The sequence below is a fragment of the Salvelinus alpinus genome, chromosome 32 (assembly GCF_045679555.1).
Source record: "Salvelinus alpinus chromosome 32, SLU_Salpinus.1, whole genome shotgun sequence".
In the NCBI taxonomy this organism is placed as follows: domain Eukaryota; kingdom Metazoa; phylum Chordata; class Actinopteri; order Salmoniformes; family Salmonidae; genus Salvelinus; species Salvelinus alpinus.
In genome coordinates, this window is record NC_092117.1 from 20,005,837 (window position 1) to 20,294,194 (window position 288,358).

The 288,358-nt window shown below is 43.2% G+C and overlaps 8 protein-coding genes and 2 long non-coding RNA genes across 24 annotated transcripts; 5 read left to right on the forward strand and 5 right to left on the reverse strand.

The window, feature by feature from the left end:
* Nucleotides 1-573: 573 nt before the first annotated feature.
* On the reverse strand, nucleotides 574-3,442 carry fank1 (fibronectin type III and ankyrin repeat domains 1; the record flags this gene model as incomplete). The annotated part of the gene is made up of 9 exons (XM_071380266.1): nucleotides 574-1,097; nucleotides 1,183-1,260; nucleotides 1,401-1,544; nucleotides 2,140-2,305; nucleotides 2,443-2,508; nucleotides 2,612-2,686; nucleotides 2,766-2,847; nucleotides 2,941-3,065; nucleotides 3,174-3,442. Coding segments are annotated over 9 exons (1,113 nt in total), but the record flags the coding sequence as incomplete, so codon positions are not given.
* A 711-nt stretch (nucleotides 3,443-4,153) lies between these two features.
* LOC139562603 (putative pre-mRNA-splicing factor ATP-dependent RNA helicase DHX32) lies at nucleotides 4,154-10,973 on the forward strand. 2 transcript variants are annotated; one of them, XM_071380418.1, is made up of 12 exons: nucleotides 4,635-4,723; nucleotides 5,470-5,516; nucleotides 5,637-5,830; nucleotides 6,395-6,767; nucleotides 6,895-7,128; nucleotides 7,251-7,344; nucleotides 7,438-7,587; nucleotides 8,573-8,764; nucleotides 8,958-9,098; nucleotides 9,239-9,429; nucleotides 9,563-9,753; nucleotides 10,464-10,973. In XM_071380418.1, exons 3-12 carry the CDS (start codon nucleotides 5,688-5,690, stop codon nucleotides 10,636-10,638), a joined length of 1,884 nt encoding a protein of 627 aa, XP_071236519.1. In that variant the 5' UTR covers nucleotides 4,635-4,723; nucleotides 5,470-5,516; nucleotides 5,637-5,687; the 3' UTR covers nucleotides 10,639-10,973. The 2 variants fall into 2 exon arrangements, with proteins under 2 accessions (XP_071236518.1, XP_071236519.1); XM_071380417.1 differs by lacking the exon at nucleotides 5,470-5,516 and having other exon boundaries at nucleotides 4,154-4,723.
* A 709-nt stretch (nucleotides 10,974-11,682) lies between these two features.
* Nucleotides 11,683-29,279, reverse strand: LOC139562602 (erythroid differentiation-related factor 1-like). Of its 3 annotated transcripts, XM_071380415.1 has the most exons (26): nucleotides 28,004-29,262; nucleotides 27,337-27,533; nucleotides 26,916-27,124; nucleotides 26,739-26,805; nucleotides 26,507-26,632; nucleotides 26,212-26,336; nucleotides 24,704-24,848; nucleotides 24,508-24,603; nucleotides 24,259-24,380; nucleotides 24,008-24,119; nucleotides 22,054-22,201; nucleotides 21,809-21,920; nucleotides 21,544-21,655; nucleotides 21,105-21,386; nucleotides 20,882-20,953; nucleotides 20,347-20,482; nucleotides 19,928-20,119; nucleotides 19,548-19,748; nucleotides 18,865-19,113; nucleotides 18,439-18,665; nucleotides 17,416-17,574; nucleotides 17,094-17,243; nucleotides 16,786-16,939; nucleotides 16,560-16,675; nucleotides 12,992-13,161; nucleotides 11,683-12,322 (listed from the first exon to the last, which is right to left on the reverse strand). In XM_071380415.1, the coding sequence occupies exons 2-26, from the start codon at nucleotides 27,445-27,447 to the stop codon at nucleotides 12,160-12,162; spliced, it is 3,756 nt and encodes a 1,251-aa protein (XP_071236516.1). In that variant the 5' UTR covers nucleotides 27,448-27,533; nucleotides 28,004-29,262; the 3' UTR covers nucleotides 11,683-12,159. The 3 variants fall into 3 exon arrangements, with proteins under 3 accessions (XP_071236516.1, XP_071236517.1, XP_071236515.1); XM_071380416.1 differs by having other exon boundaries at nucleotides 18,865-19,083; nucleotides 27,337-29,279; XM_071380414.1 differs by having other exon boundaries at nucleotides 27,337-29,279.
* Nucleotides 29,280-43,915: 14,636 nt separating this feature from the next.
* Nucleotides 43,916-51,909, forward strand: LOC139562556 (uncharacterized). Its single transcript, XR_011672406.1, has 3 exons — nucleotides 43,916-44,082; nucleotides 48,618-48,771; nucleotides 49,909-51,909. It is a non-coding gene; the product is annotated as an uncharacterized lncRNA (long non-coding RNA).
* Nucleotides 51,910-58,572: 6,663 nt separating this feature from the next.
* LOC139562142 (C-terminal-binding protein 2-like) lies at nucleotides 58,573-154,197 on the forward strand. 6 transcript variants are annotated; one of them, XR_011672310.1, is made up of 12 exons: nucleotides 58,573-58,876; nucleotides 86,453-86,626; nucleotides 145,987-146,141; nucleotides 148,310-148,454; nucleotides 148,971-149,177; nucleotides 149,298-149,512; nucleotides 150,170-150,300; nucleotides 150,397-150,524; nucleotides 150,626-150,752; nucleotides 151,161-151,238; nucleotides 151,758-151,812; nucleotides 152,036-152,116. XR_011672310.1 is itself a non-coding variant. In XM_071379535.1 (11 exons), the coding sequence occupies exons 2-10, from the start codon at nucleotides 86,569-86,571 to the stop codon at nucleotides 151,795-151,797; spliced, it is 1,206 nt and encodes a 401-aa protein (XP_071235636.1). In that variant the 5' UTR covers nucleotides 58,573-58,876; nucleotides 86,453-86,568; the 3' UTR covers nucleotides 151,798-151,812; nucleotides 152,036-152,173. The 6 variants fall into 6 exon arrangements, 5 of the variants coding, with proteins under 5 accessions (XP_071235636.1, XP_071235635.1, XP_071235634.1 ...); XM_071379535.1 differs by lacking the exon at nucleotides 151,161-151,238 and having other exon boundaries at nucleotides 152,036-152,173; XM_071379534.1 differs by lacking the exon at nucleotides 151,758-151,812 and having other exon boundaries at nucleotides 152,036-152,152.
* On the forward strand, nucleotides 103,175-106,478 carry LOC139562153 (YLP motif-containing protein 1-like). Its single transcript, XM_071379555.1, has 2 exons — nucleotides 103,175-105,544; nucleotides 106,369-106,478. Exons 1-2 carry the CDS (start codon nucleotides 103,546-103,548, stop codon nucleotides 106,476-106,478), a joined length of 2,109 nt encoding a protein of 702 aa, XP_071235656.1. The 5' UTR covers nucleotides 103,175-103,545.
* A 249-nt stretch (nucleotides 154,198-154,446) lies between the features above and the next one.
* Nucleotides 154,447-178,279, reverse strand: LOC139562140 (ubiquitin thioesterase Zranb1-like). 2 transcript variants are annotated; one of them, XM_071379523.1, is made up of 10 exons: nucleotides 177,594-178,273; nucleotides 174,842-175,837; nucleotides 168,198-168,385; nucleotides 165,693-165,846; nucleotides 163,543-163,614; nucleotides 162,383-162,581; nucleotides 162,071-162,191; nucleotides 160,627-160,756; nucleotides 156,313-156,542; nucleotides 154,447-156,028 (listed from the first exon to the last, which is right to left on the reverse strand). In XM_071379523.1, the coding sequence occupies exons 2-10, from the start codon at nucleotides 175,764-175,766 to the stop codon at nucleotides 155,810-155,812; spliced, it is 2,238 nt and encodes a 745-aa protein (XP_071235624.1). In that variant the 5' UTR covers nucleotides 175,767-175,837; nucleotides 177,594-178,273; the 3' UTR covers nucleotides 154,447-155,809. The 2 variants fall into 2 exon arrangements, with proteins under 2 accessions (XP_071235624.1, XP_071235625.1); XM_071379524.1 differs by lacking the exon at nucleotides 163,543-163,614 and having other exon boundaries at nucleotides 177,594-178,279.
* Nucleotides 178,280-179,986: 1,707 nt separating this feature from the next.
* On the reverse strand, nucleotides 179,987-193,049 carry LOC139562143 (BRISC complex subunit abraxas 2-like). 2 transcript variants are annotated; one of them, XM_071379537.1, is made up of 9 exons: nucleotides 192,909-193,049; nucleotides 191,954-192,044; nucleotides 190,266-190,302; nucleotides 189,842-189,908; nucleotides 189,508-189,698; nucleotides 183,776-183,895; nucleotides 183,594-183,678; nucleotides 182,988-183,105; nucleotides 179,987-182,746 (listed from the first exon to the last, which is right to left on the reverse strand). In XM_071379537.1, the coding sequence occupies exons 1-9, from the start codon at nucleotides 192,978-192,980 to the stop codon at nucleotides 182,283-182,285; spliced, it is 1,245 nt and encodes a 414-aa protein (XP_071235638.1). In that variant the 5' UTR covers nucleotides 192,981-193,049; the 3' UTR covers nucleotides 179,987-182,282. The 2 variants fall into 2 exon arrangements, with proteins under 2 accessions (XP_071235638.1, XP_071235637.1); XM_071379536.1 differs by having other exon boundaries at nucleotides 183,776-183,898.
* A 9,594-nt stretch (nucleotides 193,050-202,643) lies between these two features.
* LOC139562144 (uncharacterized) lies at nucleotides 202,644-204,540 on the reverse strand. Its single transcript, XR_011672311.1, has 2 exons — nucleotides 204,300-204,540; nucleotides 202,644-204,162 (listed from the first exon to the last, which is right to left on the reverse strand). It is a non-coding gene; the product is annotated as an uncharacterized lncRNA (long non-coding RNA).
* LOC139562141 (protein FAM53B-like) lies at nucleotides 203,561-235,121 on the forward strand. Of its 5 annotated transcripts, none has more exons than XM_071379526.1 (6): nucleotides 203,763-203,904; nucleotides 211,509-211,595; nucleotides 218,092-218,353; nucleotides 219,100-219,154; nucleotides 221,369-222,225; nucleotides 233,532-235,121. In XM_071379526.1, exons 3-6 carry the CDS (start codon nucleotides 218,270-218,272, stop codon nucleotides 233,889-233,891), a joined length of 1,356 nt encoding a protein of 451 aa, XP_071235627.1. In that variant the 5' UTR covers nucleotides 203,763-203,904; nucleotides 211,509-211,595; nucleotides 218,092-218,269; the 3' UTR covers nucleotides 233,892-235,121. The 5 variants fall into 5 exon arrangements, with proteins under 5 accessions (XP_071235626.1, XP_071235627.1, XP_071235631.1 ...); XM_071379527.1 differs by having other exon boundaries at nucleotides 203,773-203,904; nucleotides 211,497-211,595; XM_071379525.1 differs by lacking the exon at nucleotides 211,509-211,595 and having other exon boundaries at nucleotides 203,561-203,904.
* The last annotated feature ends 53,237 nt before the right edge of the window (nucleotides 235,122-288,358 follow it).

Genomic DNA, 288,358 nt, shown 5'->3' on the forward strand with positions numbered 1-288,358 from the left:
CGCTTAGTGGGACTATCATTTGTTTTTCAACAGGACAATGACCCAAAACACACCTCCAGGCTGTGTAAGGGCTATTTGACCAAGAAGGAGAGTGAATGTGCTGCATCAGATGACCTGGCCTCCACAATCAGCCGACCTCAACCCAATTGAGATGGTTTGGGATGAGTTGGACCGCAGAGTGAAGGAAAGCAGCCAACAAGTGCTCAGCATATATGGGAACTCCTTCAAGACTGTTGGAAAAGCATTCCAGGTGAAGCTGGTTGAGAGAATGCCAAGAGTGTGCAAAGCTGTCATCAAGTCAAAGGGTGGCTACTTTGAAGAATTTCAAATATAAAATATATTTTGATTTGTTTAACACTTTTTTGGTTACAACATGATTCCATATGTGTTATTTCATAGTGTTGTCTTCACGACTATTATACAATATAGGAAATAGTAAAAATGCCTTTGAATTTTTTTTTTATTGAATGAGTAGGTATGTCCAAACTTTTGACTGGTACTGTAAGTGAATTTTCCCTAAGTGCTGGAGTACAGAGCCAAAACAACAACAAATGTCACTGTCCCAATACGTTTGGTGCTCACTGTATCTGTACGGTATAGCGAAACCAAGTCAATCCTTTGGGTCTTGAGGGAATTCTTAATGGTTTATTATTTCATTCATCCTTACAAATTGGTATACAGTATATGTATACATGTTTTGTTATACAAAACAAATATCCAGATAAAAATACAGGTTTAAGATACAGCACATACATACAATATGTTAATAAATAAACAACAGTAATAAAGCTATTAGAATAATAATGCTGTCCACCAAAGCCCTTTAATAATGGACTATACCATCTCTGACTATACTCTTTAATAATGGACTATACCATCTCTGACTATACTCTTTAATAATGGACTATACCATCTCTGACTATACTCTTCCGTCCTTCTAATAAACTGATGATATTCTGGAGGGGGGAAAAATGATAATCAACATTTGCTCATATATTCACTATAACAGTAGCATATAACACAACAGTAATGGATATGGAGAAATACATTACCTCTCTTCCAAAGGCCTTTGCCATTTCAGCTGCCCCTGACCCAAACTACAAACACAAAAATATCAGTCAATTACAGAATGATTTAAATTGCTCTAATTGCAACAGAACCCATGCTGTAAGTTGTCATTACCTCGTTCTTCACATCGTGGTCGGCCCCACTGTCCAACAACAGCTGCACCAGCTCCTCATGGTTGTTCAACACTGCCACCTAGCAGACACACTCGTTATATTGACTGCTTGCCTTGTCCTCTATCAACTTTCCTGTCCCATGTCCTATTTCCTAAGGGGTCTTGCTGAGTTTGCACCATGAGTGGCACAACAAAGGTTTGTGAAGAGTGTGAAGTGTACCATAAGTGGTGTTTTGCCATCCTTGTCCCTGGTGTTGACATCAGCCCCGGCTCTGATGAGGAGAGAGGCCACCGCTGGGTTCCCACTGACCGCTGACACCCTCATCAGAGGAGTCCAGTGGGACACGGTGTCCCTAACGTTCAACTGAGACAACAATCAACATGCATTTTAGCCTCAAAATTAGAACTCTTTCACTCCCTTTAGTCTTTTACTTTTGATAATGAAACTAAGGCTCTGGTTAAAAGTAGTGCACTTTAGTGGAGCATCGCAGTGCTAGAGGCCTCACTACAGATCCGGGTTCGATCCCGGGCTGTGTTGCAGCCGGCCGCGACCGGGAGACCCTTGAGGCGGTGCACAATTGGCCCAGCGTCGTCCGGGTTAGGGCGTGGGTTTGGCCACCTGGGATGTCCTTGTCCCATCGCGCTCTAGTGCCTCATGTGGGGAGTCGGGCGCATGCACGCTGACACGGTAGCCAGTTGTACGGTGATTCCTCCGACACATTGGTGTGGCTGGCCTCGCAAGAAGCAGTGCGGCTTGGCAGGGTCGTGTTTCTGAGGACGCATGGCTCTCTTACAAGACTGTAACTACCAATTGGATATCACGAAATGGGTAAAAAGTTTTTTACAAGTACAATTTATTTTTATTTTTAGTAGTGCACTTTACATGTACAGTAGGGAATAAAGTGCAATTTCAGACATGGCCAGCTTATAAAGCTCATAAATGCTGACACCAGTCTTACCTCACAGCCATCCTGGATCATGTAGGCTATGACAGCAAGGTGTCCTCCGTCAGCTGCCCAGTGGAGGGGGGTACAGCCCCCCATGTCCTGGGACTGCCACGTGGCCCCAAATCTCCTCAGGTACTTCACTATGTCCAGGTGGCCAAAGAAACATGCCAGCATCAGACTGACATAGACACAGTAAATGGTCAATCACAAACCCATTGTTCATTTACCCACAACGTTTGTACTGTAAATGTGAGCAAATACAGTAGAAGTCTATTTGCAAAGGCAAGGTACATAATACTGTATGTGTTTGCACACCTGTCTTTCCCACTACCGTTCTTCATATTCACGTCTGCACCGTGTTCTACCAATTTGTGAACCAGTCTGAAAAAGATCCAGGTTCATAGAAAAGGTTTCAAGCATAATGGTGACATTATTCCATTACTAGGAGAGCTTGGTGAGCAAGACTCGCCCTGTAAGGTTTTACCTGGCAAAGCCTTTCTGTGCAGACACCATGAGAGGAGTGAAACCGTGTTTGTCATTGACGTTCACACTGACTGTCCTGGAGAGAAATAAAGCATGACATTAACCATAAGAGTATCTCAAAATTCTATCCTATAGTCCATCTGCTCATTGCTCACCCAGACTCCAACACTCTGGTCATGTCCTCCTCATCATTCATGTTGACAGCACGATGGAGGTTCTTCCCACTCATAGGCTCACCTGGATGACATTATATAGATGTCAAAGAACATAAATATAATTTTGATAAAGCAGATATGTCAACTGAAAGAGTGCTATGTACAGTATACTCACGTGTGGTAGAGACAGACACAGCCGGGCTGTAGAGGGACTCCCCAGTTGGTCTTGTGATTCTCAGTCTGTACTTATAGGACGTGCTGGGCTCCAAACTTTCTACAGTGTGGTGACTGCTGTACCCACTGGTGATGAGCCAAAAGCACAGTTAAGCCTAGTCTTAGATTATGTCAATTAGAATTAGATATTATTCTAGGCCCATAGGATGTAATCTATGAATAGCTTATACTCACACATAGATAGTCCCATATGTGTGGGATTTGGGGTCCATCTCTTCTACAGAGAAGCGGGTCCATTTCTCTGGTGAGCCTGTCCGTGGTTCATTCTCCTCTGTCTCCCAGCTCAGGTCAATGCTATGGTGACTCACTTTACCAATGACAGGAGGAGTCGGTGCCTTGAATGGTTTATGGCTGCCTAACGAACAGCACAGACATTGAAAGGGATAAGGTGGGGGTCTGGGAGAGTTGGCCTTAATCTTAACACATTTTACAGGCGAGCTATATAATTTACATTACAGTACAGAGGGTTGCATTTCTGGCCATGACCACATGATGGCACTACAAGCTGTAAATTACACAAAACAGAAAACTTTCTGGGACTTTGTTTTAGCCGTTTTAGCATTTTATTTATTGTAAATAAATGATTGTGCACCAAAGGCCACCAAAGACTGTGAACCAGTGAATGATTTGCCGAATTGCTGAAGGTTAGGTCCAGCTTGCTGTAACTTTAAGATGTTCAGTAAAGTTAGCTAAGCTACTAACGCGTTACAGTATAGCATAACTACTAAATTAGCTAACGTTAGCTAACTAACGTTACTAGCTAACTAAAGCCAGCTCTATATAACTTCACGTTAGCTAGCTAAACCTGCTGTAGTTTGCAATCCTGAATTTCTGAAAACAGTCTTTGATTCAAGACGGAAATCAAAGTAAACCTAAAATTGACATACCTGGATTTGTCATTGTCACAGAAAGCAGTTATCTTGTTGATGCCATTTTATGGTTGCTATGGGAACCACATGTGGCATGTACGGGAAAACCTGACGTGCGAAAATCCTTATAACTTTTGGACAACCCTGTGTAATTTATCTAGGTTGAAAATATGTAACGTTATATTTTCAACCTAGCTAGTGATTTATCTTTTGCAGTATTCATCTCATTCTATATGTCTGCAACATTGTTGCAAATGCATAACAGTTCAGCTGCGCACACTCCTCCACACAGACCATGTTCTCTATTTTTGTACTTTCAAACTATTGTTCTCTATTCTACTATGCTTTAGCCTGTCCCATCATGGCCTCATGTGTTGGGACTCTTCGGGATTAAGTGGCCACATGACCAATCCATCCTTCACTGTGTCGCCGGAGCACGTTTAATTATTCAGGCTCCCCCGTCTTTGAGCAGGGCAGAGGCATTCGAAGCGATTTTATTTAGCTTGAACAACCTACTTTTAAATTATATAAAATCACAAAACATTCTTCATTTTTCTCATTCATTTTTGAGGCTGTTTCTCAACCATGGCGCAGGGCATAACAATCGGAGAGAAGTATTGGGAGGATAGAGTAGCCTTCGAAACAGAAGGAGCAGGTCAAGAACATGTGGAATATGATGATGTTTTGGAGTTTAATACATTTGACGGACTACCCTACTCCTCTCGATATTACACATTACTGAAGGAAAGGATGGCTCTACCAGTTTGGAAAGCCAAGTGTGATTTCATGGACAAGCTGGCCAACAAGCAGTTTGTTATTGTCTCTGGCACTGCAAAAACTGGCAGAAGCTGTCAGGTGAGTTGATTACTCTCCCTTCTGACAATAACTAGGTTTTCTCTAACGATACACTGAGTATAGAAAACATTAAGAACACCTGCTCTTTCCATGACATAGACTGACCAGTTGAATCCAGTTGAAAGCTATGATCCCTTATTGATATCACTTGTTAAATCCACTTCAATTAGTGTAGATGAAGGGGAGGAGACAGGTTAAAGAAGGATTTTTAAGCCTTGAGACAGTTGAGATATGGATTGCCTATGTGTGCCATTCAGAGGGTGAACGGGCAATTCAAAAAATGTGTCTTTGAAAGGGGTATGGTAGTAGGTGCCAGGCGCACTGGTTTGTGTCAAGAACTGCAACGCTGCTGGATTTTTCACACTCAACATTTTTTCTTGTGTATCAAGAATGATCCACCAGCCAAAGGACATCCAACTGTGGGAAGCATTGGAGTCGACATGGGCCAGCATCCCAGTGGAATGCTTTCTACACCTTGTAGAGTCCATCCCCCAACGAATTGGCTGATCTGAGGGCAAAAGAGTGGGGGTGTATCTAATGTTTGGTAGACTCAGTGTATATTTGTAATACATAATGACTATGTGTTGCATCCCAAAAACCGCTCCTTTCTCACAAATTGTGCACTTGTTCAATTCCCTTCATGGATTTGAAAGAGAAGGACTAGTATGGGGATAGGTTTATTGTGGAATCTTCCTCTAGTCTAGCCCATGCCTATACTAATCCAATGTTTTTACATGTGTGAGAAGTACTGAACCAATGCACACTTCAGGAGAAAAGAAAGATTGTCCAACTGGTAAGTGAAATGAGGGGTTTAATGAATGCTCTCATTATGACTGAAGGATGTGAATAGAGAAAGGAGAATCTGTTTTGACAGTGTTTCATGTTCTTATCTTTCTTCCTGTGGCATGCTCAGATCCCCCAGTGGTGTGCAGAGTTCTGCCTGTCTGTCCAGTACCAGAATGGCATGGTGGTGTGCACCCAGGACCACAGGCAACATACAGTGGATCTGGCCCTGCGTGTAGCTGATGAGATGGATGTCAACATTGGTCATGAAGTGGGCTACAGCATCCCCCTAGAGACATGCTGCTCTGGTGACACTGTTCTCAGGTCTGTAAACACTATTTAACACACTGCTCACACACTATTTCACAAATACACACACACACACACACACACACACACACACACACACACACACACACACACACACACACACACACACACACACACACACACACACACACACACACACACACACACACTCTCTTTCTCAAACACACTTACATCACCCACCTCTTTCCAGTTTTTATTTTTAAAGAAGTGAACATAAGAGTTGAGGGGCCTCTTTTCAGAAGCTCCACTGCAGCTTCCCAGCTCTAACTCTGACCATATGCCACGCTCCCACATCTCTCACTGCCATAAGTCAGCCGGGGAACAAAAACACAGGACAAGCTAAGAAAATAGGCAGCCACGGAGACCTAATGAATCCACTGACCAGACTAATTACTAGAGTAAATGACACTAGCACAAAGCAGCTTCATTAAGGACCCTTTCAGTAGGACGGCTAATACATCCTCTTGTCTTACACCTTTGGCTGTAATTTGCTATCAGTGCACTAGAATTGATTGCTTTTACGTTTTTGTAAGAGTCTTCCCTTCTTCACCACTCCAGGTACTGCACTAGCGACATGCTGCTCAGAGAGATGATGTCAGACCCCATGCTGGAGCACTACGGTGTCATCGTCATTGACCAGGCCCATGAGAGGACGGTCAGTACAGACGTTCTGCTGGGCCTGCTCACAGACATCGCCCTGCAGAGGCCCGAGCTCCGTGTGGTGCTCCTCACAGCTACACACCCAGGACCCAAACTACTGGGCCACTACAGGAATGTCCCACTGATCCAGCTGGAGGGCGTGTGTTCAGCGGAGGCGGTGTATACTGGTACCAGCCACAAGGACTACTTCTGCTCTGCCCTGCGACTGGTTCTGGAGATACACCACTCCCAAGAGGAAGGGGACATAGTCGTGTTTTTGGCCACAACTCAAGTAAGATCTGCTTAAAATGTCATCTCCTAGTCTACAGTCTGGGAATGTGGGAAAAGCCATACCATGACAACTGTTGCTTGGAGAATAGCTTTTCCCAACCTTCTCTCTTGTGTTTTCCCTATCTCAGGAGATAGATCTTGCCCGCGATATCCTCCGTCGCGAGGAGGTCAATATATCTCCACATCTAGGGGAACTTCTTCCTATCTCGGTGCACCCTGGGCTGGGTGGGACTCTGCCCATGCCAAGTGAAGAGGACGGCCGGTGCAGAAGAGTCTTCCTCACCTCCAGTCCAAATGAAGACCTCTTTTGGGCTGTGCACATGCTGAACTTTGTCATCGATGCCGGTGTCCAGAAAAGAAATGTGAGTAACATATTGACGAATAGTTATTTTAAGAGAAGCTTTTTAGTAACTACAATGTAATAAATTATAGTTAGTGGTGGTTTATTTAAATTAATGAATGTCTGTCTTTCCTCATTTTATAGGTTTATAACCCTAGGATCAGGGCGAACTCAGTCGCCATTCAACCTATCAGTAGGAGTCAAGCAGAGAGCCGCAAACAGCTTGTAGGACCAACAGGTATGACAAAGACTGAAATCAGTATCAAAGTCCAGGAGTGTTACAGTCTGGAGAGTTGTGTTCTTGCTAAGCTGAGCGCATCACTTCCCGCAGGGAAGAGTTTCTGTCTGTACCCAGAGGACACACCCCTGCCCATCGAGACACGCCCCCACATCCTGGAGTCTGACATCACATCCACCGTGCTCTTCCTGAAGAGGATGGACATCGGTGGCCTGGGCCGCTGTGACTTCATCGACAGGCCAGGTACGGCGAAACAGGCTGAACAAGTACAAGGGTCTTTCTTCAGCATTACATTTAATGTATCTACAGTACCAATGTGACAGGACAGCTAAATGTATACATACTGAATGGAGTGATACATCAGTACAATGAAATTACATCCATAATGCAATAATGTCCCTTGATTGGTTGGGTTGGCATAACACCAGTGTTGTTTTGTATGTAGAGTTTTGAGCTCCATGCATCCTGTAGAGAGACATTTTGGGTTGAGCTCAGTTAGTTAGTTTGGCCTGTGGTATTGTGTTCCATTGGAGTGCGGTGAGCCGTGCGTAAGCTAAACTGACAAGCCTTGTTCTACCGGCATTGTTTTCAGAGTTGACCTGCTTCTGTGAGATCTGGCTCCCTGGGCCTAGTGATGCAGCAGAGGCCATGGAGTGCTAACACTCATTAGAGATAAGAGCTTAGCCAAGCTCTCTGTGTGTGTGTGCGTGTGTGTCTCTAAGCCCTGCCAAGCACTACAGCTTAATGGTGTGCAGCAGGGCAATGTGGGCATTCCACTATAAGCCCCATGATTGGATGACATTTAGATTGAAAGTGTGTGCTAAATTGGTGTGTGATGTTATTATTATAATGTTGTTGCTGTTGTGATGCTGTTTCTCAGGATTAGACTATTACCATAATGACCATAACGTGACCGTATATTTGAGATGCGTATTGCCCTGTATACTCTAGTTTTGTTGTTGAAAACATTGTCACGTCCAGAAGTGGCAGTGTAAAGCAAAGCTTCTCAGAACATTTATTTTGCACAGTGATGCACATCTGAAAGAAGGATATTGAAGATTAAGATTACAATCAATTTAGCCTGCTGTTGTACAACATTACCAAATAATCTGTTTTACAACATTGTAAACAAACAGTTTACAGATGATTATCTTTATGAAGTCAGATACTTCACAGTTCTGTCATGCACAGTTTAGATTCATATCCATGGTTGTGTTATTTCCACCAGATCCTGAGGGTCTGATGCAGGCTTTAGAGGAACTGGACTATCTAGCAGCCCTGGATGACGATGGGAACCTGTCGGAGATCGGCATCATCATGTCTGAGTTCCCCCTGGAGCCCCAGATGGCCAAGACACTACTTGCCTCCTGCGAGTTTGACTGTGTCAGCGAGGTGATCACCATCGCCGCCATGCTGGCAGGTGTGTGGGGACTTCAACTTGTGCTCTGTATACCACATTAAAGATTCATGTTAACATACACACCACCACGCTGTCGTCATACTGGCGCACTTGCTGACCTCATACAAAGTGAAGTCATGTCAAACCTCACATATACTTCATAGTATACAATATTGATGCACTAACCCCTTCTATCATGCTGCCCCTCTCTTAGCACCAAGCTGCTACCTGGTCCCCTCAATGGAGTTGAGGCTAGAGGCCTCTCAGTGTCACCTTAAGTTCCAGCACCCAGAAGGAGATCACTTCACCCTAATCAACATCTACAAGGCTTTCAAACAGAACCAGCAGGAGCCCTGTGAGTTCACATAGGCCTACCTTTAGCCACAAACAGTTAGAAGAAAACTAGGTTAACATTGGCCATAGACTTGTCATTGATTGATGCTTGTAATGTACATTATGCAACCCTAAATTCCTCTCTGGTTTGGCGTGGTCCAGTTGTCAGTGTGGAGAAGTGGTGTCAGGACTACTTCCTGAGTCTGTCTGCCCTGCAGACGGCTGATGCTATTCGCTCTGAGCTGACTGACATCCTGAGGAGGATAGAGCTGCCTGTCTCCATGCCTTCCTTTGGTTCCAAGGGAAACATCATCAACATCAAGAGAGCGCTGTTAGCCGGCTTCTTCATGCAGGTAATATGGCTTCTACCTTCTAGCATTAGATATCTATTGAAAACTGCTAATACTATGACACTTGAAAAGGTACAATCTACCATTTACTTGGAGTGATTATAAAAGACAGATACTGTACTGTTATGACTTTCAGGTGGCGAGGGATGTGGACTCATCAGGGAATTATTTCATGTTGACGCACAAACACGTGGCCCAGATTCACCCTCTCTCTGCCTACGGCACCAAGACGCCCAAACTGGGCCTGCCGCAGTGGGTCCTCTTCCATGAGTACACCTTCTCAGAGGACAACTGCATTCGCACCGTGTCCCACATATCACCAGAGGAGTAAGTAGACTAGGTCTGCAGATCTGAAGTAACCATTTGTGAAAAATAAACATCAACAAAACAAACAGAATATATAAAAATATAGTATATCCACGATAATATCCAAAAACAACTCAATAATAGGCTATAACCATGTGTAGCTTCAAATAGATAACTACAGATATTCACTTCAGGGAGAGACAAGAGTTCCCAGACACTACTTTCTGTTTTGGCCCAGGCACATTATAGTCAGATTGTAACTGGAAAGGGTCTTCTTAATCCTGCCCTTAAAAAGGGATTATGGATAGCACAGCTACAGTACTTAGACAGTGCTGTCTTAATGGGGACAGTTAATGAAAGAGAAAGCCTGGTAGCTTACACATGCTGTCTTAGGTTACACACCTAAAAATGGAGCTTTTTAATCACAAATGTTTACCAAATGGTGCCCCTCGCAGCTGTTTGATGTTACTGTAAGTGCTATATCCAATAAAGAGTCATTCATAGGAAACCCTGGATTGAGAGATTCTGGTACGGTTGTCTATGATCATCTCAAACTCATTTCAATTCCCACTTAGGTTGCTCTCCGTAATTGCAGGTGACCCAATGTTCCTGTGCTATGTTAAATGTGCACTGCAAGTGAATAAGACAAAAAAAATGTGAAATCAGAACAGAATGAATGGAAATCCAATTCACCAATGATTCCCACTCCCTCCCTCCCTCCCTCCACCCAGGTTCATTCAGATGGCTCCACAGTACTTCTTCTTTAACCTGCCTACCAGTGAGAGCAAGGACATCCTCCAGAACATCTTAGACAGGGGAGCTGAACACTACAAAGCAAAGAAGATTAAAAAGAGCCCCAGCCTAGACAGCATACCAGAAGTCACAGCCAGTTGTGTCATACAGTGATTGTGAATGCCTTGGATGGGGACCTCTTTAGAGGCAGAAACGCCCTACTCATTCCCTGGTACGTTATTATATGGTCATTCTCACCGGTGTTACCTTTGTCATCTCACCAGTGTTACTTTTGCGTCATTGAAACTTAGAATCATGTCAAAATGTCAGGCTATAAAAATTAATATAATTCCGTTTGTTAATCACTTGCATTTATATAGGAAAAAAGTGACTGTCCAGATTTCCAATGTGTTTGTTTTAGTGATATTTATATAGGCAGTCCATGCACCTGTATGCGTGTTATTTTTTGGAACTTGCACTTTAATAATAAATACACCTCTAAAAATTGATGTTTGGGGAGTGCTCAACCTAAATGCACAACTAGTCAAATAAAAAAGAAGCCTATTTTGGGCAGTCCAAAAGCTGGGTGGTTCGAGCCATGAATGCTGATTGGCTGACAAAAGTTATTTTTACTGCTCTAATTATTGGTAAACAATTTATAATAGCAATAAGGCACCTCAGGGGTTTGTGATATATGACCAATATACCTCGGCTAAGAACTGTGTCCAGGCACTCCGCGTTGTGTCGTACTTAAGAACAGCCCTTAGCCATGGTATATTGGCCATATACACCACACCCCCTCGGGCCTTATTGCTTAAATATAAAACACAGCTTAAACAAGGGTGCATTCTTCGTACTATTCTCGACACTGCTTTTTAACCATCTGTCCCTTTTTGTTAAATTCCTCTAGTCAGTCACAGTCCCAGACAGATTAGATGTACAGAGCATCACAGGGACACAATTTGAGTTTGTTGAGCCATTTGCTGTAGTGTGTAGAGAGAATGGGTGTGGATGACCCAATTCAGTGACAGGGCATTACATTATTGTAGCTACATGAGGCATTACAGCACCATGTGACCTCTTTAGTACTGCAGACACACTTACAGGCTCAAGCCAAGATCCACAGACAGAAATAGGTTGAACTGCTTGGCACCAAGGTTGGTGTTGTGTAGTTGTGTTCATACACTGTCAAGACCAACATGCATCAAGACAAGGTGATGAGAAATATCATTCAAACCTTTATTTCAAGTCAGGGCAAACATGCAGGCACACACACATTCAAACATATAGCAACGAGTACAAATTATCCTCTGAATGGATAGTTCGCAGTCAACATTACCTGCAGACTATTGCACATTATCAGTTTGAAATGTTCTTACATTGTACAATTTTTCCAGGTTTATAAGACCAAATCCCGTTGAGATACCGGTACTCCAAAGTTTGAGTCATGCATCTCGCATTTAGAGAGAACAAAGAAAATATACATTTTAAAAGGTAATTTTCCAATCCTCTTTACAAAACTAGGCCAATTGAAAAGGTGAAGCACTGCAATTGTAAAATAAACTATCTACCAGAGACTAAACTGTGGATTGCGCAGTCTGGAAGTAAGGCACAGCTGGTGATGCTTTCACATTGTAGGTGTGTAGAGGGTGTAGAGCAGTGAACACCTTGGTATGGGTGTTATTTTGGTTGTCGTCATGACGATGCCCCAAGGTCACCACTTCCTGTGTTTGGGGTCAGTTGTTGCAGGAGGTCGAGGAAGAGCTCAATGCGGCTGAGGAGTGGAGCAGTCTTTTCAGCACGCAGTATCTTGGAGTAAACATTCTTGTAGGTCTTCAGGAGCTCCTCGTCCTTATTGCTATTGTAAAAGAAGAAACATTCTGAATAGGTCTTGATTTGAATCAAAGCTATGCTTACATGTATTAACATTCCTTATTGATGGTGTAGGGATACTGAGATTATGATACCCTGACCCCTATCGCCACTGTGCACTGTCTTAGAGACAAAGCTTTCTGCTAAAGAAGCATAACAATGATTGACACTTGTTAAAGAGAGGGCTAGAGGAACAGCTCTGTGTGGAGGGACATTGACACTGGGAGAGCTGTGGCAGGGTAGGACCAACACACTGGGATTCAAATGCTAAGGGTTCTTTAGATACTCAAGTTATCTGCTGGCCGTAGTACAGTGTATTGAGTGAACCAGTAGTGCTATTAGAAATCCTACATAACGACCAGGCTTACACAATGACCTTTTATGCATCTCTTATCTTCCCACTAACTTCACTTGCCCATTTCACTCCTTCTCCAAAACAGTTACCAATCCATCCAAGAAGAAATGGATAGAAAATAGCAGATGCTCTGGGCTGTCCTATAAAGACCAAGCTACTACTGACTGACTGACCAGTCTTAAGATGAAAAGATTTCGGAAGTTTCAGTATTATGCTTCTACTAGATCTCATGTTTAGTCCTGGTTTAGCCCTCTGCAGGACAAGGTTAACCAGGCTGGGTACAACCAGTCCTTTCCTCACCTTGGTTTGCGCTTCATGGCCGTCATCAGTTTGACCAGCTGCAGCAGCAGGAAGGAGAAACTGGGCTCAAAGACGCCAATCAACTTCATCACTTCTATGGTGTTCAGCCCTGAGGAGGTGGTGCCATCTGCACCACTGTCAAGGGGTCTTGTCAACTCTGGGCAGTCTGTCTACAAAATAAATAAAAATTACATTCATGTGGAAATTTACACATAGAAATGTGAGTTATAGATCTATCATTCTACTTGAATGCAAGTCTAAGAAGCAACAAATATGTTCTATGTGCACTATTTCTATGCTTCCTGTTCTTACGTTGTGTTTTTGCGTCTTTCCCAAACTTTTTAATAGTCCCGTACCCCTTCAAACATTCAACCTCCAGCTGCATGCCCCCTCTAGCACCAGGGTCAGCACACTCTCAAATGTTGTTTTTTGCCATCATCGTAAGCCTGCCACACACACACAATACATTTATTAAACATAAAAGAGTGGGTTTGTCACTTCCCACGAGCCGGGTTGTGACAAAGAGCGCTTATAGGAACAGAGCACAAATAATAATCAATCATTTTGCTCTTTATTTGACCATCTTACATATAAAACCTTATTTGTTCATCGAAAATTGTGAATAACTCACCACAGGTTAATGAGAAGGGTGTGCTTGAAAGGATGCACATAACTCTGCAATGTTGGGTTGTATTGGAGTCCCAGTCTTAAATCATTTTCCACACGCAGTCTGTGCCAGTATTTCGTTTTCATGCAAGTCAGGGCCGAGAATCCACTCTCACATAGGTACGTGGTTGCAAAGGGCATCAGTGTCTTAACAGCGCAATTTCCCAAGGCAGGATACTCTGAGCACAGCCCAATCCAGAAATCTGGCAGTGGCTTTGATTAAATTAAATTCACAGAACGACAATGAGGCTCTCTTGTTCAGATATCAGTAAGTGGACTGGAGGCAGGGCATGAAAGGGATAACGAATCCAGTTGTTTGTGTTGTCCATTTGGGGAAAGTACATGTGTAATTGCACACCCAACTCACTCAGGTGCTTCGCTATAAATCACATTTTACATTGTCCGTAAGCTTGAGTTCATTTGCACACAAAGAAAATCGTACAATGATGGAAATACCTGTGTGTTTCCTTGTTAATGCAGACAGAGAAGAGCACCAACTTCTTAATCATAGCCTCAATTTTGTCCGGCACATTGAATATAGTCGCTGTAATCCTAGATTCAGATCATTCAGGCGAGAAAAAACATCACCCAGATAGGCCAGTCGTGTGAGAAACTCTTCATCATGCAAGCAGTCAGACAAGTGAAAATTATGGTCAGTAAAGAAAACTTTAAGCTCCTCTCTCAATTTTTTAAAAACGTGTCAATACTTTGCCCCTTGATAACCAGCGCTCTTCTGTATGTTGTAAAAGCGTTACATGGTCGCTGCCCAAATCATTGCATAGTGCAGAAAATACACGAGAGTTCAGGGGTCTTGCTTTAACAAAGTTAACCATTTTCACTGTCGTGTTCAAAACGTCTTTCACGTTGTCAGGCATTCTCTTGGCAGCAAGAGCCTCTCTGTGGATGCTGCAGTGTACCCAAGTGGCGTCGGGAGCAACTGCTTGCACGCGCGTTACCACTCCACTATGTCTCCCTGTCATGGCTTTTGCGGCATCAGTACAGATATCAACATGAGCAGCAGCTACAGTTGAAGTCAGAAGTTTACATACACTTTAGCCAAATACATTTAAACTCAGTTTCACAATTCCTGACATTTAATCCTCATAAAAATTCCCTGTCTTAGGTCAGTTAGGATCCCCACTTTATTTTAAGAATGTGAAATGTCAGAATAATAGTAGAGAGAATGATTTATTTCAGCTTTTATTTCTTTCATCACATTCCCAGTGGATCAGAAGTTAACATACACTCAATTAGTATTTGGCAGCATTGCCTTTAAATTGTTTAACTTGGGTCAAACGTTTCAGGTAGCCTTCCACAAGCTTCTCACAATAACTTAGGTGAATTTTGGCCCATTCCTCCTGACAGAGCTGGTGTTACTGAGTCAGGTTTGTAGGTCTCCTTGCTCGCACACGCTTTTTCAGTTCTGGCCACAAATGTTCTATAGGATTGAGGTCAGGGCTTTGTGATGGCCACTCCAATACCTTGACTTTGTTGTCCTTAAGCCATTTTGCCACAACTTTGGAAGTATGCCTGGGGGTCATTGTCCATTTGGAAGACCCATTTGCGACCAAGCTTTAACTTCCTGACTGATGTCTTGAGATGTTGCATCAATATAGCCACACTTTTCATTCCTCATGATGCCATCTATTTTGTGAAGTGCACCAGTCTCTCCTGCAGCAAAGCACCCGCAGAACATGATGCTGCCACCCCCGTGCTTCACGGTTGGGATGGTGTTCTTCAGCTTGCAAGCCTCCCCCTTTTTCCTCCATGTGCAGTTGCAAACCATAGTCTGGCTTTTTTATGGCGATTTTAGAGCAGTGGCTTCTTCCTTGCTGAGCAGCCTTTCAGGTTATGTCGATATAGGACTCGTTTTTACTGTGGATATATACTTTTGTACCTGTTTCCTCCAGCATCTTCACAAGGTCCTTTGCTGTTGTTCTGGGATTGATTTGCACTTTTCACACCAAAGTACGTTCATCTCTAGGAGACAGGACACGTTTCCTTCCTGAGCGGTATGACGGCTGCATGGTCCCATGGTGTTTATACTTGTGTACTATTGTTTGTACAGATGAACGCGGTACCTTCAGGCGTTTGGAAATTGCTCCCAAGGATGAACCAGACTTGAGTTCTCCAATTTCTTTTCTGAGGTCTTGGCTGGTTTCTTTTGATTTTCCCATGATGTCAAGCAAAGAGGCACTGAGTTTGAAGGTAGTCCTTGAAATAGATCCACAGGTACACCTCCAATTGACTCAAATGATGTCAATTAGCCTATCAGAAGCTTCTAAGGCCATGACATTTTTTTCTGGAATTTTCCAAGCTGTTTAAAGGCACAGTCAACTTAGTGTATGTAAACTTCTGACCCACTGGAATTGTGATACAGTGAATTATAAGTGAAATAATCTGTCTGTAAACAATTACTTGTGTCATGCACAAAGTAGATGTCCTAAACGACTTGCCAAAACTTTAGTTCGTTAACAAGAAATTTGTGTAGTGGTTGAAAAACTAGTTTTAATGACTCCAACCAAAGTGTATGTAAACTTCTGACTTCAACTGAAAAAAAATGGGGGATTTTTTTTTACAAAATTTTTTTTTTTTTACAAAATAAAAATAAAATTTCTCTTAATCTTTTTTTTGTAAATCACATTTTTATTTGGCCTACCCCCGAAGGCATTGTGCATATCCCAGTTGGGAATACCTGCTCTACTTGCTTATTTTGTCACAGACTGAAATTAGGCAAACTATTCGTTTTAGCAACCAGGAAATGGCGGAGCGATTTCTGCATAGTACAACAAGTGGGAGGAGGTGTGGAAGTAGTTGGTGGTTAAATGTAAGCGATGATTGTCAAACAGAAGGGGAGTGCCTCTGCTACAGCAGTAGGTTATATTTCTGTTTGTGTCTGTACCTCTGTGTGGTCCTCTAGCAGCTCTTTGTGGATAAGCAGGAAGGCATGGCGTGTGTCTGTCAATATATCCAGGGCTCCTGTCAGGGTCTTCAGCTTGGCCCCACTGCTGCTCTGACCTGTAAACACACATTGTTACTCAATGACACCACCTTTTAGGAGACTATGACAGTTCTGACCTGGCTGGGAGTGTGCCTGGCCCTGGCCTGGATGAGTGAGCCTGACTGACCTGCCATGGTGAACTCGACGAAGGCCACCCTCTCCAGCAGGGTGCGGAGCAGCTCGCAGGGCGCGTCCTTCAGGCTGAGGAACAGGAGGACAGCCTTGCTGTAGTGCAGCTCTGCCAGGCTCCTGTGCTGCTTCCTCAGGTGCTCATCCCCCACCTGGCACAGAGGAGGAAACATCCAGAATATACTACACAGACTGAACACCTTAATGCTTTTCTACAGATGCAACAACATTTAAATGGTTTAAAAACAGGACGACTGGTAGATATCTTGCTCTAGATACAGTGTTTGTCCTAGGTCAGGTCCTTACCTGGTTGCGGAAGCAGCTGTGGTACATGGAGGCCAGGCGGTGGTGGATGGTGGCAGCTCTGTACTGGTAGAGGGGCTGGCGGGCCGACTCGGTTTGCAGGTCACAGTACTTCAGAGACTTCAGCATGGCCTCTGTCACCTCCCGCTCAATCTGGCAACCCACAGCAATGAAAACTTAGTTATGGATTACTGTGCTCCTACAATTTTCACACCGGCGCTAACCATTTCACCTAAGGCAGCATATAGAGTCCGTATGGTTAGTTAACTTGCTAGACATTTCCCATTCTGTTCATTCACCTACTATGAATCTATCCAAGTGTTACCTGTTCCTGAGCCTTCCTGGACAGAGGGGCGTAGTCCTGCAGCAGAGTGGCCAGGGTGAAGTAGGTAGTGGACAGCTCCCAGTTGACTGAGTCCCACACTGCAGGGTGGTTCCCTCTGGTGGCCAGGGAACGCATAGCCCTGAGGTAGTAGTCTATAGCCTGGAGGGGGAGAGAGCGAGTATAAAGGTCCCTGCTCCATTTTCATTAGCACCAACTCTTACTGAAAGCGTAGTGTTTTTAAGTTGAATTGCCCTACTTAAAAACCTCTGGCGTGGAAAATTGTAAGATTATGTTATAATGTTTGTATTACATTATAATAGTTGTTACATTCGACAGAATAGAGTATTGTGTGTGTGTTCCACTGAGGATGGACCTCTATGAGATAGCACTGACAGAGGAGATTTACGATGTCTTTGGGTAATAAAGCCTAAAGAGCATTCCAGATAACATGAGCTAATGGTTCTGTTCTATGCCGTATCAGGGAGAGACGGTTCCCTTTTGGAGTGAGGGGGCCAGATACTGGTCTTTACAATGAGAACTGTTGACACAGCAGTAACTGTCTGCTATGTTTTATAGATATCTTTCATACAAATCTTAACCTTTGAACTGTTCCTTAGATCTGTGATTCGTCATGTAAGTTGTGAGGGGTGTATCTTGGCTATAAAATATCTTTGTACTTTTCTGTTGGTACTTTTCAATGGTTCATTAGAGATAGCGCATCATTGAAAGTCAAAAAGGCTATTGCAAAGCTCTTATTAAAAAATGTGTAGTTTAAGTATAACTCTGACTGGTGTGGGAAGTTTGTAACTCTCCTCATTTGGTAAAGCAGAAAAATGCCACCACACCTCACAGAGCATTTATGCAGCAGTTGCCAACATGACAGGAAAGTGACTGGCACAAAGATAAGCGGGTCGTTTAGCCTTCATGCCTTTCTATTTATTGTGGAAAGCAATACGGGGTTGGTGTAGTCATAGAAATCATGTCTATTACATAATGATATTTCTATTAGTGTGGTAGCGGTACCTTATTGTAATAGAGAGACTCCTCTGGGGAGAACTCTCCTCTGCTCAGGTCTGCAGATGTAGCACAGTGGGCCTGGGCACAGATCCTCATCAGCCTGCCTGTGTTGCACAGCAGCAGGGAGGTGTTGGTGCTGTCCTCAATGGCCTCAAAGTCCTTCATGCCCTTCTCAAAGCACGAGAAACTCTTCTTCCATATCTCCTGTTCAGCTATAGATACAGACTTCTTCACTGAAAAGGAAGGGGGTGGGGGTTTAGAGTGAGGAAGAGGCTCATATTTGTTTATTTTAGGTCTGTTTCCTGAAGAAAGTTATCGTGTTTCAGAAATATTTCTTATATTGCTTACAGCAGTCATAAATTAAATCAATAGTCAACAAATCAATCATTTACACAAAATCATCCTCCATAACTGATAGGCCAGACTCCCTACCTTCCTTCTCGGTCTGCATGGCAGCAGCCTGGTTCATGTAGAAGACTCCGATCTCGTTGCGAATGTTGCCCAGCCTCTTCAGTACCTGGGCTAGCTGTTCAGGGCCATGCTCTTTCACCACCCCAGAGGTCAGCAGCTCGTAGGCCGCCTCGTAACACTTACTGCTCACAAACAGCTGGTACTCTGGGTCCGTGGCCAGGTCACTGGCCATGTTAAAGGCTGGGGGACAGTCACACAGGCCAGACTGATCTAATTTGTAACAACAATGATGCACTGCATTTATATATAGGATTGTTCAAGCTTTTAAGTATTGTAATTTAGCGTTTGTCATTACAGGTTCTTGCTTCTGAAAAGCATTACAGCAGGGATCATCAACTAGATTCAGCCGCGGGCCTTCAAACCTTGCTGTATACTTGTATACAATCACATATCTCTATTGTGCGTGGGAATACTTGGAAACAGATTTCTTATATTACAATCATTTGGAGCTGATTTCCTGGTGTTTTTCCAGTCTTATGTCCAACAATGAAAAATACTCAAAGCCACCCGCGGGCTGCCAATTAGAGAACCCTGCAACATTAAATGGCAAATCTACAGAATACCGAAACCTTTTGTGTCAATTGTGAAGTGACGTGGAGGGATGCGTATGTGTTTATTGATGAAAAGTGTGAGTGTCTCCTCACCCTGGCAGCTGCTCTCTCTGTGCAGGCTGTGCAGCACCTCCTGGTCCTCCTTGGTCTGGTAGCTGTACTCCTCCAGGTAGGCAGCACGGTTACTGGCATTCTGGGCAAGCATCAGCTGGATGTCCCCACACAGAGACAGACACTGGCTGTGGAACAGCAGCACCCGCGAGTGCAGGGTAATGCTCACTGAACAGTAGGCATCTGCAGAGGGAGGGAGCGAGCAAGAGAAAGATAGATGAAGGAAGGGCGATAGCAAGGAAGATTCAACTCTATTTCAACAGGTCCCTCATTATCCATCAGTCCAATCTCAGACAGCCAATCTGATCACGGTTAACTACATGTCCCAGAATGCCTAACTGAACCAGAGAGGAGACACTGACCGTGGCACTGCAGGGCCAGTTTGATGTAGCGCAGTGCCCGGCCGTACTTGAGCAGGTTAGTGGCAGCGTCTGACAGTACGTAGTAGGCCTTGGACGCCTTGAAGAAGAGCTGCAGCTTCATACGGTGCTGCCAGGACCCTGGGATCATCCCTGACCGGGTCGGATGCTTCCGGTCCTCCTGGAAGGGACCAGCTGTACCCAAGAGATATAGGGGCAGAGAGAGGGGATAAGAGATAGATAGGAAAAGAGATATAGGGGCAGAGAGATAGATAGGGTAAACGATATAGGGGCAGAGAAATGGAGGTATTTATTAGGGGCTCTTCACATATAATGAGGAACCTGCTCATTATGGTACAACATCCTTCATTATCAATATTGTAGTATATCTATGCTTCTTGATGGGGTCAGTGATGGCCAACCTCTGTCCAGGAGGAGTGCGATCCCTTTCTCCACGGCCTTACTCCCATCGTCGTACCTCAGGGGGATGGGGGTGTTTGGGTCAGCAGCTGGGAGGTCACTCTCCTTCTTAATGCTGCCGTCCACTGCTTTTAGGCCCTGCCAATCACATCCAAACAATATATAAAACATATACAGATGCACACATTCATCAACGACGTCACACCTGCCCAGACCTAGATGTTCCCACTGCATCCATCTCCAGTGCTTGGAAGACTATTCCACATGGCCTCAAATTGCGCTATTCTGTTTCTCTCCGTCGCCCATACCTTTTCAATATTTAACTAATAATGCCTTTGATTCTTCCACAGTCTTAACGATGGAGGATCATTTGATTTCAAGAGTCTTTTTTTGTTGATGATTGACGAGAAAAATATGGTCCAACCCATTGGCTATCTCACCGCACCCTCATATGCCATGTCTTGAAATAAGCAGATAGACGTATTAAAAGTACATTTACATTCCCATAACTATCACTACACTGCAGTAGAGGCTCACCTTTAAGACATAGCTGAGGACATGCCGACATCTTTCCTCCTTGTCTTGAGAGACGGGAAATGCGTAGATTGGCTGCAGCGGGGGGAAACATTACTTCATTGTCTCGATAGATGTTCTAAGACTCACTCTGTGTAGTGGCAAGTTTCTAGTTAGGTCAAGATATGTCAACATTTCCATAATGTCACCCAAACAGCATAGCTAGCGATAAACGTGTGACACTCACCCTGATCTGGTGAGTGGACTTGTACTTCTCTGGAACAGACAGCTCCCCCACTGATTTGATAATAGCTACAGCTTTGCTATCATCCTGTGAGTCCAACGTGGTACTAAAGGAGCCGTTCTCATCACTGTCCTCTGGTAGGTCTTCTGGATCCTCTTCATCATCCTCGTCACTGTAGCTGTCCTCTGAGCCCCCAGCCCGCAGCGACTCCCCCCCAGCTCCCTCCTCTGGAGGCTCGTCCAACTGGAACAGCTCTGCCAGCATGTAGTGGGCCGATGCTATGATCTGAGCCAATCAGAAAAGGGAGAGGACGGTTAGAGAGAGGGAACAGGCTAGCCACATTTCTCATCTTTCGATATCAATGAATTGCACAAACATTTTAGAAACAATCAAAGGCCTTTGGTCTTGTGGAGTAAGTAAGAGTACGAGTCCAGTCCATTACCTGTGGGTGTCTGTCCTGGTCCAGGAGCTTCACACAGTTGAGGAGCAACGTTCTGATTGTTCCATAGTGCTTCCTGTTCTGGCTCTTCTTCAGCATCATGTTGCTAGCCACTCTGCAAGAACAACAACGCACATTCTACAAAACAGAATGTATAGTCTACTGCCACCTGTTGAATTTACTGTATTTGCAATTACTGCACTGACTGATAACCCTATGTTTTGTGTACTGGTTTCAGGGATGTGTAGATAATGTTCCAGGTGCCTACTTGTAAAGGAGCACAGCCACTGGCAGAGTGAATGGGTTCTGGCATTTCTCCTCTGCTGCTTCCTCACAGAGAGTGGTGAGGTCATACAGCTTTACAATGTCACTTCCACTAGCTGAGGAAGCACAGAAACAGGACAGTAAGATTAAGTAGGGCTACTGCCACATAACTGTTTAACTACCAGGTAATTATCACGTTCATTTTGTAAGTCCTACAGGAGTTAGCGAGTGTGTTGTGTTATCTCCCACCTTTGAAGAGCCAGTAGGTATGGCCCTCTTTGGTGCAGTTAGACTTGAGGAAGGACAGAATGTTCTGAGCGATGTCTTTCACAACCCTGGTTGAGAAGGTGGAGTTCTCCAGATCAGGGATGTCTTCCGTTTTGATCATCTCATATTTCTGACCAAAGAACAAATCAGCGCTAACTTTATAACAGTGTTTACATTTTAATCATTTAGCAGACTCTTATCCAGAATGACTAACAGGACCAATACAGGTTAAGTTCCTTGCTCAAGGACACAGACAGATTTTTCACCAAGTCGGCTCGCGGATTCGAACCAGCGGCCTTTCGGTTACTGGCTACCTGCCCAGTGTTAAATTGTGAATATGTACAGTACCAGTCAAAAGCTAGGACACCTACTATTTCCAGGGTTTCTCTTCATTTTTACTATTTTCTACATTGTAGAATAATAGTGAAGACATCAAAACTATGAAAAAACACATACGGAATCATGTAGTAACCAGAAAAGTGTTACATCAAAAAATATTTTAGAGAGATTCTTCAAAGTAGCCACCTTTGCCTTGATGACAGCTTTGCACACTCTTGGCATTCTCTCAAACAGCTTCATGAGGTTGTCACTTGAAATGCATTTCAATTAACAAGTGTGCCTTGATAAAGTTAATTTGTGGAATTTATTTCCTTCTTAATGCGTTTGAGACAATCAGTTGTGTTGTGACAAGGTAGGGTTTGTATACAGAAGATAGCCCTATTTGGTAAAAGATCAAGTCCATATTATGGCAAGAACAGCTCAAATAAGCAAAGAGAAACAACAGTCCATCATTACTTTAAGACATGAAGGTCAGTCAATCCGGAAAATATCAAGAACTTTTAAAGTTTTTTCAAGTGCAGTTGCAAAAACCATCAAATGCTATGATGAAACTGGCTCTCATGAGGACCGCCACAGGAAAGGAAGATCCTGAGTTACCTGCTGCAGAGGATAAGTTAATTAGAGTTATCTGCACCTCAGATCGCAGCCCAAATAAATGCGTCAGAGTTCAAGTAACAGACACATCTCAACATCAACTGTTCAGAGGAGACTGTGTGAATCAGGCCTTCATGGTCAAATGTCTGCAAAGAGACCACTACAAAAGGACACTAATAATAAGAAGAGACTTGCTGGGCCAAGAAACACAAGCAGAAATCTGTCCTTTGGTCTGATGAGTCCAAATTTGATATTTTTGTTTCCAACCGCCATGTCTTAGTGAGATACAGAGTAGGTGAATGGATGATCTCTGCATGTGTGGTTCCCACCGTGAAGTATGGAGGAGGTGGTGTGATGGTGCTTTGCTGGTGACACGGTCTGTGATTTATTTAGAATTCAAGGCACACTTAACCAGCATGGCTACCACAGCATTCTGCAGCGATACGCCATCCCATCTGGTTTGCACTTAGTGGGACTATCATTTGTTTTTCAACAGGACAATGACCCAAAACACACCTCCAGGCTGTGTAAGGGCTATTTTACCAAGAAGGAGAGTGATGAGTGCTGCATCAGATGACCTTCTCCACAATCACCTGACCTCAACCCAAATGAGATGGTTTGGGATGAGTTGGACCGCAGAGTGAAGGAAAAGCAGCCAACAAGTGCTCAGCATATGTGGGAATTCATTCAAGACTGTTGGAAAAGCATTCCAGGTGAAGCTGGTTGAGAGAATGCCAAGAGTGTGCAAAGCTGTCATCAAGGCAAAGGGTGGCTACTTTGAAGAATCTCAAATATATTTCGATTTGTTTAACACTTTTTTGGGTACTACATGATTCCATGTGTGTTATTTCATAGTGTTGATGTTTTTGATTTATTCTACAATGTATAAAAAAGTAAAAATAAATAAAAACCCTGTAATCAGTAGGTATCTCCAAATGTTTGACTGATACTGTATATAGGGTTAAAATGACAAATTTGGGCATTAAAGACAGGGCTTATTTACCTGTACGATGCCATTGACATGAAAGCACATGACGAGCTCTGGAACATTGCACATCAGATTGTCCAGCCAGTAGTCAATACCCGTGAGAATGTTGATTGGCTTGTTGTTATCCCTGAAAAAGAAGGAACCTTCTAGGTATTTTGCAGGAGAACATTGCTGTGGAACAGTAGTAAACCAATTAAAATGTTTTATATTGACTGGCATGAATGATGCTTCTGGGGCCATTGTTCCCCGCTTTACGTAATTCTGACCTGAGCCGCAGGCTGACAGCTGGGTAGCGCCCTCCTCCAAAGATAGGCATGTTGGACCCCACCAGCATGTGGATGTCCTCAAATGTCCACAAGATGTTCCTCACAAAGTCATTCCTCAAACCCTGTAAAATAAGTTGAGGGAAAAGTTGAAGGGATTCTTTAATTCAATAGATTAAACTAATGCCAACTAAACAAAAGACACATCTTTAATCATCCTGTTGATTAATAATTTTCTTAGCAGTAGCCTACCTGACTGTTCTCCCCCTCGTTGAACAGTGTGGTAAGGTTCTGCTCTTTGGAAGCCACTTGTCCCAATGCATACTTGCTGTCCATGGGAACCCCTTCCTGTAAAGAATGGACATACAGTCACCAAGGAAGACACAAGCTCAACAACACAGACTTAAGGTACTGCGATTCCTGCTCATTTCCATAAAGGGAGACCTACCTCTTTGTGTGCTGCAGACTCCTCGGAGTCTGAAGCGGTGCTAGTGAAGGTAGCGGGCCAGGAGGGACCAAACTCCTCTGCCCGACACCCCTCATCAGGGTTGTCTGAGTCAGGGACAGGCTCTGCGGCTCCATCACCATTAATACTGGAGAATACATGGAGGAGTTAACCATTAGGATTTACTCTGGCTAAAATAAGATTCTTGTTTCTATTGCAAGTATTTTTTCACATTAACAAGTAGGCTAGTAGTCCAACTACGGCTGTGGCGGTCATGAAATGTTGTCAGCCGGTAACTGTCATGCAAAGGACTGTTGTTCTCACGGTTATCGACTTAATTAACATAAACATGTTTAGCATCTCCGGGCTTCCACACATAAAAGCTGCTGATGTGCACCTTTGGAACATCTAGGCCTGCATTTTAATAAGTCGAATGGAGCGGCTACTGTGTTGAGCATAAAAGTTAATACACTTAATTTAAAGTTAATTATTAACTTTTGTTGTGATAGGCCTAGAAACCTCAGAATGTCTTAGAAATCAAAACATTTGGGTTGCATGATATGACTATATTGATGATTTGTGTGGCAAGCAAGTTAGGAGATATCTAGTCAATGGAATATGGAATTAAAATGACAGAATTAAAAGTGAAATCAGAAGGAAAGGCTACAATGACCAAAAGCCAACAGGCAAGCTGCTATTTATAATCTGAATGGAGTTGTTATTTGAAGGCTAACTGTAGGATGGTGAGAAGCACAGTAGCGTTATGGCTAGCCTCAATTAGCCTAGTTACCTAGTTTCTATCAGTTTGATGCAGTCAAAACCGGTATGGGATGATAAATAACTAGCAGTATACTAGCATGAGTTAACAGTGGTTGCGGTCTCTCTCTCTCTCCCCCTCCGCCTGCTCCAGTGCTCCGAGCCTCCAGCGTCTTATTAACACATTCACCGCACATCCCCTCGACCACTCCATAGCAGCTACAGCTGCTCGCTCTGTGCCTCTCTCTCCCTCCCTCCAGTTAATTGCTCCGGTTAATAAAGTAGCAAAACAATTGGATTTTCTGCTGCTTTCCTCACTTGGATTGGACCGGGTGTGGACAAGACCGGCTCCATACGGGGATGGGTCTGGTTGTCCTTATGTCCATTCGGGAATGGGTTTTAAAAATGTATTTATCCATATTGGGTCCAGGGCTTTCCCATATCGGAACAGGAGCTCTAACTCCCATCACCATTCCTCATCACATAGATTATTTAGATTCAATCATAAAGTGTTTAGAGAGTGATTAGAGAGGGACTATAGAGTGCTGAGTACCAGGCCATTAGTGAGGACCGTTAGAAAATTGGATAGGCTACCCATCAGCGCCATTAATTTGCGCAGTTTTGGATGAGATTACCGTGACCAACGGTCAGAGGGAATTGGACTGCGGTCATGACTCGTGACTGCCGGTGTGGTGGTAATGCGGTCACTGTGGCCCTAAGTCCAACAGCCCTAAGTCCAACCTCAAATAACTCACCTGTAGTAGAGGAACTTGGACAGGATTGCTTTTTGGTACCAGTGTTCCTTGCTCTTCTTTTTTCTCTGCCACTTTTGATCTATTAGTCTCTGGTAAAACTCCTTCAGCCATGTCCAATCTCCTGTCTGTGACAGAGCATACATATAGATCTTACTACTATACTGGCTACAATCAAAGAAAAATACAATCAAATGTATTTCTACAACCATTGTCAATCATTCAGACATTTTCAGGCTTTCTCACTTCCACAGTGACATTAAAACAGGCTTATTCTCCACTGGCTGTCTAATTGTACCTGAGAGGACCTCATGAAGAGCTCCTGAATGTCCAGTTCATCAAGGAGGAGAGTCCTTCCCACGCGGTGGACGGCCATACTGACATGGGACTTACTGTAGGGGATCTTTAACAGCTTCTTGATGTTCTGAGTAGAGAAGAGAATGAGACAGTTAGGTTCAACAAACCCCTTTGATTACCAAACATGTCAAATACATAACACAGTAGCAAAACAAATTCTAAGATAGACCTACCTCAGAGTCTGACACCACATCAACATCATCCCCAATAGAATCAATGAAGTCATAGGCCATCCCAAAACTGTAGACAGAAGAACATACAAGTACATGAGCACCTTGCAACAATTCAGTGATGATGCATACCACCAGATACCACATCTTGTTTTGAGGACTGAATAACCAGCACTTCACCTGGAGAAAGGCTTGCTCTTGCTGCTGGACCCTAGTACAGTGGACCCTGCAGGCCCAAGTTGGGGACTCTCCCGGAGCCAGTTGGCAGGAGGAAGCTTCAGGTCTGTCTTCTCCTGCAGTAGTGCATAGGTGGTGGGTGGAGGGGCAGCAGAGTACTTCACCACCGCACGGCTCTTTATTTCGTTGTTGCCAAGGCACATCTCCAACTCCTTTGATACACGTAAACAATGGTAGCATTGATGGTAAACTCAGGCAACTTGATTCAATATAACAAGTAGATAGCTAGATTATTGTGAAGTTGGATGCAACTAACTTAATACATGTACATATCCCATGTATGTGCAGCTAGCTAGCTACAGATATAACATGCATAGACATAACTGCAGTTCAAAGCTAGCTAGCTAGCTACTGTACAGCTTACCTGTCTGCCAGTAGTACTGGCAATATCACCCCCACTGTCATCTAACGTTACGTCTTCACTTCCACGGTCTGGAGGGACGCCATCCTCTCGGTTCCCTGGTGCTGAACTCATTTTCTGTCTGGAATTCAAGCTAGCTACTTGTCACAAAAACGAATGCTGCCCAAGGGGTAGCCGTCCTTAGCTAACTAACTAGCTTCCTGAAAATGTCAACAACAAAAACACAGTGACAACCTAAATGAATTGCAAGTGCTGGCTAGCTAGCCACTGTAGTTGCTAATCTACCACCAGCTGATTAGATACCTAGCTAGCTACCTAACGTTATAGCTTTACACATCAAGCGACATATTGGTTCATCTGAGCGAAACGATAAAATTCTCAAGATGAATAACACTAATTCCGTTCTGCAGTCATCCAGACTGTATCAACACCACCTGCTGCGTTATTTTGTTTGCTGCTGTTGACAGAACACACGTTTGCGTAAAGACACAGATTATCCATTATATTGACCAGATATTCTAGCCGCCGCTCTAACAATAAAAAGAAATGAGGGGTGGGACAAGATGGCGGAGTAAATGGTCGCATTAAACTGAGTTCCTAAACTTTAAATTGAATTCAAACCCTAATTTGAGTTTGACGACGAACACAGAGTTAAAGTTGCGTTTCTTACTGTATTTTTTCTTCTTTCAATTAGTTTGGTGGTTCATCGAACATCTCTTTTACACTTTGTTATACTTAAGTTCAGCCAATAGAAGCTAGCAAAAAATCAGCGTTAGCTAGCTAGTAGCCTTAGCTGAGATAGAAGCTAACAGTGTAGAGGGAGCTGTCGTAACCGAAGTGAGTACTGTCAACTATATGGACGATTTTGACACCCCCAGAAGTAACGGTACCGAGGTTGCAGAAATTCTTCGGTACAGGTGTCCAAATAACCAATTCGAAACCCCCCCAACCTGAAGAGACTACGAGAAAGTGACGCCGGGCAGACTCAACCATCCACCCCAGCAAATGAAGCCATCTTCAAGGCAATCCAAGGTTTAAACAATAACGTTACATTTGACGAACAAGCTATTCGGCTGAATGGCTTTGATGAGAGGATTTATAAAAAATACCCTATCGATTGCAAACGTTTCCAAAACTACAGAGTTTAATGCAGCAGGCATCAAGGATATCACTAATGATGTGAAACTGTTGAAAAATAAAGTTGATGCCCTGGCAAAAGAAAACGAGGAGCTGCGCACAGCCAGTGCTGAACCAGACGGATACAACCACGGATGGGGAGCTGAGACTGAACGGGCTACTTGAAACTGATGATGAGAATATCAAATAGATTGTGATTGACATTATTGGGAAGTTTGTTCCATACCCCCCTGCTACCCTGAACATCGCGGTAGATGTTGTACACTGTCTCGGGGGAAAGATAAAGGAGAACAACAGACAGGTCATCATATGGAGTCTCTCCCTACTCAAGTGCAGTTACGGTATATTAACTACAGAGTCCGAGCATTTATCCCAAGACCAATGCAGTGTGATCATTGTAAAGCTTTTGGTCATGTATCAAGTGTTTGCAGAAGGGAGAAGCCGAGATGTCCAAGTTGTGGAAAATATCATTATGTGTTATAAAACTGAGGCATATGTGACATGTTGCAATTACGGTGGGAACCATGTAGCCACGTCTTTCGAATGCCCCACAAGGGTGAAAGAGAATGAGTTGGCCAAAGTCAGGGTTGCACAGAGCATTTCATATGCAGCAGCTGTGAAAAGGGTTGAGGGTTTGAATGGTGCACCAGAAGAGTCCATGGTGGTGGATAGGCCTACACTGCAGGCTGTAGGGGTTGCCTTTCACCAGCAGGATCCTGACATTTGAAAGGTTAAGACTTTGTGGCCCTTTATAGCTATGGTAAATAATGGCACTGTCAAGGTGGAGAGAAGACTCTGGGGCCTTTCAGAACAGGTGTGTGTATATATATATATATATACACTGCTCAAAAAAATAAAGGGAACACTAAAATAACACATCCTAGATCTGAATGAATGAAATATTCTTATTAAATACTTTTTTCTTTACATAGTTGAATGTGCTGACAACAAAATCACACAAAAATTATCAATGGAAATCAAATTTATCAACCCATGGAGGTCTGGATTTGGAGTCACACTCAAAATTAAAGTGGAAAACCACACTACAGGCTGATCCAACTTTGATGTAATGTCCTTAAAACAAGTCAAAATGAGGCTCAGTAGTGTGTGTGGCCTCCACGTGCCTGTATGACCTCCCTACAACGCCTGGGTATGCTCCTGATGAGGTGGCGGATGGTCTCCTGAGGGATCTCCTCCCAGACCTGGACTAAAGCATCCGCCAACTCCTGGACAGTCTGTGGTGCAACGTGGCGTTGGTGGATGGAGCGAGACATGACATGTCCCAGATGTGCTCAATTGGATTCAGGTCTGGGGAACGGGCGGGCCAGTCCATAGCATCAATGCCTTCCTATTGCAGGAACTGCTGACACACTCCAGCCACATGAGGTCTAGCATTGTCTTGCATTAGGAGAATCCCAGGGCCAACCGCACCAGCATATGGTCTCACAAGGGGTCTGAGGATCTCATCTCGGTACCTAATGGCAGTCAGGCTACCTCTGGCGAGCACATGGAGGGCTGTGCGGCCCCCCAAAGAAATGCCACCCCACACCATGACTGACCCACCGCCAAACCGGTCATGCTGGAGGATGTTGCAGGCAGCAGAACGTTCTCCACGGCGTCTCCAGACTCTGTCACGTCTGTCACATGTGCTCAGTGTGAACCTGCTTTCATCTGTGAAGAGCACAGGGCGCCAGTGGCGAAATTTGCAAATCTTGGTGTTCTCTGGCAAATGAAAAAACGTCCTGCACGGTGTTGGGCTGTAAGCACAACCCCCACCTGTGGACGTCGGGCCCTCATACCACCCTCATGGAGTCTGTTTCTGACCGTTTGAGCAGACACATGCACATTTGTGGCCTGCTGGAGGTCATCTTGCAGGGCTCTGGCAGTGCTCCTCCTGCTCCTCCTTGCACAAAGGCGGAGGTAGCGGTCCTGCTGCTGGGTTGTTGCCCTCCTACGGCCTCCTTCACGTCTCCTGATGTACTGGCCTGTCTCCTGGTAGCGCCTCCATGCTCTGGACACTACGCTGACAGACACAGCAAACCTTCTTGCCACAGCTCGCATTGATGTGCCATCCTGGATGAGCTGCACTACCTGAGCCACTTGTGTGGGTTGTAGACTCCGTCTCATGCTACCACTAGAGTGAAAGCACCGCCAGCATTCAAAAGTGACCAAAACATCAGCCAGGAAGCATAGGAACTGAGAAGTGGTCTGTGGTCACCACCTGCAGAACCACTCCTTTATTGGGAGTGTCTTGCTAATTGCCTATAATTTCCACCTGTTGTCTATTCCATTTGCACAACAGCATGTGAAATATATTGTCAATCAATGTTGCTTCCTAAGTGGACAGTTTGATTTCACAGAAGTGTGATTGACTTGGAGTTACATTGTGTTGTTTAAGTGTTCCCTTTATTTTTTTGAGCAGTGTATATATTACTGATATCATGTGACACTTAGATTGCACTTTATTTAACTAATTATGTGACTTCTGAAGGTAATTGGTTACACCAGATCTTATTTAGGGGCTTCATGGCAAAGGGAGTGAATAAATATGCACGCTTGAAACAAGTTTTTTTTTTTTTTAATTTCACTTTACCAGTGTGGACTATTTTGTGTATGTCCATTACATGAAATCCAAATAAAAATCTAGTTAAATTACAGGTTGTAATGCAACAAAATAGGAAAAACGCCAAGGGGGATGAATACTTTTGCAAGGCACTGTACTCATTCAAGGGTTTTTCTTTATTTTTTACTATTTTCTATATTGTAGAATAATAGTGAAGACATCAAAACTATGAAATAACACATATGGAATCATGTAGTAACCAAAAAAGGCAACTGACTATAAGTTACTAGCCCATGTCTATGCCAATGGGCTAAAAAAAGGCCTTGATGATATAATAAGTGAAACTCAAATCAGCCTTCATTAAAGGAAGGAGTATTTATAACCATATATGATTGGTATTAGATATTTTAGATAACAATTATTTTCTGTTGTTTTTTTGATTGTTTTTTTACAGATTTTTATTTAGAACTCTACTTTTGTGTTCTCCCCGAATTTATTTTCATTGTTTTTAAAAATGTTTTTCTTTTTTTTATTGCAACAATACACATCAATACAGGGACATTCCTGTGAATACAATGAAAAAAATAAATACCAGTCGAACCCCCCCCCCACTAATATCATTATATATCATCAATCACTTTACAGACATTCTCCCCGAACGTCTGTAAAGTGATTGATGATATATAATGATATTAGTGGGGGGGGGGTTCGACTGGTATTTATTTTTTTCATTGTATTCACAGGAATGTCCCTGTATTGATGTGTATTGTTGCAATAAAAAAAAGAAAAACATTTTTAAAAACAATGAAAATAAATTCTAGCCAATGAGAGGGCAGATACGCGTTTGAACAACAGGCACAAAGGTTTCCACTAATTACCACAACCACAAAGCTATATGTAAAAATTCATGAAAACAAACATTTGCTTTTTATTCAAGGTTAGGGTTGGGTTTCAAATTTTAAGAATATATTTTCTAGAAATATGCAGTTTATTACTTTGTGGCAACTAGTGACAACCAGGCACAACTCCAATATAAAGTGTTTTTTCTCAAAGTTGCCGGGATGTCACGTGTCCTACTTATTTCAGTACACACGTAACAACCCAATAGTTCCGAAACTTCTATTCGATCAAATAAGACACACTTAGTAAATAATTAATTCATTTTTTTGCAAACCAAATTCGGCACTCTGTGACCTCCATACAAAAACTCCTGGCTTGGTGAACAGAAAAAATAAAAACGCCACCTGCTGGAGAAAACAGATTTTGTGCCCAGTTTCTTTTGCTTTATTTTTATTAACATCAAATCAATACAGAAAGTACAAGAGGGAACACAAGTATATATAGATTATATACAATGTCACATTACAATTACACAAGGACCTTAAGGGACATACATACACTTACAATTCTAACAGCTTTTTTGTTAGTAGAGTATTTAACTGTCTTAAAATACAGTTCAATTTCTTTTTGTATTGTAAGAAAATGTGTTTTTTTGTTTGTAAATTTACATTTGTGTATATGAAATTTGGCCAAAAGAATAATGAAATGAATTACATAAAAATGTTTCAGCTTATTTCTATCATATGTAAAGTATCCAAGTAGTACATCTTTCCACAATAGTGTAAGATCTTCATAAATGTGTTAAATTATAAATCTACTGATGTCTTGCCAGTTTTCTTACATGAATACAATGCCAAAAAAGATGCAACACTGTTTCTGGGTGGTCATTACAAAAGGAGCAATTTGAGTTGATGTTTTCCTTAAACTTCTTCATATAGTGGTTGGCAGGATAGTATTTATGAATACTTTTAAAGGAAACTTCCTTAATTTTGTTAACAAGTAGGTATGTGTGTGGCAACATCCAAACTTTTCCCCAACAGATATTATCAATAAATCCATTCCAATAAGGCATGACATAGGGTATAGATACAACATCCTGCTGAAACAAGGTTCGTATCGCTCTGTTGTTGAATGGACCAAAAGAGAAACAAATCTTTCCTACTGATGAGTCAACAGGGTCAATAGAAGGTAGGCTCTGAGGGTCAGGTCTTGACACGTTCCTGAATAACAGAGCAACACCTGAGGGAATGGCATCTAAAACAATTGCAAAATCTTTAGGTGTTACAGGGACCTTGTAACGTGATAAGAATTCCTTATAACTGGGTAAAAGACCCTCTGCATTTACCAGTTGGCTCACCAATAGGATATTATTTCAGAACCAATATTCTAAAAACAAAGAAGTATTTTTATATAATATATCCCAATTATTCCATATATAATATCTGTGTGGAGAAAAATTGTGTTTATAAATTAAGGACCATGACAAGAAAACCTGCCGATGAAAAGCAGAAAGTTTCACTGGAATTTTGTCAATATTATAATTGCAAAACAACATGAAGTTAAGGCCACCAAAAGTAGAGAAGACATGATGAGGAATAAAATTCCAGATAGAAGTGGGTCTTCTTAGGAATTGTTTTATCCAATTGATCTTAAAAGTATTATTTAAAGTAGTAAAGTCCAGAAAATTCAGTCCACCATTCTCATAAGTGTTCATTACAACAGTTTCCCTAATGTAATGGGTACGGTTTCTCCAAAGAAAGTTGAAAAGCATCTGGTCTATCTCCTTGCTTATTTTACTGTGAAGATATAAAGATAGAGTGCCATATGCTAGTCTAGAGATACCTTCGGCCTTGGTTATTAGGACTCTACCTTTTAAAGATAAGTCCCTCTGTAGCCATTGATTTAGCTTCTTCTGGGTATTTTTAATAAGAAGGTTAAAATTTAGTAAGCCTGATCCTTTGTAATGGTTATGCCTAAATATGTAAGTTCTTCTTTTACTGGAATACCATAATATGAAGGTGTCACGCAATCTTTGACAGCTATGAGTTCACATTTATTAATGTTAAGATATAGACCAGACGCTTTGGAAAAGGATTGTATCACATTGATCGATTTGGGAATTTGGTTAGCGTCTTTCAGAAAAAGTGTAGTATCATCAGCCAGCTGGCTTATAATAATTTCTTTACCAGCTATGGAAATACCTTAATAGTACAGGACTATTATTTAAAGAATTTGCAAGAAGTTGGGTGATTAATAAAAACAGGTACGGGGAGATAGAACAACCTTGCCTAATTCCTCTCTTTAACTTCTCTAGGATAGGGGGCAGCATTTTCACATTTGGATGAAAAGCGTGCCCAGAGTAAACTGCCTCCTACTCAGTCCCAGATGCTAATATATGCATATTAGTACCGTAATTTCCGGACTATAAGCCGCTACTTTTTCCCACGCTTTGAACCTCGCGGCTAATTTATGGATTTTTTTCACAAGATTCATGCCGCCAAAAAACTGAGCACCGTCACATAATGTGACGTAAATCGAGTGTGCTCAAACTTCCCATCATTCTGATTACGGTAGTCATTTTGTCACCCTCATCATGGCAAAGACACAGAGAAATGCATATGATGCAGCTTTCAATTTGAAGGCGATCGATCTGGCTGTTGGAAAAGGAAATAGAGCTGCTGCACGGGAGCTTGGCCTTAATGAGTCTATGATAAGACGTTGGAAACAGCAGCGTGAGGAACGGACTCAGTGCAAAAAGACAACAAAAGCTTTCAGAGGGAAGAAAAGCAGATGGCCCGAACTAGAAATAAATTCATTAGGCCTTAATGAATTTCACATGACTGGGCAGGCGTTTTTATATTTTTGTTTAGTATGTTTAGCCATAAACGTAATTGGTTAAAACCTGTATGTTTTGTCATTTTATGAATCATGTCTTACCTTGTTTCAAAGTAGCCTAGCCAAAAAATCTGACCATAGAAATGTTGACGGAATTATTTTGTAAACACTTCCTCATATGCCATTGAAACCAGCGTTTATCTCATGTTCTAACAACTTTCTTTCGTTGTCCGTTAGCCAAAAGCACAATACTCATATTAGCAACCCATGCTAGTTGTTACATCAATAGTCATATTAGCAGTGGTGGGCCGTCAGGGCCAGCAAGGCCTTCTCTGCTGGCCTAAACATCATCAGAATATAACTTTTTTTATTTTTTATATATTTTCCCACAAATATGTATTAAATTATTCCCCAGAGTACTCTTCATTTCATAGCTTTCCTCTTGGTTGCACTGCTTCCAGCCCCAGGTTGAGATTTGGAGGGCTGGTCTTTATGTTAGATCTTTTATCCAATCATATTTAGCCATCATGTGTTGCCAGGGGTCTAAAATCTGCCCTCAGGCCTTCAGAATCAACAGTGTGGGCGCTTGTAGCTTATAGTGAATGGAAATGAAAATTTAGTGTCAACCAATCAGCTTTAGAGTTGGCTATTGTACGCCTGCTGGCTGGCTCCAGTGTTACACGGGAGCCAGCTAGCAGGCGTAGTGCGTGCACGTCTTTTGATTGGATTACCAATATTGAGAGGCAGGTCCTATGGGCAGGTCTATGCAGATCTAGGAAACTGAATTTGATAAACTAATTAATTCGCGTACTACTAAGCTGTTTTTTCAACCCACAATGGCGGAAGGAGGAGAAGATATCGATTTGGTCGAGGATATAATTATAACGCCATTCTCAAGACAAACTTTTCAAGAAAAGTTAGACATTGTAAGGAGAGGTCGCCCGACGCCGACCCTACAAAGCCTGTCACAGGCGGGAAAGCGGTTCCAACTACGAGCGCTATCAATGGCTCACAGGCTCCGAGAAGCACTGCAAACTGTACTGCTGGGAATGCCTATTATTTGCAAGTGATCGATTTGGTGTTTGGAGCCACACTGGCTTTGCAAACTTGAGTTGTCTAACCAAGGCAGCAACGAGACACCAAAGTACGGCTGGGCACTTACAAGCAATGGTGCTTTTGAAAACTTTTGGGGACACCGGAGTGGATCTACAGCTCAACTAACAAGCGCGCAGGGCAACGGAGCTGCACAATGAAAAGGTGAAGGGAAATATTGAAAAGACTCATTGATTGTGTCATGTTTTTGGGTAAACACTGTTTACCCAAAAATGTCAATTTGTCAATTTCAAGGTGACGCAACGCCTGGTTATACTGCGTTTCTGTCTAAATGTATAGTGTCTAGAGCCATGGCATCATAATGATGGTAATAAGAGGTGGATTAATTCGGGTGGGACTGTGTAGTACCTCACTGAAGGCCCAGGCCCCAGGCCCACGGCACGCCACTGCATATTAGCAACCCATGCTAGTTGTTGCATCAGTAGTCATGTTAGCAACCCATGCTAGTTGTTGCATCAGTAGTAATATTAGCAACCCATGCTAGTTGGTGCGCCAATAGTCATATTAGCAACCCGTGCTAGTTGTTGCGTCAGTAGTCATATTAGCAACCCCTGCTAGTTGTTGCATCAGTAGTCATATTAGTCGATGATAAGACGTTGAAAACAGCAGCGTGAGGAACTGACTCAGTGCAAAAAGACAAAAGCTTTCAGAGGGAAGAAAAGTAGATGGCCCGAACTAGAAAATGAGCTTGAAGACTGGGTCAACACACAGAGCAGACGGCCGAGGTGTTTCCAACTGTGCAGATCCGACTGAAAGCCAAAACAATCGCCACCGCAATGAAGTTTGAGGATTTTAGAGGTGGACCATCGTGGTGTCTAAGATTGAGTCTGTGTCAGCAGCTCCCTCCCGACTACGAGGAAAAAGTTTCAAACTTCCGCAAATTCACTGATGCAAAGATAGCGGAGCATTCCATCGGCCCGCACGACATCATAAATATGGATGAGGTTCCTCTGACGTTTGACCTGCCTCTCACTCGGACTGTCAACAGGAAAGGCGAATCATCCGTCACGCTGACAACTGGGCATGAAAAAACACAAAGTTCATTTGTTTCAATGTACCGGTAGGCACCTGCGGCTTATAGACATGTGCGGCTTATTTATGTACAAAATACATATTATTTAAAAATTCAGTGGGTGCGGCTTATATTCAGGTGCGCTTAATAGTCCGGAAATTACGGTATTAGTATTGGATAGAAAACACTGAAGTTTCTAAAACTGTTTGAATCATGTCTGTGACTATAACAGAACTTATTTGGCAGGAAAAACCCTGAGGACAAACCATTCAGATTTTTTGTTTGTTTTTTGAGGTCACTCTCTTTTCAATGGGATTTCATTGGGAATCCATATTTCTAAGGGACCTTCCTGCAGTTCCTATCGCTTCCACTGGATGTCAACAGTCTTTAGAAATTGGTTGAGGTTTTTCCTTTGAGAAAAGAAGAAGTAGCCATGTTCAGAATGAGGCTCCAGTGAAGTGTACGATTTGTTAGAGGCGCGTGACCAGAAAGCATGCTACACATTGTTTTCCTCCGGTATTGAACACAGATCATCCCGTCTTCAATTTGATCGATTATTTACGTAAAAAAATACCTAAAGTTGTATTACAAAAGTAGTTTGAAATGTTTGGACAAAGCTTACAGGTAACTTTTGAGATATTTTGTAGTTACGTTGTGCTAGTTGGAACCGGTGTTTTTCTGGATCAAACGCGCCAAATAAATGGACATTTTGGATATATATCGACGGAATTAATCGAACAAAAGGACCATTTGTGATGTTTATGGGACATATTGGAGTGCCAACAGAAGAAGCTCGTCAAAGGTAAGGCATGAATTATATCTTTATTTCTGCGTTTTGTGTCGCACCGTGATGGTTGAAATATGATGGTCCGTGATTGTTAGCTGGGGTGCTATCCTCAGATAATAGCATGTTTGCTTTCGCCGTAAAGCAGTTTTGAAATCTGACACGTTGGCTGGATTCACAACAAGTGTAGCTTTAATTTGGTATATTGAATGTGTGATTTCATGAAAGTTACATTTTTATAGTAATTTATTTGAATTTGTCGCTCTGCATTTTCACTGGATGTTCACCAGGTGGGACGCTACCATCCCACATATCCCAAAGAGGTTAACTCAAATCTAGGTGAGGTGCCATATTTCAATTTGATAGAGCTGTTACCATTTGCATAGTCTTAATAGCCTTACAGAAAAAATCCCCAAAGCCAAGTCTCTCAAGGGAGTGGAAGAGAAACTGATGCTCTACTGTGTCAAATGCTTTATAAAAATCAAAAAAATTATATGAAGCTATCCTCAGTTATTAGGTCTGAGTAGTCAAGTATGTCTAATACTAGTCTGACATTGTTAGAAATATGTCTGTTCCTCATGAAGCCAGACTGTGTTTCATCAATGATTGCATCCAGGACTTCTTTAATTATTTTTGCAAGTAGTAAGGCTAATATCTTATAGTCATTATTAAGAAGACAAATTGGACACCAGTTATCAATGAGCAGCACTTATTTTTTAGGCTTAGGTATCAGTGTTATTAACCCCTGACTCATTGTAGGAGGGAGAACATTGTTTTTAATACTCTCTAAAAAGACTTCAAATAGGAAGGGAGCTACTTGTTCAGAAAATAATTTGTAAAATTCTGATGTAATTCCATCAACACCTGGTGATTTATTGTTCTTTAGATGTTTGATAGACTCTATAATCTCTTCAACTTTGATGGGTTCATCACACTGTGTATATTCTATATCAATGATAGAGTGAACATTATTCAGTGACTTAAAAAACATCTGTGGATTCCTGACAGTACGTAGAGCTATACAATTTTCTGTAAAAATTGCTACAGTATTTAGCGATTAATTTTTGGTCATCTGTAATAACACCATCAATGTTTAATTTATGGATAGTGTTATTTTTAGAATGAAATTTCTCAAGTCTAAAGAAATAGGATGGATTCTGTTCTCCCTCCTCAATCCATTTTTTCCTAGATCTAATAAAGGCTCCTTCTGCTTTTAATCTATATATATCATCCAGTTTATTTTGTAACTGAATAAGTTCCATCTTCTCCTCCACCGAGAGGCCGGCTGGGGACCTCTGAGAAAGGGAAGTTATCTTAATGATCACCTTTTCCTCCTCAGCTCTTCTGGTCTTAGCAAGATTACTACCATATTTTCTAAGGTATTTGGACACCTCAAATTTAAAGAGCTCCCAGTTCTTCCAATAAGATTTTTCTTCACAAGCCCTTTCCCAAAAGTGTGAGAGCAGATCTTTAACCTCAAATTTAACTATATCATTATTTAATAATGAGCTATTTAGCTTCCAGTAGGATGCTCTGCCAAGGTTAGTATCAGGGGTAAATATTTTGATATCAATGTAAATGGCTCTATGGTCTGTGAGGGGATTAGTACAGATATTTGTAGTAACACACTCACTATCAATACATTTGGATATAAGCCAAAAATCTATTCTGGATTGTCTGGAACCTGTTTTGTTACTCCAAGTGAATGATCTGTCGGCCGGAAACCTCTCTCTCCATATATCAGTAAGATCAAACTTTTCCATAAAAAGTATTAAACCCAAATTCTGGGGGTCATCCAATCAGTTGAATTATCTATAGTAATGTTAAAGTCCCCTTCTATCAATAATAACGAATTGGGAAATTTAGATGAACCAATGAAGTATATGTTTCTCTATAGATTCAAGCAACTCATCATTCTCATGTTTGGTGTTGTACCCATAGAAGTTTACAGTAATGAGTGTAATGTCATTGTAACTGATCACAAGACAAATAAAGTGACCAAAGGGGTCACATTCCGAGTGTAGAATATTACCACCAAAGATATTTTTCATTGTAGTGACACCAGCGGAGCGTTCAGATCCATGGGAAAGCCAAATATCGTTGCCCCACTGTGACCTCCATGAATTGGCATCAGCCGAAATTGAGTGAGACTCTTGAAGAAAGCAAAGATCTGTTCAAAATTGTTTAGCAAATAAAAATAAGGCCTTGCGCTTCACATTAGTTTCTCTTAATGCTAGGGGGTTACGAAACAAAGACAAAACAACAAAGATTATATAAAAGTATAAACTGTAGTAAGATGAGTCAAAGACGAAGGAGCAGTGAACGTAAACTATAAGGAACAGAGATATGCACCATTTAAGTCAATTTAAAGTGAAAATAGCTTATTCCATAAACTTTGAGCAAGACGTTATCCGGCTTTGAAATTCAACTCAACTGAAAATTATGTTCAAGACCAAACCAAGGGTTCTTGTAGTAAGAGAGACTAAAAACCCTATTTAGTGTAATCAGGAACTATTCTGAGAAATAAAATACAAAATAAAAATTTAAATAAAAGGGTACCTACTATTTAAGTGCATATGAAAACTGATTATAAAATAATTGAATAAAAAATGTTTTACATATACACGTCCCTAAGATATTTTTTTGGACATAAGTATTAATAACTGAATAGAACAATAACCGTGTAAAGTCAGAGCAGACCTGTATGCCCTTTAAAATAGTATCTTAGTTACTGTATACATAAAAAATAAATACAGCTTTCAATCTTCTTCATAAGTTTGTAAACAAAATAGGTCTTCTGGTCATACAAGAACAAACTAATAAATTGAAGTACCTGAGTATTCCTGAAAAATAGTCACCTGATGCTTGTTAGGTAAACAACATAAGGAAATTTAGAATACCATGGCTGAAACCATCAACCTGTTCCTTCTGGTGAGATTTTAGGGAGGAATATGGATTTCTGAACCGTTGATGAAGCCTCGTCCTCCGACGAAGTAAGCAGCCTTTCCCTCATTTCGTGCTATCTTGATCGTTGGCCACAACTTGTTCCTTCTTTCTATGTCCTCCGGGCTGAGATGCTCGGCGAAACGCATACCATGGCTCTGAAGGAAGGCGTTCTTCCTAGCAGCTTTCCAAACAGCATCCCTGTAGAATCTGGCAGTGAAGAGGATGATGATACCCCTTGGTCTTGAATCGTTTTGCTGTTGCTTCTTGCCGAGGCGATGCACAACGTCGATGGTATCACCAACTTTGTTCTTCTCTGCAGGCATAACTTCTTGGCAAATGCGGATAGCCTCTCCTCGCACATCTTCATTCTCCACCTCTGGCAAGCCGTAGTCTCAGGTTCCATCTTCTTGTGTATTGTTCCAGATCAGTGAGACGTCTATGGTAGACATTGTTATTCTTTTCCACATTTTTTTCAACTTTTGCCACTCTCGTTTTCACATCACCACATGCATACTCCACAGTCTTTTTCAAGCCTTCGATAACCATGGTGTTCGCGCCAACCATTTTCTCAATGGCGTCAGACCTGGAGTTGATGAGTAAGGAGAGGGTAGCCAGGATGTCAGAGTTCATGTTGGGTTTTTTGGAGGGTGGAGGTTTGCACGGAGTAACCGGTAAAGAGGGGAATTCGTCATCTTCAACAGCATTCGAAAACATGATATTATCCATAGGGCAAGCGTAGTTATGGCAGTTGTCTATAAGCACGTTTCTCTCTTGTTGATTAGCAATAGAACGGCTAACTTCTTCCTTTCTTTTTCTTGTCACGACTTTGCATGGACATGCCGAAATAAATTATCCAATTATTATTCCAGTAACAGGAAAGGTCTTATATCTTGTTCAAATAAAAATAGTAATGACTGTAAACTTGTTTTGAAGTTTGGTACGGAGCTCGGTAAAAAAAGCGTCTGTTCAAGTCGCCATCTTGGCGCCTCTTCCTTTCTGGTAAAGCTAGACGTCAGAGCAGGGATACTTTTGAGGAGATTGGAAACTCTATTGGGACCATATTTCAGGACACTGTGCACGTTACCCGTACGTCGTCAATGGGCCAGGCGGCGCATTCTGGGTACACTCCGAGAAGACGGTCTTTTCTTCAAGGAGTCAATTGAGTGCTAGCACAAAAACCCAACATGAGCATGAATTACGTGAACAAGAAGCTCAGTATTACAAATATTTTCCAGGATTTGAGATTAATTTGTCCTCTGTAATATCGTATATCGTTAAACTTGTGTCATTACGTGCTTTCGAGGAAAATAGGTTTCTCGAATCATACCCAGATTGACGATTAGCACAAAAACGTAAACGCGATTGGTCGAAAGTCTGCTGGGCGGAGCGTTATACAATCCCCCATTTATTTCATGCTGGGATTCTTATATCCTGCTTTTATAATGTCTCTGTTCAAAGTAGCGAGAGAGCTCACAACTTCCGGGTGAAACAACGAAATAAAATACTGCATTTGCAGGATTATGAATTGAGCCAAACTCCAAATTAAGCTATGAAGGATAAGTAGCTTCTAATACAACATCATATAATACAGTATCTGATATAATTGGATTTAGACAAACACATATACAAGAATGCTGGTTTGGGTTGGATTTTTAGATTGATAGAACATGTCGGTTGTGATGTTGCAAACGATGTACTCTGGGTCTTGTTAGTTGCTGCTACCTTCACATTTGTTTACTTTTGACCCGGATATGCCATTTCCTTCTAGAAGTTTGCTTCCAGTGATTTTCCAGAAAAGGCTAGACAAATTTAATAACTTTCTATTCATTATCTTATGTTCTGATTATTTTATTTGTCTATTCTTTACCCTGACTTATCTTTAGCAACATTAATTATTCCTTTATTTTCTTATTCCCTTTCCCCAAGTTAAATAATTGGAAGGGCCAATGCAGCCGTTTTTATCTCAATATCAAATCATTTCTGGGTAACAATTAAGTAGCCTACCTTACTGTGGTTGTTTTCAATTAAAATGCTAGGACTGTCTGGTAGTAGTCTGAGTGGAGGGGAAAACATTGTTATTGGCAGAGAGGTTTGGAACTCCCTTTGTTATTGGTTTATTAACACATTTACTGCCTGGTAATGTCACAATTTCACAGTATTATTCCTCGCTCATAGTGTGGAAATATATATAAATCAAAGAAAACTCCAGTTTTTGATTGCACTGGGCCTTTAAATTAAACTGTATCTAACTAGTTTCAAATTAATTGAAGTAAATTGGGATAATGCAGCCACTACAAAGAAAACAAAGACATCATCTTTGGAAGTGTGAGTGGCGTGGGGAAGACGAGGGAAGACTTCTCAACCTATCAGACACACTAACAGGACAGTCAGGACACAGAGGGCACCACCAGCAGGCGTTTCCCAGGAACCATCTGGAGAGGTCCACTGTGGCAGCTGCTGCCCAGGCAGGAGAGCACTTTATGTGGTTCGGGAGGCATGATGAGGACCGTCCTGTGTCCCTTGGAGTGCTGGCAGCTTCCAACTGTTCCTCCTCGTCCAAGCCTTCCAGATACTCCTACCATAGCAGGCATTAGATGAATACACCATATTATCCATATACTCTTCTTTAGGAAATCTGAAAGCAACACATCTTGATAGTCTTACAAGTGCAAATAAAAAACGTCAACATTGAGATACGGAGATGTTGAATTGTATTATACATTTCTCTTAAGAACTGTGTTTTTACTGGAATACAGATCAGGCTACCACCCAACCCTTTTGTTCCTCAGTAATTCATCAAGTCCAGATTAATTACGTAATGAAGGGCCATCTAAAGTACACCATTCATCATAGGATTTAATGAAGTAGATAAAAAAAAACGTGTAAATCAATCACGTCATAAATGAGAAAGATTATTAAATGTGATGTATAAAAGACAAAAGAAGACACTGAGTAGACATGGCATTATATTCCTCTACTGATAAAAGATTCACCAATAAAATGCAAGCTTTTTATTTAGAACTTTGTCGAATTGATACTACCACAATCCCATCTGAGGCACTTACACCAGTTGAATAGCAAACATGATTGAGGTGCAATGTGTGTGTTTGATTGCGTCCCTGCATGTGGATTGCTCTGTCTTCCCTACTGCGCCTACAGAGTAGTGATGGGTCGTTCGTAGCTGAACGTTGGGAGCCGGCTCGCATATCAGAAGAGCCGAATCTATAAATACATTTAAAAAAAAATAAGATATGAATAATCAAAAGATTTAAATAAATATAATTAACAAATAAAATAATATAGGCCTAAATGCTCAAGCACACACATTCGTTCTGACTGTCTGTTCAGACGAACAGCCTCACCTGTTGTTCCTGTCAATCAGACACGCAGTGTCAACCAATGAACCAAAGATGCGTGAGGGAGGGCCGAGCCAACTCACTCACAGCCACACACTTAGCAGCCGAGGAGAGAGGAAGGACAGCTGTGAAAACAACAGCTGGAAAATGAGTCGGGAGCACAGTAAGTAGCATTTGGATGTATTTTAATAATGTAGGCAATGTTAGAGCACAGTGTAGAATTTGCCAAAACAAAATCTCATATAAAGCCGGTTCTACGCACAACCTACACCTCCATATGCGAACTGTGCACCCAACTGTGAAGCTAGTTGTAGCGGAGCTTCGAGAAACTAGTGTGCCTGCTAGTGATAGTGGTGGAGCCAGCACCTCCACGTGAAGTCCACACTCCACACGTCAAGTCAAGTAGGCCTACTCCGCGACCCACAGCAACGCAGTCTTCTATGGACCAGTATGCCAAAGTCTATGTCTGTAGCAAAACAAGGCCAAATTGATATCGCATTGGCTAAAATGATTGCCACCGATTTACATACATTTTCGATAGTGGAGGACAGGTTTTAGAAATTATAGCAATAGTCTAAATCCAATGTACACAACTCCAAGCAGGAAAACCCTTTCAAAATCACTTATTTCACAACTGTACGAGAGCACACAGGCTTCAGTGCGGGAAAGAGTCCAAAAAGCGACTGCAGTTTGCGTTAACACTGACTGCTGAACATCAAGGGTAACCACTTCTTACATGTCGGTTACATGTCACTTCATTGAAGATTTTTCGATGTCTAGCTGTCTTCTGGACTGCTTTGAGTTCAGCGACAGACACACCTCAGAGAACTTAGCAGAGGAACTGTTGAGAGTGGCCAGAGAATGGCAAGTAGATGGAAAAGTGGTCTGTTGTGTTAGCGACAATGCAGCTAACATAACCAAAGCCATGAACATTTTTAAATGGACCCATCATCCATGTCTTGCCCACACAATCAACCTGATTGTAAGAGAGGCTCTGAAGGTGATGAAGGCCACTGTGGAATACTTCCACATGAGCACAGAAGGTGCTGAAAAACTTAAGTCTACACAACGCCAGATGGGGATGCCTGAGCTGAGGCCTAAACAAGACTGCACTACAAGGTGGAATTGAACATTTTATATGTTGAAGTGGTTTTTTGAGTCATAGGATGCCATCATCTCTACCCTGGCCATTGTCAATGCACCTGTTGATGCTGTGACCCAAGAGGAATGGGAGGTGGTGGAGGAGGTGTGCAGAGTCCTGGAACCCTTTGAGCAGGTCACTGTGGAGATCAGTGGAGAGAGGTACAGTAAGCAGTTATTACTACATCATTATTTAATCCAGTATTATATATGTATATGAGCAGTACATGAGAATGTAGTATCAGTAGACAAAACATGAACCTGAACTAATAAGTTACTGTTCTCTCTTTTCAGCTATGTGACAGCCTCAAAAATGATACTCCTGTGTAATGGTCTGCAGCGAATCACAGCCAGCCGCCAGAGAGAAGCAAATGTAACCACAGGACATGTGACAAAGTTGATGGACACCCTATGTTCATCAATGGACAGAATCCACAGAATGGAATATAATTCCGTGCTATCGGAAATCGCTGCACTTGACCCCAGGTTTAAGAAGTTAGCCTTCAGTGATGCCAGAGCGATTGATGAGGCTCTTCAAAGAATAACCTCAGCAGCAGGGAGGGACAGCCCCAGCAGTCAGCTGGCTCAGGTGCCAGGGCAACAGGAAGAAGAGGGATCAGATGGATTAGAAGCATCAGCAGTAGTGCCACAAACGTCTGCCGTTTGGATGCTGTTTGACGAGAGAGCAACTGGGGATGCAGATCGAAGGAATCCCTCAGCAGATGCCATAATGGAGCTTCGATCTATTTGGAGGAGCCCCTCCTCTGAGCTGGTGGAAGAACAAGGCCTCTGTCTACCCACGGCTTACTAAAGTCAGAACAGGGAGACTCTGCATAATGGCCACATCCGTTCTCTCAGAGGGTCTTCTCGAAAACGGGACAAATAATTACTGAGAGAAGAAACCGCATGCAGCTTGCATTTCTGAATGCAAATCTCTCATAAGAGCAAAATATGGTCAGCATTGCTGTGTGCTGCTGGTTATAACATGGCAATAAAGAAGAGAGAGAAAAACCAGTTTAATGTTTTAAGTGGGATACTGCAGTTTTACACGTTGTTATTTATTTTTCTTTGATGGTGCAATATTCTATTATTATGTTGTTCAGATTGTATTCGTTTTGAGTTGTTACATTTATATGCACTTTGTTTATATACATTAAAAAAGTTATACTTTAAATGCACATGTTTAATAGCATTCTTTTTCATAACAAACCAATGCATTTTTAAATACATTGTGGTTAAGGTAGAGTATGATTTCATTTAATAATTTAACTAGAATTGTTTTAACACCAATCTTAGTCAAAGAATCACAAACTGTTTAACTTGAAAAAAATACAAAACATATATTTTTAAAGAGCCATTTGGGAGCCAAAAGAGCCGGCTCACTGAAAGAGCCGGAATGGCCGTCACTACTACAGAGGGTTTCGCGGCTAAATTCACAATATCTCCAGCAGATGGCAGCTCTGTATGAGTAATGGTTATGGTCTGACAGGTACAGTAGTTATCTGTTATGTTGTGCATGACCGCATCAAGAAAGACGTCACCTGTCGGGGCCCAGTCTTGGGAAAGAAAAAAGGGAAAGAAATCGGGTTTGTACTTCATGTCAGAGACAGGCAAATTAGAGCATCTGCATGGAAGGGAGCTTGATGATGTCTATTAGACATGCTACAACATGTCCCAAAGGCTGGCAGATACCCCTCAGCAGCAATCTGTTTCACTGTAACCACTTAAAGAGGACATGGCCGACTGTACTGGGGAGAGGAGGGAGAGGAGGGAGGGTCGGGTGTAAGGCAAGGAGGACACCTGCTTGGGATGTCTGTATATTCTCTATGCGGGCAAAGAGAGAGAGCGAGAGGTGGGCTGGGGAGCAGCTGCTCTCTTTCAATGAGCACTCTACAGGGAGATTGTTTTTCATTTTTTTCTTTCTCTCCAGGGTCTCTATCTTGCCTGACCTTTACTTCACTGTTAGATCATGCAGTATTTATAGAAGAGATGAATTAGACAATGAGCTGACCTTTTGAACCATCCATTCTCTCACAGTTAGTAGGTTTGCGGCTGGAGACGGTGGATTGACAGAACATGTGTTCAGTAACCACAGGAGCAGAGAAAGAGTTAGATAGTCATCTGTCTTCTATCTAAGATCATCCTCTTATCTTTTATCTTCCACCCTATGGGAGACTTGCTAAAAATATAACTCAACGATACAGTAATGTAAGGAAAGGCAAAGATGTATCCACCTGGAATTGCAATTCATAGGCACCATCAAATCACCATCACATATCTTATCTTACAGAGGCAGTTGAACTGAATTTGGATAAGGGAAGAAGAGTGGAGGTGGTATCAGGGTTTCTGTGGCCTTTGATTGATGAATGTTATGAACCGGTAGATTGTGTGACTGTATTAATGCTTGGGGAGAGAATTGTACAGTATGCATGAAGAGGAGCCTTTAGCCGTATTGAGAAGCAGGTGCTGCTTACAAAGTAACACCTGCACCTCTCTGTCTGGCGGTCAGTCTGTCCATCTGTCTGTGAGTTACTTTGGACTGTATTTTCTGCCTGCACCTGCTGGATAGTGAGGCTATAGTGCTGGTCTTGGCCTTACCACAACATGCCTGTTCCATTCATTGACTGTGCACCACACCCCAGCCTCAAGCAGCTCAGCATCAAATCAAATTGTATTTGTAAACAACAGGCCCTTCCCAACCAATCAGAGAGAAAGAAAATAGAGAAATAATAGAAAAGCAATAAACACACACACACACACACACACACTCTTCATAGAGGAGGAAGAACTCACAGGGGAACACATTGAGAACCATGAACTCAATTACAGACGACTTGACCCCTTTCCCTGTCTGTATATTTGTAGGTAGCTTTGTTTCTGTTTCCTCTGCCCACTCCACCCACCCTCTGTCCCGACGTAGTGACGTATTTTAAATCTCTGTGGCAACAGCGTCCTAATTTATTCAGTTCACAGAGAGGTCAAGAACAGCCCCCCCACCCACCCTAACTCTACAAAACACAGCAAAACCCATTCTCCCATCATAACCATGATAAGTGAAAGAACCCATACTCAAAAGACCTGTTCGAGAGGATCAAATCCATTATGCATTGTGGGTAAATGGTGACTGACTTACTGATCTACTAATAATAATGAGCAGCTATTTATGATGCAAGGTGATCTGCAGATCAGGCAGTCTGTCGGCTGCAATGTCGAACAAGCCCTATGTGGTCCATCCATACCATGTTTGTATGCATTTGTGTATGTGCGTGTGTATGTATACATGCGCGAGTGTTACTGTGTATTTGTTTGTGCGTGTTTGTGTTCACACTGTGATGTGTAAATATGGACCAACAAGTGCAAACAGATGCCAGCTGGCGTATCAGACTTCCAATCACTGTCTCTCACAGACAAAAGACACAATTCAGTAAACAAGCTTTCAACCACCAAAGCGTACCTTGATGAATATTAAATTAGACACTTTGAAATGAATCGTACCTCTTTGTTGCTGGAGGCCCTAGCCTCGATCCACCGTGTCTGTTTGCTGTTATTTATTTGCAGGTGTGTCTCTTTGATGTGACGAGTTGAGAGGTTCTGCACCTGCTGGAGAGAAAAGGCTTTGATAAGGACAGGAAGATTGCCAGACAACCAAAGTTCACTGTATCCCTCCCTGCATGAAGGTGCTAAAGCAAACGAAGGTGGCCTTCATGTTATTGTAAGTTACTTTCCCTCATCCTCTACTTCCCTCCGATTTTGATCTGTAAATATAAAATAAAATAATTTTTGTGATCCTCCCTAAGTTACATTAGCATGATAATATAGGTCAGGCTTGAGGGAGCAAAGTGCAAGGTGGCAACAAAATGAAACATGCATGTTTGGGTCAACAGTTCAGCATAACAAAGGTCCTTTTAGTAAGAATATGATTGGATGATGTCCTTGGAACACAAAGCATAAAATTGTCCAGTTTTTCCCATAAAAACAAATAGGCCCATGTGGATAGAAAAAAGAGAGACATGTTGCAACAAAAAGTATTCTTGGTCAAACATTTCAATAACAGCTGATATTGTCTGTAGTCTGTTTCATCAAGGATTCAATTTGCGTAGTCTTAGTGAATGGCTGTTGTCTGGAAAAAGCTACACTGTTTCCTCATACTACTATCTCCACCACCACCTGGACTAGCTGCCTATTCAGAGGTACCCTCATCTACATTATTAACAAAGAGCTCCAATACTGCCCTTCTCCCAGTCCCCCTAAACACAAGTTTACCCTCATGTTGTACCAGACGAATATTCAGCAAGCCAATTTCGGCAAATGACAGCCTCTGTAATTCCCTTTTATTGCAGATGACCGTTGCAGTAATGAAGTTTTGCGCTTTGCATTTCTTCCATTACCTATTCATTAAAGATGCGACTGGAAAATAGAGTTGTCATGGAGATGGCTCGGCAAATTCACACAACATCCTACGAATGTTTTCTGTTTACTCTGGTTCCAAGATAACTAATGGCAAAATACCCCCTCCTCCTCTCTCCCACCTCTTTTGCAGCCTCACCCTCTTTTTGTGTCCTTCCCTGCCCTTTTTATAAATTCTCTCTATCGCTCTCTCTTTCTTTCTTTCCCACCCTCACCCTCTCTAATGAAACAAATTTGAACTGATGCAATGAGCTCACATTAAGATGTGTGTTTATTTCTGCTCACGCTGGTTCATTACAGTCTCAACCTCCAGACAAAAACAGTTCTCATCTTAGGCTGAAATGAGAAAGAGCCCACTCCACTCAGAGGCAGAGAGAGAAATGTAATTTAACAGCAGTGCTACGTGGTCCAACTGATCTGTCTATCTCTCTACTCTCTGTAGGACATGGCAGTCAGTCTGCATTCCCTGCCAACCCAAAGATCCTTGTTACCGTGTGCCTAAGCTTTCCAGAGGCTGTGGTGATAAAGGTACCAGCTATCTCATTCCGACAGAGGACCAGAGGATAAGATGTCCTGCAAATGTCCCCATCATGGAGGGAGTTTGCCAAGTCGAGATAAGAACTCCCTAGTTAACCTCTATATGGCAGTAACATTTCTAGCCTCTCACGGAAGATGTGTGTGTGTCCGTGTGTGTATGTGTGTGTACTGCACAGTGTAGTGGTGGGGCTTGTTAGCTGTAGTCTTGTCCAAGCTGCTGCCTCATGTCCCAATTGGAGAGCCGATTGGTCTGGCGTGTTGTCTCCAGGCAGGATAAAACACTGGCTCCTACTCCACATCACACACACTTGTTTTTCACAAGTCCACTCTTTCATTTTTAGGTGATGAATAAGTAGTTGTGTATGCAAAATCACCTGTGGGTTGTGTGTAGGATAATATGACCTTATGTTTAGTGAAATAGCTAGATGAATATACAACCTGAGGGGAATATACAAAGAAAAACATTACAAGGATGGGTTGATCCATCACGAACACACAGCACATGGAAAACATGTCAAAAGGCGTGAAGACTGTGTCAGTCAGTGAATCATTTAATTAGCTGTAATCAAATAACAGCATCCTTTTTATCAGGGTGAATGGGGACGGTTCGTTTGAGTGTGTACATCATGTTGAGTGCTTGGCCTATGCCTTTAATCAGCCTGTAATTATCAGACAGATTCTCAATGCCACACTAATTAAGATATTCAAACGCTACATGGGAAATGTTGTAATATGGAGATTTCCTGCACAACACCAGGGAAATCTCTGTAATTCTCAGACCATTCTCAGTCCAGCTAGACAAAGATTGAGAGGATTTGTTATAGAGAATGTCTAAATGACATTGCATGTGTAATTACATCCGTATTAACTATGCATTAGTGTTCACTTCTCTATATATATCATTTGCAAATTATTGAATGAATCCTTTCTAATGATATTGCTTGTTTATTATTATTATTATTATAGTCATTTTGACAAATTATTTTAAAAAATGCATCAAGATGTTAATCCAAAATCATATTTCTAAAACAATTCTTGACAAAAAAAACTATCCCCACACACACACTGCAAAACTTTTTGCACTGTGAACTATCCCCACATTTTGACCTGACAGCATTGTAGATAAACCCTCTCCCTCACTGTGCTTTTCTTATTTCAGCCAATAGCTTCCTGCCATTTCCGTGTGTTCATTCAACAGAGGACCCCTCAAGATTTGCACATTTCTACTTCCCTCGAACCACTCTCCCTCCTCAGTAAACCCCTGCCTCACAACAATTTAATCCCATTACCAAAGCCTGTTAAACATATCCAGTTTTACAGATTAGTAATGCAACACAACTCTGCTCCCTACTCTGATGTTTGCTGCATGTATGTCAAAGCAAAGGTGTCTCAAACATTCAGATCAAAATGTCCAACAAGCTCAGGTGTAGGCAGGTTAATTAGAAGTCAGGTGCTGTTGGCAGCTTGTAGCACAAAGCTTCTTCATTTAGCCGTTTCCAACGTTGTTTTCTTCAGTGGCCTACTTGATATTGCCTGTGACCAGTGGAGGCTGCTGAGGGGAGGACGGCTCATAAAATGGCTGGAACGGAGCAAATGGAATGGCATCAAACACATGGTAAACATGTGTTTGATGTATTTGATACCATTCCACTGGTTCTGCTCCAGCCATTACCACAAGCCCGTCCTCCCCAATTAAGGTGCCACCAACATCCTGTGCCTGTATGTGACAAATGGAGTTTGGGAGTGTTTGTCCTTGGAGTTGTTTACCTCATTTGAGCAGCACCACCGACAGTTCAATTAACCTGAACAAATATGTTTTTTGATTAGTCAAGCTTTTAAGCTGGCTGGCTTCCTTTGAAAAACTCAGAGAGACAATTATCTTATTTCAAATTAAATGTAACTTGCTTTCAAAACCAATTTAACTGCAATTTTCTACATTGTTATTATATCCTCTCTCATCTGGTTCTCCATTCACAGAACCTCTGCTCTTTAGAAGTCAGCATTGTGGGAAATCATAGTGAAGTAATAGGATACCCTCACTTTAAACAGCACTTGTCCTGTTCCAACACATATTTATCTACTGTAATACAGTCGTAAAGAGACTGGGTCTCTCATTAAGGAGTAAACTGAACTCTCACACTCCTGCCAAAAGCTTAAATATTGAAACCCAGTCAGAGTTTCGGAGCATGAACATGTTGCTGTTTTGGGAGAGGGGCTATGGAACACAGCACATTTGGCAAGAAAACAAAAGAGAGAAACATGTGGGAAGGAGGAGGATGTGTCGGTATTCTCTTAGAAGGCTCTTTGAAAGTGTCAGAGTAGTTTTCACGCAGTAGACACCATGACATGAAACCAATCATGGAAACAAGGTGTCGTAAGCGTGCATTTCTCACCAGATAGTGCAGTCTAAATGAGAATGTTGAGAGATGTGGATTGAGTATTAATATCACACTGTAGGGTTTAGACTCTAATGAGCACCTTCAAAGCAAAAGATAAATATGATGCACACACGTACATACCAGACGGACGCACAGACACACACACACACACACACACAGAAACACACACACGAGCACACATTCACATGCATATGTGTAGGTGGTACTTTTATAGTTTGTATACTGTTCAACTTTTGAATCTAAATGATTCCCCATGAGTTAATCCTTGTGATATTGCATGTGTGTGTGGGTGTTTGTGTGTGAGGGGCTGTAATGTGCTGCTGAAGGCGAATTAGGTTAAGGCAGAGTTTTACCCAATCTCATAAGTAAAGTAAAACATAAAGGTAACTCCCTCATCGTTCTTATTTAATTAGAAGTGGGGAGAGATACATGGGAAAATGGGTATACCAGATCTGACTGCCCTCAGAAATGATTGATTATGTTGATTTAGCTACAGTACTTAAAAGCAGAGACTAGGAATGAGATTGAGAAATTTATGAACTTTAATGTTCTTCTGAAATCAGTAGTGTATATGGGAGAGAATGAATAGACTGCAGGCTTCACTTTTTTTGTGTGTGAAAAAAGAGAGAAGGAGAGGATAATACAATGAAAGCTGGAGAGGGAGCCTTGGTCTGAGGTAAAATATTCATTCAAATGACTTAAAGTGTAGAGCAGAATAAGAATAACCTGTCTTTAAAGATTAGCATAACCCTTGAAGGTGTTATTGTATCCCCATAACCAAGTCAGGACTTCGAAAGTCATAAAATATCTCTCCCTCTCTGTGAGTTAAGTCTCTCAAATGCACTACCACAATCATGAGCCGCCCATTCGCTCTCCCAGTTGGAGAATTGTTTTGCATTTTAAAAAGGTCAAACACTCAGATGTCTGCCATGAGGAAAGAAAAAGGGAGACAACCTTGTAATCCGTAGAAATATGCAGTCGCATACTACAGATCCTGTGGGTAGGGCTTAGCGTTCTGGTGAATGGTGTGTTTACCTTGCTCTGTCAAATGATGACAGATGCAGCACGTTGGTGTAAATCTTTGTCAACAACAATTCATCTTTCTTTTCTTCTTCTTCTTCTTTACACGTGGCTGTTCGCAACTCAACACCTGTTTCCCCAAAGCAACTCTAACTGATAGAGATAGGAATAGATATGCTAACATATCAGATGTTGGAGAAAGAGCTTTTGACCACCAAATGGTTTGTTTTTTATTTGGGTGTTTGTGCATACATTGTGCTTGCGTGTGTGCATCGTCCGTGTGTGTGTGTGTGCTTCAGTGCCTTGGAACTAATCTAAACATCCCTGCTGTGTTTCTCAGTGAGTGTATCAGTACAACGATCATGACTAGTTCATTGATTTCACAACATTGTCCCTGCATCGATCTTGGTCTCCTAGAGTTAAGGAGGTCTGTGTAAAAGAGAGAGAGAAAGAGCACTTATTATATTATTCTACTCACATCACCAGCAAAATACTGTATTACCTACTGTAGGCCCTATAGTAAACAACAAAGCACACACTGGTTATGAGACATGATAAACAGCCTCATATTCCACATATAAGGCTGTTTATGGGGTGTGAAACAATATGAAACAATAGTTGATCTGATTTTGAATATTTATTATGGGATTTTTAAGTCAATTGCTGGTGTTTTTTTCTCTTAATGCCCGAGGAGGCGCACTGGAGACCAGATGCGCTGAGCCGGCTTCATGGCACCTGGCTCGATGCCCACTCTAGCCCGGCCGATACGAGGCGCTGCTATGTACCGCACCGGGCTATGCCTGCGCACCGGGGACACCGTGCGCCTCACGGCATAACACGGTGCCTGCCCGGTCCCTCTCTCTCCACGGTAAGCACGGGGAGCTGGCTCAGGTCTCCTACCTGACTTAGCCACACTCCCCGTGTGCCTCCCCCCCAAGACATTTTTGGGGCTGCCTCTCTGGCTTCCAGCCGCGCTTTCGTGCTGCTTCCTCATACCACCGCCTCTCGGCTTTAGCTGCCTCCAGCTCTTCCCGAGGGCGGCGATATTTTCCAGCCTGTGCCCAGGGTCGTTCTCCGTCCAGAATCTCCTCCCAAGTCCAGGAGTCCTGCGATCGCTGCTGCTGCCCGTTACCACGCTGCTTGGTCCTTTGTTGGTGGGTGTTTCTGTAACGTTTGTCGTTGGGAGAAAGAGAGGAGGACCAAGGTGCAGCATGGTAAGTATACATTATGCCTTTTAATGAAAACAAATACTCGAACAAAACAACAAAACTAACGATAAACGAGAATGACACGAAACGAAACAGTCCTGTCTGGTGACATACACAAAGACAGAAAATAAACACCCACGAAACACAGGTGGAAAAAGGCTACCTAAGTATGATTCTCAATCAGAGACAACTAACGACACCTGCCTCTGATTGAGAATCATACCAGGCCAAACGAAAAAAAAAAACATAGAAAAACGAACATAGATAACCCACCCAACTCACGCCCTGACCATACTAAAACAAAGAAATAACAAAAGAACTAAGGTCAGAACGTGACAGTTTAACCCATTTTGTCAGGCATTGTTGAGCACAGTGCTCAAACCACAAGTAGTGACTAGAGGTTTTACATTAAGCATTGCAGGATAACATTTTAAAATGTGGGAACGGGTTGTCTCATCATTAAACTTTATTCTGTCTGACTGTTTTGATATACGTTCATCATGATCCATTAGGCTTACACCTATAATAATTTAGTGTAAATGTTGAATTACCCATAATACTCTGAAAACAGAGCCACGTGTCAAGATAGGAAGGAGATTAAAACCAGACTTCCAATGTGTTCAATCACAAAATGTTCTCTATCTTTGTTATCCCAAAAAATAATACATTTGAGCAGCATATTAAGTTGGATTTATTTTTATTTTATTTTATAAAATGAAATGAACAAATCACTGAAACAACTTGCATTCATTTTATTAACTATATGTTTTATTTAAAAAAAATTTTTTTTTAGCAATTTCAATTCCCCACATAATACTTTTCTACAGTGTGGCTGTGTGGTTGAGTGTGTACAATTCCAATGATATTCCAATTAAATGTACCATCTTACTGCCCCAGAAGTCGGAGTTCAATTCCCACTCCCACTTTCACTCCTTCTCTGTCTCCTCCTGTTTGTAATCTGAATTACAAATAAATAAAGCATTGGAAAAAATTAAGTTGAAATTCCACAAAAAATATTCTCCATATGCCCTTATCATCAATCAATATTTAGGCTACAAACCATTTGCATTTCTTAACAATTTGATTGTATGAGAGATACAGTCTGACAAAAATAAATAATTATTTTGTTTTGATGCAGCCTTTTACATGCACTGAAATCCCCAAAAGTGTTTTCACAACACTCTCTTAAAAACACCAATATTCAGTTGGAAGAACCACTTGGTGTTTCAGAGTGCTTCTGTTTTGAAACACTTTTTGTGTATCAGAACACTTACATTGGGTTTACATTCATTCACCCTCCAAACACCAGATCTCAGGCTAGATGCACTACTTTTCATGGTTTCATTATACAATCATGGCGTTTTGAGTCTTTCTATTTTTACATTGCAGTCTATGGAATGCTAGCATATTCTAACCACACCAAATTTAAATAATCAAACTGCTTAAAATGCTTCTATTTAACAACTCCTTTAATTAAAAGTAGATGGTAATAATGAATCATTGTGACATGCATTGTAAATTAACTTAGGCACACATTTATTACATATTTAATCATGTATGTCACATGCCATCCTTTTATAAAGTGCTACATTATTGCACATTCATCATCAGTTTTTCTCATTTAGGTGTGGCAATGGAACCTATAGACTTGGGCTCAATTCTTGAACTAATTATCATTATGTTGAACTTGCTTTTGACCAAAGCACCAAGCATCTCCCCTCCCCTCTTTATCCCTCTTTGGGCTCCTGAATGGAGCAGCGGTCTACGGCACTGCATCCCAGTGCTTGAGGTGTCACAGACACACTGGTTCAGATCCAGGCTGTATCACCACCGGCCGTGCACGATTGGCCCAGCGTTGTCTGGGTTTGGCCAGGGTAGGCCATCATTGTAAATAAGTATTTGTTCTTAACTGACTTGCCTAGTTAAATAAAAAAAAAGTCATACCTGTGCCTCCTCCTTTCAATACAAACATAATTATGCTCTGTCTCCCCTCGAGACAGCTCTGCTGTTGGTTTTGTCAACCTAAATGTTTGGGATGGTTCCCAGACAGACAGACACACAGGCAGCAGTGCACAGCAGTGGTGTGCAGCACAGAGGGACAGACAGACAGACTCAGGGCCTACACACCTAAAGGGTAAATACACAATTAGCAGCATCACCACACTCCATGACTAATTAGACAGGACAGGCAGCAGCTGTTAAAGGTCCAGTGCAGCCATTTTGATTTAACCTTTATTTTACTAGGCAAGTCAGTTAATTAGAACCAATTCTTATTTACAATGACAGCATAGGAACAGTGGGTTAACTGCCTTGTTCAGGGGCAGAACAACAGATTTTTACCTTGTCAGTTCAGGGATTTGATCTAGCAACCTTTCAGTTACTGGCCAAACGCTCTAACCACTAGGCTACCTGCCGCCCCAGGTAGCCTTTTTCATCTCAATATCAAATCATTTCTGGGTAACAATTAGGTATCTCACTATGATTGTTTTCAATTAAAATGGTCAAAAAGAAACAAAAATAGCTTCTTAGCAAAGAGCTATTTCTCAAGAAAGAATGTTGCTAGGATTGTATAATTCCAACCTCATAGTGTGGAAATAAAACAAAGGCAAATCACATTTTTGACTGCACTGGACCTTTAAGGCAGGATGGGGGTGGGGGTTGTTCCTATTTTTCTCTGTGACTCTCGCTCTCTGCAGAAACATTGTAGCTGAGTGATGTGTAAAGTATATGATGATGTCAGGGACAAATGCTGTTCAAGCATTGATTGTTTTCATTTGTATCAATTTTACATTTCCTTTTCACCTTTCTTAAATGTTAAAGGGAAAGGTTATGCTAATAATGTACTAGAACACCGTAATGTGCATTAACCAATGGGCCTACAACTGCTCTCTGTCATGAAGTTACGACACTACTGAAATTCACAGTGGTTAAAATGTTCACAGGTCTTGCTCTGCTATTATTTCCCTTTTTAACCCCTTAAATTCCCTCCATTATTGGCAGGACTGATTCTTTGCTGCCTCTGGGGTTGGTCAGGGTATGTCTTGGTGCTGCTGTCAAGGAGGGAAACTAATTTGAGCTCACTGTATTTCACAAATGTAAGTGGACCAAAGTCCCTCACTGATCATGCCCTCCACCATCCGTGCCATATTTTACATTTCAGTCATTTATCCAGAGTGACTTACATGAGCAATTAGGGTTAAGTGCCTTGCTCAAGGGCACATCGGCAGTTTTTTCACCTAGTCGGCTCAGGGATTCAAACAGGTGAACATTCAGTTACTAAACCAACGCTCTTAACCGCTTGGTTTCATTGCAAATTTTCTAGAATTCTATTTCAATACAGAAAGTGTCAGTCCAAAGAAATGGACAGGAAACTGTACAGATTGCATGTTTAAAACATGACATGGACATGACTGCAGCTGCAGTGGATTCCCTACAAGTTCCCGGCAATGAGTGGAGCAGCGAGCTGTCTCTCTCTCTCTCACACACATACAAACACCACAGTAGAGGTGCAGATGAGGTGCAGACCATGCAGATGACTAAACACCATTGCTGTGTTAGCTGGGGTGGCATAAAAGAGAGAAAGGAGAGAGTAGTGAGTCTTCCATGGGTTCTAGTGTAAAACCAAATAAATGTCTGTTGGGATGCAGACATGTCCATACTAGCCCCTCACATAGAATCAAGGTTTAGGGCCAATGAGGATGACATCATCAAACAGATTTAGAGCATTGTCTTTATAGCTATTTGACAAAATATGTTCAAATTTGTTAGAAATGTATCCATCCTTATCTGATGATAGGTGACCCATCTGATCTGTGTGTGTGTGTGTGTGTGTGTGGTGGGGGGGGCGAGGCGGGCGCATGTGGGGAGCCATTGGTTTGTATGGGCAAAAGCCCCGCCTCATTCAAAATTCGAGAAAAAAAGAAAAGAAACTGATACACACCTCTCTCAGTTCTTGCAGGAGGGAAAGAATAGGAAGGAGTGTGCACGCATATAAACGGTGTCGCAATCTCAAGCATAGGCTATTTTAAAGGAAAAGGCTACTTTCTCTCAACAATCAAGATTAGGAATCAATTATTTATGCGACTGAGATTGGTCCCGTTGCTCTAGGATTAAGTTTTTGTTGCATCTAAAGGTGGATCATTAGCCTAATTAATATCCAACATAGGAAGCGATATTTTAAAGCGTATGATGATATTTTCGGACGCCTAAAGCCACCGCTTGAACTCTCAATAAACATCTAATCGAGGTAGGAAGAAATATAATTTTCTAATGATTTCGAAAACCTCTGTTGTGCCACTGGTGTAGTTTTGAAAGCTATCTTTGACGCTCGTCGGTGCCCATGTGTCTCTGCGCCATCAAGAACGGGAGGGACGAGGGAGGGGATTGTGGGCTATTCCGAGGACATCTTTGTGATAAGGAAAAACAATAGAGTGGTGAAGGCATAATGATATAATTTCCATCTGTCATACCAACAAAACAACCGTCTTTGGAACTCTTCAAAAAGATTGAATAGAAAAATAGATGAATAAGAGGACAGAAGAATAATTCTATTTGAACTGGAAGTGCTAATTTCAACACGTTGAGGAAGTCTATTTTAGACATTTCACATTATATCATTGGATAGAAAAGAGTAATTTAGATTTAAAAAGTTAAATATCTCTAACCATTTCAGTAGATTATGAAAACAGATCAGTATAATAATACCATGCCACCATGCAGCACTTTGCTTTATTAACTTGAGGTTTACAAGTGTAGTCTCTCCCTCCCACCCTTTACTTTTATTAACTTGAGGTTTACAAGTGTAGTCTCTCCCTCCCACTCTTTGTTTTATTGCTTGCATCTACAGCACATCACAGATGGAAGCAGGTGGGGTGATTTTAGAGGGCCAAATCACTTATGCCAAGTCCCCTGGATTCAGTTTTTGTCATTGATTTTACTAAAGTATCCCACATAATCACTGAAAACCAATAATATGCGTAATTCAGACTCCTCATACAGTGATTACTGTGGTGTAGGTGCAAACCAACATGAGCTTTATTGGACTCTCCATTCCCCCTACTTCACTATTTGGCATTATCATGTTAAAGGACCTGGCAGGGATTGGTATGAAAAGATAACCCTTTTTCCCCATTTGAGGCTCAAGTGGTGGAAGGAAGGTCCTTGGGAGAGGGTTCTTTTGTCTGGGCGTGGAAGGGGTCGAAGGGGTGGGGACTGTGGCTGTATGCAGATGTGCTGCTGGCAACGGACATCTGCTCTCCCCTGTGGGCATTGTCATGAAGTTTGTTGGTGCTGGCCTGTGGTGAAAAGGCCCTGTCAGTAACGCCTTAATACCCCCGCTGCCCTCTCCTCTCAAGGGGAAACACTGGGATGAACAGACCTCTGTTCCCTTGCCCTATTTAAGTATTTTCTGGGTTGGTCTAGAGTGGGAATGTTTTGATTTCAAGGTTGCTAAATTTGCCTGTTCATTTGGGTTTCTTCCTTTCTCTATCCTACATATTCCTACTAGGATTATTTGTGTGCTTAACCGAGAATAGAGTCTCTCCTCCCCCCATACCCTCTGTTTCACCCCTCCCTACCTCTATCCATCCTCCCTGTTGGGGGTTGAACTTCCCCTCACGTATCCCTGGCCTTTATGTATTCAGATATGAAAAGAGTGTTTTCCCCCTCCAGGCAGACGCATCACACACGGAATCACAATCTACATGGCAGCTCATATCAGGGCGTTTGATTCTTCCCAGACGGCAGGAAAATGTAAACCAGCACTTTAAGATTTATTTCATCCCAGAGTTGTGCAAGAAGGGTATCCAGGGAGTCGCTCTGTTGGAACTGATTCTCAGGTGGATGTGAATGTGTATTGCACAAACTTAAGTAGAGAAGGTCTAGCGCATGATTTGTCAATGGTGGACAGGGATTTATTGGTAGGAACCTATGAGTGCCAGTGTGCTACTTTTTCATGTAAAATGAAGGCTGTTTTTATTGGATAACAGTATTTTGACTAAATGGTGATTATACAGTTGCATGTAGATGCATATTAACAATTACATGTAGCAAGACACGTTCCCAGTGGATCAACCTAAAACACACCTAAAAATAGGTGTGTGACACACAAAACATGTCTGGACATGGTGGTTCTGAACGTAATGATCTTCTTGAAGAACACTTGGTGTCTGAATAGAGGGCACCTTGTTCACAGCACATGTTGTAATCAGATGTCATAACTGATCGTTTGACATGTATTGTAACTGGTATGACAGTGTTATGTAAGCTACATAACATAGGTGTTAATGCATGAAACACACTTCAATCATTTTTTTGATTTTTTACAGATGATTGAATGTGTTGTCAGATTGCTGTCCATTAAGCCCATGTAACGTCTAGCCCTGTTTGAACAGAATGCTATGTAGACGGGCATTTGAAGTCACACAATTGAGTGGCAAAGCAATTACAATTATTAATCATATCCTCACATCCCAATACTCTATTTAACACATTAATTTGGGCACTCTTGAAATTGCTCTAGTGGAATACACTAAGGGTTTCTCAAAGGCAAAAGCACAAACCTCTTTAGCGAGTTACCGTAGGAAGTCTTCTGAGACCGTTTCACTACCCTGCGATTGTGCAATGCATTATGGAGAGGAGGTAATTGGTGTGAAATTACAATATACCATCTGCCTAGGGAGGACATTTATAGCCTGATGTCACTCACAGCTTTTCACATTTGAGGGATACAGGGGCTGTTTCTCTCAAATAACGATTGATTTACAGTTAGATTTAAAACATCTACACTCTTAATGTTCAGGAGATGTGACTGTGGTATGGCACAGTATGTTCTAAGATATAGACTATAGGTTGAAAGGTATAGCAGGCTAATTCCTGGAGCGATAATGAACTACAGTGATGTTTGACAGGGTGTTGTCATGGTGACCCTGCTTATACAGTGGTTACAGATGAACTTTATTAGCAACTGATTTCTGCAAAACCTGCAGGGATCACAAAGTGATGATACTCTCTACAGAAATAATTACTTCCCCACTATGGCCATTGTGGAATGAAAATAAGCCACTTTAGTGTGCGTGTGCTCATGTGTAGAATTGTGTTTGTGTACAGAGGGATGATTGCTGAAGGTCATAGACCCTGCAGATTCCTGGTTCTGCATGCCTGTTGATAAGACCTATTTGCCAAGGTGAGTGGACCTGGTGCTGTGTGTGTGTGTTTGGGGGTTGGTCTTGTTTCTGGCATTGAGGAGAGATCAGGGCTCGACATTAAGGCTCATCCGGGGCAAGTAAAACAAATAGTCGGACAACCAGAATACATATTTCAGTTTCAGTTTATTTCAGTTGTCCATTCGACACTGGACAAGTAAAAAATAATCACGATATCAAACAATTACTTCAATCAGTATTGGATCAGGCTGCCGCAGCGCACAGCTGGGACGTGCGTGGTTGACATTCTGAGTAAATGAATAAATGGCCTATATTCCTATTTGCTGTAGCCTCTTTCAATAAATGTGTTGTATTTACACAGAGCAAGAAAACAGTGTAGACAGAGAGAGTCTCACCAAAGCAGAATATCTGGTCAGAAAGTGTTGTTTTTCGGGTGATCTGGGCCAATAGCTGATGTCTATTTCTATAGCGGACACTTATTGTTGTAGAAGCCGATATGTTCTATTTTCCTCCCATTTGATATGAGTATGACTTGGCCTATTAAGCCACTCTTTCAGTTTAATGTATGCTTTATTTCTCCTGCCGCGCTATTTCATCAGAGTTCTCGGCTATCTCAGAAAGTTTTATGTTGTTTTTGAATAACCCCAAAACATGAGAGGCCTAAGGTAATAATGAGAGAGATAGAGAAATCAAATGAGAAATTTGAACAAACCTTACAGTCGAGCAAAGCATTATAAGACAGAAATGATGTGTGCATGCGAGGCCAGAAAAATAAACACCTTCCTTGCCATTGCGAACCAAATAACCTAAATTAATTTTGTTGTTGGGACATGTGACTTCAACTTTCGGACAAGTAAGAAATCAATGTGAAGGACAAGTGGCTAAAAAAGTTAATGTCAAGCCCTGAGAGAGGGTGTGAGGATCAAGGAAAAATATATTTGAGATTCACCCTCACTGAGAGATAGAGAGCTCAGACAGCGGTGGGAGGCTTTTACAGCCTTCTCATTGTATTACTGGGCCCATGTCATGCCACTGGGCCCAGTAATGGCCTCCCTTCTAGTGAAAAACACTGCTCTGTAGATTTCCACTCCTCTCCTTAATGACAGGTCATTTTCATCTAAACAAGCAATGAATTGCTCTCAACAGCATGGAGGGTTGGCCAGGGCTGGGTGACAGGGCTCGCTAAGGGAAGTGTTATAATAGAACGAGATTAAATGATTATGTTCAAGACGGTGTGAGTGCACAGAGTCTCGGAGTGAGGGAGATTGTTATTCTGGTCAATAGAATTTCAGGTCATGCAGCAAACTTTTCTTTTTGCTCCACAACTCTCTCCTTCTGTATCTATCTCCCTCTGTATGTATCTCTCTCTGTATGTATCTCTCTCTCTCTGTCTCTGTATGTATCTCTCTGCTCTCTCCTTCTGTATGTATCTCTCTGCTCTCTCCTTCTGTATGTATCTTTCTGCTCTCTGTCTCTGTATGTATCTCTCTGCTCTCTCCTTCTGTATGTATCTCTCTGCTCTCTCCCTCTGTATGTATCTCTCTGCTCTCTGTCTCTGTATGTATCTCTCTGCTCTCTCCTTCTGTATGTATCTCTCTGCTCTCCTTCTGTATGTATCTCTCTGCTCTCTGTCTCTGTATGTATCTCTCTGCTCTCTGTCTCTGTATGTATCTCTCTCTCTCCCTCTCTGTATGTATCTCTCTGCTCTCTGTCTCTGTATGTATCTCTCTCTCTCCCTCTCTGTATGTATCTCTCTGCTCTCTGTCTCTGTATGTATCTCTCTCTCTCCCTCTCTGTATGTATCTCTCTGCTCTCTGTCTCTGTATGTATCTCTCTCTCTCCCTCTCTGTATGTATCTCTCTCTCTCCCTCTCTGTATGTATCTCTCTGCTCTCTGTCTCTGTATGTATCTCTCTGCTCTCTGTCTCTGTATGTATCTCTCTGCTCTCTCTCCCTCTCTGTATGTATCTCTCTCTCTCCCTATCTGTATGTATCTCTCTGCTCTCTGTATCTGTATGTATCTCTCTCTCTCCCTCTCTGTATGTATCTCTCTCTCTCCCTATCTGTATGTATCTCTCTCTCGTCCTCTCTGTATGTATCTCTCTCTCTCCCTCTCTGTATGTATCTCTCTGCTCTCTGTCTCTGTATGTATCTCTCTGCTCTCTGTCTATGTATGTATCTCTCTCTCTCCCTCTCTGTATGTATCTCTCTCTCTCCATCTCTGTATGTATCTCTCTCTCCCTCTGTATGTATCTCTCTCTCTCCCTCTCTGTATGTATCTCTCTCTCTCCCTCTCTGTATGTATCTCTCTCTCTCCATCTCTGTATGTATCTCTCTCTCTCCATCTCTGTATGTATCTCTCTCTCTCCCTCTGTATGTATCTCTCTCTCTCCCTCTCTGTATGTATCTCTCTCTCTCCCTCTCTGTATGTATCTCTCTCTCTCCATCTCTGTATGTATCTCTCTCTCTCCCTCTCTGTATGTATCTCTCTCTCTCCCTCTCTGTAAGTATCTCTCTCTCTCCCTATCTGTATGTATCTCTCTCTCTCCCTCTCTGTATGTATCTCTCTCTCTCCATCTCTGTATGTATCTCTCTCTCTCCATCTCTGTATGTATCTCTCTCTCTCCCTCTCTGTATGTATCTCTCTCTCTCCCTCTCTGTATGTATCTCTCTCTCTCCCTATCTGTATGTATCTCTCTCTCTCCCTCTCTGTATGTATCTCTCTCTCTCTCCATCTCTGTATGTATCTCTCTCTCTCCATCTCTGTATGTATCTCTCTCTCTCCATCTCTGTATGTATCTCTCTCTCTCCCTCTGTATGTATCTCTCTCTCTCCCTCTCTGTATGTATTTCTCTCTCTCCCTCTCTGTATGTATCTCTCTCTCTCCCTCTCTGTATGTATCTCTCTCTCTCCCTCTCTGTATGTATCTCTCTCTCTCCCTATCTGTATGTATCTCTCTCTCTCCCTCTCTGTATGTATCTCTCTCTCTCCATCTCTGTATGTATCTCTCTCTCTCCATCTATGTATGTATCTCTCTCTCTCCCTCTGTATGTATCTCTCTCTCTCCCTCTCTGTATGTATTTCTCTCTCTCCCTCTCTGTATGTATCTCTCTCTCTCCCTCTCTGTATGTATCTCTCTCTCTCCCTCTCTGTATGTATCTCTCTCTCTCCCTCTCTGTATGTATTTCTCTCTCTCCCTCTCTGTATGTATCTCTCTCTCTCCCTCTCTGTATGTATTTCTCTCTCTCCCTCTCTGTATGTATCTCTCTATCTCCCTCTCTGTATGTATCTCTCTCTCTCCATCTCTGTATGTATCTCTCTCTCTCCCTCTCTGTATGTATGTATCTCTCTCTCTCCCTCTCTGTATGTATTTCTCTCTCTCCCTCTCTGTATGTATGTATCTCTCTCTCTCCATCTCTGTATGTATGTATCTCTCTCTCTCCCTCTCTGTATGTATCTCTCTGCTCTCTGTCTCTGTATGTATCTCTCTCTCTCCCTCTCTGTATGTATCTCTCTGCTCTCTGTCTCTGTATGTATCTCTCTCTCTCCCTCTCTGTATGTATCTCTCTGCTCTCTGTCTCTGTATGTATCTCTCTGCTCTCTGTCTCTGTATGTATCTCTCTCTCTCCCTCTCGGTGTGTCTCTCTCTCTCCCTCTCTGTATGTATCTCTCTGCTCTCTGTCTCTGTATGTATCTCTCTGCTCTCTGTCTCTGTATGTATCTCTCTCTCTCCCTCTCGGTGTGTCTCTCTTTCTCCCTCTCTGTATGTATCTCTCTGCTCTCTGTCTCTGTATGTATCTCTCTCTCTCTCGGTGTGTCTCTTTCTCTCTCACACACACACAAACTCAGTCACACAACCAGATGTGTCAAGTTTTTCCTCTTTTCTTGCATTCTCTCTCTTTCTCTCTCTCTCTCTTTCTCGTTCCCTCACTTGGCAAATTTAGTTCTCTCAAGACCTTTCGTAGACTTTCACATACCATGGAGGATTATGAATCAATAGCAGCACAGGCCTCCAACAACATGGAACTGTTTTTTGGTTGTACAGTATGAATGAGCACACAGACGAAGCGCCATCTGCACCCAGTGGGGTTCCTGACTGACATGCTCTATGCAGGCAGGGGCAGGGAGAGGCTCCCCGTTAGCATGGTTATGAAACCACTGCTGCCTGCCACACAGCACTGTTGAAGCTAGGAAAATAAGCATTTCGCTACACCCGTGCTAACATTTGAAAAATGAGGTGTGCGCAACCAATAACATTTGATTTGAGACTGTAAAATAGACTGTAACATTTGAGACTATAAAATAGTCTGTAAAAGACCGTCTGGTCAATGACATGTACAGAGGGCTGTGCTTCTCTTTACTGGATTTTACTGTGCCGTGTTGGACGGTATGGTATAGCTGTTCTGTGTTGTGCTAGAGATGTGCGAAATATATTGGTCAAGAGAGGGAGAGAGAGATACCTAGAGGTGTGCTTCTCTCCGTCTGTGCTGACACAGCCTTCAACTTTGGTGAAGAAAACCAGTCAATGACACACAAACACTGTAAATTCACCAGGAATTGTTTTCTCTTTTCCTTCCTTTCCTGTCTCAGCATCTCTGGGGTTAGTTGGAGCTAAGAGGATGGGCTGCTTTGTGCCGTAGCTGTGCCTCATTCAGTTCCTGACATGGGGTAGTGTCAGAAGGATGTTTCCTGCTGTTGTAGGGACTAGCTAGTCAACTACGAGATAAAAGGCTAAGGTGTCTGGGAGGCCGAGGCCAAAGCGATGGCTCTGTTCACCAATTTTGCTGAGCTTCACTTCAAGAGAACTTGAGTACTCACTGTGAGAAAAGAAAGGAGTGACTGTTGGTGTTTGTAAGTCATGCTTGGATACAGCACTAATTGTGGGAATTCAAATGTTTGGCATTTCTCTCCCACAAAGTTTGGAAAGATGTTTTGGTCCACTGTTTCAGGGAAAGGAATGCTGTCTGCAAGTGGTAACATCATTGTATCAACATAGCTGATCAGTCATGCCAAGGCTAGTGCAAAGTGATTACATGCATTCTTTATATACAACCTTTCATTATGTTTTTAGTATCTACAATTGTGTAATTTAGTACATGAACTATTGTAAATGAATAACAATCCATCTTGTCAGATAAGCAAAATGCTGACTGCAAATATCCTGTTTTTGTTTACTTTACCAACACATTGAAATCTAAAATATAACATAAAAACACTGTATTTTTCCTTCACTCTTTTCTGTGCTGCCAATTGTAAAACCAGAGCAGTTGAATTATCTCTCTGAAAGGCATATGAATATGCATGATAATCTTTCTTTTCGTTCTTGGAGTAGTTGTCCGAAGGACCTGTCATTTGAAAAGGTCTTTGAAGAAAAAGCTGTTTATGACAACTCCAGATCTCTTAGCAGCATGATATAAATTGTATTGTGAAATAAGAACAGCTCCTGCATATTTAAATGCAAATACATTTGTGTGAATGTGCAGTCTGATTAAATGATTCATTTTGAAGGAAAAATACAGTGATTTTATGTTATATTTTAGATTTCAATGTGTTGGGGTGTTCTTAGAAATCATGCACATCGGGTCTGCTGGCACCCCTATAGTATATTAACTTAACAGTTATGTCGTAGGTAAAGTTTTACAGCTTGTTTTACTAGTCTGCTGTTGCTGTGTGGCACATTGAGCAGACAACGAGGAGGCCCCTGAAGTTTTTGGAGGGCAGCCCTGTAGTGAAACACCAGTCTCTGGCTGTTTAATGGCCTAGATGGGGTAACGCCTAGGGAAACCAGAGCCCAGAATTTGTGGACTTTGACCTGGTTGTGCAATACTTCATTGAGAAACTCCCCATTACTTATATCATGAACCGTTTACCAGAAAAATACCCTGAAAGATGCAATTGAGAAATCCTACACAAAACCAGATGCTGACAGTAATACAGATGCTGACATTGATACCCAGATACTGTTATCTTAACCTCAGGGACTAATGACTGTATTTATTCAGTCTTAACTGCCTCGACTACTTTGTATACACTCAATCTTGGCATGAGTCCATTGAGGCAATCTGGCAAAAGTCCAGAGGCCATCGACTACTAACTGCTATTGGGTCAAATACTCTTATTTCCTACTATGTGAACGTCAGTGTATCGCTGACAGAGAGCAAGCATTAGTGCACACTGCATAGACTGTCTGTCTGCCAAACATCTTTACAGAGCACTAGTTATATATGTATTACTTTTTGTAGAGAAGAATGAAAGACTGGGAAACTGCCACTAGCAACAACAAAAAAATCATCTCCCCTCTGAAAGCATAGATGATCTCCTTGTCAACAAAGTGACAGAAGTGCTGCCAGAGTGGTGTATGTAACAGTATGGATGGATCGTATTGCCCCGTTTCCAGCATGAATATGGATAGGAGGAGTATTTGGCATGCCTACAGGGTAATCCTTTGATACTTAGCTTTGGAAAGCACAGTGGGATGGTTGACTTTTAACTTGTCTGCTTGTTCATATGGCAATGTTTGATTTCCCTCATATGGAGATGTTTGATTTATGATCCAGAACAAAAGTGTAGGGAATTACTCCTCTATATTTTTCTGAGCTAGCATAGCAAGGATCCAGGGCCCCACAGACTCATCCTCCTCTAGTACCTCCTACTCAGCCATCTTGGCATATCTAAGACTTTCTATTTGAAATATTAGGGATTAGTATACCAAAATATATTTTAAGAGTATTTTTTTTTACAGTGCCAAAAGTAAGATAAGATGGTTGCTGGTATGCTGTCATTTTTCCTACCAGTTATATTTTATGAAGTGGGACGAATTGTCCACATTTTATGAAAACAGACTTTGCTCTAAATTCTTTGACAATATACACTACCGTTCAAAAGTTGGGATCACTTAGAAATATCCTTGTTTTTTAAAGAAAAGCACATTTTTTGTTAATTTAAAATAATATCAAATTGATCAGAAATACAGTGTAGACATTGTTAATGTTGTAAATGACCATTGTAGCTGGAAACGGCTGATTTTTTATGGAATATCTACATAGGCGTACAGAGGCCCATTATCAGCAACCATCACTCCTGTGTTCCAATGGCATGTTGTGTTCGCTAATCCAAGTTTATCATTTTAAAAGGCTAATTGATCATTAGAAAACCCTTTTGCAATTATGATAGCACAGCTGAAAAATTTTGTGCTAATTAAAGAAACAATAAAACTGTCCTTCTTTAGACTAGTTGAGTATCTGGAGCATCAGCATTTGTGGGTTCGATTACAGGCTCAAAATGGCCAGAAAAAAAGAACTTTCTTCTGAAACTCGTCAGTCTATTCTTGTTCTGAGAAATGAAGGCAATTCCATATGAGAAATTGCCAAGAAACTGAAGATCTCGTACAACACTGTATACTACCCCCTTCACAGAACAGCGCAAACTGCCTCTAACCAGAATAGAATGAGGAGTGGGAGGCCCCGGTGCACAACTGAGCAAGAGGACAAGTATATTAGAGTGTCTAGTTTGAGAAACAGACGCCTCACAAGTCCTCAACTGGCAGCTTCATTAAATAGTACCCGCAAAACACCAGTCTCAATGTCAACAGTGAAGAGACGACTCTGGAATGCTGGCCTTCTAGGCAGAGTTGCAAAGAAAAAGCCATACCTCAGACTGGCTAATAAAAAGAAAAGATTAAGATGGGCAAAATAACACTGGACAGAGGACACTGGACAGAGGAAGTGTCACGCCCTGGCCTTAGTTATCTTTGTTTTCTTTATTATTTTAGTTAGGTCAGGGTGTGACATGGGGGAAGTAGGTGTTTTTGTCATGTCTAGGGGTTTTGTATGTTTATGGGGTTTTGTCTAGTCTAGGTGTTTGTATGTCTATGGCTGCCTAGATTGGTTCTCAATTAGAGGCAGCTGTTTATCATTGTCTCTGATTGGGAACCATATTTAGTCAGCCATATTCATTGGGTATGTCGTGGGTGATTGTCTATATGTAAGTTGCCTGTGTCTGCATTTATTGTAATTATAGCTTCACGTTCGTTTGTTGTTTTTGTATAGTTTGTTTAAGTGTTCTTCGTCTTCGTTAAATAAATAGAAGATGTATTGTTATCACGCTGCGCCTTGGTCCTCCTCTCTTCATCCAAACGACGAACGTGACAGGAAGATTGGAAAAAAAGTGTTATGGACAGACGAATCTAAGTTTGAGGTGTTCGGATCACAAAGAACATTCGTGAGATGCAGAAAAAATTTAAAGATGCTGGAGGAGTGCTTGACGCCATCTGTCAAGCATGGTGGAGGCAATGTGATGGTCTGGGGGTGCTTTGGTGCTGGTAAAGTGGGAGATTTGTACAGGATAAAAGGGATCTTGAAGAAGGAAGGCTATCACTCCATTTTGCAACACCATATCATACCATGTGAACGGTGCTTAATTTGAGCCAATTTCCTCCTACAACAGGACAATGACCCAAAGCACAGCTCCAAACTATGTAAGAACTATTTAGGGAAGAAGCAGTCAGTTGGTATTCTATCTATAATGGAGTGGCCAGCACAGTCACCAGATCTCAACCCTATTGAGCTGTTGTGGGAGCAGCTTGACCGTATGGTACGTAAGAAGTGCACGTCAAGCCAATCCAACATGTGGGAGGTGCTTCAGGAAGCATGGGGTGAAATCTCTTCAGATTACCTCAACAAATTGACAACTAGAATGTCAAAGGTCTGCAAGGCTGTAATTGCTGCAAATGGAGGATTCTTTGATGAAAGCAAAGTTTGAAGGACACAATTATTTAAATAAAAAATCATTATTTATAACCTTGTCAACATCTGTATTATATTTCCTATTCATTTTGCAACTGATTTCATGTATGTTTTCATGGAAAACAAGGACATTTCTAAGTGACCCCAAACTTTTGAATGGTAGTGTACAGTCGTGGCCAAAGGTTTTGAGAATGACACAAATATAAATTTTCACAAAGTCTGCTGCCTCAGTTTGTATGATGGCAATTTGCATATACTCCAGAATGTTATGAAGAGTTTATCAGATGAATTGCAATTAATTGCAAAGTCCCTCTTTGCCATGGAAATGAACTGAATCCCCCAAAAATATTTCCACTGCATTTCAGCCCTGCCACAAAAGGACCAGCTGAAATTATGTCAGTGCTTCTCTCGTTAACACAGGTGTGAGTGTTGACAAGGCTGGAGATCACTCTGTCATGCTGATTGAGTTCGAATAACAGACTGGATGCTTCAAAAGGAGGCTGGTGCTTGGAATCATTGTTCTTCCTCTGTCAACCATGGTTACCTGCAAAGAAACACGTGCCGTCATCATTGCTTTGCACAAAAAGGTCTTCACAGGCAAGGATATTGCTGCCAGTAAGATTGCACCTAAATCAACCATTTATCGGATCATCAAGAACTTCAAGGAGAGCCGTTCAATTGTTGTGAACAAGGCTTCAGGGCGCCCAAGAAAGTCCAGCAAGCGCCAGGACCGTCTCCTAAAGTTGATTCAGTTGCGGGATCGGGGCACCACCAGTACAGAGCTTGCTCAGGAATGGCAGCAGGCAGGTGTGAGTGCTTCTGCACGCACAGTGAGGTGAAGACTTTTGGAGGATGGCCTGGTGTCAAGAAGGGCAGCAAAGATGCCACTTCTCTCCAGGAAAAACATCAGGGACAGACTGATATTCTGCAAAAGGTACAGGGATTGGACTGCTGAGGACTGGGGTAAAGTCATTTTCTCTGATGAATCCCCTTTCCGATTGTTTGGGGCATCTGGAAAAAAGCTTGTCCGGAGAAGACAAGGTGAGCTCTACCACCAGTCCTGTGTCATGCCAACAGTAAAGCATCCTGAGACCATTCATGTGTGGGGTTGCTTCTCAGCCAAGGGAGTGGGCTCACTCACAATTTTGCCTAAGAACACAGCCATGAATAAAGAATGGTACCAACACATCCTCCGAGAGCAACTTCTCCCAACCATCCAGGAACAGTTTGGTGACGAACAATGCCTTTTCCAGCATGATGGAGCACCTTGCAATAAGGAAAAAGTGATAACTACGTGGCTCGGGGAACAAAACATCGATATTTTGGGTCCATGGCGAGGAAACTCCCCAGACCTTAATCTCATTGAGAACTTGTGGTCAATCCTCAAGAGGCGGGTAGACAAACAAAAACCCACAAATTCTGACAAACTCCAAGCACTGATTATGCAAGAATGGGCTGCCATCAGTCAGGATGTGGCCCAGAAGTTAATTGACAGCATGCCAGGGCGGATTGCAGAGGTCTTGAAAAAGAAGGGTCAACACTGCAAATATTGACTCTTTGCATCAACTTCATGTAATTGTCAACAAAAGCCTTTGACACTTATGAAATGCTTGTAATTATACTTCAGTATTCCATAGTAACATCTGACAAAAATATCTAAAGACACTGAAGCAGCAAACTTTGTGGAAATTAATATTTGTGTAATTCTTAAAACTTTTGGCCACGACTGTAGGTTGTACTGAAGTTAACTCTCCAGTCTCCACAATTACAAAATATAGTCCTACAGTACAGTACTGTGTAGCTCAATAGAGCTAAAGTAAACTCCATTAACTATAGGATGATGTTAGACAGAGGAGTCCATTAGTATCCGTGATAGCCATGCTCTGTGGCTGTGTGCAGGAATCTGCTGACTAAGCATACTGTATATTAAGGTATGCCCACACGCCCAGCCTTTGTAACTAGGGCTGGGCAATATGGCCTAAAAATCCTATCTCAAATTCTTTCAAACTTATGGGCATTTTACGATATACTGCTTTGTTGCGCAATTAAAGGTCAATACACCGCATTTCAAACAGTTAGGAATAATCTAATGAATACAGGGCTTGTAAAAGTATACTTAGGCTAAATTGAAGCCTTCATCAACCATAAGACCCACTAATAATTACATTATTTCATCAAAATAGTTTAAACTGTTTTTTTTGTTGCAATAATTATTGATCTGGCTTCCAAGTCTGTCTATGAAAATGCCCTTTTTGTTTCAAATTGAACCAGATCCATGCACATACAGTAATAATGGCCAACTTCTGGTAACAGGCATTATAGAACATTAACACGGCTCTCATAAACAATCTCTCAAGCACAAGCCCACTTGCTAGTGAGTAGCCAGCTAATCTTTACATGTAAAGTCTAGCCAACGTGGATCTATTTGCTTGCTAACCAGGTAGAACAGTTGAACTGTTATGAACACACCCTCCTGCCTGTCTCCAACTGTTTGAACAACATGGCCTGTTCACTTTGTTAGATGTAGAAATCAAGTGGCCCACCTGGATATGAAGATGCTTATTTCTCAGAATGAGAACGAGTTGCCAATCCCCTATATAAATGCGTCTTTTTATGCTCATTGCACATATATAAAACACATACTAACAGCTAGCACATAACAGTATGTGGCTAAAATGCTGTTGCGGTACATGGTAACACAGAAACTGAGCATAACTTTTCCACAATCATGTTCATTGATACTCTCGTTTTAGTAGGGTCTGCTCTGTTCTACACTTTGGGAGTTGAGACATAAAAAGGGTATTGTTAGAAAGGGAATCAACCAATTCTATTGGACCAAATGTCAAATACAAAATAGCAAGTTGAAACTAGGCTTGGGCGGTATACCGTATATATACCGTATACCGGGGTATTTGGAAAAAGCCACGGATGGTTTTTCAATACCGTCAATAACGTTAAAACAATTGTTTTATATATTTTTTTCTAAATTTGAATGTTTGTAGCTACTTTTTAAGTAAGTACCTGTAGTTAACTTGTGCAATACGTTAGGAGAGGAAGAACATTACGTTCTTCATTTAACTTGTCACATTACTGTCGTCCCCAGTCACGTGTCACGTGGGGTTTTACAGACATACAATGACGAGAGACCGGACGGAGCCTTGTTAGTCACTCATTGTTGTGCAGCATGCGCCAGGGGATCTAATTACACTATGGAATTTACAACTAAATGTTTGCCAGCTAGATATCTTATCTATTAAGTTAACTGTCTAAAATGTGTTAAATGCTATGCGGTTGTGCATTTGGTTTGCTAATTTAGTAGGTAGTAAGCTAAACTACATGACCAAAAGTATGTGGACACCTGCTCGTCGAACATCTCATTCCAAAATCATGGGCATTAATATGAAGTTTGTCTCCAATTTTCTGCTATAACAGCCTTCACTCTTCTGGGAAGGCTTTCTACTAGATGTTGGAACATTGCTGCGGGGACTTGCTTCCATTCAGTCACATTAGCATTAGTGAGGTCGGGCACTGATGTTGGGTGATTAGGTCTGGCTCGCAGTCAGCGTTCCGAGGTGTTCGATGGGGTTGAGGTCAGGGCTCTGTGCAGGCCAGTCAAGTTCTTCCACACCGATCTCGGCAAACCATTTCTGTATGGACCTCACTTTGTGCACGGGGGCATTGTCATACTGAAACAGGAAAGGGCCTTCCCCAAACTGTTGCCTCAAAGTTGGAAGCACAGAATCATCTAGAATGCCATTGTATGCTGTAGCGTTAAGATTTTCCTCCACTGGAGCTAAGGGGCCAAGCCCGAACCATGAAAAACAGCCCCAGGGCATTAATCCTCCTCCACCAAACTTTACTGTTAGCACTATGCTTTGGGGCAGGTAGCGTTCTCCTGGCATCCGCCAAACCCAGATTAGTCCGTCGGATTGCCAGATGGTGAAGCGTGATTCATCGCTCCAGAGTACGTGTTTCCACTGCTCCAGTGTCCAATGGCGGCGAGCTTTACACCACTCCAGCTGACGCTTGGCATTGAGCATGAGGATCTTATGCTTATGTGCAGCAGCTCGGCCATGGAAACCCATTTAATGAAGCTCCCGACCAACAGTTATTGTGCTGACGTTGCTTCCACAGGCAGTTTGGAACTCGGTAGTGAGTATTGCAACAAAGGACAGACAATTCATTTTCTTTTTTTTTTTTACCCCTATTTCTCCCCAATTACGTGATATCCAAATGGTAGTTACAGTCTTGTCCCATTGCTGCAACTCCTGTACGGACTCGGGACAGGTGAAGGTCGAAAGACATGCCTCCTCAGAAACACGACCCTGCAAAGCCGCACTGCTTCTTGACGCACTGCTCGCTTAACCCGGAAGCCAGCCGCACCAACGTGTCAGAGGAAACACCGTACAACTGCGACCGAAATCAGTGTGCATGCACCCGGGCCGCCACGAGTCGCTAGAGCGTGATGGGACAAGGACATCCCGGCCGGCCAAACCCTCCCCTAACCCGGACGACGCTGGGCCAATTGTGCGCCGCCTCATGGGTCTCACGGTTGTGGCCGGCTGCGACAAAGCCTGGGATCGAACCCGGGTCTGTACTGACGCCTCTACCACTGTGACGCAGTGCCTTAGACCGCTGCACCACTCAGGAGGCTCGGACAGACTATTTTTACGCGCTTCGGCACTTGCCGGTCCAGTTCTGTGAGCTTGTTTGGCCTACCACTTCGCGGTTGAGCCGTTGTTGCTCCTAGACGTTTCCATTTCACAATAACAGCACTTACAGTTGACCGGGGCAGCTCTAGCAGGGCATACATTTGACAAACTGACTTGTTGGAAAGGTGGCATCCTGTGACGGTGCCACGTTGAAAGTCACTGAGCTCTTCAGTAACGCCATTCATATAGTTTAGGTCTGAAACGGTACAAAATGCACACATTAGCATTTTCTATGGGATTTTACATGTACTTGTTAGCATTGCTAACCTTCTGATTACAGTTGTGGGGTTTGAAAACAGCACCCCTTGTGTTTAGTGTCAATATTTTTTTTATTTAACCAGGCACGTCAGTTCTTATTTACAATGACGGCCTACTCCGACAACACTGGGCCAATTGTGCACCGCCCTATGGGACTCCCCATAGCCGGATGTGATACAGCCTGGATTTGAACCAGGTACTATAGTGACGCCTCTTGCACTGAGATGCAGTGCCTTAGACCGCTGCGCCACTCGGGAGCCCAATATACCAAATATCCCAGTATGGCACAAGGTCGGTATGAAGGTATGACAATTTGGATTCCGCCCAAGCCTAGTTGAAACTGCTTGTTGTCAGAGAGGAAGAAGTGATATTTCGTTTTTGTTGTTGTCAGTGGCAGGGGGTGTAGCTTGGTGTCTGTGCGAGTGGGAAGGTGCACAGTGCACACAGCACAGAAGGACCGAAGGAGACAAGACCAAAAAGACAACACTCATAAAAACAACATCAACCCCCAAAAAAATATTCTTGCATTCGGAACATCGTGCTAAAACATACATTCAAATGAATTCGATATATCGCCCAGTCCTAATTGTAACATGACCTATAATGTCAATCAAATTGTTAGAAGCAAGCACAAGGTTGTTAGTGTCTTTAGCTAGGTCGTTAATCCTAGTCAAAAACACTTTCAGACTGGGGAAAGTATTTCTATAGTGTTGTTATTGTAGGAGTAATATCATGACGTATGAACCAGAGTCACTTTCCTGGATCATTTGATAAGGACAAAGGAAGATAAACAATTCAGCAGATTTTTGTTTGAAAGGGAGACTACAGAAATACTACTCTTATCTCAATTCATCATACATTTTTCTTATCCTCTCTTTGTCTTTCACCTTTGTCAACTTTGTCAGACATTCTATTTCTCAATCACTTCACACTTTTCAAAGCCTATGTCCTTGTCTGCTCTTTCTCTGTTTCACTCCAACTTTATCTCTGTTGCTGTTTATCTCAGTCTGTCTGTGGTTAAAGGTCACCTTGTCTTTCCCAGGCATTCTATGTGGCATTCTATGTGGTATCTGTTGTGTTCAGCCTCTGTCGCTGGTCAGGGAAGCATTCCAGTGTAATTAACCTGCCTGCTACACGGCGGTTCATTAATCCGCTCACACTGAGGGGGCACTGTGCCCTGACACTCTCCACCACAATACACACCTTCTTTCTGCTACACACAAATGCATGAACACACACACAGGAACGCACCGGCGCGCAAATACACACTATTGGAGAGAGGGCGTGTACTCTGCCAACTGGCCAGCAAAAAGAGAAAGACGCTCTCTCTCACACACACACACACACACACACACACACACACACACACACACACACACACACACACACACACACACACACACACACACACACACACACACACAACTATTATGCCAGGAAATAGATAAATAGGAGCACTCAACTACAGGTGCAGCTGAAACAAAGCCTTTAGACACTGAATCAAGCTCTTTTCAGGCTGCAACAAAACAGCGCTGGACAAACTGTAAGTGGATACAAATGATTCAGCCTCATGGTACACTGATTTTCCTCCATCAGCACCAGCACCACCCTCCTCTCAGAGTTACCCTCCCCAGCCTTAGCACCTCTCTGCTGGGCTGTTTTTCTCAGACTCCCCCACCCCTCCCTCCCTGGAGCTATACCAACCTTATCCCCAGACCCCAGCCCGGCATGTCTGTCTGTCTGCATGTTTGTGTCTGTGCATCAGCTGCCATTCTCACAGCCCGGCTGAACCTGACAGAATCATTTCACACAAAGGAAACAGGAAGTCAGAGTGTGGAGATTCGTCATGGCTATGGCTGGTTGGTTGGTATTCATCTAGGTTGGTGGTGCACAGTTCTCTCCTCTGCCCTTTCATTTAGCCTAAGCGGACGACCCCTTGGGTCAAGTCGACTGCCTTTATACTAAAGCTTCAAAGAATTTCCCTTGTCCTCCTATCCCCTGGTGACTTTTAAGAGATGTGGGTTTGAATATCTCCTCTGCTCAGGGTTTAACCAGGCACTGTTAGCCACCATTCATGTGCTGGGCTGTAGACTGAACCGCATGATGCTCCTATGAGCAGGACAGTGTGCACTGTGCAGGTAGAAGAAATTGGTTCTAAGTGAGGAAAATGCTCTGGAAGAAAATAACCCAGGAAGGTTTTATAACTGTAATAAAGTCATGATCGACAGCACAGCTTCTCACCTGTCATCTAGCTTGGTGTGTATGTGTGTGTACTTTTCAATCAGCTCCACCTCAATCTTAGTACATACATTGCATGTTAGTTACACAGCCATGATTACAGTATGGTTGAGACCTGTGTGCAGGACTTTTACTAGCAGTTCAAGGTGTAATGCTATGCAGCGTCCATCTGTCAGGTTTCTGAATAGCACCAACTGTGAATACATCTAGTTAACATACTCACTCTGCGTTGGCTAAAAAGGCATGTGGAAATGTCATTTTTCTCAGGAGAGTGTTCATGGAACAGTTTATTTTAGTTTATTAGTCGTAAAAGCTGCACTGAGGAAAAACAGGCGTCAGTGATTTAGTGACCTAACAGGCTGCACAAAATAATGCCACCATTATGCATTTCCTGTGTGACTTAAACGAACAGGCATTATTAGAAAATTGCGCATTAGCCCGAGTCAGCAGTTTGAATGCTGCAGTCCCATTACATTTAGAATCGCGAGAGGAGGAGACGGGGAGGACGAGAGATGGACAGAGCACTTTGTCAAAAAGAAAGAAAGAAGGGGGTTGAAAGATGGAGGAAAGAAAAGGGGAGAGAGAGGGACAAATGCAAAAGGGATGCAGGGGAGCAAAGAGGAAATAAAAGGAGTGATGTGGCCAGATGCTGACAGGACAAGGAGAATGAGAGAGATTGAGGATGATGAAGAGAGCAACGGAGAAGGAGAGCAGTAATTGGAAGCATATAGTGGTTGGGATTGGAGGCAGTAGAGAGGTTTAAATCACTGGTCTGAATGACAGCTTTACGTGGCCCTCTGAGCCTGAACTACCTCCATTTAATGAGACCAGATAGAAACCTCCTTACTGCCTTTTCTATTCTCTCTTTTCTCTTTTTTATTTTTCTGCCATCCTGCACTTTCAGGAATATCACTCACCACTAACTAGGCTGATATATCAAGTTTAAACTGTTCTCTCAACTGTTAATGCCGTAGCATATAGTAAGGATACTTCTGAAAGGGCAGAAATGGGTCTGTCTTTGTTTCGTTGCTGGGGTTGCTGGATCCTCACTTCAGTTATGTTCATACAGTATACACATAATTATGAGTGGGCACACTTGGCAAACACAACAGTTGTTTCCATGAGCTCCACTACGAAGTTATTCTACCGGACAGATACCTCCTGGGAAGCTCTGTTTTCTGTCTCTGATTACAGGAGGAGAAAGCAGCACTCTGGACAATGAACAATGGTAGGCCAGAATCCCCCCACACCACCTTCTCTAATTCCCTGCCTTCTCTGTCTCATAGCAACTACCATTTCATCAGCGCCATTCTTATCAGTTTGTCGCCAAACAAATATGCATTTTTTCCATAATTTACTGAGCAGTCACGGTGTTGCTAGATGAATATACAGGTATATATAACACATTTGTCATTGGTTTCTTGCTGTCTCTCAGTAGTACAGCTCTATCTGAAGGGGATATTACATGTGTACACCTCCTGGTAGTTCAGGATGATATTTGTCGTTTTATTTCATCCTTCATCCCTCCTGATGTGTTCACTGACTTATAGTCCAAACCCACCGACATTCTAGATGTTTCCTACGGAGAACTAGTCCCGCGAGATTCTACCCTCCCCTCCTTCTACCCCTCCCCCCTCTTTTTCTCTCTCTCTCTCTCCCTCCCTCTCATTCTCTCTCTCGAAGTCTGGTGTCACGTTGAGCCTGTAATATCGCCCACACGGACTAGGCCTCCTGGGTAGTTTAGCTTTCACCATTTTTTTTCTCTCCTTTCCTTCTCTACCTAATTTTTTGATATTCACAAAGACTTCTTTCTGTGCCTGGTCTCCCCTGACATTGGGCAGCTGGCTTTCATCTTACGTCTCTCATAAAAAGAAAGAGCGAGAAGAGAGAGAGATTTTAGTGTGTAGTAGTTTGAAGAAAACTTGATATCACTCTTCAGAGATTGAGATGTTTCTCTCAGATTTGGCATCTCCCTGTTAAACACACAATCCGGGAAAGATTTGGGAATAAAAGTGAATACATTTTGCCCCATTAATTGTGGTGACCTATCTACTGATGATTTATCACATGTGGATCTTTTAACGTGGTGTCACTGTCATCAAAAGCCAGCTCAATTGCTTATAGTGGTCACAAAGACGCATCTGTGATACTACACACTGTGCGTATGACCTCCCCATCCATTTTGTAGCCTTATATCATGGTATCCATTTTATGCTTATATGTCAATATCCCCTGTGTGTGTGCGTTACATGTAGTTGATTTTACATGACCACACATCCACATGCTCAGTACCTCCCTGGTTAAAACAACTGCCCCCTGTGCCAGACCAGCACAACGTGTGAGATCTGACACGGTCAGATGTTTAACGGTGAAGGTGCCAAAACAAACCACTGCACCTCTACACTCTTAGAAAAAAAGGTTGCAAAAGAGTTCTTCGGCATAGGAGGACCCTTTTTGGCTCCAGGCAGAATCCTTTTGGGTTCCAGGTAGAACCCACTGTGGAAAGGGTTCAAAATGGAACCCAATGGGTTCTACCGGGAACCAAATAGGGTTCTTCAACCGGTTCTCTGAAGCTGAAGAAGCCTTTTAGGTTCTAGATAGCATCTTTTTTTCTAAGAGTGTAGAAACTCCAACAGACACTGATGTGTGTGTGTATTGTCTTATTTCCCAGTTCATTCTTGTTATTCTATCCCTACTGTGTTGTGCTTGGCTGACTGTATTGAGGGTACTGTGAGAGGTAGTTAGTAGGGTGTTAGTTAAAAGAGGGAAGGGGGAGTGCTGAAAGTGCAGAAACAGCCAAAGTGGTGTGGTGATGAATGTGTGAGGGTATGTGTGTGTGTGTTTTCTTTGGGCCAGAGACCTGTGTTCTCCCTGAATCAGGTTCTCAGCTCTTTTAAAAGAGCTCTTCCTGTGAGCCCACTCAGGAAATTGTTGCTGAGCACTTGGCAGTGGACTTGGACAATCCCAGAGGCTATGTGCGTTTTAGTGTATGTGTTTGCTTGGAAACTTCTGTATGGCTGTGTGTGTTTGTGTGTGTGCTTGGACACTTGTTTGTATTTGTGTGTGTGGGGGGGGGGGGGGTCAACACTGTTTTCCCAGCCTGTACCTCTGTGTATTTCTGTCAGAACAAGCCCCTGTAATTGTTTAGTTCCATAAGTCCACTTAGAGTTACAACTCACCAGTGTATTCAATAAGGGCCTCTGAGTGACTGTTTCCTCTGGCCCTCTCCTGGTTAGTTCTCCACTTAAACGTTGTTGATGTTGACCCTTCAACCTCCTCAGCGGAGTTGACATTTCAGCCTTTTCAGTGGAGTGGGTCTAACATTGTGTCCATCAAAGAGATAGTTTCATGACCTTTCACCCATGTATTATATATGTTAATGCTCCACTACATCCCTGGCCATCACCTCCTCTGTGACCCCAGGGAAGGCTCATGACCATCACTGTCACCTGACACTATGTATCATCTCTCTAGGACCGTACCTTTGGCCTCTCTGAACAAAAATATAATGTCTCATGTTTCATGAGCTGAAATAAAAGATCCCAGAAATGTCCCATATGCACAAAAAGCTTATTTCTCTCAAATGTTGTGCACAATTGGCATGCTGACTGCAGGAATGTCCATCAGAGCTGTTTCCAGAGAATTGAATGTTCATTTCTCTACCATAAGCCACCTCCAATGTTATTTTAGAGAATTTGGCAGTACGTCCAACCGGCCTCACAACCGCAGACCACGTGTAACCACGCCAGCCCAGGACCTCCACATCTGGCTTCTTCACCTGCGGAATCTTCTGAGACCAGCCACCCGGACAGCTGATGAAACTGAGTTTTTATTTCTGTAATAAAGCCCTTTTGTGGGGAAAATCGTAATCTGATTGGCTGGGCCTGGCTCCTAAGTGAGTGAGCCTATGCCCTCTCAGGCCCACCCACAGTTGCACCCCTACCCAGTCATGTGAAATACATAGATTAGGGCCTAATTAATTGATTTCAATTGACTAATTTCCTTATATGAGCTGTAGCTCAGTAAAATTGTTGAAATTGTTGCATGTTGCGTTCATATTTTTGTTCAGCTTTACACACTCTTGGCATTCTCTCAACCAGCTTCATGAGGTAGTCACCTGAAATGCATTTCAATTACCAGGTGTGCCTTGTTAAAAGTAAATTTTTTGGAACTTCTTTCCTTCTTAATGCGTTTGAGCCAATCAGTTGTGTTGTGACAAGGTAGGGGTGGTATACAGAAGATAGCCCTATTTGGTAAAAGACCAAGTCCATATTATGGGAAGAACAGCTCAAATAAGCAAAGAGAAACAACAGTCCATCATTACTTTAAGACATGAAGGTCAGTCAATACGGAAAATCACAAAAGCTTTGAAAGTTTCTTCAAGTGCAGTTGCAAAAACCATCAAGCGCTATGATGAAACTGGCTCTCATGAGGACCGCCACAGGAATGGAAGACCCAGAGTCACCTCTGCTGCAGAGGTAACATCAACTGTTCAGAGGAGACTGCGTGAATCAGTCTTTGTGAGACGCAGAGTAGGTGAACGGATGATCTCCGCATGTGTTGTTCCCACCGTGAAGCATGGAGGAGGAGGTGTGATGGTGTGGGTGTGTTTTGCTGGTGACACTGTCAGTGATTTATTTAGAATTCAAGGCACACTTAACCAGCATGGCTACCACAGCATTCTGCAGCGATACGCCATCTCATCTGGTTTGCGCTTCGTGGACTATAATTAGTTTTTCAACAAAACACACCTCAAGGCTGTGTAAGGGCTATTTGACCAAGAAAGAGAGTGATGGAGTGCTGCATCAGATGACAATCACAATCACCCGACATCAACCCAGTTGATATGGTTTGGGCTGAGTTGGACCGCAGAGTGAAGGACAAGCAGTCAAAAAGTGCTGAGTATATGTGGGAACTTTTTCAAGACTGTTGGAAAAGCATTCCTCATGAAACTGGTTGAGAGAATGCCAAGAGTGTGCAAGCTATTATCATGGCAAAGGGTGGCTACTTTGAATAATCTAAAATCTAAATTATATTTTGATTTGTTTTTTGGTTACTACATGATTCCATATGTGTTATTTCATAGTTTTGACGTCTTCACTGTTATTCTACAATGTAGAAAATAGTACAAATAAAGAAACCCTTGAATGAGTAGGTGTGTCCAGACTTTTGACTGGTACTGTATATATTTATACATACTCCAGACTCCAACATTTCTCGTCTTAATACACCCGCAATAACATCTACTAAATATGTGTATGCGACCAATAAGATTTGATTTTTGATTTTAGATGACACTGAGACAAAGAACAGAGCAGAATTTTTTCCCTTTTCAACTTTTTTAGCCAAACTATTTTTGTAAGGAAAGCCAGGAAGGCTTGACCCATCTAGTCTGGCTAATATCTAACTCTCCAAGTCCTCCTTACTTCAGAATCTGGAATGGCCCCTTTGATGTTGTCGACAATGAAGAGGGCTGTGAAGTGGGCTTTGTTTTTACTGCTTGGCTCTCCCCTGTGTCTTTCTCACTGAAACACCCACACGCTCAGCCACACGCAGCCCCCGAGTGCTGCCAAACGTTGAGAGGTCTCAACCCCTGAGGACAAACATTTGAGAGAAACTAGTCGCACAATTTCTGAGAGAATATTGCATTAACAAATGCCCTCCTTTCCAGACCAGTGTGGTCACAGCTCTCCCTTCGCTGTGAGTCACGTGGGCCGCATCAGCCAGGCCTGTCAGCATTAGAGAAGCCAATATTTCACTATGGCTTCTCTGGGAGACCCCAGATATGACACACACAATACCTCAATAGAAATCCCTGATCAGTTAGGACACAGGGTTGAAGGTTATTATCAGTGGTGTAAAGTACTTTAGTAAAAATACTTTAAAGTACTACATTTAAGTCATTTTTGGGGGTTTCTGCACTTTACATTATTATTTATATTTTGGACAACTTTTACTTTTACATACATTTTTCCCTGCCACCCAAAAGTACTCATTACATGTTGAATGCTTAGCAGTACAGGGAACTGGTCCAATTCACGCACTTCCAAAATCCCTGGTCGTCCCTACTGCATCTGATCTGGCAGACTCACTAAATTATGTAGATTATGCCTGAGTGTTGGAGTGAGCCCCTGGCTATCTGTAAATCAAAAGAAAAAAAGAATTGTGCCGTGTCGTTTGCTTAATATAAAGAATTAGAAATGATTTATACTTTTACTTTTGATACTTAAGTATATTTTAGCAATTACATTTACTTTTGACACTTAAGTATATTTTAAACCAAGTACTTTTAGACTTTTACTCAAGTAGTGTTTTACTGGGTGACTTTCACTTTTACTTGAGTAATTTTCAATTAACGTAACCTTTTACTCAAGTATGAAAATTGGGTACTTTTTCCACCACTGGTTATTATGAGTCCAGGACAACACTTTGGATGTAAATGAGATGAGCTGGGTGATTAGAAAGATGACGAGATAGAGAGATGAATAGATGGAGTGATTACTGAGACAGTAATCAGGATAAAGGGAAGAGAAAGGCTGTGAAGTGGTGGGAGTGAGAAAATATTGGAGTAGTGTGTGTGTGTGTGTGTGTGTGTGTGTGTGTGTGTGTGTGTGTGTGTGTGTGTGTGTGTGTGTGTGTGTGTGTGTGTGTGTGTGTGTGTGTGTGTGTGTGTGTGTGTGTGTGTGTGTGTGTGTGCAGAGTTTAAATGTCAAACCTAATCACTGTAGAGAGAGATGAACTTTACACGTCACACACCTGGCAAGCTGATGCTGCTAGTTTCCCATTACTCCTGTTTTCTACTTCCTTTTTTAATATGGCTTTTCAAAGTGAAGTTCAGCACATCTTTCTCCCTCTCACTTGGTCCCCTCCTCCCCTTCTGCCTATATTTTGCTGAGACAGTCCCCATGTCTGCTGAGTAACTGACCCACATTCCACAGTGTGACAGGATACCCTTAGGGCAGGGGTGTCAAACTCATTCCGCAGAGGGCTGAGTCTCTGCAGGTTTTTGTTTTTTGTTTTTTCCTTTCAATTAAGAGACAACCAGGTGAGGGGAGTTCCTTACTAATTAGTGACCTTAATTCATCAGTCGAGTACAAGGGTGGAGCAAAAACCCGCAGACACTCGGCCCTCCGTGGAATTTGTATTTGTATTTATTAGGGGTAGCAGCTACTCTTCCTGGTGTACTAACAGAGTTTGACACATGTGCCTTAGGGCAGTGTTTCCCAACCCTGGTCCTCCAGTACCCCAAACAGTACACATTTTCATTGTAGCCAAGGACAAACACACCTCATTCAACTCATTGAGGGCTTGGTGATTAGTTGACAAGTTGAATCAGGTATGTTTGTCCAGGGTTACAATAGAAGTGTGTGCTGTTGGGGGTACTGGAGGACCAGGGTTGGGGAACGCTGCCTTAGTAGTAGTGTGTCTTTAGCTGCGTTTAGACAGGCAGCCCAATTCTGATATTTTTTTTCACTAATTGGTATTTTGCTCAATCAGATCAGCTGTAAAAAAAATAAAAATAAAAAAAATAAAAAAAGATCTGATGTGATTGATCAAAATAGCAAAAAAAGACCTGAATTGGGCTGCCAGTCTAAATGTGTATGAGGGGGTGAGAGCACATGTTTGCATGTCTGTATCTGTGTTTGCTGTGGGGTATCTGTGTTCAGCCTCAGGGTTTAGAGGGGAATCAGTCTCTGAACAGGGAAATCTCTGACCAATGAGAGTTAATTGATGTTCCGCTCATCTGCATGTGTCTGTTTTTTTTGTTTGCTTTTGGTGTCTGGCCGTGACAGTCAGATTTTTACACAGCGCTCGGAGATAGCACTCCCTCTACTGGTCACCATGTGTCCTTGCGGGGTACTATCCTTTACAATAAAGAGAATAGTCCCAAATTCGCCCCAGCCCTTGGTTCCTTAATGTGATCAAGATTTTTGAAGGTGACAATGCCATAGTAGATGAATAGCAACTCTGGAAATCTTTTTTTCCCTCTGTGTTGTCATTTCTTGTTCCATTAAATCAACTCAAAAATCAAATCAAATGTTATTTGTCACATGCACTGAATGCAACAGAATACAACTTACAGTGAAATGCTTACTTACAAGCACTTAACCATCAATGCAGTTTTAAGAAAAATACCTATAAAAAAACTTTTAAAAGTTACAATTAATTAAAAAGCAGCAGTAAAATAACAACAGTGAGGCTATACAGGGGGTACCGGTACAGAGTCAATGTGCGGGGGCACCGGTTAGTCGAGGTAATTGAGGTAATATGTACATGTAGTTAGAGTTATTAAAGTGACTATGTATAGATAATAACAGAGAGTAGCAGCAGCGTAAAGGAGGAGGGGAGGGGGGGATGCAAATTGTCTGGGTAGGCATTTGATTAGATGTTCAGGTGTCTTATGGCTTGGAGGTAGAAGCTGTTTAGAAGCCTCTTGGACCTAAACTTGGCGCTTCGGTACCGCTTGCCGTGCGGTAGCAGAGAGAACAGTCTATGTCTAGGGTGGCTGGAGTCTTTGACAATTTTTAGGGCCTTCCTCCGACACCGCCTGGTATAGAGGTCCTGGATGGCAGGAATCTTGGCCCCAGTAATGTACTTCTGTAAAGGACAGATGTTGACATTTAGTGTCTACATGTTAGATTGTCTTTTGGATGGGTCTGATGATGATTGGTGTGTGTAACCTTTCTTTTTCCTCTGTGTGTTTACAGGTGTGTGGTGTGTTGGCATGCCTCGTGGGGAATTCTGGGTAGAGTGCTAGCTTCCTAAAGATTGGCCGACAGGAGGAAAAGAGAACAGAGGAGGATAGGAGGAGAGGAGTGCTAACATGGCTCTGCCCGACAAACACAAAGTGAAACGCCAACGACTAGACAGAATCTGTGAAGGTAAGAGACACTTCTATTTTTGTACACTTAGGGAGAAAAAGGGTTCCAAACGGGTTCTTTCGCTGTCCACATAGGATAACCCTTTTTGTAGAACCCTCTGTGCAAATCTACCGATGTGTCCTTGAGCAAGGCACTTAACCCTAATTGCTCCTGTAAGTCGCTCTGGATAAGAGCATCTGCTAAATGATTCAAATGTAAAATTGTAAATGTAAAATGTTCTACCTGGAAACATAAATGGTTCTTCAAAGGGTTCTCCTATGGGGACAGCCGAAGAACCCTTTTAGGTTCTAGATTGGAACTTTTTTTGAAGTCTCTTTTCCTATCTACTTTTCCTCTGTTTCCTCCTCTGTCATACTGCTGAAACTGAATCACCCCCACATTGAGACAAAGATGTTCTCAACCTGAGTCATATCTGTTCCACTGGAAGAGACTAAAGGAAGTATTTGCTGTAGTGTGCAGGTCATATAGTCCTAGTGGTTGTGAAGAGGATCTCTTTTTCTCTCCTCTCCCTTTTTCTCCCCAATTTCGTGATATCCAATTGGTAGTTACAGTCTTGTCCCATCGCTGCAACTCCCCTACGGACTTGAGAGAGGCGAAGGTCGAGAGCCATGTGTCCTCCAAAACACGACCCTGCCAAGCCGCACTGCTTCTTGACACACTGCTCGCTTAACCCGGAAGCCAGCCGCACCAATGTGTCGGAGGAAACACTGTACAGCTGGCAGCCGAAGTCAGCTTGCAGGCGCCCGGCCTGCCACAAGGAGTCGCTAGAGCGCGTTGGGACAAGGAAATCCCAGGAGGCCAAACCCTCCCCTAACCTGGACGATGCTGGACCAATTGTGTGCCCCCTCATGTGTCTCCCGGTTGCGGCAGGCTGTAACACAGCCTGGGATCAAACCCGGGTCTGTAGTGACACCTCAAGCATGTAGTGCCTTAGACAGCTGCGCCAATCGGGAGGCTCTCTCACTCTTTCTGTCTGTCTTTCTCTCTCTCTCTCGCTCACTCTCTGTCTCTCTCTCTGGCTCTCTGTTAGCTATAGGCCATCCATCAGCAGAGGTTATAGCAGTAAAGCCTGCTGTCAGCCCTGTGTTAGAAAGGACCTGGCCACGCTGGGTAGGGTCACAGTAGGAATGGTCCTGACTCCTGTTCTCACTGTCTATTTGTCTGAGAGACAATATCAGTCGCCGTGACTGGATTAATCTCCTGTACTGAGAAGATCATGTCAGCAGAGATCATATTTGGCTCACAAAATAAACTTGTCTTTGTGTGTGGGTGTGTGTGTGCATATAGCCTGCATGTGTGTATATGAATAGCCCATCAGGTATTTAAGCCCTATAACATTGTCAGAATGTAGAGAGGGACTGAGTTAACCTGCTTCATGAAGTAGCCCTCTATGTCATCATCATGTGTCACTATGCTGACTCATCACATCACTCTACCTTTTGTCTGCCTCCCTTCATGTTAACCGCAACACTACAAGTCAATTAGAGAGATGGTTAGTCACAGCAGGGCCTGACTGTCTTTCACGTTTAACTTTAGGACTGACTCAATCCAGCCAGAGTTATCCATCTGTCACGAAACACAAGGCATTTTCCACTAAGAGTGAGGTTTTCCAGGCTACTGGTGGAACTTCCCGGGAGAGCCAAATGGAGTCCCTGGGATAGTGTGGGTGAGAGGGATTGAGAGAAAGCCTTTGATACTTCCCCACCTCATGTGAAAGGAATTTGTAGTACCTTCATAAGGGGTATTCAGGCTGGTGATTGTGTTACTATATTTTAGCCTTGCTGAGATTTTGGGGGAACATCCACACACTGGCACCATTATTCATTAGTGATGGGGGGGAACATCCACACACTGGCACCATTATTCATTAGTGATGGGGGGGGGGGACATCCACACACTGGCACCATTATTCATTAGTGATGGGGGGGGAACATCCACACACTGGCACCATTATTCATTAGTGATGGGGGGGGGGACATCCACACACTGGCACCATTATTCATTAGTGATGGGGGGACATCCACACACTGGCACCATTATTCATTAGTGATGGGGGGGGGGAACATCCACACACTGGCACCATTATTCATTAGTGATGGGGGGGGGGGGACATCCACACACTGGCACCATTATTCATTAGTGATGGGGGGGGGGGGGGGAATCAATACAGTTACATATCGGGATATTATTTTTTACGATATATCCTATAGTATCGTTGTGACAATATTGCAATATTATTTTTGTGCTATTTGGCTGTATCTACACTAAAACGCCAGTATTTTTCCTTCATAGCTTGTTCTCCACCTTCTTTTTAAATATGGAGCCAATTTGTTTTCAACACTTTTATTTCCATGACTGATCAAAGCTCGTTTTATCATGGCTCGTTCTTGTCCCTCTGCAGCAGACATATGGTTGGAACATCGAATTACAATAAAATCACAGTATCGAATCACAATGCATATAGAATCTTGAGAATCGCAATACATATCGTATCGGCACCTAAGTATTGTAAAACATATCGCATTGTGAGGTCCCTGGCAATTCCCATGGTAGACATACACACCACTTCCACCCTCTCTACTGTACTGTAGCTTTCCAGACCCGCAGCATGCCATGCCCTGCCTATAGTCTTTAACAACCTTTACTGTGTACGTGTACGTGTGCGTGTGTGAGAGACCCGTGGGACCAACGGCCCTGCCCAGCCCTCCAAACCACAGCATTGCTGGTTGTCTTACAGGGCCTGGGAGAGAAAGTAAGGAACCTCAGGCCTGGCCAAGGAGAGTGGGAGGGAAGGAAGGGGGGAGGGAGAAAGAGAGTCGGTATAGGAGGTTGGAAGTGGGTTGGCAAGAGACTCTTAAAATCTAGTTTGATGTTTCCAGATTGCTGTGCTGCTTGCTGCTGAGTAGAGACTTTGTAATAAAGAGAATCACTTCACCAAACGTTGGGATTGATTATGTGCGCTAGGCTCTGACAGTCATTTTCTGTTTTATAAGAGCCACTGCGTGTGTGTAAATGTGTATGCTTATTTGTATGTGTGTGCTTGTGCATGGCGGGAAAGGCAAATGAACCTAGCACTACAGTACTGCACTATGCTCCTCTGCACCCCAGTATCTCTACTTGTACATTCATCTTCTGCACATCTATCACGCCAGTGTTTAATTGCTCAATTGTAATTATTTTGCCACGATGGCCTATTTATTGCCTTACCTCCCTAATCTTACTTAATTTCAACACACTGTATACAGACTTTTCTATTGTGTTATTGACTGTTTGGTTGTTTTTTCAATGTGTAACTCTGTGTTGTTTGTGTCGCACTGCTTTGCTTTATCTTGGCCAGATCGCAGTTGTAAATGAGAACTTGTTCTCAACTGGCCTACCTGGTTAAATAAAGGTGCAATTAAAAATAATTTTAAAAAACTATTTGCTTCTTTGTGTTAGAATATCCGAACACGTGCCATTTGAAATTCTTTACAAGGAAGACTTTTCTGTCCTGTTTCTTTTTCTGTATAAAATAGACCAAAGAAAAACGGAGGCGATCTTTAAATAAGAGCATCACTCCTCTGCCAAGCGGGGGTGGGGGTGGTCTTCTAACCCCCATAATGCATCTCTCCCCGCCAGTCAGAAACGAGAGCCACATGTGCATCCCTGGCCGGTCCAAGCCACTAACCCTTCACTCTGGGAAACAGAATGTTTTCAACTCACTTTATTGGTTGATATAATACACACACAGCCAATTGGCCAGTGTTCACTAGTGTTGATTTTTCAGTGTAATTTCTATTGTTCATTCAGGTGTTAAATTAACACTCATTGGTCTAAAAGAGAAAACAGTGTTGGTGTTACTAACCATTGTTAAACCAAAACCATGCTCATCATTATCATATGTCATAGCATGTTGATTTTTTTGGAATATGTATGTTTTTGATTAATTAATTCATGTTATGCTACTCAAATATACATAAAATTTTATTAAACTAATCCAATCTATTACTTAGACTTATAGCACCCATTACTGAAATGGTTGTTCCAGTTTAGATGGTTTAGGTAGTCTCATATCTTAGTCTTCCCAACCCGGCAGTCATTCTGAAGGCAGGTTGCGGGTGAATAAAAATTCCAAATGTTGCATATCCCCACTCTGGCTGGATTCCAATAGTAATTACAAATCACTTTGCAAGCCAGCATAATGTGACTTGCAGGCCAGATTTTGCATTTCAGGCTACTGTATTAGGGTAAACTAGGCCCACAAAATAAGGCCTTATTAAATATGTGTTGTATTGTGTTAAATAATTACATTTCTATGATAACATATTCACTTAGGATCTTACTTGGTGAAGGCCACAGGCCTGCAAATGGATGAATGCAACAACCATGTCTCTGTCACTAACAAATACAGTCATGGGTGGTAACTCTACAATTTACTAAAGGCAAGGCACTCTGGGAAATATGCAAATAAGGATTAACACTAAGCAGTGTGTTAATTTAACAATGAAAAGTGTGGACCTGTATAGACACTGGACCAGTGTTACATTTAACACTCTGTGTTGATTTAACACTGGAGAATTTGCCGTGCTTATAAAACTGGGGTTTTGCTTCGTGGCTATTGGTTGATTTGGCAACAGCAGTGTTTCCTCTGTTTACAGACAATTAGGTCATTCTACCAGAGATAATGGCCCTGTTCTGCTGCACTGCAGCTCTGAAACTAACTGTGTGGTAAATAATGCTTATTGAGGAACTTTACACATTGTGGAGGGGTGAATCAGCCTATTAACATGCTATGGAAAACCATGTGAAGTAGGCTGTGGGTCATACATGGCCTTGAGGAACATGATGTAGATTAGTGATGTAATGCAGATAGAGTATACTTGAGTATACGTTTTGAGACGATGAACCCTCAAGTATTATACATATTTTTGTTTTTACAACCGCTCTAGACTATCATGCACTGTACATAATTCCAAACAACCACACTTGCTAAGTACTTAAATGTGTAGTGTGTTCTTCTCAAGCATACTGATATGGCTATTTTAAGATAGACTGCATTTCCTTGGTCTAAGACAATATTTTATTACCTACCAGAGTCTGAGGCAAGAAATGTTCTGCACAGGCACATTTTATTTCCTTAATTAGAACAAGCTTGACAAGGTAAACAAACCAGCTGCTTGAATCTATTACCAGAATCGTGGAACTGAAGCATGAAATAGTCAATATGAATTTGATGAATGAAAACAAGATTGGTCTTTGTAAGGATGACAGCCACGGACCATAATGGCACGGTGTGATTGAATATTCCATCACTCAGCTTTCTAAATGAGACCAAACGAACCACATTTCTGTTCTCAGAATAACCGTGTCAATAGAATCTCTGTTTATATCGGACTATTGATTTGCATTGTTAATGATCCTGATGAGTAGTAATTGTGTTTTGCCTGCAGTGGACACTAGATTCATTATTGCTGTTCTCTGAAGTGAAGGGCTTCTGTTTGGCCTTAATAAAGGCCTCCATGGGGGGTGCTTAACCGTAACCTCCGTACCCCTAAAGGAAACACTAAGTGTTTTTGTGTTCAGTCTGATTAGTGTCCAAAGAGTATGTAGACTCAGACACATTAGCCAAGAATAACAACTAAAATTATTCACTGAGACCTACTCGGTTTAGAAACAGCATGTTTTAGGAATGAAAGTTACAAAATGGACCTTTAATGAGGAGATAGTGAGAAACGTCTTCTGTCAGACATCAGTTGTCATCTGCGTATGATAAGTGACTGCATCATCCTATGCCTGGCCCAGCTGCAGTGGCTTGCTGCCCGACCTCGCCCTCCCCTCCAGCCCACCTCTCAAACACTGCAGCGCCCCCTCCCTCACCCCCTTGTCCCGTCTGTCTGCTCCATCTGTGTACCCAGCATGCTCTGGTTTGGCTACTGCTACGGCTGCAGGGGAGCACTCCAGAACCCAGTGCCACGATATTTAGTCAGACCTAAGTGACGTTGTAAGCAGAAGGTGTGAAGGTGAGGGGAGAGCAGAGATGGGGGAGGGTGAGGAGGTGAGGGTGATGGTAATAACTAGATGGGGAATGTGGTTCTTCTCACATACATGTACATGTTAAGAATCCCCACAAATGTTTGTTGTAAAATGAGTTTATTTAGGAATTAAGGTTTCAAAACGTCTAAACATTGTAAGAGGGTCACTTAAAACATGGACTACCAATTTGCAGCACCTGCCTGGATAATGCATGGCAGCACATTTACAGCAGATGGTAAACCATTCGTTGGCTGTTGCAGTGGAGAGGTGAGGGGTATTTGTGCAATCAGCCATGAAAATATAGGAGAGGTATCCTGATGGCTTTTTCCCCAATAGGGGAGCCTTGTACCAGACTGTAAGCAGCCCAAGCCCCTGATACGCCCATCCCCCCTTTGCCTAGCATCCAGTCATGTTATGAACATCCCAAGCAACCATATTTGCCCCCCCCCCCCCCCCCCCCCCCGGGTTTTGTTCCAGGCTCCCAGCCAAGACCCACAGCCCCTTTATGGGCTTATGGAGAGGGGCATGAAGGATTGTGTGTTGGGGGAGGAGAAGAACTCATCTGGTGTCCATAATCTCACAAATCCCAGGGAAGGAGGAACATCGTTTGAGTGACCAGGCTGGAGGAAAGATGACTGTGTGTGTGTGTGTGTGTGCATCGTACAGTATTTATGGGAGTTAGCTTGTGTGTGTGGTAGCGGTCAAGTCTTGGAAATGAGTTCTCATAAAGACAAGTCACATGTACTGCAAAGAGAAAACAATAGGCTGTTCTAAAATAACTGTGTCTGTTCTGGTTTGGGCTGGAAGGAGGAGGGGCTGAGGGGAGATAGTGACAGTGGCGAGAGGTGCATTGTGGGATGCAGGATCTGACAGTGGGAGAATCTCAATTGCTTTTCCTTGACTCCTCACATCCTCTCTCCTCGCCATCTTCACGAAAGTCATTAGAGGAGAGGGTCAGAGGGGAGGCACCTCTGACTTTCTCATGCAATAGGTTTTGAGAACGAAGCACCGCTGTAGCACGTTATATTTTACAGTGAACACTGCAGGAGTTAACTCCTTCCTCCGCATGAGGCTATAATACGTTGAGTTGCGTTTTTGTCCCCCCCAGTTTTATCATTGGAATATGATACAAAATGAGGCAACGGGTGAATTAGGACCATGCGGACGCCTCCGAGCGGTCGGGTAGGCTGTTTGGAGTGTTTATCCGACTGGATAAAAATATATATATATACAGTACCAGTCAAAAGTTTGGACACACCTACTCATTCCAGGATTTTTCTTTATTTTTACTATTTTCTACATTATAGAATAATAGTGAAGACATCACAACTATGAAATAACACATATGGAATCATGTAGTAACCAAAAAAGTGTTAAACAAATATATATATTTGAGATTCTTCGAAGTAGCCACCTTTTGCCTAGATGACAGCTTTGCACACTCTTGGCATTCTCTCAACCAGATTCATGAGGTAGTCACCTGGAATGCATTTCAACAGGTGTGCCTTGTTAAAAGTAAATTTGTGGAATTACTGTCCTTCTTAATGCGTTTGGGCCAATCAGTTGTGTTGTGACAAGGTAGGGTTTGTATACAGAAGATAGCCCTATTTGGTAAAAGATCAAGTCCATATTATGGCAAGAACAGCTCAAATAAGCAAAGAGAAATTACTGTTCATCATTACTTTAAGACATGAAGGTCGGTCAATCCGGAAAATTTCAAGGACTTTGAAAGTTTCTTCAAGTGCAGTCGCAAAAACCATCAAGCGCTATGATGAAACTGTCTCTCATGAGGACCGCCACAGGAATGGAAGACTCAGAGTTACCTCTGCTGCAGAGGATAAGTTCATTAGAGTTAATAGCCTCAGAAATTGCAGCCCAAATAAATGCTTCACAGAGTTCAAGTAACAGACACATCTCAACATCAACTGTTCAGAGGGGACTGCGTGAATCAGGCCTTCATGGTCGAATTGCTGTAAAGAAACCACTACTAAAGAACACTAATAATAAGAAGAGACTTGCTTGGGCCAAGATACACGAGCAGTGGACAATGGATATCTGTCCTTTGGTCTGATGAGTCCAAATTTGAGATTGTTGGTTCCAACCGTCGTGTCTTTGTGAGACGCAGAGTAGGTGAATGGATGATCTCCTCATGTGTGGTTCCCACCGTGAAGCATGGCGGAGGAAGTGTGATGGTGTGGGAGTGCTTTGCTGGTGACACTGTCAGTGATTTATTTAGAATTAAGGCACACTTAACCAGCATGGCTACCACAGCATTCTGCAGCGATACGCCATTCCATCAGGTTTGCGTTTATTGGGATTATCATTTGTTTTTCAACAGGACAATGACCCAACACACCTCCAGGCTGTGTAAGGGCTATTTGACCAAGAAGGAGAGTGATGGAGTGCTGCATCAGATGACCCGACCTCAACCCAATTGAGATGGTTTGGGATGAGTTGGACCGCAGAGTGAAGGGAAAGTAGCCAACAAGTGCTCAGCATATGTGGAAACTCCTTCCAGGTGAAGCTCCTGAGTGGCGCAGCGGTCTAAGGCACAGCATCTCAGTGCAAGAAGCGCCACTACAGTTGCTGGTTCGCAGTTGCAGTTTGCAGGCTGTATCACATCCGGCTGTGAATGGGAGTCCCATAGAGCGGCGCACAATTGGTGCAGCATCATCCAGGGTAGGCCGTCATTGTAAATAAGAATTTGTTCTTAACTGACTTGCCTAGTTAAATGAAGGTAAAATAAATCAAATAAAGCAGGTTGAGAGAATGCCAGGAGTGTGCTGTCATCAAGGCAGAAGGTGGCTACTTCAAATAATCTAAACATATTTTGATTTGTTTAACATGATTCCATATGTGTTATTTCATAGTTTTGATGTCTTCACTATTATTCTACAATATAGAAAATAGTCAAAATAAAGAAAAACCCTTGAATGAGTAGGTGTGTCCAAACTTTTGACTGGTACTGTGAATATATATATATATATATTTATATGTGTTTCTTCTCACATACATGTTAAGAATCCCCACAAATGTTTGTTGTAAAATGAGTTTATTTAGGAATTAATCGATGTCGCCGGTCTTCTAGCCATCGCCGATCCATTTTTAATTTTCCATTTGTTTTGTCTCGTTTTCCCACACACCTGGTTCTCATTTCCCTCATTATGTGTTGTGTATTTAACCCTCTATTCCCCCCATGTCTTTGTGTGGTATTGTTTATTGTAAGTGCACATTTTGTTTGACTGGTGCGTGTCGGGTTATTGTGCCCATACTTTGTATTTCTTATGCCGTTGGTTTTACTATTAAACTGCTCCGGCTATTATCAAGTTCTGCTCTCCTGCGTCTGACTTCCCTGTACCAGATACGCACCCCTTACAAGGTGCCAGGCGCACCGGTTTCACTTAGTCAAGAATTGCAACACTGCTGGGTTTTTCACGCTCAACAGTTTCCCGTGTGTATCAAGAATGGTCCACCACCCAGAGGACATCCAGCCAACTTAACACAACTGTGGGAAGAATTGGAGTCAACATGGTCCAGCATCCCTGTGGAACGCTTTCAACACCTTGTGGAGTCCATAATATTTATATTTATAGGAAGGTGTTCTTAATATTTTGTATACTCAGTGTGTATCTGGCCTGTTATCTAGTTTCTACAAGGTGTTTTCGTTTTAAAGAATGTATTTTCTCCCCAAATAGACACAGGAAAGCCGTGTGTACAACGGTCCTTCCTGGGTCTCCAGGCTTCTCTCCTTCAGGCTATTCATCATCACCTTTTGGATCCGAATCCGAGAATTGTTCAGGATATGGTTGTGTTCTCCAGATAACTTGGAGATAACCCCATCAGGTGAGGGTTAGGCGACCTCGGCATTCAAGAGCATCATATTCTGTCCACTTCCAGAAGGACATATTTGAGGTCTGTCGTTCCCATCTGTAGGTGTAGCCTCCTCTAAGAATTATGAATGCTGAGTGTAGCAGTGCAAGATCTTTTTAAGCAGAATATTTGGATTATTAGCATATGAACGACTTGCAATTCAATTACTGGACTAGCGAAGCCATCCATTGGTAATCAATTGGGCCTAGGTATTGTTCATTAGCAGCACACATTTGCATTCATTCTCTTAAATTTCTTAAAATAGCCTATACTACTCTTGTGCAATGTATTATCTGTCTGGACTGTCTGCGTGTCTTGGTGAGGATTTTAAGTTAAGAAAATACTGAAATGGTCTTCTTTAGTTTGTGTGCATATTATTATTTTACACTTAAGTATGACCTCCTAAACTAGAACCGTCTTTTGGGCGTCATGGGAATGTAACATTTTACTACATTCTAATAACATTTTACTTCTCCAAAATTGTGTGACAAACACTTTTCGTTCTTTGTATTAATGGCAGTGTTTTACCTTTCAATATAATAAGCATTTATCTGTGAAATTAGACATTGAACTTGAACCATGTTTCAACAATCATTAGCTGATTCACAAAATATATATTTTTTTAAGTGTGCAAGGGGGTCTGTGTGCTGAGTAGTACCACAGAAAGACACGTGAGCTTTTGAGAAGCGGTCGAGGAAGAGGAAGCAAGGAGTCAAGAAAATGCCATTGAGATGCTCCCCGTGTAACAAGCCTGACAGAGAGGAAATCATTACCATCAGGTTTAGAGTTTCTGTTTCTCTTTCTGCAACATAAGCTGCCCCTCTCTGAGCACTGTAGGAATCTTGGAGACATGTTGTTGAAACATTAATAACATAGTAACTAATATGATATTACTGTAGCTAAGACTAACCGAAATTACTGAGAGTATCTACATTCTCTGTTATAATCTGATCAATATCCATTGGATTCAGTTCTAAGTAGGACTGTTGCGGTGACGGTATTACATGCTGGGTAGACCGGGCATGCGCATGCGCCATCGAGTGCATGTTGATTTTGTCCATCCACACCAGACGCGATCAGGATACGCAGATTGAAATATCAAAACAAAATCTAAACCAACCATATTCATTTAGGGACAGGTCGAAACACGTGAAACATTCATGGCCATTTGGCTAGCTAGCTTGCTGTTACTGGCTAATTTGTCCTGGGATACAAACATTGGGATGTTATTTTACCTGAAATGCACAAGGTCCTTTTTTCCTGGATCTTTGTAGAATTTTGACCCATTTTGAGTCACACAAAATTGTGTGTTCCCTACAATTAATCCACAGATAAGGGGAAACCTAGTTAGTTTTTAGTAATATCTCCTTCAGTCTTTTTCTTCTGACTTTATATGGCGGTTGGCAACCAACTTTAAGGTGCATTACCACCACCAACTGGACTGGAGTGTGGACCTCAGTTAATCTTTTAATCACCCATGTGGGTATATGCTCCTAAAAACCAATGAGGAGATGGTACGTGGGTATATGCTCCTAAAAACCAATGAGGAGATGGCAGAGGTGGGACTTGCAGCGTGTGAAGCGTCACAAATAGAACCAAGTTCTATTTTAGCGCCTGGCTACACAGATGCTCGTGAGCAGTTTGTTTTGCAACGCTCGTGCCTGTAACACGAGTGGTGTGGTCAGCATGTTACTGCCCTACCGGTCAGTCATGAGTCATGACTGCAGTAAAATTCCACGCAGTAAAATCCCACGTGACTGTTGTGTCACGGTAATCTCCTTATATGCACTCGGGACATGCTTTGGTAGTACCCAACTCGCTAGTGGCCTGGTACTCTAGGCTCTATTGTTCTTCTAACCACTCCGATATCAATGCAATCAAAAATCACATCAAACACTTATCATCAAACAGTATAGTGTTTTTAAAACTCACCTCAATGTGATTGATCAATTTGAAGAAAGATGTTCAACAACAGGTTGAAACTGAGTGGAAAACATGGTCATTGTGGATGTTGTTTCAAAGCCTAACAAGGAAATGGACAGCGCTTTCTACGGTGATGATTCGTTCTAAACACCCAAACACATATTAGAGCTGATACAGATCCATAGGCTTATACTGTATACATTGCAATCGGGAAGTATTCAGACCCCTTCCCTTTTGGGGAGCCCTTGGCAAACTGAGTTTGGACGGAATGTCCCCTGTCGAGCAGTGAGATGCTGCATGCTCCTCAAACAGTGGTTGATGTGTGGAGTGAAGTAAGTGGCCTACCCGAACAAACAGGCAGGAAAGCTGCCTCCATTCGATATTCCAGTGTATAGGCAGATGTAATGTATTTTCCCCCTGCCCCTGTTCCTGCCCATTTGATAATGGTCCATTCTAAATCGAAACAAATGTAGCGTATTAGTAAAGATAATATGAAATTGAGAATAGTCTGATGGGTGATAATATGATCACTTGATTAGAGAACAGTGTGTGCAGCCCGAGGCAAGGAACTGAGCTCAAGTGACTCACATCATCAATAGCCTATCATGCAGCCCATATATATTTTGATTTCTAAGACATTCTAAGGTTTGTATCATTAACAACTAAAGTTGCCAAATAACTCTAAATCTAGTGTAGCCTATAGGACCTGTTTCAAGGGATCACTTTTATGTTCAACCTTCGTATGCGCACTTACTCCAAAATGGGAAAAATACCCTTTCTATTTTATTCAGCTAAGTGAAATTATATTCTTCTTACTATAAAATCATGTAATATAAAATAATGTCACGGGACTTATAAGCATATCTTGTCTGCTAAATGAACAAGCCTACAGCCTATGGCATGGAGCATAGCCAGATAACATACGGTAGGCAAACTCATATTCTGTTCTTCTGAAATACATTTTCTTCATATCATGTTTCTTTATAGCTACCTAAAATAAATAATGAATGTATTGTTATGGTGTATATTACATGTATTTATTTAACTTGTTAAAATATAGATGTTCCGAAGGTGTGCATCAGCAGCTTGTTTGTTAATTTACGGTCAATTACCGCGAGACCGGCAGTCTTTTGCATGTCAATAACCGTCTGACAAAATGTCATGACGCCACAGCACTAAACAAGGTAGTCATAGTATTGCTATTGGAGTCACATAGCAACTTACAATATGCATTGAGGTCAAGCCGTGCCAAATCTAAACAACATTGGTTGAACAACATGTAATTGAATCCCTATTCTACCTCTCACCTACAGTGTGCCTACTACCCCAACTCATGTGTGTTTAATATTCTAATCATGCAATGAGTAAACCGCTGTGGATGAATATTGAGGCAGTTGGTTTTTTATGTCTGGTAGAGTCAGTATTCATGTCTGAACAAGGCTGGCTACAGCGGTGGCGTGTCTTAGCGTAATGGGACGTTACCGAAGCGCTGTCACTGTAACATGTCAGAAGACACGGAGAGGTGCTGCCTTGAACAGGGTCAAAGGCTCAGAACAGATCCAGGGTCACGCACGCTTGCTGTGCACTGAGTACAAATGAGCTCATCACATGTGAGTTTACACACACGTGCACACACACACACACACACACACACACACACACACGTGGCATGCATACCCTCCCCCCGTCTGTCTGACTAAGATGCATTATTCATATCGAGGCAGGGTGCTGGGGTATGAGTGACAATGAGATGTAGGGGGCTTATTAAACATAGGCATCCGTGTGAGTGGCCTTGGAGAGATTAGATACTCTGATTAATGGTGTCTTTCACAGATGTGAAACATGCAGCCACCAATGACAGCCTGTTGAATAGGAACCCCTGTACTGTTCATGTGGCAGAACAATGAGAGTAGCAGTTACAATACCAAGGTGTACCAAGAAATATTGTGCTACCTACACGTACTGTATGTCGTGACTGAGGTATTTCTGCTTGGTATTAATTTCTTTTGTTTTACCTTCCACTTGTAGCGGATAATACTGGGTTTGTACAAGTGGCTCACTTTTATGTCTTCTCTCGCATAATAGTGTACGTACCTCCACAAGTCTGTGCATTTGAATGTCACACTGCGTTTTAAAGTTGGAATCTGAGGCGGTGAAACTGCCACGTCATTGCAAGTGCGATAGAACAGCAGAGTACGTACTATGATATATATTTTTGTACTCCTCTACCCTGTTTCAAAAACAAAACAATAACAAATGCGACCAGTGGCTCTGTGGATCTCAGGTTTGAAAGGATAGTTCACCCAAATTACAAAATGACTTATTGGTTACCTTACCCTATAAGCAGTCTATGGACAAGGGCTGACAGGAATCCATGCTTTGGTTTTGTTTAACTGGCCACTGTTTCAAATGCTAACTTTTTAGCATTTGGGGCACAAATCCAATTCAAAAGTTAACATTTGAAAAAGTGCAAGGGAAAACAAAACCAAAGCATGTATTGTGGTCATACCTTGTCCATAGACTGCTGACAGGGTAAGGACACCAACATGTGATTTAGTCATGTGGGTGAACTATGCCTTTAATGTAATGTATATACTCAGGTGTAGAGGGAATAGGGATACTTCATCCTTGGTTTGTCGACAGTGTCTTTGCCTCGTTGCTCCTGTAGGATTAGATCTACACACCCAGAACACATTCTCTATCTAGATCTATTTGATAAAGATGTGTGGTCTAGGCTAGCACTCTCTCTCTAGGGAACCAGATCACAGAAGGAAATCAGTAAGAGGGGACTTTTTAGGTTTTCTCTGATGGTGTTGAAACACAGGTTGTACGTACACACAGGGTTTGTTGGTGGCAGGACAATGCAATGGTTTCCAGTGACCAATATTCATGTTTTGCAAAGTTAACTTAACCCTATTCCCACAAGGCATATGCTACGTAGGGTTTCTTTATTATAGATAACTGCGTGCTTCTACATATGTGCAGGCCTTTTGGTTTCCCCAAAGTCCCTAAAGACTTAATTAGTTTACTTTTCACCGTGATAATCTTTCAAGCATGAAACCGAATTGAGAAACTCGCTCTCATTTTAATATCAGTGCCCCCAAGCTGCCTTCCGTCTCTCGCTCTCTCATCCATCCATTTCCCTCTCTCCCCATCTCACTTGCCTTATTTCCTTCTGTCAACTATAGTTTCCTGCAACTAGTATAAAAAAAATAAAAAAAACACAAACTAAGTTGGTCTGAAGTCAATTCCACTGTCAACGATAATCCCCTTTTTCCTCTCAACCCATAATGCAATAGCAGTGGGCGCTTCAGCTTTTCCACTTACTTCCTGTCCAGTGCAATCTCTTATCTCCCTAATTACGCAACACTGATTAACGAACAAAATCATGATCCACCACTGCAGTCCAGTGTCCAATCTGGGTCTTCACGATTGTATAAAAAGCAAATGTAGGGTAAACTCTAGTATAATTTGTCAACGTGGTTGGTTATTTGAGAGGGTCCCCTAGCTGTCATAACAACAGAAAACATGAGGCCCCGGCACTGATCCCAGGACAGGGTTAATGAAAATGAAGGCGTCCTTTCTGGCACAACAGTTAACAGGGAAGCTCTCCAACAGGGATCAAGTGTCAGCTGGCCAGGCAGGTAGGTACAGTAAGCCTAAGGACAAGGTATCACAAGGGACTGTGAGGATAGGACGGACTCAGAGGGTTTGAGGGATTGCTTAGGGATTGCATGTGTGGTGACAAAAATGCTTTCTCCCCCCTTTGCTCTGTAAAGTGGATCAGCAAGGCTTTGGGTGGAGTGCTGTGGTAACAGCAGGTAGATAGAATGTGGTTGGGAAAAAATGGCTTTAGTTCCACAATTGTACATGTAAATTGTGCTTTGAGGACAATCCGTGGGTGCATTTCTCGCTCAAGGCAGAATGCCTTGCTTTTGTCAGTTTCTTTCATGCTTATTTCTCAAGGGCAATTAATCATTTATTTTAATTTTTGTGAGTGGCAGACAATATGTTGTTCTAATAATCTTTTCAAAGTGTGAATATTTTTACCAGTCTGTTTCCCATGTCCACCCATGGTTTCTGTTTCTCAGAGTCCCGGTCCTCTCGTGACAATTATCAGGTCCTCTCAGTGAGGGGGGACAGTGTGACAGGAGGCTACAGAGGCGTAAGTGACATTTTGGGCGAGTTTCACAGCAGTTGCGTGGTCACTCTGGCAGCGTCGGCACTGGCAACAGATTAGTTTCCTGACAGCACATGAGACAGCAGTGAGATCTGTATTCATTTCAATTACCCGCCTGCCTGCCTTCCCCCTCCCTGAGGGATACTAGCGGTGTGGTGTGAATCTCCTCTTGCTCAATGAACGAGACCCAGCCGGCCCTGCAACTCATTGACGACCCAATCAAGTGATCAGTCCAAGGTAAGTGTCCCGGGCAACGGATGTGGATGAAGGTGTGCCCCCTCGTAAATGGGCAGAATAATCAGAGATATGTTTTATCTGGTTCACGTGACGTCACGATGGGCAGTGGAATTAATCAGGCTTTATATAGACGGTAATCCCTCATAGCAATCGCCAGAGCGACTAAAGTGTCCCAGAGTAGGGGAAGGATAAAACCCTACTGGATTATTACAAGCCCCTGCCTACGACCCTCTCCCATCCCACCCCCTCTAATATTCCCTCCTTTCTAGTTTTTTCCTCCTCTCACCGTGTCGGGTAGCCTACACAGTTGGTGGCCAGCACAAGCACGGACCCTGTCATTGTGGTTCAGTGGAGTAGCTGCTGCTGCCTTTGCAACAGTTGCACAGTATGTGTGTGTGGTGTCCTCTATCCCTTCTCACCACCAGCAATAATATTTCCAGAGATTAATTATTCAAGGATTGCCTGTCAAGGGGGAGCTACCTGATAGCAAGGACCTCAGGAGAGCCAAAAACCTTACAGCTGGATATCAGGTGAAACGATACACCCCACTGCTTCATCTCTTTCTCCTCCTCCTCCGTCCTCCCTCCTTCATTTCCACTCTTGATGTAAAGTGTAACTGAACACTTGAAAGAAAACACCAACTACTCCTGCTTGTTTTTTTTCCTCTGTAAAGCTGTCTTCTGTTTTTTTCTCTCCAATGCTCGTCACCAGCAAGCAGTTGAATATCGGTCGCTCCCACAGTTGGGACACCCTGGGGGGGAATGAGGGGCAGTGGGCCGGGGGAGAAAGCGTTTACGACCACCAAGGCAGGATTGTGGGCCGACGGAACTCGCTGTCTTACAGGGGAGACAGAGGAGGTTACTACGAGCCACCCCCTGGGGTGCGCCCTCCTGACCTGGATCTGAAACGAGACCCCTACTCCTACCAGGACTCTCTGTACAGCCAGCAGGGCTACGCTGCTGATCCCCGGGAAATGAGAAAGGGCTCAGTCCCTGAGCTAAACCACTACGACCGTCCAACCATGGCTCATAGTCACCAAGGATCCGTCGTCTCACAGGAATATTATCCCCATGACCCTGCTATGGCTCCCCGACCACCGGAGGATCCACGGGGCTTCTACCGGGTGGAGCAGCAGCCACAGCCTCACCCGCTCAACAGATCCCCGTCCCACTATGGGATGAACCCAGTGGGACGGCTGCCATGGGACCAGGGACAGGGAGGGAGGCCCGGACCTCCGGGTCCATCATCGGCTTCTCCTCTTCCTCCTCCCCCTCCTCCGCCAACTGCCCATGGCATGAACCAGGTTTACAGTCAGCCTGCAGCTGTAGCTGCCGCTGCCAAGATGATGCCAGATGGCCAGCGCTCTCCTGCTCACTATGGGATGGAACAACCATCTTCGCCTCGGTACGCATCTGAGCCACCCCCTCTAGCTGGACAGCCGGTCTACACCGACATCAACGGCCGTCCGCTGGACAATCGGCAGCAGCAGCCCGCAGCCACCTGCCTGGTGGTGGACCCTAACACTCAGGGACTGGACGGGAGCATGCAACAGCGAGGTATGATGATGAGGCAGGATTGCACCTCGCCCTACGGAGTACAACAACAGCCTCCACAGACCAACATGCAGGTCTACAACCCCAACCCTCCTCTCGCCGCCCCTGCTCTTGCCCCTCTTCCTCCCCCACCAGCCCCTGTAGCCCTCCCCCCTCCACCTCCCACAGCCCCCCAGACGCCTGCAGACCCAAAGAGGAACGCCGACCCAGAGTTCCTGGCTCTGCTTCGCAATGAGGGTCTCTCAGAGAGTACCATCTCCTCACTCATCCAGCAGGGCTTTGACACAACCGGTATGCTGGCAGTCATGGAAGAGAATGACGTGCGCTCTGTGGCTCCCAATTTAGGGCAGGCGCGGGTGCTGTCGCGGGTAGCCATCAGTGTCAAGAGGCCCTTGGAGCCTACACCCACGACCCAGCAACAGGCCCCCATGCGGGGCCGCTCCAACAGTTTCAGCCACCGCTCTGACATGTACCTCCAACAGCAGCAGCAACAGCAGCACCAACATCATCAGCAGGCCATGGCAATGGGCATGGATCCACGGCTGATGCCACCACAGACCCCTGGTGTCATGCAGACCATCTCCCCCGCAATGGCCGAGGCCATAGCCAGGAGGCCCAACAGCGCTCCCTCTCAGCACCTCCTAGAAACCACCCAGGGCTACCCAGGACCTCGTACCCCGGGGCCCTACAGTGGCGCCATGGTCCCTGTCCAGTCCCGGCACGTGTCTGCATACTCCCAACACCCGGGTGTCCCTATGCATCCGGGCATACAGATGATGGCTGCCATGCCCCAGCACCAGCAGATGTCAGGGGCTGCAATGCAAGCCATGCAACAACAGCAGATGCCAGTGTCCATGCCTGCCCTGCCGCCACCTCAGCAGGCCCCGAAGGCATACTCCACCAACTACACAGTGCCCATGGAGCTGATGAAGCGGGACCGCAGCCTGCAACCCATGTCGCCCATGCACAGCCCCCACCTCAGCCCTCAGATGATGCGCAAGGCTGGGGGCACCCCGTCTGATGGCGCCATGATGCCCGTGGGTACCACCATGCAGAGCCAGAGTGCTATGGCCGCCAACCAGAAGCTTAGCCGCCGTACCGGCCCACCTGTCATCGTCTCCACCATGGCATCACCAGATACAAGTAAAGCACACTTTTATCCCTTCTGCATTCCCTCCTCTTCCTTCGCTCCCCTAGTCTCTTGGCTGTAATGCATTCATTGGTTACTAAAGGAGCCATTCTTCATTGCATTCTTGTTGCAGTTATTGCGTTTTTTCTATTTGAAATGAGGGCTTTGGTTATATAATCATTCACTCTGTACTGTAGCTAAGACAACAATTAGGTATTGTGGTTTTTCAATACGATTCATTCTTTTATACCCTTCCTTGTCAGGATAGCCTTGACATGTGGATAAGCCCTTTCTCAAATAATAGTTGAATATGTGAGGCTACGACACTGCTCACTTTATGACACCTATTTGGCATGAATCGAATACAGGATACTGTTTTGCAGTGCTCTTAAACCAAGAGCTGAAATGGGCCATTTATCTGGTTCCCACTCAACGTTCAAGTGTTGTAGATACTTTTCCGGTGGATTGAGATGAATTGATCTCTTTGCTGCTTTCACATAATTTGAGTCTGTTGGCTGTGTGCAGCTCAGCCTGTTGCTAACCTGTGGATGTGTATTGTATTGACAATGGATAAGCATCTCAACTTGATGTTTCATATAAAGGCTACCATATTTTATGTGAATAGCTTGAGTTATATCCATATTCTGTGTTTTTTTTGGGGGGGGGGGTATGACTGGCTTTAACCCATGCCCTAGTTATCTATAGTCAGAGTGCCTGTTGAAAAGCTCTGAGAATACTCCTCTTTCTGAGTGATGTGTTTTAGACTCTCACGTGTCAACTGTCAGCCATCTTTGCACACTTTACGACTCTTGCTGTCGTCTGTATTGTTTCATGCTAGTATTTGTCACACGCAATGGTTTTGATGACCAAGGTGGAGTGTGGGAGTGGGGTAAGGACTGGGTGATGTGGTACGGTGTGTGCTGTCGTCAGCAGCAACGCTGCTTTTGAAGCATAAACATTCCATGTCTGTAGCTGTCTTTGTCCAACCAATCTGGGTGGGCAGTATTTCATGGTCACTGTTAAACGTGGGAGACAGTGGGAGAATTGGAGCCATGAGTTTATGCGTGCATGTGTGCGTGTGGTGTGTGTCTGTCTGTCTGTCTGTCTGTGTGAGTGAGTTTTTGCTTAGGAGCTGTATTCCCTTCACCTCATCCGAAGGCATTTGGAGCTTGTCCACACAGTGCAAGGGCAAACTTGTTAAATCTGCCATAATCTACAGGCCTGGTGGGTTGGTGGGCTGGTGGGTTGGTGGGCTGGTGGGTTGTGTAAGAGTGGTCGCAGTTTACAGCATCATCCTGCTTATCGTTTTATTTCAGCAAATATCTCTCTGCAATGTAGAGGAGAGCCGTAATGGCCACGCACCACCTCTCCCCCCGGCCCCTACTGTAGTAAACATGACGGTCTTGTTGCATCATGGTAATGAGATACATTGGAGTGGTCTGGAGCAGTAGGCTGGGTGTTGTGTTGCATACACTTTGACCTGTTCAGGTGCAGCAGTGACCATTGTAGGGAATGAAAAGGAATTATGTGGAGAATGTTCAAATGAACTACATTGTTAAATGTATCTCTCTAATAATGTTGGTGATACAGAAATGTGGAAGATGTGAGAAATTACCAGCACAGGCTATGATTTCAACAAGTGTGATTCATCATCAAAGCTGTTTGATTAAAAATGAATATGAAGAGATAGCTGCTGTGAGCTGTGCCTGTTTTATTTCTACCGGTTGGTTGGCATCCTAGCTGTGCTGCTGAAATCAACTGAATGTGCCGATCAACAATTGTGTCTTTTCTCTGAGTGACTGTAATGAGAAGAGAGAGGGTTTAATCCTGTAGATCCTCCTTTTACAACACTGCTAATCCACAGATTCACTCAGTTCTCTCTGGACTAGGCTGGCATCCATGGATTCCCCCAGTTCTGGAGCCATGGGCTATGACAGCTCCACTACAGTGTGAGAACAAATGGATTTATGAAAGCTGTCTAGTCTCAGGAAAAAGTATGGTGCTTCTTCTGTTCATGTCAAAAGGACCCCTTCTGTTTAGCTAGCTTTCTCTGCTGTAAAAATCTGCAGCCATGACACTAGCTCAAGTTAAACACGCTCAGCACAACAAATTCATGTGCATGAGGCTGACATTTGTTGCAATGGTAATTTCATCTGTTAATGGACGGCCTGCAAAGCCTCTCTGAAAGCATATTCCTTAATTGTGTGTTGCTAGGCAACGGGGGTTTTGGTCATAATCACAGAAAGATTACCTTCTCGGTTAGGGAGTGGAGGAAAGGTTTCACTGGAGTGGGGACATTTGCATTTAATGGCACTTCCTTGAAAAAAGGGTGCTTGAGCGAATGCTGTAGCTCAGTTGGTAGAGCATGGCACTTGCAATGTCAGGGTTGTGGGTTCAAATCCTGTGGGGGACCAGTATGAAAAAACTAGGAAAATGAATGCAGTCACTACTGTAAGTTGCTTTAGATAAGAGTGTCTGCTAAGTGACTTAAATGTAAATAATTATGAGGTTTTAGTCACCTCGTGAAATATGACCAAGAAGCAGTACTGTCGTGTGTCCTTTATGAGAGTGGGAGATTATATAATTTTGCATTGTAGAAATCATCAGGTTCAACAGTTATTTTGGTTGCATGGAGTATGTCTATCTGAGTATGATTTCTGACATTTGACAACATGATATATGGAATATCTCAACCGTTTGAGATATTCTGCTCAACCGTCTTCATAATCCATAATTAGTAAACCTACATAAATCATTAGATGTGATATGCCAATAGGCTCAATCAGTTCATTAGTATCACCCTTAGTGAAGCAAGACTTTTCCTCCCCATTAATTATGCCCTTAAATGATTTAGTTGCCAATATTTGGTGCTATGGGAAGTCCCATCGTGTAAAGGTCCATATATGGTCATTCCAGACATCACCCATCTTTATCATGCCCATATATGGCTGAGTGGCACCTCCTCTTCCTTAGTTCCTCCCTGGGAGTGCTTCCACTCAGACTCCACACAGCGTGATGCCAGTCCAGGTCAGTATTCGCGTGACAAACTAGACGCTCTTCCATAGTGTGATGGGCATTATGATCTGTGGTGCAGTTGATTCTCTAGATGGTAGATTATATTTTGAAATGAGTTCAGTATTTAGATCCACACACAGTGGTTCCAGTGAAGGATTAAGAAGCATTGAGTCAGTGTGCATTAGGCTAGATATTGTATACTGCCTGGTGATGGAGGAGGGGCTTTGTGATGGCGTAGTCAGCCATCAGTTAAGGATGGGGTCGCCTTGGTGATGAGATGAGGCTGTCAGCAGGGGCCACCCCCTGTCTGAGGGTAAAGCTCCAGGTGTAATCTTGGCTGGAGGTCAAAAGTGATGGTCTTTATCATGCCTTTCAGTGAGTCCTCCCTGGAGAGGTTGTGTAGTGGGTAAACTTTAGTTCCCATGATAGACAAGTGCCTGACTTTGCACCGGTTACACGGCCTTGGGTACATGGCGACATTAACACGTTCTAGATATTGTGTGCGCGTTGTGAATAACTTCAGACAGTCATGTCGAGTTGTGTCTTTTTGGAACCTACAAGTACAGCATTTCCTTGTAATGTGAAAGACTTATCCATCAGGGACGTTTGTCCTTCAAACAGTAGAGCTGCGTGCATTCTTGAGATAGACATATATATTATTGAGTAAATGAGTGTATATGAGGAGAAAAAAGGGGTAATTGAAAGGTCAAAAGGGTGAGAAAGTAGAGTACTCCCAAGCAGATGTTTTTTTGTAAATTGTCCTCATCACTAATGGTCAACTGGTAATATAAAGACAATCTCTCTATCTACCTATTGTGGCTCTGCCTCGCACTACGATTACATCTGCAAAGTGCAAATATTCTCTATCGCTCACCCTCTCTTTCGATTTGTCTGCAGAAATAAGGAACGTGAATGCAACACAAGAAACATCAGAACGAGAGAAAAATGTTTCTGTATTGCTTCTCCGTACTCAGCTCTGCACATTCATTCATGACTGTGGTTGTGGTTTTGAGTTGTGCAGAGGGAGAGAGAGAGAGAGATTAGATGAGCGGAAATTCCCATTATGCCATCTGTTAATGTGGCAATCAGTAGTTGAAACTATATAGAAGCGCCCTCCCCGCCATTGTTTGGGTAAAAAGCTGAGGGATAGGGCTGGAGAAATGTGACCACTCAAATTCATAGACAGAGCTATGGATGCAAGGACTGACCATCCATGGTATCAAAATAATAGTTGTAACCATGTTTTGAGGCTATATAGTGTTTATCTATATTTACTTTGTTTTCGAACATTCAAGTATAACAATCTTATATTTTGGTTCTGACGGGGCACGACAGTTGAACTAAGACATTTCTAAGTCATATCCTTCAAGAATCAATGGGTACATATCATTAATTTATAAGTCCCAAAATGTATGTAGCAACTGCAGATTGTCCCTTTAAAGGGTGAGGACAGGAGGAAATGGGGAGGGAGGGGAGAATACGGTACACACCCCATGGTTGGGTAATCCCATAGAAATGAATGAATAGATTATAATCCCTCACATCCAAATTCTACATGCAATAGAAAAGACTGTAACTAGACATAGCATTTAACGTTATAATCTGATGGTCAACCTTTTAATTTAGCTATTTTGTAATATCATCATTTATTCCATAGATGATCTATCGGAATTATACAGTATGGTTTGCTATCTGAGATAGTGTGAGGACGGCTGGGGACAGACGGTGTGCGTGAGCTAGAGAGAGAGACTGAGGGGGAGAGAGAAAGAGTTAGAGTACGAAAATTAAAGGGGAAAGAATGGGAACAATAAATTGGAAGCCGTATCTGACCTCATTCCTCCTCCCTCTCTTTCACACTCCCTCTCTTCTACCTCTCTTTTACTCTACCTCTCTGCCAAGCAGCAGGTCACATTTAATAATTCATCTAGAGAAAATGAAAACTTCATGGGTATTAAATTACTGAGCAGAAGTGGCTGCACTAACCTTATTTTCTCCAGATGAGAATATATGGAAATATAGAAGCTTTGCAGGAGAGAAATTCTCACTAAGCTGGCTGGCTGTGTTTTACCAGAGGGAGGCCATCTTGGAAGGGGAATCTCATTGTCTGTGTGGCTGTACAGTAGTAGCTGTAAGGGAACAGCCCTTCAAGGTTAGGAGTCCTGCTCTCCACCTCAACATGTGTCCCTACTCTCTCTGTGCCTATTCCTATTCTATCAGGTCTTTTATGTTGATTTTATACCTTAAGGTATCTATCTGACAAAAGTAGTTATGCGATCTGACAATAACGTGCCTAGATGTGATAGCTTTGTGAAGTTAGAATGTCTCGCTGTCAAGTCTTATCCAACTTCTAAACCTTACGAGAGGGATTTCACGTGTGATTCAATCAGTGGTGGAAAAAATACCCAAATGTATAGATACCTTAATAGAAGGTTATTCCCTGTAAAAGTGAAAGTCACCAAGTAAAATACTACTTGAGTAAAAGTATTTGGTTCTAAATATACTTAAGAATCAAAAGTAAATGTAACTGCTAAAATATACTTAAGTACCAAAAGTAAAAGTAAAAGTATGAATAATTTCAAATTCCTTATATTAAGGAAAGCAGATGGCACCATGTTCTTGTTTTTAAAATGTACGGAAAGCCAGGTGCACACTCCCACACTCAGACATAATTTACAAACGATGCATTTGTGTTTAGTGAGGGATAATGTATTAAGTAAAAAGTACATTATTTTCTTTAGGAATGTAGTAAAGTAAAAGTAGTCAAAAATATAAATAATAAAGAACAGATGCTCCATAAAACGACTTAAGTAGTACTTTAAAGTATTTTTACTTAAGTACTTTACACCACTTGATTCAATTCCACACACACACCAGCGGCACATGACTACGTTAGCTCATGTGCTAGGAGTCAGTCTCTTTCATCATGGCTCTGGTGAGACAACATCAGCACTAATAAACAAGCACTGCTACACCTCATTTAGCTTTTCCAGCTGTGTCTGTGTAAGTGTGTAAATTGTGTGTTCTGCTGTAACTCCATCCATGGTGTTGTGAGCTGACATCTCCCCAGAGAGCTTTCTGCCTTCAGCTGGAACAGAACCCAGCCCCAGCTGTGTGTGTGTGTGCGTGTGCGTCTGAGTCTGAACAGGCCCCAGCTGTGTGTGTGCTGGCTAATGTGCACATAATGTGTGTGTGTGTGTGTGTTTTAGATGTGTTTCTTTGTAGGCAGTGTATGGGAGGGCAGTATAAGGGTGCTTCTCTCGCGTTCTCTCTCTTTCTGTCTCTGTCCTCTCTCTCTCTATCACTCTTTTTCTCTTTCTCTCTCTCTGTCTCTGTAACCAGACAGATGGCTAATGTCACATACAGAGGAGGAAAGGAGAGAGAGATGGAGAGAGTTCCAGATCTCAGACACCTTCCCCCAGAGAGACAACATCTGGAGTCCACCTGCTGCTGTACCGTCTTCCTCCTTCCCCCCCTCTCTCTCTCTCTCTCTCTCTCGCTCTCTCTCTCTCTCTCTCGCTCTCTCGCTCTCTTTCTCTCTCTCTCTCTCTCTCGCTCTCTTTCTCTCTCTATAGCCCTCGCAAAACAGGCACGTTAACACCAGTTAGCCACAGTATGCAGAACGGCTTCTTCTAGGCTGACACAGTGGTGGATTTACAACGGGTTTGGTGAATGGAGTCATTTAAAATAAACTTCCTAATCAATCAGTCTTTGTCATTGATATGTGAGGCCTATATGCAACTTCTAACATTACAGTGTCAATCAATGGTTATCCATTCTCTCCCACTGAAGTGGTGTTTGTGTGTGTTCCTAGAAGGTTGTGTTGGTTGTGGAATGATTTCTAATTGAAGGCAGACTTCTTAGAAATGCAGGTTAAGTCCTGTAGTAGGGCATTTTGTCTGTGACCCCCTAGCCGTAAAATGGCTTAGACTTACTCCTTCAGACTACTAGCCCTAGATGTACACAATCTGTTAGTACTGTGTTTGGGTTTAGAACAGCACTGAGCCTAAATTAGACTCAAATATATTTTGGACTGTTACAGAGTGCAAGTGTGTTTGGGTAAAGGGGAGGGTGTGTGTGTGTGCGTGTGCGTGTGTGTGTGTGTGTGTGTGTGTGTGTGTGTGTGTGTGTGTGTGTGTGTGTGTGTGTGTGTGTGTGTGTGTGTGTGTGTGTGTGTGTGTGTGTTCAGCCCCTCTGTTGTCCCATGCAGTGTGTACTCTACATTGTGTGTATTCTGGTAGCGGGAGCTCAGCTCTCTACTCTCCCTCGTTCTCTCTGACCTGGTTTTGACTAATTGATTTTGGCTGAGAGTTCATTAACCCTTCATTGCTGTTACTACCACCACCAATACCACTGTAGCAGGGGGGTCAGAAAAGGGTTAACACATTGTGAGTGTATGTGTGCTTGCGAGTATGCGTGCGCGTATGTGCTTGTGTATGTTTGTGTGTGGGTCGTTCCATCTGATTTCAATCACTTTTTGACCGCATTCCTTTTGATTTGAAAGAAACTTTCCATACATTTTGGCCCATGGTCGAAGTGGTCAGAAAGGGACATTTTGGGCCTAACTGCCAAAACATTTAGGAGATAGAGGTGCTAAAAGTTGACCCATTTGTAATGCCCCACCCTACCATCAGACATCCATATCTTTATCAATGGAAAAAGATAAATATTCAAACTATTTTATAATTTCTTGAAAAAAAAGTTAAGTATATTTATTTACCTTTAACGTAAATGATCAAAACATTCGTAAACTCATATTTTTTATTAATTTTGCATATGTTGTAGCTTATACTCTATTTTACATAATCTGAGGTAATTGTGTTGTGCCTGCCATCGGTTGAGACACAGCATAGTCTTGAATACAGGGTGGGTGTCATTTCAATCATAGAAATATATTTCATAGAATGGAGAAATCCCTTCAGACCACTGCAATATAGTGGGTACATCATAAAAAAAAATATTGACATTTTAACTTCCAACTACTGCACAAATATAGCCACCGGTCTACCCACCAATGAACATCAACTTAAATGCAATATTTAAATTACATTTCTATGATTTCAATAGGTTTCCTATGGATTGTCAGTATAATTTAAAACAATTGATATTCCCATTCAAGTCAACATTCTCTGATGTGTGGACCTCCAACCATCTTTGTGCTACCAGTTGAAAGTTGAAATGTCTATTTTATTCAAATTTTTGTACATTTATCAGTCAAAACATGACACCCACCTTCTATTCAAGAGCATGCTGTCTCAACTGATGGTGGGCACAACACAAACAACTATAGATCTGTCATTCTCATTGAAAGCAAGTCTAAGAAGCGGTAGATCGTTTCTATGTGCGCTATTTCTATACTTCATGTTCTTATGTTTAGTTTTTTCGTATTTTACTTTCGGTTATAACCAAAAATACAATATTTTTGGTTATAGACGAGATATTTCACAGCGGTTTAGATTGTACAATGATTTTCTACACTATACTTGCTTGTTTTATCACATAAACTGAAATTAGGCAAACTATTAGAATTTTAGCAACCAGGAAGTGGTGGAGCATAGTGCACCTTTAAGGCAGTTAATCATAACTATTATTCCGAAATTAGAACGATCTGCCTGGAAAGAGTTAACCACACTGCTAACCTTAAATGAAGACTAAAAAGCACATTTTTGTTTTCAAGACTTTCTACGATATAGCCCATTTTGACTTTGCGGCTGTGGTAACTAGTGACAACCCTTTCCAAGCACGAGTGCAGTTTACACACCCGAAAAATATCAGATTACGTTAATGCACAATATTTGGGAGCGTATGATTGTTTTTTGAGCTCTTTTCTCTTTTGCTATATTCGTTGACAGTCTATCTCTAGTCATGGTTTTAAAAGTTTAGAAATCTCACAGTATCAACTTTGTGGTAGCTTTCTTTTACGTCTGAATACGTTACTGCAGATATGGTAAAATGAACTATCCGATTGGCCGATGGTAGGCCTATAGTGCACTTGATTTGCTCCCCTTGGGCCCGCCGGGATGGCAGTTTGTACCTTCAGAAATATGGTTCAAAATGGGAACATGTTGCCAACCCAGCGTGCAGGGGAGCTGAATCGGGTGCACCTACCACCAACAGGGCGCAAGGCTTATCGTTGTTTTTTACAGAAATGTTGGCGATCAACTAGGAATGCCTTGGAGATCGACCAGTCGATCACAATCAACTGTTGGTAACCACTGCATTGCATGGTTGCAACATAGCGGTGAGTGGCGGCCTTACAGATGGAATCGCTTAAGCACATTTTTTTTTAGGTCTTATTAAGGTACTAAAAAATAAAGAAAGTAAAACACAAAATAAGGAACCATTTACCCCTTCAGACCTGAGTAATGAAACAAAATTTAAAAAATGAGGCAAGATAATAGATATGCAAATATGGCCATCAAACCTCAATAAGACATTCTGGTTGCCACTTCACTTGGTCACACACCAGGGTTCTCATCCTAACTACATTCTCACTCTCTCCCCTCCCTCTTATCCCCCATTGTCTTTACCCTCAAGCCATATTTTTACCTCCTACCTGAACATCCTGTCTGTCAATCTCGTCCTTTATCCTTTCGGTAGCGAGTGATTGACAATGAAAAACAACTCAAGGCAAGTCACACCTTTTTTAACTTTAAAGGGATACTTTGGGGTTTTGGCAATTAAGTCCTTATCTACTTCCCCAGAGTCAGATGAGCTTGTGGATACCATTTTTATGTTTCTGTGTGCAGTTTGATGGAAGTTGCTGACTAGCATTAGCGCAATGACTAAAAGTCTATGGGACTTCCAGTCATTGCGCTAACGCTAGTTAGTGTTGGCTCACAAACCCACCTCTAACTTCCTTCATACTGGATGCAGAGACTTACAAATGGTGTCCACTATTTCATCTGACTCTGGGGAAATAGATAAAGGGCTTCATTGCCAAATCCCAAAGTATTAATTTAAGGCTTTAGACACACAATGGAGATTTTGTGTCCTAAAATGTAGTTAGTGATTTTTCAATGTGAGTCGAGCTACGATGGACAAAGGAAATTGTCAGTCAAAAAACATACGATATGAGCTGTGCCATGAACTTACCCATGCAACATTCTAAATAATGGGACCTCTGATACTGTACCTTGAGATTGCATTGTGTGTAACGCATGTATCACGCTATAACTAAATCATTTGTTAAACTGAAGTTACACTTGAAATAATGTAAACATCACAATCATAAATCAAGAATATGTACAATGTATATTGTATATATGTACGAATATGTAACAATGACAACAATTTCAACTGTTTATAATTTATTGTCCTCATTTACCTTTACCCAAGATGGTGACTTTGAGTTTCTTATGTATCGTTAGGATTACACATTTAGTTTTGTTTGGGGCTGATGAAAAAGCAGATAGTTTGTATACTATGTGCGTCCTTTTGGACCAGGTGTGTTTCTTGGAGCATTGCTATATCAATATGGTTTCTTGCTAGGATATCAAGACAGCTGTAAGGTTATTATAATTTATGTTGTACCTTTTATTTAACCAGGGAAAACCCATTGAGACCAGGGTCTCATTTACAAGGGTACCCTGGGAACAATAAATGAACATGACCAGGCTCAATACAACAAATGGAATTAAAAGCGACAGATACAATTACACATCAATCAAAAAAGTGCAGTTCTCCTTCACCACATTCCTCATCAAAGTTCCCAACTGACCATTCGAGACCAGAGTCAAGCCTCAAAGTAACCCGCAGGTCATTCCATGCGCTAGGGGCACAGTAAATAAAAGTAATCTTTCTGGACTCTGTGGAGACCCGCGGAACCTCTACAACCAGCCAGTGTTGAGAGCGAGTCTGACGATGGCTGGATTTCCAATTAAGAAGTGAGGTGAGGTGAGGTTGTATGGGAGTTTCTAGAGAACTGCTTTATATACAAATAGCAGACAATGTTGGGCCCTTCTGGCAGTCAGAGACTCCCAGCCAACAGAGCTATATAAAAGGCAATGATGTGTACAAAAATTGTCTCCAGTGATAAAATGCAGGGCTTTTTATAGGTTTGATAAGACTATTACAGCCTTTCAAATTCCAAGAGCGAATAGCTAGCGTTGCCATTGTAAAACAAAATCTAAAAAAATATTAATGACGTCTCCAGGCCCCCCCTCCACGGTTCCCCCCACCCTGCACTATCATTACAGGGTTGCAGCATAACAGTGAGTGGCAGCCTTACATATGGAATCTCTTAAGCAGCATATTTTTTTTTAGATCTTAAGGTATTTGAAAAATAAAAAACTAGTTAAAGATAATATAAGGAACCATTTATCAGACCTTTAAACATACGTTTGCAGAATTGATGAGTAAGGGTGGGTAATGAAGAAAGAAAGAAAAGGAAACAGTAGGCTAAATGAAACAGAAATTCAAGCCTAGACAGTCAAATAGGATGGCTGTAGAAGCAATAACCCTTGATCCATTATTATCATTATTATTAGCAATAAGGTTTAAATGACCTTAAAACATGTTTAGGTCATTTTGTATAAAGCATTTTTGTGCTCTATGCTATGTAAACAAAAAAATACTAAAATACTAAATAAAAGCACAGTACAAGAAACACAGTCTATAATCTTCACAATAATTAATCGTGGCCTGTAGCCCAAGTCCTCCCTGGGAAATAAATTCTGTAGCGTAAAAGGAGGTGGACAGACATTTTTTTTAAGGAATTGTGCGGTAGCCCATATGGGACTGGCCACCTATCCTTGACGGTAGTACAATAAAAATATTAGGGGAATAGCTTTCAATTTATATTGCCACATTAACCCATATAGGGATGCAATACACTGTATCCACACAAGCAAGCAGCACCAGTCTGTATGACACTTCAAAATATTGTTCATTGTTAACTAATTGGCATGGTGTCATCATTGTCTAAATGTCCTGAACAATAGGCAATATAATAATAATGAAGTCCAATGTTCAGCAATAATATCCAATTGAGGGGGTGTCCTCATAATTGTCTTATGCTGAGGATAGCACCATAGCCATAGGCAGGCTGCATGATTGGGCATGGATAGCATACCTGAGTATTGAGCCTGTCAAATTAGGGTTAGCCTAGATCTGTCGGATCGTCTCCTTGTGTGTTGGGCTTGATGTGCTTCTCAAAGAAGTCTTGAGCCTCCTTGGGATTGGAAAACGTGTGTGTTGTATTCTGGAAGATGAAGATTAGTTTTGTCGGATGGATGAAGCCGCACCTCAGGTTTAGCTTGCGTAGCTGAGATCTCACCTAGCTGTAGGTCGCCCTCTGTTTCAGCAGCTCGGCTCTCAGATCTGGGTAGATGCTGAACCTCTTCTCAGCATAGGTCAGAGGCCCCGATTCTGCTGCTAGGCAAACAATTTACCGTTTGACTTCAAAACTGTGGATCCGTACAATCATACACCGGGATCCGTTGCAGTGCACAATGTTTATCAGTGGCATGGGACCCAGCTTATTATATTAAGCTTAATAAATAAGGCTACCAAGCTGCTAGGAAAGAATCTGACTGAAATTAGCACTGAAGTGTGAAGTGAGAGGTGTGAAAACTCTTGAGCCTAACAATGAAGGAAGAGGTTCACTGCCCCCCCCCCCCCCCCCCTTCCCACTGCAGAGGCCTTTGATGCCTCCTCCATCTGTGCAGAGAAGATATCCTCCTCAGAATCCCCAAAATACAACAGCCACAGAACAACTTTGTTTGGATGTTGTAAAGGACCATTCGCTGACACTGAAAGGATATAGCTAGCTAACGACCTCCTTTTCCACGTGGAAAAGACAGACAGGGACTTGCTAGCTACATTAGCTACTTAGCTGAGATTTATTTGGGGCGGCGATTTGCCGGTTTATTATAATTTTTTTTACACCTTTATTTAATCTTTATTTAACTAGGCAAGTCAGTTAAGAACACATTCTTGTTTTCAATGACGGCCTAGGAACGTTCTGCCTCGTTCAGGGGCAGAACGACAGATTTTTAACCTTGTCAGCTCGGGGGATCCAATCTTGCAACCTTACAGTTAACTAGTCCAATGCTCTAACACCTGATTACATTGCACTCCACGAGGAGCCTGCCTGTGCCGCGAATGCAGTAAGCTAAGGTAAATTGCTAGCTAGCATTAAACTTATCTTATAAAAAACAATCAATCAATGACTGTCATTGCTCCAATGTGTACTTAACCATAAACATCAATGCCTTTCTTAAAATCAATACACAAGTATATATTTTTAAACCTGCATATTTAGCTAAAATAAATCCAGGTTAGCAGGCAATATTAACCAGGTGAAATTGTGTCATTTCTCTTGCGTTCATTGCACGCAGAGTCAGGGTATATGCAACAGTTTGGGCCGTCTGGCTCTTTGCGAACTAATTTGCCATAATTTTACGTAATTATGACATAACATTAAAGGTTGTGCAATGTAACAGGAATATTTAGACTCATGGATGGCACCCGTTAGATAAAATACGGAACGGAATAAACGTTTTGTTTTCGAGGTGATAGTTTCCGGATTAGTCAAAGGTATATGGTTTAGAGAGAAATAGTCGACGCGTTATAATTCCTGTAATAACTTGCGGCTGAACTTGAAAGGGGTTCCTTCGTTATTTTACCGTTCATGTCTTCAATAGAGAATGTCTTGATCTACTTCAAATAAGGTCTGTGTTTCGTGCAGGCTTAAACCGCCTCGACATTTTGATACCCGTGTAAATCTCACTAGGATAAGGTAACGTTTGTCAACATATTTTCATAAATCCACTCTACAAAAAAAATGATCTTCGCTTATATTTAGCCAATATTGATCAGAGTTACCTTGTCCTATGGATATCTACATAGTTATAAAATTGGCAAGGTGGTGTAAACCTACACGAAACACAGACCTTATTTTAAGTGAATCGACTTTTTTTGTCCTCCAATAATCGGTATCGGTATCGGCGTTGAAAAATCATAATCGGTCGACCTCTAACAGGTACCCCCGCCACACTCCCCCCTCTCTCCCGAGCTTTCGCTCACCTCCAGCACACATGCATTGTTGGGGCGAGTGACACTGAACTTACAATGTCTAGCCCCAAGTTGTTATATTTTCTCTAGTGTTATATGCTTTTTGCCTCTAGACACCTGCGTGCTTTGTTGACTGTGAACTTGTTTGTTTACCTAACCGTGGGACAGTCTGTTTGTTCCCACACTCGGGACTCTGACTCTCTATTGGTTTCACGGACTCTTGGCCTCCCATTCTATTCTAACCACCTATTGCCGGCTTTGGATTCATGTTACCTGATGAAATTGCTGTACAATATGATCTTGTTGCCATCTAATGCACATTCAAATGTTATAAATCAACACTGCAGAGCTCTCCCTGTCCTCTGCCATGATTATATACTGCTCATTTATACCTGGAAATGTGCATATACAACCTGGCTTATCTACAGTGGCTAGCCCCAATTCTGATTTGTGCTCTGATATCTGCTTCCCTGATTTCTGCTCTCTTCCAACGGTGGTGGAGTGCCAATCTTTACCAAGGAACCACTTCAGTGCTTGGTTGTCTCCACCAAGTCTGTCCCCACACAATTTGATTTGTTGGTTTTACACATTAAACTGTCAAATAACTCTTTGTTGACTGTTGCTGGGTGTTATCGGCCACCATCAGCACCGGCCTGTACCCTAAATGCCCTAAGCTCTCTCCTGGGCCCTTACACTAAGTTTAATTTGCCCTTCTAGGTGACCTAAACTGGGAAATTCGTAAACCACCTGACCAAGTCCTAAAGCAATGGAAATCCCTAAATCTTTCTCAGATTATTACCAATCCTACAAGGTATGACTCCAAACACCCAGAAAAGGCTACTCTCTTTGGTGTTATCCTTACAAATAATCCTGATAGGTATCAGTCTGGTGTTTTCTGTAATGACCTTAGTGATCACTATTTTTACAGCCTGTGTTCGTAATGGCTGCTCAGTGAAACGCTTGCTAAAAAACTTTAATGCGCAAGCCTTCCTTCATGACCTGGCCTCTGTAAATTGGTATAGAATCAGCTTGATCCCCTTTGTCGAAGACGCTTGGACCTTCTTTTTTTGATATTTTCAGTGGTATTGTTAACAAATACGCGCCCATCAAGAAAATGAGAACAGCTTCAGCCCCTGGTTCGACTGTGATCTGGCAGAGTTACTTGCTGACCAGACCGGACATGTCACGTGTTGCAAGATAAATGTACACATACATGTTATTCAATCATTGCACCCACACTGCTCATGTGCGTCAGTGAGTGTCTGCGTAGCCAGGAGCTAAAATAGAGCTGGGTTCTATTTGTGACGCTCAATGCGCTGTAAGTTCTGCCTCTCCCTTCTCCTCATTGGTTTTTAGGAGCATATACCCACATGGTTGATTGAAAGATGAACTGAGGTCCACACTCCAGTCGGTTGTGGTAATTTACCGTAAAGTTTGTTGCCAACCGCCATATAAAGTTCAAAGAAGAAGAAGAAGCCTGAAGGAAAGAGGAGAGATTACTAGAAACAAACTCGGTTGACCGGTTATCTGTGGATTAATTGTCGGAGTAAATGTTTAATGCTTTTCGATCTGTCCTCAAATTAATATAATTGGTTCAGAGTTTGTTTTGATATTTCTACCTGTGTGTCCTGATCCCGTCTAGTGTGGGTGGACAAAATCAACTTGCGCGTGTGGTCTGGTCAGCATGTTACTCCACCTCAAGAATTCCATTTGGCAAATCGCTCGGCACACACATACTCAGGCTGACTGGCTCTCGTTCAGGCAAATTAGAAATAAGTGCACTCAGAGTATCCGGAAGGCCAAAGTTACTTATTTTAAGGAGCAGTTCTCTCTCTGTGGATCTAACCCCAAGAAGTTCTGGAAAATGGTTAAAGTTCTGGAGAATAAACCCTCCTCCTCACAGCTGCCCATGTCCATTAATGTTGATGATGTGGTTGTTACTGACAAGGAGCACATGGCTGAGCTCTTTAATCACCACTTCATTAAGTCAGGATTCCAATTTGACTCAGCCATGCTTCCTTGACCTTCCAACATTTCCTTATCTCCCACCCCTTTTAATGCGACTATATCCGATGCTCCTCCCTCTTTTACCCCTGCCCCGCTACAAAGTTTCTCCCTGCAGGTGGTCACTGAGTCCAGGTGCTAAAGGAGCTCCTTAAAATTGACCCCCAAAAAACCTCTGGGTCAGATGGTTTAGTCCCTCCTTTAACCTTTCTAGGACACACGTTCCGCTAGCGGAACCCCTCGACAACATTCCACTGAAAAGGCAGCGCGGGAAATTCAAAAATATTTTTTGGAAATATGTAACTTTCACACATTAACAAGTCCAATACAGCAAATGAAAGATTAACATCTTGTTAATCTACCCATTGTGTCCGATTTTAAAAATGCTTTACAGCGAAAACACAACATATGATTATGTTAGATCATCGCCAAGTCCAAAAAACACACAGCCATTTTCCCAGCCAAAGATAGGAGTCACAAAAAGCAGAAATAGAAATAAAATGAATCACTAACCTTTGATGATCTTCATCAGATGACATTCATAGGACATCATGTTACACAATACATGTATGTTTTGTTCGATAATGTGCATATTTATATCCAAAAATCTCAGTTTACATTGGCGCCATGTTCAGGAATGCCTCCAAAATATCCGGCGAAATTGCAGAGAGCCATATCAAATAACAGAAATACTCATCATAAACTTTGATGAAAGATACATGTTTTACATAGAATTAAAGATACACTTGTTCTTAATGCAACCGCTGTGGCAGATTTTTTTTAAACCTTACGGAAAAAGCAAACCATGCAATATTCTGAGACGGCGCTCAGATAGAAACAAAATTTCTCCGCCATGTTGGAGTCAACAGAAATACGAAATTACATTATAAATATTCCCTTACCTTTGATGATCTTCATCAGAATGCACTCCCAGGAATCCTAGTTCCACAATAAATTGTTGTTTTGTTCGATAATGTACACATATCCAAACGCTCGTGCAGGTCCAGGCGAACGTCGGACGAAAACTTCAAAAGTTATATTACAGGTCGAATAAACTTGTCAAACTAAGTATAGAATCAATATTTAGGATGTTGTTATCATAAATATTCAATAACGTTCCAACCGGAGAATTCCTTTGTGTCTAAAGAAGTAATGGAACGCAAGTCGATATCATGTGGAATGCGCGTGACCAGGACCTGGCTCTCTGCCAGACCACTGACTCATTCCCCTCTCATCCGGCTCCACATCACAGTAGAAGCTTCATTCAAGGTTCTACAGACTGTTGACATCTAGTGGACGCCGTAGGAAGTGAAAACAGATCCATATCCCACTGTGAATTCAATAGGCGATGAGTTGAATATCGACCAACCTCAGATATCCCACTTCCTGGTTGGATTTTTCTCAGGTTTTCGCCTGCCATATGAGTTCTGTTATACTCACAGACATCATTCAAACAGTTTTAGAAACTTCAGAGTGTTTTCCATCCAATAGTAATAATAATATGCATATATTAGCATCTGGGACAGAGTAGGAGGCAGTTCACTCTGGGCATGCTATTCATCCAAAGTGAAAATGCTGCCCCCTATCCCTAAAACGTTTTAAGGTTGCTGCCCCTATCATCGCCAAGCCTATCTCTGACCTTTTTACCTGGTCTCTCCTCTCTGTGGAGGTTCCCATTGCTTGGAAGGCAGCCGCGGTGCGTCCTTTATTTAAAGGGTCAAGCTGATCCTAACTGTTATAAGCCAGGTTCTATTTTCCCCTGTTTATCAAAAGTGTTGGAAAAACTTGTCAATAATCAACTGACTGGCTTTCTTGATGTTTATAGTATTCTCTTGGGTATGCATCCTGGTTTCCGCTCAGGTTATGGATGTGTTACTGCAACATTAACGGTCCTAAATAATGTCACCATTGCCCTTGATTCTAAGCAATGTTGTGCTGCTATTTTTATTGACTTGGCCAAAGCTTTTAATACAGTAGACCATTCCATTCCTGTGTATCGGTGTCTCTGAGGGGTCTTTTGCCTGGTTTGCTAACTACCTCTCTAAAAGAGTGCAGTGTATAAAGTCAGAACATCTGCTGTCTCAGCCATTGCCTGTCACCAAGGGAGTATCCCAAGGCTCGATCCTTGGCCCCACGCTCTTTTCAATTTACATCAACAGCATAGCTCAAGCAGTAGGAAGCTTTCTCTTTCATTTATGTGCAGATGATACAGTCTTATACTCAGCTGACCCCTCCCGGATTTTAGGTTAGAAATTCTACAACAAATCTTTCTTAGTGTCCAACAAGCTTTCTCTGCCCTTAACCTTGTTCTGAACACCTCCAAAACAAACATCATGTGGTTTTGTAAGAAGAATGCCCCTCTCCCCACCGGTGTGATTACTACCTCTGAGGTTTTAGAGCTTGAGGTAGTCACCTCACACAAGTACTTGGTAGTATGGCTAGACGTTACACTATCCTTCTCTCAGCACATATCAAAGCTGCAGGCAAGGTTAAATCTAGATTTGATTTCCTTTATCGTAATCGCTTTTCTTTCACCACTGCTGCCAAACTAACCCTGATTCAGATGACCATCCTACCCATCCTAGATTACGGAGACGTAATTTATAGATCGGCAGGTAAGGGTGCTCTTGAGTGGCTAGATGTTCTTTATCATTCGGCCATCATATTTGCCACCAATGCCCCTCATAGGACACATCACTGCACTCTATACTTCTATACTCCTCTGTAAACTGGTCATCTCTGTATACCCGTCGTAAGATCCACTGGTTGATGCTTATTTATAAAAACCCTCTTAGGCTTCATTCCCCCTTATCTGCCAGTCATATTCTGTTAAAGGTCCCCAAAGCACACACATCCCTGGGTCCTCTTTTCAGTTCGCTGCAGCTCGCGACTGGAACGAGCTGCAAAAAAAACTCAAACTGGACAGTTTTATCTCCATCTCTTCATTCAAAGACTCAATCATGGACACTTACTGACTGTTGTGGCTGCTTCGTGTGATGTATTGTTGTCTCTACCGTCTTGCCCTTTGTGTTGTTTTCTGTTACCCATAAATGTTTGTACCATGTTGTGTTACTACTATGTTGTCATGTTGTGTTGCTACCTTGCTTTGTTTTCATGTGTTGCTGCCATGCTATGTTGTTGTCTTAGGTCTCTCTCTTTATGTAGTGTTGTGGTGTCTCTTGTTGTGATGTGTGTTTTGTCCCAGCCCTCGTCCCCGCAGGAGGGCTTTTGCCTTCTGGTAGGCCGTCATTGTAAATAAGAATTTGTTCTTAACTGACTTGCCTAGTTAAATAAAGGTTACAATTATATTTTTTTTTAAACCTTGTCCTGCCCGCCCAAACAGTTCATAGAAAAGATTGCTCATGAAGAAAGTTAGTTTACTTCCACACCAGTTTCATGTCGTGTGACTCGTACATTGAATTTATGAGAATGGTTTTCAAATGATTCTGTTTTATTTTTTAGGAGGTTGATTTCCCCTTTTAGCTTATTGTGCATTGTTTCCAAGTCATGGAGTCGTCCCTCTGTCACATTGTCTCAACATTTTCCACATTAGTTGAGTAGGTATCCACTTGAGCAGTGCAAGAGATTTATTTACTGGTTTTAATTGCAAGACGAGGGCAGAGGTAATTTCCCCACAAACAATGTATCGAATAGTAGTGGCCAACTCTTTCTGTTGTCGGGTTTTGAGAGCTGCAATGTTCCCGTAGGTGAATTGTTAGCTGCTGGAGTGAAATAGACCTGTTAGTTGTTCCTTATAATACAGCGTTGACGATCATTTGAAAATAAGTCAGTTAATTCACAGTTGTTTTGGAAAAGAAAGCAGCCAGGCCTTTCAATGCATACCACCGGAACTGGAAGAAAACAACAATTAAGAAATGATAAAATAGTTTGACAACACTGTTTGTAAGGTGTTAAATTATATCATGCTCAGTACCAAAAAAATTGCAGTAGTCAAGTTTTCAAGATATTGAACTTTCAAGAACCAAAGTGTCATGATTATATGGCCGGTGACACTTTGCTTCTTGAAAGTCCAATATCTTCAAAACTTGATTGCTGAAATGCAAAACATTTTGGGACTGTATCAACAGTGGACTAATGAAAAAGTTCCAAAAGATAGTTTTTGAGTGGAGTTCCCCTTTAAAGCCAGACTAAGTCAGTGACAAAGATAGAACTATCCAAGCAGATAAGTCTCCTCAGATGTTGATATTTGGTTGCGTTGACAACCAAACAGAATTCAACATCACTAAATGTCATTACATTTTAAATCAACTCGAGCTTGAAACGCTATGCCTATAGACCAAATCAGAATGTTTATAAACAAAACTGTTCTGGTAGTTCTGGGTTGCGAGCGTCGGAAAGCTGGACTCGAGAAATCATAGAAAACCATATGCAGACCACTATTGGACTAGCTAGATTATCAAGCCTCGATTTTTACATTTACATTTTAGTCATTTAGCAGACACTCTTATCCAGAGCAACTTACAGTAGTGACTGTATACATACGGTTCCCCTGTACATATACAGTACCAGTAAAAAGTTGGACACACCTACTCATTCAAAGGTTTTTCTTTATTTTTACTATTTTCTACATTGTAGAATAATAGTGAAGACATCAAAACTATGAAATGACACATATGAAATCATGTAGTAACCAAAAAAGTGTTAAACAACTCAAAATATATTTTATATTTGAGATTCTTCAAAGTAGCCACCCTTTGCCTCGATGACAGCTTTGCACACTCTTTTTTGGTTACTACATGATTCCATATGTGTTATTTCATAGTTGTGATATCTCACTATTATTCTGCAATGTAGAAAATAGTAAAAATAAAGAAAAAACCCTTGAATGAGTAGGTGTCCAAATGTTTGACTGGTACTGTATATACATAACCATACATACAGTACCAGTCAAAAGTTTGGACACAACTACTCATTTAAGTGTTTTTTCTATATTTAAATGTTTTGAAAGTAAAAAGATATTATCTAGATAGTTTACTTCGTTCATGGAGGAAATGCTAGCTACATACATTGCGGCTGACCTGCTACATGTACTCTAGCCAGAGCCATGCATAAATGTATTTTTTTCTAAATATAGTACATAGCCAGCCAGCTAGCTTCTAATTGCAATGTTGGATAGATAGCTAGCTAACCTGATCCATATATGAAAATCGTGACAATTATCTCACTGTATTCTAACTTATCCAATCTTTACCCACTGGCACTGTGCAGCATGCATGTATGTAAAAACAATATCTAGCTAGCTAACGTGAGCTAGCCCATATGTAGCCCCCAACCACCTAGAGCTAACTAGCTATTTAGCTAGCTGAATTCCAGTTATTGTCTTATTTTACAAATTGTTTGCCTCAGCCATAGCATTGGCTATCTTGCTAGCACGCATGTTTGATTCAGCAGTCAGGAAACAAAGACAACCCTCGTTTTCAATTAATATTCTGGCTTGGTACATCACCACACAAATATTTCCTTAACTGATGCCAATGATGGCTCCATAGCCTGCAATAACCTTGTAGGCCTAGCAACTCGCTAATCAGAAATTGTACTAGCTAGTTAGCTATTTGTCTTCTATGTCGCCAGGTAATTGCTGTAATTTGAGAGTTGTTTACAACTGCTAGCCAGCTACCAGGTTGGACTAGTTGCCTGCTTGCTTGCTAGTAGCTGATGTTATACATAGAAAAATAACAGCCTCTCTTTAAAGACTGATATTATTACTTGGCTGTGATGTGACATCTTTCTATATCATATGAATAACTGAACAGGCACGGGTTATCGTTGCTCGTTGTTTATTGCAAACAAACAGTGTTGGATATTTTTATTTTATAAAAAAATATTTATTTCACCTTTATTTTACCAGGTAGGCTAGTTGAGAACAAGTTCTCATTTACAACTGCGATCTGGCCAAGATAAAGCAAAGTAGTGCTACACAAACAACAACACAGAGTTACACATGGAATAAACAAACATACAGTCAATAATACAATAGAAAAAGTATATATACAGTGTGTGCAAATGAGGTAGGATAAGGGAGGTAAAGCAATAAATAGGCCATAGTGACGAAATAATTACAATATTGCAATTAAACACTGTGGTGATAGATGTGCAGAAGATGAGCGTGCAAGTAGAGATACTAGGGTGCAAAGGAGCTAAATAAATAACAGTATGGGGATAAGGTAGTTGGATGGGCTATTTACAGATGGGCTATGTGCAGTGATCTGTGAGTTGCTCCGACAGCTGGTGCTTAAAGTTAGTGAGGGAGATATGAGTCTCCAGCTTCAGTGATTTTTGCAGTTCGTGCTATGGGTGGGTGCTGCTATGATGACCAGTGAGCTGAGATAAGGCGGAGCTTTACCTAGCAAAGACTTATACAGTTGAAGTTGGAAGTTTACATACACTTTAGCCAAATACATTTAAACTCAGTTTTTCACAAATCCTGACATTTAATCTTAGTAAAAATTCCCTGTGTTAGGTCAGTTAAGATCACCACTTTATTTTAAGAATGTGAAATGTCAGAATAATAGTAGAGAGAATGATTTATTTCAGATTTTATTTCTTTCATCACATTCCCAGTGGTTCAGGCGTTTACATACACTCAATTAGTATTTGGTAGCATTGCATTTAAATTGTTTAACTTGGGTCAAACGTTTCAGGTAGCCTTCCACAAGCTTCCCGCAATAAGTTGGGTGAATTTTGGCCCATTCCTCCTGACACAGCTGTTGTAACTGAGTCAGGTTTGTAGGCCTCCTTGCTCGCCAACGCTTTTTCAGTTCTGCCCACAAATTTTCTATAGGATTGAGGTCAGGGCTTTGTGATGGCCATTCCAATACCTTGACTTTGTTGTCCTTAACTCATTTTGCCACAACTTTGGAAGTATGCTTGGGGTCGTTGTCCATTTGGAAGACCCATTTGCGACCTAGCTTTAACTTCCTGATGGATGTCTTCAGATGTTGCTTCAATATATCAACATATTTTTCCTTCTCATGATGCCATCTATTTTGTGAAGTGCACCAGTCCCTCCTGCAGCGATGCACCCCCACAACATGATACATGATGCAACATGATGGTGTTCTTCGGGTTTGCAAACCTCCCCCTTTTTCCTCCAAACATAACTATGGTCATTGTGGCCAACAGTTCTATTTTTATTTCATCAGACCAGTGGACATTTCTCCAAAAAGTACGATATTTGTCCCAATGTGCAGTTGCAAACCTTAGTCTGGCTTTTTTATGGCAATTTTGGAGCAGTGGCTTCTTCCTTGCTGAGCTTCCTTTCAGGCCATGTCGATATAGGACTCGTTTTACTGTGGATATATATACACTGCTCAAAAAAATAAAGGGAACACTTAAACAACACAATGTAACTCCAAGTCAATCACACTTCTGTGAAATCAAACTGTCCACTTAGGAAACAACACTGATTGACAATAAATTTCACATGCTGTTGTGCAAATGGAATAGACAACAGGTGGAAATGATAGGCAATTAGCGAGACACCTCCAATAAAGGAGTGGTTCTGCAGGTGGTGACCACAGACCACTTCTCAGTTCCTATGCTTCCTGGCTGATGTTTTGGTCACTTTTGAATGCTGGCGGTGCTTTCACTCTAGTGGTAGCATGAGACGGAGTCTACAACCCACACAAGTGGCTCAGGTAGTGCAGCTCATCCAGGATGGCACATCAATGCGAGCTGTGGCAAGAAGGTGTGCTGTGTCTGTCAGCGTAGTGTCCAGAGCATGGAGGCGCTACCAGGAGACAGGCCAGTACATTAGGAGACGTGGAGGAGGCCGTAGGAGGGCAACAACCCAGCAGCAGGACCGCTACCTCCGCCTTTGTGCAAGGAGGAGCAGGAGGAGCACTGCCAGAGCCCTGCAAAATGACCTCCAGCAGGCCACAAATGTGCATGTGTCTGCTCAAACGGTCAGAAACAGACTCCATGAGGGTGGTATGAGGGCCCGACATCCACAGGTGGGGGTTGTGCTTACAGCCCAACACCGTGCAGGACGTTTGGCATTTGCCAGATAACACCAAGATTGGCAAATTTGCCACTGGCGCCCTGTGCTCTTCACAGATGAAAGCAGGTTCACACTGAGCACATGTGACAGACGTGACAGAGTCTGGAGACGCCGTGGAGAACGTTCTGCTGCCTGCAACATCCTCCAGCATGACCGGTTTGGCGGTGGGTCAGTCATGGTGTGGGGTGGCATTTCTTTGGGGGGCCGCACAGCCCTCCATGTGCTCGCCAGAGGTAGCCTGACTGCCATTAGGTACCGAGATGAGATCCTCAGACCCCTTGTGAGACCATATGCTGGTGCGGTTGGCCCTGGGTTCCTCCTAATGCAAGACAATGCTAGACCTCATGTGGCTGGAGTGTGTCAGCAGTTCCTGCAAGAGGAAGGCATTGATGCTATGGACTGGCCCGCCCGTTCCCCAGACCTGAATCCAATTGAGCACATCTGGGACATCATGTCTCGCTCCATCCACCAACGCCACGTTGCACCACAGACTGTCCAGGAGTTGGCGGATGCTTTAGTCCAAGTCTGGGAGGAGATCCCTCAGGAGACCATCCGCCACCTCATCAGGAGCTTGCCCAGGCGTTGTAGGGAGGTCATACAGGCACGTGGAGGCCACACACACTACTGAGCCTCATTTTGACTTGTTTTAAGGACATTACATCAAAGTTGGATCAGCCTGTAGTGTGGTTTTCCACTTTAATTTTGAGTGTGACTCCAAATCCAGACCTCCATGGGTTGATAAATTTGATTTCCATTGATAATTGTTGTGTGATTTTGTTGTCAGCACATTCAACTATGTAAAGAAAAAAGTATTTAATAAGAATATTTCATTCATTCAGATCTAGGATGTGTTATTTTAGTGTTCCCTTTATTTTTTTGAGCAGTGTACTTTTGTACCTGTTTCCTCCAACATCTTCACAGGGTCCTTTGCTGTTGTTCTGGGATTGATTTGCACTTTTCGCACCAAAGTATATCCATCTCTAGGAGACAGACTTGAGCGGTATGACGGCTGCGTGGTCCCATGTTGTTTATACTTGCGTAGTATTGTTTGTACAGATGAACATGGTACCTTCAGGCATTTGGAAATTGCTGCCAAGGATGAACCAGACTTGTGGAGGTCTACAATTTTTTTCTGAGGACTTGGCTGATTTCTTTTGATTTTCCCATGATGTCAAGCAAAGAGGCACTGAGTTTGAAGGTAGGCCTGGAAATACATCCACAGGTACACCTCCAATTGACTCAAATTATGTCAGAAGCTTCTAAAGCCATGACATCATTTTTCTAGAATTTTCAAAGCTGTTTTAATGGCACAGTCAACTTAGTGTATGTAAACTTTTGACCCACTGGAATTGTGACACAGTGAATTATAAGTGAAATAATCTGTCTGTAAACAATTGTTGGAAAAATTACTTGTGTTATGCACGAAGGGGATATCTTAACCGACTTGCCAAGACTATAGTTTGTTGACAAGAAATTTGTGGAGTGGTTGAAAAACGAGTTTTAATGACTCCAACCTAAGTGTATGTAAACTTCCGACTTCAACTGTAGATGACATGGAGCCAGTGGGTTTGGCGACAAATATGAAGCGAGGGCCAGCCAACGAGAGCATACAAGTCACAGTGGTGGGAAGTATATGGGGCTTTGGTGACAAAACGGATGGCACTGTGATAGACTGCATCCAATTTGCTGAGTAGAGTGTTGGAGGCTATTTTATAAATGACATCGCCGAAGTCAAGGATCGTTAGGATAGTCAGTTTTACGAGGGTATGTTTGGCAGCATGAGTGAAGGATGCTTTGTTGCGAAATAGGAAGCTGATTCTAGATTTAATTTTGGATTGGAGATGCTTAATGTGAGTCTGGAAGGAGAGTTTACAGTCTAACCAGACACCTAGGTATTTGGTGTTGTCCACATATTCTAAGTCAGAAGCGTCCAGAGTAGTGATGCTGGACGGGCGGGCAGGTATGGGCAGCGATCGGTTGAAGAGCATGCATTTAGTTTTATTTGCATTTAAGAGTAGTTGGAGGCCACGCCTTATCACTTGTTACCATGGACACGTGACTCATGAGCCACTGGTGTTTTTGTAATGCACACACCCACACACATTTTTTTGTGCACAAATAGAAGTTCAATGCAAGCACATTAGGATATGGCACATTAACCTCACATAGTGGGCTCACTTTCACCATCTGACGGATATTTTTGGGATTGCAGAATGAAATAGCACTGTGACATTGACAATGGTTAATCTTATTGGAAAGTCGCTGCATTATGTGATTACTGATTTGTAAATACAGAGCACAGCCATGCAGAGAACCATGCGCAGAATGCAACTTCCTCCACCCGGAAATATGTTTGCTTGTGACATCAATAATAATTTGTTCTATTGTATTGTCTGTTTTTAGTTGAATTCTGTGTTGAATTGAAACAATGGCTGTTGATTACTTTGCAAATGCTATATAGGCCTAAAAGGCGTCATTGGTGATATATGAGTAATAAAGTATATTTACATTTAATTTGCTCTGTTAAACCTACCCTTTAGAATGACTTCGATAGCAACAGTGAATTTATTTCATTTTTAAGTGGAGGTCATTCTCTCGATAGCACATTGGTAATAGCCAGTGACAAACATCATAACTAAGCTGGGCTTGGTTAAAATCCTGGATTGGTGACCAAAGGGTAGCTGTAGATATATACATTCTCCAGTAGGAGGTGCTGCTAAGCCAAACTTTTTTTCTGATAGTAGATATAACATTGAAGATCTGATGTTGTTTTAAAAGTACAAATTCAACATATTGTATACAAGGTTAGTCTATGTTGAAATTGGGTTACCATGATGACACCCTCAAAACAACATTGATGACCTTTTTCAAATCCTATGTATTTTTCCACGTAGATTCCACGTCACAATACGTTGACAAATTATGTTTCAAACAACATTGATTCCACCAGTTTGTGCCCAGTGGGTTGTGTATGTTGTTTTATTATGACAAACTTGGTGACACAAGCCACCAAACCATGTGAGGATGTGATCATTAAGGGACAACATGCAGCTGATTGTAGGAAAGATACATTTCCTGGGAATATACTAGAAACACATACCAGTAATTTCCCCATGTTTTCCAGTTAATTGTGGACGTAATGCTGTAGGAATCCTCAACTGCAATGTTATTCTTTTATAGTGTGTATTTTTGTTTATTTGCCCTTGTGTGACTGTCAGTGTTTTGACTTAATGTTGGCAGGTGATGATGTTGATATTGTACCTTCTTTTTTTTTGACATTAGGGGGACAATGCAAGTTTCAGAGAAAAACACATCATACGTGCACTTCCCTGAATGGGTTTGAAAATAAATGGGATGTTTTGTTAAGAAAGGGGGAAGGGTGAAGAAGGAGAGAAATAACAGAGAGTGGGTGTGAAAGGGAGGGAGAGGGGAAAAAGGGGCTGGCATTCTTAAAATGCTTTGAAAGCCAGATCGAAAATAATAAAACAGAGAAAGGGAGAGTGAGGAAGGGGGGAAAAAGAGGGAAGGAAATTGTGTGAGAGCAGAGGTAACGGAAGAGTGATTTGTCCACGCCAGGAGCGCCGCACCACTCGTTTTGACTAGCACTCATTTAGGGATTTTTTTTTCTCTTTTCATTTTTCTCTCTTTTTTTTCCTGCGTAGCTAGGGCTCTCTGGTTTGCTCACTTGTTTTCCCTGTCTTCTCTTTCTTCCTTTCTTTCTCGCTCTCGGCCTCACACAAAGGCTGGTGGAGAAAGCCTGCAATCTGTTTAAATAGCCCGGACGGAGCGTGCAGGAGGGAGGGAGGGATAGAGAGAAAGACAGACAGAGAGAGAGAAGATATTTGCGATCGACGAGAGGAGAAGAGAGGCGATTGCTGGCGGATGCTGACTGGAAAAGAGCTGTTTATGCCCCGGAGATAAAAGACTATCCGACCAAGCTCACCCCCCTGCCCTGACAGCCCCTCTCGCCACCCTGCTCTGACCCCCCCTACAGCCCCTCTCGCCACCCAGCACGCTTTCAAGTATGGAACAGCTGGGAGTAAGGTGAAGAAGGGTGCTTCTGGACAACAAGCAGTGGATAGAGACTGAATAAGGAGGAGAGGAGGGAGGGAGGGAGGGGGAGAGAGGGAGGAAGGAATAGCCTACCCTCAGGACACACTGAGAATCCCCCCTGCCTACTTTTTCTTTTTTTCTTGTGTTCTGCCACTGCCATGTGCCTCTCTTGATCTGAAGAATGTGGAGACAGCATTTCCCAGGCAAGGAGCATGTTTCCTGTTGGTTGTTCTGTGCGTGTGTGCTTGCGTGTGGGTCGGAGTGTGTGTGTGTAGAGGGGGGGTCTGTCAAGGCAATTGAACCTCAACGTGTCTGCAATGAAGTGTGTCATGAAAGAATGTGTGTGTGTGCATATGTCTCTACTTGGCTTGAAACCAGTGAACTGTGTAAATCCAAGGGGAAGGAAAGCGAGTGAGCAGAGAAGATGGAGGGGGATGTATTGAGATTGAGGAATTGTTGGGGGGAGGTCATTGATGAATGGTCATCCGTGTGTCTTCCAGTTGGGAAGTAGTGTGAGTGAGTGATATCTGTATGTTCTTATACAGTGCTTAGCTCCTTTGTAAACAGTATAGTTATTACCACAATAAATCCCTGAGAGCTTGTGTCTATATGTGTGTGTGTGCTTCCCTCCCTGTGGTGTACGGTCCCTTGATGGTTCCCTGTGTAAAGAAAGCCAGTGTGGTTGAATGGGAGCTGAAGTGTACTTTCCACTAGTCGCCTGCTTTTGTCTCTGGCCCCAATTGTGCTCTAGAGAGCAAGTCTGGCTGGAGAGGCACAAAGGCTGCCATTCAGGAAGGACAGACATCTCTGTCTCATTCTCCCTCTCTATCATGGTCTCGTTATCTCTCATTCCTTCTCCCTGTATGTTCTTTCTGCCCCCTCTGTCTCTCTTTTTTTCCCTTTAAAAAAAAAATTGAACCTTTATTTAACTAGGCAAGTCAGTTAAGAACACATTCTTATTTACAATGACGGTCTACTCCGGCCAAACCTGGACGACGCTGGGCCAATTGTGCGCCTCACTATGGGACTCCCAATCACGGCCGGTTGTGATACAGCCTGGATTCGAACGTCTGTTAGTGACGCCTCTAGCACTGAGATGCAGTGCCTTAGACCGCTGCGCCACTCGGGAGCTCTTGGCAGGGGAGTGGTTGGTTTAGTGGGGCTGGTAACAGGGCAGGGGCAGCAGGGTGGTGATAAGGGTGGGGAAGGATGGCAGGCAGAGGGAGGACAAGCAGGGGCTTTGTGTGTCTACAGGGGGGATAGGGTGTGCTGGGTGGTGAAGGGGGGCAGGGCGCCGTATGGTCGAGGGGGCCTGGAAGGGAAAAACCTGCCAACAAAAGAAGATTATATGGCCTCTACCCTCTTGCTCTCTCTCTCTCTTGCTGTTGCTCACACACAAGCATACACACAGTACCGTAGCTCATGTTCTGACACCGTGCTATGTGTGTGTGTCTGTGTGTGTGTGTGGGTGTGGGTGTGGGTGTGGGTGTGTGCCTGGGTGTGTGTTTTTGGCCCTCTCTGAGGCAATGCAGTGTTCCAGTGCTCTGGCTGAGCTCGCTGCTGTCTCACTGCCCATCCACACACTGTCTCTCTGCACCAGGACTCAAACTATGCTGCCGTTCGCTACTGACCAGCCATAGACATACTTTACTCATATTCAAGTTCCCTGGCATATATTGATAGACATAACACATATTTACACACCTCTCTTTGTCATTTTCTTAGTGGAGTCAGAGCCTCTCTTTCTTTCTCGGTGTGCCAGTTTTGGAGGCCTGTTATGTTGAGTGAAGCTGTCTTATAATACCACTGGTTGCCAGATTGAGTCAGGAGAGTGAGACCCCCACTCTGAGCAGACCTGTAACCGTGGCCTCAGCTTGGGAGTTGCTAGGTAACAAGAACCAGCTGTTGGTCCTAAGCCATTGAGCCCTTCTTAGCTCTTCGTCTACAGTAGGAAAGAGAGCAGTTTCTACAAAACCCCATTCTGAACTGGGCGACCGCACCGTAGCAGAGACCTGACATCACCGCACCGTGGAAAATCCTCCTCACTTCCTTTTGTTTTCTCAGTTTTATTGTTTAGTGGGCTGGAGACTAGAGGCCAGGGGGAGATATATTGCATTTGTCACACACAGAATTGAGTCATTGGGGCTGTGGTTGGCCTATGTTTGGTCACCTTACACTCTCCTCCAGGAGAGAGAGAAGGGGAGAAAGACAGAACGACAGTGAATGGGTGGTTTAGATTGAAAGAGACAGCTTTTCCCGTTATCTGTTGTGGAAAATCGGCTCAGGGGTACAGGGGGAGTGCAACACTCCCTTATTTAGTCAAACTAGCTCACTGTTATATTAGGGAGTATGCTAAACTCTTTTCTTTCAGGACATTGTTACTGGAGCTCTGCAGCATGCAACATGTAAACAACAACGAATTGGGTAGGTGAGTGGGAGGCCACAGTGCCCAACTGAGCAAGAGAACAAGTACATTAGTGTCTAGTTTGAGAAACAGACGTCTCACAAGTCCTCAACTGGCAGCTTCATTAAATAGTACCCGCAAAACACCAGTCTCAACGTCAACAGTGAAGAGTCGATTCCAGGATGCTGGCCTTCTAGGCAGAGTTGCAAAGAAAAAGCCATATCTCTGAATGGCCAATAAAAAAAAAAGATTAAGATGGGCAAAAGAACACAGACACTGGACATAGGAACTCTGCCTAGAAGGCCAGCATCCCGGAGTCGTCTCTTCACTGTTGACGTTGAGACTGGTGTTTTGTGGGTACTATTAAATGAAGCTGCCAGTTGAGGACTTGTGAGGCGTCTGTTTCGCAAACTAGACACTCATGTACTTGTCCTCTTGCTAAGTTGTGCACCGGGGCCTCCCACTCCTCTTTCTATTCTGGTTAGAGCCAGTTTGTGTTATTCTGTGAAAGGAGTAGTACACAGCGTTGTACGAGATCTTCAGTTTCTTGGTAATTTCTCACATGAAATAGCCTTCATTTCTCAGAACAAGAATAGACTGACGAGTTTCAGAAAAAGTTATTTGTTTCTGGTCCTTTTGAGCCTGTAATCAAACCCACAAATGCTGATGCTCCAGATACTCAACAAGTCTAAAGAAGGCCAATTTTATTGCTTCTTTAATCAGGACAACAGTTTTCAGCTGTGCTAACATAATTGCAAAAGGGTTTTCTAATGATCAACTTATCCTTTTAAAATTATGAACTTGGATTAGCTAACACAACGTGCCGTTGGAACACAGAAGTGATGGTTGCTGATAATGGGCCTCTGTACGCCTATGTAGATATTCCATATAAAATCTGACGTTTCCTGCTACAATAGTCATTTACAACATTAACAATGTCTACACTGTATTTCTGATCAATTTTATGTTATTTTAATGGACGAGAAATGTGCTTTCCTTTCAAAAACAAGGACATTTCTAAGTGACCCCAAACTTTTGAATGGTTGTGTATATATATTTGTTTTGTTCAAATGTATATATGAGTGTGTGAGAGTTAGGCTATATGGAGGAGATTACTGAGTAGTTTGGTTCATCAGGCTGACCCCCAGTCTTCGCTTGAAGTTATTGAGGGATGATGATATTTTGGCAATGTGAAGATAAGAATGACAGAGTATGGTACCTCTGTATCTGATAGAGAATTGACTATTGGAGATGTAGCAGTGGGGAAGGTGAAGGTTATCGCAGTGTCTTGTGTTATATAGATGGATTTCAGGATTAACCTGGAAGAATCCATTGAAGGGTTTAGGTAAACTGTCTGTGAGGTATGAGTATTTGTAGATCAAAGTGTAAAATTGGCATACACTAATGTCGTAAATAGACAAGATATTGAGTTTCTTAAACAAAGGTGCAGATGGAGCCAGGTAATTATAGGAGGTGGCTAGTCTTACAAATGTATTTTGTATGATGAGTACAATGTGTAGGTAGGAGGTGTATATACTGATCCAGACAATATTACATGAAATTAAATATGGGTAAATTGAGCTATAGTATAGAGTTAGGAAGCAAGCTTGATGAACCAAACCACTAATCTTTCTGATGAAGCCAGCAGATTTCATCACTTTGCTGTAGACAATTTGAATATGATCTTTCCAGGATATCTTTCCATCAATTAGAATTCTGAGGAATATAGTGCATGTGACTAGTTCAAATTCATTCCCACCAATTGAGATTCGGGCTCTTTTTGTTGTTATTGTTGCAATATTTCTTATTCTTACTTGTGAATAAAATAAAGTTGGATTTTTTATTTATTTTTATCTGGAATCATTCAGAAAATTTGGCCATACCTTAGTTGGCGTCATTAATTAGTGAATCAAAATTATTGTGTGATGATAAAATCAAATTGGTGTCATCAGCAAAGAGAATGGGAAGTACAGTAGAAGACACAGCAGCAAGGTCATTGATATAGATTAGGAATAACAAAGGTCCAATTATTGAACCCTGTGGGACGCCACAGGATATCTTGGCTCTGGGAGATGCACAGCCGTTTGCATGAACAAATTGTTCTCTAACATAAACATAACTATATAGCCAATTATATGTATAATCATAAAAACTGTAATAATGCAATTTAGAAAGTAACATTTATTGATCAACCATGTCAAATGCTTTGGATGAATCTAAAAAGATGCCAAGAGCGTATTCATTGTTGTTACAATGAACTCCATCACCTCCATTACATCAGGAGGATCAAACTGAAGCAGAGAAGGGTAGTGTCCTTTAATGTAATCCAATGAAATAAAACTCAAGTTCCAAGAAAAAGTGAGGGATCGTTGAGGGATCGTTTCTCAATTGTTTTGCTCTATTTAGGAAATGATTCTCCTCTAAATCTGTGACTCACCCTCTGGCAGCAGAGAATAGGAACTGTCTGATCAGACATCCAAATGGGAACTAGACACTCCATCGTATTATCTGAGGGAAAAGCTCATTTCTACGAAGGAATTTAGAGGCGGCCTTTATATTTCAGTTGTCAGAATCCAAAAAGGATTTTAGTGGCAGAACATCTGGGCTTCATCTGTGGGTGGATGCTAATGTCTCTCTGCTCTCTGCCAGCTTCTTTCATACTCCAAGACAGCATCTAGATCGCGGCTGTAGTTGGCCAGGTGTCTTAACTCATCCAATGAGAAGTATCACAACAACACTGCGTGGTGGTGACACACTTCCTTCCTTGAGTCTCAGAGCAACGTGATCTATTGGTTGTGTTAGTGTTCTATGATAGACCATAAGCTAAATACAAAGCATCTTCTGTGTTTACATAGCTCAGTCTAGTAATCGATTCTCTATTAACTATGAAGTGTATCATTGTATCAAATTGGTGGCTTCAAAAGGTACAGTGGCATCTTTATCCATTAAAACAAAGGGCTCATTTTTCATTTTTCCCCTCAAGATGAGGCTAGTATTTTGTCTAGTGTGGATTTTCTCCACCCTGTTTTGGCTAGTGTCTACTCCTGCGCTGGTTTCCAATGACACAGGCTTTGGGTGGGGCTCATGCTAGCCTGCCAAACACCCATAGTGGTGCTAAACAGACCAGAGCCTTTAGTACAGAGAAGGGTGGGTCATTCCACCTCAAAAAACACTAGAAAAAGGATTTCGTCACCCACCATCTCAGATTGTTCTGAAGTCGTTTCTGTACTTAGAAACATAAGATTAGCATTCCTGAAACATTATTGTATTGATATATAATTTGATCTCTGAGAAATTAAGCATTTTTTTGTTTGTTTTGTATTTGCGATCCAATTACGATCTTGTCTCATCGCTGCAACTCCCCAATGGGCTCGGGAGAGGCGAAGGTCGAGTCATGCGTCCTCCGAAACAGGACCCACCAAACCGCGCTTCTTAACACCTGCCGCTTAACACGGAAGCCAGCCGCACCAATGTGTTGGAGGAAACACTCTACAACTGGTGACACGAGTCAGCGTGTCACTCATCGAATGATGAGTTACACATGAGGAATCCAAATATATTGTGAAAAGCCCTCCACGGACCCCTCACACCCCACGCCATCCAATGTTGGATGTAAAAGACTGTAAAAAAACAGGAAATCAGCTCCAAGTGATTTTAACTTTGGAAATCTGTTCCCTAGTATTCCCACGCATAATAGAGATATATGTGATTGTATACAAATGTAAGCAAGGTTTGAAATTATTATATTTTTTGTCAAATATTATATTGGTTTGGGCAAATTTGCAGACAGACAACAAATGATTTGTAATTTTGTTCCGGCACCCCAACCATCTGCTCAATAAAAAATCAGCCCACGGCTGAATCTAGTTGATGATCACTGGTATATACTGTAGTATCAGTTATGTAAGTAGTATGGAGCTGCGGCTCGGAGTATTGCTTCTTAATCCTATATAATGTATTCTCAGTGAATTTGGTGATGGTTGATGTCATACCTTGTCCATAAACAGGAACAGCATAATCTATTGGTCAAAACCTAATAATATCAGGATGTGGGATGGAAAAAAAAAAAAAAACTTCAGTGACTAATTTCTCTGAACAGGAAAACAAAAACATCACCAAAATTACTGAGTTTACATACAACAATACTCCAAGTAGCAGCTCCATACTACTTGTCAGACATAGAAAACGGACTGTATACTGTATACTTTATACTCTCTCTATACTTGTTGATGGGGTGGGATTGGTGTGGGGTGTGGACGGTCCGTGGGTGGTTTTTGACCATTTCGTTGGATTCCTCATGTCTTACTCATTGTTAGAACAAAGTTGGGTCCAGACTTGAACACAATTGAGCATCTTTGGAGAGTCCTGAAAATAGCTGTGTAGCAACGCTCCCAATCCAACCTGACAGAGCTTGAGAGAATCTGCAGAGAAGAATGGGAGAAACTCCCCAAATACAGGTGTGCCAAGCTTGTAGCGTCATACCCAAGAAGACTCGAGGCTGTAATCGCTGCCAAAGGTAGACTAACCGGTGCCCCCGCACATTGGGTCTGTACCGGTACCCCCTGTATATAGCCTCGCTATTGTTATTTTACTGTTGCTCTTTAATTATTTGTTACTTTTCTTTTCTTTTTTTGTATTTTTCTTACCTGCGTTGTTGGTTAAGGGCTTTTAAGTAAGCATTTCACTGTAAGGTTATATTCGGCGCATGTGACAAATAATATTTGATTTGATTAGTAGCCTATAAGTGCTGATTTAGGACCACAAGTGTAACTTCATGGTTGGTTCCCAGAACACACAGTGGCGGAGGAAAAATATCAGGAACCACAACAAGGAACTTCACCGGTTGTCCTGACACGGCCTTGCAGCGGTCCTTGGGGATGTTAGCTGGCACAAATGTAGATCTCACGAGCTAGTTTTCATTTCAGTTATCTTCAAGGAAGAGAGTCAGACCCTGTCTGTTAGCAAATTGGGTAGCAAACACAAGTCTTGGTGTCTCCAGCAATGTTACTTATCACGTGAGTGTGGTTCACAGAACCACCTCAGTTACATAAGCACTGGTCCTGGACCAGCTGTGGTGATGAGATCTCAGAGGACACGTCAGTTCAGTAAGGATGAGGGATCCCATGGGGAAGATGGCTAGTCAATAAGACCGGCTGGACTGGATAAATCCACTCTAACTGTGTCTGTGTGTGTGTTTGCTGTGTGCTGTGTGCTGGTGGGTTTGTGCACGTGGGTGTGAGCATATCTGTTAATCTCCACTCTATTTTCAGATTATCCAGAACATGTATGCATACATTAGCATTTTATTATGTCGTTGAGAACATTCTGGAACAGTATGGAGTTGTAGCACATTTGACGTGATGTGACTTGCATTTGACTTTACAGGAGGCTGCTGAGGGGAGGACAGCTAATAATGTGTTTGATACCACTCCATGTATTCCGTTCCAGCCATTATTATGAGCCCATACTCCCCAATTAAGGTGCCACTGGCCGCCTTTGGTTGACTTGCCTCATGTCATTTTCTCCCAGGCTGCTTTAAAGGGGTATTATCTTTCTTCATACTGGACAGAGACTAAAAAATGTTATCCATGAGTTCCTCTGAATCTGAGGAAGTAGATAAAGGGCCTCATTGCCAAAATCCCAAAGTGTCCCTTTAAGAAGCTCTTCAGAATTACTGACCAGGTATTAGGTCCTCATTAAGCTCTCATTAGTAGCTAATTAGCCAGCAATGTATCATGTATTTAGCAGAGCTTCTTGTTCTGACTTAATAGGGTGCTGAAAGTCTATTAGCCACAAGGAAATAATTAATCATCAGTATTTTGACCCATTTCCGACTGTTGCCAGTATTTTGCTTGCCTCTAAACTGTGTGTGAGTGTGACCCTCTGCTCCCAGCTAATAGGGTATTTGAAGGAGGTTGTGCTCACCAATTCTGTGCTGTGTTACTGGGGTCTGCAGGAGTGTAAGGAGATTCAGGCGTGTGTCTGTGGAACAGTATTTACTTCAGAGCGCCCTGCACACAGTCGGGCTAGTGCCAAACTTGAAGTCTTCCTGACTTCGGAGTCTGGCAAAGCTGCTTGGTGTTGTAGGCACGATGCGTCGATAATGAAGGGGGCTGTGCTTTTTTACTGGTTTACTGGTTACATGGACAACCACACATAGCCCCTGAAAGCTGCCCCCTTCCAATACAACTGTTAGATTTTCAAATCCAGGTCTCAAACCCCTCCCCCAGGAAAGAAAAAAAAACATTTAAGAGAACCAATCAAAGCTCAGCCAATTTCTTTGCGAATACTGCATTTATGGTGGACCCCTAGCCAGACCAGTGTGTCACAGCGCTCGTTCGTTGTGTAGCACGGGAGTGGCGTCAGCCAGACTACCATGCACAGTCCCATGGAGAGAAAGTGAACTGTGCAACAAATAGCTATAGACCTCCATCCTTCCAGGGATATTGAAGCTATAGGTACCCTATTCACACAATTGTAAAGAGCTATGTTGTCATGGCAATTTCCTTCCTCTGTGCTTCGTCATGTAAAAGGCTGTGAGAGTTGACTGACACTGTGAGAGGCACAGAGACATGTACCCATGATAATAACACATATACACAAAAGTATATACAGTGCATTCGGAAAGTTTTCAGACCCCTTCCCTTTTTCCACATTTTGTTACGTTACAGCCTTATTCTAAAATGTATTAAATATATTTTTTCCCCCTCATCCATCTACACACAATACCCCATAATGACATCACAATACCCCATAATGACATCACAATACCCCATAATGACATCACAATACCCCATAATGACAAAGTGAAACATGTTTTTAGAAATGTTTGCAAATGTATTAAACATGAAAAACAACTTATTTACATAAGTATTCAGACCCTTTGCTATGAGACTTGAAATTGAGCTCAGGTGCATCCTGTTTCCATTGATCATCCTTGAGATGTTTCTACAATTGATTGGACATGATTTGGAAAGGCACACACCTGTCTATATAAGGTCCCACAGTTGACAGTGCATGTCAGAGCAAAAACCAAGCCATGAGGTCGAAGGAATTGTCCGTAGAGCTTCGAAACAGGATTGTGTTGAGGCACATATCTGGGGAAAAATGTATGCAGGCTTGAAGGTCCCAAGGACACAGTGGCCTCCATCATTCTTAAATGGAAGAAGTTTGGAACCACTAAGACTATTCCTAGAGCTGGCTGCCCGGCCAAACTGAGCAATCGGGGGAGAATGTCCTTGGTCAGGGAGATGACCAAGAACCCGATGGTCACTCTAACAGAGCTCTAGAGTTCCTCTGTGGAGATGGGAGAACCTTCCAGAAGGACAACCATTTCTGCAGCACTCCAACAATCAGGCCTTTATGGTAGAGTTGCCAGACTGAAGCCGCTCCTTAGTAAAAAGGCACATGACAGCCCACTTGGAGTTTACCAAAAGGCACCTAAAGGACTCTCAGACCATGAGAGACAAGACTCTCTGGTCTGATGAAACCAAGATTGAACTCTTTGGCCTGAATGCCAAGCATCACGTCTGGAAGAAACCTGTCACACAGCCAAGCAGGAGTGGCTTCGGGACAAGTCTCTGAATGTCCTTTAGTGGCTCAGTCAGAGCCCGGACTTGAACCCAATCGAACATCTCTGGAGAGACCTGAAAATAGCTGTGCAGCAACGCTCCCCATCCAACCTGACAGAGCTTGAGAGGATCTGCAGAGAAGAATGGGAGAAACTCCCCAAATACAGGTGTGCCAAGCTTGTAGCGTCATACCCAAGAAGACTTGACGCTGTAATCGCTGTCAAAGGTGCTTCAACAAAGTACTGAGTAAAGGGTCTGAATACTTATGTAAATGTGAGCCACAAGAGCATTAGCGCTGAAGTTGGGCGATTAGGCCTAGCTCACAGTGTGTGGATTGATGAGCAAAACAATTGATTTAATCAATTTTAGAATAACGCTGTAACGTAATAAAATGTGGAAAAGAGGAAGGGGTCTGAATACTTTCTGAATGCACTGTATGAACTAGCCATCCCTTACCTCTCCACACTCACAGGGCTCAGTGGTGACCTCCCAAAGACTGGCTGTCTTTCACAGCTGTGACATTATACATGAAGTCTATTAGGTGCTCTCTTTAGGTTGTACCGTATGAAAAAAACAAATCATTCAGTGCTAGCGTCACGTTATGATTTCAACCTCCCTGGTTACCGCCACCAAGACGGAATTCATCAATTTCTTATGCTGGATACAATTTAGGATGTTGTGGTTAGCTGATTTTTGTTATTAGGGAAAACTCATGAAGAACCAAGTAGTGTTAAGGGACATTGTTTTTGTGTTGTTGTACATTCTGACACATTTCTCTGTATTTCTTTTGTGTTGCTGGTCTATCTTGTGTTCTCGTTCAATGGGCACAGGTTACAGTCTGTTCTCTCTGATGTTGAAATGGACACAGAGGGGAGAGAAAAGCTCAGATCTGCTCTTCAGCAGCACCGACGCCACTAAATCAAATATTTCATAATCCTGCCCAAATCCTGTAATCACCATGACAACAGCAGTAGGGAGCGCTGGAGGAGTGGTGTGCAAAGTGCTTTCTCTCTCTCTCCCTCTTCCCCCCTTTCCTTTTTTTGGATGGAATTTGGTTTCATTCTGCCCAGAGTCGCTCTTCTCTTTTTGCGCTCCGTTCCTTCACAGAGTATAAAGCTCCAGGGATGATACGTTGGTGATATTGTGCAGTGTGTTTGGAGAAGGTTGAGATACTTGTGTATCATGCTGTAACAGATACAGAACACAGGTGTCTGTGTGTGCTTGCTTACGCGTGTGTGCGTAGTGCGTACACACACACACACACACGTACACACACACACACACACACACACACACACACACACACACACACACACACACACACACACACACACACACACACACACACACACACACACACACACACACACACACACACACACACACACACACACACACACACACACACTGCCCCTGCAGGGTTGTGATATGGTGGGAGTGACCTCATGGGGTGAAAGACCTTGTTGCCTGGTAACTGGAGTTATCAGGAGTCACAACGTTGAGACACAGCAGAGGGGTTGGTCATTTCAGGAAGTATTGAGTGTGTGTTATTGATCCATCTTACCAGGTGATTGTGGAGTCAGAGCATTCATTGTATCGAACTGTCAATTTTCACAGCGTGTGTGTGTGAGGGAGGGAAAAGATTACATATGCACATCCAATGTCTTTGTGCAGTTGCGGTTCAGTGAATCTGTTAAAGAGACTCCACACACTGCAATCTATTCTCCAAAGTAGTTTATTGTTAACAATGTGCCGACCCCTCAGGTTTTCATCAAGCTTCCTCCCCCTCTCTCTCCCTCTCTCTTTATCTCCTCTCCCTGTTCTCGCTCTCTCTCTCTCTCTCTCTCTCTCTCTCTCTCTCTCTCTCTCTCTCTCTCTCTCTCTCTCTCTCTCTCTCTCTCTCTCTCGGTCCTCTATCTCTCTCTCTCGGTCCTCTATCTCTCTCTCTCGGTCCTCTATCTCTCTCTCTCGGTCCTCTATCTCTCTCTCTCTCTCTCTCTCTCTCTCTTTCTCTCTCTCTGTTCTCTCTCTCTCTGTCCTCTCTCTGTCCTCTCTCTCTCTCTGTCCTCTCTCTATCTCCTCTCTCTCTGTTCTCTCTTTATCTCCGTTCTCTCTTTATCTCATATCTCTCTCTCTCTCTCTCTCTCTCTCTCTCTCTCTCTCTCTCTCTCTCTCTCTCTCTCTCTCTCTCTCTCTCTCTCGGTCCTCTATCTCATTTCTCTCTCTGTTCTCTCTCTTTCTCTCTCTCTCTGTCCTCTCTCTGTCCTCTCTCTCTCTCTGTCCTCTCTCTATCTCCTCTCTCTCTGTTCTCTCTTTATCTCCGTTCTCTCTTTATCTCCTCTCTCTCTCTCTCTCTCTCTCTCTCTCTCTCTGTAGGTATCCGGCCCCAGATCATGAATGGGCCGATGCACCCTCGCCCCCTAGTGGCCCTGTTAGATGGGCGTGACTGTACAGTAGAGATGCCCATCCTCAAAGACCTGGCCACTGTCGCCTTCTGTGACGCCCAGTCCACACAGGAGATCCATGAGAAGGTATAACACACACACACACACACACACACACACACACACACACACACACACACACACACACACACACACACACACACACACAGGGACTGCATGGGTTTGTGCCCTCAATTCAAACTGTAGCTGTCTTTTCACCTCTTTCTCCCCCTCTGCTCCTTCTCTAACATAAAACGGATATTACAGTATATTGTCTTTCCCATTTAAGTGAAAGTGATTGTATTAGGATGTAATGTCATTGGTGGTGTATGCTGTTCCTCTCCTCCTCTGGTTGTTAAATAGAGAGGCTGGTTATGGGAAAGGAATGTCATTATATACTGAGATAGCATGTAGCGCTCCTTAACGACAGTCATCAGCAATATACCAGTGCAACAGCAAATCTTCCCTTCTTCGTGTAAAATACAAAATGTGGAAAAAGGTTGTTAACGAAGCAATTTCCATGTGTTGTTTATGTTGACCCTACAGTTTTGTCAGCATTGAAAAGCTTCATAGTGATAATCAATTGTTAACAAGGTTTGTTGACATAGATTTTGTCAGCGCAGGCAGTGTTGAACCATTTACAAATATATATTTGGGTGTGACGCATAGAGAGAGAGCGAGTGAAATTGGAAAATAGAAAGAATGGAGGGAGGGAGGGAGAAAAATAGGACCAGGGTTCTTTTGACCTCCTGACACTTTTCTCCCTGGACCCTGGCCTCTTCGTGCTCCCCTGCTCACGCACACCAAGGCCTTTCTGTCCAATCAGCTGTTGTGTTTGTGCATACATTACAAAACGAGATGGCCTGCCCTGGGTGTAGAGATATTGGCAGAGCTCCCGCCTCTGTAACGAGTCAGCAGAGACAGCAGAGGTGGCACTCCACACACACGAGAGGAGAAAGGGCCCCACACAGGCACTCACATGCAAACAAACCACAAAAATTGGCTCACACTCACACACAGAGGCTCAAATGCTGACTCACACACACACACACACACACACACACACACACACACACACACACACACACACACACACACACACACACACACACACACACACACACACACACACACACACACACACACACTTTACCTCTCATACACACAAATTCACACACTTTCATCTGAAACATACTGAAACACACACACTGCTGCCTCTGCATGCATCGCCTGAGAAAGAGGAGCCAAGTTAATACCCTGACAGGAGCCCTAACCTGCATATTTCTTCTCAGTGGCATTGCGTTTGAGCAGTGTTGGGATGCTACAATGACTCACTATCTAATTCAAAGCAGTGCTAGTCTCATCATGTTTTGTTGGGGACTTATCTCTACGTTGTGTCGTGTGGACAAAAGGGCTAGCATGCTCGTGTGTTATCTCCCCCTCTGATGTCAGAACAATGTTAGCAGTTTAACCATCTGTTTGTGGACTTGTTTCCGTGAGTTAGCGAGGGAATTGATACAAATGAATCTTGAGCATTATATCAGCTTTTATCTGCACAGCTACCGCCCCACCCCCACACCAACTGTCTCCACACATCATTTTGATCTGGAGGAAATATTCTCTCAAACTGGTCCTTTGACATCTATTGGGCCAACTGTTTTTTTTTTTTTTACAACTACCGTGTATTTTAATACTGGCCCACCATAGTTATAAAAAATACAATTTCCATTTAGTCTGACACATTGCTCAGCGATTACCCCGCTTGCTTAATGACTCACACAGCATTGGTCATTATAACCCACAGGACGTATTGTCTCCAGCCAAACATGCCTCTGGCTAGCAGCACAGCCTAAGCAATTAGATGAACGCATGAGGAGAGCTTCAACCTTGAATTAGCATCTAGCGCTGATTCCAGCTAGCTCTCATAAAACCCTTATGGAAATTCACATCTATGCTAATCTGGCAGGCCAAGCAAATGTAGTTAGCCGGAGGAGAATTTAAAGCTATTATTTACCCAAAGTGCCTGGCAGGGGGCACTTGCTATGCTATCTGGGTATCTGGATAACCATCAATCTAGTTTATGACCCTGGCTGTCACCACCCTAACCTGGTTTGCGTAGACAGATTCTGATAATGCAGGGCTTTTGACACGTACACATTTGCACTCGCGCGCACACAAATGCATATGTGATGAAATGATGAAATGCCTTTAATGATAATGATGATGATGAAGGTGACTCTCCCTTTCTCCATCAGGTGCTGAACGAGGCAGTAGGGGCCATGATGTACCACACCATCACCTTGACCAGAGAAGACCTGGAGAAATTCAAGGCTCTACGCATCATCATCCGCATCGGCAGCGGCTACGACAACATCGACATCAAGGCGGCCGGAGAGATGGGTAGGAGAAAAAAAGAGAGAGGACAGAGGGATAAGATAAGACTTTATTGATCCCCTAAGGGGACATTTTATTGCAGGGGCCAATACAACATAGGAATAACAACAACAACCCACTCGTCAGCACTGCAGCCAAGACTCTTTGGAATGTAGCCAAACCAAACACTGCTTTTATCATTTTACATAACATGTAATTGGAGTATTATCCCCTAAATACACAGACAAAAGCTGTGAAAACATTGATAAGAAATACTCCCCCACAGACTTAGTTTTGCCCCGGGCATGTCACTTAATTAAAACAAAAAATCCTCAATAAACATTGAAGCCTGGTGTGAAATATGTTGTTTGTTTCATATTTGTGCACTATAATGCAAAAATATGTCATTGCCTTTCCAAGTGTGCAGTTTTTGCATGTTTCTTGGACACTTAGTTGTTCCTTTCATAACCAGCTGTGCATAGGGCTTCTACTTATTTTTGGCCTTCTTCATCCCTCACCCTGTCTTCCCTCTCTCTTTGCCAGGCATCGCGGTGTGTAACATCCCGTCGGCGGCGGTGGAGGAGACAGCAGACTCCACTCTGTGCCACATTCTCAACCTGTACCGGCGGAACACCTGGCTGTACCAGGCTCTCCGGGAGGGCACGCGGGTCCAGAGCGTGGAGCAGATCAGAGAGGTGGCGTCCGGAGCCGCCAGGATCCGAGGAGAAACGCTGGGCCTCATCGGCTTCGGTGAGTCACAGGAGATGTCTGTCTTTAGTAACGCGCACTGTTGTGAGAGTGCTTTGTTCACACACACATCCATTACATTGTGATCCGCTTCTGACACTGGATTCGTGTGTATGTCTACAGGTCGTTCAGGGCAGGCGGTGGCGGTGCGGGCCAAGGTGTTTGGCTTCAACGTGATCTTCTACGACCCGTACCTGCAGGACGGCCTTGAGCGTTCGCTGGGTGTTCAGCGTGTCTACACCCTGCAAGACCTGCTCTACCAGAGTGACTGTGTCTCCCTGCACTGCAACCTGAACGAACACAACCACCACCTCATCAACGACTTCACCATCAAACAGGTGAACACACTCAGGCAACCACACAGACACGCATACACACAATCCTCAAATAGGCCATAACAGTACAGTGGTGCGCACCCAGCCCTCACTGCGTAGTTGTTGATCACCACTGCCACCTGCAGTCAGCTTTTCAAACTGCATTCTGCTATAGGAGTCTGACATCAATGTCCTCTTTGAAATGTGAGGGGCGGTCTCATCAAGGAAGAACCTGGTTAACTTGCTATTTATATATTCAAAGAACTATACCATACGTTTCCCGGAATAACATCAGTATTTTGCTGCCACCAGATCTCAGTGTGCGTGCATTCATGCCTGTGTGCATGTTTGTATTTATACGTGTGTTCGCGTGTGGCTTGTGCCTTTTACAGAGCAGATACAATTGTTCCCTGAATTCAAGCTTTTATCAAGATGAAGGGATGACTTTTATCCAGATGCTCTCATTTCATCTCTGTCGCTCTCTTTTGGTACACAGAGGTTTGCCTTTTTGGATATGAATCTAAGCTTTTAGTATGTGAAGCATAATGCAGTGCACCTTGGGGCTTCATGGTTGAAAGCACCACTGCAGGCACATACTGTAGCAGTGGGCTCCCACATGTGTATTCTACAGGAGAGGGAATGTCACTTGATGTTAGTAAAACAGGTTTACTTTTGTTTTAGATGCGTCAGGGTGCGTTCCTGGTGAACTCTGCGCGGGGAGGTCTGGTGGATGAGAAGGCCTTGGCTCAGGCCCTGAAAGAGGGCAGGATACGAGGGGCCGCCCTGGACGTTCATGAGTCAGAACCCTTCAGGTGAGTGTGTGCATTTATCTGTGTGAATAGATAACTTCATCAACTCCATTATCCAGTTCACCGTAGCCAATCTTTCTCTCTGCCACTGTTGTGTAGTTTTACCCAGGGTCCTCTGAAGGATGCTCCTAACCTGATCTGTACTCCTCACACGGCCTGGTACAGTGAACAGGCCTCACTAGAGATGAGAGAGGCAGCCGCCACAGAGATACGCAGAGCCGTCACTGGTAAACACACACACAGACACGCACACATACATTATATCACACACCTAGAAACTCATTTGGAGCTAATTCTTTACTTGAATGTTTTTGTTTTTCTGATGCAGGCCGTATCCCCGACAGTTTACGAAACTGTGTCAACAAGGAGTTCTTTGTTACCACGGCACCCTGGACAGTGGAGCAGCAGCAGATGCAGCAGCAGATGCACCCTGAACTCAACGGTGCTGCGTACAGGTAAGGAAGCTCAATCACAACCAAACAGACCATTATGCAGGGAACCCCTCTTTTTGGTCAGGTTCACTTCCTCCTGCATATACTATCCACATAAGCAGGACATAAACATTTTTATAAAAAAAGGGGATATTTTCCCAAGTAAAATAAACAGTAAAATAGTCGTTTCCATGCTCAAGTACAAAAAGGTGTCCCCTGTATTCAATCTATGAGAACCTCTTTTCTATTTAACCTTCCTGGTATTTTAGGCTAGGTTTTCCTTAGTGGCATATAGTGGAAATTAAGAGCTATGGGGACACATTGATTACTACCATCCCCTGCTATTATTAATCAGGCAGTCACAGTATTGACCTCTCAGTCTCTCACCTATACCTGCTGTCTCAACTGGACTGAACTACTTCTCTTACACAGCCGAGTCAACCAAACCATGGTACAGGCCATAGCAACTGGGGGAATGCAAGACAAATTATATACCTAATAGAAAACCAGGTAAATACTACCGATGCTGACCCACAGTGATAGGCTCAGGCCCACCTGTGCTGATCAAAGCATAGCTGCTGTTAGTTTTCATGATAGTCTGTGTTTCATTTATTTCTCACCCAATATACCTGCTCTGCCCACCCTCTCATTGCACCCCTTATTTCCTACCCCAAAACCAACAAATGTGGCCAAACCCTGGCATCTTGTACCATACCAAATAATAAAAAATCTATTGAATGTTGGCACATTATGGCAACCATTTGATTGTAAGTACAGTCAGTGTTGTATTCCATATTATTCCCTGCTCAGGAAGTATGAGTATGACTTGGGTTTAATTTTTCCTCTAAACACCCCTTTTCCCCAAACGGTTCACTGTGTCTGTCCCCTGAAATATCCTATCAGGAACTTTTCCTTGACCTGTCATCTCTAGCCCTACAAACCATTCCCTTATGCCTAAATATAACTATATTTTGTTGATATCTGAGTGGTTTAGTAAATCAAGATATATTTCTCTGATACGTTTATCAGTTTCCCAAGAACAACAGATGAGGTCTTGTGGTCGTTTTGAATCCTGAATTGACATGTAAGAGTTGAATCAGTTTTCAGATTTCATGTGATGTCTGTTTTGCACCACACTATGTGTGACTTCACTTGCTTTGATTAGAGTATTCACCACTGAATTTGATCCGTAGCCTCATTTCTAACGTAGCAACTTAAAATGGCCATTTAAAGGCTTATCAGGTTGTTGTAACCTATGAGGTATTGTTATGGTACCATGTGACCTGACCATTGTCTCCCTGGCACAGGTACCCCCCTGGTGTGGTGGGTGTGGCCTCGGGTGGGATCCCTGGGCCGATGGAGGGGATGATGCCTGGGGGGGTGCCCATTGCCCACACCCTGCCCTCTGGTACCCACCCCTCCCAGGCCCCCTCCCCCAACCAACCCTCCAAACAAGGGGAGCCCATGAGACAGCACATGACCGAGCCATAACTCTGCATCCAGGGAGGAAGGAGTTCATATATACAAAACCGACCAACTGACCCACCCGCTCTTAGACCAGCAGACTGATCGTTAGGGTTCACACAGAACACCGGAACCAAGTGGGGACAGTGAATATATTCACAACTGACACTCCAAAGTGGGGACAGTCAAAACTCATGTTCCAAGGATCTGAACTTTTCACTTCTCATTTTCCTTTGTTTTAGTTTGTATTCAGTTTAAGTGTTTACTCTTTTTTTTTTTTTTTGCGTTTGTTGGAAGATTCCTGTGTTCTGGGACAAGTTGTTACCGAGTGCCAGAGTTAAGGCTCGCCCATCTTGACTGACCCACCAATGGGAGAGCTAGCAAGGACAATGACATCATCTGTTACTGCCCCATTCTTAATTTCAGTTCAGTCCACGTGTGTCTGTGTATTTTTCTTTCACCTGTTCTGAGACCACCCTACAAGTGAATATCTGTCTTTCTGTTCTTCAATGTGAAAAAAAATTAATGATTATAAAATTACATATATTTATCAGACAGTAGAAAAAGACAATTGGTGTTGCCAGTGGCATCGGCAGTCTCAATGGGGACCTCTAAACCCTTTCCTAGTCCATCTCTCACCCTGTTGACTGCTGGCTCATGAATTTACAGACAGTAATGTTGGACACATCAGGGTTGCCAGATCTCTTGAGCCTCATGACCAGTACGAGACAAAAACAATAAGCCCAAATTGCCATTCTGAAGAATCAAAACAAAACTCAATTTAAGTGAATATGGGACCTAAAACCCTTATTTGAATTTGTCCATTGTGAACATCTCTCAACCCCTGAGAACACCCAAAGTATTATAGAGAAGATTTTGTTCTGGTAAAACTCCAATGTAGTCATTTAGTTCCTCTAAAGAGCTTCTTCAAAGATCCAGGTTCTGACGCACAGGTGGGAGAGAGACTAGTGTGATAAAGGTTATGATCGCAATTTCAGACAATGTGAAGTTTTAACTATTGATGAATTGCTTTTCATTCCGACTTTGGATTCAGTAATGACATGTGGTGGTCTGCCACTAAAATATTGAAATAAGAAATGGATGCAACGGCAGTTCTAACTGTTAAAAGCACCTCTGCTTTTACCTGGACCTCTACATTATGGATTTGTCACGGGTGTTTGTATACGAGATTGATCTCTTAAAATGTCCTGTTTTTTTCTCACCAAATGGACTTACAAAGTAGCACCAGGCAGATAGGAAAGGGTTTGGAAAGTGAGGTTACCGACTCAGGAATTTTTTTTTGTTGCAGATATTATCTTTTTCCCAAATTCTGTCTGAAAGAAAAAAAAAGTCTGGATGGTTCTGTGTGTTTCCACCTTTTCTTCATTGTGGTATTTTTATAAATCAAACCTGTCTTTTGGTGTTCAAGGTTTTTGCAGAGTCCTGTTAGATTTGTATTGGCTAGTTAAATGTTCTTATAATCATAGTCTAATGTGAACCACCCTTTCTTTGTTTTTGGTTTTCTGTTCTAATGAAAGCCAGTGGGAGCTCTTAGAGGCATCGTGCACTGCACTCTGTGAGCAATAGCAACACCTCTCTAGTGCCCCAAAGTTAGCAAGACAGGGCTGCTAGCAGATTGTCTGGTTTTTAGTGTGAGTATTTGTATTTGTTTCTTGTACAAGGTGAACATATAGCATTCAGTGCAGTTCAAATAAAAAAATGCTGCTCTATCAGGCTCTGTGAAAGGTTTGTGAAATTGGTGTTTGACTTTGCTGCTTATTCATGCATATGAAGTTTAACATTAATGTAGAATTAACATCAGTAGCTAGGTTTCCATCCAATTGGCGACAGATTTTCATGCGAGTATTCTAAAATCCACACAAATATGCGCATTTTCCCACCGAACTGACTTGTTGCTCATAAAAATCAGTGCGTGATGAGTAGTGCACACAAATGTACTTTTTCGCTTATGTTTTCATGTACTGAATAAAAATGTAAAGTTCAATGTGTTTCGCATTTTCAACTCTACCAATAGCTTTGTCACAACTGTTGCGTTAAATACCAAATGTGCCTCCTCTGGTCTGGGCATGTGTGCTCTAGCCCAGGGTCCCCCATTATAATTTAGGATAGTCTACACTTTGTTAAAGGGATGTCAAAGGAGACCATCTATAACCAGATGCATCAAATTGTAGTCAATTCATACTGAAACATTCAAACACCACCACATCACAGAGTTGACATTTTAGAGACTTCATAATTGGACATTCAAAAAGGTTTTCCTTTATTTTTTCCTGTCCGTGCCACACACGCTAAAGCGAGGTCAGGCTTTTACCTAAATCCACAAACCATCAGTCAGATCTGAAACTATTGCATAAATACAAAGCAACATACAGGTGATGCTCAAAACGTGTATAACTAGATTGTAATACACCAAAATAAAAGTTACAGTACTCAACGGCAAGGAAACCCAACAGAAACTTCCTTCACTGCTAAAGCATGATTTTAGAACTTTGGTTTATGTGTAGTCCCTCAAAGACCTTAAACTCAATTCAAGATGTTCACATATACATTAGAGAAAAATAAAACACAGGTACCATGGGTTAAACTTGACAGGGAGGAATAGCAAGACAGAGGAAAAATGAGAATATGACAAGAAACTGGTGTGTTTCTGGTTTAATGTTGGATTGAATGTCTTACTCGCTCCTCCCAAAAATCACCAACCATTCAAATGAGATACTGAATCACACGAGAACTGAAGTCAACTTTTACAGATGGTTGTTATTTTCCTCACCGCAAAAATGTTAGTGCAGCCTAAAAAAACCCATCTAGATTTAAATAAATGAAAGAAAAATAGAGAATCAAAGCTCTCCTTAGCTCAAAAGCTCCCAAACAAATAAATATGTACAATTAGTTTGGAGACGAAATTAAAAACAAGATTTCATTTCAGCCAGTCGGAAAAAAGGTAAACTAAACATCCATGTGTATGATCTGTCTCCTAAACCTTAGTGACTTTGAACTGCCATCTCAAAGCTTAATAAATGACCTTTATTCAAGCAGTTATATTCATATAGAAATGTGTCTTTCAATAAATGCGCAGTGCTTAGTATTAAGAATTAAGTTCATATGACACAATCGAGCCAGTTCTCCGTTGGGTCCCATGACTCAAAGATGTTGGCTTAGTCACTGCCCATCAAAAAAAAGCCAACTCTATTTCAACTGGAAAAACAACAGTAATTTTGCAAGTGTGCTTCGTCAGTGCCCATAATGAACAGAAAGATGTTTGAATCAATGCTGGTATATTTTCTTATACTTCTTTTTTTAAACAACCACATGCATTTATACTTTTGGATAAAGATTTTACATTAGAAAATCAATAAAGATAAATAGCATTAGTATACTATAATCCTTTATTTCCCATCATCCCCAGGTCTTTTTGCAGCAGTGGACCATTTCTTCTGTCAGTCTCTAAGATATTTGTATGCGTGTGTCCTCTGCCAGGGTGCGGTGAGGCTCAGGATTCCCTCCCCTTTCAGTTTGTCCGTGTCAGGAAAGGTGGAAATAAACCAAAAAACGAGGCTGGACCCCTGCCCCTGGGGACCCCGCCTACACCAGTTTCGTCACTCATCCTCCTCCTCCTCCTCTTCCTCACCGTCGGAGAGAGAGGCGCAGGGGCAGATCTGTCGGTAGCCGTCCAGCCACTTCTCCACCATCTGTGTGACCAGGGGGTGGTTACGCCTGCGGGAGCTCTTCTGCATGGCCACCAGCACTCCGCCCTCCGTCACGCAGCAGTCCAACCACTCCCTCAGCAGCTTCTCCTGCTGCTCTTCATTACCCATCTGACATGGACAGACACACACCATCTACCATGAGACTATATCTCTTTAGTTACCTTTACAGGATGCTCTCATACTGAGAAAATTACATTTCACAATCCAGCCACTTCACGAGAACAGCAAAAGACTCTTACTAGACATACATTTTATACTATAGTCACTAAGCGGAGGGTATAATAGAACTATGTAATCAACATGAATAGTAAAATCAGACTAAATCCTTAAAGCAGCCAGTCAGGGGGGTCCATATACATATTCATGATACCACAGCGGGAGCTCCCTCCTACCTCCTGTGCTGAGAGGAAGTGGATGTGGAGCAATTTTCTCTCGCTGTCCACCAGCGGTAGGAAGGTGACGGTGACGTCGTCGTCTGTGTTGAGGTTGGCGCCTGCGCCCCGATTGTCGAAGCCGTCGTTCTCCATGGCCACCAGTGCAGAGAAGTGGCCACGCGTGTAGCCCAGCGCGATGGGACTCTTCCAACAGAAACTCTGCTCCCACAACAGGGGCAAGTACACACCTGGAGAGAGAAAGGGAGAGATGAATGAGGAAGGGAGGTCATCAAAAAGAGTCAAAAGGGACAGAAAAGGAGAAAACAAACCAAAAATGACCAGACCTAAAAGAAAAGGAACACGTATTTCTCAACAGTTTCCCAAACACAATGGACACTTTTTCCCTTAGACTATTCAGTCAGCCTCCTAACCCACCAGACAGCCTGTGCAAGTAAACACAACTGAAACCACAAACCACTGTTCAAGCGTCTAGAACAGTTGCTATCCCTCTCTGTGCAACAGTCTGCCATTGTGTTTTTATTGGAGCTTTGTGTTTTAAACAGCTTTCTCCTTCCCACCCTCCATGGACACCCATCAGCCCCTCCTTAACACAAACAGTAGCCTATATCATTCCTCTATTAGCATGACATTACCACAGGCAGACAATCGTTAGAGAGCTTTCATTATGGCTGCAGCCGCTGCACGGGCTCCGCAGGATAACTCAAGCCAGACTGTTTTTACTAGGGTACACAGACGTGGACCCCGCCCTCAGCCCTTATTGGGCACCTGCTTTACACTACCACTCCTTCTCCTGACAGCTAACATATGTTGAGAGATATTCTAAAAGTATGTACAGTGTGATCCATTCTTCTGCATTGCTGCATAGTTAGGAAGTGGGGTTGGGGTAGGATTATTTTGGCAGAATTGTTTGACTCATTTTAGAGAGTCACATGAATGCTGTATCAGCATTGGAACAATCATGTTGAACAATTGTAACTCCCTCTTCCCCTTACTAATCAACACGGACTGAATATATTACGGAAAACATGCATTCTTCTGTCATGTACATTAGGGAATCTTGTCAGGATCATGCCACGAGACTGACGATTTCTAATCAAGTGTCAACTCCCTCAAATTTTGCATTCCCAACTAGCCCTAAAATTAGGGATAGTTGGGAACAGATTTTATGTCCCAATAACATGTTATCGGGTTTATAAACTGATATACCAAATGATTAACGCATCAATTCGGTCTTCTCAATTTAAAACTATAATAATACAAAAATAATATATAACATTCTCGCAACACAAAAAGTATGCTCAATGCATGGGGCATTGGACAGTCAGCCCCGTGAAGACTGCAATGAAGAAACAATGGGAAATATGATTACTATTTATTTTTTAGGGGAATCTTGATAGAAATTGAACAAAGAAGTTTAAGACCCTCATAAGATATCACAGTAAAATTGAAGGATGAATTGGAAAAAGAAATAGTAATATACTGTGAAAGATGGGATAGTGGGGTCCACACAAAACAAGAGATAATACAGAACATTAGACAAGAACAACACTATATACATTTGCTTGCTTCCATTCAGCCACAAGAGCATTAGTGAGGTCGGGAACTGATGTTGGGAAATTAGGCCTGGCTCGCAGTCGGCGTTCCAATTCATCCCGATGGAGTTGAGGTCAGGGCTTTGTGCAGGCCAGTTAAGTTCTTCCACCGATCGACAAACCATTTCTGTACGGACCTCGCTTTGTGCATGGGGGCATTTTTATGCTGAAACAGGAAAGGGCCTTCCCCAAACTGTTGCCACAAAGTTGGAAGTACAGAATTGTCTAGAATGTCATTGTATACTGTAGCATTAACATTTCCCTTCACTGGAACTAAAGGGCCTAGATCGAACCATCAGTAAACAGGCCCAGACCATTATTTTTCCACCAAACTTTACTGTTGGCACTATGCTTTGGGGCAAGTAGCGTTCTCCTGGCATCCGCCTAACCCAGATTCGTCCGTTGAACTGCCAGATGGTGAAGTGTGATTCATCACTCCAGAGAACGTGTTTCCACTGCTCCAAAGTCTAATGGCGGCGAGCTTTACACCACTCCAGCCGGCGCTTGGCATTGCACATTGTGATCTTAGGCTTATGTGTGGCTGCTCGGCCATGGAAACCCATTTCACGAAGCTCCCGTCGAACAGTTCTTGCATGGCTGTGTGCTCGATTTTACACACCTGTCAGCAAGGGGTGTGGCTGAAATAGCCGAGTCAACTAATTTGAAGAGGTGTCCACCTATTGACGTTGCTTCCAGAGGCAGTTTGGAACTTGGTAGTGAGTGTTGCAACCGAGGACAGATGATTGTCACGCGCTTCAGCAATCGGCGGTCCTGTTCTGTGAGCTTGTGTGCCCTACTTCCTGGCTGAGCCATTGTTGTTCCTAGATGTTTCCACATCACAATAACAGCACTTACAGTTGACAGGGCAGCTCTAGCATGGCAGAAATTTGACAAATTGACTTGTTGGAAAGGTGGCATCCTATTACAGTGCCACATTGAAAGTCCTTCAGTAAGGCCATTCCACTAACAATGTTTGTCAATGGAGATTACATGGCTGTGTGCTCGATTTTTTACACCTGTCAGCAAGCAGTGTGGCTGGAATAGCTAAATCCACAAATTTAAAAAGGTGTCCACATACTTTTGTGTGTACACACACAAAGATATAAATGCAACATGTAAAGTGTTGGTTCCATGTTTCATGATCCCAGATTATTTTTTATTTTTTTTAATATGATGCACACATTTGTTTACATCTCCTTTCCCAAGATAATCCATCCACTTGACAAGTGTGAAATATCAAGAAGCTGATTAAACAGCATGAACATTAAACAGATGCACCTTGTGCTGGGGACAATAAAAGGCCACTAAAATGTCCAGTTGTCACAACAAAATGCCACAGATGTCTCAAGTTGAGGGAGCGTGCAATTGGCATGCTAACTTAAAAAAATAAAAAAAGATTTAACTAGGTAAGTCAGACTGTAGGAATGTCCAGCAGAGCTGTTGCCAGAGAGTTGAGTGTTTATTTCTCTACCATAAGCCACCTCCAATGTTGTTTTAGAGAATTAGCCAGTACGTCCAACCGGCCTCACAACCGCAGACCACGTGTAACCACTCCAGCCCAGGACCTCCACATCCGGCTTCTTCACCTGCGGGATCTTCTGAGACCAGCCATCTGGACAGCTGATGAAACTGAGGACTATTTCTGTCTGTAATAAAGCCCTTTTGTGGGAAAAAAAATTCATTCTGATTGGCTGGGCCTGGCTCCCCAGTGGGTGGGCCTATGCCCTCGAAGGCCCAGCCAATCAGAATCAGTTTTTCCCCACAAAAGGGCTCGGCTTCAAAGCTGCAGACATTTTTTGGTACCCTTCCTCAGATCTGTGCCTCAACACAATCCTGTCTCAGAGTTCTACAGACAATTCCTTCGACCTCATGGCTTGGTTTTTGCTCTGACATGCACGGTCAACCGTGGGACCTTATATAGACAGGCGTTTGCCTTTCCAAATCATGTTCAATCAATTGAATTTACCACAGGTGGACTCCAATCAAGTTGTAGAAACATCTCAAGGATGATCAACGGAAACAAGATGTGCCTGAGCTCAATTAAGAGTCTTATAGCAAAGGGTCTGAATACTTATGTAAATGTGATATTTATTTTTAATACATTTGCAAAAATGTCTAAAAAAAACTGTTTTCGCTTTGTCACTATTGGGTATTGTGTGCAGATTGCTGAGAATTTGTATTTATTTAATACATTTTAGAATAAGGCTGTAATGTAACTAAATTTGGAAAAAGTCAAGGGGTCTGAATACTTCCAAAGGTGTGTGTGATATATATATATATATAAAAAAGGATCAAAAATTATACAAATAATGTTATTCGATAGTCCCCCCCCCAAAAAATATGTACTCCCTCCATCTGTACTCCCTCCATTATCACTGCTGTGATAAATCAAAAACACCTCTGAATCCGGAAAATTCACTATTGATTGTATACTGGCCTTTGAGCAAAATCTGCAAACCCAGTCGAAAAATAGCATCATCCGTGTGCCACGATTCATGTGCTGGGCCTAATTCACATCAAAAGGGCTTTGTCTGACGTAGCAGATATGATCCAAACCGTCAATCTAATTGGACAAGGAGAGATACATCTCCAACACTATTTTTAAAGATTTTTTGCTTGTCAGGACTTAAAGCTTAATACATCAAAGGTATTACTTTTATTTTTATTTTAAATCCTCCCAATTTAAGACTGAGGCCAAAGAAAACAAACATCACCTTACCTTGAAAACGGGTGTACCCAAGTGTTTCACCACGGAAACTTTTGTAATACTTCACTCCATAGACGATGATTGGTCTACGAAGAATGTGTGCAAGAACAAAAATATGAGTCTGCTCCAGGCTGGCTCCAGGCTATAGAGAGAGAAACAACACAAAGAGAGAGGCATGTTAAACTACCTTTGTGGAGTATAGCTGCAAAATATACTATTAGGATTTGAGCTATTACTTGTTATTAGGCATTACGCTAGCCTGATTGTACGTACGACCAGCAATATCGTAAGCCAGATTATTATTATACACCAAGTATACCAAACATTAAGAACACCTTCCTAATATTGAGTTGTGCAAATACACAATCCATGTATCAATTGACTTTAACCTGTCTCCTCCCCTTTGTATACACTGATTGAAGTGGATTTAATAAGTGCCATCAATAAGGGATCATAGCTTTCATCTGGATTCACCTGGTCAGTCATGCCTCGATACTGTAAACACCATGTGATTCAAGTATTAAAACAACAGAGGCATTTGCCTAAGGTTGCTCTTTGTCTTAAATGAAATACAGGAATCTTTAATGTTGCACAACAGTGGACGCTCTCATACACTTTAGGGGCTTTCCTATAAGCTTCACTCATTCTTTCCTATAAGCTTTATTCATTCTTTCCTATATGGTCAGAGCAGTATGGCATAATTCATGGACCGTAATTTCTTAATATTTTGCATGTTACAGTACACTGCTGATCCCAACTCAAGTCCTGCCACCTAAAAGGCTTAAAGCTTTATGTTTGTATGCATAAGGAAATCTGTCTCAGCCTCCAGTATTTATGCTGCAGTAGTTTGTGTCGGGGGGCTAGGGGCAGTCTGTTATATCTGGAGTATTTCTCCTGTCGTACCTGGCCTGATAACTCCTTGCTGTCCCCAGTCCACCTGGCCGTGCTGCTGCTCCAGTTTTAAACTATTCTGCCTGCGGCTATGGAATCCTGACCTGTTCACCAGACGTGCTACCTGTCCTAGACCTGCTGTTTTCAACTCTCTAGAGACAGCAGGAGCGGTAGAGATACTCTGAATGATCGGCTATGAAAAGCCTACTGACATTTACTCCTGAGGTGCTGACCTGTCGCACCCTCGACATCTACTGTGATTATTATTATTTGACCCTGCTGGTCACCTATGAACATCTTGGCCATGTTCTGTTATAATCTCCACCCGGCACAGCCAGAAGAGGACTGGCCACCCCTCATAGCCTGGTTCCTCTCTAGGTTTCTTCCTAGGTTCTGGCCTTTCTAGAGAGTTTTTCCTAGCCACCGTGCTTCTACACCTGCATTGCTTGCTGTTTGGGGTTTTAGGCTGGGTTTCTGTACAGCACTTTAAGATATCAGCTGATGTAAGAAGGGCTTTATAAATATATTTGATTTGAAATGAGTGTGTGTGTGTATATATACACACCTGGCTGGCCAGTGAGAGAATGAAAGCCCAGTCTTCCTGCCACTGTTCCTCTCTGAGTGAGAAGTGCAAGCCGAAGCTCTGGGAGTACCACGACTCCCACTCCTTCCAGCGTGTGTAGAACCTGCAGACAGAACACACGTCAGTGGCCCTGTACCAACTCCCTGTGGTAAAAGGTCAAGTGTGTGTTACCTTTTGCAATGAGAAGGGTCTCTTTTTTTCTAAATTATATGATTGTTTATTTATGTAAATCACATAGCCTTCTCATCCTTTCCCCATCCCCAGCCAGCTACACACCCCAGACCCAGGTCTCACCAGTGGGAGCAGTCGTGCAGGCTGTCGTGAAGGGTCTTGCGGAGGACGGAGTCCTTGTCATAGATGCCCCAAGTGGCCTGCAGTACTGAGTCTAACAGGCAGTCCCCGGCTGTGCGGTTCCACAGGGCATACAGCCTGCTGTCCAACCGCGTGCCCAGCTCTATAGACCAGTTGATGATGGGAGACTCCTCCTCCAGCTCTGAGAGAGAGACACAGAGAGAAAGCGAGCCATGGGGTCATTTTCAAAATGAACCACTATTTGGTTTTACATGCAAACTTTTGTTCCAGCCCAGCACTAACATCCCTGTTCAATGAATCAAGTCAATGAGCATTTGGATTGGGGACCACTAGTGTAAAGTATAGGGAAGTACAGTGATAGCAAGGAGGACACCATTGGGATGCTGGACTTGCACTATGTATGAAGACAAGGTGCGGATAGAGGGGCCACCTTGATGCTACCGACATGACAGGTGGTGGCACTAGAAAGGTTAGTGCTCTCTGCGATCCATAACTAACCCTAACCATTTTACATATCAACTTCAAATGAGGTAGGGTCCCGGACAGGAAGGACCACACTGAAAAGGAACCCAGAATTATGCTATTTCACAGGAAAGGAACCCGGAATTATGATATTTCAAGGAGGGGATCAAGCGTAAGGATAAGTGATACACCTGCCTTCACAGTTTCATCATAGTAGAGACAGAGACAGGAGAGTATAGAGATGACTTTAGTCACCTTGTTTTCCCATACACTGGCGTGTTACCCTTGGGGTGCTGCAAACTCTGGGGAGCTTAACAGGTCACAAGACACCCTAGAGAGAGTAAGCAATCAGTATGGAACCCATTGATGTTGTGTGTGTCCCTGGAGGAAGTAGTCATTCAGTAAGGGATCAGGGAAATCCTAAAACTCAATTAGCCTGATTAGCACAGACACAAGCACACACAATAAGGGCAGGCCAACAGACAGGGAAGGCACACTGTTGGCAGGCAGGGAACAGACCTGTAATACAACACTATACAGCAGCCTTCTCGTTTAGTAGGGGGGATAGGAAGCTATACAGATGCCCTCCACTGTCGACTATGACAAGGGTCTCACACATGATTCAGTAAAAGCGGCATTATAAGTTACTGAAATGTACAGGAAGTCAGTCAATATTTCACCTTTCTGTACATCTCGGTCCAGCACTTCGTCAAACAGTTTCTCCTGAACTGTTGGGGGCAAGTCCTCAATATCTGTATAGAAAAACAGACAGTGGTATTCAATGGGTTTGAGAGATACACAACACAAGGGAGACATGATACAGTTCCAAAAACTTCACAAAAAAGGGGAAGTTAGAGAGCAAGTATTTATTTGACAATAGTGAAATGAAGTTTGGAGCTTGGAGAAGAACGCGTATCTGTCTTGACCTGCACACGCCTTAAATCAAGCCAGGCTGAAGTGATTTGGGTTTAATTCCCTTGAGGTTAGCAGGACTCAAAGCTGCACTGTAACAAAACTGACAGCACTGCAAGCTACAGACACCACATTTGACTGTTTTCTACCCAATGTCAAAACATGTTTTGTTGTGTGTGTGTCCTTTTCTTTCCACACTAGAGCTACTTTGTGTGCTTGGAGAACTTCGCAACAGTAGCGGCTATTCTTCAGCTCAACAAATGAATGCATTGACGTTGTGCAAAAGAACAGCGAGGCTTCTATAGCGGTCGGAAGCCAATGCACGCTCCCCCAAATACTCTGCATAACCAGACATCACTGCTTACCAGCCCTGTGGCTCTAATTTTCAACCACAATGTAGGATATTTCTCAAGGAGGAATTCAACCAAAATAGTTGTCGACTCAACCTTGCTTACCCGAGCAAAAACTTGGTACATATGAAAATACAATTTTGCTATGCAGGGCTCCAGACTAACTTTTCCCCCTGGTGGCACTGGTTAAGTTGGTGGCACCAGCCTATGATTTGGTTTCACCAAAATGTTGCCGTCGTGTCACACAACAGAAACAATTTGCAATAATTTTAGAAAGTCATTCACAGTGCTACTGAGATCGTATGATTCAAGAAATAGATGTTACATTTTTTCATGTCCAAATGGGAAAGCATAATTCAATTTAACCTAAACCAGCGATTTTCATTAATTTTGTGTAGAAATGTATGCCATTGTTAGATTCTACCCTCAATAGTGCTCCAGAATTTGATTTATTTTGTTCAATAGAGATTCATTTGCATACTAATATCACTTCCATCTAAGGAAGTGGAAACAACTCACTAAGCTAAATATAATAGACTGCTAGTTAGAAATGCAATTGATTTCTCTAACATTCCAGCATACTACTCAATGAAGTCTATAGACCTCAAACTGTCCACACATGCTTTGCGCACTCTGTATCTCAAAGCAGTACAAGTTAAACGGTTCCAAAATGCTCAATATTGACAGTTGAGAAATAAATGTAAAACATACAGAAAGTTGAGACCATCATCTCTTCAACAGTTGCTTTTAGAACTATGCAATTGTGGGGAAAAAGCACCCAAACAATTATCTTCAGCCCAGTGCTTCCCAAACCTTTTTCATGCCCCCCCTTTTCTTATGGGGGAACATAGCGAGACAGATTGACTCCAGTAGAGAAACAGGCTTGAGAAATATTAGGCCCTTCAATTTTGCAGCCTACTAAAAACCAGACATTACAAGGTTTCTAATACTGCCACAGTTGTCTTTCACCATTTAATTTGTTCCAAGTTAGCTCACAGATGTGAGGGTTTGTTTATTGGGAGAGAGAAGGGGAAGAGATCAGGCGGAGCAGCATGCTGCGAGAGTCCACCAAAAGTAATGTTATGCTTCTAATCTAAAAAATACCATCACAAGATTTAAGTGTGAGTAGAAATCCATCTTATTTTTCTCTAGTAGTATAATTAAGCTGTGTTTGTTAATCTTACCCTACCTCTATGGGGGTGGGCGCCCCACAGTTTGGGAAACGCTGCTTCAGCCTAAGCTGGTACTAGGGAAAGCATTTCACTCAGAGTAGTTGGAAACAACTATACCATTATGCAATTCTCAACCACCAAAAAAACATGCATTCTACCATCATAGAAGACAAGGAGCTTTACAGTAGAAGAGCAGCAAAACAGTTACTACCACATAACTATACACAGTAACGAGGCTAAATAAAACTACTGCAGGTAGTTACTACCACATAACTATACACAGTAACGAGGCTAAATAAAACTACTGCAGGTAGTTACTACCACATAACTATACACAGTAACGAGGCTAAACAAAACTACTGCAGGTAGTGTTTAATAGGTCAGAGGGAGGCTGACCTGCTGGCAGGGTGAAGGTGACCAGGTCAGTGAGGAAGTAGCAGGTGAAGTCTCCCTTGCGCTGGTGCAGGGAGGCAGCCACCTCCCGACGGATCTGCTCCGTCAGCTCAGGGCACACCATGGCTGGGATACACTTCGCTGCCTGTTGGGACACCTAGACACAGAGAACGTGACACATGAATGATAAAACTGTCTCCTACTGCAAATACAACCTAGGGAGAATGAAAGCCACATTTTATTTTTTCACCTTTATTTAACTAGGTAGGCCAGTTGAGAACAAGTTATCATGTACAACTGCGACCTGGCCAAGGCAAAGCTGTGCTACAAAACAACAGAGTTACAAACAAACGTGCAGTCAATAACACAATAGAAAAATCTATGTATAGTGTGTGCAAATGTAGAAGAGTAGGGAGCTAGGCAATAAATAGGCCCTAGATGCAAAAATAATTACAATTTAGCATTAATACTGGAGTGATAGATGTGCAGATGATGACATGCAAGTAGAGATACTGGGGAGCAAAAGAGCAACATAATAATATGGGGATGAGGTAGTCGGGTGTGCTATTTACAGATTCACTGTAACTGTACACAGTCATCGATTTTTGCAATTCGTTCCAGTCATTGGCAGCAGAGAACTGGAAGGAAAGGCGGCTAAAGCAAGTGTTGGCTTTGGGGATAACCAGTGCAATATACCTGCTGGAGCACGTGCTATGGGTGGGTGTTGCTATGGTGTCCAGTGAGCTGAGATAAGGCGGGGCTTTACCTAGCATAGACTTAAAGATGACCTGGAGCCAGTGGGTTTAGCGACAGATATGTAGTGAGGGCCAGCCAACGAGAGCATACAGGTCGCAGTGGTGGGTAGTATATGGGGCTTTGGTGATAAAACGGATGGCACTGTGATAGACTACATCCAATTTGCTGAGTAGAGTGTTGGGGGATAATTTGTAAATTACATCGCCGAAGTCAAGGATCGGTAGGATAGTCAGTTTTACGAGGGTATGCTTAATGTTAGTCTGGAAGGAGAGTTTACAGTCTAACCAGACACCTAGGTATTTGTAGTTGTCCACATATTCTATGTCAGAACCGTCCAGAGTAGTGATGCTAGTCGGGGGGGAGGGTGCGAGCAGCAATCGTTTGAAGAGCTTGCACTTAGTTTTACTAGCGTTTAAAAGCAGTTGGAGGCAATGGAAGGAGTGTTGTATGGCATTGAAGCTCGTTTGGAGGTTAGTTAACACAGTGTCCAAAGAAGGGCCAGGTGTATACAGAATGGTGTCGTCTACGTAGAGGTGGATCAGGGAATCACCTGCAGCAAGAGCGACATCATTGATATATACAGAGAAAAGAGTCTGCCCGAGAATTGAACCCTGTGGCACCCCCATAGAGACTGCCAGAGGTCCGGACAACAGGCCCTCCGATTTGACACACTGAACTCTATCTGAGAAGTAGTTGGTAAACCAGGCGAGGCAGTCATTAGAGAAACCAAGGCTGTTGAGTCTGCCGGTAAGAATGCGGTGATTGTCAGAGTCGAAAGCCTTGGCGGCAGCTTTCCAATCTTTGGGGATCTGAGACGATACGAAAGAGAGGTTGAATAGGCTAGTAATAGGGGTTACAACAATTTCGGCGGATAATTTTAGAAAAGAGAGGGTCCAGATTTTCTAGACCAGCTAATTTGTAGGGATACAGATTTTGCAGTTCTTTCAGAACATCAGCTGTCTGGTTTTGGGTGAAGGAGAAGCGGGGGGGAGGGGGGGGGGTTGGACAAGTTGCTGCAGGAGGTGCTGAGATGTTGGCCGGGATAGGGTTAGCCAGGTGGAAAGCATGGCCAGCTGTAGAAAAATAAATGATCGATTATAGTAGATTTATCAGTGGTGACAGTGTTTCCTAGCCTCAGTGCAGGGGGCAGCTGGGAGGAGGTGCTCTTATTCTCCATGGACTTTACAGTGTCCCAAAACCTTTTGGAATTAGTGCTACAGGAAGCAAATTTGTTTGAAAAAGCTAGCCTTAGCTTTCCTAACTAACTGAGTATATTGGTTCCTGACTTCCCTGAAAAGTTGCATATCGCGGGGGCTATTCGATGCTAATGCAGAACGCCACAGGAACACAGATGAAACGTTCAGAGCGTTGCAGAGAGGAATGTAATGAGTAGAACAGACTCATTTGCCTGATTTGAATCCTTGTTCAACACAATCCATTTCTATCTGAACGTTCTGCAACAGTGCACCCTTCTGAGCAGGCCCCAGGTAGACCCTGCCCCTTCCCCCTTAGGGGGAACTAACCCTGGGATAAGAGAGCCTACCGTCAACACAACACATCACACCCACACCCATGTCCTCAGAGCGCATCTGTGGTATCGTCAAAACATTGATGAATATAAAACGAACAACCTGGAGATGGAGTGATTACATACATTTAATCGAGCTGAACTGGTACAGTAGAATAAAGACAACAGTTCTTGACCTGTACCATTATGATAATACATTTGCAGAGCCTGTGTATTGTCCTGACCTCAGTGAGGAGCACTGCCAGCATGTCCTGCCTCTGGAAGCGGATGGCCAGGTGTACCAGGGTGAAGCCGTCATCGAAGGCCGATGACCGGTTGAGGAGACGCACCTCGTCGGACGTCAGCTGCCTGGCGATGTCCCCCCCTGATGACTTATAGGCCTCTACTGCAGCCAGGTCCCCCTCTACCACACCTGCAGAAAGAGGTGTGTGTGTGTGTGGGGGGGGGGGGGGGGGGAAGAGAATCAGTGAGCAGGTAAACAGACATGTTAGGTTACATAGTACATACACAATCTCTAAAAACGCTGTTTACATTTTTTTTTTAAAGAAGAAAAAAAGAAAAAGTCAAATAGTCATTCATGCAGTTTGTTGGACACGGTGGAAATTCTTTAGTTTACCATACAAATCATTTGTAGGCTATTCCTTGCCAAAACACATTTTGTATTTTGTAATACAGCCGTATTCTAAAATTCATTCAAAATCTACACACAATACCCCATAATGACAAAGCGAAAACAAGTTTGGTTATTTTTGCAAATGTATTAAAAAAAATCTAAACAGAAATACCTTTTTTACATAAGTATTCAGACCCTTTGCTATGAGACTCGAAATTGAGTCCAACTTGATTGGAGTCCACCTGTGGTAAATCCAATTGATTGGACATGATTTGGAAAGTGTACCCAGAACTTTCTGCAGCATTAAAAAAGGTCCAAGAACACAGTGGCCTCCATCATTCTTAAAATTGAATAAGTTTGGAACCACCAAGACGTTCCTAAAGCTGGCCACCCTGCCAAACTGAGCAATCGGGGAAGATGGTCACTGACAGAGCTCCAGAATTCCTCTGTGGCAATGGGAGAATATTCCAGAAGGACAACCATCTCTGGAGCCCTCCACCAAACAGACCTTTACGGTAGAGCGACCAGACTGAAGCCACTCCTCAGTAAAAGGCACATGTGAGCTTGCTTGGAGTTTTCCAAAAAGGCACCTAAAGGACTCTCAGACTATGAGAAACAAAATTCTCTGGTCTGATGAAACTAAGATTGGCAATCAGGCCAAAGAGTTCAACTGTCACATCTGGAAGAAACCTGGCACCATCCCTACACTGAAGATGGTGGTGGCAACATCATGCTGTGGGGATGTTTTTCAGCGGCAGGGATTGGGAGACTAGTCAGGATTGAGGGAAAGATGAATGGAGCAAAGTACAGAGATCCTTAATGAAAACCTGCTCCAGAACACTCAGAACCTCAGACTAGGGCGAAGGTTCACCTTCCAACAGGACAACAACCCTAAGCACACAGCCAAGACAACGCAGGAGTGGCTTCGGGACAAGTTTCTGAATGTCCTTGATCGGCCCAGCCAGAACATCTCTGGAGAAACCTGAAAATAGCTGTGCAGCGACGCTCCCCATCCAACCTGACAGAGCTTGAGAGGATCTGCAGAGAAAAATGGGAGAAACTCCCCAAATACAGGTGTGCCAAGCTTGTAGCGTCATACCCAAGAAGACTCAAGGCTGTAAACACTGCCAATGGTGCTCCAACAGAGTAAAGGGTCTGAATACTTATGTAAATGTCATATTTCAGTTAATACATTTGCAAACATGTCTAAAAACCTGTATTTGCTGTGTCATTATGGAATAGTGTGTGTAGAGCAATGAAGAAAAAACAATTTAATCCATTTTTAGAATAAGGCTGTAACGTAACAAAATGTGTAAAAGGTCAAGGGGTCTTTATACTTTCTGAATGCACTGTAGATACCAGGGTAGTTTTACTACCACTACCGTACTGAAACAAAACCAACACTTGAGAAAAAAACTAAAACAAAAAAACTACTATAATGTGTTGGGGAAGATCAAAGTAGAGAACATTTCCAGTTCTACTACCAGCCTCCCATCATTTCTGGAATACCCATTTAGCAGTCTCTGGCACATTACACAACACTACTCCCTGGCTAACCATTGTTCTACACTAAAAAAAAAGGGCCACACAATGCTTTGCAGCATAATCAGGGTGTGTGTGTGTGCGAGCGATCGTGCGTGCGTGCATGAGTTTTTCAACTGCAGTAAAAAGTAGAAATATTGAGAAAGGAACAAAGAGGAAAAAGTGAGTAGGAACAGAGGGAGTGGGAGGACAAACTGTGCCGATTGGAGCTTGTCAGAAAGGAAGAGATGGACAGGATCACAACCACTTCTCACAGCAGTCCATTAGTTTGGGTGTGCCTGCCTGCATAGTCAAGAGTAGCACTCACACACCCTTTACCACACATATACAAAACATCAAAGGAAATTGATACAAAAGAGTTGCTCTATACTAGGGAGGGTGGAGAACATTGACAATTATTGAAGACAGAAAATGAATGAACGCGCTGATTTTACCCACAGAACATGGGGGAAAGGGCCTATTTAATTCATTTACATCAATAATGTTGTAAATTAGTAGCAGCGATCAAGTTAGACCCAGGTGCAGATCAGCAGGCCTCCACTACACAGAGAAAACTCCAACAATATTTTCATGACCATCACATTAAAAAGGGGCAATCAGCAGATGCTACACCCATATTTGGACTTTGATATGTTTCCATTAATTCTTGAAGAATATAACTTATGTCTCATGAGCTTAGTTCAACGGTTGTACCCCATCAGAACCCAAAATATAAGTGTGTTTTACTCAAAATGTTCGCTACAGTTACGTATCGCGCTATTATCTTTGGACAATATCGATATCTGACTCAAAGTAAATAGATTTTAATATTTTTTACTGTAGGTAGCTATTGCTAGTCGGCTCTACCTACGTCAAAACACTGGTATTTTCCATCCTATAGCCTGTTTTCCATATTCTTTTCAAAAAAGCGAGCCAACATGTTTTCAGGACTTTTCTTTCTTGAAACAGGGATCCCTTAGCTTTTTACCGAAACCGGGGCGAGTCGAATTGCTTTGTTATGGTTTCTACTGCTGACTGCCACATTAAAACAAACAAAAAAATCTTCACTTGTACAAATCCACTTTTCTAACTCATGAAGATTGTTCACCCAGGCCATTTAAACAGAATAAGTAAAAGTTTTGATCAGGCTCCACTGCTTTGATCGGTGCAGATAGAAATCACAAGGGTCTTTCTTTCCTAGATGGAAAAGGCATCCGTGAAAGAAGATTCCACAAGATTCTTATGCAGTTGTTAGACCAAGTATTGGTGTTTTGTTTCATGTCAGATGCGCTCAGGGTGTTGTAACATATCATTTGCGGCATGCATCATAAGCAAAGTCATTGTAGCCTTCCCCTAGCTGTGAGAACCATGCTATTCATATTTCCGGATCTTCATCTTATTCTTTCTATTTCTATGGCGGATTCGCAGACGCAATTTACGGAAGATGCCAAAACTTGAGGTAAAGTCAAAAGATACTCGTTTCCCCTATCAATCTGTGGCAAAGTTATCCCTACATGCTTATGACAAATCCAGATCCAGCCATAGCCTAGCTGGCTAATCCTTTGAATAAGGTGTAGCAACAACAGATAACAGTTTGCTAAATACGGTTAGCATTGCTAGCTAGCTACACTGACAGCCATCAGTGCCCTACTTGTTGTTATTTCTCCAGTCCACATGGACATCACCCACAACATTCCCACCCTCAATTCGTGAATATGTATTAGCAGCCGGAGTCATTCATCAGAGGTGGAACATTTAAGGACAATTTCTGCGATTGGACAGGAATCACGTTAAAATGGGGGAGGCATTGCCCTCTGGTGGGGGCCTTTTTAACATGTTATGTATGCAAGTAATGTTGTTTACAATTTCACCTGTCACATAGGAGAGGACTGGAGAAAAGAAAGTGCTAAGCCTATATGCTATGTGTCCATATCTACATTTCACAGAGCCAGGAGACACTTATGAGGAAACCAATATTGATTGAATTTGCGTAAATAGTGGAGTCAGTGTGATTGATCCCAGGGCAGCAGAAAGCCAGGGCACTCAATGGCCTGTCAAGGAAGAAGTGCAGACAGAGGCCCAGATGAACAGTAAGCATCAGCAACAGGCCTGTAGTGTTACTGTTGCTCTCAATTGTTGACAGAATTCCAACTGGCAGTGTCGGCACTACATCACAGGTTGTCTGCCATAACAGTAGCTTGTGACAACCAGTGACACATAACAGGCTAGCACTTCAGAATAGAGTTGGCCACACGCCAGCTACAGAACACGTTGCCTGTTTACGACTTCTTTCCACAGTAGCTTCATGGCTAAATTCCTGATATTATGCATGATATAGCCTAGGGTAGGTAGAGTGCGATGCAGGGCTAGCAGTACGCTCCCTAAGAAAAGAGATTTGATCTACAGCTGATTGCATACAGTAACTATGGCACAACTGGACCGAGATGTAGGTCAATAGGAAAGCTAATATCTGCAGGGTTTCAGCAGATGTAAGGAGAAGTCTCCAAGTGCATCTTCACCTGCTTAGTGCTTACTTGGAATAGGCCAATCAAAATAAGATGTCAACATAGAAAAGGCCTGTCATATAGCCTAGACAGATTATATTCCAAACAGGTTATGGCGTTGATACTTTTGACACCTTGAGCATGTGCAAGTCTTCACATAATGTAATGTTTTGAAAAGGTTGGGATTATCCAAAGTTCTTCCCGTGAAAACGATTCCTATTCTGTCATATAATAATCTCCAATTATATCACATTTCCGGTTGTGTTGCAGCCAAGTCATGTAGCCTAGTTCATGTGCTAGCTAAGCCCAGGGGTATTCAACTCCAGTACTTGAGGGCTGAAGTGTCTCGATGGGTTTTTTCTTCTTTGTTCAATTGATCTACCCACTCACACACTCAAACAAGACTACTATTGTAGCCTCTGTGCATTCACTCCTTTTATCGATTCATTTAGGTGTCAAACGGACGCCCATCCATATGTAAAACGGCACACACACAGGTTGTCAGGGAAACCCTCCTGAAGCATAAGGACCACTTGCAGCCAGCATGGTTTGTTCAGGAAAAAAATATTAAAAACTCAGCTAATAAACCTGCTGTGGCATAAGCCAGTGGGCCGTAAAGCAGACAAGCATTCCCTCAGTCAAGCAGAATTCCCTTAATACAAATGGGCATTTTGTCTTTGTGTGAGCACACATCCTAGCTTCTGGAGAGTACATGCAGCATGACTAAAAACTGCTCCTGCATATGCAATTTTTATAGAGGGTACTTCCCACAATGCATTGTTAATGCCACCATGTTACAGATTTAGCGTTGTTTTAAATTAACATTCAAAGGCCTAGCCTGCATAATTATATGACATACTTTACTGAGGAAAGTGGCACTTCCAGTTTCAAATAAGGATCATTGTGAAAAATACTACCTGGAAACTAATGTAGGCTCGTTTGTGATTCATTACATCCAGCTTGTTTAAACAACTAAACATGAATACAAAAAACATGTAACACTACACCAGTAGAGTGTACGTAACAGGGCTCCGGGCTGCGAACAGAAAGCTGAAGGTCATCTTCGATGTTCCTGTTTATTTTTGACTTGTGCACCAGTCAGATATTTTAAGTGCAGGGCCTGCGGGCTACTAGGCTGTCTAGAGCCGCACGCTGTGGCCACTGTTTACCAGCCCCTGGGACTGAAAGGCAGGGTGTGTGTCTGTTGACAGTGAGGGTTCCCCTGCAGTACACACAGGACATGCTTAGCTTCCCCTTCACAGTAATAAGTTGGGTACCTCAGACACTGGAGAGAATACTTTGCTATGGGGAGAAATTTGTATCAGCGGACAAACTGACTGGGAGGGGCAACTCCACTATAAACAGTAGGGAGGAAGCTAGCTATCCCATGGAATTCTGTCTGAAATGTAGTCCAGACAGCAGCAGTGGAATCCACTCAGTCACCATTATGAGGCTTGCCTTCATTAACCTCAAGGGGCAGTGTGGCTGTCTGGACTAGCCCTTGATTCAAAGCTTCAAGGGACACCCTCTGAAAGGGAGAGCCGAGTATCCTAGTCACTCACAGACTACCTAGACTGTGCCTGACAGAGGCTGGGTGATACATATAGTGGTCTCGCACATGCTGTTCAGTCTAGCAAACGGGAATATCTGTCAGGGGGGAGGATGGGAAGTGAACCTTAAGCCTCTGGCCGAGTGCTTACCTGACTACACTGCATTAACCAATGGTTGTGTGCCATGTCAGACTGTAGTCGGGAACCAGATTCCTATATCATATTATGCAGTTAGCTGATATGGTAAATACCTATCCAGGCGTTGCAAGATCTGGTATGCGTCTGCACTGTAGTCAGACAGGAATTCAACCTCTAGCTCCAGTCAACACAGCACAGCAGTTCCCAACAGTTCATCCATCCATCCACCCACTCAGCTTGCTGCTGCCTCTCCTCTCACAGCGTGAGCAGTGAAGCAGTTACATCGCTGCATAAAATGTACAATATAACACTTACTGTTTTTCAAGACTTGCAGCCTTAATTGTTGCTCAGTGGCAACAGAGATAATATTTTTCTTCCAACAAGATAGAGAACTCCCATTTAACAACAGAAGTACCTAAATACAGGGGAGGTATTTCAACCATAATGAGCATCTCATTCGCCACAGCTGGGAATACAGAGAAATAAACAGGGTTGAGAGAGAACCTTGATTTCTTTGCATCCACTCACACACACCGACTCACCTGCACAGGCATTGAGAAACAACCAGTCAGTTCTCCTCATCCTGTTCTTTATCTGTTTGAGCCTTTTAAAGTCCACCTGCTGCTCCTCTATGCTCCCCACTCCGGCTCCCGAAGCCAGTTCGATCCTCTGAAAGTCCATTTTAACCTCCGCCTCCCGCTTGGCGGTGGGTGGGGACCTCCTCTGGCCGCCACTGCACCCCACTAATCCACCGCCGCCCCCTCCCACACTCACAACCCCCCTCCTGTTGTCCCTGTCCTGCTCATTGAGTATGGAGGGTGGTAGGCTCTCTGGCTCACAGGCCAGTTCGATAGGTTCTGTCAGGATATTGGGCCTAGGGTGGTCACACACTACACATTTGCACGCATTGGGCCAGTTTGCATAAGTGCAGACGGCGCAGGTCCAGTGCTGGGCGCGGGTGTTGAGGCGGTTGCGGTCGTTATACTCCTCGCAGGGGTCGGTAGGGGTGGAGGGGGGTGCGGGCCGGCATCCTGAGCCTGAGGTCTGGGGTGACTCGGTGGGGCTGCGTGGCTGCTGTGCCAGTCCATGGTGGTGCTGCTCCTGCTGATGTCGCTGGCACAGACACTGGGTGCAGCGGATGGCACGGGGCCAATTTAGGAAGGTGCAAATGTGGCATGACCACTTGCTGGAGGGGGTCTCGGGGGCGTCTGCAATGCGGACACGCGGACGGGCGCTGGAGTCCGGGCAGATTAGGAGGCTAGAGCCCCCCTTGGGCGGGCTGTTACTCAGGCTTGGGGGTTCCCACTGGCGGCTGGTGTCCAGGCCAGGGCTGCTCCGGAAGGGCTCCTCAGTGATGATGGCGCCCCCGCTGGGCCTCTGGGCACGGCACATGGTGCACTTGATGGCCGAGGGCCAGTTCTCAAACGTGCAGTACTCACAGGCCCACTTGGTACCCAGCTCGGTCATTGTCGCTCCACCGCTGGGAGAGGCTCAGCACCACAGCTCCACTTAAGGAGATCACACAGGCAAGCAGGATGCTAGGGCAACAGAAACACAGGAAATGTTGAGGAGGAGGAGCCATAGTGGTCTTTGATGATCACAGACAGACTGCACTGTCATCATGCAGAGACACACAGAATTAAGATCACAGATAGAACGAACACATTTAGACTTTAATTGATGTCATGTTTTAAAGGAAATGTTTTCATAAGTAAAAACATGAACATCATTAGTTAGTCTAGCTAAGCCTAGTCTATTATTACAGATAGCCTATTACATAAAGTAACAGACCTGATATTAGAGACCTCAAAACTTTGAAACAAAAACAAAGAAAGCTACATTAACACTTGTTTTTCACAACTTCTGGATCATTGTTGAACACTGTCAAACAGGATGAGCAGGACATGATAAACAGCCTTGGCATTTATATCAATCCTGCTCAAACAGCTACAATGATGTGTGCTCTTGACCTGGCACTAATTCTCAGTGTGGTTAATCAAAGCCTGAGGTTCAGTGCAGCTGAACTCACAGAACAAGGTGTCAAGAGTAGCAGGCCGCAACCCAATCTTGACTTGCCTCCATTACTTAAAATGGACACCTAAACATATCCAGTGATACAAAGCAAACGTGCCAGACAACAGTGCTGTGTTACCTGGCAGATGAAACCAAACACCAGGCAACACTGAAACGTGTACCAATAATGACCCTTAATGCAGTTGAGTTTCCCCCCCAAAGCTCTGACCTAGGCCCGTAAGGTTTTTATTTGGGTAAACTAAAAGGTTTTCAATAGGGGCGAGATAGGTTGGTCCTAGATCAGCGCAAAACAGTGTACTCTGCACTCTCTCAGTGAAGTATTAAAAATGTTTTAAATATTCCTCGACATAAACCTACACCATGCAAAGAGCATATAGAGGAATGTTTGCAATTACTCAAGCAATTTAGACATATGTTAGCTATTATCACAACAGAATACTATTCCCTGACTTGTTGCAGCACACATTTCAAGAGGCTGCAGATCTAGGTTTAGAACTACATTTTAAAGTTGAAACCACCAGTCTTATAGCCTGGATTGGTACCTGATTGGTTTCAAACAACTCAGTGCATTGAGTCTACTTAGCCATTTAAACTGATCAATGTAACAAGACAACTAGATAACGGTAGCTAGTTTTGCTACCGAATATTGCGTTGGGCGTGCCTACGTCAATGTGCCATACTAGTAATGTTAGCTAGTTAGTGTCACTAGAAGGGAGAGTGTGGTCAATACGATATCGGTCACCTATCTAGTTATCTAACTAGCAAGCTGCCATGGCATCTGTTACAACTAGCTAGATAGCTAACGTAGTTAACTAGCTTTCCACCGCTACTTCAGTTAACTACTGTACCAAACAAGTTAGTTAACTTAACTAACCAGTAGTACAGTTGCCATTTACTTTCGATGTAACGGACTAAGACACCAATGAGTAGAGCAGACGACTCTATAAGTGTGTCAATATGCTCTGCAAAATTCACATTCGTGAAAGACAAGATTCCTCAACACACAATGTTGTGCCCGTTAGCTTCGCTAGAGGCTACTGTATTTGTCAAATTCTAGTTAGCGAACAGTAGCCAACTAACGCGTTAACGTTGGTAAATATGAAAATAATCTAGTTAACGTAACCTATTCAATTTATGATGAATTGCTAAAGGTAACGTTATTATTTACTGCTTCGTTTCTAAACAATATCTCATACAAAAGTGGTGACAAAACTGTGACATGCTAACTACATAACATTTTGAACATGGGCGTCTGTTTACCTTTTCCTGTGTTGACACTCTTCTTCCAAGCACAACCAAACCGTTCTCGAGCTTGTCCCCGGTTCTATCCACTCGAGTCTTCCCAAAGAAACCCAATCCGTATGTTCCGAAGTCAAGCTTTTATTTGGTCAGAAGCCGCATATTTACGTTTCCGTGCTCCATTTGTGCGGGGCTTCGAGACCTATGCAATTGCACAACAACCCCCCCGTCCCTCCCCCCGTCCCTTTGCCGTCTCTCCGGGGCTTTAAATCATTTTAATCTCCATTTCCAACAACCGTTCTGTTGGTATTTAATGGCGGCGTAGGGGAAGCTGGAAAATACAACAAAAAAAATACACTCCAGAGAGAAGCAGGATAATTTACCACCTGGATCCAACAGCCAAGCTGATTGGATAGTTTTTCTGTTTTCCTCCTGTTGGCCTATGAGATACAACGTCTTTCGTTGCCAATAGTTAAAAAGCTTGATCACAGCGGTCTCCAATGTCAAAATAAGAAAATGTCATTCATTTTCACCGTTTTAGCTGAAATTATGAACAACGGACTATTACCTACACTCCATTCCCGGAGCCACCATGGCGTTTGTTTCATGTCTGTATCTCAGCTGTATACCTTTAAGGGACATTAGGATGATGTCATCTTTTTGAAAAAAATATACTGCAGCAGTCTGCAGTAAAGGACAGCTTGTGGTTGTGGTTATTGAAAAAGTAATCGATGGAAGTTCTAGAGCACTATCAAAATAGCATTCACGACTCTTTTGCCAACGGCAGAATGTGACCCTGGTTTAAACCTATTTGAAACATTAGCATATGCAGAACAGTAAATACATCTGTCAAATTTTGCATCGATAATGCGAGTTCATTTACATGAACGTCCCACCCACTTCCCAATTACGTCACAGAAGAAGACTCCTCTGAGCTTGTTCACGGGCGCCGGCCAAATGTTCTCTGCCACTATGGAGATTAGATAGGAAATTCTTTTGAACAACTTGAAATTACTTTAACAAGAGTTTTATAGCAATAAATACAATATGGATAAAATATATTTGCTCTTATGATTTTCTTAAAAAAGACATGCAATCTAATATTATATCAAATGTTCTACTGCTTGAGCTCCTGTTCCTCTTATAGAATATTAGCTCAAAAGTATTGTGGAGCTCCTGCACCTAAATACTGTATAAACAGTACTGGCATTGTGTGCTCGATTGTATACACCTGTCAGTAATGGGTATGGTTGAAATAGCAGCAGAATACACTAATTTGAAGGTGTTTCCACATTTGTATATATAGTGTAGCACAGGATAGACATGTTACAACTAATCTCAGCTGTCACTATACTCTATTGTTGTCCATTGAGTTGGAACGATTGACATGGTAGTGTTGTAAAAGTAACAGGCCTTTGTGTAGAAACACAATTTAGTGTATGACAAATACTAATTGTGAGATTAAATGGCATGGCAGCATATATTTATATTTTATTTGGTTAACAAAACAGGCATGGTGTTAAAGTAGGAACTAGGAAGTTATATCAAAGGTTTTAAAGTTAGAGGCAGATTACACACACCTTCGTAAACTCGTACTGTATTTTCAAACATGAAGAGAAATTGGATTTACTTGAAGGTGTCCTCTTTTGAATGACACCACTGAGGTAACCATATAATAAACATATCAGCTGCACTTTTTTTAATCAGATTCTCAATCCCACCTGAAGTCTTGCCCCACCATCTCATTGAATTTGATATTAAAATGCCAATAAAAATACTGCTCAATGACTTCCCGGTTTACCTGCACATGGGTTCTACCCTTGGACTTGCCCAGGCAGCGGGGCTGGCTGCTGCTCTCTTGTTTCTTCAGGCAAGGGAAGTCTTTGGTTCAGTTGAAGTGCTTGTCTGTGATGATGCGTTTGAGACCCAAGAAGTCCTGGATGCAGCCCAGCTACCCCGCCGGGTCCGTGATCAGCCGCTCGCAAAGTGGATCTGCGGGGAGGCGAAAGTTTGCAGGCAGTGCTCTAGGTGGGAGGATGTACATCCCTATGCAGATAGCATTCCACGAGCTGTCTACCGTACCCTGGCTTCGGTTCTGGAAGGCCAACTCCTCGAAGGTGGGGATGTCCGGCTTCATGGACAGAGTGTGTGTGTAGTCTGAGATGGCTCTGGTGACTGGGTTAGGCACCATCCCAATCAGCTTGGTGTTGGGGGACATACTGGTGATGCATCTGGGAATATCTAAAAAATAAATAAAAGAAAACAGTACCGGCACCCAAAACGAGTACCGGCACGTATTTCAGTCCAAGCCAAGTGAGAGATGTGAATTGCTAACAGTTGGTCTTTCTGGACAACCCTCGGCTCTGGTCTCAAAAGTGGGCAGAAAGCGAGAACAAATGACTCTGCAAACCAAATAAGCATGTCTCTTTTATTATTACAACCCACTTAAGAACCAAGTGACCAAAAGAGCTTGGCCTATTCCTGTCCCACCGATCATACAGACATGAGTGATGTAATGAGACTTTGTACTTCAGGGAGAAGTTGCAGGCTCTCAGGGGCCACTTCCAGCTAGGGGCCAAACCATGTTATTAAGAGTACTTTCACCCTTCTCTCCTGCCAGCCACTTCCATCCTGACTGAGATTCTCATAAATAAGTGCTGTTTGAATGCTACAACCTCCTATATACTGTACAGTGTACATTCATTATTGATTACTTGTTCTTAACTCCCATTGTTTATTCCAGTGCTCAAGTGGAAACCACTCCTTTCTCGAATTTGTCATTATAATCTTTTGTGGGACTTTGTTGTTCAGTAATTCATATGTTCTAAGACAAATTAGAGTACCAGTTCACCAAGCTATGAGTTGACATTATACAGTATGGCTGAGTGATGAAGGAAAGCTAGTTGACCAAGGCAGAAAGAGCAACATACAATAAATACAACGTGGGCTGTACATGGGAAAAGCTATATACACAAGGCTTGGATAACACTGCAGGGTGAAGGATACTCTGACCACAATTGGAACAACCTTTCTTCTTTCCAGTCGCTTGAATTGTGTGTGTAGTAACGAGTCGGTGTAACTGCCAAAATGGAAGGCACTGGACTCTGAATTTAGGTCATTTTTGTCACATTATCAAGGTCCATACACATTTATCCCAATCAGCTTTGAGAGTGTGAGGTCTATTGGTGTTGACAAGACAGTCAGAAGATGTCTTGTTCCAAGGCTGTAACATATAGCTAGCTATACACTACAGGGGGGAAACCGTTCCCTCAGAATTACCTTGGGGGAAGCCATTCTAGTCAGTTTCAGCACTCGGCAGAAATGGAGACGACCAGCAGTGCAAGGACATGAGATGAAAGAAGCAGACAGGTTTATGTAAATGCACAGTTATTTTGTTTAGTGGTAGCTCTGATGCAGCAGCGAGGTCTGGTTAGTAAAGCTAGAGTACGTTGTGTTTTCTCCCTGTCAACCCCATACAATCCACAAAAGCTGAGCTAGCTCAGCTCAGGTGATCAAAGCGTACTACTCAAGTGGCACAACTGAACAGCATTGGTAAAGCACAATAACAAAATCATCTAAATGTTTTATGTGCAGCAAAGCGCATACAGTTTCAGTGTTATTTAAGAAAAATTAGACATTGAGTGACATTAATTAGGGATACTGCGAGAATCTGGTTTTTATAATCACCCATAGTCAGATGAACTCGTAGATACCATTTTTCGTATGCAAGTGTACCTGTAGACTTCTAGTCATTGCGCTAACTTTAGTTAGCGTTGGCTCGTGAAACTAACTTCCTTCATACTGCATGCAGAGTTGGTATCCACGAGTTCTTCTGACTCTGGGTCATAGCTGTTATTTTGTCCTAAAAATAATATAAACACAAATTATAGTAGCGGTGAAGTAAAACTGAATCTAGACTCTTTGTCATCTAAATAGGCAACCGCATGATTCATAAAATCCATTGATTGTTAAAGGAAATTAAATCCTAATAAAGACAGCTCAAAGTAGAGTATCAGACCTGTGCAGACTAACGAAATTATAGCTTACGCATACATATATATTACTTCTTTGTAATAAGCAAATAAAAAAGAAAAAGAAAAGACAAAAATAAAAAAAACTCACCTGTCTCTCTAAAAATAAAAGTTTGAAGGCCACAGAACATTTTCCCTTTGCTTGTCTTAAATAAATTGTTAAAAGGCAAACATAGTGCAAGAGGTAATGGTACAATTGGATGCTCAAAGTTGATGATGCAGATGTGACGCAGCATGATCCAGGACGAGCGGAGTGGGTCTATCCATACGGAGAGGTCGGACAAACCGGTTTGCGTTTATTCCGTAATCAGTCCCCAAATCAAACGCATCCACTGGAGGCAGCCAGGCTACAACTGATTAGCTTTACCACGCTAGACAGAAAAGTATAGCCCATGAAGCATGACATTACCCCCCAGAATGGTTATCAAACTAAAAGCGAACAGAAATACACATGCCTTTTATTTTCCGGGCTGGCACTTCCTCTGTAATACAGAAGACTACTCTCTTTGATTGGTTGGGATGCCATCCTCTCCCAGCGTGTCAGTTAATTGTGTCCCCATGGCTGGCTTCTACGAAGTCTGTGAGCCACGGACTGAGGCATCGCCGTCTGGACTGAGGGCGGCTGGGCGGCCCTGCGCCAACACACTGGCAGTAACCGGGGGCAACTGTGCCACCTCGCTCACAAGGTTGCCACCTCGCTCACAAGGTTCTCATACTCACTGCTATCATCATCATCATCATCATCCTCCTCATCATCATCCTCTTGCCCTGCAGCCTGTCTGTCCAGGGAGTCAGAGCTGGATCCGTCTCCGTTCCCCAGGTAGGGCGTACTGGGGCTAGGAGCAGGGCTGGGGCCCGCACTGAGGTTCAGACCCAGAGGACTGGGAGAAGGGTGGCCTGGAGAGCCCACAGCCTGGGGACGGGGTAGCAGCGCAGCACTGGTAGGGGAGGACAAGGAGTGGAGGAGCGAGTCATCCTGCAAGGAGAGGAAGTCTGCGTAGGAAGGGGGGTTTGCAGAGGGACCTGGCCGCTCGGGGGTAGATGGGGTGTGGAAGACCACCCTGGACAGGAGGGAGGTCTCTGGGGGCTCAGAGTTCTCCTCAGGAGTAGGACGTTGCTCAGGGTTCTGTGCCTCCTGGAGTCCTAAAGTACAGGAATAGGCAACCAGGCTAAGATTAAAAGGGGATTCAATGCAAAACTAAAAACGTCCTGGTTTGTTTTTGCTTCCCCCCCATCTTAAAGAAAGAAATTGTATTTGCTTAATACCACGTAAAACACCTCCCCAGATATGGTTACAGGGAATGGATAGTTGATTCAAGAATCAATTTCATGAGAGAATGAGATGGTCAGAGCAGTCAAATTCAAACCCAATTAAGTAACATACTTCTCTCCGCCTCCGCGGATTTTTGTTTCCTGAGAGCAATTTGCAGTTTGAGTTTGTTCACCTCCTCCTGGAATTTCTCTTTCACGCGTTCACTCTGCTCAACCTCTCCACATACAGCCTGAAAAAGCAATCAAGAAAAAGCTATCAAGAATCATATCACTATTTATCTAAAAAAATATAAAAACGCAACATACAACAATTTCAAAGATTTTACTGAGTTACAGTTCATATAAGGAAATAAATACATTAGGCCCTAATCTATGGATTTCACATGACTGGGCAGGGGTGCAGCCAAAGGTGGGCCTGTGAGGACATAGGCCCACCCACTTGGGAGCCAGGCCAACCTACTGGAGAACCAGCACCCAGCCAATCAGAATTAATTTTTCCCCACAGAAGGGCTTTATTACAGACAGAAATAGTCCTCCGCATGTAATACATTTTAGAATAACCCTGTAACGTAAGAAAATGTGGAAAAAGTCAAGGGGTCTGAATACTTTCCGAATGCACTGTAGCCATGGTGTCAACCAAAACACCACATTGCTGTTTATCCAAGTATAAATGTGACTTGAAGGGTATGAATAGGACATTTGCAGGGAGTCAACTCACTTGCACTCTATCTTGTAGTGCACCGTAGACTTGAAAAATTGTTCTGATATCCTTCATCACACCGTCTTTATCAAAGAATTCAGCCCTGCAAAACATACGGTACATCCTATTTCCATCAACACATGATTCTCAATACTAAAAAATAAACTACTTGACAGGGCCTACATGTGGGAGACACTCACCCGTGCTCTTTGATGACCTTGGCATAGTTGAGTGAGGTGTTGGGGACAGAGGAGACTTTGTATTCCTGCTGGCTGGTGGTGCCCAGGTTGGGGATGCAGAGGGTCACCCTTTGGTTGTACCTGCTGGGTGGAACCAGAGTTAGCCTGATAATACACTACAGGCAGTCTAGCCCAAAAGACCATTAAAGCTCAGACACACCGGTTGGATTGTCAAAAGTTAGCTTGCCGACAGTACTTAGCACCTCTGAACAGTGTCGGCAGTCAATATCTTTTGTGTTCACACAGCAAAGACCTTGGAAGTCTTTAGCCACTCAGCCTTGTTAAAATACTCCAAACCAGAAGGTGGAAGTAGCGTTGTTTGGCAATGCATATCCGTGCATATTGCTTATGTTCTAAATTCCTAAATTCCTATTAGCGATCTGCGCTAATGTTGCTATTTTCTAGAAAGCCCTTGTTGATACTAGCCAGACGGCCGCAGCTAAATAACAAAGAAACAAATGTAATTCAATCTCCATAATCCTGTACCGCCAGTGCCAGACCATAGCTAAATGTTTGGGGTAGCTGCCTCCCGATATGGAGACCGGAGTATGGGCTAGTGGGTGTGTTGAAAAGAAATTGGTGGGCGTGTGGAAAGAAGTGGGTGTGTTGAAAGGAAACTGGTGGGCGTGTGGAAAGGAGTGGGTGTGTTGAAAGAAAAGGGGTGGGCGTGTGGAAAGCAGAGGGCGTGTTGAAAGGAAAGTGGTGGGCGTGTAGAAAGGAGTGGGCGTGTGGAAAGGAGTGGGCGTGTTGAAAGGAAAGGAGTGGGCGTGCGGAAAGGAGTGGGTGTGTTGAAAGAAAAGGAGTGGGTGTGTTGAAAGAAAAGGAGTGGGCGTGCGGAAAGGAGTGGGCGTGCGTGTTGAAAGGAGTGGGCGTGCGTGTTGAAAGGAGTGGGCGTGCGTGTTGAAAGGAGTGGGCGTGCGTGTTGAAAGGAGTGGGCGTGCGTGTTGAAAGGAGTGGGCGTGCGTGTTGAAAGGAGTGGGCGTGCGTGTTGAAAGGAGTGGGCGTGCGTGTTGAAAGGAGTGGGCGTGCGTGTTGAAAGGAGTGGGCGTGCGTGTTGAAAGGAGTGGGCGTGCGTGTTGAAAGGAGTGGGCGTGCGTGTTGAAAGGAGTGGGCGTGCGTGTTGAAAGGAGTGGGCGTGCGTGTTGAAAGGAGTGGGCGTGCGTGTTGAAAGGAGTGGGCGTGCGTGTTGAAAGGAGTGGGCGTGCGTGTTGAAAGGAGTGGGCGTGCGTGTTGAAAGGAGTGGGCGTGTGTGTTGAAAGGAGTGGGCGTGTGTGTTGAAAGGAGTGGGCGTGTGTGTTGAAAGGAGTGGGCGTGTGTGTTGAAAGGAGTGGGCGTGTGTGTTGAAAGGAGTGGGCGTGTGTGTTGAAAGGAGTGGGCGTGTTGAAAGGAGTGGGCGTGTTGAAAGGAGTGGGCGTGTTGAAAGGAGTGGGCGTGTTGAAAGGAGTGGGCGTGTTGAAAGCGCTCTGCTGTAGGTTAGACAGTTTTGATTGAGCAGTGTTTTTTCCCTTCCGTTTCTTACCAGGAAACTGCTGTACAATGAGCTACCGTACCACGAGAGTTCGGACTTCTGTTTTGAAGCGAGAGGATGAGTCCGAGTCTTATTTCACTGTTAGTTCTACACAAATCAATTGTACATTTTCAGTTATAAAATAGACAATTGTTTTTGATTAAAAGTTTTGTAGAATATATATATATTAACATAAAATAAATTATAGATTGTAGCTTACATCAACGTATGTCTGCATCATTTCCAATCCCCCCATATATATATATATATGCACCCCTTCTGAAAAAACCTACACTCGATCCCTCCGATGTCAACAACTACAGACCAGTATCCCTTCTTTCTTTTCTCTCCAAAACTCTTGAACGTGCCGTCCTTGGCCAGCTCTCCTGCTATCTCTCTCAGAATGACCTTCTTGATCCAAATCAGTCAGGTTTCAAGACTAGTCATTCAACTGAGACTGCTCTTCTCTGTGTCACGGAGGCGCTCCGCACTGCTAAAGCTAACTCTCTCTCCTCTGCTCTCATCCTTCTAGACCTATCGGCTGCCTTTGATACTGTGAACCATCAGATCCTCCTTTCTACCCTCTCTGAGTTGGGCATCTCCGGCGCGGCCCACGCTTGGATTGCGTCCTACCTGACAGGTCGCTCCTACCAGGTGGTGTGGCGAGAATCTGTCTCCGCACCACGTGCTCTCACCACTGGTGTCCCCCAGGGCTCTGTTCTAGGCCCTCTCCTATTCTCGCTATACACCAAGTCACTTGGCTCTGTCATATCCTCACATGGTCTCTCCTATCATTGCTATGCAGACGACACACAATTAATCTTCTCCTTTCCCCCTTCTGATAACCAGGTGGCGAATCGCATCTCTGCATGTCTGGCAGACATATCAGTGTGGATGACGGATCACCACCTCAAGCTGAACCTCGGCAAGACGGAGCTGCTCTTCCTCCCGGGGAAGGACTGCCCGTTCCATGATCTCGCCATCACGGTTGACAACTCCATTGTGTCCTCCTCCCAGAGTGCTAAGAACCTTGGCGTGATCCTGGACAACACCCTGTCGTTCTCAACTAACATCAAGGCGGTGACCCGTTCCTGTAGGTTCATGCTCTACAACATTCGCAGAGTACGACCCTGCCTCACACAGGAAGCGGCGCAGGTCCTAATCCAGGCACTTGTCATCTCCCGTCTGGATTACTGCAACTCGCTGTTGGCTGGGCTCCCTGCCTGTGCCATTAAACCCCTACAACTCATCCAGAACGCCGCAGCCCGTCTGGTGTTCAACCTTCCCAAGTTCTCTCACGTCACCCTGCTCCTCCGCTCTCTCCACTGGCTTCCAGTTGAAGCTCGCATCCGCTACAAGACCATGGTGCTTGCCTACGGAGCTGTGAGGGGGAACGGCACCTCCGTACCTTCAGGCTCTGATCAGGCCCTACACCCAAACAAGGGCACTGCGTTCATCCACCTCTGGCCTGCTCGCCTCCCTACTTCTGAGGAAGTACAGTTCCCGCTCAGCCCAGTCAAAACTGTTCGCTGCTCTGGCACCCCAATGGTGGAACAAACTCCCTCACGACGCCAGGTCAGCGGAGTCAATCACCACCTTCCGGAGACACCTGAAACCCCACCTCTTTAAGGAATACCTAGGATAGGATAAAGTAATCCTTCTAACCCCCCCCCCCCCCCCCCCTTAAAAGAGTTAGATGCACTATTGTAAAGTGGTTGTTCCACTGGATATCATAAGGTGAATGCACCAATTTGTAAGTCGCTCTGGATAAGAGCGTCTGCTAAATGACTTAAATGTAATGTAAAATGTAAATATATATATATATATATATATACACAGTGGGGCAAAAAAGTATTTAGTCAGCCACCAATTGTTCAAGTTCTCCCACTTAAAAAGATGAGAGAGGCCTGTAATTTTCATCATAGGTACACTTCAACTATGACAGACAGAATGAGAAAAAAAATTCCAGAAAATCACATTGTAGGATTTTTTATGAATTTATTTGCAAATTATGGTGGAAAATAAGTATTTGGTCACCTACAAACAAGCAAGATTTCTGGCTCTCACAGACCTGTAACTTCTTCTTTAAGAGGCTCCTCTGTCCTCCACTAGTTACCTGTATTAATGGCACCTGTTTGAACTTGTTATCAGTATAAAAGACACCTGTCCACAACCTCAAACAGTCACACTCCAAACTCCACTATGGCCAAGACCAAAGAGCTGTCAAAGGACACCAGAAACAAAATTGTAGACCTGCACCAGGCTGGGAAGACTGAATCTGCAATAGGTAAGCAGCTTGGTTTGAAGAAATCAACTGTGGGAGCAATTATTAGGAAATGGAAGACATACAAGACCACTGATAATCTCCCTCGATCTGGGGCTCCACGCAAGATCTCACCCCGTGGGGTCAAAAGGATCACAAGAACGGTGAGCAAAAATCCCAGAACCACACGGGGGGACCTAGTGAATGACCTGCAGAGAGCTGGGACCAAAGTAACAAAGCCTACCATCAGCAAGGGCATTGAAGATGAAACGTGGCTGGGTCTTTCAGCATGACAATGATCCCAAACACACCGCCCGGGCAACGAAGGAGTGGCTTCGTAAGAAGCATTTCAAGGTCCTGGAGTGGCCTAGCCAGTCTCCAGATCTCAACCCCATAGAAAATCTTTGGAGGGAGTTGAAAGTCCGTGTTGCCCAGCAACAGCCCCAAAACATCACTGCTCTAGAGGAGATCTGCATGGAGGAATGGGCCAAAATACCAGCAACAGTGTGTGAAAACCTTGTGAAGACTTACAGAAAACGTTTGACCTCTGTCATTGCCAACAAAGGGTATATAACAAAGTATTGAGATAAACTTTTGTTATTGACCAAATACTTATTTTCCACCATAATTTGCAAATAAATTCATAAAAAATCCTACAATGTGATTTTCTGGATTTTTTTTCTTTCTCATTTTGTCTGTCATAGTTGAAGTGTACCTATGATGAAAATTACAGGCCTCTCTCATCTTTTTAAGTGGGAGAACTTGCACAATTGGTGGCTGACTAAATACTTTTTTGCCCCACTGTATATATTTATATAAATAAAATCTATCTATCTATCTGCATAATCTGCACAATGTAGTAAAATGCTTCACCCATTGATGGCTGGTCACCTTTAACTTGTATGTTTTCTACTGTGTCATTGACTTGTTTATTGTGTTATTGGCTTGTTTATTGTTTACTCCATGTGTAACTCTGTGTTGTTGTCTGTGTCACACTGCTTTGCTTTATCTTGGCCAGGTCGCAGTTGCAAATGAGAACTTGTTCTCAACTAGCCTACCTGGTTAAATAAAGGTGAAATAAAAAAATTTAATTAAAATGTAGGGCAGCAACATTTTACTACATTGCTTTGATTGATACTCAGATCCAATGGATCTTGTTGAGAGTTCAGAAGCTGTAAAAATCTGCTGACGTAGGGTGCCACCCACACACACACAATCCCTCCAGGCCTCGACCAACCCACTCTGAGCCCTCAAGCCACGGACAGAGAAGCATTTAAGTACCCCAGTTTGAGTCCAACACACAAGCCTTTAATCCCTACTGACAGACCTCCCGCTGGGCAGTCCATCTGACCCTACATATAGAATGGCCAGACCCTAAATAGTTGTTTAATCCATGTGTGATTTATCTGAACGGTCATTCTATAATTGATATGCCTACGCACCCGAGGTGCTTCCCCAACTAGCAACCATTAAGGCTCAAAGGAGAGGCCACTAGTGTTCTCCTCCTCTGTGGATTCTGTGCCACTGACAACAGCTGTGTCCTTCTGTTGCCTCAGTAGGAGGTGAAAATTAAGGGCCACTTTCAAATTACCGTTTCAGATTTTAGTTTCCCCTTGTGAGGACAGTGAGTCAGTTCAAAAAACTAAATTATTATTCATTCCAAGCTGGCACCACTTGCAAACTGAAGGCAACAGAGCTGCACTTGAAGGACCCGAGCTCTGATTCGCCTCCCACACACACTGACCTGGCTGCACAGGGTGAGCAACAGCGTGGGAATGAACACAGAGGGAGGCTCAACAGCCAACTTCATGACCAGTGTTGGTCTGTATGTGTGGATTGTTCAGCATCGCCAATATATGCACCAGCCTGTTTGTGCATGCTGTTTGGTACAGCGTGCATATAGCTGTGCGTGGGTAGTCCTACCTGCGGTTGGGTCTGAACAGCACATACTCCAGTGCGTGTGTAGAGTTATTAGCTGTGGAGATGAAGCTGAAGAGGAGGAAGACTAGGTCGGGCACGCCCAGGAGCTGGGTCAGCTGCTTGTGGATGATCTGTTCCCTGAACGACATCTGCTGCTGCGTGTTCCTCCTGAACCTGTACCAGCCGATGACATTCTACACAGGGGGGTCAAGTACAAGAGGGTCATTAAGAAGATGCACAGACAGTGTTTAAGCTACATGTACAGACTAATCGCTAGATACTACTGTTCAATAATGCTACTAATGCGCATACAAATAGGCCTATAATAAATACTCACTTTCTGTCTGTCTTTAAGAATTCTGTTAAGATTCTCATCATTGACTTTTCCAGCAGAATCATAAAAGCTGGTGGGGGGATAAAAAAAAATAATCAATTTCCGCACAGTAGGTCTGCATTACTCAAGACTTCTGGTGGGGTGGGGCCACCTGCTGTTCACTGACAATTACATCACTACTTTGTTGAATGAAAGTACTGTACGGTATTTGGCCTACAACATGCATGATCAAGACAAAGCTTGATCTCAGATTGGATAATACATATGAAATATATCACTAGTCTTGGCTAATTATATTTGAGCCCATAACTTTAGTTTGCACATAAACCAAGCAGTCATTTGAAAAACAGTTTTATAAAAAATAATGTCACAAAATGTCTTTAAGGACAACAAATTCCATAGAATTTCAAATAACATAAAATCTTACCTAAATAGCTGTGCACAAGGTTCATGATTATGGACTTCTGTTTTTAAAAAGAACACAGCAAATGCATGGTTATTAAACATATATATAATGTTAGTCTATGGCATCCTACCGCTTTAAAAGGTGTCATCTGCAGTTTGAACAATAAAGTGGCCACACCGCCAACGATTTGGTAAACAGCGGAGTGGGGCTGGAGAAATGTAACCACTCTCAAACTCATGGAGAGAGCTATGGATACATGGACTGGCCATCCATGATATGAACATTATATTTTTAATGTTCATAATATTTTATGTTTTGAGGTTATACAGGGTTTGTTTGTTAACAATGTAAATGTAAACAAAGGAGTGAACAAGCTCATATTTTGGGTTCTGACGGGGTACGACAGTTGAACTAAGGTTATGAGCATGAATCAATCATGAATTTAAACGTCTGAAAATGGATGTAGCAACAGCAGATTGTCCCTCTTTTTTTAAATGTTATTGTTGAGACAACTACAATTCTAAGACTTTAGCCTACTGTCTATTGTTTACACATTCCATTTCCCAGAGACTAGCTATATAATATATTGAACAGCTGCTATGAAGGATCCACTTTAAACCGGACAGTCCAGTTTGACAGAATTCCACAGTAGCACAGAGCATATTCAGTCAAGACAAGCCTGGAAACAAATAGGTCGGTTTCTTTGAGTTCAGTCCCCACATGTCAAAGAGTTAGGCTATGCGAAGCCTAGCTCTCGAAAACCCTTCTTCTTCATATGTTTTCAGCAGTTACATTTTCCCATATCTGGCTCCATGTGAACTACAATACCAACACTGTTTTAACGTTTAGAAAAGTAAGTTTTCGAAACATTCTGATTTGCCCCTTATCTTTCATGTTTGCGAGGAAGAATCTTTCAAATAAAAAAATATACACATACTGTAGCAGTTTTGCACAGATCCACACGCTCTGTGTGCCTCCCGTTGATGAACTACACTTTCTTCCCAGTTAGCTTACACAGGATTTCAGAGCACGCTAGATAACTAATTAGCACAGGTGGCCGCCTACATCATCAGTCTGTCTTCCGTAAACAAGCGATGTAACATAGAGATTTGGCCATGTCGGAACACTAACCCAACCCTTTAAAAAGGTGTGTAGTAAGTTAAAGCTGCACTATGCAGAAATCGGTCCACCATTTCCTGGTTGCTAAAATTTAAATAGTTTGCCTAATTTCACTTAATGTGACAAAACAAGCAAGTATAGTGTAGAGAATCATTGTACCATCTAAACCGCTGTGAAAAATATTTTCCATAACCAAAACTTTTGTATTTTCAGCTGTTTGAAATAAAAGATGCAAAAATGAAACTTAAGAATGGAAAGTATAGAAAGTGCAGATCTACCACTTAGACTTACCACTTACATTTAGACTTGCATTCAACAAGAATGACAGATTTATAACTAATTTCTTTGTAAATTTAGTCAGCTCACCTGAAAAGTTAAATATTTCAGCTTTAACATTTTGTTTTTTGAAAATGATATCTTGCTGATACGAATGATATGTTCCTTATGTTTCCAAAAACGCACCGCAAGCGATGCGTGTAAATTGTTGAGCAAGCGTTGGGGCTCTTAACACAACCCCCCGGTCAGAATATACTATTGTCAATAGGCGCTAAAGCAGTTCACTTCTATGAATGGGGAATCCAAGGTCTTACCTACTACTTGGAGGAGTTCAGCGCTGCTGATCTGTGTATCACTGATGCTGACAGTTTCCTCTTGCCTTACTTCTCCTAAAAGGAAGCCCTCCTGTAGGAGCAAAAAGTTGTTTCTAATGACAAAACTTGGCAGAAAGGCAACAACTAATACTACAATTATACAACAAATACTGTTTGAGGCCTGACACTTATCAAGCTCTGGCTACAGACAATCAAATCAGTCATGTGTCAAATTTCAGGTGAAACAGCAGCATCGACTCTCAACTCTGTTTGCTAACAGGTGTCAATCCAGTTTTCTATCAAATGGTAAACAAAAACTGTTGTGGCTTGAATGCACGCTGATTGACTTGATTATTGTTTTTAAGCTTATCAGAATTCACATCCTAGTTGTCCAACAAACTTGCTGGCTAGCTCGCGAGATATGTGGTGACAGTGCTAGAAATTACTTCACAATACTTTACTTTTCAGAAAAATAAATCTAACACTTAGCAAGATATGTTGTACATTAGCTAGCTAACGTTAGCTAACATAGAGCAGAAAAAAAACAAATCTCAGCTATACCTTTCTGATGACATAACCAATGCAACTGTGCCATCTGTGACAACGTTAGCCAGCTAGCTAATTTGTAATGTAATGTGCATAATGTGATGCAATTGCACATTTTTGTATTATTGTTAGCCAACTAACTAGCTAGCTACATATAACTACATCAGTGTTGTAAGTCGACACCACTGAAAGTCCACCCTAAGTATTACAGACTAGGTAGCAAATGTCTTGCTGTAGTGATGGCACGTAGCTAGCTAACTACTAGCGAACGTTAGCTAACAACAGGAAGATGATACTAGGAAACCCACTGAGTTTATGCCCGAGAATAAAGTCCAAATATACACCCAAGTTGCAATTAAACAAATGTATGCACTCTCTCCTAATTCATTAAAATGTCCCCGGTACTTACATGATCAGAGTTGCTGTTAGCGCTGTGATAACACACAGAACTAAAAGTATAACCCGAAATGGAAGCCGCCATGATGGAAACATCCCCATCTATCCCACCACCCACTGCGTTTGCACGCACGCTCCTCTCCGCGTAAACATCCTGGGGACACTTATCTTTGGGAGAATGATTTGGTGTGTATTATTATACCGATCGCGCAGATAGCTTACTTTACTCGGACTAACTATTAATCTAATTTAAAACATACATAATATGTGCACATGAAAGTTGATGAATACGTTGTCATCGTGAATGCGTTTGTTATTTTGATAGTTGTTTTAGTTTATACAGTAGTATTTTTAACTGGGATGATGCGTACCAGATGGAATTGCAGATATTTAAAGACAGTAGAGACGTGAGATAAGGTAAAGTCATTATGTGTATAAATTGGTCTGTGCAGCCCTATCAACTGGATCGGGTGTTTTCAGAAGGGTTGAACATTAATTTGCCTACAAACCTTTACGTTCATTTTGCCTGCAACACTTTGCACCGGTGAACTACCTACTACAGTATCCAGCTACAAAGGACACATTATGGTCACAAAGTTGCTACAGTTGTCATTGTTCAGTACTGTGCCCCATCTCTATTTCCCAAGGTTTGGAGAAGACAGTATGGACCGTGTGCTGCGGGTGGATGGAAAAAGAGGAAAACACAGAAATCTCTGTCATACTTGATATTGGCAAGGGGAATGGCATCCACTTAATTGAGCTGGTAGGCTTTGAACTAACATTTAAAGGTGTGTAATTACTATGATGTAAAAATGCCAATTAGGCCTACACACCTGTAGCATATAGGACAACATTAGCTTGAATGCTTTTTTTACCTATGTAAATCATTTGTTTCTTTGCATGACATGTTCTTTATGCATTCAGATTTTCCACAGGAATAGACAATTCTGTAGCCTCTGTAGAACGTCAAGAAATGTACTGCAGACAGAAGACTTGTCTAATGTGGAAGTCAAGGTAAGTCCTACCTGCTGTGTGTGTAGAAATGCTAATCACTACAGTAACAGCATTGTATTAACTGCTGTTACACAGTACAGTAGCAGGCTAATAGCTTTGTTATCACATAATAATGGAGTTGAGCGGTTTTTGTTATTGCACAAGTGATAAGGGACATTACCTAATTCTCTTTTTCAGTAACAAAAATACACTTTTTAGTGTTTTAGTCGTGTGTATACCGGCAATTGTACTGTGCATGGTTACAGCAGATGGTATACTTCACAGTTGGTGGCACTATTGGACTGTATTGTGCATAGACCTATACACAGACACCTTGACATAGGCTTATGCTCCATACAGCATGCTAACTTCTCACCATTACAGTAACAGGGGAGGTTAGCATTTTGGGGGGGTATGATATTTATGCCTCTGTAACATTATCACTCATCATTATTCACAATTAATTCAGGACTATGCGTAATCACGGTAGCATCCACATTAATGTAGGAGTGTTTAGAAACATATTCTATTCTTATTTACAATAAAAGTACTCCAAAATGACACAATACATTATTTACCATTATTTTCTATTGGGCACAAAATAATCTGAAACACAACCAAAACTAACAGCAAATGCATCTAACAAGTTTGTAGAGCCACACGCTTGATATAATCATTGCGTGCTAGGAATATGGGAACGAATACTACACTTTTGACTACTTTAATACACCTATAAGTGAATTTGTCCCAATACTTTTGGTCCCCTAAAATGGGGGGACTGTACAAAAAGTGCTGTAATTTCTAAACGGTTCACCCGATATGGTTGAAAATACCCTAAAATTAAAGCTGACAGTCTGCACTTTAACCTCGTGGTCAGTGTCTCAGCCAAAACAACAAAACATGTGTCACTGTCCCAATACTTTTGGAGCTCACTGTATATTGCTAGGGATGCAAATTGTGGTCAATTTTGCTGCCGACTAACCGACTCTCATTAACCAGTCAACAAACCGTGAAAAAATTTCCAAATAGTAAAATTATGTGACCAAAAGAAAATACTATGCATGAATACAAGGAACGGACATTTTTCATGAAGAGCTTAATGAAAACATGCAACATTAGCAAGCCTATCGTCTTACAGTCAAAAGGCTAAAGCCTATTATTGAACACAAAACTCTTGTAATGAAACAGCTAATAAAACGTCATTAAATATTTGCCAAAATGCAATTAGCTGGAAAACACAGTTATAAACAGTGCACCTAATGCGAGCGGTTCCATATGTGACAGAGATTAACATCTCAGTTAGACACTTAGAAAGGGGGAATCTGATAGGATTGGTTGCTATTATGACTAGGATTGTGCCTTTGGCTTTTGAACAATGAAAGAAAGGTGATATGAAAACCAACAGAACAGGAGAGAAATGCTGGTTAATGGCATGAGGAAGTCTTTATAAAATAATTGCCTCCACATTTCTATGGTTGGATTTTGGCTCGGCTACTTTGAAGCAAGGTAAGACATTCCTCGTTATTTGAAGTGAAGTAAAACGTTTAAGTTTCAAACAATTATATGGCCTCCAGCTCACATTGTAATGTGGTGGGTGACGCGTTGATATCCTGCCTACTGTTGACTATAGTCTATGCACTCGAATGGGAGGAGCACCTTAATTAGAAATTGAGATTGAGAAATAAAAATCCTAGCTTTTTTTAATCGTGGCGATCAAACTGTTTTTAACACGCGATTGCATTTAGAATTGTTATTTGTTGCGCAATGACTGGGCTTATAAAAGCACATTTCACTCCAGTACCAGCTTTTTGAGGAGCTGCTCTTGGGTTTTCTATCAGGTGATAGGCCATTCCGCTCCTCAAACTAGGTTCTGTCTGCTGCGCGTGTGTGATAAATAAGACGCATGACGATTTACGAAAATACACACATGCCAATTTAATTCAACTAAATTATGCAAATTAACCTATAGATTGATAAGCATGACTGTTCAAATGTATTTTTCGGTGGCTAACTGATTAACTGTTCACCATTTACATGTTTTGTCACATAAACTGAAATTAGGCGAACTATTTGGATTTTAGGACCAGGAATTTCTGCATAAATGCATCTTTAAAGCTCGAATCCTTAATGGTGAAACTGCCACGTCTGTTTGCAATATTACAACAACAAAGAAGTTACTGCAAACAACAAACTGTTTTTTTTTCATCAATGCACACGCAATAGAAGAACACAGTATGTACTGCATCTGTTTTTACCACATTGGGTGACGATCCTCACCGACACTTCATCAACAAAACAAAAACAATAACAGTGGCCGTGGGGTGGACAGTGGCGCTGTTTTCCCCCTTACTGTGGATTCCATCTTTAAACAACTCTACTCCATCCCTGTTATATTATGTTTAGGACTTTGGGTCTCTTGGTTGGACCCCAGACAAACCCAGCCATTGATGTTTAGCCCCCCCCTTTTAGCCCACCATATCCCCCAACCTGAGGCTGCTGCCATGAGGGGGAACTCTCCTGTGTTTGCCCTGCAGTGTGGCGGGGTAGCAGAGAAGTGTTAAAAGTAATGGGACTCCGCACAGTTTTGGATTCAGCCACCTTATGCCCGAGCGAGCTGACACAATTTAACACATCTGCAGGAAAAGCAGTTTTTAAATGCTGCTCAGCCATACAATACCACTCCCGGGGATGAGTGAGGTTTCCTCCCCCATATACACACATGCAAACTCTCATATTGTACACCTACCTCGAGAGATGTGTACTGTATACTGTATTTGGTCAGAGCGCTTGCTGTTGAGGTCAATATTGACCTTAGTCTGGCAGCAGTCCTGTCTGGGTATATCAGATGGTATGTTGGACCATGCCTCCAGAGCAGTAGAACACTAGAAACGTGTGTGTGTTCTCACCTATTCTGTGCTATGTTAATGTCTGCAGGAGTGTGAGGAGAATCAGGTGTGTGTCTATGGAACAGTATTTTGCTTCAGAGCGTCCTGCACATGGTCTGGCTAACGCATGAGTGTGTGAGTGTACATCTGGCCTGGAGCATATACCGAGAGAGTGCCCAGTGGCCACAGCCAGATGCTCAGAGGGTAGGGGGACTGTCCATGGAGGTCTGTCTCTCTCTGAGCGTCATCTTTAGTACTATCCCGTATCTGCCTGAGAGCGGGACAATCCCACCATTTGGACGCACTATCTTGTTTTCAACTGTTTTAAAGCCTCTCCCTCCCACCACTGGCCTAAAGCACTTCACAGAGGTTTCTGGGTGCATCCATCCAAAGCATACGGAGCCATTCCGCTGGCCAAACATATTTCTCCCAACACTGAAATACTGTTCACCCCTCATAAAACTACAATGATGTGACACTTGGGTTGTGGTAAGTGTGTGGCTGCTTGGCTCACTCCAGAGGTCTAGTTTTTCGTGGCCTATAAGGATCAAGGAAGTCTTTCATTGGTAATAGGTCCTCAGCCTCAGCAGTGGTCAGGTTGGACCACATGGGCGAAAGCGCTATATTTTTACACAGATGTTAGCGTTTGTCACGTGGTTACTCAAGTTCAACAGATATTGAAGCAAAAGATTGATGCTGAACGCTGAAAGCAATTGTTTAATGACAAAGAGTTTTGGAAATTATAAATATATCTCATACAGCCGTAATGTAGCTCAACACATATGGAGTACCTGGCTATTGTATGTAAATGTAAACATTATTTAAGTACATACTGATATCAACTCACTGCCTTTTGCATCATACTAGGAGGTGGACTTCATGAGCTGCTCTGGAGAGCTGAGCGGCTTTGATTTATGCATCCACAAGGGTGCATTTGACACCATAAGCCTGAACCCAGAGAACACTGAGGAGGGCAAAGCATGTTACGTTCAAGCTCTGAGAGGGGCATTGAAAGAGGAGGGGGTCTTTGTTATCACTTCCTGTAACTGGACTAAGGAACAGCTACTACAGATGTTCAGTCAAGGTGAGCGAACCATCGGAGACACTCCTGGAATGTTATGAGTGGAACATTGGATTACACTTATCAGTACTCCTCCATCCCACTGTCAACATAATCTATTAGTTTCCAGAATGCAAAAGTCAGTTTTCATCAGTGACCATGATTGTTTATGCCATATTTTATGCCATTATGATTATTTTATAGGCTCAATACCAAGTTAAGTGTTATCAGCAGGGACTAGGGGAGTCTCTCATTGCTGTCTGATGAAAATCTCTTATCTCCAAAACAGAAGCTTTTCAGGAAATGGAAAGAGCGGACATATTTTACCATTTATAAACATACAATTACCAAACTTCAGATGCTATTTTCAATACATTTTCTTGTTCATTAACCTAGAGTCATGAAAGGTTCAGAGTACATTGAGGGGATGTACTGCTTTCAATACGTTTGACAGCTGTTGAGCTTGTAAAATCTTTGTTTGGGTGGTTCATTTTGGTGTCTGACCTATTATCAAAACATCAATATAATGCCACAACCAAGACAGCTCTCTCGTCAAGCATCAGGTTATAACAAAAGCAGCCTTGATCAGCCAGTATTTAGGCATCTTTCAATATGAGTAAGAGCTGGGGAGATGATAGCAGATACCCATAGACTTCCAGTCATTGCTCAAACACAAGATAGCATTGTTTCGCAAATCTACCTCTAACTGTCTTCATACCGGATACGGAGACGTAAAAATGTTATCCATGAGTTCCTCTGACTCTGGGGAAGTAGATAAAGGGGCCTCACTGCCAAAATCCCAAAGTATCCCTTTAAGCACAACAATTCATAACATATAGAACAAAATGCATTCGTAACATATACCAATTGCAAAATATATATTTTTTTTTTATAGCACACAAACAACAGGGACCACTTTGGGTTCATGAGCACCACTTTCACAACTACTGGCTACAATTATGTTGTTTTAATGGACTTTTATTTATCAATTGAAGTTACATTTTTGTGAAATGATCACAGCAACAATTAGAATACCCCAAAATAAATATATTATTTTGTATTGAGTTATTTGTCTTGCACCTATTTTTTTTGTATCAGATTCCAGACATCTAAATTCTGCAATGAGAATTGTTATTTTATAAGGATCCCCAATAGCAGCAGCCACTCTTTCTGGGGTCCACATAAAACATGGCATAATACAGAACAAAAATAGACAAGAACAGCTCAAGGACAGAACAACATACATTTAAAATACAAATAATATGTAACCGTTCACTCTTTCTGGCATTACCATATATATCACTGTACCCTGGTGTCCTTCTCAAAGCTTTTGAGGTACAGCTGTGAGTCACAAGGAAATGTGAGGGTTAATGCTACTAAATGTGATGATATTGTCAGACACAGCAGAGGGGGCCATTTCTCGGCAGAAGAAATGCATCAAGCCTTGTCCTCTAATCAGCAGCACCTTGTTCCTTAAAAAGCCTGTCATATTATGTGCTGTTGTCAAAACCAGTTTTATAAAAAGTCCTATGTTCAGATAATTAATGTCATGTCTAGATTGATGAATCCAAAATCTCCCTCCGGGAAAGATTGTAACTTTTGAATGTCAAATAGCTATGTGGCTTTCTAATATGATCATCTTTTGCTAATATTACAAATATTTACAAATTTCCTATGAAACCTTTTAGTTCAGATTGCCATCAGTTCTTCTTGGCCTTTTATCAAACCCATTTACTTTGTTCTAACTTACGGACGTATTATCATCTTTAAGTGGATTCTCCTGCCTTGTGGCATTGAGGTCATCACTGACCCATATGGACTCATCATTTTCATGTGCGGTCAGTTAGCTGTAGTCAGAAGACCATGGACTATTAGGTCTTCCTAGTGTAGGGCATTGATCATCTTGTTCACCGGACACCAGCCATGTGTCCTCTCTAGCCTGTGTGAGGAAAGATAGAGAACTGAGAGTACATGGAATAGTAATCTAATCTGTACCCTTTTCAAATGCTTATTAACCAAATAGGGATGGTATCATGTTCAAGTTCTGTAAATCCAGAGCGACAGTGTATGGCTTATACATTAAAGTTGCAATCAGCAGTTGAAACAATAACAAAGTGTGATTCCTGCCACTGTTTCGGTAAAAAGCTGAGGGATGGGGCTGGTAAAATGTAACCAATCTCAAATTCATACAGAGCTATAGATGCAAGAACTCCCCATCCATTATATCAACATTTTAGTTTTAACCATTTTTCAAGGATATACAGTGTTTGTTTACATTTACTTTGTTTACAAACATTGGAGGAAAACCAGGTTACATTTTGGGTTCTGATGGGGTAGGACAGTTAAACTGAACTCATGAGGCATTTATAAGTTATATTCTTCACAAATCAATGGGTACATATCATTAATTTATAAGTACAAACATTTATGTAGCAGCTGCAGATTGCCCCTTTAATGTACAGTATCTTTGGATTAAGCTGTGGATGTATTCATCATGTCTACCTAACATTTTCCATTCAGAAGTCCTCTGTTTGCAATCTACCTTAATAACCAGCTCATAATGAATAAACAGAGGGTATGGTTCAAAGAAAGATAAGTGATTTCCTGTCTTAACTCATTCTGTCATTAATAACTCTCAAACTACCTCTAATTGGAATCTGGGCGGGTGGCCCAATGGGAGCAGTTGATGCCGAGGCATGCTATTGAGTAAACACATGCAACGTGTTACGAAAACTACTGCCTGGAAATTTACAAGACACTGAAAATCCTGCCTGGATGCGCATTGACACATTATACCATTACACAACTTTTTCCCATGAAACAAGATGCTTCTTGACTGTCTTCACTCGGTGACCAATATTGTCTCATTGAAATGTACACTGTCTGAGACGAGGCAGCATCTAAGGAAGTCTTCAAATGGCTCTTTGTTTGCCTGTCACAGAAACAATGTCTTTGTTCTGCACCACAAATTAGATTGAATTACGGACTGAAGCTCGCTGCTCCTTGCGTAAAGCCCACTCCCTCGCACAGGTGCTGTTGCTAAGAGACGTAGACACAAATATGGAGGCTTTGGGAGGCACTGAAATCCTGTTAATCAAAGTCATGTCATGAAAGTAATCCAGTCAGCTTTTCGATACAGCATGCCTTATCATCAGGGTATCCTGCTAATGCAGTTGCCAAACACCATTCAAATAAACCTCAATTCGCATCTGTGGATAGCACCTTAGTTCCTTGTGGATGAATAGAAGTGATTGATAGATGTATCATTACCATGAAATGTTTTATGCATCTGCTATGTTTTATTTTACCTTCATTTAACTAGGCAAGTCAGTTAAGAACAAATTCTTATTTTCAATGACGGCTTAGGAACAGTGGGCTAACTACCTTGTTCAGGGGCAGAAGGACAGATGTGATTGTGATCCTGTCACCCTGAGGGTTTGATAGTGGTTAACTTGTTAGTTTACGACGCTGTGAACAGGAACACACCCCTGGAGCTCTGCTGCTGTTCATGGAAATAAAGCATGCCCACTGTACCGCGTGTTTTAAGGCAGCAGTCATTAAACTGGCTCCAGGAATTTGAGGCCTAGTAAATGATACATTTTGTTTCACTCATCTGCTTGGAGCATGTTATTCTCTTTCAACAGACGGCTGGCATGCCATGGTAGTTGAGCAATCCTATCTTTTGGGGCGGCAGGTAGCCTAGTGGTTAGAGCGTTGGGCCAGTAACCGAAGGGTTGCTGGATCGAATCCCCGAGCTGACAAAGTAAAAATCTGTTGTTCTGTCCCTGAACAAGGCAGTTAATCCACTGTTCCCCGGTAGGTCGTCATTGTAAATAAGAATTTGATCTTAACTGACTTGTCTAGTTAAATACAACAATCTGAAAAGGACTGGTGTGTGTGGCTGGAGGCTTTTTTGCACATTGTGCTGTTTTAGGATGTCCACTGTAATTTCAAATCAAATTTTATTTGTCACATGCACCAAATACAACAGAACTTACCACAGTTCAAGAAATAGAGTTAAGAAAATATTTACTAAATAAACTAAAGTAAAAAAAAATAAAAAAATAAAAAGTTTATCAAAAAGTAACACGATACATTTACATAACAATATGTACCGAGTCAATGTGCGATGCGTTAGTCGAGGCAATTTGTAGTGACTATGCATAGATAATAAACAGCGAGTAGCAGCAGTGTAAAAACAAAGGGGGGGGGGGTGCTTGGCCCCAGTGATGTATTTGGCCATACGCACTACCCGCTGTAGCACCTTACGGTCAGATGCCGAGCAGTTGCCATACCAGGCGGTGATGCAACCGGTCAGGATGCTCTCGATGGTGCAGCTGTAGAACTTTTTGAGGATCTGGGGACCCATGCCAAATCTTTTCAGTCTCCTGAGGGGGAAAAGGTGTTGTCGTACCCTCTTCACAACTGTCTTGGTGTGTTTGGACCATGATAGTTTGTTGGCGATGTGGACACCAAGGAACCTCTCAACCTGCTCCACTTCAGTCCCGTCGATGTTAATGGGGGCCTGTTCGGCCCTCCTTTTCCAATAGTCCACGATCAGCTCCATTGTGTTGCTCACATTGAGAGAGAGGTTGTTGTCCTAGACACATGATCTGTGTTTCATGAGTCACAGAAGACATACACTATATAGGCATACACTATATGGGATATATGGCCGTCATTCTCAAAGCCAAATAAAACAACATGAGCTGGCGCACACCCAGAGAAAAGTATTTTATGTAGAGGTGCTGACTGACGGAGAATAAACTATAAGCTATGAAAATAAATAAAGAGAGTCGCACGCTCTATATATTAGCTCCCATTAATTTATTGGGTAAATCACCAACGTTTCGGCATCACTGTGCCTTCTTCTGTGCCTTATTCTCAAAGCAACATGAAAATGTACAGTAGGTTCATAACTTGCCATCATCAGCAGGCAAAGTGTGCTGGCACTGTGGTGAGACGGACTTTTATTCCACTCATAATGCTAATCAAAAGTTGCAAATGCTGTGCTTTCATTTCAGTCTCAAGTGTGATACAGTAAATATTTATGTTTTTTGTATTTCTCCTTGGAAACCGTTTGACCTCTTAATATGATTTCCGGGCGCTGATTGAATTACTCCTGCATGTAGCTGTGCAGTTTTCCTTGCCGGGGAAGCAATGGAAAGTGGGAGAGATCCCTCCTTGCCACATTTCAAACCATCTGTCAGGTTCCAGTGAAACCTTACAGGCAGCTCAGTCAATTTCACAGTTACAGAGCACATGGATGTAGCTAAATATAATACTGTATATCTCTGCATACAACCATTATACATTTATTTAGGCTACTAGGCCTGGCCTAGTATTTTTCTACTGCTAAAATAGTTTACAGAACTGTACTACATGTTTCTACATGAACTATGGGTGTATGTAGACATGACTGTGACAAAGAAGGAACACTTTTAGACATGCCTAACAAATGGCAATATGAATGAGAGCATTTAATAGGATCTACTTATTTAGGCTAGTGTCATACATTACAGATGGTTAAGGCCTGGAAACAATTCGTTTTAATTCATGTCACAGAGGGTCAGTCAATCACAGTCACGTTGTGATACTGGACACATTTACAAGTGAACTAGTAACTGTAACAATGTTACTACAGAGTTGTACATTCAGAATAGCTTGTGGGAAAAGAAAAGGAGCACACAAGTAGACGATACCAATATGGGGGGGGCTAAATTATGTAGTTTCTATTGAACTAGAAATAAAATACATGTGTAATGAATGGCAAGAAACATGCTGAATATATAAATAGTATCTGTATAAGTACGGTTAAGCTTAATTGTTCAAATTGGCTACACCACTGTGGAATCAATAGTTGCTTCCTCCCTCTGCGTGAGAAATGGTTTCGCTGAACGCGGATTTTGTTTCAACGTTCCATCGAACACGGAGTTTCATGCAGTTGCTCAGTCCCACACTGCCATCGCCGCTGTGGAGGCAGTAGTGCGCATGAGGATCCACACACTTTTCTGGTCCTTTGTTGCGGAAATCGAAGATGATTTAACTTCGACAGACTCTCAGCTGGCCAGGTAGTAAGCCATACATCCCGACATCATATTTTCTTTGAATTGGTATGCCACTCTTGAGAATGTATGCTAATCCTTTGTTGGGGTGTCTTTGTTGCCCAAAGTAGTTTGTTGATTGCTGAAGTTTGCTTGAGCTTTTTTTCATTGCAAGAAGTTGAAATAAGCATATACGCTTATTTCTTATGTCTAGAGAAAGTTAAATATTGTCAACAATATAAACTGGGAAGTGTTGCTTGCTTGTGATCCATGCGATCATAATACCTGGAAACAAAGTGCTTGGAAAATGATGTTTTCAGGGATGACATTGAAAGGCTGTAACCCCAACACAAATGATTATCGTGTTTTATGTATCTTAAAATAGGCTACTGCACAATGTAATTGAGGAACAAGTTAAATACCGTGTTGCGATGCTGCGTAAACTTGCTTGCTTTCTAGCTGCCGGTTGCGCATGTTTCCACTGTAGTAGAACAGCACATAGTCAAATAAGAGAATAGAGAGGAGTTGATTGAGAGATCATTTGCGTTGTGCGCAGTGCTTGGGCCACTGGGACAAAAGCCTTCCTGTATTCAATGCTCCAGCTCTGTAACCCGGTTCAATTTAACCCCCCTCCACCCTTGTGTGGTACTACTTGTTGTTCTCCGCTGCTCTCACCACGCCTGTGTAGCACATGGGGATGTGCAAAACTTACTTTTCAGCCTTAAGTGTTGCCACTTGCAGCTGACTGCTACTTAATCGTGTGGTGCTAACTGTTAAGACAGTTTCAGGAGGGTAGTCACATGTGCTAGCAAGGCAGCAGTCCTGGGTTCGAGCTTTGGTGTGAGCCAAATCAGGAACAAGTGATACTTGCTAATCCAGCCACGATGATCTTTACAATGGTGCTGTGACCCAGATATACAGTTGTGCTCAGCTCAATGTTGGGGCAGCTTTTGAGTACATTTGAGGGTGAATGTAGCAAATGGGGATGTGTGAAACTTACTTCTCAGCCTTAAGTGTGACTTCTACCTGATGTCTCCACCTGCGCTGCTGAATTGCTAGCTTTTGGTGTGGTGCTGACTGGTAAGATGCTTTACGAGGGTGACAAGGCCTGGGTTCAAGCCTGGTGTGAGCCGAATCAGGAGGTACTCTCTTAGCAAGCAGTGTGGCATCCTTTACACCTGCATACCCTCAAATATCCAGATCGGGAATTGTAGAGCTAGATATGTTATTATTATGGTTATTGGGGTTTGTAAGTTGTCCCACTTTTATGTCATGTTGTGTGCCTGTAACACTGGTCTGTTTCAAGAACTGCCAGTTGGAGGGAAGTGTGGCTTTCTTATCTCATTTTATTGACACCCTCCTCAGCACCGCAACCTGAGAAAAGATTGATAGTCATTTGAGGTGTTTCATGAGTCACACACACACACACACACACACACACACACACACACACACACACAACCTTAGAGAAAACCCAATTGTTTTTGGAAAACTTAACATGAAACTACACGTGAAAACATGTGATCACATTAACTTCACAAAAGATCACCTACCACTGAAAACACTGGTTGAATCAATGTTGTTTTCATGTAATTTCAATGAAATGACGTAGAACCAATGTGGAATAGACGTTGGTGCCCAGTGGGATGTGATCATGTGTTTTTGGAACACTTCACATGTGAAATTCATGTGAGTTTTCCATAAGGACACACACAAACACACTGGGCAAGACTTCAGACTCTAGGCTCTAAAAATGAATCATAGAGTTGCTCACTATATATAAGCTGTCGGTGATTTATTGGGTAAACCAATGTTTCAGCATCACTGTGATTTTTAAACAAGTCAGTTAAGAACAAATTCTTATTTACAATGACTGCCTACACTGGCCAAATTGTGCGCCAGCCTATGGGACTCCCAATCACGGCTGGTTGGAATACAGCCTGGATTTGAACCAGGGTATCTGTAGTGATGCTTCAAGCGCTGCCTTAGACTGCTGCACCACTCGGGAGCCCCTCGTGTGATGACACATGAGAAGGCACTGTGATGCCGAAATGTTCATGGTTTACCTAATAAATTACTGGGAGCTTGTATATAGAGTGTCCGATTCTCTTTATTTTTTATAGCCTACAGTTTACTCGCCGTTAGTCAACACCTCTACTAACTTTTTTGAATGTGCGCCAGCTCATGCTTTTCACAAGACTTCACACTCAACAACATATTTCAGCCTTTTATTGTAATTGAGTTCTGTAATTAACATCATCCTTCTCGTTTGTGGTTTTGCAGAGGAAGGTTCGCAGCTGGGATGTCTTGATATGAGTCACTTTGTTCTTTGTTTGTGTTGCCAAGTGGAATGAAACACCTAGACTTGTGAAAAAACACTTTACATGTAACTTTGAAGGTGTTCTGAATGGTATGATTCAGTTTCAAGAAGCTCAGACAACCAAACCGCCCCTACGCTCTCTTAACAAAACAAAGTGTTGAGATTGAAGAGCTGGCAGGGAAATGCTGTACTGTTAGATTGCATTGTTTTTGGAGTCATGTTTTGGACCATCGTTGGAGTGTGTAATGTAATTGCGTGACTACAGAATGTTTGGGTAGGCCTACACTGATTAAAGTGCCACTGACAATGGAACACTTTGACTACGGGTTTGCCAGGGTCGTTTCATTTGGGACTAGGGAAGTTATTGTTAGAGTATGTGTTTTTTGCCCTCTTGTTATGTTATGGGAGAGATGGTTGATCTTTACTTCATGAACTAAATACCAGACAGGACTGGTTTTCTACCGGGATGGCCTGAAATTCCATGGAATGCTTACAGTCTACTTGTCTGTGTCTGTTCTCACCGTACTGGGACAGCCTGAAAGGAGGTATGCCTATGTGGGTTTATACACCTCTGTTCTCTCTTTACTGGGGTGGTTATTTACAAATAAACTAAAGTGTAGTTTTAGTGAATGTACATACAGTAGTGCACCTTTCTGTTTCTTGCTTGCATGTGAATTCACTCATTCACTTGAAAACTAATCTCAGTTCCACTGGCAAACTAGGTGGAAAGTCAGGCTGAGATTGGATCAGCTCTAGTATCTAATTGCAAATGGGATGTTGATAGGGGTATATCATCAGGCCTGTGTGTGTCTGAGACAGTCTAAGGGCTGTTTGTTCAGGAAAGAACAGTTTTTTTGTGTGTTGGTTCATACTTCTCAGCTATGGTGGTAAATACAGTTATGATGACTAAGGCTGTGTCTACACTTGACACTTACATGTGACATACAGTGGGGCAAAAAAGTATTTAGTCAGCCACCAATTGTGCAAGTTCTCCCACTTAAAAAGATGAGAGAGGCCTGTAATTTTCATCATAGGTACACTTCAACTATGACAGACAAAATGAGAAAAAAAATCCAGAAAATCACATTGTAGGATTTTTAATGAATTTATTTGCAAAATATGGTGGAAAATAAGTATTTGGTCACCTACAAACAAGCAAGATTTCTGGCTCTCACAGACCTGTAACTTCTTCTTTAAGAGGCTCCTCTGTCCTCCACTCGTTACCTGTATTAATGGCACCTGTTTGAACTTGTTATCAGTATAAAAAGACACCTGTCCACAACCTCAAACAGTGACACTCCAAACTCCACTATGGCCAAGACCAAAGAGCTGTCAAAGGACACCAGAAACTAAATTGTAGACCTGCACCAGGCTGGGAAGACTGAATCTGCAATAGGTAAGCAGCTTGGTTTGAAGAAATCAACTGTGGGAGCAATTATTAGGAAATGGAAGACATACAAGACCACTGATAATCTCCCTCGATCTGGGGCTCCACGCAAGATCTCACCCCGTGGGGTCAAAATGATCACAAGAACGGTGAGCAAAAATCCCAGAACCACACGGGGGGACCTAGTGAATGACCTGCAGAGAGCTGGGACCAAAGTAACAAAGCCTACCATCAGCAAGGGCATTGAAGATGAAACGTGGCTGGGTCTTTCAGCATGACAATGATCCCAAACACACCGCCCGGGCAACGAAGGAGTGGCTTCGTAAGAAGCATTTCAAGGTCCTGGAGTGGCCTAGCCAGTCTCCAGATCTCAACCCCATAGAAAATCTTTGGAGGGAGTTGAAAGTCCGTGTTGCCCAGCAACAGCCCCAAAACATCACTGCTCTAGAGGAGATCTGCATGGAGGAATGGGCCAAAATACCAGCAACAGTGTGTGAAAACCTTGTGAAGACTTACAGAAAACGTTTGACCTCTGTCATTGCCAACAAAGGGTATATAACAAAGTATTGAGATAAACTTTTGTTATTGACCAAATACTTATTTTCCACCATAATTTGCAAATAAATTCATTAAAAATCCTACAATGTGATTTTCTGGATTTTTTTCTTTCTCATTTTGTCTGTCATAGTTGAAGTGTACCTATGATGAAAATTACAGGCGCCTCATCTTTTTAAGTGGGAGAACTTGCACAATTGGTGGCTGACTAAATACTTTTTTGCCCCACTGTATGCTATCAGAATACGAAGCTTGCATTGAAAAGACGGGTCTAGACACACAAAAGTCACTTTGTGGTTTGATTGTGTTCAGATCCGGCTAATCACTTCAGAATGTGGTCAGGGATGCATTGTGTGCCGATTTCTCCTCAGTCTGGACACAATCAGGCTACCGAAAGCACTCAGCACTCCTCTCACATGTCTCCAGAATACTTGTGTTTTGGGACAGAGGCATCTTTTCATTATAACGTTGGAGGAAACACATTCTTAGCACGTGGAAAACATGTTTGCTGGCCTCATAAATGCTAGCTAATATTTAGAAAAACTTTTTTGTTCGTCTAGAGTTATGCTAACTAGTTTGCAATCCTTTAGCATTGCTTGCTAGTTTGCTGGCTAGCTACAGAGGTTAGCTGGCTACTACACTACAGTAGTTAGATACTTCCATCAGCTGTTGTTGTGTTATTATCATATTTAGCCTATTCCTCCACTTGTAGAATGCGTACTGGTATTTGAATATAGTGCGGGAACAGACACAGTGTGGGTAAGGTGGACACATGTACAGTTGAAGTCGGAAGTTTACATACACCTTAGCCAAATACATTTAAACTCAGTTTTCCACAATTCCTGACATATATTCCTGGTAAATTCCCTGTCTTAGGTCAGTTAGGATCACCAGTTTATTTTAAGAATGTGAAATGTCAGAATAATAGTAGAGAGAATGATTTATTTCAGCCTTTATTTCTTTCAGCACATTCCCAGTGTGTCAGAAGTTTACATACACTCAATTAGTATTTGGTAGCATTGCCTTTAAATTGTTGAACTTGGGTCAAACGTTTCGGGTAGCCTTCCACACGCTTCCCACAATAAGTTGGGTGAATTTTGGCCCATTCCTCCTGACAGAGCTGGTGTTACTGAGTCAGGTTTGTAGGCCTCTTGCTTTCACATGCTCTTTCAGTTCTGCCCACAATCTGTTGATATCAAACAACTGTGCTATGTCTAATTTTGTATGCACTTGCATGGTAAAGTACAACTTTGTTTGTTTACAATCTTCCAGAGTATAGGGCTCATTCAAGGAATCTCTGTCTATGTTTCTGCCAAAGTAGATTTGCATGACAATCACGATCTCCCAAACTATCCAATGCAGTGTTAAAAAATGGCTTTACTTGCTTCAGTTTCTTCTTTTTAACACAGTAAAATCTGAAATGCTGGAATCTATATGTGAAAGACAGTCAAGTCGAACAGGGTTGTCTCAGATAGCTAGGCAGGCGGTAGGCAGACAAGAGGGACTTGTTTTGGACATGGGATAGCTGCAGTAATTTATGGAGGTAATTAAGCAGAGTTGGTTTTTAAAGGGGATCACTCTGTGCTCCTGTGTGTGCTTAAGACGCACACATTTGCAAGGCTTTTGTGTGCGAGTCCCTATTAAGGCTTCATTCTCTGAGTGGGCAGCTGCGTGCCTGTCTGCGAGGCACTGGACCATACTCTCCCTCTCTATCTGTAGCCCTCTCACTTTATCTCTCTCCTTTGCTCTCTCCACTCTCTTTCTGTGGTTTCCTGGCCCGAGGCGTTATGCAAAGCCTCCAGAAAGAAGGATTGTTAGCCATGCCAGTCTGTGCCTCTGTGTTGCACACATTTGATTTTAACGACAGCCCTTTCTCTCTTTCTGTGTGACCTTCAGTCATAACTGCTCCGCTTCGCCCACAGCGTCAAAAGCTGTGAGCTGAGCTCAAAACAAAAAGTCATGTTCCACGGTCTCCCCCGCGTTTCTGTGTGTATATCTCATTTACATGATGCGTTTGTAAATGTTACGTCTCGAACGCCCACAGAGTCTAAGATGGACTGCTGAGAAGAAAGGAGGCATTCTGGTGTACACCAGAGCAACCTTCCCCAACCCCCTGCCAATGACTAGATCTGGTTTCAGATTAAAAGCATTCTGGGAAGGGAAGCCATTTTTAAAGCCCTGTGACACATTACCACATCAGTGTGTCCCACCACCACATCAGTGTGTCCCACCACCACATCAGTGTGTCCCACCACCACATCAGTGTGTCCCACCACCACATCAGTGTGTCCCACCACCACATCAGTGTGTCCCACCACCACATCAGTGTGTCCCACCACCACATCAGTGTGTCCCACCACCACATCAGTGTGTCCCACCACCACATCAGTGTGTCCCACCACCACATCAGTGTGTCCCACCACCACATCAGTGTGTCCCACCACCACATCAGTGCGTCCCACCACCACATCAGTGCGTCCCACCACCACATCAGTGCGTCCCACCACCACATCAGTGCGTCCCACCACCACATCAGTGCGTCCCACCACCACATCAGTGCGTCCCACCACCACATCAGTGCGTCCCACCACCACATCAGTGCGTCCCACCACCACATCAGTGCGTCCCACCACCACATCAGTGCGTCCCACCACCACATCAGTGCGTCCCACCACTAGTCTGAAATGGCTTCCTTTCATTTTCTTCATTACCACTGATTGGTGAGAGGCCTGATAAGAAGCCTTATGATGAGATGGACAACCACCACTGAAGGACATTCACCCTGAATTCCCTTTTGACAACTGAAGTGACCTCGTGTTTTTTTTGTCATTCACTATCATAAGACGTCTGTTATGAATGACAAAGGAGTCATTCTTCTGTTTATCCTCCACCTTCTCCTTTCTCCCTGCTTTTCTGAACGACACTGCATATCTCCTGTCTGAATCACTCAAGGTTTGGTTAGACTTTCTGTTGATTCTGTCTAGAGCGTAATCCGTCAATTATACACCCCTAAAAAAAGCAATAGTATGTTTCCATTGTTTTATGGCGTAGACAGTCTAAATATAAGTATTAGCAAGCAGAACCTGTTTTCCATGCTAGTTCTGAAGCAGTGGCCTGCACTTCACAGTATTTGCCACAGTTTCTCTGCCAAGATGTTTCGCCTCTCACAACTGAGAGGTTTAATGAGCTGAGCGAAATCATGTTCCTTCCATCTGGTCAAAATGGTAGCTAAATTAGAGTTGGTGTGTTTTGGCAATCCCTTTTCACTACACCATCTTTTACATTATGTGAACGTAGAACTTTATTATTACAGTGTTTACACTCTACTATGCAATACTTAGCAATCATCTCTAATAGATCATTTTGCAGGATCAATACGTGACCGTGATGACCCTGCGTCATGAGGAGACACACCTGTAGAACACAAACGCACGCATGACAGCCAGGCTGGTGGAGGTAAGACAGAGTACAGAAAGATCCACGCATTCTCAGCTGCTGAAAATCCAATTCTCACACATTTACATTAAGATGATCAAAAAGCTGAAGGTGATCATCTGCCATTATATTAGTATGAAAGTATTGTATGGAAAGAATAACATGTAGCCTAATGCATCTATTATGTTCCACAGAGATTTTGCTGTGATGATGCACAGCAGGTAGCCTAGCAGTTACGAGTGTTGAGCCAGTAACTGAGAGGTTGCTGATTTGAATCCCTGAGCCGACGTGGTGAAAAGTCTGTCTGTCTGCAAGGCCCGTAACCCACTTACCCTCGTTCCAAGCATACACACGAACACACACAAAGTCATCGAGACCTTTGCCAAGCAAGTAACAGATGGCTGTTTGGTTGAATAAGTCATACACTCATTCATGAGAAAGGTGAGCATGTCATGACTCAATGGAATTCCCATGATTTCCCATCATCCTAGGGCTGGGAAATATATTGTGAATAAGCGGTATACCGGTATGAAATTGGACTACTTCACTGTCAGTTTTGCCCTAATTTGGTTGAGTATAAAACTATCCCTTAGAATGAATTGTTGCCAGTCTAGTGTAATGCACTGCTCATAAAACATATATTTAGAACTATTATTATTCAGAAACATAAAATACCACCATACCGTCAAAATAATATGATATTTTGGTCATAAAGTCACCCTCTACGCCAAAACACACCCACACCATTCATCCCCTAGCTCCCCCTAAACACACCCACACCATTCATCCCCTAGCTCCCCCAAAACGAGACCTGCAGTGTTATGTAACTGTCTTGGAGAGAAGTGGTACCCGGGACGTGCGATTATGGGGTTGGAAGTGACTTTCTTTATAACGTCACCTATTTAAACACCGTAGGAGTGGCCCCCTTCCTTAGCCGTGATGGAGCCCTGAGAGTGGGATTAACCATCATGCTCTGGTCTGGAGGCTCTCATGTAACATATCCCTGGTGGATTAGGGCCTGGTTAATGTGCATAGAGCAGCCTGTCAGGGGTAATGGGAGAAACCACATGCTGAGGGAGCGAGGGGTGAGGGGATGAGAGCGGAGGTAATTAGTAGGGTACCTGATGTGTGGAGAGCCCTGGAATGCAAAGGCTTTTCCAGAAGGGGGCCTCTGGCCTGTACCTCCTTTATTACCTCACACTTGGACCCACCCGGTTCAGTCTTGTTCTATAGATTAGGGATAATTTAAGAAGAAGTGATCCTAAATCAGCTTTGACAAGCATAGCATCACTGGACAGGAACAGTGATTGCGGTGTCTGAAGTCCATCTCTCAAGCTTGAACTAATGTACTCCACTGATAAGGAAGTGATGTACTGTCTAGATATGACTTTGTCCTAGTTTCTAACATCCAGGTCAGAGGTTGGCCTTTTTCCACATGAGCACATGTCCGCGTAATGCAGCATATGTTACACATCCATACTGTAGCATGCTTGCCCTTGTAGACTAGGAATTGTACAGATCAATCAGCAGCAATGTCCTGTAGTGAGGAAACACAGAGAGATGTTGCAGTAGTTTGAAAAAAAACATTGGCACATCTGGATGGATGTGTTGACGACATCTTGATGTTTACTGTGTGGACAATAAAAGTGGATGTGAAAGCAAGATGGGATATTGCACAAGTTGACTGTGTTCCTCCTTTTCTGATTGAGGGTCTGTGTCTGTGTGTGTGTGTGTGTGTGTGTGTGTGTGTGTGTGTGTGTGTGTGTGTGTGTGTGTGTGTGTGTGTGTGTGTGTGTGTGTGTGTGTGTGTGTGTGTGTGTGTGTGTGTGTGTGTGTGTGTGTGTGTGTGTGTGTGTGTGTGTGTGTGTGTGTGTGTGTGTGTGTGTGGCACCAGCTACAGTATCTGTGTGAGAGAGACTGATTATAGCTTTGACAAGGCTTTGTGGATTTCCTTTGGCGGTTTTTCTTATCACATGTTAGCTAATGAGGTCGTCGCTGCTGCTCACCAACACCCTGAAATAGAGTGCTGACTTGTGAGCACAGGGGAAGTGTTATTTGTGTATGTGTCGGTAATTTTAAATGGCAACACATTTTGCACTCCCGTGTGTGGGGGGGGTTACATGTCAGTGCCCTGGAAATCTCTCTCGAAAGGTGTGTTTCTCTGGAAATCTCTCTCGAAAGGTGTGTTTCTCTGGAAATCTCTCTCGAAAGGTGTGTTTCTCTGGAAATCTCTCTCGAAATGTGTGTTTCTCTGGAAATCTCTCTCGAAAGGTGTGTTTCTCTGGAAACTCTTTCTCAAGAAAGGTGTTTCTTCTCTCTGTTGTTTTCCCCCCTTTGTTACAGCACTGGGTTGTCATGGTCACTGCTCTTCTTTCAGAGATAAAGAAGTGAATGGCCTTTCAGTGCTCATAGAGATAAAGCCTTTATTTGTGTAGAATCAACTTGAAGGCCAAAATCAACCGCCGTTACCGCACATCAAGTCAGACGATGTCAAGTAAAAAGTTTAATGAATGAGAGCTGCTTTGTTTGTGTTCTCACCAAGCTCCTGTTGCATGATGGGGTGTCGTTTTTGGACAAAGTGTCCAGCCAATGGGTGCTGGGGTGATGGCCGGAGGGCGGCTTGGTATGCCGTGACCTCTCCAGCCTTGCTTTACGACCTCAACATGAGAAAGGGCTGACCCAGCGTTAACTAGAGAGTGATAGCTCTCCTGTGCAGTAACCACATCCAATCAGTTATGGACACCAAACACTGCCACAAAACCTTACAGGGCCCCATATTGTCCCCCCAGGTGCCCATTCACAATTCATGTGCGCACAGGAAGCAGGGTGAGTAGCGATAACGTCATCACATCATCCAAAAACATGGCAGACATTGGATGAATATAAAATGTTAAAGCTGCAATATGTAACTTTTTGGGTGACCCGACCAAATTCACATAGAAATGTGAGTTATAGATCTGTCATTTTCATTGAAAGTAAGTCTAAGAAATGGTAGATCTTTTTTATGTGCACTATTTCTATGCTTCCAGTTCTTAAGTTTTGTTTTTGTGTCTTGTACTTGTACAATGGACTCATGTTTTACCACATAAACTTAAATTAGGCAAATTATTAGAAGTTTAGCAACCAGGAAATGGAGAAGCATTTTCTGGTTGCTAAAATTGTATTATCTTGGAAAAAGTGATGGAACAATAATCGGCCTCAGCAACAATCATTTTTATAATTCAATGGATGTTTTTGCACAAAGGTGATGACTAAAGTGTTTTATTAGGAATTTTCTAATCTGACTTCTCTATGTGGCCATCTATTGAAATTGTATTTCTGGGACGGGGGTCTGTTAAACTGCAGTATCGAAGCAAAACTGTAGGAGTAGTAGAAACCGGGAACCCTAATTGACCCTTGAGAGCCAAGGGGCCTGTGCGCAGACCCAACTTCTATAATGAAGAAAAATCTGTTTAGAATTACTGTTAGGTACAGTACTTCCCCTATGGAATTGAATCATAATGAACTTTTTCCCTTTAGGGATTTATAAATGCAATTGCTATTGCCATTTAGTATGATCCTTTTTGGAATTTAGAATTTACCCAGATATGATATGATTTAACCCTTTACACTTGTGGGAATTGGCATATATGGATAGTTTATATGGTAGCAATTGAAAGGGAACAGTTTGGAGATCATGGGAACATTGTTAAACCAAAGATGAGTACACTACAGTTCACCTGACACAAGACTAAATCCAAACATCTACTGTACTTTTCGCCACATTTTTTGATAACAAAATCTGAAAATACTCTGGATAACATGATAAGACTGTTCCTGGTAAATGTGGGGTAGGTTTAAATGAAAGGACTAACTGGTTCCATGTGGCCACAGTTCCTAAGCAATTTCAATGTACTTTAATGACTCAAAGAAGAGACTTGAACTTTAAGGTACTGTACCGTTGAGGAACCAGGGCAAGCACACTTGTAGTTGTTTAGTTCGGAACTCAACCTTGCGTCCCCGCCATAACACATTAGTTGTTTAAGAAATCCAAAAATGGTCCAATATAAATTGCAATCTGGGTTCCTATTCCTATGCCAAGAGGCCTAACTAAGTTCTAAAATACGATCTTAGAGTGTTAGACTTGAGCAAGGCAATTCAGAGAAACAGGTTGTATATAGAAAGGAGTCAGGTGTGTGTGTGCCACAGCGACTTTTCCTCCCAATTAACAAACAGGCTCATTCTTGAGAAACTTGAGAATGACCCAGGTTATAACATCATGTCGTCTTGTAACTGTACACCAAACATAGTGATCATAAACGGTGACAATATATAATTTGGAAATGTGAAGTGCACATTTGGACTCACAGGTGTTTGGCTTATCTGTATGACATCATAGTTGTATTTATAATAATCTTCAAAATCTCATCTTTTTAAAATACACTGAACAAAAATATAAACGCAACAATTTCAAAGATTTTACTGAGTTCCAATTCATATAAGGAAATGTATTATGCCCATATCTATGGATTTCACATGACTGGGAATACAGATATGCATCTGTGAGTGACAGATAACTTTTTTTTTTAAAGGTAGGGGCGTGGATCAGAAAACCAGTCAGTATCTGGTGTGACCACCATTTGCCTCATGCAGTGCGACACATCTCCTTTGTATAGATTTGATCAGGCTGTTGATTGTGGCCTGTTGTTCTACTCCTCTTTAATGGCTGTGTGAAGTTGCTGGATATTGGCGGGAACTGCAACACTCTGTTTTACACGTCTGGTGAGCATGAAGGCCATGGAAGAACAAGGACATTTTCAGCTTCCAGGAATTGTGTACATATCCTTGGGCCATGCATTATCATGCTGAAATATGAAGTAATGGTGGCAGATGAATGGCACGACAATGGGCCTCAGGATCTCGTCACGGTATCTCTGTGCATTAAATGCAATTGTGTTTGTTGTCCGTAGATTATGCCTGCCCGTACCATAACCCCACCGCCATCAGCAAACCGCTCGCCCCCAACGCCATACACATTGTCTGCCATTTGCCCGGTACAGTTAAAACCGGGAAGAGCACACTTCTCCAGTGTGCCAGTGGCCATCGAAGGTGAACATTTGCACACTGAAGTTACGACGCCGAACTGCAGTCAGGTCAAGACCCTGATGAGGATGACGAGCACAGTTCATGCAGAAATTCTTTGGTTGTACAAACCCACAGTTTGTTTCATCAGCTGTTCGGGTGGCTGGTCTCAGATGATCCCGCAGGTGAAGGATGTGGAGGTCCTGGGCTGGCTTGGTTACACATGGCCTGCTGTTGTGAGGCTCGTTGAACATACTGCCAAATTCTCGAAAATGTGTTGGGGGCGGCTTATGTTAGAAAATGAACATTCAATTCTCTGGCAATAGCTCTGGTGGACATTCCTGCAGTCAACATGCCAATTGCACACCTCCTCAAAACTTGAGACATTGGCCTCCCGAGTGGTGCAGTGGTCTAAGGCACTTCATCGCAGTGCTTGAGGTGTCACTACAGACCAGGGTTCAATCCCAGGCTGTGTCACAACCGGCCGTGACCGGGAGTCCCATAGGGCGGTTCACAGTTGGCCCAGCGTTGTCTGGGTTAGGGGAGGGTTTGGCTGGCTCCATGCCGTCATGAGACCAGAGAGGAGAGCAGAGGACATGAGGGGAAATGTCCCTGGTCTCTTTTTCCCTTGTGGGAGGAGGACAGCCCGCAGGGACTGATGCCCTCATTATTTCAACTCTTTTGTTTCCCACAGTTAGCAAGCACAGTACCAATTTCTTTGTCATATAGTATATTAATGCAACCTTAACGTCCAGTACATTCTGTCCTCTCCAACTGACCCATCCCACCTTTTTCTATCCTCATCCCATGCTCACTCTCCTCCCACTTCATTGAACCATATCTTATGGAGAACCCAGAACAGTCATGGTGTTAGTTGAGGAGCTCTGGAGACTGTGGTAGCTGTGTCCGTTGGCCCACAGTAGAAACTGCAAGCTGTCATTAGTAGGCTGTTGATTGGAGAATAAGGCCTGGACCTTTCTAATCAGCTGTTTTGCATGCTATTCCTGATATAGCCTAGCTCTGTCTGTCGGGGGGGATTCAACTGCATGTTTTGGATTAGCTCCCTGGTGTTGTGAGGGAAAGATTCGAAGTGGAGGACTCAGTAAAGAGTGAACCTGTGCTGTACTGTGTTTGTGGTGTCCCAGCCCAGTGGACTGACTGTATGTGTTTAGACTCGTCTCTCTAAGGGCCCTGCTGCCTGCTATACAGACACACCCACGAGGACCAATCCTCCTTTCCTCCTCGCCCTGCGCCTGGGGACACATTGTGGTGGTGTGTTGGTAAAGATCATTATGACACGTACTGCAATCATGGCGTGCTCACGCACATTTGTGCCCATTTGCAAACATGCACCCACGCATGCCGGGCGCAATAATGGCATGCACACATTTTTATGGATTGTAATATTTGTGTGTGTGCTCACCAAATCTCTCTCTTTCTGTCTGTTGTTGCACAGGGATTGGCTGAATAGCGATAGACGCTCCCCTACCATCGAGGACACTCTGCAGATGAGAGGTGGTCGTCTGCCCGTCCAAACTGCCCAAAAGACCTTCTCCCCATCAGTCCTCACCTAAGATGGCTTCCCACGGCCTTCTCCTGCACTGGAACGGACTGGAGCAGAACTGTGCCCTACCATGGTGATCATCTTCTCAAAAACACTAGAAAAGAAGAAAGGTGGCGATCATGTAAGGGCTAAGGACACTGAATATTTGCTGCTGGTAAGTAAAACTCTGCTAGCTAGACCTATAACTAAAGTAGTGTAACAAGTTCCTTACAGGTGCCTCTCTCTCCACCGGCCTTGGAAACATGAGACTTGGGCTTTCTATTGGCTTCTCTACAATACAGCCTATTGTAGTTTTTGGCAGGGTGCTCGCCATCAAGGTGTTAACTTCATATGGCCTCTACGTTGGTCCTTCTAAATAAATTGTATATTATTCTACCTCAGCGTTCAAATCAAGCAATTTGGGTAAAAAGGCTTCAACTGAAATGGGGCCAATTTGAGTAGTTTTTCCTCTTTATAACCCTCATTGTGTACTGTAAGGTGTCTAGCAGTTCTGAATGCTGACATTACACTGTATTGCTGTGACTCCCAGTAACGTTAATGACTCTGCTGCTTTGCCCTATTTCTCTATGAGCCAGCCTGCACCACCCTGCTTGTTATTTTCTCTGAATTGTTCTATATGTTCCCGGGTGAACAGTGTGTGTGTGTGTGTGTGTGTGTGTGTGTGTGTGTGTGTGTGTGTGTGTGTGTGTGTGTGTGTGTGTGTGTGTGTGTGTGTGTGTGTGTGTGTGTGTGTGTGTGTGTGTGTGTGTGTGTGTGTGTGTGTGAGCGCGTGCACTCCTTCGTGTTCGATGCCTGAAAAGTTATGTACGGACATGTTTGGAGTCTGAGTAAATGAGCCTAGTCTAAGCCATGTCCTCTGTCTGTTTTTCCCTGTCTATCCCTCCATCTGTCTGTCAACAGCGTGAGCGCCACACCATGAGCAGAGGGACTACCCTCTTCTCCTGTGGCACTGTGGGTGAGTGCATCCCTCTCCCCTTCACTCAGACTCAGTTGTCCTCACCATAACGTTTCTTATTGTCTCCTCTTAGGCTTTATTGACCTGGGCTGTTGTGGAAACTGGTTGAATTGAACATCTGCTTTTCATGTCCTCCGTGCTTTTCATAAAAACTGTCTCATTATTTGTTCCCATTCGCTCGCGTTCATTTCCTTTGTCTTGTTCACCAGCTTGATGCCTCGTTACAAGCTCCCCCATAACTGTTTCTGCTGATCCCCCTTCTGTCTCACTTCTCTCTTTCTCCTTCTGTCTCTCATCTCGCCTTCATGTCTGGTGTGCACCTGCCGTCACACAGAGCTGTGTACTGCACTCATGGGACTTAACTGTAACTGAGTGTTGTTTTGCCTTTGTCAATGGTTCCCTTTTGGCTCGGTGAACGTCACCCCCCCCCCCGCCCGTGTTAAAAGACAAGCTACTGTAAATAGGAGTCCCATTGGACCCGCCCTGTCGTCTGTTCAATGTACCCGCGAGGGGTTAACACAAAGGATGCACGTCCTACAACTGCTGTATCTACTGTTACACCTGACATCACAAGACGTGTTATATACTATTATATGGCTTCAGGTGGGATTTCAGTCCTTCTTCAAAACATTTTTCACTGGGCTAGGTGAACCTTTTAGGTGTTTTCTCCTGTTGTTATTTTGTATTCTAGACATTCTTGTCAGATCATGTCGTCGGCCCCGTTAGTTGTTTTTTGGGACTGAAACAAAGATTTCTGCCCACCAAAAATGGAGAGAAGCATTTGAAGGGATGGGTTTGGACAGGGGTGGGCCACTTGCTGCCAATTGGGTATCAATAGAGTTCTGTGTTAGCTTTGAGCTCAGTAGTGGCTAAGTTAGCTAGAACCAGTGTGATAGGTGTTTTGCCTGTGACGAGTAATGTCGGCTTAGTCATTTGTCAAATTCTGTCTGAATTTAAACCAATCATTGGTATAGGAAGCCATCCACCTTCACAGAATAATAAGCCTAGCTAGCCTATCCTGCTAACCAAACCAGCTGTCAGACTAAGACACATTTCCCCTGGGATGGCTGCTACCACTATGTTAGGTAGCAATAAGCTGTGCTTAGCAAAGAGATGTTGAGAAGCAATGAAGGGAATGCCCAGACACCTAGCTGCCTCTCTATCAACATTCATAGGACTTTTTGAAGTTTTCGTTCAGTCTGAGAAAAACCCATCAACAGTCAATCAAGTGGTAGAGCATTGGCCGCTTCATTGACCTGAATGTCATTGTTTGTTTTGTGACTGGTGTTGGGCAAACACCACTGTGCCACTGTTACTCAAAGCCTGCTCGTGTCAAGTTTTGTTAGCTAAGCGTTCTGTGACAACTGAAGTGTTCTGTGACAACTGCAATGCTATATAATACAAAATGTGATTTGATTAATGACACACTGCCAGGTTGCTTGTATAATCCTGTACTACCAGAAAGCTCAGGCTATTGCCCTGCCAGCCACTATGCAACTGAACGGTCTACCCAACTCAGGAGCTAGCAGCTCTGTTCCAGCAGGTAGTGTTCTGTCAAGCAGTGCAGCCTGGGTCGATCCAATCCCCTGTCTGTAGCTAGCCATTCTTCTACTATCCTGTCTCGAACCACCTTAACCGGGCATCTAGACCTTGAGTGATGCGTTTCATCTCTCTCTATTAAAACTCCTACCGATGTGACCATACTCGCTTCACACGGTATTGTCTCTAACCAAGAGCTGCTACTGCTGGCCTATTCTCCCTCTGGCCTCAGGCTGCTTACTGTCTATTGTTTTCTGAAGTGAGGTGTGCGCGTGCGTTTTGGTGTACGTGTGGTTATTTTCTAGGTTGATCATCCTAACGCGCATACGTGAAGAAGCTGCACACGGTACCTCACCCTGGAAGTTTAGCCCTGCTGTCCATTTCATTATTGTTTCACATGAAGCTAGCCTCTAGAGGAGATGAAGTGGGATTTTTCACAACTCTGTTAGATGGCATAAGGGGCCTTATGTTGTTAGAGGGGACACGCAATAAGGAGGAGCATGTTATGATAGTAATGATTTCAGCTTAGGCCCCTGGTACAATAACTTTCCATCTGTTCTGTCCTGATTTATATGTCCATTTTTTTGATTACATTTTGTCAAATTAAATTATATGTATAAGTGTTCGTTCATATGTGTGTGTTTGCATGTTTATAAGTGTGTCCATGTGTTCCAGAGGCAGACAGGTGGCTGGACCTTGGCCGAGGCTGTGCCATCCAGCGAGGGACGCCCTGCGAGTCCGGCTCCAGTCTGGAGAGCCTGTGGGACGTTCAGCCCGAGGAGTGCCAGCGGAGGAGCCTGGTCTGGGGCCACGAGGTTGGCCCTGCCACCGCCATCACCAGCCTCATTCGAGACCTTAACCTGGGCGATGCCAAGCTGGCAGCCACCCAGTCCCTGGCCCTCGCCAACTCCACTTCAGCCTCCACGGCACCCCCTAGCAAGCGCCAGTGCCGCTCACTCTCCTTCTCTGAAGAGTTTGGTGGCTGCCGGTCTTCATGGAGACCTCAGGTGTCGCGAGTGTGGACGGCGGTGGAGAAGAGGAGGTGCCACAGTGGGGGGAGTGTGCATCGCTGCTCTGGAGGAGGTGGTATAGGAGGTGGTGGAGGTTTTTCAGGGGGTCATTTTCCTGCCATGCAGCGGAGCTCCAGTTTCAGCCTGCCCTCACGGTCCAACAACCCCACAGACGGCGCTCTGGAGCTGCCCTGCTTCACCCAGCGCCTGCCCCTTCACCCCCTGTTCACTGCCTCCCCTACGTCACCCTCCCACCACCACTACCACCACTCCCTCAGGCCCCTCTCCTTGTCCCATGAGCAGATCAGCCTGCCAGAGCACCACAGGGAGGGGGCCAGCTCCCCGGACTTCACCCAAGAGATGGGGAGACGTGCTGGACAGAGAGCAGGGGGGACTGGGGGCCTGTCCCGGAGCAAGTCCCAGCCCTGCGTCCTGAACGATAAAAAGATTGGCATGAAGCGCAGGAGACCAGAGGATGCACAGGAACCACGGCCCTCCCTGGACCTGGCCAAGATGACCCAGGTTAGTAGCCACTGAGACACACACACCCCAATGGTCTGTCAAGAGTGTCTGCCCATACCAAATGACTGAAAGGCAACTGTAGATCAAGACATATTAGTGGATTATGATTATGTTATGATGACTCAGACATTTCACAGAGCTTTATCCTTATTTACTAATCTCGATTAAGAATAGATCAAGTTTCATCCAAGTCTTTACACAGCTTTAATACCTTTAATAACCTGAGTGCATAAGGTTAGATCAGGCCAAACAAAATGGCTAACAAAGGAATACTTCTGTTCAGAGATGGGGAACGTTCAAGGTTTCTTTCTCTGTGTCTGATCTGGTGGGGGATTAAAACAGGCTGTATTAGGTTTTCTGGGTCAGTGGTTTGTAGCGCAGAGCGTAAGTGTTTTCAAGCCTCCCCTTTGGGAAGTGGCATTAACTAAGGAGCATTTCTTGTGTTCCGTCATGCTTCACACCGCCATGCTCTACCACACTCGGCTCCGGTTATCATTTCATTGACTCTGTTGGATAAACACACGATGCAAAGGTTGAACCCACACAGTCCACTTCCCTGCCTACATTTTTAGCTGGATCACATTCTGCCTGGCCTGAGGGTGGCTTGTTTGTGCTTGTGTAATGTCAGAGGAAGTCGTGGAACTGCTCTGTGATTACTACTTGATGGCTCCATATAGAATGGATCGATAGCCTACTGGATACAGTCTAATTTTGCACATTGATCAGATGTTGAACGCAGCCAATTAATGTTGAGACAGCACTATATGCAGTCTTCAATGACCCAAGACTTGCCTGGCTCACTTGGCTCTATCCCTCTGACCAATGTGTCTCCCTTGAGAATGAGCTGAGATAGCACAGTTTGGAATTTAAATCCAGCACATATAGGGCTCCTCCAGGACTAGCTCAGTGTAAACACTGATGAAGCTAGCTGATATTACTGTGTGCCTCTCCGCCCTCCTCAACCCTGCTCAGAGGTCCCCTATCCTCTCTAGAGATCTCTAAATCTGTCCTAGAAAGCATCCAACCTCAAACCCCCCCGCCCCCCCTTCCTGTTCTCTTCCCCCTCTCGAAGAAACTGTTCCTCGCCACACTGAGGGTATAGCCAAGGTTGAATCAACAAGTGTTCAGTAATGGAGCCTAGCATGTTTCCTATGTCCATGCCAGCCGCTAAGAGAGGAAAACCAAGAGCATTTTCATTATCCACACCAGTTACCTCCTCTCTCTGGAATTCCCCAGTACGCCTCTCCAATGGCTCACAGGCTTTTTTTCTGGCATCGAGACGACCCGAATGGAGGCTACTTTTTTTATCACCTTGTTTTTGTTTTGGGTTGGGATTGCTCGACTGCGCTTTAGCATTGTGTGAGGAGCACTGATGAGATCGTGTGGTGCGGGTTTGATCAGTAGTTTCAAGCCTCACACGCACGAAACCAGATATCCACTTACCGGTATTTACTCTCTCAGAACACAGAATACTGTAGGTCACAAGAGCACACTGACACATTGATACACAAACACATTGTCACAGATGCACACACCCAAACTCAGTCACTCTCAGTCAAACTCAGTCCTTGTGAGTATAGTAAGGTTTAGGTAAGGAAATGAGTCTGACCCAGTACAATAAACTTATATTTTACATTAGTAATTTAGCACTCTCTCTTATCCAGAGTGATTTACAGTTAGTGCATTCATTCAGTTAGCTAGGGTGGGACAACCACATACCACAGTCATAGTAAGTACATTTTCCCTGAATAAAGTAGCCATCAGCAAAGTCAGAGCTAGTAAGGGGGGAAAGGCAAGTGTGTGTGTTAAATTACAAAAGGCTTTTGGGGGGGGGGGGGGGTATTTAAGGTACTCTTCGAAGAGGTAGGGTTTCAGATGTTTTCTGCTTGGCTGCTATACTGAAACACAAGCAGAAACAGTCTGTATACAGCACTGCAGATGTACTGTAGCTCCATATAACTGTACTGAAACACAAGCAGAAACAGTCTGTATACAGCACTGCAGATGTACTGTAGCTCCATATAACTGTACTGAAACACAAGCAGAAACAGTCTGTATACAGCACTGCAGATGTACTGTAGCTCCATATAACTGTACTGAAACACAAGCAGAAACAGTCTGTATACAGCACTGCAGATGTACTGTAGCTCCATATAACTGTACTGAAACACAAGCAGAAACAGTCTGTATACAGCACTGCAGATGTACTGTAGCTCCATATAACTGTACTGAAACACAAGCAGAAACAGTCTGTATACAGCACTGCAGATGTACTGTAGCTCCATATAACTGTACTGAAACACAAGCAGAAACAGTCTGTATACAGCACTGCAGATGTACTGTAGCTCCATATAACTGTACTGAAACACAAGCAGAAACAGTCTGTATACAGCACTGCAGATGTACTGTAGCTCCATATAACTGTACTGAAACACAAGCAGAAACAGTCTGTATACAGCACTGCAGATGTACTGTAGCTCCATATAACTGTACTGAAACACAAGCAGAAACAGTCTGTATACAGCACTGCAGATGTACTGTAGCTCCATATAACTGTACCGTATGTATTAAACTATGAATATGGTTGTTATTTTTGTACTGATTTAATTGGGTCGTCATTAGTTACCACCTGCCACAAAGTCATAATTTTGGTTAAACCCTGCCTATTTCCACAATCTCTCTTCTTAAAATCTGATTTTAAACCTAATCTTAACCACACTGCTAACCTTATGCCAAACCTTAAATGAAGGCCCAAAAAGCAAATTTTCGTTTTAATTTGTTTTTACTATATAGCCAATTTGGACTTTGTGGCTGTGATACTGTAACGAGTGACACCATTTGTAATGCAGGTTTATGGGTGAGGGGTACGCCAGACCCAGAGAGGTGTTATGGTCTCTGGATGAGGACAGATGAGGAGTGTTAACTGCTGGTTGGTAAAAAGGAAGTGTGAAGCCGGAAATTTTAGGCTGGTTACAAAATGTGTTCTGCCTGACATTAAGAGAGAAAGAATGGAAAAGAGGGAATGTTTGGAATAGATTCGATTGTATGGAATTCTGTCCTCTCCAATGGAAGTCGGATTGGTGTGGGAATCATTGAATTGTCTTTTAATTGAGATGTTAATTTGTTATGTCACTCTGTTCATATTTATTGACCTTTTGGTTTGTGTGGGAAGCAACTCAGATTGACTTTAACGAGCATAATTGCATGAGAATGTGATTGCCCAATTCTCTCAGAGGCTGTTTTTACATGTGAAAGTATTCAAAAGGGCAAATCCACCTTCAGGTCACTATGGGTGTGTATGCATATGTCATGACGGTATGACGGTGAACATTAAAAGTGAATGCTTCTTCATGTATGAAAGTTGGGCCTTACCCAGTGAATAACACACACACTCCACTCCACTCTGTGTAGAGAAACTAGGTGTGAGGTGTCAGTACTCGGTCTACCATGGATTGGTTAAATGGATTAAGGTGTTGCTGTTGCATCATGTAGACCTACCAGCGCTCCTATGACCTCTGTCAAGACTACATCTAAGGGAACTACAGTGTTTGGCTACAGTGAGAGTAAAAGGTTTGTTATTCAGCAGGTGGAACATGTTGTACATCCATCCCCCTTGTGTTTTGGATCAAATGACTTGTATAAAGATTTTTATAACTAAACCAAGATGGACCACAGCCTGTCGTTTCAGATGGGAACAAATGAGTCATAGTGGGCAGAACAAGCAAGGAGGTGGGCAGAGCCAAGCACGAGCTAGCGAGATCCTATTGGCGCGTTCTAGCATGCATGTGCATATTTCCGTTAGAGAATGCCTACTCTGTGAAGTGAGCATGTGCAATAACTCAATTTGTCTTTTCACTCCTTCTAAACAACGCGATTATTTTTTATTTTTTTGCAAAGAGTAAAGTCTACAAAACTTAGTCAACTCTGTTTCTAACATATTTTAGTTTTGGTAACAGAACATTTTATTGAGATCAAATGTTTCATCGATGACAAAATTAGCAAGAATGTCAGCCAAAATCCATATCATTCCATCTTCTCCCACTGCCGGCCACTGGGCTTCCCCTCACTACCATATTTGGTAGTGGAAACGCCAAGCGGATGCTTTACATTTATACATCCGGTGAAATATCTGTCTCATTGTTCTATCTGTGTTTGTATTATGTGTCCAGCGCATGTTGTAGATCAGAGATCATCAACTAGATTCAGGCGTGGGCCTATTTGTTTCTTGAGTGGACGGTCAGGTGGCCAGAACATAATTACAAATCCTTTGTAGACTGCAAATTGATCTTGAGAAGCCCAAGCAGATATAATATTTGACTAAAACATAATAATTTCAAACCTTGCTTACCTTTGTATACAATCACAAATACACTACATGACCAAAAGTATGTGGATACCTGCTCGTCGAACATCTCATTCCAAAATCATTAATATGGAGTTGGTCGCCTCCTTTGCTGTCTTAACAGCCACTCTTCTGGGAAGGCTTACCACTAGATGTTGGAACATTGCTGCAGGGATTCACTTCCATTCAGCCACAAGAGCATTCGTGAGGTTGGGCACTGATGTTGGGCGATTAGGCTTTGCTTGCAGTCGGCGTTCCAATTCATCTCAAAGGTGTTTGATGGGGATGAGGTCAGGGCTCTGTGCAGGCCAGTTAAGTTCTTCCACACCTATTTCGACAAACCATTTCTGTATGTAACTCGCTTTGTGCATGGGGGCATTGTCATGCTGAAACAGTAAAGGGCCTTCCCCAAACTGTTGGGGTAGGTAATGGGTTTCCACTGCTCCAGAGTCCAATGGCGACGAGCTTTACACCACTCCAACCGGTGCTTGTCTTTGCGCATGGTGATCTTAGGCTTGTGTGCTGCTGCTCGGCCATGGAAACCCATTTCATGAAGCTCCCGACTAACAGTTTTTGTGCTGATGTTGCTTCCAGAGGCAGTTTGGAACTCGGTAGTGAGTGTTGCAACCAAGAACAGACTATTTTTACGCGCTTCAGCACTCGGCGGTCCCGTTCTGTGAGCTTGTGGCCTACCACTTCGCGGCTGAGCCGTTGTTGCTCCTAGACATTTCCACTTCACAATAACAGCACTTAGAGTTGACCGGGGCAGCTCTAGCAGGACAGATAGTTGATAAACTGACTTGTTAAAAAGGTGAGATCCTGTGACGGTGCCACGTTATAAGTCTCTGAGCTCTTCAGTAAGGCCATTCTACTGCCAATGTTTGTCTATGGAGATTGCATGGCTGTATGCTCAATTTGATACACCTTTCAGCAATGGATATGGCTGAAATAGCCGAATCCACTAATTTGAAGGGGTGTCCTGTTTTGTAAACTGTGCATTCGGAAAGTATTCAGACCTTTGACCTTTTCCAAATTTTGTTACATTACAGCCTTATTCTAATTTTATTTATTTTTTAAAATCCTCAGTAATCTACACACAATCCTTCATAATGACAAAGCAAAATAGTTTACAAATTTTTACATTTCAAATGTATAATTAAAAAAAAAAAAACAGATACCTTATTTACATAAGTATTCAGACCCTTTGCTATGAGACTCGAAATTGAGCTCAGGTGCATCCTGTTTCCATTGATCATCCTTGAGATGTTTCTACAACTTGATTGGAGTCCACCTGTGGTAAGTTCAATTGATTGGACATGATTTAGAAAGGCACACACCTATAAGGTCCCACATGTCAGAGCAAAAACCAAGCCGTGAGGTCAAAGGAATTGTCCCTAGAGCTCTGAGACAGGATTGTGTCAAGGCATAGATCTGGGGAAGGGTACCAAAACATTTCTGCAGCATTGAACGCAGTGGCCTCCATCATTCTTAAATGGAAGAAGTTTGGAACCACCAAGACTCTTCCTAGAGCTGGCCGCCCAGCCAACCTGAGCAATCGGGGGAGAAGGGCCTTGGTCAGGGAGGTTACCAAGCACTAGAGTTCCTCTGTGGAGATGGGAGAACCTTCAAGAAGGACAACCATCTCTGCAGCACTCCACCAATCAGGCCTTAGAGCTACCAGACTGAAGCCACTCCTCAGTAAAAGGCACATGACATCCCGCTTGGAGTTTGCCAAAAGGCACCTAAAGACTCTCAAACTATGAGAAGCAAGATTCTCTGGTCTGATGAAACCAAGATTGAACTCTTTGGCCTGAATGCCAAGCGTCACTTGACCCCGATCAAACATCTCTGGAGAGACCTGAAAAATGCTGTGCAGCAACGCTTCCCATCCAACCTGACAGAGCTTGAGAGTATCTGCAGAGAAGAATGGGAGAAACTCTCCAAATACAGATGTGCCAAGCTTGTATCGTCGTACCCAAGAAGACTTGATGCTGTAATCGCTGTCAAAGGTGCTTCAACAAAGTACTGAGTAAAGGGTCTAAATACTTATGTAAATGTGATATTTCAGTTTAATTTTTTAGCCAAAATTTCTAATAACCTGTTTTTGCTTTGTCATTATGTGATATTGTGTGTAGATTGAGGTGAAAAAACATTTGAATACATTTTAGAATAATGCTTTAACCTAACAAAATGTGGGAAAAGTCAAGGGGTCTGAATACTTTCCGAAGGCACTGTATATAGTGTATCTCTATATATATATATATATATTATGCGTGGGAATACTTGGGAACAGATTTCCAAAATTCAAATCACTTTGAGCTGATTTCCTGGTGTTTTTACAGTCTCTTTTATGTCCAACAATAACCAAAATAATATATGTACCAGTCAAAAGTTTGGACACACCTACTCATTCAAGGGTTTTTCTTTATTTTCATTATTTTCTAAATTGTAGAATAATAGTGAAGACATCAAAACTATGAAAGAACACATATGGAATCATGTAGTAACCAAAAAAGTGTTAAACAAATCAAAGTATTTTTTGTATTTGATATTCTTCAAAGTAGCCACCCTTTGCATTGATGACAGCTTTGCACACTCTTTGCTTTCAGCTTCACCTGGAATTTATTTCCAACTATCTTGAAGGAGTTCCCATATATGCTGAGCACTTGTTGGCTGCTTTTCCTTCACTCTGCGGTCCAATTTATTCCAAACCATCTCAATTGGGTTGAGGTAGGGTGATTGTGGAGGCCAGGTCATCTGATGCAGCACTCCATCACTCTCCTTCTTGGTCAAATAGCCCTTACACAGCCTGGAGGTGTGTTGTGTCATTGTCCTGTTGAAAAACAAATGATAGGAGAAATCTGTCTTGGTGCTTAAAATTGAAAGCATCCTGTCGGGCTGTATCACCGCCTGGTACGGCAACTGCACCGCCCGCAATCGCAGGGCTCTCCAGAGGGTGGTGCGGTCTGCCCAACGTATCACTGGGGGCAGTGACTACCTACCCTCCAGGACACCTACAGCACCCGATATTAGGTTGTGTGTATTGTTGTGAATTGTTAGATATTACTGCACTGTTGGAGCTACACCCGCAATAACATCCGCTAAACATTTGTATGTGACAAATACAGTTTGATTTGATGAGAGCCAGTTTCATCATAGCGCTTGATGGTTTTTACGACTGCACTTCAAGAAACTTTCAAAGTTCTTGAAATGTTCCGGATTGACCAACCTTCATGTCTTAAAGTAATGATGGACTGTCGTTTCTCTTTGGTTATTTGAGCTTTTCTTGCCATAATATGGACTTTGGTCTTTTACCAAATAGGGCTATCTTCTGTATGCCCAGCCAACCTTGTCACAACACAACTGATTGGCTCAAACGCATTAAGAAGGAAAGAAATTCGACAAATGAACTTTTAACAAGGCACGCCGTTAATTGAAATGCATTCCAGGTGACTACCTCATGAAGCTGGTTGAGAGAATGCCAAGAGTGTGCAAAGCTGCCATTAAGGCAAAGGGTGGCTACTTTGAAGAATCTCAAATATAAAATATATTTTGATTTGTTTAACACTATTTTGTTTACTACATGATTCCATATGTATTATTTCATAGTTTTGATGTCTTCACTATTATTCTACAATGTAGAAAATAGTAAAAGTAAAGAAAAACCCTTGAATGAGTAGGTGTGTCCAAACTTTTGACTGGTAGTGTGTGTGTGTGTGTGTGTGTGTGTATATGTGTATATCCCTCAGCCATACTGATGCAATGGGGTGTGAATTGTGTGGATGCGTGTTGTGCTAATGGGCTAAGGCCCAGCCACCATGGGGAATTTGTGTGTGTCTGAGAGAACTTGCAGGGTAGAGAGGGGGGGGGGGGGTATTTATTTCTCCCTAAATCTCCCCTGCTGGCGGAGGGCTGGCAGAGGAGTCTTGTGGCCTATTAATATCTCCTCATTGGCCTGAGTTCAGGCTCATAAAATGAAGGGGGGCGCTCTCTATCCCTTCTCTCCTCCCCTCCATTTCTGGAATGATAGGCATGGTGAGCATAGCTGAGCTGCAGTCCTTGCCGGGTTGTGGGAACACCTAAGTGGGTGGGGTGTGGTGGCGGGGCGTGGCGTGGGGCCCTGCTGTGACAGCAAACTATACACACATGCACACACAGGTAGATCTGCTAAACTAGTCATAGTCTGTCTATCTCTGTCTGTCTGTCTGTCTGCCAGTTATGGGTTAAGCTCTACTTCCCTCCCTTCCTTTCCTGTCCCTCCATGTGCTGTCCTGTCCCTCCCTGTTCTGTCCCTCCGTGTGCTGTCCTGTCCCTCCCTGTGCTGTCCTGTCCCTCCCTGTCATGACCCTCCCTATCCTGTCCTGTCATGACCCTCCCTATCCTGTCCTGTCCTGCCCCTCCCTGTCATGTCCCTCCCTGTGCTGTCCTGTCCCTCCCTGTCCTCTCCCTCCATCTGCTGTCCTGTCTCTCCCTGTTATGTCCCTCCCTATCCTGTGCTGTCCTGTCCCTCGCCGGTCCTCTCCCTCCATGTCCTGTCCCTCCCTGTCCTGTCCCTCCCTGTCCTGTCCCTCCCTGTCTTGTCCCTCCTTGTCCTGTCCTTTCCTGTTCTTTTTCCGCCTGTGTGTGTTTGCTTCAGGAGGTCTCTCTCTCTCCACCCCATAACACACTGTCTCTCTGGGGGCAGCTTATTGTACCAGTACCATGCTTTTTATATGGAGCTAGGAAATACGCTCTGATGAAGAGCTGTATGAGTAGCACTGTTTTGCCAGCTTGTTAGTAGGGTGTTGTTTTGACTGTTTGTTCACAGCCCCATTATCCAGGGTGATATTTCCTTAACCTCTTAGCCCTGTATGTGTGTGTGTTTGTGTGTTCCCACACTAGCAGCTGTCCACACTATCCAGCTAGAACAAAATGCTATGCGCCTTCTAGGACTGGAGGGGCTTACAGGACTGTGTGTGTACTGTGTGTGTATATGGGGGTTACTCAAGGGAGGTGCTCTAGAAGAACAAAAAGCTGAGTAAACTTCAGAGTATTAAAGCTCCTTACCCCAAATCCTGGTTGTAGCCCAGGAGGATTTAATGGGAAGCATATTGCAGAGAATACCCTCCTCCTGCCGTCCACTCCCCCCCCCCCCCCCCCTTCTCTCTCCCTCTCTCCTCAGTGGGCTATAGGAGGGGTTACTACAGGGGTTGAAGAAAGAGGGTGAGGCCCTCAACAACAAAAAAGTGTGACAAAAATGCCCAACGATGCCATTAAATACTGTTAAATGTCAGCACATGGTGTTTACATACATGGCCTTTGCTGGTCTGTATTTTCTTTTTGAGGTAACTGGAGCGAAGCATTGGCCTCCAGTGTTCACCTGACATACAGTATTATAATATATTGTAGGTGTACCAGAGTATGTCTGAATGTTAGCCCTGCTCATGTTTTAGCCACAGAATGTAAAGCTGACGTCCAAAGATAGTAAACATTAAAGTTATATAAACGTATCACTTTATATTTATTGAAATGCCTTTTGCTTCTATTTTCTTTCTCTCATAACAAGCACATTTTGGAAAAACCTTTGGTAAAAGTCTCTACCAGTTCATTGTAACCGGAAGAAGTGAATGAGGGATTTGAGGAACCGTATGCTTTAGGAACACATCTCTATTCACCTCTAACATCTGCTACTGGGAGAGAGGGACGCTTAACCCTTTCACGGCTGGAATATCTCTGGTCTGCCTCTATTGGAAGGCGGAGGGAAAGTCATTTAATGAGGGGACACGTTTTTTAGAGAAGCAAACATTACACAATAAGGCATCAATACCACATTCAGTACGTATACTGACACAGATGGAAAAAGATGGCTATGAACCGTCCTTAAATGCCTAGAGTAGCCTACACCAGTCTGAATATAGATGTGTTATGTTGATGATACAGGTTCACATATGGGTGTAGACATAGGGGTATCTTGCATTGGCAGTTGGCACACAAAGAAGTGAAACTCAGTCAGTCCTGTGTTGGGCCACATGGGATGTGCTAATCAAGGTTATGGACAGGCGTTAACAACCGAACACGTGCACACAGCCATACGCACAGCTCTTCACATAACACATGTTCAAACTCTCTCTCTCACGCTCATTAGTAAACACACAGTCTCTCGCTCTTGAGCACACATGTCGTTGTAACACAAATAGCCTGCTTTGCATACCTTTCCTGCGCACAGTGTGTTTGGCGTACACACATGTCTGGTTTCTGAAAGGAGAGATCACACCCTGAGTAAACAGAGAGCTGCTCCAGAGTCGTTTTTTCTCTCCTGAGGGCTTGTGACGTCCATTTACTAGGAACACACAAACTCTCGCTCTCTCTCGCAATAGCAATAACCGTACCTAACCCCCTTTGTCCAACACACGATTATTCATAAGGGTCAACTAGATGATGGGTGTATGAGTTGGCCAGTGCAGTTCAGGGGGTTTACCAAGCTAGGTCAAGCCAAACAATTGGAGGAATCGTATATAGAACATTGTAAGTCTTCAGGAAAGTTTGTCCCTTTTTGTCTGTTGTGTGTTTTAGTTGTTCATCCCCTCAGTGCGGCAGGACAGGGAGACCCATGGGGTTGGGAGGAAGAGGATACCTTTGTGGTTTGCAGCTGATTGCGCCATGTCATCATTCCACTGTGTTTCCTCTGACTGAGTGACTTACCAGAACATTAACAAAACTAGCTCCCTAGTGGGAGGGTGAGCTCAGCTCCACCGGTGAAGCAGGAGTCACACACCCATAGGCCATAAAGGTCAAGCTCTCAGGTTTCTCTCAACAACTGTGTTCCAGATGACTTAATGACATTTCTGAAGTGTGACATGCATAGGTTTTGTGACCTGAATCAAGATTGAACAGTGAGACGACGATACTATAAATATTTGATGTGTTGTTATAAAGTTATACTAATCAATGTCTCCCTTTCCCTCGCATCTCTTCTCTCAAACAGAAACTCCAGACGTTCCACAGCTTGAGCTGTCCTGGGTTCTCTGGTCTGGACAGCTGTCGCTCATACATGCCCCCGCCCTCCGCCAGGAGCTTGAGCCAATCGGAATCTGACTTCGCCTGTGCGTCTGACCTATGTGCTGAGACTCAACAGGAAGTGGACGAGGAGGAGGATGACTCTTCTTATAAGGAGCTGGACAGTGACTCAGCGTGTAGCCTGGACTCCAGGCCCGGGTCACCATGCAGGGGAGTGGGGGAGAGAATGGGGCAGGGACACACCCCCTGGAAGGGTGAGTATGGGAAAGAGAAGGACATCTACCAGCTGGGGGGTGAGCTGGACATCGACCAGATCGAGAGGAACTGAATGCAACCTGAAGCTTATGGATAAAGGATTGTCATAACCTTTTATGATGGCTGAGGAATGCTTCCGAATGTTTGCCCGGAGAATTTGGAATTTCATGACCACGAGAAGGATGCCTTACGTATGATAGGTGGATATTGAGCGGGTTGAAATGACCTCAGAGAGAGGAACCTAGCGATTTTAGACGGTGGTTTTTGGAACATTATAAGGATGTTTGTAAATGCAGTGGGGGGGATATTGTATTGTGTGTAATGTCAACGAAGGACAAAGCACGTGTAAGTGTCAGTAGAAGGTGCTGCATGTTGAATTGGCAGATGGCTTCTTTGGTTGAACTTTGAGATCCTGCGGGACAAACAGTTGTTTGGCACTGTCTCGTTGTCTTTCTGAATCTAAAGGCAGTGGCTTTCGCTTGGCGACGTGCAGCCTAACTCAGGAGTGGGAAAGTGAGGGATAGTCTTTCACACCTCCAAAAAGCCCTCTCTCCTCTTAGCCTGAGTACCTCCCTATACACCTGGACTGAACTAACCGTAAGTTTTAAGCATTAGCAGAAGGAATATGCTACAACTTCTGCTTTTCTCTACCAGACTGGGGGGACATGATGGACCGGGAGAGAGGGATGAAATAGAAGAGGAGAGAAACAGTATTTTTTTCTCATATAGACATCACCTTGACACTTTTCTTCAACTATACCTGCAGGAAGGACATTCCCTGTTGAATTCCAAGTTAGCCTCTATACCCTAGCCCCTATACTCTAGGCACTCCTGTAGATATGAAAGGAAGACAGTACCAGTATTATGGTCATTTCTTCACCTTCCCTTCTAACAGGTGGTGTGGAGTTTTCACAATATTGCTTACCTATCCAAGGGTTTCAGATTGCCTAGGGGATAGGGGTCAATTTGGAATTCCGTCATTTGGAATTGCGAAAGTGTTCACACACCATCGCTGAATGTAAATAAGCTTTTAAATGGGTTTGGAAATAACAGGCAATTTGGTCGGTCAGATACATGTGTTGTCTTTACACCTCAGAATACCCTGCTCGAAACAAACCTTTATGACGTTTTGTAGATTCTAATATGCAAAATGTATATTTGAATAAACACTGAATTTTAAGTTTTCAGTTCTAATATCAATGTATATTTTTCTAAATGTATTTTTTATGATCTGTTTGTGAAGGATCTGAATTAAGAGGCTTTTCTTTAACAGGATAGACATGAAATAAAAACACAAACTGCCTCTGCTGTGGTCATGTTTCATTATTATCAGGGAAGGGTGCCATTATACATGGTACAGCTTGACATTCAGTCTTCATGTCATAAACACGACATGGTGTGTGTTTACATACAGTAGATATGCTTCTGATCTGATGTCCTCTAATTGTTTATAAAGTCATTTAACCGCCATTGACTTTGGCACATGATGCCACGCGAGCTGTTTATACCCTGTGATGGATAGGGTCAGATAGGTAAACATCCGTGTGCTATATGATACCGTTACACAGCCCACCGGCACTAAAGAAAATGGCAGAAAGTCTAGAATACCCTTGCAACGCCACATACCTTGAACTGAGGCAAGAGGAAGTGATGTCACAGCCACAGGAATGCTTCTTCTCTCCTCAGTTCAGTAGGAAGGCAGACAGACACGTCATCAAGGCGGTGCTGTTTTGCCTGGAGATATCCTGTCATATTTCTCTGTCTGTCCAAGTCTGAGGGGGCTAAAAGCACCTGCTGTCACATTGAAGAAAATACGATATAAAACTAGTTGATAGAGTTACACATCTTCACTGTATGTTCTTCTGCCCTCAGGGTGCATTATTCAAATAAAGTATTAGTGGAGTGTAGTTTTCCAGCACAACAGGATGTTGCAACCAGCTGAATGCTCTTTTTTTTCACCATGGCCTTTCCTTTCACCATGGCCTTTCCTTTGACCGTGGCCTTGAAGTAAAACAAACTCTAACCCCAACGGTGTGGTGTTACCTTACCACACACACAGCCAAAGGCCTTAGAATGAATGCTGACTGTGCGCTCAGGGAGAAGTTCTAAACTGGTCTGAAAATATTTGGATTGCCTTTCTCGCTTGCGTGAAGGGATAGGATGTAGAGTACTCCCAATGACTCCCTCTCCTCAGAGCTGTTGTTACAGCTGCCCACACAGTGCCAGAGTGGGAGTACCGGGTCGATCGAAATGTGGATGGATTCAGAGTGGTTTGAGGTGGGGAAGAAAGATGAAATGAAGGAAAAGGAGGCGAGGCTGTTGAAATCAACAACCTCCTGTTCACAGGCCACTTCTCTCTCCGAAACAATAAGCCTGGAAACACAGAATCACGTTGCCACGGACAACACATCAGTCGCTCAGTCAGACCTAAAGGTCACTGACCTCCTTCCACACACATATGCACACTTCCTGTCAGACAGGAAGTAGCAGGCTGAGAGGAATAGAGATTTAGAGTCTGAGGTAATGCAAACACCCACTCACACCACTGGCCCAGGCCTATAAATAGGAGGCACTATGTAGTAGAAGGAAAAGGCCATGTTACTTAAAGTCACAAACCAGGGCTGTATAGCCTCAATTACATGTGCAAACACTGATGTTTTAGGGGAAAGCAGAGATTTTAGTTTGTTAGCAGAAAAGAACTGTCAGCAGAATAGGCTTTCGTTCTCAGAACTACTGAGGAGTAGAGCATGGTGCATTTATTAGTCTTGTAAAGGTTCATTTCGAGACGGATTCAAAGACCACTGCAATAAGAACGTTAAGGAAAATACATCTGGTCTTCCATGTTCAAAAGGGTCTAGCTATATGGCCTTGTTCCGAAAGGCCGACCTACCTTATAACTACCTCATACTGCGTCACGACCAGAGCTTTAAGTTCACTGAATGTTCTGTATTTGTCTCGCTCATTAGGTCATATTAGTCTCCACTTCGTGCTGGGTGAGCAGACAGTATCTGTGGTTGACATGTGGCCAGTGTCACATGTCACTGATTGACTACCTCTCTACTCAAAGGTCAATGAGATCTGGCACCAATGCCCTACAGTCTGTCGCCATGGTTTCTGCTAAGCCTAGACCTTTCTATACATCCTGTTTCCTTCCTCATAAGGCCAAGGTTTTATTTTTATACAGTTAATGTAACGTTCGTCGTATGGAGGAAGAGAGGAGGACCAAGGCGCAGCGTGAAAAGTATCAATTTTAATCGAATACGTTAAACAAACAAACAAAATAACGAGAAACGAGAAAAACGAAACAGTTCTGTCTGGTGCAGACACAAAGACTGAAAATAACCACCCACAAACCCCAACAGAAAACAGGCTACCTAAATATGGTTCCCAATCAGAGACAATGACTAACACCTGCCTCTGATTGAGAACCATATCAGGCCAAACACAGAAACGGGAAAACTAGACACACAACATAGAATGCCCACTCAGCTCACGTCCTGACCAACACTAAAACAAAGAAAACACAAAAGAACTATGGTCAGAACGTGACAGTTAAGTTACACAGACCATTTCAATTTCACTTCAAGGTGTTTGTAATTGCAGTTGTAGTATCCACACCGCATGCAAGCGATTCATATTCTAAGCCCGTGATTGTCTTTGCTTAAGCGCACCCTCAGAAGGTTCGCAACAACCGAATGCACCCGGCTGTTTAGGGGAAACGGAAAGAGAGCCTGTGACGCGACTTCCACTTTTGCACGTTAACAAGGCAACACTCCATCTTAACTCCTCCACATTTACTGAATTGGTTGAACAGTGCAGAAGAGAACCCCCCAGAAAGAAACCCAGCGCAGGCATTTATGTTACACCTGCTACGTTAGGTTAGCTTAACAACCTTGACATAGAATGTGGCATTCAAACACGGCAACTACCTCTTAGTGGTTCAGGTAATCCTTTTGTAAAGATTGTAATTATTGTACATATGTGCTTAATTGCAGCATCTTTAGTACACAACATTGTTTTATATTTATCATTGCCAAATTCACTTCCTTGAATCTCACGAGAGAGAGACGGAGAAACACAGAGCGAAAGGATTGGTTAAAGACGGTTAAACAGTGCCTTTTATTAACAATATAATCAGCTTCAACATTTAATTCAGACAGCTTTTACCAATACTGTACCTATAAATGGTTGTAAGCTTATATGAAGGGCATGGAGCCATGGTGAGATATTTATGTCTGCTTCTTTTTTTCAAGATCACAACATATTGAATGCAAGTGTTGCTGAAAACTGTTGCAGGAAGCCAACTTCAATGAAGGCTTTGAGATTTTAACAACAATAAGGAATGCCTTAGTTATCTGTCTATTCAATAGCCATCTGCTGCCAGAATTTACTGCATTCCAAGCATCAATTGTTAGGCGTATAGCCTAACTACAAAAACACACAACTGTGAGTGACTCTATAACTAGAGGACTCCTGATCTCCAGGAGTGATAAGTATAATTGTTATCTTCATCTGTTGTCTTTTTGCTAGCTAGGGCCATCTACTTCAAGTGCTGCCTGTCTTCCCATTAGTCTACTTGGTGTGTGAACTGATGACTGCTCATAACTTGCAGATGTTTGTTAACACATCAACCAGGATTAAAGGGAAGGGCAATTTGTGACTTGTTTTGGTTATCAGTGGCTGTACTGGAGGGGGAGTGGTTTCTCCTCTCCTAGGCAATCAGCAATTAGTACAGTTTGGTGTGCTCTTCACCTCTGCTAGGCAAATAGCAATTAGTGTTAGTACTTCAGTCTTCCCTGGTTTCTCAACGGCAGCTGTAAGTGGCGGTCATGTCAGTGGCGGTCTCGTCGGCAAAACTAAGACCGTTGCCGAAACAAGACGGTTCTGCCGAGTTGTTCTGCCAAGTTCTTCGAGGAAGACTCCAGACCACTCTCTCACTTCAGTATCTTACCTAGTTAATTTCTGATGATCTCATTTGTTCTTTTGTAGCTTTGGGAACTATGTGTGTCTTCTATATCTGTTTGCTTCTCTCCCTGTAGGCTTTACAGACTCTCCCCACCTCTTGCCTGCAACCCTTCTAATTTAGTGTACCCTGTGCGCACAACCCATGTGGAATTCTGGATCTCTGGCAGCGTTTGGAACTGCTGATCTGCGGTCAAGAACGCAGAGTTCATCTCAGCCTATGCTGCCCTTCAGTCCCTTGACTTTTTGGCCCTGATGGAGACATGGATCACCCCAGAGAACACTGCTACTCCAACTGCTCTCTCTTCACCCGACTACGTTTTCTCTCGTAGTCCAAGAGCATCTGTTCGTTGTGATGATGGTACAGGTCTACTAATTTCTCCTAACTGGAAATGTCCTATTTTCTCCCTCTCTCACCTGTCCATCTCCTCATTTCAATTCCATGCTGTCACTTGTCCACTCAAGCTTAACATTGTTGTCATCTATCGCCCACCAGGTGCCCTTGGATAATTCCTCAATGAGCTTTACACCCTGATAAACAAATTATCTGACGATTGCTCACTGCTCTTCGTACTTTCTGACTTCAACCTCCCGACGTCTGCCTTCTATTAATTCCTTTCCAACTATCCTGTTCCCCTCCTTGCGTCTTTTTATTTATTTTATTTTTTTATTTACCCCCTTTTCTCCCCAATTTCGTGGTATCCAATTGTTAGTAATTACTATCTTGTCTCATCGCTACAACTCCCGTACAGGCTCGGGAGAGACGAAGGTCGAAAGCCATGCGTCCTCCGAAACACAACCCAACCAAGCCGCACTGCTTCTTAACACAGCGCGCCTCCAACCCGGAAGCCAGCCGCACCAATGTGTCGGAGGAAACACCGTGCACCTGGCTCCCTTGGCTAGCGCGCACTGCGCCCGGCCCGCCACGGGAGTCGCTGGTGCGCGATGAGACAAGGATATCCCTACCGGCCAAACCCTCCCTAACCCGGACGACGCTAGGCCAATTGTGTGTCGCCCCACGGACCTCCCGGTCGCGGCCGGCTGCGACAGAGCCTGGGCGCGAACCCAGAGTCCCTGGTGGCGCAGCTAGCGCTGCGATGCAGTGCCCTAGACCACTGCGCCACCCGGGAGGCCCCCCTCCTTGCATCTTTTGACCTCATCTTTTCCCAATCCCCTCCAATTCACAAGGCAGACAATACGCTTGACCTCACCTTTACAAGAGGCTGTTTACCTATTAATCTCACAGCAACTCCCCTCCAGGTCTCTGATTACCACTTTGTTTCCTTTTCTGTCTCCCTCCTTTTCTTCGCTCTCCCTCCATTACTCTCTCCTCTTCTATCCTCTCATCTCTCTATTCTGCTAAATCCTTCTTCCTCTTTGACCCTACTCAAATCCAAAAATTTGTCACATGCGCCAAATACAACAAGTGTAGACTTTACCGTGAAATGCTTACTTACAAGCCCTTAACCAACAGTGCAGTTCAAGAAGAGTTGAGAAAATAATTACCAAGTAGACTAAAATAAAAAGTAACACAATAAGAATAATGAGGCTATATACAGGGGGCACTGGTACTGAGTCAGTGTGCGGAGGTACAGGTTAGTTGAGGTAATCTGTACATGTAGGTAGGGGTGAAGTGACTATCCATAGATAATAAACAGTGAGTTGCAGCAGTGTGCAAAGGGGAGGGATCAATGTAAATTGTCCAGTGGCGATTATATTAATTGTTCAGCGGTCTACTCTCCTCCCTTTCCGCATCCTATGACTAGCACTGTCCTCTTCCTTCCGGCCGGTTGTGCCCTCCCCTCCTGCTGTGGCTGACTCATTGTGAGCTTGCAGAACAGGGTTGCGGGCAGCTGAGCGAAAATTGAGAAAAACTCAACTTCCAGAGGATCTATAATCCTTTCACTCCCTCCTCTCTACCTTCCCTTCCTCTGTATCTGCTGCTAAAGCCACTTTCTATCACTCTAAATTTCAAGCTTCAGCCTCTAACTCTAGGAAACTATTTTCCACCTTATTCCCCAGCCCTCCTCCCTCTCTGCGGATGACTTTGTCAACCACTTTGAAAAGAAGGTTGACAACATCCGCTCCTCACTCACTCAGCCTATTGAGTCCACTGGTCCCACTTACACAGAACTACCCTACGCCTTGACCTCTTTCTCGCATCTCTCCAGATGAAATCATGCGACTAGTGAGATCTGGCCACCCGAAAACCTGACAGCTCGACCCCATCCCCTGCTCCTTTCTCCAGACCATCTCTGGAGACATTCTCCCATTCCTCACTTCCCTCAACTCATCCCTGACCACTGACAGCATCCCCTCTGACTTCAAAATGGCCTGAGTCGCTCCTCTCCTCAAGAATCCAACACTTGACTCATCTAATGTCAAACTATAGACCTGCAACCCTTTATATTCTTTACAAAATACTTGAGCATGCTGTCTCTGATCAACTCTCTAATTATCTCTCTCAGAATGATCTTCTTGACCCTAACAAGTCAGGCTTCAAGATGGGTCACTCAAACAAGACTGCTCTTCTCTGTGTCACGGATGCTCTCCACACTGCCAAGGCTGACTGTCTCCTCTGTTCTCATCCTCCTAGATCTATCTGCTGCCTTCAACACGATGAACCATCAGATCCTCCTCTCCACCCTCTCAGGGCTGGGCGTCTCAGGCTCGGCACACTCTTGAATTGCATCCTACCTGGCAGGCCACTCCTACCAGGTGAACTGGAAAGTATCTGTGTCCGCACCACATACTCCCACTACTGGTGTCCCCCAGGGCTCGGTTATAGGTCCTCCACTCTTCTCTCTATACACCAAGTCACTTGTCTCTGTCATATCCTCACATGGTCTCTCCTATAATTACTATGCCTGACATATCTTAGCTTGGATGTTGGCCCACCACCTCAAGCTCAACAAGATGCAGCTGCTCTTCCTCCCAGGGAAGGCCCTCTCAGAGTGCAAAGAACCTTGGTCAACACCCTGTCGTTCTCTGCAAACATCAAAGTAGTGACTCACTCCTGTAGGTTCATGCTCTACAACATCCGTAGAGTACAACCCTACCTCACACAGGAAGCGGTACAGGTCCAAATCCAGGCACTTGTCATCGCCCGTCTGGACTACTGCAACTCGCTGTTGACTGAGCTCGCCGCTTGTGCCATCAAACCCCTGCAACTTATCAAGAACGCTGCAGCCTGCCTGGTTTTCAACCTTTCCAGGTTCTCCCATGTCACCTTGTTTCTCTGCACACTCCACTGGCTTCCAGTCGAAGCTCGCATCCACTACAAGACCATGGTGCTTGAACTGCCCCTCCCTACATTCAGGCCATGCTCAAACCCTATACCCCAACCCGAACACTCCATTCTGCCACCTCTGGTTTCTTATCCCCCCCCTTTCTAGCTCTGACTTTGGTGATAGTACATTTTCCTCAATAAAATAGCTATGACTGTGATATGTGGTTGTCCCACCTAGTCGCTCTGGATAACAGCGTCTGCCTAAATGACAAAAATGTAAATAACTATTCCGTTCTATCAATTTTGTCACCCAGTGTGTTAGCGAGAGTGTATAAGAGGGAAGCACAACACTGTGACTCTGTGGAAGGACACGTGCTGAGAGAAAGGAAACACATGCTCTGTGTTTTTCCCATAAACTCTCCTATCCTTTGTGAGGCAAAGGGGACTGGGCTGACTGTTGACTGGCTGCTAGTGATGACTGAATGCTGAACAATGGAGGACTGAAATAGTCGAGACCTGGCAACTCTCTTCCATATCCACGATTCATCATGTCTGTCACATCTGACCGGTTGTGGACCTTTGATTGTTCCAGCTGTCCTGGATCCACAACTGTCACCTTTGAATGTAGACCCCTTTATGTCTTTCTGTACATATGAAGGATGGACTTGTGTGTAGGAGTCAAGGTTCTTTAGCATTATGCTCAACCTTTATTCAGATTTCACCATCAAGATGAATGCACAGTTACTTATACAACCGTTTTGTGTGTACATTGACTACATTGCGTGTTTATTGTATTTGCCAGCCCAAGTAAATCCTATCCATATGACCCCCTATCTGCAGTATACACATAGCTAAATCCCCGGCTTACATCAAGTAACGGAAACAGATCTGTATCTCAGCGACAGCGGGACGGGTGGAGTTGAGCTGAACCCTATTCTGTACTATACTATATGAGAGGGAGCTGCTACAACCCAGGACTATGAGGACTCTGCCTGTCCTGGGAGTTAGAGCCACGGGTGTTTGTTTAATCTAGGCATCTGAGGGAGAGGCAGGCAGGCAGGGAGGTTGAATGGGACCGTCTGTGCTGTTGTCAATCTACAGTGATTAGAGAGCCAGTGAAAACAGAGGACCTGTGAAAACATGTAGGAAATGCAGCATGTGGCATGACCTTTGATCCGGAGTTCAAACCTTAGCGTCTTGCCGCCTCAGCAACCTTACTGACTGGTTAATGAAGGACTGGTTAGTGTGTCGCTTAGCCACCTGGGGTCGTTATTGGTGTGTTAGGCATGGACATTACCCTTGGTGTGTTAAAAGGTGAAAGGTGCACTCTGTAAGATTTTGAGGGCTGCTTTTTGCTGATTCATCGTCTACAGACATGTATCACTGAAATTTGAACAACAATATGCATAAAATGTATCGAACAACTCCGATTTTTTTTCTCCACAACAAATGTTACATTTGTACTGCTTTGGGATTGTTGCCCCAACTGCTACATTCTGAGCAGAGCAGTCTTCGGAACTTGGATTTCAGCAGGTAGACAGACATCTGACAGAAATCATCTTTAATGACCGTACCCCTACAACACAGACAGCATTCAACCTTTGACCTATGTCTTGCTCATGACATCCACCTGTGGGTGTGAGAACTATGTACTAATCCCAGTATGAACACAGGACTTGGCAGTACTGGTAATGACAGGAACAACAGAGAAATGTACCATTTTAGAGTTCAAGGTGTGTCTTGGACTGACTCCATGTCAGTTGTAAAGACTAGTAAATTTCCAGTACATTCTACATCTTTCTAGTGCCCTGTGGGATGGTCTTTCAGTGTGTGTTTTCTCCTCTCTCTGTGTCCACACGCTTGTTCCAGCTTTTCTGTAACACTGTGAACTTAGAGGCCCAGCTAGCTGTCAGATAGCAGAGCCTGTGCCATCCATCTCCACACAGTCTCTTCAAAGAGAACAGACAAGCGCCATCTTACTATTTGTCATGGGGGTTTATACACAATGTGAAACATCTCAGTGAGTGTACAGAGAGAAGATAACATTCACAGCTCTCCTAACTTTATGGGCCTGGAAAAGGAAACTAATCGGAGAGTTTGATGCTCTGACTGAACGATGGCAGATGCTACTTTTAACTCCGCCACGAAACAGGCGGGAAGCTCCAACCGATGGGAATTCCATGATCTGCAACAATTGTTCCACATCCCCGTGGCCCCTCACTTGATCCCGTGTGGAGAGTGATGTAAGCCCATGCCCAAATGGATTTCCCAGGTCATCTTGGTCTGTCTGTCTGGCATTGGCTGGGGCAGTGATATTCTCTCCCAGTGACTCTCCTGGTTGGATTGACCTGCGTGTACCAGAAGTAGAGAGGTTTCAGAATTCATGATCCGTAAGTGCGTTTCAGAATTTCAGCCATGGTGTGCTGAATCGCTCAGTCGACCATACTACCCGGCACACCACCCTTCACGGCAGCCCTGTGGGTACTAACAGGAAGGGGTGAGCGTCTGCCACACACCCAGCTACACATCTGTAAACATTTGCAGACGAATGGGCTGCAGTCGCCGATGCTATCACGAGAACATTAGCTACATTAGCCAGGACAAGAGGAAGGGGCTGATTGTAATGGATGGGGTGACTGGCTGACCAATAGGGAGACAGCAGATGTTGTTTGGGTACAAATTCATTGTAATTATGCATTGTTGAAGTTTATTTGAGTTTAATCATGAACTCTCTTACATGTTCTGTGTTGTATTGCAATGAAGGACATCAGGTCAGAATGGTGCCTCCTCCTGCTGAATGAATAGCATAATTGGAATCTAATTTCAAAGAGATCTGGTAAAATCTGTTATCGTTTTATCCAAAATAGGTAATAAAAGGAGGAAAAGTAACCAGGACCTTGGAATACTATCCAATCTGGCATGAGACTGGAATGTGAAGGGACTGAAGAGATTGTGCTTGTAGTTGTTCAGGTTCCCACAACTGTTTATAAGCTTCTTATCAGTTGCTGTTCTTTTAGCATAGGTCTCTGTCAGTTATAATGGTATTTGGCATAAGTCTCTGTCGATGATAGCCATAGGGGGGTTTGATCTAGCAAGAAGGACGACAAGAATGTTTGGAAAACTCTAAACTACTGGTGATCTGCCTTTTTATTCAGTATTTTTACTTTTGTTTTGCCACTCAAAAAAATAAAAGTCCATTAATACAAAGTATTGACCATTTTGATCATATGACAGAGTTAAGAAGTAATAATACACTGAGTATGTAAAGGAAAATAATAAAAAAATAAGTAAGCCTCCATCCTCCCATCCATGTCTCCATCCAACCTTCCTTGCTACATTGCTGGGGAAGTGTAATAATGTGACACGAGATATTCCGTGTTATGGTTTTAGGTCAAATTCACTTCTTCAGATGTTCTTGACCTTCTTCTCTCTCTCACACACGCACATGCAAAACATCACATACACTACATGACCAAAAGTATGTGGACACCTGCTCGTTGAACATCTCATTCCAAAATCACGGGCATTAATATGGAGTTGGTCGCCTCCTTTGCCACTCTTCTGGAAAGGCTTTCCACTAAAGGTTGAAACATTGCTTTGGGGACTTGCTTCCATTCAGCCACAAGAGCATTAGTGAGGTCAGGCACTGATGTTGGGCGATTAGGCCTGGCTCGCAGTCGACGTTCCAATTCATCCCAAAGGTGCTTGATGGGGTTGAGGTCAGGGCTCTGTGCAGGCCAGTCACGTTCTTCCACACTGATCTCAACAAACCATTTCTGTATGAATCTCGCAATGTGCACAGGGTCATTGCATGTTGAAACAGGAAGGGCCTTCTCAAAACTGTTGCCACAAAGTTGGAGCACAGAATCATGTAGAACGTCAATGTATTTCCCTTCACTGGAGCTAAGGGGCCTAGACCGAACCATGAAAAACAGTCCCAGACCATTATTCCTCCATCAAACTTTACAGTTGGCACTATGCATTTGGGCAGGTAGCGATCTCCAGACATCCGCCAAACCCAGATTTGTCTGTCGGACTGCCAGATGGTGAAGTGATTCATCACTTCAGAGAACGATTTTCCACTGCTCCAGAGTCCAATGGCGACGAGCTTTACACCACTCCAGCCGACTCTTGGCATTACGCATGGTGATCTTAGATGTGTGTGCGGCTGCTAGGCCACGGAAACCCATTTCATGAAGCTCCTGACAAACAGTTATTGTGCTGATGTTGCTTCCAGAGGCAGTTTGGAACTCGGTAGTGATTGTTGCAACCAAGGACAGACAATTTTTACAGCACTCAATGGTCCCGTTCTGTGAGCTTATGTGGCCTACCACTTCGCGGCTGAGCTCTTGTTGCTGCTAGACATTTCCACTTCATAATAACAGCACTTACAGTTGACCAGGGCAGCTCTAGCAATGCAGAAATTTGACGAACTGACTTGTTGGGAAGGTGGCATCCTATGACGATGCCACATTAAAGTCACTGAGTTCTTCAGAAAGGCCAGTCTACTGCCAATGTTTGTCTATGGAGATTGCATGGCTGTGTGCTCGATTGCATACACCTGTCAGCAACTGGTGCGGCTGAAATAGCCGAATCCACTAATTTTGAAGGGGTGTCCACATACTTTGGTATAAATAGTGTGTGTGTCAGCCTTGTAATGTGTTTGGGAGTGTCTGACATGGTCCTATGGCATCACAGAGATATGCAAGTGTGTGAAATACCTTAATTCCTGCACATGACGTGAAGGATGATGGATGGATAACGGGTCAAACCAGGACAAACCGGGACAGTGCTAATGTCGGTGTGCTTCATGTGTCAGTGACAGAGAGAGAGACAGAGAGTCTGTACATGCCAATGTTAACTGCATTCCAATTGTGTAGCTTACAGTACTGAACACGTCTTGTACAGTACGTAGATGGCTGTATATTTCTTTGATGAAACAGTCTGGCCTGTGCATGAGAGTCAATGTTTGTTTGTTTATGCTCGCTACACATGGGCGAGTGAGCAAGCGAACAAACTTCACACTTGCCTGAGATTTGAACATTCCCTCCTCTGTCTCTTTACCCCTCCACCCTCCGTTTGATATACTCACCTAGTCAGCAGTCTGGCACAGTGGGAGGGTGGCGAGGGTAACATGGCATGAGGGTCATCAGCGAGATGTGGAACCTGTAACTGTGGAGCACGTGGCATCTCTTTCCCAAGGTTAGGGAGGGGAATCCACTCTGAGGGGAGGAAGTCCAACCGTCACCCTGCTCCGATTTATCAGCTTCCCTTTTAGATGTACTGCCTTGTCTGTCTCTACTTCCTGGAATCCACAGGGTAATACGGAGACACACTCATACACACACTCATTTGTTTCTTGGAAAACTGTAAAAGGAATGTAGAAACTGGTTGAATGAGACTAGTAACGCTAAAGAACACAACATGGCAACAAGAAAAACATCAAAGACACAGATGGCTCTTATCCTACCATAACAACAGTGTTGGGATTCTAATTACGGCAATCAAAAGATGCCATTGAAGTGAAAAAGGCCACTTTAAAGTAGATATATTTCCTCATGCTGAGGGGCTTGTGGTTTTTCATCTAGGGAATATGGGTTATCAAAGCACAATAGAGCTCAGTTAAAGGCCCTCCCTGTGTGGAGGTTTGGAAAGCCCCCATCCCATGCGACCCATTCCCCTGTCTCTGTTCAACACCCAACCCCCGGAACCTCCAGATCCAGGCGCTGCTTTGGACCAGCCTGCCTGGCTTTCATAAAAGAAAGACAAGGAAAGAATAGAGGGCTAAATGAGAGAGTACAGGGTTAGTGGAGAGAGTACAAGGTTAGTGGAGAGAGTACATGGTTAGTGGAGAGAGTACAGGGTTGGTGGAGAGAGTAGAGGGTTAGTGGAGAGAGTACAGGGTTAGTGGAGAGTACAGGGTTAGAGGAGAGAGTACAGGGTTAGTGGAGAGAGTACAGGGTTAGTGGAGAGAGTACAGGGTTAGTGGAGAGAGTACAGGGTTAGTGGAGAGAGTACAGGGTTAGTGGAGAGAGTACAGGGTTAGTGGAGAGAGTACAGGGTTAGTGGAGAGAGTACAGGGTTAGTGGAGAGAGTACAGGGTTAGTGGAGAGAGTACAGGGTTAGTGGAGAGAGCAAAGGGTTAGTGGAGAGAGCACAGGGTTAGTGGAGAGAGCACAGGGTTAGTGGAGAGAGCACAGGGTTAGTGGAGAGAGTACAGGGTTAGTGGAGAGAGTACAGGGTTAGAGGAGAGAGTACAAGGTTAGAGGAGAGAGTACAGGGTTAGTGGAGAGAGTACAGGGTTAGTGGAGAGAGTACAGGGTTAGTGGAGAGAGTACAGGGTTAGCGGCGGGAGTAAAGGGTTAGTGGAGAGAGTACAGGGTTAGTGGAGAGAGTACAGGGTTAGTGGAGAGAGTACAGGGTTAGTGGAGAGAGTACAGGGTTAGTGGAGAGAGTACAGGGTTAGTGGAGAGAGCAAAGGGTTAGTGGAGAGAGCACAGGGTTAGTGGAGAGAGCACAGGGTTAGTGGAGAGAGCACAGGGTTAGTGGAGAGAGTACAGGGTTAGTGGAGAGAGTACAGGGTTAGAGGAGAGAGTACAAGGTTAGAGGAGAGAGTACAGGGTTAGTGGAGAGAGTACAGGGTTAGTTGAGAGTACAGGGTTAGAGGAGAGAGTACAGGGTTAGAGGAGAGAGCACAGGGTTAGTGGAGAGAGCACAGGGTTAGAGGAGAGAGTACAGGGTTAGTGGAGAGAGTACAGGGTTAGAGGAGAGAGTACAGGGTTAGAGGAGAGAGTACAGGGTTAGAGGAGAGAGTACAGGGTTAGAGGAGAGAGTACAGGGTTAGAGGAGAGAGTACAGGGTTAGAGGAGAGAGTACAAGGTTAGTGGAGAGAGTACAAGGTTAGTGGAGAGAGTACAGGGTTAGTGGAGAGAGTACAGGGTTGGTGGAGAGAGTACAGGGTTAGTTGAGAGAGTACAGGGTTAGAGGAGAGAGTACAGGGTTAGAGGAGAGAGTACAGGGTTAGAGGAGAGAGTACAGGGTTAGAGGAGAGAGTACAGGGTTAGAGGAGAGAGTACAGGGTTAGAGGAGAGAGTACAGGGTTAGAGGAGAGAGTACAGGGTTAGAGGAGAGAGTACAGGGTTAGAGGAGAGAGTACAGGGTTAGAGGAGAGAGTACAGGGTTAGTGGAGAGAGTACAGGGTTAGTGGAGAGAGTACAGGGTTAGTTGAGAGTACAGGGTTAGAGGAGAGAGTACAGGGTTAGTGGAGAGAGCACAGGGTTAGTGGAGAGAGCACAGGGTAGTGGAGAGAGCACAGGGTTAGTGGAGAGAGTACAGGGTTAGAGGAGAGAGTACAGGGTTAGTGGAGAGAGTACAGGGTTAGTGGAGAGAGTACAGGGTTAGAGGAGAGAGTACAGGGTTAGAGGAGAGAGTACAGGGTTAGAGGAGAGAGTACAGGGTTAGAGGAGAGAGTACAGGGTTAGAGGAGAGAGTACAGGGTTAGTGGAGAGAGTACAGGGTTAGTGGAGAGAGTATAGGGTTAGTGGAGAGAGTACAGGGTTAGAGGAGAGAGTACAGGGTTAGAGGAGAGAGTACAGGGTTAGAGGAGAGAGTACAGGGTTAGTGGAGAGAGTACAGGGTTAGAGGAGAGAGTACAGGGTTAGTGGAGAGAGTACAGGGTTAGTGGAGCGAGTACAGGGTTAGAGGAGAGAGTACAGGGTTAGTGGAGAGAGTACAGGGTTAGAGGGGAGAGTACAGGGTTAGTGGAGAGAGTACAGGGTTAGAGGAGAGAGTACAGGGTTAGAGGAGAGAGTACAGGGTTAGTGGAGAGAGTACAGGGTTAGTGGAGAGAGTACAGGGTTAGAGGAGAGAGTACAGGGTTAGAGGAGAGAGTACAGGGTTAGAGGAGAGAGTACAGGGTTAGTGGAGAGAGTACAGGGTTAGTTGAGAGTACAGGGTTAGAGGAGAGAGTACAGGGTTAGTGGAGAGAGTACAGGGTTAGTGGAGAGAGTACAGGGTTAGAGGAGAGAGCACAGGGTTAGTGGAGAGAGCACAGGGTTAGTGGAGAGAGCACAGGGTTAGAGGAGAGAGCACAGGGTTAGTGGAGAGAGCACAGGGTTAGTGGAGAGAGCACAGGGTTAGTGGAGAGAGCACAGGGTTAGAGGAGAGAGCACAGGGTTAGTGGAGAGAGCACAGGGTTAGTGGAGAGAGTACAGGGTTTGAGGAGAGAGTACAGGGTTAGTGGAGAGAGTACAGGGTTAGTGGAGAGAGTACAGGGTCAGAGGAGAGAGTACAGGGTCAGAGGAGAGAGTACAGGGTTAGAGGAGAGAGTACAGGGTTAGTGGAGAGAGTACAGGGTCAGTGGAGAGAGCACAGGGTTAGAGGAGAGAGCACAGGGTCAGTGGAGAGAGCACAGGGTTAGTGGAGAGAGCACAGGGTTAGTGGAGAGAGCACAGGGTTAGTGGAGAGAGCACAGGGTTAGAGGAGAGAGCACAGGGTTAGTGGAGAGAGTACAGGGTTAGAGGAGAGAGTACAGGGTTAGAGGAGAGAGTACAGGGTTAGTGGAGAGAGTACAGGGTTAGAGGAGAGAGTACAGGGTTAGTGGAGAGTACAGGGTTAGAGGAGAGAGTACAGGGTTAGAGGAGAGAGTACAGGGTTAGTGGAGAGAGTACAGGGTTAGAGGAGAGAGTACAGGGTTAGAGGAGAGAGTACAGGGTTAGAGGAGAGAGTACAGGGTTAGAGGAGAGAGTACAGGGTTAGTGGAGAGTACAGGGTTAGTGGAGAGAGTACAGGGTTAGAGGAGAGAGTACAGGGTTAGAGGAGAGAGTACAGGGTTAGTGGAGAGAGTACAGGGTTAGAGGAGAGAGTACAGGGTTAGAGGAGAGAGTACAGGGTTAGTGGAGAGAGTACAGGGTTAGTGGAGAGTACAGGGTTAGTGGAGAGTACAGGGTTAGTGGAGAGAGTACAGGGTTAGAGGAGAGAGTACAGGGTTAGTGGAGAGAGTACAGGGTTAGTGGAGAGAGTACAGGGTTAGAGGAGGGTGTACAGGGTTAGTGGAGAGAGTACAGAGTTAGAGGGGAGAGTACAGGGTTAGAGGAGAGAGTACAGGGTTAGTGGAGAGAGTACAGGCTTAGAGGGGAGAGTACAGGGTTAGAGGAGAGAGTACAGGGTTAGTGGAGAGAGTACAGGGTTAGAGGGGAGAGTACAGGGTTAGTGGAGAGAGTACAGGGTTAGTGGAGAGAGTACAGGGTTAGTGGAGAGAGCACAGGGTTAGAGGAGAGAGTACAGGGTTAGTGGAGAGAGTACAGGGTTAGAGGAGAGAGTACAGGGTTAGTGGAGAGAGTACAGGGTTAGTGGAGAGAGTACAGGGTTAGAGGAGAGAGTACGGGGTTAGTGGAGAGAGTACGGGGTTAGTGGAGAGAGCACAGGGTTAGTGGAGAGAGCACAGGGTTAGTGGAGAGAGCACAGGGTTAGAGGAGAGAGCACAGGGTTAGTGGAGAGAGCACAGGGTTAGTGGAGAGAGTACAGGGTTTGAGGAGAGAGTACAGGGTTAGTGGAGAGAGTACAGGGTTAGTGGAGAGAGTACAGGGTCAGAGGAGAGAGTACAGGGTCAGAGGAGAGAGTACAGGGTTAGAGGAGAGAGTACAGGGTTAGTGGAGAGAGTACAGGGTCAGTGGAGAGAGCACAGGGTTAGAGGAGAGAGCACAGGGTCAGTGGAGAGAGCACAGGGTTAGTGGAGAGAGCACAGGGTTAGTGGAGAGAGCACAGGGTTAGTGGAGAGAGCACAGGGTTAGAGGAGAGAGCACAGGGTTAGAGGAGAGAGTACAGGGTTAGAGGAGAGAGTACAGGGTTAGAGGAGAGAGTACAGGGTTAGAGGAGAGAGTACAGGGTTAGTGGAGAGAGTACAGGGTTAGAGGAGAGAGTACAGGGTTAGAGGAGAGAGTACAGGGTTAGTGGAGAGAGTACAGGGTTAGAGGAGAGAGTACAGGGTTAGTGGAGAGTACAGGGTTAGAGGAGAGAGTACAGGGTTAGAGGAGAGAGTACAGGGTTAGTGGAGAGAGTACAGGGTTAGAGGAGAGAGTACAGGGTTAGAGGAGAGAGTACAGGGTTAGAGGAGAGAGTACAGGGTTAGAGGAGAGAGTACAGGGTTAGTGGAGAGTACAGGGTTAGTGGAGAGAGTACAGGGTTAGAGGAGAGAGTACAGGGTTAGAGGAGAGAGTACAGGGTTAGTGGAGAGAGTACAGGGTTAGAGGAGAGAGTACAGGGTTAGAGGAGAGAGTACAGGGTTAGTGGAGAGAGTACAGGGTTAGTGGAGAGTACAGGGTTAGTGGAGAGTACAGGGTTAGTGGAGAGAGTACAGGGTTAGAGGAGAGAGTACAGGGTTAGTGGAGAGAGTACAGGGTTAGTGGAGAGAGTACAGGGTTAGAGGAGGGTGTACAGGGTTAGTGGAGAGAGTACAGAGTTAGAGGGGAGAGTACAGGGTTAGAGGAGAGAGTACAGGGTTAGTGGAGAGAGTACAGGCTTAGAGGGGAGAGTACAGGGTTAGAGGAGAGAGTACAGGGTTAGTGGAGAGAGTACAGGGTTAGAGGGGAGAGTACAGGGTTAGTGGAGAGAGTACAGGGTTAGTGGAGAGAGTACAGGGTTAGTGGAGAGAGCACAGGGTTAGAGGAGAGAGTACAGGGTTAGTGGAGAGAGTACAGGGTTAGAGGAGAGAGTACAGGGTTAGTGGAGAGAGTACAGGGTTAGTGGAGAGAGTACAGGGTTAGAGGAGAGAGTACGGGGTTAGTGGAGAGAGTACGGGGTTAGTGGAGAGAGTACGGGGTTAGAGGAGAGAGTACGGGGTTAGTGGAGAGAGTACGGGGTTAGTGGAGAGAGTACAGGGTTAGTGGAGAGAGTACAGGGTTAGTGGAGAGAGTACAGGGTTAGTGGAGAGAGTACAGGGTTAGAGGAGAGAGTACAGGGTTAGTGGAGAGAGTACGGGGTTAGTGGAGAGAGTACGGGGTTAGAGGAGAGAGTACGGGGTTAGTGGAGAGAGTACGGGGTTAGTGGAGAGAGTACAGGGTTAGTGGCTGGCTGCATCTCCCTATGTATTTTCCAGTGTGAATGGAAACAAATAGTCTTCAGAGGGCAAAACAGAAGATTAAAAAAGAGGCAAAGATCGGTCAGCAGCATATCTTGGCATTGGTAACACTGCCAAACACAAAGACAAAAACAAACTGCACTGTTACAGTACGCAGGGAAATGACAGATCATGTCAGTTTGAGGGATTTATAAGGGTTTTGACATTTAATGGACATTCATTGGAACTGACATACGGAAATTACACAGTAAACAAATGAGTTTGACAGCTTGTGAGTCTTTATGACATCCAATCTGACACTTATGACAACTTACATAACACATGCCACAGAGCGGTAACATCTGAACAGGGCCATGCCTCAAACAGACCTCTGTACGAATGAGACCTCTGAGGTGATTGATTTGGTGTCAGGAAATGAGGGGGGAAGAGCTCTATGAGTTAAAGCTGTGGTTTCTGTTTTCAACATTATGCACTCACACAACCCCCCCTCTCTCTGCATCTTTCTAGTGCTCTACTGGATGGTCTCTCTCTCTCTCGCTAACTGTTACTAAAAACAAGGAAGTTCTCATTATTTTGAGAAGTTTGAGTAAAACCTGATGTGTAAAACTACGTGCTCATACAGCAGCCCTACCTCGATTAACAAAATCTCTTTCATCTCAAAGACACCTCTGTTGATTTTTGAAATAACTTCTCAAGTTAAGAGTGGCGTAATCGGGGTTTTCCGCATGCACGAGGACTCAAATTTTAACGAGATCTTAAATGTATCTCCCTTGTTCTGCAATATCCTGTGCTGCTGTGCTATGGCAAAGATACGGTTCCGCCATACACTTGTGGTAGCAAAAGTCTATAGAACAGGCAGAGGCTCTTGGGTAGAAGACACATGGGGGGCCAGTCTCCCTCAAAGGGGACGCTTCCCTTGAAGCAATTTTTGTTCTTCTTCTGTGCATACCATGGGACCTATAGTGGTATATCCAGCTGCAAAAACCGGCCACAAAACACTTTCAAATGCATGTCATATGGGTTTGTCTTCGCTCCTGTCAACCGAAGCCACTTAAACTGCTCCCAGACATCAATAAAGGCAGAACACATGTCCTACTGCAACATTCCTTAGTTTGGAGGTAACCATGGCTAAACGTCTGATCTACATTCTTTAATTCACATGGTATTGTTAAATATTTCCCCCAGCTTCTTTCTAATCAGACAACAAAGGATGTCATGTTCAGGAAGTGAGGCAGAAATCTCTCATATGTACTGGAGTGTAGCCAATCACTGAGATCGTTCTTGAGGCGGATAAAGCAAAGGCAGTTCAGCATGAAGACGGGCTAAAACTGCTTCTCCAATAGAAATCCCCGATTGCAACGATCGGCGATGTAATGGCGACGTTGGCTAGCTAAGCTCATGCACAGAAACACGTCATCGGGTCTACCGGTTGTCTCGTGCTGAACTGCGCATGTGCACGCCATCAAATAAAAGGCACTCTTCCGATATGAAGTTGTTTTTGACAAAAATGAAAATGTGTCTGTTTTTTACTTTCACGAAGATGGAGTAATAACATGTTCAACTATTTAAGAGATTGAATTGAATCTAGGTTGTGCCTTTAGATTGAGAAAATTAACAACTAAGGGGAAAAAAAACTTCATTGACTTCTCAAACCCCGGCCTGGTCGGTTTGGTCTGCTTGGCAAGCGTTCCGGGAAGTCTTGCGATGTTACGCCTCTGAGTTTAGAAACTCTGTGGTAAAAGTTACGTTCAGAATAAACCTGGGTAAAATATGTCCAATGCCCCTGATGTACTGTAGCTTGGAGCTGGTTCAATTGTACACTAAATCCAGTACAGCTCACGTACTTGAGATTTGACATATGACATTTGACATATGGTATGGTTCAGAAAGCATTCACTATTTCATGCATTATGGTGTCGATGTACAGTACTTGCTATGCTTTGATAAATAATCAGATTTTCACGGGAACTTGCTCTAATTGCTCTCCCCCCTCTCTCTCTGTCCGTGACTGAGGGATCTCTATGCTTGCGACTTGGGTTATTTGTTTCATCTGTCAGCAGTGGGCCATTATATTTCCTTGGCGGCTGCCGTGCCCGCTGTGTATTTTGTTTGGAATGACCTGAACGCCGTCTGCGCTACGGGCCTGTAATGTAGAACGTGTGACTGGCAGACAGAGAAGGGGATAGAGAAAGGTACATCTCAGTAAGACAAAAATAATGGTGTTCCAAAAAAGGTCCAGTTGCCAGGACTACAAAAACAAATTCCATCTAGACACCGTTGCCCTAGAGCAGGTATTCCCAAACTGGGTTACGCGCAAATAAAAATGTGATTCACATTTTCAAACAGTCCATTTATATTTTGCAACGAGGCTATACACTTGGGTGAGTTTTTTTTCTCTCACCTGAGTAGCCTCGTTTCACTGCCAAAAATAAAATGAAACCATCTAGTTTTCAGCAAAATAACAACACAATGTCAAATCCAGGTAGCCTAGTCAAAAAATTAACATCTAATCACATTAACCGTTATGCTCTCACAGGAATTCCACTAATGGTCCATATGTAGCCAAACATAGCTGCTGCTCATTCCATTTGCTCTAAAATGTATAAGTGGTTAAAAAAGTAAGCCCCGCGTCCATAGAGACACATACTGTACCAGCTCTACTGGTGGTACTACTACTACCAGCAGTAATACACTTCACCTGTAAATTGACACAAGTTGTTCTGCTTCCACGAGCACATCCAATGCTAGCCTCTTTGGGAAAGGCGTACCGCTAGCGCCCGGCCTCAACAACATCCGGTGAAATTGCAGAGCGCAAAATTCAAAAATACAAAATTCGTAATATTAAACATTCATGAAAATACAAGTGTTATACATTGGTTACATCTTCTTGTTAATCCAGACATTTTGTCAGATTTCAAAAAGGCTTTGCGGCGAAAGCATACCATGTGATTATCTGAGGACAGCGCCCCGCGTACAAAAGTATTAAAAACATTTTCCAACCAAGCAGAGGCGTCACGAAAGTCAAAAATTGCGATAAAATAAATCACTTACCTTTGAAGATCTTCCTCTGTTTGCAATCCAAAGGGTCCTAGCTACATCACAAATGGTTGTTTTGTTCGATAAAGTCCTTCTTTATATCCCAAAAAAGTAAGTTTAGTTGGTGCGCTTCATTCAATAATCCACCGTTTTCCCCTCATTCAAAATGCATACAAAAAGATTCCCAAACGTTACCAATAAACTTTGTCCAAACAAGTCAAACAACGTTTCTAATCAATCCTCAGGTACCCTAATATGTAAATAAACAATACAATTTAAGACGGAGAATAGTATGTTCATTGCCGGAGATAAATAACGAAGTGCGCGCCCTTCTCCGATTTTGCGGTGACCTAACATAATCGTTTGTGGTGCTTTCACTGAAAAGCCTATTTGAAATCGGACACTTTGGTGGGATTAACAACAAGATTACCTTCAAAATGGTATAAGATACATGTATTTTTGAGGAATTTTAATTAACAAGTTTTGGAAACTTTAGAGTGTTTCCTATCCAATACTACCAATTATGCATATCCTAGCTTCTGGGCCTGAGTAACAGGCAGTTTACTCTGGGCACCTCATTCATCCAAACTTCCGAATACTGCCCCCTATCCCTAAGAAGCTCTAGCATCAATAATTCTACATTTGTTGTTAACCCAGCTAGCATGGACACTGACAGATGTGAATCTGATGCAGCCGAAGAGCTACTGCCCCCCTACCCGGGAAAGCACCGGACAACAGACAAGGACGTTGGACCATCGAAGAGGCGCAAATATGATGAGAACTACATTGATTTGGGGTTCACTTATATTGGGAGTTGTGCCTTTCCTCAGCCGCAGTGTGTTATATGTGCAAAAGTACTATCTCACAACCCAATGCAACCTTCACTCTGCACAGACATTTAGAAAATAAACATGCCAATTTGAAAAATAAGCCACAAGAGTTTTTTGAGCGAGAATTAAGACATGTTTAAAAGCAACAGATACCTTTAATAAGAAGGGGCTAGAAGCGTCTTATATGGTGAGCTACTGAGTGGCTAGGACAGGAAAGCCCCATACTATTGTGGAGGACTTAATTCTTCCTGCTGCAGTGGATATGGCTGGGATAATGCTGGGGCCCCCCCCAAAAAAACTATACAGACAACTCCTTCATCAAACAACACTGTTTCACGACGCATCAGTGACATGGCAGGAGATGTTTTTAAATAATTACTGATTTGTATACAAGCCAGTGAATTCTATGCGTTAGAGCTGGATGAGTCAACAGACGTGGCGGGCCTGGCACAGCTCCTGGTATATGTCTGTTACGTTTATGGGGGGTCAATTAAGGAAGACATTCTCTTCTACAAACCACTGGAAACCAGGACAACATGAGAGGATATTTTTTAAGTACTGGACAGCTTTGTGACATCAAATGGACTTTGGTGTTCAAGATGTGTTGGTATCTGTACTGATGGCGCATAAGCCATGACGGGGAGATATAGTGGAGTGATAACACACTTGCAAGCAGTTGCTCCCGATGCCTCTTGGGTACACTGCAGCATCCACCGAGAGGCTCTTGCTGCCAAGAGAATGCCTGACAGCTTGAAATACGTTTTGGACACAACAGTGAAATGGTTAACTTTGTTAAAGCAAGACCCCTGAACTCTCATGTATTTTCTGCACTATGCAAAGATATGGGCATCGACCATGTAACACTTTTACAACATGCTGGTTATCAAGGAGCAAAGTATTGACACACTTTTTTGAATTGAGAGACGAGCTTAAAGTTTTCTTTACTGACCATCATTTTCACTTGTCTGCCCGCTTGCATGATGACTAGTTCCTCACATGACTGGCCTATCTGGGTGATGTTTTTTCTCGCCTGAATGATCTGAATCTAGGATTACAGGGACTCTCCGCAACTATATTCAATGTATGGGATAAAATTGAGGCCATGATTAAGAAGTTGGAGCTCTTCTCTGTCTGCGTTAACAAGGACAACACACAGGTCTTTCCATCATTGTCTGATTTTTTTTGTGTGCGAATGAACTCAAGCTTACGGACAATGTCAAATGTGACATAGCAAAGCACCTGGGGGAGTTGGGTGCGCAATTACGCAGGTACTTTCCCGAAACGGATGACACAACCAACTGGATTCGTTATCCCTTTCATGCCCTGCCTCCAGTCCACTTACCGATATCTGAACAAGAGAGCCTCATCGAAATTGCAACAAACGCCTCTGTGAAATTGAATTTAATCAGAAGCCACTGCCAGATTTCTGGATTGGGCTGCGCTCAGAGTATCCTGCCTTGACAAATCGCGCTGTTAAGACACTGATGCCCTTTGCAACCACGTACCTGTGTGAGAGTGGATTCTCAGCCCTCACTAGCATGAAAACTAAACACAGGCACAGACTGTGTGTGGAAAATTATTTAAGACTGAGATTCTCTCCAATACAACCAAACATTTTAGAGTTATGTGCATCCTTTCAAGCACACCCTTCTCATTAACCTATGGTGAGTTATTTACAATTTTCGATGAACAAATAAGGTTTTATATGTAAGATGGTGAAGTTAAGAACAAAATTATTGATTATTATTATTTGTGCCCTTGTCCTATAAGAGCTCTTTGTCACTTCCCACAAGCCGGGTTGTGACAAAAACACACAAATTCTTATGTTTAATAAATGCATCATATAGTGTGTGTGTGGCAGGCTTACAATGATGACAAAAAACAACATTTGAGAGTGCGCTGACCCTGGTGCTAGAGGGTGTACGCAGCTGGAGGTTGAATGTTTGAAGGAATACGGGACTATAAAAAGTTTGGGAACCACTGCCCTAGAGCACACAAAAAACTATACATACCTCGGCCTAAACATCAGCACCACAGGTAACTTCCACAAAGCTGTGCACGAACTGAGAGACAAGGCAAGAAGGGCCTTTTATGCCATCAAAAATTAGACCAATTAGGATTTGGCTAAAAATACTTGAATCAGTTATAGAACCCATTGCCCTTTATGGTTGTGAGGTCTGGGGTCTGCTCACCAACCAAGAATTCACAAAATGGGACAAACACCAAATTGAGACTTCTGCTAAAATATCCTCCGTGTACAACGTAAAAGAACAAATAATGGATGCAGAGCAGAATTAGGCCGATACCCGCTAATGATCAAAATCCAGAAAAGAGCTGTTAAATTCTACAACCACCTAAAAGGAAGTGATTCCCAAACCTTCCATAACAAAGCCATCACCTACAGAGAGATGAACCTGGAGAAGAGTCCCCTAAGCAAGCTGGTCCTGGGGCTCTGTTCACAAACACAAACAGACCCCACATAGCCCCAGGACTAGAGGTCGATTAATCAGCCATTCCGATTAATCGGGGCGATTTCAAGTTTTCATAACAATCGGAAATCGGTATTTTTGGGCGCCGATTTGCCTATTTTATTTTTATTTCTTTCATTTTTTACACCTTTATTTAATCTTTATTTAACTAGGCAAGTCAGTTAAGAACACATTCTTATTTTCAATGACGGCCTAGGAACGGGGCAGAACGACAAATTTTTTACCTTGTCAGCTCGGGGGATCCAATCTTGCTGTGATTACATTGCACTCCACGAGGAGCCTGCCTGTTAGCGAATGCAGTAAGCTAAGGTAAGTTGCTAGCTAGCATTAAACTTATCTTATAAAAAACAATCAATCAATGACTGTCATTGCTCCAATGTGTACTTAACCATAAACATCAATGCCTTTCTTAAAATCAATACACAAGTATATATTTTTAAACCTGCATATTTAGCTAAAAGAAATCCAGGTTAGCAGGCAATATTAACCAGGTGAAATTGTGTCATTTCTCTTGCGTTCATTGCACGCAGAGTCAGGGTATATGCAACAGTTTGGGCCGCCTGGCTCTTTGCGAACTAATTTGCCAGAACTTTACGTAATTATGACAACATTGAAGGTTGTGCAATGTAACAGGAATATTTAGACTCATGGATGCCACCCGTTAGATAAAATACGGAACGGAATAAACGTTTTGTTTTCGAGGTGATAGTTTCCGGATTAGTCAAAGGTATATGGTTTAGAGAGAAATAGTTGACGCGTTATAATTCCTGTAATAACTTGCGGCTGAATTTGAAAGGGGTTCCTTCGTTATTTTACCGTTCATGTCTTCCATAGAGAATGTCTTGATCTACTTCAAATAAGGTCTGTGTTTCGTGCAGGCTTAAACCGCCTCGACGTTTTGATACCCGTGTAAATCTCACTAGGATAAGGTAACATTTGTCAACATATTTTCATAAATCCACTCTACAATTTTTTAAATCTTCGCTTATATTTAGCCAATATTGATCAGAGTTACCTTGTCCTATGGATATCTACACAGTTATAAAATTGGCACGGTGATGTAAGCCTACACGAAACACAGACCTTATTTTAAGTGAATCTAAAAATATCCTATGGAATAAATGAAGGAACCGCTTTTCAGATTTTGCTAGGTGTCATGGGAATTATGACTCGCACTTTGGTTTTCAATTCTTACCATGCCCATTATTAAAATAGGATTTCCTGCATATAGAAATTAAAGTTTTTGTTTTCAACATTCATCACAGGTAACTTAAACTCTATTTTTATTCAAACAGTTGAGAGTATTTGTCTCCTAAGCAGACTCTTCAGTATCATTGTCACTTCAGAGCTGTATTTATGTATTATATTAAGTTAAAATAAAAGTGTTCATTGTTCATTCAGTATTGTTGCAATTGTCATTATTACAAAAATGTGTGTGTGTGTATGATATATATATATTTTTAAATTTTTTAAATAAATCGGCCGATTAATCGGTATCGGCTTTTTTTGTCCTCCAATAATCGGTATCGGTATCGGCATTGAAAAATCATAATCGGTCGACCTCTACAAATTACAGCAACACAATTAGACCCAACCAAATCATGAGAAAACAAAAAGATAATTACTTGACACATTGGAAAGAATTAACAAAAAAACAGAGCAAACTAGAATGCTATTTGTACCTAAACAGAGAGTGCATAGTGGCAGAATACATGACCACTGTGACTGACCCAAACTTAAGGAAATCTTTGACTAAGTCCAGACTATGTGAGCATAACCTTGCTATTGAGAAAGGCCGTTGTAGCCAGACCTGGGTCTCAAGAGAAGACAGGCTATGTGCACACTGCCCACAAAATGAGGTGGAAACTGAGCTGCACTTTCTAACCTCCTGCCCAATGATTGACCATATTAGAGAGGCATATTTCCCTCAGATTACACAGATCCACAAAGAACTCCCATATCTACTGGGTGAAATACCACAGTGTGCCATCACAGCAGCAAGATTTGTGACCTGTTGCCACAAGAAAAGGGAAACCAGTGAAGAACAAACACCATTGTAAATACAACCCATATTTATGTTTACTTATTTTCCCTTTTGTACTTTAACTATTTGCACATCGTTACAACACTATATAGACATAATATGACATTTGAAATGTATTTGATTATTTTGGAAGTTCTGGGAGTGTAATGTGCACTGTCATTTTTTGTGTTTATTTCATTTTTGTTTATTATCTACTTCCCTTGCTTTGACAATCTTAACATATGTTTCACATGCCAATAAAGAGCTTACATTGAATTTAATTGAATTGATAGAGGGGGAAAAAGAGGGAAAGAGAGAGAGGGGGAGAGAGAAACCATTACTAGGGGGTTTGGCATTGGGTGTGTGTGTGAAAGGGGGGGGGGTTGTTAGAGAGGTGGGTGGGAGGGAAAACCTTTACTCTCAGACACACACTTAACAAGTCTGGTGTAAAGTTTCAGCGAACCAGTGTCTTTGTCCACTTCTGCCTCTGTCTTTCAATAAACAGCGGTTGGAGTGTGGGGACGTAAGGCTGTCCATACTATCCATGGTGTGACAGAGTTAAAGGGAGCTGTTCTGTGCCTCTGTGAGAAAAATACTTGTTAATCATTTAGGAATAGACCAAAAGACTGAAAAAGAGGGGTTGGTGCAAAAAAATATTTCCAAGTATAGTGACAGGTCCCTTACATGATCTACTGAACAGTACTCCTGCTCTCAGCACTCCAACCAGTATGTCTTGTATGTGGGCGTCAGCGGTGTGTGTGCGTCCGTGCGAGAGTGTGAGTGTGGAGGGGTCTGTTACACTGTACAGCCTGGAGTGAGAGAGTAGGGGGTCACAGATCTAATTACATAGAGAGCAGTGTGAGTGACATCCCTACTAGGGGAGTTGTGAACATGGTCCTTCACCAGACATTTCCTGCCCATGCCACTAAGTCTCTGGGCCTTACATCACAACAGAGTTATGACAGTCACTAAGGATCACTAATTAACCAATACCTGCTTTTCTGCTTCCCCCCAAAACCTCTTGGGATTTTCGCGCTACAGGATTCCCCCATACAATAAAAAAAAGGGGAAATGTTGGATGTCATCTTTTAGAAGCATTTAGATGTATTTTTTTTGAACACTTTTTTGGACAAAAATAAAACTTTCTGTAAGATAGTAATTCCGCTTTTTTCTTCACCCAACCACGGCTGCTGTCGCTAACCAAAAGCTGTCGCATAAACACAAAAGAACACACAACACACAAGAAAAAGAGGAACACAGAAACAATAACCTTTAGACATACAGAACTTTTGAAAATACTCACACCCCTTGACTTTTTCCACATTTTGTTGTGTTACAGCCTGAATTTGAAATGGATGAAATTAAGATTTTGTGCCACTGATCTACAATACACACAATACCCCACAATGCCAAAGTGGATTTTTTGTTTTGTTGACTTTCTTTTATTTTTTAAGCTGAAATGTTTTCAGTCAATAAGCATTCAACCCCTTTGTTATGGCAAGCCTAAATACATCCAGTAGTACAAATGTGCTTAAGTCAAATACTAAGTTGCATGGACATACTCTGGTTAACATGATTTTTTAATGATTACCCCCATCTCTGTACCCAACATACAATTATAAGTAAGGTCTCTCAGTCAAGTCGTGAATTTCAAGCACAGAATCCACCACACAGACCAGTGAAGTTTCAAAATGCCTTGCAAAGAAGGGCATCTATTGGTAGATGGGTAAACATTTTAAAAAGCAGACACTGAATATGCCTTTGAGCATGGTGAACTTATTAATTATGCTTTGGATGATGTATCAATACACCCATTCACTGCAAGGTACAGGCGTCCTTCCTAACTCAGTTGCCTGAGAGGCCAATGGTGACTTTAAAACAGTTAGAGTTTGATGGCTGTGATAGGAGAAAACTGAGTTACTCCACAATACTAACCTAAATGACCAAGTGAAAAGAAGGCGGTCTGTACAGAATAAAATATTCCAAAACATTCCTGTTAGCAACACGGCAATATCCTGCAAAAGTAATAATTTTTGTCCTGAATACAAATAATTATTTTTGGGGCAAATCCAACACAACACATTACTGCATGGTGGTGGATGCATCATGTTATAGTTATGTTCGTCATTGGAAAGGACTATGGTTTTTTGGGTGATACAAATAAATGGAACAGAAATAAGCACAGGCAAATCCTATCAGAACACCTAGTTCAGTCTGCTTTCCAACAGACACTGGGAGACATATTCACCTTTCAGCAGGACAATAACCTAAAACACAAGGCCAAATCTACACTGGAGTTGCTTACCAAGACGACATTTATGTATGTATTTATTATGGATCCCCATTAGCTGCTGCCAAAATTGAAGGTAGTTAAATACAATATCAAAAAATATTACACAACAGATTTCACAACACATTAAGTGTGTGCCCTCAGGCCACTACTCTACTACCACATATCTACAACACAAAATCCATGTGTACGTGTGTGTATAGTGCATATGTTATCATGTGTGTGTTTGTATGTGTAGCGTGGTTCGTTCTGCGTTGTGTACTTTTAATTAGGACGCTGCCACAACTGAAGGTCTGCTAGTTGAATTATTTTTATTTGCCCTGCACACGAAGAGACAACACACATTATGTTAACCCTTGGTGCAGTCCTAGCTCTCAGGCACCTGCGCAAGCACATGGACACTCACTCAAACACTGTCCCAAGTACTCACAAGTTACAATAGATACCCTAGTTAGCGAGCTTTGTGAAACATGTTAACATAAATCTTTATATTATCCACATTGTAACAAACTTATGGTTGCAAAACAGTACATTGTGTAACATTATGACGGTTTTATATTAAACAATTTCGGAGCCAAGGACAACATACCTTGCTAGCCGAAGGTCAGGCAAAAGAGAACAATAAGGGTGTACGGAAATACAGATAACCCGCGATGGGCCAAACCAAAATTTACAAAACTTTTACAATCACATGTATGTACAATATTGATATGAAAAAGTGTTTGTACACCAAAGAAAAACATTAGCTATGCAGCTGTAATTAACTAAAATACACTGAATTATTATTATCAAATTATTAACATCCCCTCTTGACCTGGCCTATTTGAATTGGTCCTTGTGTGCAACTTGGTGCATAATCTAATCTAACAATATCACACTGCTACATATGTGTGTGTCTGTGCCTGTGTATGACATTAAATGTTCCTGAGTTGCCTAGTTATAGTTCGACTTAAATTGGCGTTATGACTTGAAAATCTAGCAATGATCAACAACCAATTTGACAGAGCTTGAAGAGTTAAAAAAATAATGGGCAAATATTGCACAATCCAGGTGTGCAAAGCTCTTAGAGACTTACCCCAAAAGGTCCACAACAGTAATTGCTGCCAAAAGTTCCAGTGAAGGGAAATCTTAACGCTACAATGCATACAATGACGTTCTACACGATTCTGTGCTTCCAACTTTGTGGCAACAGTTTGAGGAAGGCCCTTTCCTGTTTCAGCATGACAATGCACCAATGCACCAAGCAAGGTACATACAGAAATGGTTGGTCGTGATCGGTGTGGAAGAACTTTACTGGCATGCATGGAGCCCTGACCTCAACCCCATCGAACACCTTTGGGATGAATTGGAACGCTGACTGTGAGCCAGGCCTAATCGCCCAACATCAGTGCCTTACCTCACTAATGCTCTTGCGGCTGAATGGAAGCAAGTCCCCTCTGCAATGTTCCAACATCTAGTGGAAAGCCTTCCCAGAAGAGTGGAGGCTGTTATAGCAGCAAAGGGGGACCAACTCTATATTAATGCCCATGATTTTGGAATCAGATGTTCGACAAGCAGGTGTCCACATACTTTTCATCATGTAGTGTATATTAGTGTTTTATCTTTCATGAATCTTTTTAAAAAAATGTTTTTTTCTTCCACTTTGACATTAGAGTATTTTGTGTAGATCGTTGGAGAAAGAAATGACAATGTGGAAAAGGTCAAGGGGTGTGAATACATTCTGAAAGCACTGTAAATTGTACATGACCCACCACCACATCTACATGCCTTGGTGACAGACACATTGTTTGTACAGCTTTGTTTCACGTGAAGATCATGGCTCGGAGGTAAACGTCTCCTGTGATCCCAACCCATCGTTGTAAAGTAAATATACCACACCTTACATTGTTGAATCCTGTCAGGTTCTCTGCTACTGGGACTCTGGGATGGGCTACAGCATACAGAGACGTGTTGGGGTTTAGACAGTCTACAGAAGCTCACGTAGTTCAGAAATCTGACGAACATGTCGGAAGGGGCTAGTAGTTTGGTATGAGGGTCAGTTGTGGATCAGGGTTGGTAGCTGGCCTTCTGGCAGGGTCAGCCCCCAGTCGTGAACTGTGGTTGTGCTGAGCCTTCTGCTTGAGATGGCGGGGAGGCTGTTATGTGCTGCCGAGGTGGCAGCTCTGATCCGGAAGGAGTGGGAGTAGAGGTGTGCAATGAAACAGGTATGGGAGATAAGGGTCTTCAGGTGTGACTGGAACCAGTGTCTGGTGACGGGGTGGCGTCTGTCTGTTATGGATAAAGTTTGAGGGGAGGAGTAAAGGGCGCTATATTGAATGTAGGAGGACAGGGAGTTAAGGTGGTTGAGGAGACGAGGGATGTTGAATATTCCTTGGGAAGGCCCTTGTGTGTTGCCGTGGCTGCTCCTACCCAGACGGAGAGGCCTTCAGATGTGATTGGAAACAATGTCTGGTCATGGGAAGGTCTCTGTCTGTGAGACCTCCCCGAAGAGCACAGTTAGTGGAAGTGGTCCAGCGAAGAAACCCGAAGAAGGTGAATGTGAGGATGGTTTCCAGGGTTCAGTTGGTGTGGGAAGAGAAGAGGCCGGTGACCGGTGATACTGATGGAGATGATATTGAAGGTGATGGAGTGCACTGGAAGGTGGTTGACTCTTACGGATGCCCTTTGGTAGTAGCGTGTTCTGCATGAATTGGAGGCTTGCTGAGGTATATCCTGATGGTGGTGTAGTATGAGCGGAGGTGCTGGTGGGAAGGTCGAAGTTAGGGACATGGATGTGGGTACGCAGAGCCACTGCGGCCCCTCATGATGAGTTCTGTTTTTTTGTGGCCCCCACCCCCATCAAAGTTTCCCATCCCTGATTTACAGCTACATAATGTGTTGTACAATAAGAAACCTACCTAGGTAATAGCTATCTAACATCTGCTGTTGTAGCTAGCATGTTGAATTATGCAGGACAGAGATACTTTCTGACAAGTCGTCACTGGTCCAAGTCCGAGTTAACACTGGTCAGATTGAGTCACTGCGTGGATAAACTGCCTGCAGATACTACGTGCCGGGTTAGAGTTTTAGTGAGTTTTAGTGAGGTTGAAAAAAAAATATTGTGTAGAAATTAAGTAAACAAGCTTTAACTTTCAAAACATTTCCTGGGGGGCAAAATCTCGCAGCAAAACATTTTAGTGGCCCCCCTCTTGACAGTGAACGGAATTTTAAAAAATAAGTTAATTTCCTGCAATTCTACACATTTTAACATGGGGCGGAGATATTTTAGTTTTTGCAGTTTTAAAGCAGCATGCCTGCAATTCTACACAATTTGTAATGGCTTATGCCATGTTAAAATTAAATCTGAGTGAGAATGTCTGGAGGTAAAGGACATCATGATGCTTGCTTAGTGAGTACCACTTCCTCCCGATTTGGCCCATACCTGGTGCAAACTCAGGACCTCTGCCTTGCTAGCACACGTGACCTCCCTCCTGAAGCGTCTTACCAGTCAGCGCCACGCTATTCACAGGTGCGAGTGTGGACACTTCAGGCTGAGGAGTAAGTTTCACACATCCCCATGTGCTACACATGCCTGGTCAGTATTTGGCCATGATTACTATATGTTTAGATAGCTGGCTAGACTAACAAAAAATTGTTAGCAGACATGGCTAATTAAGTAACGGTCAGTGACTGACATAAGAGGAAAACTGCTGATGCCGAAACAAATGTGGAAATTGTACCTGATGTATTCTACTGTTCTTACTCTCAACCTGATTGAGTTCCACATTTTCTAAAATAATAAATAATAATAATAATGGGAGAAGCATGTGAGGGAAAGACGGTGTTAAGGCTGCCTGGTGGAGCGGGAGGATCTGTTCCATCTCGAGGTGGGCGAGAACATGTGATCTGATGGGGCCACCAGGACAGTGGCGAGGGGGAAGTGGCTGAGAAGGGGGGAGGAGCTGCGGGAGTGGTGAGGGAGCAGGGAGGGGTGATAGCGGCCGAGAAGGCGAGAGGAGCCACCAAAGAAGATGAGAGGGCCCACCAAAGAAGATGAGAGGGCCCACCAAAGAAGGTGAGAGGGCCCCCCGGTAGAGGTGTTTGTCTTCCATGTCTCCTAGAGGAAAGCGAGAGAAGAAGAGGCTGCGAAGTCCAGGAGCTCCAACTCTGGGTAAGCCGAGGGTGGAACCATGGTAATGGACCCCGGCAGTGAGGCAGCATGCTGGGCCAGTCACAGTAGGAGCCATCGACCGTGGTCGTCATAGGCAGAATATTCCACAAGGTCATCATAGGCAGAGAGAAAAACTGAAGCACAAGTCACTGTATTACGACATGAAGGCACATGACAACACAAGCTAGGGGCTGCAAGGCCTAACGACTCCAACACCATCATTAAGTTTGCCGACGACACAACAGTGGTAGGCCTGATCACCGACGACGATGAGACAGCCTATAGGGAGGAGGTCAGAGACCTGGCCGTGTGGTGCCAGGACAACAACCTCTCCCTCAACGTGATCAAGACAAAGGAGATGATTGTGGACTAGAAGAAATGGAGGACCATTCTCATCGACGGGGCTGTAGTGGAGCAGGTTGAGAGCTTCAAGTTCCTTGGTGTCCACATCACCAACTAACTATCATGGTTCAAGCACACCAAGACAGTCGTGGTTGCATCACCGCCTGGTACGGCAACTGCTCGGCCTCCGACCGCAAGTCACTACAGAGGGTAGTGCGTACGGCCCAGTACATCACTGGGGCCAAGCCTCCTGCCATCCAGGACCTATACCAGGCAGTGTCAGAGGAAGGCCCTAAAAATTGTCAAAGACTCCAGCCACCCTAGTCATTGACTGTTCTCTCTGCTACCGCACGGCAAGCGGTACCGGAGCGCCAAGTCTAGGTCCAAAAGGCTTCTACTCCCAAGTCATAAGACTCCTAAACAGCTAATCAAATGGCTACCCGGACTATTTGCATTGTCCCCCCTTTTACGATGCTGCTACTCTCTGTTTATCTATGCACAGTCACTTTAACTCTACCTACATGTCCATATTACCTCGACTAACCGGTACCCCCTGTATATAGCCTCGCTATTGTTATTTTACTGCTGCTGTTTAAATATTTGTTACATAAATGATTTATTTATTTTTTACTTGACACTTATTTTTCTTAAAACTGCATTGTTGTTTAAGGGCTTGTATTGGAAGCATTTCACTGTAAGGTCTATCTATACCTGTCGTGTTCAGCGCAGGTGACAAATAACATTTGATTTGATTTTGCCCTGCTGGATGTGGGGGACAAAAGCAGCCATGGGTGAGTTAGCTATGCAAACTAGATCCTGAACTTCAGCGTCAAAGAGGTTTGCATGGTTACAAAAACTGGGAACAAAGAGTGGAGCAGAGAATAGGCAAACAGGCCACAGAGCAAAGTAGCCAACAGGTGGTGGTCACAGCATGGGCAGTTGCAACAAATGGTGGGCCGAGCTGGTCTATGGCTCAGCCCAAACTTGCATTATAGACTGTTTGTTAAGCAGATGTACAAAGGAGTGAAGATGGATGCCGTTTAAGATGGTGGTTGATTAAGCAAGGGCATTCATGTGAGTGAGGCGGGCTTTTGGCCAATGAAGATGGACACATGAGAGCAGATTGGTGTGGTCACGGCTCTATGATCATTTATGTTCCTGCACCAGGGCTGCGTTCCAATATGAATGTCAGTGCCAATGGATGGACATCCTATTCCGGGCCACATTCCAACATTAACGTCTGTGCCCATATATGGAGTTCCTCCTATAAGGCCACATTCCAATACTGAAGACAATGCCCATATATGGATGCCATTTAAGAGGGTGGTTGATTAAGCAAGGGTATTCAGGTGAGCGAGGTGGGCTTTTGGCTAATGAAGATTGGATGCATGTTAGCAGATTGGTGTGGTCACGGTTCTATGTCCATATACGGAAGTTCCTGCTGTGGATTAGCTGTGTTGTCTGAAGCTTAAAACTCTCCTCCCTTAAACTGTGTTATAAACTACATATACCACAATGTAATTTACTCCCTCCTTCACACTTGACGACAACACAGACAGACACACACGCACCCTTGAGGGTACTCCCCAGTCTCCCCTGCATCCCATCACTACACACAACGGGTTTCTTATTTTATCTGCACATTGTGTTGTGGCCTGAACAAAGGTCTGTTTTGCCACACAATACTCCCCTTAGGTTATTTTCTAGTGCCCGGGCACTTATGAGGGATTGGCAACAAAGGAAAGAATGTGGATCCTGTTGTGGTCTTGGGGTGTGGGGGGTCTGTGTTTCCCCAGGACCACTCAGCCAAGGTATTCAGGGGTTCCCCTGAGGGCACACACTTATTATATGAACTCTGTTGTGAGTGTATTGTAATGTTTTAAAAATGGTATAACTGCCTTCATTTTGCTGGACCCCAGGAAGAGGAGCTAGGCAACAGCTAATGGGTATCCATAATACATACAAATAAAGAGCAGGGCTACACAGGGTCAGAGGTCAGAGGGTGAGTTAAGATGAGTTATACACTATTAGAAAAAAGGGGTCCAAAAGGGTTCTGCGGCTGTCCCCATAGGAGAACCATTCTGTCTTCCATGTAGCACCCTCTGTGGAAAGGGTTTTACCTGGAACCCAAAGGGGTTCTTCAAAGGGTTCTCCTATGGGGAATAAGTGTCAATTAACCCTTTTGGATTTTAGATAGCACATTTTTTTTAAGAGTGTAACATGTGCACAAGGAGGTCTCTGAAAGGACAGCATGCAGGTCAGCAGTATTGTAGAACTAGAGGCCTGCATTTTTCCTGATGGCGTGACCTTACCAGAGTTTATCAGGGCCCTACATATAACCAAAGAACAGAGACGCATCAAAACAGTCAATTCCAATGGAAAACCCCAGTATCCCTGACGGCATGAACAAAACGAACATTTACTGTACAAATAGTCAAGTACATGGTGCTGCTAAGAGGAATTGCCATTGTTATTAGCGTATCTACTAGACTGCCTCTGCAGGTCAGAGAGCAAAGCATAGTCTTCCATAGCTGTGTTTATACAGGCAGCCCAATTCTGATCTTTTATCCAATTATTGGCAAAAGAGCTCATCTGATTGGTCAAAATGCCAATTAGTGGGAAAATAATAAGAAATGGGCTGCCTGTGTAAACGCAGTCTCTGACATGTTTTAGCTGACTCACCACAGGACTCAAGAACTCAAGAATCCCTGGGAGAGAATGTCTTGCCTGTGGCAACAGCCGACACAGCAAGACTGAACACAACATGTGGATCCCATCGGTTGACTGCACAGCCTGGAGTAACAGGATGTGTGTGTGGGTGTCGTCTGAACCGAATAATATAAAAGCATGTGTGAGTCTGTATTTGTGTGCTCTGGCTTCGGCACGCAACAATAACCAATTCCTTGAAATGTTGTCTCAGAATCAAGTTCTGCTGTGAAGTGTCTTCAAGGTGCAGTAGGTTTATTCACCGCAGCCAATGGGCTTTCGTAACAGTCTGCAGATCCCGGCAGACAAAAGCCTTCTCATAATAGACAGCTGATGACAGAAAACGGGAGGACGGAACGTTTTTTATTGACTCATTCTGATTACAGTGGCCGGGCTGGGGCCAAGGCAGCACACAACAACGGAGGCAGACAGACAGCATGTACAAGGTTATGGAGTAAGCTTTTCAAAAGGCTCTGAATCAACAACTCCATATCGGGAACAGTTGACCTCATGAAGAAGGTCAAACTGTGTGTATGGAGACCGAGACTCTACTTAATACATCAGCTTGAGATGACAACGTGCTTCAATGCTACAAGTCCGTTAAGACAACCAAGTTCCTTCAATAACACAAACATAACATGAACAAAAGGTCTATATACAGCATGATATGAACCAGAGTCACTCTAACTTTACACCACTGTATTTAGCTCCTGTTATTTGTTTTCTCAAATGACCCTTTCCCCCACCTCCATCCTTGCGTGTGTGAAGGATAATTGCCCCAGTAAGCTGGGACTCTGTGACTGAAAGACTGGCACAAGACTACAGGACGTCAGTACTTATCTGTGGGAGTCGACTCGCCATCGGCCCAGCAAGACCAGGGGGACAAAGAACTCTGTAACAGAGCGTGGGAGTGTGTGTGTAGGGAGGATATATGTGTGTTTATGTGGTTGCGTGTGGGGAAGGCGACATGTTTATATTGTGTGTGATGTCTTGCTATATAACACAGGAGAAACAAAAACTCAACCCGCTCCTTCCCTCCAAGAAGTCTCAATCTGTCTTTTTAAGGAGCAGGTAGGCAGGCAGGCAGGTAGGCAGGCAGGCAGGCGCACACACACACACACACACACACACACACACACACACACACACACACACACACACACACACACACACACACACACACACACACACACACACACACACACACACCAGCCCACTGTCTGTCTTCATACTGCAATCAGCGTCCCCACAGGAAGCATCTAGCCTCACGCCCCCGGACTGGGGTCAGAGAGCAACTATCACACCATTCTCAACTGGCCTCTTTCTATCTCTCTTTCCCTTCCTTCATCTCTCTCTCTACCTCCCTTTGTGTATAAATCTTACTCTCTGTGTCTCTGTCACTCGCTCAGACTCCTTCTCTTAACCAGAGCACAGAGTTTGAGTGAGTTCAGCGAACAGACATCACTATTTCAAAATCCTCTAGTGGTACATTGCACAGTCCTGAACTAGTCCCCATTGACTATTTTGATTTTGTAAAGAGTCACCAGCAATGCAAACTGTTTACACTCTGCCGAACACTAACTATGCAGCATTTCCATGTCTCGAAAACACTCAGTTATTTTTGGGGATATACATACTACATTTTGCCATTTAGTTTTCCAAACAGACTCCTTTAGAAGAGACTGCCTTTAAGTGTTTTCAACAGTCAGTTGTCAAAACAAGAACAGGCTGTTTTTAACACCTCCGTTTGTAACGGCTGTCATCCTCTTCTTCCTCTGAAGAGGTGTAGCAAGGATCGGACCAATAAGCAGTGTGGTAGGTGTCCATGTTTTAATATGGAAAACTGAACATGAACACAAAATCAATAAACGTGAACAAACCGAAACAGTCCCGTGTGGCACTGACACAGGAAACAATCACCCACAAAATACCCAAAGAACATGGCTGCCTAAATATGGTTCCCAATCAGAGACAACGATAAACACCTGCCTCTAATTGAGAACCAATCTAGGCAACCATAGACTTACATAAACACCTATAATGAACACAACCCCATAAACCTACAAAAAAACCTTAGACAGTACAAACACCCTAGACGAGACAAAAACACACAAACCACCCTCGTCACACCCTGACCTAACCAAAATAATAAAGAGAACAAAGATAACTAAGGCCAGGGCGTGACACCGTTATATGCAAATCTGCTCTAGGATCAGTTCCAGACAATAATAAAACATAATTAAACACGGAGTGTCGGGATTTATCAATAATGATTTATGCTTTACAGCACAGTGATGATGATATAATTATAACAATCATTCCTTCAGCAGTATTGCATGTAAAGCAATCAGACTGCTGAACACTTGAACTGGACTGACCACCTGTTCTGATTCTCTGCAATTTAGGACACACACACACACACACACACACACACACACACACACACACACACACACACACACACACACACACACACACACACACACACACACACACACACACACACACACACACACACACACACACACACACACACACACACACACACACACACACACACACACACACACACACACACACACACACACACATAATTTCTGCTACCAGACTATTATTATGATTGCTAAACACTGCACAATTGAAACACTTGTCCTCCAATCCCCCCTTCCCCAAAACATGTGTAAATATTGGTCTATAAAATGTGCCTTCCTCTTTTATACTTATACTAACATGTTTATTGTATTCTACTGAGACCTTTACTTTATGTTCGTATACTTATCTTTTATTATTTCTTATGGTTGTTGCATTGTCCAGAAGGAACCGGCAAGTAAGCATTTCATTGGACAGTGTATACCATGTTTATCCCGTACATACATAGCTAGAACAGAACAGAGAAAAGTAGGAAGTTGTGAGCTGCATTAAAAGAGTGAGAGAGGATTATGCCCAATGCCAGCCTATTGATAACAAACCCTTGACACATTTAAACTCATCCTGATAGTGGGCCAGCCCAGCCATTCCCATGCCTGTGTAGGCTACAGTATGGTCCAGGTCACCACAATGATTCATCACTTATACTAACAGTGTGGTCAGCAGCAGTGGATTCCCAGGCACTGCAAGCCTCATTAGTCTTGGGGTCTGTTGAGAAATAGCTCCTTTAATCAATGGAAAAGTTTTAGAAGGTAATTACCCATGGTCCTTCAGGGCTTCTCCGTCTGTCCACATAATCTACACAAATCTATTAAACCCCCTAGCCTGCCCCCTAAAATAACCCCCCAAAATAAAAAGTGGTTTATTTGACAAGAGCTTGCTCTGTTGTTTGTGTGTGTGTGTTTTATAATGAGTAAATAGCCTACCCAACGGATTGTCTCGGGACAACTAATAATGGGAAGGTCTGTTGACAAATATGAGGGCAAAGTTTGAACAATACCTGGAGCAGAACTAGACCAATACTTCCTATCTCTTCATCTCTGTATTCAACCTCACCCAGTCAAACCAGGATGAGGATATTCATACACAAGAACATGAGCTGATGTTATGAAATTCAACTGCCACTACCATAGCCTGTACACCTCCTACCTTATCCCATCCAAACATTATAGGCCTCTGTTACACAGTGTTCCTATGTGACCGCCGTCCTGAACCGCAATAGGAAACACGAGAAGCCATGACTAAACATATGATCCTAGCAATGACTTTTCAACACACCCCACAAACGGCAGCTGTCTGAGACGCTTAGACAAATATTCTTCCTCTTTGAACATGAGTGGTGATACACTCACGCACGCACGCACGCACGCACGCACACACACACACACACACACCCAGAACCCAGAACAGCAGCTGGTTATTGTGCTAAAGTGTTAGAGAATGTCTGTCACCTGGAGAAGGTCTTGACAGTTATGTTGACCTTCTGTTAACTCCCTCCTCAAAGGGCCAATACACACCGGCAATGTTTAACAAGCACACAGGCCAGTGAGATTGTGTGTGTGTGTTTGTGCGTTTGTGTGGCTGTGTTTGTGTGCACTGTAAAGGGGTTACCATGAATCTGACAGTAATTTACAGGCAGCTTGGTTTGCAAGTAAAATTCTGTATTTAATATTACTGAAAAAATATATAAACACAAAACGTAAAGTTTTGGTCCCATGTTTCATGAGTTGAAATAAAAGGTCCCAGAAATGTTCCATAAGCACAAAAAGCTTATTTCTCTATAATGTTGTTGATATCCCTGTTAGTGAGTGTTTCTGCTTTCCAAAGATAATCCATCCACCTGACAGGATTGACATATCAAGAACAACATGATCATTACACAGGTGCACCTTGTGCCGGGGACAATAAAATGACACTTTAAAATGTGCAGTTTTGTCACACAACACAATGCTACAGATGTCTCAAGTTTGGAGGGAGCGTGCAATTGGCATGCAGACTGCAGGAATGTCCACCAGAGCTGTTTCCAGATAATTTAATGTTAATTTCTCTACCATAAGCCACCTCCAACGTCATTTTAGAGAATCTGTCAGTATGTCCAACCGACCTCACAACTGCAGACCACGTGTAACCACGCCAGCCCAGGACCTTCACATCTGGCTTTTTCACCTGCGGGATGGTCTGAGACGAGCCACCTGGACACCTGATGACACTGTGGGTTTGCACAACCAAAGAATGTCTGTACAAACTGTCAGAAACAGTCTCAGGGAAGCTCATCTGCTCCATCTTGACCTGACTGCAGTTTGGCGTCGTAACTGACTTCAGTGGGAAAATGCTCACCTTCGAAGGCCACTGGCACGCTGGAGAAGTGTGCTCTTCACAGATTTATCCCGGTTTGCTGATGTCAACGTTGTGAACAGAGTGCCCCATGGTGGCGGTGGGGTTAATGTATAGGCAGGCATAACCTACGGACAATGAACACAATTGCATTTTATCGATGGCAATTTGAATGCACAGAGATACTGTGACGAGATCCTGAGGCCCATTGTCACGCAATTCACCGCCGCCATCACCTCATGTTTCAGCATGATAATGCATGGCCCCATGTCGCAAGGATCTGTACACAATTCCTGACAGCTGAAAGTGTCCCAGTTCTTCCATGGCTTGCATATTCACAAGACACGTCACCCATTGAGCTTGTTTGAGATGCTCTGGATCAAAGTGTGCGACAGCTTGTTCCAGTTCCCGCCAATATCCAGCAACTTTGCACAGCCATTGAAGAGGAGTGGGACAACATTCCACAGGCTAAAATCAACAGCCTGAACAACTCTATGTGAAGGAGATGTGTTGCGCTGCATGTGGCAAATGGTGGTCACACCATTTTTTTTATGTACCTGTGACTAACAGATGCATATCTGTATTCCCAGTCATGTTTAATCCATAGATTGGGGCCTAATGCATTTATTTAAATTGACTGATTTCCTTATATGAATTGTAAGTAATTGTAAGTAATATCAGTAATATCTTTGAAATTGTTGCATGTTGTGTTTATATTTTTGTTTAGTGTAAATACGGTATCAAAGCATGTACTGTGTAATGACACACATTACTATACCGTAAAATTAGTTGTACTATACAGTAAAAAAGTAAACACTACCATATTCTGAATGAATGAATGAAATTCATTGAGGGGAAGGGTTTATATTTCATAGTGTTTTACTGTAATTGCAAGGGACTTGGTGCAAGCAGGTTGGCTGCTAGGTAAAGTGTTTGCACATTACAGCATATTAATAAATATTTGGTGTTTAATATCACTTGCACTTCTAGTGGCCTAAGCAAAGGATTCCAAACTGGCTGCAACTACAATGCAAAACAGACATTAGGACATGGAAAAATGCTCAACCATTTAAGGTTTAAGACTAGCTGCCACTCCAATCTGTCCCCTATATTTGTTTTAATTGATGGGGCACTATAACCACATAGGGGTTAAATTGGTACAGCATTATCACTCACAGGCTCAACACATATAGCCTCTCACAAGGCATGCCTCAAAATATGTTAATGAGCCAGAAAAAATAACACCATGCACCCACTTGTGGTCAAAAGGTATTTGTTGCTCCAAAATACAGTACTGTACTGTATTCTGTGGGGGTGGAATTACAGTACCATAAGAAATACAGCAATTTTACCACAATGCACCACAATTTACAGTATTCACAATATGTAAAACGTTTCAGAGTTTTCTACTGTTGATAATAGCTAAAATTACAGTTTTCCATTACAGTGTGTGTGTGTGTGTTTATATGTGTGTATATGTGTGCAAAACAGCTCGTAGCCTTTCGTATCCCTGACATGACCTTTTCACAAAGGGAAGTGTACTAATAATTCTCCTGTGTTTTCAGCCCAGTAATCATTTGACAATGTTGCACAATGTCTTTCATTGGCCCCAAGGAACAAACTGTGCTGCCAATGACTCTCATGTACCTAATGAAGGTACAGTATCCAACACGAACTCACACACAACCACCAAGTTTCTTCAATTAGCAATTAGTGCTGTACATGACTATTGTAAAAGCTGGCCTAACTAACCAAAGTAGGCTAAAGCACATCATGATTATGATGTAACTTGTGGCGTTGAGGTTTTCTGGGAAAGCAATTTGTCTTGCAATAACATCACAGGACTAGATGGCGCCATATAGCCAGACGGGGGCGCCAAATGTCATATTATGACTGAAAACCATAGTTCTGCTCATCTCTCGCAGTTCATCCTGTTATTTCAATTATTTACATGTAAATAGGTATATGGTTCATACAAATATCTTTATTTAAAGTAAAGGTGCAGCATAGTTTTCTTCTGTGATTTTACTCTCAATTTATTTTGATTTAAGATTTTCTCGAAAGCTATTACAATTTTTTTTAATTACAGACTGTATAGCATAAAAGCATAACATTACATATTCTTAATCACATGTAGAAAGATATGTAGAAAGACATGAAAATGGACAATCGTTGTAACAGAACTCAAAGTCCTCTTTGGAGGAGGAGAATGCGATCCCTGAAGGTACAGCACCCTCTTCTGACGAACACAGAGCGCATGACGTCAGGCCGGGTTTACCTACCGATCGTCTGCGCCTGTTGTTTTTAAGAAGGAATTCTACATCAAAAGTCAATCTGAAAGTAGTGCAACGATTCAGAGAAGAGGGAACAACGTACAGTGGAATCAACAGAAATGTCCCTAGCGTTTCTTAATCATACATTATAAAGGTTCAATGGATGCAGTACTTTTTAAAATGTTATCTCTGTTTGCTCTCTGATGTACTATTCCCCTCTTGAAGCGTAGTCCAAACTTAGCCCTGCTGTAAACTAACCATGCTTCAAATGTACAGATTTAATTGATAGTGGTCAGCAGAAGGAGAGTGATTTCACTCTGACCCTGCTAAAGGTCATAAAGCTAACCATCCAATACCAACCTTTTTACTCCCTCCAGCCCCCAGCTAGATGATTGGTCTTAGATCTAGAGGAGGTATTAAAGGTCCTGGGTGCAGTGCTGGCTGTCCCTACGGTCTGTATGCTGTGACCCTATCAGATCGATATAGAGCGGCCTTCGTGCAGTAAACATAGATTGAGCTGAACTGCTACTCTATCTCATCATCTCGCATTCGGTGCTCACATCCTCTCTCTCGCACCACAGGACACCCAGCCTGCCCACAGACGCCATCATCACTCAACGAGTCATCTCCGTTCATCACCGGCCATCAACTGAACGAGAGAGAGGGGGGGGGTGATAATAACGAAAGGAAGAGAGAATGTGTGAGTTAGTGAGAGAAAGAAAGAGGTTAAAAGATGGAGTGAAAAAAGAGAAAGAGAGTGAGCACTGAAGCATCAAATGGAACTCAGCGTCTCCATCATCCCAGACAGAATCCCTCAGTGTTTATGGACGTGGCCGTAAACGTGAACACTCATGTAATGGGATCTGTCGATAAAAACCACGGCAACACAATCTATGGGAGTTTACTGAGGACCATGAGTGGCCAGGCTGTTAGACAACTGGGATCTAATTTTCTCAATATGAGCCTCTAACTCAACGGGCTAAAGGTCCCATAACTCACAAACACGTTGCAGAGATTTCTGAACTTCACTAGGATAGACAGAGTCATCTTGCAATGACATTGCGCCATTATCAAATGAATGACAAACCTATAATGAACAGTACGTACCATTACTGTAAAATTTGCCCCATATCTGTCACAATGCTGATCAATAAGTTTACAAGTTTGTAATTGAGAGACTGATCATGAGGAACAGTTTATGATGAATTCTTAGAAAGTGGAAGATTTAGAGTTCTTATGTATGGCATCGCCTTGGTGATGTGGTGTGTGTGTACGGATATCCATATGCTTTGAATTGTTTGATTCCTTCTTGACTGTAATGTGATTTGTGGATTGAAGTAAAATATTTAAAATGTGTGTGTATGTGTGTTATAGCATGGGGAGAAATATGGGACGGTGTAGACGATTAGGAGAACAAACCATGAGTGGATCACACTGATCACTGAGATACACACTCACACACATTAACATAAATACACAGACATAGACACTGTGCTATACACACATACACACACATTCATGTGCACAACCCAAGCACACAAATAAACACAGACGCTGTCCAAACATTGTGCACACACTGTCCTCATTAGATAAACACATTCATCTTTTTGATTGGGGGATTTTAGAATGGGGAGGGGCCAGAACCAGATGTTCTTCCCAGACAGAGGAGCAGAAGACACAGGTTTAGAGTCACGGATGGTATGACTGAATGAATTAACATGTGAATTGATTACTTTTACGGGTAACACTCTTCTTAGCAAATCTCAAAACACTACATTATGTAGCAAAGGACCTAGTCCACCACCAGTGTTGAATGGTACCCACCTGGGTGGTGCGCGGCAGCCATTTTGTGCCACACTTCATTTGAGGGTGAACAGAGAGAGGGGCGAGAGGAGAGGAGGGGGAATGAGAGAAGAGGGTCGAGAGAGGCAAGAGGAGAGGGGCAGTGATGCCTGCAGAGGCCAGCCATGCTGTGGCAGGGGACTAAGGAGAGGCATCTGGAGGCAGCCGCTCGGCTGAGGAAAGGAGAGGGACCACACTGATTTACTATCAGTGGCTTAAGGAAAACAATTCCTCCCCAATCATTTCCTGGTCTTTGACAGAGTCATGAGCCAAAGGACTGGGGAGCCAAAGGGTGAAGGTTGGGGGGTGGAACGGTCACCCTTACCCTGGTAAAATACTTTATCCTGACTGGGTGATGTGGAGCTGATACAGTTTGTTTTTATAGGATTGTGAATGTTTTAAATCAATCTGTTTCTGATACTTATTCTTGTGTTATTATTTGGCTGTGGTAGTCATTGTACTGTAAGTTGCGGAGGAGGAGTGAACCTGTACATACTGCCTGTTATAAACTGGGTAGTTTGAGCCCTGAATTCTGATTGGCTGAAAGCCGTATACCACGGGTATGACAAAACGCTTAGTTTTACTGCTCTAATTACATTGGTTACCAATTTATAATAGCGATAATTCTCCTTGGGGGTTTGTTATATATGGCCGATATACCACGGCTAAGGGCTGTGTTCGGGTACTCTGTTGCATCGTGCATAATAACAGCACTTAAGCCGTGGTATATTGGCCACATACTGCACCTCCTCGGGCCTTATTGCCTAAATATACAATGGATTAAAAGCTCCCCATGGTATTCGCTTTACTGTTGCCCTGGACTGGGGTCAGTTCCATTCAATTGAAGCTTGCTTGCCTATTATTTTGAACAGGGTTTTCTGTCCACGTTTCGTTTGAATTCAAACAGCAGTGTGACGCATTCAGAGGTGGGTGTGCCTTGGGGAAGCTACAGTGTGGATGGATCAACAGTAATCCAGTGCACTGTCAAAGGTCACTGTCAACTCTGTAGGGAAAGGTTCCCTCAGTCATGTGTTGCCAAAGTTCCATTGGCAATCTGTTATCCTCAGTTCATTGAGAAGGATGGGGTTGAAATGGAAGACAGGCTACAACGAACAAACACACAAAAACACACACACACACACATGCTTGCATGCTCATACACACACGCACACACACATACACACACATGGCACAGACCTTGTTTGATGAAAAATAACGATCAGGGGAGAAATGAGGAAGTGAGGAAGAATCATCGAGGGAAATGGCTGATGAAGACTTTCTTGATTAGAGCAGCTTCACTTATCCAGAGCTCAGTGTAGCAATTAAACTGCCCTCAATGGGAGTTTCGTGGCACGGCACATCCCTCACGGTAAAGTCTAGACCAGACAGGAAAATACACAGTCAGGATCATGGTCGCATCATTCAACATTTTCTCACTCACATTTAACATGGTTGCACAAGTATCACATTAATCTATGTTTTCCTGAATTACTTGGAACAACTTCGTTATGCATTATAACTAGTGGAGATATATTTAAAATTATATTTGATAAATATTGTATTTCATAATACTTTGAAACATTCACACATTATGGGATAGTCAAGTCCATGCACCTGAGTTTAATCCTTGATATTTACCAATACATTAGAGCAGTCTCAATGGGACTGGGATAAGTCTGTCTGTTTAGGGTGTGGAATGAAAGAGGAGGAAGGGGAGATGGGGGTGAGCGGCCTGTGTGTGTGAGTCTTTGAATAGTTTATCTTTACCCGTCACTCTCTCTTAACTCAGTCAGCAACCTTTGACCTCTGTGGACGTTCAGCACACACACTTAGAGAAAGGGGCTAGCGCCAACACAGGAACACAGTAGTCAGATGCCTTATCGCTATACACACACACACACACACACACACACACACACACACACACACACACACACACACACACACACACACACACACACACACACACACACACACACACACACACACACACACACACACACACACACACACACACACACACACACACACAATACAAGCCAATTATTAATTCAAATCCCCAGTGAATAAAGCAATAAAGCTCCAGGACTCTGCCATCTGACTCGACACACCTACCTTCCAGTGGTACATGGCTGATCTTTTCAATCACTCTATTTCCACTGCCACCATGACAGTGTGTTTGTATTCAAATCAGATCGCTGTCTTAGCTCACGATAAAGGAGAGACTAGGCCATTCATGTATATGTTGTCTTGGAGATGCAGTTGTACATAGTGGACAGTTACATAAACTCAGCAACAAAAAAAAAGAAACGTCCTCTCACTGTCAACTGCGTTTATTTTCAGAAAACTTAACATGTGTAAATATTTGTATGAACATAACAACTGAGACATAAACTGAACAAGTTCCACAGACATGTGACTAACAGAAATGGAATAATGTGTCCCTGAACAAAGGGGAGGGGGGGGGTTTAAAATCAAAAGTAACAATCAGTATCTGGTGTGGCCACCAGCTGCATTAAGTACTGCAGTGCAGCTCCTCCTCATGGACTGCACCAGATTTGCCAGTTCTGGCTGTGAGATGTTACCCCACTCTCCCACCAAGGCATCTGGGGGGAATGGCCCTAGCCCTCACCCTCCGATCCATCAGGTTCCAGATGTGCTCAATGGGATTGAGATCCGGGCTCTTCGCTGGCTATGGCAGAACACTGACATTCCTGTCTTGCAGGAAATCACACACAGAACGAGCAGTATGCCTGGTGGCATTGTCATGCTGGAGGGTTATGTCAGGATGAGCCTGCAGGAAGAGTATCACATGAGGGACGAGGATGTCTTCCCTGTAACGCACAGCGTTGAGATTGCCTGCAATGACAACAAGCTCAGTCCGATGATGCTGTGACACACTGCCCCAGACCATGACGGACCCTCCACCTCCAAATCGATCTCGCTCCAGAGTACAGGCCTCAGTGTAACGCTCATTCCTTCAATGATAAACGCGAATCCGACCATCACCCCTGGTGAGACAAAACCGTGACTCGTCAGTGAAGAGCACTTTTTTCCAGTCCTGTCTGGTACAGCGACGGTGGGTTTGTGCCCATAGGCGACATAGTTGCTGGTGATGTCTGGTGAGGACCCGCCTTACAACAGGCCTACAAGCTCTCACTCCAGCCTCTCTCAGCCTATTACGGACAGTCTTAGCACTGATGGAGGGATTGTGCGTTCATGGTGTAACTCGGGCAGTTGTTGTTGCCATCCTGTACCTGTCACGCAGGTGTGATGTTCAGATGTACCAATCCTGTGCAGGTGTTGTTACACGTGGTCTGCCACTGCGAGGATGATCAGCTGTCCATCCTGTCTCCCTGAGGCGCTGTCTTAGGCGTCTCACAGTACGGACATTGCAATTTATTGCCCTGGCCACATCTGCAATCCTCATGCTTCCTTGCAGCATGCCTAAGACACGTTCACGCAGATGAGCAGGGACCCTGGCCATCTTTCTTTTGGTGTTTTTCAGAGTAAGTAGAAAGGCCTCTTTAGTGTCCTAAGTTTTCATAACTGTGACCTTAATTGCCTACCGTCTGTAAGCTGTTAGTGTCTTAACGACCGTTCCACAGGTGCATGTTCATTAATTGTTTATGGTTCATTGAACAAGCATGAGACACAGTGTTTAAACCCTTTACAATGAAGATCTGTGAAGTTATTTGGATTTTTAGGAATTATCTTTGAAAGACACGGTCCTGAAAAAGGGACGTTTCTTTTTTTGCTGAGTTTATGTAACTGATTTAGGATGTCATCACCAATTAGAACAGTGATATGGGGTGAATTGTTGTTAGTTAGGCTAGGCTACGAAGGAAGGTATAGCTCTGACTATTGGCTGAATAATACACTGAGTGTACTAAACATTAAGAACACCTGCTCTTTCTATGACACAGACTGACCAGGTGAGTCCAGTTGAAAATGATGAATCCTTATTGATGTTACTTGTTAAATCCACTTCAATCAGTGTAGATGAAGGGGAGGAGACAGGTTAAAGAAGGATTTTTAAGCCTTGAGACAATTGAGATATGGATTGTGTATGTGTGCCATTCAGAGGTTGAATGGGCAAGAGTGCCTTTAAACGGGGTATGGTAGTAGGTGCCAGGCGCACCGGATTGAGTCTGTCAAGAACTGCAATGGTGGTGGATTTTTTTTCATGCTCGACAGTTTCCCGTGTGTATCAACAATGGTCCACCACCCAAATGACATCCAGCCAACTTGACACAATGTCACACCCTGGCCTTAGTTATCTTTGTTTTCTTTATTATTTTAGTTAGGTCAGGGTGTGACATGGGGGATGTATGTGTTTTGTATTGTCTATGGTTTTTTGTATGTTTATGGGTGCTGTGGCTTAGTTGGTTAAAGTGTCTTGTCTAGGTGTCTGTATGTCTATGGTTGCCTAGATTGGTTCTCAATTAGAGACAGCTGTCTATCGTTGTCTCTGATTGGGAACCATATTTAGGCAGCCATATTCATTAGGTAGTTCGTGGGTGATTGTCTATGTCTAAGTTGCCTGTGTCTGCACTTATTGTTTATATAGCTTCACGTTTGTTGTTTTGTTTAGTTTGTAAAGTGTTCTTCGTCTTCGTTAATTAAATATGTATTCATTTCACGCTGCGCCTTGGTCCTCCTCTCTTCAATGTTACGACGATCGTGACACACAACTGTGGGAAGCATTGGAGTCAACATGGGCCAACATCCCTGTGGAATGCTTTCGACACCTTGTAGAGTCCATGCCCCCTTCGGAAGGTGTTCTTAATGTTTTGTACGCTGAGTGTATACTTTCACATCCAACAAGACGTCAGACCAATGGATGAGGAATTGAATTGTATCACTGTCTCTCCTAATCACCATTATGCACCCAAATGGATTACAAAATTGGCAGTTACTGAGTTTGGTTTGGACTACCTCACTTGTGCAGACACCAAGTTCAAAGGTCATGAGCGTTGATCTTGAGAAAACACAGAGGTCAGGGCCACAGATTTCATTAGCCCTTTGACCTGACTCAAATGACAGATGACACATGTATGAGAACATCTCTGATTAGTTTTCTGTGTGCTGCTCAATGGACTCAACCAATATGACCCAACAATCAATCAGGTAACTCCTCATGCCTGAATTCTGATCAAATCTCTGATTCAAGGTTGGGAATACAAGGGTCTGGATAGTCCATGATAAAGGCACAAGGAGGGAACGTCAGTATTGTATCCTTCATGCGAAATGATCGACCGAACTGAGAGACTGACTGGACAGATGTCACAATGAGAAGAACCGACACAAAATAGACCTCTTTTGTAATTCACATTTGATTGTCATCCATACACATTGACTAATTTCCAATGATAACATACAAAAATTCTGTGTCATTATTGAATTCCAGATGCAGTTTAGGCCCACCATAGCTAGCTAACGACGTAGTATTTGGCAAGGACATAGAAACAAATATGAGATAACAGTCAATGGAGAAATATGAAGGGACAAACACAATCTGTTTCTACACTAGATAGATATAAATGAAACCCCACCCCCCTACTTTATATCACGCCTGTTCTGCCTCATCCACCGCCGCTCCCCTTCCACAGCTCAATGATGACAAATCCCGTCCCTACAATTTATATTTCCTAATTGTAATTAGTAAGAATTATCAATTATGGTTAGTGCCTAATTGCCCTTCATAAAGACAGTTCCCCAGGTTTAAACTGGTCCATTTAAATAATGTAACTAATAGCTCTTGCCTTTACGTGGCGGATGCATCTTCATTGTTTGGTACGCTGCAGCCTGATAGTCGCTCATAATTTAAACGGGGAAATCAAGTGAAGGAGTGCAGGTGGCGTCGGGGGAGTCATTATTGTTAATGAATTATGATGTGACCTTCTCAGAACAATGGCTGATCAATGCTAGCATTGACTGACAGTGGAGCCACCACAGCTGACAGCTATTACACACAGACCTCCCCCTCTGGAAGGATGGCAGCAAGTTATCTAGCTTGGAACTGTGTGTGTGTGTGTGTTTACAGGGCCACCTTGGCTACTGAACTGTTGTCAGTGTTTAACCTCCCAAGCCAGAGAAGACCCAATCCGTGCTATCTTCTAGCCAAGCGTTGACTTGAAATACTGCTTCATCTTAGTTCAGAGGGCATGTTACTTCCAGAGTTAAAGTATACAATGTAGACTAGAGCCTTCACAGGTCAATGTACTGTGATCTTAATTAAAAGATTATGGAAGAGAGAAATGGCATGAGATGTACAATGAAAATTAAAAAGCCTATGGCTATCTACATGGATGTATTGGAGCAGTGCCTTGCAATTGATTTCTGGGTGATGCACGTTGCATACCTGCAGTGGTTTGAGGCTGTAAATGCCTGAGGAAAAGCATTAATATGTGTGTGTTTTCAGTGGGACAGAAGCCAGTTCAAATCAGGGCCTTCCCCTCACATTGTCACTGCTGCTCAGGGGTAAATTACAGTGCATTGACAGAAAATGGAGGTAGCTTTGCTTCCCATCTCTACGCACTAGCATATGGGGCCTGGCCCACAATTAGTGTTTTTGACCCCTACACTCTTAGAAAAAAAGGGTTCCAAAAGGGTTCTTCAACTGTCCCCATAGCAGAACCCTTTTTGGATCCAGGTAGAACCCTTTTGAGTTCCATGTAAAACCCTCTGTGGAAAGGGTTCTACATAGAACCCAAAATGGTTCTACATGGAACCAAAGCGGTTCTACCTGGAACCAAAAAGGGTTCTTCAAATAGTTATCCTATGGAGACAGCTGAAGAACCCTTTCAGGTTCTAGATAGCACCTTTTTCCCCATGAGTGTACTTTATCTAGTCTAGTCAATTCTGTGGGGGTCTCTAGACTCTGGTCCATTGCACTGTAGGCTAGGAGGTTTGCCTATCTACTGAAGATTCTTCTATGAGTATGTATTACAATAGTTGTCCCCTTATGGCATATACACTGAGTGTACAAAACATTAGGAACACCGTCCTAAAATTTAGTTGCATCCCCTTTTTCCCTCAGAGCAGGCTCAATTCGTTGGGGCATGGACTCTACAAGGTGTCGAAAGCGTTCCACTGGGATGCTGGCCCATGTTGACTCCAATGCTTCCCACAGTTGAGTCAAGTTGGCTGGATGTCCTTTGGGTGGTGGACCATTGTTGATACACATGGGAAACTGTCGAGCGTGAAAAATCCACCACCAGTTCTTGACAGACTCAATCCGGTGGGCCTGGCACCTACTACCATACCCCGTTCAAAGGCACTCTTGCCCATTCACCCTCTGAATGGCACACATACACAATCCATGTCTCAATTGTCTCAAGGCTTAAAAATATGTTTTTTACCTGTCTCCCCTTCATCTTCACTGATTGAAGTGGATTTAACAAGTGACATCAATAAGGGATCATAGCTTTCACCTGGATTCACCTGGTCACTCTGTGTCATAGAAAGAGCAGTGCTTAATGTTTAGTACACTCAGTGTATGTTGTTATTGGTGAACAGGATGTGTTGAACTGACCTTTACCTCGCCATGACAGGGGCGCTCCATGACTGACAGTGTCCCTCAGGGTAATTTACCCCTCCCACCCCCCTCCACCCCCTCACGTCGCCCTCCGTCCCCTCCGACGATGGAGTCAACCCCTTTACAAATCACCCCCAACTTTACACATCTGCTGCCTGTCAGCATCTGCCAGAGGCACTCACCCGTCCCGGCCGTAATGAAAAACTCTCATTACGGCCCCCAACAGGTACAGAGGCCGTTAGGACAATTACTGGGCAATGCCACTGACCTTGTAGTCACAGTCAAACTAAAGCAGAGGTCTCTAACTCCAGGTCTGGTGGTGCCCATAGGTGTGGTGTGGTTACTAGGCATAACTGAACCTGTGTTAGTGGAGAGGGTTGTATTCTATCCATCAACGGTTTCACTGCAGCCAACACAGACACAGCGTGTGGGGAGGTGATATCTGTATGGCGCATGGCTTGGCTCGTTTGGTTCGCTGGGGATGGGATTTTGCATTGAACTCACATCAGAAAAGGTGCCAGTAACTTGGGCATTAAGCTGGCTGGGTTGCAGTATTGGGGGAATAAGAGATCATTGAACTTTGGTTGAATTTACAAAGCAAGTGTTTATGTCATTGTATGCATCTGTATCATTTCAACTTTCCTAAAAATCTAAATCATACATAATCATTCCCTTCTTGCGTATGTGTCTTCTTGGCTGTACTATGCAACATGACTAAACATTCCTGAGAGTCTGGAAGTGAAGCCATGGAGGAGACCCTAAGTGCTTTAGTGTTTAGGAAGCACAGTGGAGGTAACAAGTAGCTCTGACGGTACCTAACACTCACTGATCCTCTTTGTGTGCTGCACTTTACAGTGGGACAGGGGAGACAGGAGGACAAAAGAGACACAGTAGCCTGTCAATGGAAACCACCCTCACAATGTGACTCCTGCCATTAGACAAATTATCCGACATTTAGCAGACTGGGGCAGCCTCCCTGGTGAGTTAATT

Excerpts from the sequence above, each read along its gene's own strand:
- LOC139562153 (XM_071379555.1), top strand. The coding sequence starts at position 103,546 with ATGCTCGTCACCAGCAAGCAGTTGAATATCGGTCGCTCCCACAGTTGG. Across the intron at positions 105,545-106,368 it reads CATGGCATCACCAGATACAA|TATTTGTCACACGCAATGGT; the intron begins GTAAAGCACACT and ends GTTTCATGCTAG.
- LOC139562142 (XM_071379531.1), top strand. The coding sequence starts at position 86,569 with ATGGCTCTGCCCGACAAACACAAAGTGAAACGCCAACGACTAGACAGA. Across the intron at positions 146,142-148,309 it reads CACAGGAGATCCATGAGAAG|GTGCTGAACGAGGCAGTAGG; the intron begins GTATAACACACA and ends TTTCTCCATCAG. Across the intron at positions 150,753-152,035 it reads CTCAACGGTGCTGCGTACAG|GTACCCCCCTGGTGTGGTGG; the intron begins GTAAGGAAGCTC and ends TCCCTGGCACAG.
- LOC139562143 (XM_071379536.1), bottom strand. The coding sequence starts at position 192,980 with ATGGCGGCTTCCATTTCGGGTTATACTTTTAGTTCTGTGTGTTATCAC. Across the intron at positions 189,909-190,265 it reads CCTTGTGCACAGCTATTTAG|CTTTTATGATTCTGCTGGAA; the intron begins GTAAGATTTTAT and ends TCCCCCCACCAG. Across the intron at positions 183,679-183,775 it reads AAGGTCATCAAAGAGCACGG|GGCTGAATTCTTTGATAAAG; the intron begins GTGAGTGTCTCC and ends TATGTTTTGCAG.
- LOC139562602 (XM_071380414.1), bottom strand. The coding sequence starts at position 27,447 with ATGAGTTCAGCACCAGGGAACCGAGAGGATGGCGTCCCTCCAGACCGT. Across the intron at positions 27,125-27,336 it reads CCAGTACTACTGGCAGACAG|GAGTTGGAGATGTGCCTTGG; the intron begins GTAAGCTGTACA and ends CGTGTATCAAAG. Across the intron at positions 19,114-19,547 it reads CAGAGAGAGCAGCTGCCAGG|ATCAGTCTGGCCTGTGTGAC; the intron begins GTGAGGAGACAC and ends GTTACAAATTAG.
- LOC139562141 (XM_071379525.1), top strand. The coding sequence starts at position 218,270 with ATGGTGATCATCTTCTCAAAAACACTAGAAAAGAAGAAAGGTGGCGAT. Across the intron at positions 219,155-221,368 it reads CTTCTCCTGTGGCACTGTGG|AGGCAGACAGGTGGCTGGAC; the intron begins GTGAGTGCATCC and ends CATGTGTTCCAG. Across the intron at positions 222,226-233,531 it reads ACCTGGCCAAGATGACCCAG|AAACTCCAGACGTTCCACAG; the intron begins GTTAGTAGCCAC and ends TCTCTCAAACAG.
- LOC139562603 (XM_071380417.1), top strand. The coding sequence starts at position 4,454 with ATGGCGCAGGGCATAACAATCGGAGAGAAGTATTGGGAGGATAGAGTA. Across the intron at positions 9,099-9,238 it reads ACAGAACCAGCAGGAGCCCT|TTGTCAGTGTGGAGAAGTGG; the intron begins GTGAGTTCACAT and ends GGCGTGGTCCAG. Across the intron at positions 9,754-10,463 it reads TCCCACATATCACCAGAGGA|GTTCATTCAGATGGCTCCAC; the intron begins GTAAGTAGACTA and ends CCCTCCACCCAG.
- LOC139562140 (XM_071379523.1), bottom strand. The coding sequence starts at position 175,766 with ATGACCGAGCTGGGTACCAAGTGGGCCTGTGAGTACTGCACGTTTGAG. Across the intron at positions 163,615-165,692 it reads CACCTTCACCCTGCCAGCAG|ATATTGAGGACTTGCCCCCA; the intron begins GTCAGCCTCCCT and ends TTTTCTATACAG. Across the intron at positions 162,582-163,542 it reads GGACCGAGATGTACAGAAAG|AGCTGGAGGAGGAGTCTCCC; the intron begins GTGAAATATTGA and ends TCTCTCTCTCAG.